General features: G+C 42.9%; 1 protein-coding gene across 1 annotated transcript; it reads right to left on the reverse strand.

The window, feature by feature from the left end:
- Nucleotides 1-24,120: 24,120 nt before the first annotated feature.
- WNT9A (Wnt family member 9A) lies at nt 24,121-235,794 on the reverse strand. Its single transcript, XM_078662479.1, has 4 exons — nt 235,676-235,794; nt 94,161-94,420; nt 65,280-65,542; nt 24,121-27,964 (listed from the first exon to the last, which is right to left on the reverse strand). The coding sequence occupies exons 1-4, from the start codon at nt 235,759-235,761 to the stop codon at nt 27,491-27,493; spliced, it is 1,083 nt and encodes a 360-aa protein (XP_078518605.1). The 5' UTR covers nt 235,762-235,794; the 3' UTR covers nt 24,121-27,490.
- Between the last annotated feature and the right edge of the window lie 52,564 nt (nt 235,795-288,358).

Raw genomic sequence — 288,358 nt, forward strand, 5'->3', positions numbered from 1 at the left:
CCCTGCCCTTGGGCCTACCATAGGGGTGTCTGATATGAAGAAAAGGGAAGGTGTAGGGACTGGCAAGTGGGTACACTTGCCCAGTCAGCATGGCAGTACCAGACTGCACACAGGCTCTGCAATGGCAAGCCTTAGACACACTTTTACAGGCTGCTTCTGTGGGTGACACAACCAGTGCTGCAAGCCCACCAGTAGCATTTGGTTTACAAGCCCTGGGCACTCCTGGTGCACCGTACTAGGGTCTGACAAGTAAACCAAATAAGCCAATCATGGAGTCACTAATCGATATATCACTTTACAATAGGGAGAGCATATGCACTTTAGCACTGATTAGCATTGGTAAAGGCCCAGAGTCTTAAAACCAACAAAAACAGGTCGGACAAAATACAGAAGGAAGGCAAAAAGTTCAGGGATGACCCTGCAAAAAGGGCCAAGTCCAACAATAAGGATTTAAACAAATTAGTGAGGGCTCAGTTTTTGAATTATTATCCTGAAATAAATAGACTAATAGGTTTGCTAAAGAGGAAAAAACTATGGAAAAAAAACACTTCCTAAAACAAGAAAAGGAAGATTACGAATGGGTTCAATTAAACAAAGCTGCTTCAAAAAATAATTCAAAAAGATACTGGGAAATAATTGCGGAAAGTTGTGGTACTAGAATTAAATCTCTTCCCATCCCAGTAAATGTAGAAGAATGGAAAACCCACCTATTAGAACTTTATTCCACGAACCCTAATTGCTTTTTGCCTGACCTCTTTTTAATGAATTCCCTAAAAATTTCCGCTTACAATAATGCGGGTTCTAAGGAGGAAGTCGTTGGACTGATTAAAAAAATGAGGGCCTCAGGGGCAACGGGTCCAGATGAAATCCCTATGCCAATCATTAAAAAAGAACTGATACTATGGGCTACATATCTTACCCCTCTGTTTGAATATTGCTATCTGTTTGGGTGGACCCCCTCATCATGGTCCGTTAGCATCCTAATCCCGCTGTACAAAAAGGGCCAAAGACATCTTCCAGGTAACTACCGACAAATAGCCTTATTAGACGCAATGGGGAAAATCTTTGCCCGCAGTATTCTTGAGAATCTTACTGATTGGGTAGTAGAGGAGAATATTCTCCCCATTGAGCAAGCAGGGTTCAGGAAAAATCATTCCCCCTAGACAAAATCTGTTTGTTGAAACTAATAGAAGAGAATTATAAGTTTTTTTCGCAGGACAAATGTCTATGTAGCATTTATAGACTTTTCTACTGCTTTTGATAAGCTAGACCGCCTACTTCTTTGGAAAAAGCTATATAAAATGGGGTGCCTTCAACTCTGTTATTGCCCTACACTCGCAAACATGGTGTCTGGAACTAATGGGGGGAACTCAGGGCCTATCTTCAGTAATTTCTATGGAAAATGGCATGCAGCAAAGTTGCCTATTAGCACCTCTATTGTTCTCTTTATATGTAAGAGATATACCGGATTGTTTTTCCTTAACGGAAGGGGACACCCCAAAGATAGGTGGCCGCTCACTTTGTAGCCTTATGTATGCAGACGACATTGTAATTATGGACCTGACCCCCATTGGTTTAAACAAAAAACTGTCACAACTGCAGAATTATAGGTCTGCACAATTTCTGAAGATTAATGTTTCTAAAAGTAAGGTTCTGATTATGAAACGAGGTAAAAATAGAAAAGTCTGTAATTTTAATTGGAGAATTGTTCCTGAAAAATTGGAGATTGTAGATTCCTACCTCTATCTGGGGAAAGTTATTTCAAGTAGTAAAAGGATTAGTCCCCATACAGAACATACCTCTTGTAAAGCGGCATTGCATGCAAATGGCCTACGCCTATTTTATAGCGCTATGGGTCTAAGACATTTCTTACATCTGCTTTTAGTCTTCAAAGCCAAAATTCCTCCCACCTTGTTATATGCGATTGAATCCATACCTGTCAGCGAATGGAGCTTCTTGGATAAGATCGAAGGTCAAATCTTTCGTAAATTATATAACCTAAATACTCTTGTCCCAATAGCCGCCATGAAGCGAGAATTTGGCTTGATAAGTTCATTTATTCAAGGGTTAGCTAGGGTAATATGTTGGGGTTACCAGATAAAGAACAGTGAGCCCTTTTCATCGAGGAGTTTTATGTAGGACAAATGTATAAATACTCTTTTTCAAATGATTTCTTCTTTGCACTGCATCATCTTAATGTGCAAGAGGTTTTGGTGCTGTCCTTTTTTCTCTGCAAATTGAAATCTTTTTAAAAAAATTTTCAAGTGGCTTAGTTAGCTATCAGAGAGATGTCAATATAAGTAGAGCAAAGGCCAGACTGGTAACAATAGTCAAGGCTTCCTCTCCGAGAGTTCCCCAGAAATACCTTTCCTGGAATTTAAGCCACGGTATTCGCCGGTGGCTCACCCTCTGTCACATTAACCTTTTACCACTAAATGATTTAACCGTAGATTGGTCACTGAACAAGAATGGTGGGGAAAAAATGGTAACTTCTGTAATCAGGGTACCCCGAACCTTGATCATATCTTGTTTGTATGTCCGGCGTTGTCTTCATCTCGATTTAGGTGGCTACGACCAAGGTTCATTCAGAATGGCATTAAAAATGTTTCGTCTGCTCGAGAATTTTGTTATGTCCAAAAAATGAAACAGTATGCATAAAGCGTTTTAAATTTTTTAGGGAGCTTATGAATATATTTTTAATTTTCTTAATTAGTCTTTGAGTATGATTGGCTATGCATTTAATTAGTTTTCTTATAATATTGCTCTCAAAGCCCCAAGCTCGTATGTCTCCTCGACCTTCTGTACCTATTTCTTACCTGTGGAAAATATATATTTATGACTATTGTTATCTTATGGCTGTTTGTACATAACTGGGGTTATCTATTTTAAATGAGTTCTAAGGAAATGATTTTGCTGCTTTATGACGCACTTGATATAAAATATATGTTGCTGCTATGATATGATAATTTTCCAAATTGTACTTATATTTAACAGGATTTTATACTTTTCTGTCTCAGTATAGGATGTAACTTTATGACTGTTGCTATGTTATTGCTGCTAAATGATGCACTTTATTTAATAATTTGCTGCTAGATGAAATTGTTTCCTTATGCTATTCTATAAAATGATTGCTGGTATTATTAATATGCCTATGTATGCACGTCTTAAGTGGACCTCATTAGAGATCATTAGAGATCCAAATTCTTAATAAACATATTGAATTGAATTGTCAACCATGTCAACCATACACTGCTCATAGACTGCCTCACTTCCTATCAGAGGCAATGTGCTCTCACTCCTAAAACCGTTTCTCTGGGGATGAGAGCTGGTAGTTGCTTTGGATGGTTTCAGCTCACCACCTTTTTATTTGCCTTGTGGAGTCCCACAGGACACATTCTTTAATCTTTATGTGACTCCACTGGCGACTTTGATTAGATCATATGGCTGTATGCTTGTGTCACTGGCTAGCAACCCAAAAGTTACTGCCACCAGATTTTATAGTTTGATGAGTAAAAACTGCTTAAATTTAAATTCCTCTAAAACGGAAGGCATGATATTTGGTAGGAACTCTTCCTTTTGGTCTCCGAGATGATGGCACCAGGAACTTGGCACCCTCCTGACCCCAGTTGCAAAGGTTAAAACCTTGAGGATTTTTTTACAACAATTTGTCATTTGAGGGTCAGATTAATCATATGATGTCTGCCTCTTTGTTCATGCTGAAATTGCTCAGGAAAGTTTCCCCTTTTATTCCAGCAGAACTGCAGAAAACCGTGGTACCCACTCTCATTGTAATAAAGCCAGACTACTGGAATGCCCTTATCATCAATATTCAGAAAAGATTTCTGAAAATGTTACAGACTTTTCTGACAGCTGATTCCGGGCTACTGCCGGGTATCCCTAAATACAAATCAGTATTGCAATCTCTAAAACAGTTGCACTGGTTTCTGATCAGGAAGTGCGTTGATTTTAAGACACTGTGTATCACATTTAATTCCCTATTTAACACAGGCCCTAAATATCTTAAACAAAAATGTCTTTACTACACTCTGGCTAGACTTCTGTGATCTGTATCCTAGCACATTTGTATGATTCTCAGGTTTAAGAGATCCTCCTGGACATTTTGTAGTCTGCACTGCCAGACTATGGAACTCTTTGCCACTCAACCTTAAAAGAACTACTTATCTATTGGCCTTTAGATAAGCATTAAAAACTTTGCTCTTCAATCAATAAAAATCTTGATCTCTCTTTTGCAATCCTTTAATAAGTAATTTGCTCTCATCTTTTTGGGGCAGCGCCTAGACACCCTCGGGTAGTAGAGAGCTTTAAAAATCATTTTTTTCATTTTATTTCCTTAAAAAGTAATTCCTCATTTCTTTCCAGCGTTTCACTGGCACATCTTCCAGGTAAATCACTGGATCCATAGAGTAACCAAGAATCTCATATTCATGCTTGGACCAATAATTTCCATTACAGGCTCCATAAGAATTACAAGGGCACTCATATTGAGGCCTCAAATGTTCTTTTGTTCCTTATAAGGGAAATTAACACAACAGTAGTGAACACTAACAATATGTGCTAACATACATGATACATTTTTAGAAAAAATCAGAAGGGTTGACCAATAGTTACCCAGCTGTCTGAAGACCGGAGGGGGCATTCTGAGATGTAGGCAAGGTCAGCATCTCAAATGGCTCAGTACAGTTAACAGGAGAATGATTAGTTTGCTAAAAATCTATCTTGAAGACATTGATAGTCTAGGTAATAGGAATAAAAGAGATATAACATTTACCAAAGATCCAAACTAGGTAAGGCATACTAATAACAAGTAATTTAGTATAAGCTGAGGATCTTCATTTAGTTATCAGCAACAGCTCAATTGAGGATTATTTTTAAAGACTAGAATGCCACCATTTATTCAGGGCACAACAGTGAAATTCCAGCTTATGGAGATTCTGTTTTTGCAAGTATTCATGTCAAAGAAATTCACTTTTGAATCAGTTTCTTCTTTGTTTATTAAGTAGGAAGTCCAATCTGCATAGGTTTGGAACCTTGCTGGCTCAACAATCCAGATACCAATCATTTTAGTAATTAAACTAGCATTCACCAATACCTCTGGCACACATTTATCTGAAATGATGTAGCTACTGCAACAGTCATCCATCAAGATAACCTGAAACGTATACATGCAGCTTGTGAACACCTTGTCTTGTAACTCCGTAGAATGTAATGTCCATGTATCACCTCTGGTGCTCACAGTTATCGCTCAGAGTGAAGTTATTCTTGCAGCACACAATACCTCTTGCATGAGTTCTCGGAAATAGTTGTTCTGAAATCTGAAATCCTGTCCAAAAATGTAAAAGGGAAACAGTGCTTGTACAGTAAAGGTTCTGAACCTTCCAAGAACTTTTAAATTCTCACAAGCATTTTCATTTGTAGAAACCCACAAAAAAATATTGATATTCCTAATGATTGTGCACTAACCACATTTCTTCTGTTGAGATGCCTGCCCTCTGGCATGCCGAATGAGGAAAAACAAGAAGGCCTGATGAGAGTGGTAGGACGAATTTCTGGAGAATGAAAGGTAAGTCCTCTCTTTAGTATTATCGGTGCAAATCAGGAAGACGCCCACAGGCGGGACCCCAAGACGGAACAGCTTCCACACAAGATGCGCTGAAGGGCACGCATGTATGCAATGAAGTGTGCAAATTAAATAGGAAGACCAAACATAATGATTGGTAATCACAGAAGATCTGTATATCTTGCGAGATTTTTGGCATCACAACTAGTCCACTTGTCACAGATATGTATGGGTATACAACTTTAGATTCTGCTGATGTTAGGCTCTCAACTGTCCTATATCCCAAGAGCAGGGATCAGATTGATTATCTGTTATGTGCTATAAGGGGCAGATGTGAGTAAAGACGGATGATAATCTGTCATGACTGATGACGGCTCTGGCAACGTTGATGTTACTGGATATGAGCTAAAGCATGGATGATGATGCATGTCCATGCTAGAATGTGTATTCTGAAGTTTATCTGTGACACAGATTAAAACAGACATATGTGACACCTTCATGCAGGCATTCAAGGTTTTAGAACGTGAATGATGTAAATGGAATGTATGTTATGAATGTGTGGCAGCTGGAGAGCAATACTGAGGGTATTGCATGCCCATTGCCCTGCTGCTTTTTAATACTTCTATTTTAAATAGATACAATTATTTTTATTACTCCTCTCTCTCCGCTTCTTCAGTATGCTTATCCTATGTTATCCAATATATTTTAACTATGTAATAAGAGTGCAGTAGGCACAGAATGTTGACCTTTTACTTACTAAACTATGTAGATTAGTCATCTCAGGTAGAAAGCAGTATTGCAGCTCAGATAAACCCAACCTGAACTTAGTTCACAAGATGGACTGTGGCAAATTAGAATCTGCTGGTTATTATTTTGAACTCAGAAGTGTGTTTTATTCCTTTAATTGGAGTAAATAAGGAACAATTGGGGTGAAGTACCTCTTGTATGTGGTATAAAGAAACTAGTAATCTGTTCTCTCTATTTTACCTTGGTGATTCACAGTTGACATTTCCCCTCCCAGTTTAATCAGAGAATCCAGGTTGATACTCCAAAACCTTGTACAGAATAGGGATTGCAGCTTCCTGCTGGGGTCTTTGACCTGATGTTTGCCTGGTAGAGGGGATCAAGAATTAACACTACTCATTACCCAGAGAAGATGTAATTAATTTCTTCTTATCTATGGCTTCTTCCTTAACCAATTCAAATAGTATTGACGACAATAGACATCTTCCTTTCCTCCGTTCTCTGTGCTTATGATATGTGTTCCAGAACGTCAAATCTAATCAGGCTATAGTTGGCTCCAGCTTCCATTAGCAGCAGGCATGCATTGGTATTTTGTATAGAGTTTAACATGATGATCTTTTAACTGTTTCCTCAAGAGCTCACAATCTTTTTGCCACCACTTCTGAACTCCCACTAGCTTACCTGGGCACACTTCCTATTTCTCCCCTTTAATTGCTTTCCACTTCCATCTCCCTTATTGCTGGTAAATCAATATAGATTGCATCTCGAAGTTTCTCTCTAAAAAAAGGTGTCCCTGAATATTGTCAAGTTAGCTTGCCGTCTCAGCGATCTAGGATAGGGCTTCTTGAATGTAGGTTATACAGTACTTGTAAATCTTCGAATATCAGCATACTCTGATACTTGATCCTCTTGATCTTATGTTCTACTTCTTCCCCTATGAAAAGCTTGTCAATTGTGGTAGTGCACAATGGAACGGATGTTGTTGGGAGTAAAAAGAGTAATACATATTTGTAGGGTTCTACAAGTGCCTTTCATCTACTTACCTGAAAATCTGCACCACATCTTCAAGCTGATTCAAAGCCAACGATCTGGGCTTCCTGTGTGGTTTCAATCTGTTCAGCTGCAAGAATAATATTCAGTTGAAGCTACCTGTTCACAACATCATGACACTTCTTTATGTGCCGCAAACATCCATCACTTCAGAGAAATAAATGGACCTTGACTGTACTATGGAAATACTGGCGCCCAGATTTAGGGGCCGTTAGGATGGCGGACGGATCGCCACCGCCATGCAGGTGGTGGCGATCCGTCCGCCATCCGTGCCCCTCCGCCACCTATTTCCCCCCGCCATATTACAATTGCGGGGGGACAGCGTCCGCCGCTCTTCCGTCACGGTCGCCTTGTGACCACGGCGGAAAAGGTCTAATATGGTGGCGGTGTCTATCAGACACCGCCAGCCATATTAGGATGTGCTGTGGGAAGTGCCTTTCCGTGGCGGCAATGCCGCCAGGAAAAGGCATACGGTCTTTCCTTTGGGGGCCTGTTGCGGGCCCCCAGGGTGAAGGGGGGATGGGGGTGCACATGGGGGGTACCTATGGTTCCTTATGTGTTTTTTGAGGTTGTCGCAGAAATGAAAGCAGGGAGCTCCGATACCTTTGTGGCGAGTTCAAGCTAAAATTGCAAAAACAATTTAAAAAAAAGCTCTGTCTTCCGGTGGGTGAGAAGCAGCTGCTGCAGAAGAGACCCCACTACAGATGGTCATTTAACCCTTAACGCAGGCAACAAGCAAGCTTTGGATGCATGCAGCCACTGGGAGTTTAGGTCAAGGAAGGAGGAGAAACAAAAAATTAAAACAAGCACTCATGACATGTGTGCAGCCATGGGGAAATTATGTAAACAAGCACAGCGCAAGTGCTGAGCAGGCAAAACATTTAAAAAAGTATCACAAAATCAGATGAAAACACTACTTGGGCAATGGATCATTGATAAGAGAAACACACAAGGAACAACAGGAAATAGTATGCTACAGACAATAGAAACAGAGGAAAAGTAAGTGGCACGCACACAAACCAATGAAAAGTAAGAGTGGGATGTAAGCTCCTTTTAAGATTTCTGTTAAATACAATAGATTTCACAAGTACAGTGCAAGTGATGTGCATACAAAACATAAAATTGATTCCCTTGTTTGTATATGAGACAGCTGAATTGTACCATAATGTTATACCATACATTGATCCAGTGGAGAAAGCGTTTGGAGACATATCTTGTGCCTTAAAAACGTAATACTTTATGAGGTTTACATTAGTCTTAAAATGTACACTGGGTCTGTCTTGAGAGCAACTGCCAGGAGGGGGTTCATTTATGGCACTCCACCACTCCAATTCTAGGCTTAGTCACAAGCAGGTTGATTGGTAACTTTTACAATTCATGGAAGTGCAGATCCAGCATTCCAAGTGGCACTGGGGGTGCTATCAAGCTAGAACCTCAGAGCTGCCACATCTGTTATCAGCAGAGGGTGGTAAATGGTGTGAGCCCTTGTGGTGATTGCTGTGGTTGGTGGTGTGGCAAATGACCCACTTGCTCAGTGGTGTATAGCAAGGTAGCTCACCCTTACAGCATCCACTCAGCATCGACGTGCATGTACTAACTTGCACAAACTGCTATATTTTATTTCATCTGACCTGGGATTCCTAGAGAAGTGAGTGGAAAAAGGGGGTAGGGGCTAAGTTAAGTTCCTCAAGGAAGCCTTGATTTAGGTAGGTATTGCTGGTATTGGTTAGAGATGGAAGCATCACTCAGGTCAAGAAATATTCCACTTGACTTTCCCATCACTTGGCAACACTGATTCCTTGGCTATTGAGCTCTCCAGTAGGTAGCCCCTATAGTCTAGTCTCTGGATGTATTATTCTACTGGGCAGCCTTATGACGTAACATGGCTTGTGAGAGGGGTGTGGGTGGGTCACTTGCTACATTAATCGTTGAACAAAAACTTATTGTCAATCTCCAGCAAATGAATGTTCAAGAACCAAGAGGCTTTTCTTCACCTGTCATCACCCGGTTTGCTGTTGCGGTCATGCTACTTATTTCTTATGGTTGATGGAGTATACTAAAGGCCAATTATAAGGTCAAGGTCCACAATGTCCCACAATGCAATACAGAGAAAATAAAATGGTGTAAGGTTTAGAAAAGACACAGAGAAGTAGAAATCTATGAATGTTATTTTTTATTATTAAAGACTATCACTGTTCTTAATTTTATTTGGTCATTCACTTCTCTTTCCTTATAACTCCCAGTTCATTTGATTTCCGGAAATGTCACCTTGTCCTGTGGACACTGTTCTGCCACTGTGCTAAACATCTGAACCGTGAAGTGTGTCCAATGTTCTAACATTCCAGAGTTTTCTGTCATTCCCTCTTTTTGAGTCACATTTTTTATTCATAAACTTGCTGAGTACCTATTCCTCTGTCACACTGACAATTTATTCTATGTGGCTACTGAGCTCTACTACCTCAAGCCTTGGAACACTTTGATCACATATGTGGGAATATAAGAGTAGTGCTGCTCCTGTGAACTGACCTGCAATGTTGCACTCCCTGAATATCTTTAACTTTTCTGTCTCCATGAGTGTTGCACAGTGAAATGTTCTGTCACATTGATGTATATGCTCCCAAATCATGAATTTTAATATTGCCACCACCCCACCCACAGTGCTACAATTATGTACATTATGTACTTGCCCAACCAGTGTTTTGATGTTGTGTATTTGAGTAAAGACATGAGTTGACAAATGTTGCTCTAAGGATTTGAATTCTATGGCAATTTGGTCTGCAAGATAGACATGGAGGATCAAGAAAGATCAAGCATCTCATCAAGTGGACGATTGTAACAAGATATCTGTCAAAAATTGACAACTGTCCTATCCACCAACTTCTCAGTTGCCCCTGGCTCAGTCCGAGTGCCAGGAGTAGGGTTTTCCTTATCACTGAGCCATTGCTGGATCCATTGTTTTGCAAAACCTATTGGTGGACACAGCACCACTGGGAATGGCATCAGTGAGGATGCCACTCCTCTGGGCATCTCTTGTGATAGGTGAGTCATGTCTGCCATGGCCAACAGAAATAGCTCTGAAATATTTGCCATTCTCTTAAAAAAAACATTTAAAGTGTGTGGTACATTAGTTATATCATTTCTGAAGGAGTCCTGCTTTTGTCATCTGTTATAGTATCATACAATAGACTTTGATCCATACTGACCTCCTACGGGGGATTAATAAGCTACCATGTGTCAGAGCACCTCTGGTGACCCCTCAAGGGAGAAAGAACATTGAGGACACAGGCAGCATGGTTATGGCTCTTTATGTCATCAGTTATGAAGACATAGCAGCAGGTTTTAATCCTGGCAGGTGAACTCACTTCTTGAGGTCTGTTCTGTTAATGCTCCACTTCCATGCTCTGATGAGGCGGTGACTGCCCTGGATGGTCACTCAGGTTTTCCACAGAGTCCTGTTGCCCTGCTTTAACATCATTTGAATATCACACCCCATTCCCTCTTAAATGAGTCCATGCAGTTCGACGGCTGGGTGTTGAGTTCATGTAGTTCCTCTGGCAAGCCGTGTTCATTGAGATAAACAAGCTTCTTTCTGGCTCTTGTTGAGCATAGGACAATTGTGATCTGGAAGTCAACTGCACAGTGCTAGGGTGTTCTGGGGCATTACAAAATCATAGTCATCTGATGACGTGTGTTGTTTCATTCTGCCGATGCTTGACTGTAGTATAAACTCGACGGATAGTATTTTTGTAGTCACTGTTTCTGGTCACTTCTCATCTCTCAGTAACTTGCTGTTATCATCGTGCCATTCCAACTTGTCACTTGGAGTGATTGGCTGCAGTTCCTGGCCTCCAACATTTTCTGTTGTTTCTGTTTGACCACCATCCAGAACCCTGCATCGTCGGTCACTCTTTTTTCTGTCCTCTTTTGATTGGCATTCTTCTTCATTTTGTCTTTCTGCTGCTGATCTTGAGCTATCTATAATCAGTCAATCCTCCCCTTTTTGTTCATAGTGAGCAAGAATGTCACCAAGTCTGACAGGGTTAGCTTCTATTGTAATTTCCAAGCACAGTTGTGGATTGAGTCAGCACAACTGATTCTCTTCTTCTTCATGCACTGGAATGCTCATTCAAGTTCAGTTATCCATTTAACTATTCTTTCTTGTTTCATGAGGTCTCTCAGTGGTACACTGATGGTTGCATAAGCCTTGACATATGTTATGCAGTAGGTGGCCAAATTAAAGCTTGCTGACATCCCTAGGTGCAATGGTAGGCTGTTCAGTTCCTTGAATTTGTCTGGATCAAGGGCCAGAGTTACTAACCTTTAACACAATGCAGCGCAGCAAGGCAACTTGCTGTGCTGCTTTGTGTGAAAGGGAGAGAACAGAAATGCATCATATCTACTAAGATATGGCGCATAACTACTCTGTCATAGCACTGGTACACTTCAGGCAGCATAGCACAAACACAGGCACCCTTGCACCTTGTGGATGCATTCCTGCACAAAAACAATCCTTAGAGGCATTTTCCGCCTTCTATGTGTGCAGCAGAATGCAGCACACAAAGAAGGAGGAAATAACGAAGAGAAAAAAATATTTTTCACCTCATTGTGGTATCCTCTGGGAGGCGCAGCAATTTCATGCAATCCCAGGTTTACAAGCCTTTGTAAACCTGGGATTGTGTTAAATCTATGGGTGAATGCATGGAACACCCATGCTCCACCCATGGAATGCCTCCCAGAATGAAATGTAATGCAATGCAGTGCAAGCTTCTGCATTGCGTTACATTTATTTATAAAGCTACACAAGGCAGCACAAATCATCCCTTGTGTGGCTTTGTAAATATCTACTAGCATTTTGCGTCATGACTGTGCCACAAAAGGGGTGCAACCATGGTGCAAAATGTTAGCAAGTCTGGATCCAAGTTTCTAGATTCATTGGAGAATAAGTGTCTATAGAACTTCATGTGATGCTTATGAAACTCACACTTGTCTATGTTGAGGATTAGGTAGTGTTTTGTAATGTGTGAAAGACAGATGTCAGCAACCTGTTTTGCAGTTCCCTTTCCTCCGCAAAGGCTAGAATGTCATCACTGTAATTGAAGGCATTTATTTGGTGTCTAATGACCCACCTGATAAATGCTGGAAGATTTCTGCTACTAAACACACTCCAAAGCTGACCTTCTATATCTAAACAGTCCAAACTGAGTGCTGAATGAGGTGAGGTAGCACTAATCTTTATGGAGTTCAAGTTGATGGCATCCTTTGGTTAGGTCCAGATTTAGGACAATTTTGGCCCCAATGATCAGTGTAGTCATGTTATTGAAGTGAGTTCCACAATGCTGTTCCCTCTCAATTGTGGCATGGGGTTTATATCAAGTCAACACATATTCTTACTTTTTACTTTGAGTTCTGCTATGGTACCACAACTAGCGAGGATACCCATCAAGTTGGCCCATTCGACCTCTCAATGACAAAAGCTCTAAGGACTCTAAGGAGGTCTGGAAGTCCATCTTCAAGGGCTTGTTCAAGATTTGTTACCTTTGCCTCAAATTGTAAAGCGCTAAGATATCCTATAAATAAATAAAATAAATGGAATGGTATATTGTGAGTGTTATGTGATATTTCTCATGTTTTCTTTTATGTGCAGTCTTACTTGATAGTTTTTAATTTTCTCTAGGCTGGTGAATAGTTTGGGGTTTTGTTGAACCAGTGGTGTGGTATTTTGGACATTGTAGAGAATGGTGACTAGCTTCACTTGTTCGGCTGTTCAGAAGCCAACTCGGTTTGCTGCAGGCACAAGCCCATCCATGACATGCCTGTCCGTCTCTAGCCTTCTGTCTCTATAGTTGAGTGTTGACCTGAAGTTTGCTAGACCTAGCAAGGATCTGTGCTCCATCTAGGTGAAAATTGTCAAATTCATGGATCATATATTTGGTCGGGACGTCATCCTGTAGTATTCAGTGGCACATGTAAATTAGGGAGGATACACTGTCAATGCTGTATGTGGCTGGATGGTCACCCATGTGCAGCTCAACCGTTGGGTATTTTAATTTCTGCTCATGTTGCGTGAAGTCCATGAACACATACACGTGCTTCCAGGAGAGCTTTGCGATGTTGACCAACATTTTCAGGAGACGGATGTTACTCTGGACTTCGCATTCTATCTAGAATGGCTACTGCTTCTGTCTCTCACAGCTCCGGCATAGTAATAATGTTTCTTGTCTTTGCTTTGGTGTTTTGAAGAATTATCTTCAACTAAATCTATCATCGGACTCAATGTGATTGACTTTGCCACACTGGTGACATATGTGTCCCAAAGTTGGGCATTTGCCCTCATGCGGGTATGATTGCCCACACTGATAGCACTCTTTCTTCTCTTTGTGATGGTGTCTCTTGCCCCGATTTGTCATGCATTCATGAGAGCATCCAGGCTGTTACTGCTCTAAAGGCCAGCCACCTCTGTGTTGCCAGCAGTGCACATCTCTTTGAAAATGTTGCATGCATGTGAGACCCAGGTTTCTGTTTATAGCGGTGCTCATAGTGCTTTCGGAGGTCCTTTCCTACAGGTGAGGCATGGTATTGGGTATGTGGTCCATTGTGTGAAGCCTTCGGATCTTCATTGTCCATTGTTAGAGTCCCTTCAGCTAAAATGAGAATGTGGAGAATGCATGCAGTGTGATTATGGTGATTTATGTCTTTATTGGTAGCAGTTATGCAGATGCCGCAGCAGTAAGTAGTCCTGGCCGGTGATATAATTTCTTGTTGTCCATTACCTCAATGCCCCAAGTCCTTGCTCCGTACCACCTACTCTCTATCCCGCCTAGAGGAGGCAGTGACCTCTCTTGAGGATCACTCAGATTTCTCCCAGGGCTTCATCCCCTGCTCTAACATCATCTGAACATGGTACCAGGGTCTAGGAGGCATAGGCATCCTTACGAGCTTAACTCCTTCAGACAGGAGCAGTCTGCTTCCTTCAAGCAATACCGCAACAAGCCAAGAGCTGTTAGAAGGAATGAATTTCTCTTATAAGGAAAACAATGCTCTTACGCTGACTCGTATTTTAAGGTGGCAGGTTGTATGGTCAGGGAGTCAGCACACACATCCAGAAAGAATTCTTACCTGTAGATTTTTATGGGGAAGAAAAGGAGGTGGGAACCAAAGAATAATGTTAAGGGGGATGCCATGTGCAGGCTCCAAATCAGTCTTTCTTCCTCAGTCAAATGGGCGGAGTAACGTTTTTAATCGGGTGATACCAATGTACATCCACTCAGACTTCTCAGTAATAATGAGCCCAGCTTAGTAGCACAGGAGGGGCAAAAGGAGGCAGTCTGTCCGGGGATGCTCATCCAGGGTGGGGGCCACAGCTAACCTAGCCCCCATTTTAAAAACTCTCCATATTGTATATAAATGCTCTGAAGTCGACTTCTGGATAAACAAGGAAAATGCTACAGCTAAGAAGCCAGGTCATTCTGGCCCCTTTGTATGCTGATGACGTATTGCTCCTGGCCATACAGTGAATGGCCTCAAAAATAGATAGACAGCTGTTTTGGCATTCATTGAACCATGATTATTAATGTCACCAATACCTGTACTGTGACCATAGGCTCTAAGTCCACGAGAACCAGAATGCTTGCAATTAAATTTTGCATTATCAAGAATATTTAGGCATACTTGTATTTTAGAGTGGTCACTCATTATTCCGGTCGATGGTCACATTTCATATGATCCAGGAGGCTAATATTGAATCAGTTTGAAAGGGTTGTTTTTTGATTTTGTAAACAGATCGATCCATAAGTCATTGAAACATATGCTGGACATTACCAGAATGACGTGTATTTCTTCTGTCTGTTATGGAACTGATGTTTGGAGCTTAAAACTGTCTAAAGACAGAAAAAAACAGGTTTGTAGTCAAGGTTTGGCCCTAACAAATAACATCCCTCATTTGTCTTGTCATGAAGAACTCAGGATACACTACGTGGAAGATGCTATTAAGTTATGATCCCTTTTATTGCAGGAGTCAATCTGGGTTAATCGAGCCACTCCTCATTTAAGATTGTATGAGTTTAGAAACCCATTTATAAAATCCATGTATTTAATATATTAAGTATTTTGTATTTGAAAAGAATTATTCATATAACCATGACCTATTGTGAACAAATCGAACTTTTGAGTTAAGAATGTGTTTGTAAACAGAGGTGACAATTAAGATACTTTATAGAGTTATATAAATCATTAGTTAAAAATTGTTTTTAACCTCTACCGCGCTACCGCGTTTTCCCGCTGTGCGTTGATTTTTCAAAATCACGCTGTTTATGACAAAGCCAGCTCGTCATCCGCGTAGCGCAGGTAACGCCCATGACGAGCTGGCTTTGTCATTAGCGTCGAAGGGGTTAAAAAACCTACAGAAGATATGAAACCCTATTTATGACTTGCCTCAAACAAATATGAATGTGGTTTACTTATCAGGTTTTTAATGGGCATTTACATCACGTATTACCCTTTGTGATGGGTTGGGTGAATGCTGCATCTTTGAATATTTGCCCTTGCATCCAGTGATCTACTCATGCACTGATGCACTTTACATCATTTTGTCATTTTATTAAGTCTACTGCAAACAAATATCTTGGCCATCTGCTGAGATTTAGACACTTTACCAGCTCTAGCCCAGTTTTTTAAAGAATTTTCAAATGTTTTGTAGTCCTCTGGTGTGCCATGATCTCGGTCACTTCTTGTATGCTGCTGTTAAGATTAGAGACAATATTATGGATGAGATGATGCACTAAATGATGTGATAATTGTTTTTATGAACTTTTAACTGTGGGAGAGAAGCTCTCTTTTTTAACAATATGTTTATATGAATTCTTGTTTTATTCATTTTTATAATGTTTTTATGTTTTCATGTAACTGAAATAAAAATTGATTAATTGAAATCTGATAGATTCTCTTCCTGGCTTCAATGGGTCGGTTCTTTCTATTGGATGGAGATAATGTATATCAGGCAAACTTACTTTTTTTACAGGGACTGAAATTTCTCTGATGGTATCAATGTATAAGATTTAATTTTATAGATATTGAAGATTTGTTTTCTGCTAGGTGAAAACACTCTTTTATGTACAGGTAAATGGAAGGTTAATCTGTAAGTAGAGATCTTAGATATATGGACTCCTCGATGCAGCTTCTTGAGAGTGTTCTGCCAGCATAATTCTAACTTATAAGGTAGGTTTCCTTATCATCAGTTTTTAATGGTGTGAGGCACCACCCTCAAGCATGCAGTTTTAGCCACATAAGATCGCCTCATGTCCGCCTGTTATGTTTCAAAGAACAATACATACCTGAGGATGGAATTTCATCCCTCCTTGCTGGAGATCAAAAGGGTAGGAACATCTAGAGTCCTCAGTATTTGAGTGTTCTCTGAAATGCTGACTTATTTCTTTGATAGTGGGTGCTTGATTTCTTCTCTCGTTTTAGCTGCTCAAAAGATTGAGCTGTAGAGGTTCACTGTCAATAAATATATTGAATCACCTAGAATGGCATGAGTGTGAGATTAATATCCAGTATTAGAGAAGGGAATTCTACCACCTTCTCTCATTCCAGGTTTGGAACAACAGTTGGTGAAACGTATCTTTCTTTGTATGTCTCTTATGGATGTTTTCGATCAACCCATACTAGAGTCGAGAACTCAGCAATGTAAGCCTTTTTGGTGGTGACTCTCGAGGCACAACTTTCCTTTTCCAAATGCTAAAGGTCATCTTAGTGGCATTATTGGTCTTTGTGACTGGATGAGGTAAAATTGAAGGCTCAGAAGTGTTTAGAATGAACAATATAACTATTCCAGTCTGGCCCCACCAATTCCAAAACATTTTTGGGAATTGGTGGGAGCAGCTAGGGATATTGATACTGTTCATTCTAACCACTTCTGTGTCTTCAATTTTGAGCATACCTTATTCTGCTGCAAAGACACATTGCTCGTAGGTTAGTAACAGATATTTTAGGTGTGCCATTTATTAAAACAATCTTTACTGAATCAAAATTAAAAGAGAGGAAATCTATGGCCTCGTATTAGTGACAACCATTGCTATTCCGTGTACTTCAGTAGCACGCGTCTATCCTCTTACCTCTATCAGAGAATGCAGAGGCAGCTAAATCATACAGTAAGAGCTTGTCTGTATTTGGTGATATTGGAGGTGCCATCCATCAAATGTTTATCAAAGAGGGTAGGATGAAGAAGGTGCGACTACTCAAAGCAATGGACACAAACTTTGTTGTAGTCATCCAAGGATCTGACAACTTGGGCTTTACTGGACAAGTGGACAGCGGAAGAATGGGTGTGGGCCCCTTTTTTATCCATGCCACGTCAATTCATATAACAAAAGAGGTTGCAGATGGTGGTCTGACAAGTTCGGTAGTACCAATTACGTGGGCGAACACTTTGCTTAATCTGATCTCAATTACGCATTCCCTCCTTTGATTTAGAGTGCAGTCTCATGCAAATGAGACAATGCTTTTGCCCCTGCATCACTCATACCTCATCAAATATCCAATTGCAAAGACCAAGTGGCAGACACAATCTAATATGTCAGGTTAAGTAGTCTTTAACTGTTGCCAGAAAATCAGGTCCACACTTAATAAAATTACAAAATAAATAGGTACGAAATTATTTTGCAATTACCATTCCAGGCAAATACATTTGAATATAATTTCCAGTTAATTTAATTTGGTAGCCTGCCACCAATGTTTGTGACACAATGATACAGAGGCTGTATTGTAACATCCAGGATGCACCATAAAAACTGATTATAAAATACAATTTTAATGCAATGTTTTTCAGTACGGAATGCAGGGTTTGGATGTGCCTGCACAAAATCTGTATATAAATCTGACGGGGAAGAAATGTCATGTTAAATGAGAAATGTCTTTACTATTATTAACTTACATCAGTCATTATTTTAACTACTACAGCGTGTGGAATTTTGTGGAATAGTTTCTTTGTGAAAAAGCTGTGTATTAACTTTCTGGGAAGAACTGGGAATTACTCCTTCTTGCACTGTGGGATTAACCATACCACCCAGTGAAGCCAAGAATAGCGTTTTCAACAACTTACTAAGTAGGCCAAAATAGTTAAGCCAAGAGACTAGTTACTGCCCAACTCAGGTGGTTCAATAGAAGATCACTTTCGTCGAAAAACACGGCACCATAGCCAGTTAGACATCTGCAGTTCCTGGCTAGTGGGCCAACCATCCCAGTGAAACTTTGATGGAATTAAATAAATGAACTCTTTAGATCCAAAGACAATGATGTGCTGTGTATTTGGGCTTCTGTGAAATAGTTTTTGGAGGGAGCAGTAGGAGCTGTTTAAGAATTTCCTCAGTACTTCACAGGTCAACCAAACACTTATTCAGAATTCTTTACTCGATTTGTAAAATTACCTAGATAATGGATTACGTATGTTTTTAACTATCACTTATTTTTACAGCGCTTTCTTTTGAAATTTACTTTTAGAGAAGACATTATACCTGTTCCACTAAGCACCATGTATATCGATTCAGGTTGAATTGCATTGTTTCGTTTTTGTTAATGGAACACATGGTGACTGTGCAAACACGACAAACATCACAAATATAATTTAAAATACATTTATTGTCTCATTTGTCTTGCTTTTGTTATACAAAGTTGTTAAATAACTTAAATACATTCCTAAACAGTCATCCAGAATCAGATTTATAGCTACAAGCTGTACACATGAGGTAGAGAAAAATAATTTAGGCTCCCATAAGACATTGAAAAACAAAGAAAATACTAATCCTTCATTCATTAGTATTAAATCCCCCCACCTCCGTCGTCAATAGAACTCCTTTAACAAGTGCATAACAACATTCCCACATTCTACATTCATATTTTTCAAGGAGTTTTGAAGAATGGGGTTCTTCTGGGGCGAGGGTGGCCTCCAGAATGCTGTCCTTTAGATTATAACTGTGGATGGTGCAAAAATAAAGTATCTGTGAAATTATGAAGAATTGATGATGATGCACAAGGAAGTCGTGTATTTGGCCCTCCGTCTTCAATGACAACTGAAGTGAATTAGTATGATCAAATAACTCACAACATGTTCTATCATGTTATTGGTTTATTTACAAATCGTTGACTCATACATGGGGAATTGGATCATATACAAATTTGAATTCTATACAAATGTGTTTATCTTATTGGATATTACTCAGCAAATTTCTTGCATACGAGTTGACAGAAATTACATCAGGTTGGAATTTGACTTGATAGAGATGGTCTCAAAGTGCTTAGTGGTACTGACAAACTATTAGGTCTTGTATATTCCAAACACCTTCTCAAAACATTGTATCTATCTCCAGTGATGGGCATCCCCAGGATCCCTAAGGAATACTTTGCAACAACAAAAACTATTGGGCCAGACTCACAAAGTTGGCCTTGAGAAGTTTGAATTTTACACATTCTACATGTGTACCTATTGTTTGTAAAAATAAATCTAAATTTTTAAGGCTTCATGAAGATCCTCTTCAATGTTCATGAAAATGATAGCAAGGTACAGGAACACTTCTGTTTCACCATGTGTAATCCTATGTACTGTCTGCATAGTGGGCAATTTGTTGGGGTAAAGATGGAACAAATGTGTATTTTCAAATTTTGGGTGCCCTTTTTTTCCGCACGGAAAATATTTTTTCATTTACCGAAATCCCCTCACCTGCGCTATTACAGAATATGGGACTGTTGTCTTTATTTTCCCACCATTTGGTCCTACCTCTAATAGGTGTAGTTTTAAGAGTGTTTCTGGGGTGGAAACTACCTTGCAGTTTGTGGGTGCTCAGTGCATTTGGCATGATCATCTTCTAAAAGGGCCTTTTTCCATCCATTCAGAGTCTGAAAATTCTACAGTGAAAATCCATCTTACTTGTGGATTTCCACCATAGTAAGTGCTCTTCATAGTTCAAAAGGCCTACTAATCCTGATTCGGTGAATCGCGCTGAAAAAGATTAAATGGCAAACGGTGTTTAGTGCTTTCTGCACATGTAGGTTGCTCTTACATATGCAAAACCATTAGAATCGAATCCTCAGAGGCCTACAAGAATAAAGGACTTTTAGAGGAATGTTTCTTCATTGAGCTGATGAAGAAGGAAGCATAACTAGAGATGGAATGGTTTAATTATTCCATACGTTTACCACTTCCCAAAGGTGGGCACCACATCCCAATATACTCCTAAAAAATTATTTTGTGGAAAAATATGAAAACATTTGTGTTTGTACCCCAAGTTGTCCTCTGACAGGCATTGGTAGAAACTCCAGTCCGTCTTTTTTCATTTTATTTGACCTTTGGGACTTAAAGTATTGTATTTACAGGAGCAAAATCAAAGCTGCAAGTAAAAGAATACAAGAACAAACGCAGCACTGGATTAGGTACCAGTGCCTGCCATGATGCAACATGAGAGTTATGCATCTATAATGACAAAAGTTTGAATCAAACCTTGGACAGAAACTGGTCAGAGTACTATATGAATTTAGTTTTGTTTTCTCAGTCCAGTTTCAGTTTTTTTTGCTCTTTCACATCAGTTTCACAATCCTCAAATATGTATTGCTGTCTGGGTCAAATGAGATGTTTGAAAACTCTTGATCTATTAATATTTATGAAAGACTTTAACCTCACTTGTATAAGAGTACCTTTGTTCTTTTGGCTATGAAGTAAAATATCTCCTGTTCCTAGAACATTTTGATGCCTGAATTACAACAGGCAATCCTGCTTGATTTTTTCATGGAGTGCTCCCGTATCTTTAGCCACTTCTCTCACAGGTATCTCATAAAATTCAAATTGTTATTCTTGAATTGCGAAACATAGTCTATCTCTTGAAGATCAGAATTCTTTACATATTACCAAATGGTAGTGATTTAGCTGTTCATTGGTTGGCTACTTTATTAAAGTGATTACTTTATGCTTCTCATAATTTTACTGGCTGAACCCATTCTTTGAATTTGTAGCATCTAACTGTATTGGTTTATTTAGTCAGTAATGATGCTTGAGTGTGATCTACCAGCTGACTAAGTTTGTCCGGAAGCCAATCAGTTACCAATGGTGGTCTTTTAAAAGAATTGATGTCACTCATCAGTTCTCCCACTTTGAAACTATATAAAGTAAACCTATTTGATTCACTCAGGTTTTAAGAAAAATTGCATCTGGTCTAGCAGTTCTCCCCAGAAAAAAACCTTAAATCAAACCAAACAGCACATCTGACTCGTGAGAAGAACTAAGTTATTGCTTCCATCAATTTATTTTGGTGTTTAACAGCTGCCACACTTCCTAAAATTAATAACTGAATTTGCTACTCTAGATCTGTTTTTTGATTTTTTTTCTGGGAGAGTGAGAATCTAAGATCAACAGAGAAAGCATTAACTAGCTGAGTAAGTAAAGAACAACTGACTTTCAATAGAATTTGACATAGGCACACAACTGCCAATCAGCGACTGAACGACTGACCCCTGATCTAAATATTTTTAAGCTCTCAGCCAAATGACTGCTGCAAAACCCAACCACACACTGCTGTCCTCTTCATTCTGCATTGTGTTCTGCAACGTCTAATCTAGCCATATCTCAAACTATCCAAACGTTCAACTCACTTACAGCAACACTACGTGTACTAACATTTCATACTCACACTTACATTTGTACTAATTCAACTCAAAGTCCACCTTTCCCACTCAGCTGTCCAGTGACATCAACAGGCAAACCATACCAGTGTTACTATAAAAATCAACATACTACCCACTCACACGAACATCATTCACACTTGCAGCATCACTGAAACGCTGAAGCTAGGCCACCAATCTTTTTCAGAAAAACTAATGCAGTTGTAGCAAGATCCACATCAGGGTGTCATACTTTTCACATTAAAAATGGTTTCTGGACATGCAAAGTGAGTCCTTGCAAACCTGGTGTCAGCATCAACTCATTTCAAGTGATGTCTTTCAAACCTACAACAAAAACCTTTAATGTGCATACAAACATCTCACTTTGCCTGACACATGGGAAGAGTGAGTCCAGCTGTGGAGAACGGCTGTGTCCTCCCAAAGGGGCTTGCACTGTTACAATTTAACCATAGACTTAGAATTACACTGCAAATTTAGAATAAAAGAGACAATGAGAAACGTTCTTCCATCAGAACATGTTTACAATTTTTCTAGAAACTGCAGTAAGCCTCAACACTTTTAGCTACATAAAAGTAATTATGGAATGTCTGGTTCACGGCTATTGAATGCAAGGCACATTCAGAAAGCAATGCATCCACAAACAAAATCTGCAAATTAATTTAGAACATTGCTTTTCACCCTTGCATGGATAACACTCTAACCTGGAAATTGCATAGAGCTTCAGGGTGCCCTGTTTCGTGACTTCATGAACAATGATGGCATGGATCTCCTGGAAGCCCTTCTTCTCCAAGCAATGAATGGGCTTTCAAGTGAATGAAGGTACTGGAGGTCAGAATGGACTGTCCCCAGCTCGTCTCACCGGCTGGAGGTCTAGAGGCCTCTTTGGAATCGGTGCACATTGATGGTACCTAACCGCTTCCAATAGCACAGAAAGACACTATCTGTTTCCTAGCACACTAGACTACACATTTTCTGCTATCCTGGATAACCTTTTGAGACTACTCTACTCAGGCTTGGTAACATTAACTGTGGATAGAGATTTGGAGGAAAGCATGGTGTTCTCGTCAGTCTGACCAACATCGCATCACTCATCCTCTCCCTACCGGAACATTTGTCATGCTCAGACCTCTGCAATTTTTAGAAGGGCTCAGGTAGCACAAGTTAACCAGTCTAATTTACATTTAGAAGCATGTAAGCACAGGGGTGGCCAGCGGGGCTAGCATTTCTTCTATATTGTCCAGCATAAATGAAAGAGAGGGTGAAAGGTTTAAGGACTGTATGTCGTGAATATATTCATGTGCAAACAACTTTAGGTAGAGTGAATGATTCATAAAAGAGACCACTCTATTATAAAATGTGCATTCTACATTAACTTGTTAGAATAAATAATACCCCCGAGATTACCTTCCTCCTTAACGGATTTACTCTGGAGCGGCCCGTGCAGGTAAGAGCGGCGGGGCGGTGGGGCGAAGTGGGGAGGAGCGCGACAGACAAAGACGAGGGAAAATTATATAAATAAAAATAAGTTCCCTCATCGTCATCTGTCGAGTCACCACCCCACCCGGCCTCACGACTCTTACCTGCACCGGTTGCTCCAGGATTTCCTACTGTTGGATGCTGCACATACAATCAGTATTTTTTCAAGACAAACTGAATGTTAACAATAGAAACAGATACAAATTCATTACTGGTCTTCTGTTGGCAATCTACTAGCTTCGACTTTCCAGCCTATAGATCACTTAATGTGGCAAAGTGGCTTAAGGATAATGGATGAGCAAACCCGGCCATGCATTTCAAATACATTTCAAAGGGCAGCATGACTTCACTCCATCCCATCCATCCAATCTGCTATGCTGGCTTTTCTGGTTGCAGAGTTCACTGTGTGTACAAACCCCGGCATCACAGGTTTGAGTCCCACCAGCGATGTCTCAATCCTTTCCTCTCTGGACGTCGTTAAATTGTGGACTAATGCCAATTGTGCGAATAGGGGCAAAAAAAAGCACATGTGGTATCTAGCGCATTACAGAAAAAGTGAGCTTCTCCTTTGTCCTTAAATTTCAGGGAAACTGAATGCACACTCAGGAGTCTTTTTACATTTTTATCATATATCACCAGGCATGGTACACAGATGTCTGTTAAATAACAAAGATAGAATACTGGTGCAACATTTTTACATAGAAACATCTATTATAAAACAGCAAACAGTCACTGTTTGCCTCGTTAAAAAAAATATTATATTTTTTATAATTCTGCCATAGAACTAAATGTGTCATTCAATAAAAAATATTCTTCACCTATTTTACGCTATACACAAGTTATAATGGTTGTGCCCTCTTGCACGTAGGACACTGGTCTAGTAAGGGGGCCCTACTGTCATGACAGCTCAATCCAAGTTCTGAGCATGGTCTACAGCCACTCGACTCTCATGCAAAACATCCCACACCCAGCCAGTCCTAAAACTTCTCAACTATCCTCACATCCGCTGTCCACTCAATCTCTCTTTTGCTCATATTTTGCACCGCAAGCATATCTTCACATGTTTCCACGCTTATTTTCCTGTCCCATTCTGACATTCTCTCTACTTTCACCCTAACCTCTTTCCAACGTGATTACTCAGCTGTTCCCTCCTTCCATCAAAAAATCTCTCTTCTCTGATGCTAGCCTATCATTCTAAATATCATTCATATAGGCATGCTCTAGAACGTGCCCTCAAACATTCACACTTATCTACTTGAGAATTGACATTTTCATTCTGCTTCACACCATAAGATCTCTCCGCCTCACACATTCTCTTCCAATCATATTCACTCTCCCTTAGCTCTCCTCGTCATCTGCACTCTCTCTCCTTCTATCCTTCACAGTTTCTCCTGTAGGCTTTTGTCTCTCCCGCTTTCGCATTCTTTCATTCACCCTCAGCTTAACGCCCACCCTTCAATACCTTTGACTATCTCCGTTACTTCTTTTACTTATTTCTGTTCCATTTCCTTTCCAAGATTAGACAAAGGTTGTTGTACAAAGTATGGAAAAATATTCCACAAAAACCCACCGGTGCAACTTCGACTCATGCAGGAAGACACAAAAAGAAACAGACAAGTCTGATTTGAGGGGGTTAGTAACCTGCTTCACACACTGCCTGTACATTTTATGTATGTGCCTCAGTACTATTTTAAGTATTACCACAGGAGAAAAAACCCTACTATTTACAATATAATATGGAAGCAAATTATCCACATTGACATAAATACACTTTTTTAAATACTTACAGAAGGCATCCAGGCTTCAGTGCGTGAATTGTAATACACAGATCAGCTCTATCACTCAGTAGTTCATTCACTCCTGCCTTACCCATCCCGCTTCCCCTTATGTACAACTGACCTTTTGAAGGCCCACCCCCGCTTTCAACATTTGCCACTGACAACATATACTATGTGCAAGCTACTGAATCTGATCCATCCAAACATGCATCCTCAAACACACACAGTTTCTCACAATCCATCTTCCCCTCCATGCATACAAGGCACAAAGTCTGTGTCTCTCTCAAAGAAAAGGATGTACATGACTGGATTACATAAAGATTTGTGACAGTTATAAATGTACATAATACCACAATTAAACCATAAAGTAGGTCCTTCAAAGATGCATTAGAATAAATAAATGTTTGTCTTATATATATACATATATATTCACACGAAATAATACAGGTAAGCTCTGTCTTTGACTGAGCCTTATAGAAGTTTGGTTGGTTTTCATTTGTATGGTGTCAATGGTTCTTGCAGTTGCCGATTTGCGCAGAGGCACTTTAAGAGAAAGTCAGTGGGTTCAAGGATAAATGAGGGAGGCCATATTTTCAGTATCCAAAAGTTATTCTGCATATTGGCTTCTCAGCTGACCCTAATCCAGTTCTGTAGCATATTTGAGTTACATGGATGACTTAAGTTTGAAATCTTCTGTTCTCGTCATCGGCCATTTTCTCCTCCGCAGCTGTTCCAGCGATATTTAATTGGCACACGAGTATCCTAGTAAACCCACAAGCAAATTTTAAAAAATGAGTGGCAGGCACTGAGCGGTGTCGCAAGCCTAACATCCTCAGCAAGGATTGGTCTCTTGTGACGGGACAACAAGTTTGAGCCTTGGTCGGTCCTTTCCATTGGCAAAGGAAAATGTGTGATTGATTGGCGGGAGGATGGGAAATGTTTCAGCACATGTGGTGTGTGGAGAACCGACCACGTGTCAACAGTATTCCATGCTGCAGTTGTAATGGCAACAATAAAGCCAAAATTCTCTTACACCGTTGGAAAGCATTCTGGACTAGTGCCCCCACACCTCAAGCCCGGGTGGTGGGGGGTCCTCATGATGGTTTAAGCATGATACAGTTTCTAGTGCTTGTACATGTTTTGATACATAATATTCAATGTAGTGGTTTCAAGAACTTGAAAAGTGTTATATCCTTGAAGGTCATGTTGTTCCCTCTTGGCTTTGAGCAGGTGGAATGACCACTCTTGGATTTTCTCTAGTCCAAGATTACTGCTGTCGTGCTGGTTGACACTTGCATGTACAACAGGAAGGATGAGCTAACTAGATGGTTCGTAAATGTGTCGGGCTGGTTAGTAAATAGGGCTAAAGCAGCTGTTGTAGGCATTCAAAAATCACCCACCAGGGTATTTTCCTGATAAAGACAAAAAGGCAAAAAGCGTTTATACAAAATATAGTGGTTTTTTTGAGGACAGTGTTAATGCTAATAAAAATGGCTGTCGGTTGTGTTTGAAAATTGAAACAAAGGCTACTTGCATATCTTGTGATTTCCCAACAATATCTGATTGGAACTTGTTATCCTGCAAAAGCAGGGTGATCAGCTTTATAAGGACAATTTAGAATGATTGTTTTCAATTTCTCTGATGTCATGGTTAAAGCAGCACTCCAAGGTCAACTGCTTGTGGTGTTCTCTTCCTGTAGGAACCTTAGTATTTGTCTTTGCACTTTTCATGGGGAAGATTATGATTTTGTCCAATCCCACGTTTATGGTTGACCTTCATCTAACGTGCTTGAAAATTACAGTGTGCTTTTGTCTTTGCAGTAAGAAAAGATTCCGGTGCGTCTTGACTTGTCAGACTGTAACTGCTTCATGAGTCCCCAGGCATGGCCATAAGAATTTGTCTGGCAAAGGGGATCTAGCAAAAACGTAGAGGAAGCAGAGTTTAGGGGACAGACCTGATGAAGATAAGCCTCACAGATTCCGACATTTCCTATTTCTGTGTACGGGCCTCTCAATTCAGCGCATTTTGGAGATAAGGGGCATGGAGGTGTCACCTTCTCCTACAAAGTGCTTGCGTCATGACATAGCTTTCCAATCCCGTTGCCAATCAAACCCTGTATGTCACGTGATAGGGCACATCTTGTCCCATAATCTTTCCATCACAAAGAACATTACTGGTCCACTGTCGGCCAAATTGTTTGCTAATCCTTGCAGGTGTAAACCTCCTCTCTCTGTGTACACTGTTTGCATTCCACATAGCAGCACCAGCGCACTTGGCACTGGCATGGCTTGGTCACCACTCTGCTCTGTGTGTTGTGGCCCCGGCCACAGCAAATGCTCTCACAGTTCTTGTCTTTGTAACATTTTCTCCCCGTGGTGCCAGGTGAGAATTTGCTCATCCGACAAAAGCTGGGGGAATCCTCAATATAGGTCAGGTCTGTAGTCCTTGGGATTTGGTCACTGGGTCCTGGATTGGGTTTTTTGGGTGGAGAAATGTCCCCCTCCCCTGTCGCTTCATTGGTGGTGCTGCCCACTTTGAGGGATGTCTCGTACTTCTGCTTCAGCTGTTTGGCAATTTCATGTAGGGGTGCGAGCTGCCTCCAACACGTGCGCACCGTGCAGGAACCAGACACACCATGACATTTGCAAGTCGTCTCCACTCCAGATTTGATTACCTGAAAACAAAAAATATCAAAATAAGTAATGATGGCACAAACAACATATTAAAGATTAGATTTGTCAGCTAGAAGTTTGATTGATTTTGCTTAAGGTTAAGTGTGCTACACTTTGCTAAAATCTACAACATAACTGTTACACAAAGACGCATATCATAGATATTCATGTGGAAAACATGACAATCCTACTGCTATTATGGTATATTGTAGCAGGAAAAGCAGAGAGAAATACCACCAAGTGGGTTGTGTATGCTATTTCACTGCAAACACCTCAGCTCTGAAGTCACTCTCCAAAAGTTAATAAAGGTTAGGTTGGTGAAGAACATCAAATAGCTATTATAATTTATACCAAGTGTTAGGACTATATGTGGAGAAAATATATATGAACTGGAACAAATGTTTCTAAAAAACGCAACATTACTTAAGCAATTTCTCAATTTTTTAAAGGCATCCTACAATTTGTGTTACATTTTAAAGGTTTTGTTAGATTTAGAAAATATAGAAAGGTAATGAAATGGCTATGCACTTTTATTTGCAGTTTTATAATGCCTACTAAATCCAAGCAAACACGTTGCTGCTTTTAATGTCAGTTTTAAAAACTCCTTTTTTCCAATGGTGGTGAAAACACGGAAATTGACCATTTAATTTTCTGGGAGGAGGATTTTACAATCCTATCACCAACTTAAATTGATTCTATACAGGTCGAAGTTTTTACTTTTGTTCAATTTTCTCATCCATCCTAGGTGTGATCGAGTGGCTACCAGTTGAATTGGCTGTGTGTCGGTGTGAAGATATCAAGTGGTCAGAATTAACTTTTCTAGCCTGTTTCCCGATGCATAAATCCAGCTATAGCAAGTTATGCAGGATGGAATGGGGGAAAACATGCCAACTCAAAAACAACTGCAGTCTCTATTTTTTAACTAAATAACAGGCCCTTTCCTGCTCCAATTTACCACTTGTATTGGAAGTAGGAAGACAACAGTGGTGGACTATAGGTGGTGAGGGCATACCAGGCCAGGGGAGGTTGTTCTCAGGAAGGATGGAGGGTTCCATGCTGCCACTCTGGAATTGCAGGCGTAAGGTGGGGTTGGACTGTGATGAGGCTAACATTTCTAGCCCTGTTTGTTAGTGTTTTTACCAGGTACAGATTAAAATCCGGTAAAACTGGGCCCTGTGTTCCCACTGCAGGTGTGGGATAAATGAACCAGTTGTGTTCGGGAGCTATATGACTTGATGTCAGGCTCTACATACTCTACGGGCTCTACATATATGTTGTTTCATCTTGCTGTCAGCTAGACTCAGGTTACTGATTCAACTGTTAACATTTCAGTGCCGGCCAAACTGCCTCACCCTGAGAGGAGGTGAAGAGAAAGGAGCAATGCATGACACCAATTATGGAGTTACATTGTTCCCAATACTGGCCTACGTTTAAAGCAAGGACTATTCCCATACCTCATCCACCACCCGAGAGAAATAAAAATTAACCATTCTTTATTTTTTAAAGTAATAGAAACGCCATGCTAATTAGTGGTGTCACAAGAGGTGTAAGAGCCACAGGTCACTCAGGGATTAGGAGGTCTCACTGAAGGTGATTGAGTCTGTTTCCATTTGGTGTTCTGGTGCTGAACTATACTGGCCCTGAAGCCTGAGCACCAAGTACACCTCTTTAGCACCTGGATCTCAGCATAGTGGGTCGAGCAGTCTAACACTCACTTAGTAAGGTTGTGTAGAGTTAGGGACTCTGAAATCAATGTCTCTGTTGCGTTTGCTCATTGCTTATGGTTGCCGTAGGTGCAGAACCATCTTAGGTCATAGCTTTGTGAGTGTTAACTGATGTTAATTCTCAGTGTGGCAGTTGAGAGAAGACAGGAGCTTGTTGGAAGTTGGTAGTTCTTGTACTCCTTATCTTAGAATAAATCATCACTTTAATATGACTGGAGTCTGTCTGCTTTGACATCTTAACAGACTCACAAAAATCACCAAATACTATAATTGCCCCAGCAGTGCTTTAATTTAAGAAGTAAGAAAAAAGTGCTTTACTTTATGCTCAGTGGAAAAAAATATACTGCACAAATCAATAGAATATTGGGTGAAATACTACTACTACGAGAACTGGCCTTCCCAGTGAACAACTTAGTTAGCTACTGGGTTTTCCTTAATCACAAGGGTCGGTCCATCAGCTTCTATGCCACCATAGTCTATCGCTATGAGAGGCTGTCAACAGAATAACAGGCCTAGATGGCAGTATTTATGCTGGTGTGATCCTTAGTTTGACCGTTTACCTTGTGCTGCAGCATGGGGGGAACCAGTCTGAGGTGCGTGCTGCTCTTCTGCAGCTGCCCAGGTAAAACTCATTGATTTACCAAGAATTTTCTTTTTTCTCTCCTCCTACAGGCTTGCAGAGTTATTATGCCCAGTACCACCCTAACAAAAGAGGAGCTAACCTGGATATCCACTGAGTAATGGATGATATTTTAATATTTGCAGCCAGGAGGCCAAGTAGCCCATACCAGGAGCAGGTAAAAAGCCTGCCCTGTCATTATCAGATGAATACCCTTCCACCACTGTTGGTCTTCTAGAGCAATCTGATTGATCTGTCAAACTGGCCGGCATGAATGGTGAATCCCTTCTGACTGCGGGGACTGCGGAGACTCCCTCTGGGTTTCAATCCCTATCTCAGTGGTCCTCAATGTTCTGCACGCAAGATTGTTGTGTGTGCTAAAGCCAAAGGAAATAGAGACTTACTTGATGGGACACTCAAGGCAGGGGTGGATGCTCAAACGTCATGCCAGGGGCCATTCCCATCCTAACTATTGGATTGGGTGCAATTAGGAATCTTGTCCCAAAGATTGCTAATGTACGGTTTGCATTTGAAAGAATTGAGCTCCTACTAAAAGATAACCTTCTTTTTCTTGTATATATATATATATATATTTTAACTTAAAAACTTAATTGCACACTTTTTACAAGCACATTAATTAAATGGTTTGTATTTGCAATAAAGTCCTTCATCTGTCTACACTGAGACAAGTTCAGCCCCATATCCTAGTAGTTTAATCGGCTACTACACCAAGCTACTTTACAGTGACAGTCGCATTAACAAGCAGTTTAAAAATTAAATTTGCTCAATCTGACCAGTAAAGTACAAAATGTTGCATCCCTAGTCAATGCAAATGTCACTTTAAGACTAATGAAAATCTGTACAACATTAGTGTAATCTACATGGCTGGACCTTCTCATTCTTCTAGTGCACAACTGAATCCACGGTCCACGTAAATGGAAACCTGGCGGACCCTTAAGTGGCGCGGTTCAAATTCAAGGGCTTCCTCGTTGCATTCCGAACTATCTGACTCAGGCAACAGTTAAGTGCCAAATGGAATACATTATTGCCAATCACACACTTTTCAAAAGGCCATTTGTAAATCATATCAATGCAAGTAAAGTAGTCCAAATGCAGTTGCAAGCCTCCATGCGTATGTGCGAGATACATTTTTTTTATAAATGCGAACATTTCAAGAAAATTTAATGAACATACACATATTGCAAAATATCTACTTGACCGGTATCTCACGTGCAAATAAAGGGAAAGATATATCTCCAGGGCATAAGTCCTGTGAGGTGCCTGTAGGAGACTTGTTGAATGAGAAAATGTCTCACAGTCATGATTTTACTCTCCCTGTAAGGCAGTTTATGTCCAAACCATTTGACAAACATGAAACTTTATCAAGACTGCGTCTCTAAAAATGACAAAGTTCTAAAACAGCAATGAGAATTTCAAAAAAGTGTCACCATTGTAAAAAATAATGTGTCCAGTACTACACCACCAGTGGCAATTTTATGGTGAACTGCCATATTAGAACATGAAGGACCCCCACCAGGCTGTGGGACACATCCTTGCATTCAGGGCTAGATGAGCTCCAGCACACAGAGCCCTGAAAGCAATCCTTAGGAAAAGATAGAAGATGTTCTCATAATCACAAATATAAATTGCCTTTGGGAAGTATTAATACTACTCCATACTGTAAAATGAATCAGTAGCCCACAATTTATTGAAATATGTTGGGGGATCCCCCTACCACCACCTATACCCTTCTAAATAAAATCACTTTGCCTTGCTTATAACACTCATATATTCAGTGCAACATGAGGCTGGTAGGAAAATGTTTCCAGGGCTGCATTTACTGCAAGTCTGAATCTATTTCTGCTCTCAATTTTTTAACTATCTTCTCTACCACATTGATTACAAACAGAACGTATCACTATAGCTTTTTCAAAAAAGAATAATGCCCCAACATCCCTGCAAAGTCAATATTGTATTAGTGACTGAGGAAAAGAAGAAACCTACTAATGCATGAATATAAGTGATTGTAAAGCTCAGGGCCGACTCTAGGGCAGTGAAACAGGTGCCACCGCACCAGGTGATGACTTCAGGTGGGGCCGTGTAATGTAAATAGGCCATGGGTTACTGCTTTTCCAAGAGACATCCTGCAGTTTATAAGGTAAAATCCTAATGTAGAACATTTCTCATCAAAGAAATGCAAGCAAACTGCAAAGTATAGATGAGAGCATAGACTAGGTTACAAAACGGGTTCATTTGGGTAGAAATCGATTCTTATTATTAAAGAGACCCTCAACTATGGTGTTCCATTTTTAATTCTGAGTTTGTGCTTCTCCAATTGAAGCTCTCTTAAACTACACTGCCTACCAGTATGGATGACATGTCACTCCTACACATTGTAGTCGTCTGGCTTATGTAATATTTCCTATACTCTGATATATGAAGTATGATTGATTTGTGTAATGTGTGTGTGATGCAAAGTGCTCTGACACCTTACACTTTTAAGAATGACGCTTCATAACTAATTAAATGCATCTGAAAGAGAGAGAGAGAAAGTGGTTATGGAGACTTGAGGGGCACGGTTAAAAGGTGGTGGTGAGGGAATCCGTGGTGGAGGTGGTCACCACCTCCAACATCTATGGAGGCCACAACAAATATCGTCGAACCTGGCACCACGAGTGCTAAAGCTAGCCCTGGTAAAGATGAACTTGCAATTTATTTTAGCCATGTACATAAAATAAATGCTTATTCTAGACACCAAAACGTTTCTTACTACTAAACATTAAACCTATTGGCTTTGACTTTGATTGCTCTCTTTTAAGTCTGGATTTTGTAGTTCTGCTTTTCTTTTATTAAATCTAGGACTACAAGTATCATAATGAATAAGCAGTACTGGGAGAACTACTAACACCTAACAGAAGGAAACCTAAACCTCCATCTGGCCCTCATTTCTGTGGCAGGCAAATCGAAGAAATAATAAGACTAATATAAGAATTATATGGAGCTGGTCTGGTTATTGTTTGACTGTTGCTTAACAAAAGATGTCTGTCAGTCCAATTTAAACTCCAGAATCCCTCGACATGTTGATCTTTCTGAAGAAAAACAAGAGAAGCATGGTGACCCACATGATGCCCGAAGGCTGTACTTCCGAGTTCGTTGAATATGTTTTTGTTAGATGAAGTCCAGGGCTTTTAAAAAAAAAATCTCTGGATTTCTTTTCTACTTTCGTGTTCAAACAGAGCTGGAATCAGGAAATGTGTTCCGATTTTAGACAAGTAAGAATTTGAATCAAACGTTTCCCTTGTCTCCACTTAGAAATTGAAAGCAAAACAATGGGGTCAAATATGTGCCCTCACATCTGATACATGGCAATGTTTTTCGCTGCTGCAGTTTTAAAGGGGCACATGCATCAATGGAAATTGCATTCGCAAATGGTGCGAATCGCAAAATTCGGCCATTTGCGAATGCAATTCCAATTTTTGGGATGCATTAACATTTTTGTAATTTTCGCAATTGAGATTCCTTTAATGCAATGCATCAAACTTAAAAAATTTGCCAATTCGCAAATAAGGGGAGCAAATTACCATGCAGTTGACCTTCATGGTAATTTGCGAAAACTTTGAAAGATGCACTAAAGGGCATTTTTCAAAGTTCCATTTTACACACACACATGCCCTTGGGGCATTTGTGTGTGCAAAATGTACTTATAGGCAGATTTCAGGGGTGCAACAGGGTGTCCTTTGGACACCCCTGCACCCTTGAAATTGCATTCTCAATTTGCGAATTTCTAATGGTGAATTGCAAATTGAGAATGTCTTTCCATTCATTCCTATGGGCCTCTATGCCCATAGGAATGAATGGGGAGGTATTCCTTAATTGCGATTCTCAATAAGAGAATCGCAATTAAGAAATTTTAAGAAATCGCTATTTTTTTTAGCAATTTCTTGATGCTTTTCAGTTTGCAATTCCTTAATTGCGATTCCTTATTTTTCACAATTAAGAAATCGCAAAATGCAATATTGATGCATGTGCCCCAAAGTTCTGAAAAGGAGTGTTTCAATTTTACCATTAAAAAGCCTGTCACTGTTTTTGTGCACACTTATGCACTATGAGTCATATAGTGACAATTTGGTGATTGCAGCACAAGCATGTTCTGTGTGTGCATGTATGCACCACATATCTGCTTTCATCCTCTATGGATCTACCTTGCGCTCGAGGTACCTATTGAAACACCTTGGTACTCTTAATTACCTTTTTTTAAGACTTAGCTTTTTCCCAGAAGTGGTCTTCCTTTTAAATAGTTCTTCTGTTCCATTATGTCTTTCTTTCCTCTACAGTCTGTCTGTCTATCTATCTATCTATCTATCTATCTATCTATCTATCTATCTATCTATCTATCTATCTATCTATCTATCTATCTATCTATCTATCTATCTATCTATATTTAGTGGATTAGCTGTTGGCATGATCATAAAACATTTGTCTTCATTGTTATCACCACTTAAGATGCCATATTTCATGGGTTCCACCTATGTTTCATCTTCAAAAGAGTGATTATAAATCACTCGGAAATCATAAAAACACAAATTCGAATTGAGTCTTGATATATGGGTTCCTCTTCCTATTTTGCCATCTACATTATATTGAATGATGGAGCCCTCAAGGGTATGATAAGATATGGGCATGCAGTGCATAATCTACTCAAGTGTGACTAGAGTAGATGTGAGTACTTGATGAAAATGACACACAGATGATTGGTCACTAAAGATATATTCACTAGATACCGATTTTTAAGACCCTTTAATTTTATTTTTAGAAGGGAAATCTTGTATTTCATAGGAAAATCTTAGCATTTTCATACACCGACAAGCTAATGTTTGCGGAATAAATTATTGTATTTTCTAATATTTATTTAAAACTGATATCTACATGAGTCAGGGAGAAGATGGCGGTCGACTAAGGAGCTTGGCCGTGAGCTCCGTGCCCGAGAAACGCTAGACAGTTGAAAATGGCCATCTATGCTGGGTAACAAACCCCCACAAGGAAAGGAGTGAAACCGGAATACAGCCTGGCAAGGTTTCATACGGCACAAGCATTACCGAATATTGAGGCATAAGGAACGATGAAAGAAAAAAATGAGGGATTCCACTTACTGGCTCGGCTGATCTTAGGTCACCGGCGTGCTGACGGGCCCTCTGCCATAACTGCCGTAAATGTTGCGGAGGCCGTATCTGCCGCTGGAATGGTGTTTGTGTCCCCCCCCTGTGAAGCCTCCGGCGCCGGATCCTGGCACGGGAGAGTGGGGAGAGAGGAGCATAGAAAGACAGAGACAAGGGGAGCGGAGCCCGAGGCAGTGCCATATTGCTTGGCAGGAGTGTGGGCAGAAGCGATCAAAGCTTGCCACAGCTGCAGGAGAGCTGTGTTCAGAGTCTCCTTCCGGGGGAGAGAGGTGGCGTCAGTCGGGGGAATATCCGAGGGAGAGAGAGGGAGGAGCGGCCTGCTTCGCAACAGTGTCAACTGTGCTAAAAGTCTTGGATGAAAGGAAACATCTGAATTGGCCTGCACTACTGCAGAACGGCAGGCGATTACAGCACAGCGTGAGCCGGTAAGTGAAGGGGGCTCTGACTTTGGTCTTGACTCTGGTTTTGGGTGGACAAAAAGTGAACAGTAATGGGCTTCAAAAAAGGGAAACCCCCGCAGTGACACCCTCCAAGGCACTTTTAGGGCCCACCAACGGCCAAGAGGTAGCTGAAACGGGATCTGGAAGGTATTAGGCCCCCCCTACCATCAGTAGAGGCTTAGAGAGTGCTCTAAGTGAGGGAGGGGGTTACAACCTGAGGAGCTGGTATCAGCTGGCAAAAGGGAGCACTCGATCTAGGTCCCACATAGTCACTAAAGATATAAAAGTCACCAAAGAGAAAATCCTGTCTTTGGCAAATATATCACCAAGAGGGACAAGAAGGCAAAGAAAGAAGAATATCTCTGGTCAGCCGCAGGCCCCCCTGTTAAGAGCAAGTTGTGCAAGCTTAAAAACACCAAATCTGTGCAATACACAGAAAATTACTCCAGCCCTAAGATCTTACTTTAGGGTACAGGAAAAGGAGCATAAACCAGAGAAAGGAAGGACCGGGCCAAACGTTATGGAGGAAGACCACGGCTGTGGCACTATAGGTGCGTGCCCTCAGGCACCCCCTCTACCTCCCCTATTTTTGACAGGCGTCGTAAAAGTAAAAGCCATTGGAATGCAGAGAAACCTAGGGATGGGAGCCTGGATCTGGTAACAAGTAATAGATACTGAGTTCTCTCTACACAAGAGCCAGAACCAGAAACAGGAAACCCCCAGAAGGTGATGCCCCTGGAGGGGAGCAGAAAGCACCCAGAGTACCAGACAAGAACAAACCTCCTCCGATAGCCCTCATACGGACAAAATCTTAGAGGAAATGATGAAGGAGATGAGAGACAATTTTGCGATTTCTGAGAGGAATCAGGCAAGGATACAAGAAGCTTGTGAGGCACTCGATCAGAAAATTAATACGCTTATAGACAGAGTGACGAAAGTGGAGGGTGAGGTAGAGTTGCTGAACAAGAAGTCTGAGGCTAACCACGATGAGATAATCAGGCTAAAAACCAGAGAAACTGAGATCAGTGAAAGAATGGAATCCCTGTAGAACCATGCTAGAAAGAACAACCTCAAAATTTAAAATGTGCCGGAAGGCATTAAAGGGGAGGATATAAAGGGAATCACGATTCAGCTACTAGAAGAGAAAATTCCCTGGACCAAATCGGTCAACCTCGTGGAGGACATTCAGAGGATACATCGAGATCCCTTCAGAAAGGGGAAACTGAGGAAAATTCCAGGAAAAATTGTGATCAATTTTATGACATACTCCCTGAAGGAGAAAATCCTGAGTGATAGCCTAAAAGTTGGTTCATTGTCCAAAACCATTGCAAAATGTGGGTATGGTAAAAATTGTATATGTCAAAGTGAAAGAAATGGCCCTACAAAGATTAATAGAAGACTTATTGGAATTGGGAGCTTTGTTAGATAAAACAAATGTCAAGTATTGTGGGGACAACACATTGATATGTACTTTTTATGTTTTTTAGATTGTATTTGATTTTAATATTGAGAACGAAAAAAAGAGACAACTGAATATTCTGTCTTGAAAAAGGTGGTGCACAACGGGCAGCACACCAAAACGCGTCGACGCTATTGATTATTAAATCCGAGGAACTAGTGGGCTGTCATTCACTGATATTAGCCTGACATGGATTCAAGATTCTAACGGATTAATAAACTAAGATGTTTTCTAAATGAATCTCTTGATTATGTCTCTTTTTTGTAATGTATTTTAACTTATTATGATTGTTTTGTACAGGGTCATTGAATGTGTAATGAGCTTTTTATCATTGTATTTTTAATAGTCACATAATAAATTTGTGTACTGTCTTGATTTTTTTTAGTCACTTTTGCAATGGGTTTGTGTACGTAACGGGGGAGATACTTTATTCTGGCACCAGTGTGGATGAAGTACTGTACGAGTTTTGATTGAACACTTATGATAGTTAGTCCAAGGGAAATTTTTATTTTACTCATTCTCCAAAGACGACTGGACCTGCAGAATCAGGTCAGACATATCAAGAACAACCCAAGATAGGCAATGGGAACTGGGCCAGCATATGCCACAATTAAGATCACTTGGGGCAACGGTTCAAATGCACTTCCCAGCTTCCTTGAAAATCATGTGGGACAACAAGATGCACAACATGAGAGACCCGAAGGAAGTTGAAGGCCTCATTGAGCAAATCAAATCACAACAGAAAGATCACTCCTAAGATGCAATGCATGATTTATAATGGCATAAGATGGGTTTTGCAGGGGTAATAGATGGAAACTCTTTAAATAATGTTGAAGGACAAGGAGTTCAAAAGGGCAGAAAAGCTGCGCAGAAGAAAGAAGAAAAAGGAGGCTTCTCCAGTGAGGGGGGAGGAACACTGTAAAAATCGTGCACTAGAAAACTTTGAAAAGGAAACAAATTACAGCAAGGGATGGGGAGCAAAATGGGGAAAAAAGAAAAAAAGATGTCCCAAAAGCAAAACTAAGAGGAGGAAGAGGGCCCTTAGGCTGATCACAGTGGGTCAAAAAATAAAAAGGTGCTAGTCGTTGGTAAGGACGCCACAAATGGGCTAAGTGCAAAAAAACGGAGACTCAATATCCTGGAATATTTAAAAAACACTGATTGTGAAATAATCATACTACAGGAGACACACCTATTAAAGGAAGAATGGGCAAGGATCTGTAAAAATCAAAGATGGGTAGATCACTGTGTAAGTACAAGTTAAGAGTGCAACGTAAAGGGCGTAGCAATTATATTTTAAAAAATCATTAAAAGCAGTTATTGAAAAAACAGAAATAGACAAAAAAGGAAGATGGGTGATCGTAAAAGCAAGGATCTATAACAACTCATATACCCTAGTGGGATATTATGGCCTCAACATAGACGACTCTGAACCACGTCAAAAAATATACTTTTATCTATTGACAACCCAAGCAGCAATAATAATGGGTGGGGATTTTAACATAATACTAACAGGTAGATTCATGAAGCCAAAATCAGCTCGCAAAGGGCCAGATTCTGAGAATCCGTCCCTTTGCGAGCGCTATTTTTGCGTTTGGGATTCATCATCCCAAATGCAAAAATCGCAATTATAGAAATCGCTCAATTGCGAAGAAACGCATTTAAGGAATCTCAATTAGAGATTCCTTAAATGCTATTCATGAACCTTTTTAAAATTGCGAATTCGCAATATGGGGCCGCTATTTACCGCGAAGTGTAACTTCTTGGTAAATAGCGAAAACTTAGAAAAATGCATTTTAGTGCATTTTTCTAAGTTGTATGTTACACACACACATGTCCTTTGGACATGTGTGTGCGCAACACCAGTGTACATTTGCATTTCAGGGGTGCTACAGGGTGTCATTTGGACACCCTGGCACCCTTGAAATCGCATCCTTATTTGCGATTCGCTAATTGCTAATCGCAAATAAGGAATGACTCCCCATTCATTCCTATGGGCCTTTAGGCCCATAGGAATGAATGGGGAAGCCATTCCTTATTTGCGATTAGCAATTTGCGAATCGCAAATAAGGAGGCAGTAGAAATCGCTATAATTTGTGCGATTCCTACATGAATCTCGTTTTGCGAGTCCTTAATAGCCATTCCTTAATAATCGCTATTAAGGACTCGCAAAACAGGACTTTGATGAATCTGGGGGTATATCCTAAAGAAGATCGATACCCAGCAAAAAACTTCTCCAATCTTTCCAAGATGAGAGAATGGGTTGGGATGTGCATCAAGGATTTAGGCATTGTAGATATATAGAAAGATAAACGAAACAAAGAACACAAATTTACCCTCAAGAATAGAAGGCTAGGGCATGCCTCTAGAATCGACTTTTTTTCTGATTGACAGAAGCCTGGTGGAATGTACAAAGAAAGTTGAGCATATACCAGAACATATCTCGGAACACTCAGCAGTGCAACTTAGCCTCAAGTTAAAAACCTCCTTTGGCAACCAAAGATGGACAGTGGATAGAAGCATCTTCACAGACACACCGTGCACGGATAAGTTGGCAGACGAGACAGAAATGTTTTTCAAAAGGAATAAAGAAGGCACAACAAAACAAATAGCCTGAGAAGCCTTTAAGGCTTTTATCAGGGGGAGAATCATCAACATCGCAGGGAATAGGAACAAGGAGAAAAAGACCTTCATTAAACAAATTGAAAAAGAACTGGATTTCTTGGCTGAAGAGCTTAAGAAAATAAAAAACGAACAAGAGAAGGCAGTAATATAGGAAAAAAGGAAAGGGAAAAAGATAGAACTAATAGACTTCCTCGAAACAATAGTAAGGGATAGATGGGAGGCCAATTAACTATCACATTATGAATATGGCGAAGGTTGTGGGAGAATTCTGGCATGAAAACGAAAACTGAATCAGTTTGAAATAGGGTCACAAAGATACAGAAGGAAGGTCAATCTGGTTATTGCTAGGATGATATCGAAATTAGGCAAGAATTAGCAAATTTCTTTGACAAATTGTATATGGAAGAAACATCTAGCCCTGAAGAGCAAATACAAGATTTTATTTTTTAGATAAGATAACCACTCCTGATGCGTCACCTTTTCAAAGATAAAGAAAGCATTAATGACACAGATACAGGTTTATGACCCGAATCTACTATTACTCTGCCTGATACCCCATTACCAATTGAGGTCCTCACGTTCGAAAAGGCAGTGATGAACGAATTAAACACACTTGGCTCGTCACCCCGAGCGTGTTTTCATAATTCAAGCCGAGAGGAACAAGAAGCCATCCGGGAGATGGCCAATAACAAGGAGATCACCATAAAACCTGCCGACAAGGGGGGAGCCATAGTGGTCCAAACGACGATAGCATACAACCAGGAATGCCTGAGGTTACTATCGGACAGATGGAATTACCAAGTCCTGTCTGAAGACCCAACGGAATCACTCAGAATCACGATAGGCGGTATGGTGGAGGAAGCACAGACACATGATTGGTTATCTAAAAAGGAAGCAGAGTTCCTTATACAAAAATCGCCAAGGACGCCATATTTCTACTGTATCCCAAAAATACACAAGAACCTTGAGCATCCTCCTGGAAGACCAATAGTCTCGGGCATAGGGTCTATCCTTGAACCGCTTTCCAAATTTGCGGTTGCCTTCCTCCGCCCTCTAGTACAGACCACAGACACTTACCTCAGGGACACTAAGGCAGTTTTGCAACTATTAAAAGAACTTACCTTTGATCCTAATACCCAGCTGTTGTTGAGTCTCGACGTGGAGAGCCTCTATACAAGCCTCCCCCACGACGAGACGTTAGCAATTATAGAGGAGGTCTTGTACAGTACAAACTGGAAATACCAAACACCCAGAGGAGTAGTGTTCGAATGCATCGCACTCGCCCTCACTAAAAATTTCTTCCAATTCAATGACACAATCTACCTCCAGAGCCATGGGAAGCACTTTTGCTCCTAGTCTGGCGGGGCTGTATGTCCATCACATGGAGTCAAACAAGATTCTCCAGACCAGTAACCCGCACAGACATCACATTCTGACCTGGAAAAGGTATATTGATGATGTTATTGTAATCTGGCAAGGGGACCAATCGTCTGTAACACAATTCATGGAGTGGCTGAATGTCCAAAACCGTTATCTTAGATTCACTCACTCAGCATCAAATGATGCCCTGGTCTTTTTAGACCTCAACATTTATCACAAAGAAGGCAGTCTGCATACCACGACCCACTTCAAGCCCACAGCAAGGAATTTCCTACTCAGATTTGACAGCTTCCATCCTCACCACCTATGCACAAATTTACCATACGGACAATTTCTCCGTCTGAGAAGAAACTGTACTGAAGTTGTCACTTACAATTCAAAAGCCTTAGACCTAAAAGCGAAACTACAGAAAAGGCACTACCCGTATAAGATCATTGATGCAGCCATGAAGAGGGCTAGGAATAATAACAGAGAAGCCTTGCTGGAAGACAAAGTGCAATCCAACAAAGAACAAACAAGACCTATCTGCGTCACAACATACAGCACACATTCTAACGAAGTGTCGAAGATCGTAAACAGACATTGGCGCATCCTCACATGTGGAACACTAGACTTCGCTAAACCCATGTTCGCCCACAGACGAGGCAAAAATCTCAAGGACATACTAGTCCATACTCGTCCGAAAATAGAACACCCACTACCACTCGCCCAACATGGAATACAGGGCCACTATCCCTGCGGCAACTGTGCAAGCTGTCACCTTACCAAGAGAAGTAAACAACTAACATTCAGCAATGGCACTAAATGGGACCAGCGAAGACTAACGAACTGCAATAGTAAAAACGTAATCTATATGATTACCTGTCCCTGTGGCCTAGAATACATAGGCATGACCACCAGACCAGTAAAAGTGCGACTGAATGAACACAAAAGTAACATCAGATGTAAGAAAAGCACCACGAAAATGGCCACACACTTTCTGGAAACACTACACTGCGTCAATGACATTGCTTGGACAATAATAGAGCAACTGCCATCGGAGATGGGACTATTTGAGAAGGAACAAAGGTGGGTGTTACGGCTGGGCACCCACATCAGAGGCCTGAATGATGAGATTCCTTGGGGCCAACTCAACTAAAAATTGCATCCGTTTGTTCGTCCCACTGATTTTACAGTACTTGTCCTGTGTCTAGATCCCTTTCACGGAGCTACTGACGCTCAGGCAAAGTAGCGTCCGCTCAGGACGCATGCGCTAAACGCGCTTTTGCCGTCTCAGGTGCTACAGGGGTGTAACATACCGGAATACCCAAATAAGGTGATATCCGACTTCTAAATTGCTAATTAAACCCTTAATAAACAAACCCCAAAGAGTATAAATAACGCAACCTGACACTCACAGCCCGCACTCTCAACGGAGCCGCGTATGGGGCAGACAGGAGGCATTCTTGCTCTTACCTCGTGAGTATACTTTCAAGCAGTCTTGGACTACCAACCCTACGATAATGTAAGTACTATAAATCAATGTAATACATTATTCATAGGTAGCGAACCAGCACGAGGACCCCTACGTGTCGTAAGGCTCATGAGGCATTGGAATCATTACATAACAGTATGTTTTGTTTTCTTTCTCCTTATTTTTCCACTGCACTAACTTAAATACTCTGGATCCCATAATACCAACGATGGCATTTCACTGAGCAATCAACCTGCCTTCAGCCAACTACGCTAGTTTTTAGAGTGTGTGATTTATGTTGATTGTTTGTTAGTCTTGTCTGTACCTTTTTTTCATACTAGGCACGATTTCACTAATAGAATGACAAATTTTGTCTAGAGATCTGAGCCACACGTCGGATTTTTGTCCACAGGTCCCTTGGCCTCTGATGTTTAAGCAGTGGACCACCACAAACAAATGTTGTCCTCTTCCTTTACAGGTCAGCTATTATGCGACAAGATTCATAAATTTGTAGGTACATTGCATAACCTACACTATATCTCACTTTTTAGAATCACACAATTTTTAAAGTAGAGAAATGTGAGTTAGGTGGGGATTTGTGTACCCCAGTCCTGAAGAAGGAGTTACGACTCCGAAACATGTTGAGACACCCTTTTAATAGCGGCAGCCCGGGGGCCAATTAAATAGTTTTTGTTTACCCCACGAGCCAGACTCTTTTTAAACATCACTCGCCGATAACCTCACCACTCACACACATAAAACTAAAAAACCTTCACACACCACACATAGTCATTTGTAAGTGCTCCAGCGTAATCGTAGGTCGCAGCACGCCGCATCCCGTAGAGGGGTGCGAAGACCCCAATGATGAAGCATGACACCAAGGGGCCTGTTGTTGTGTGAGGGGTATTTTAACAACTCTGGTGATCCCTACCACTGTAAGGAAACCTCTCCATTCTAGAAATGGATTCATCTTGTTTATACATACTTGACTAGGGAGAACGAATCCATTTTCAAAACTCTCTCTCCCCCCTTTGTTATTTACTTTACAAGAATAGATATTAACCAGGAGATCTCCAGAGAGGAAGTCTTGGACGCCATAAAAAGTCTAAACAAAGGAAAGGCAGCAGGCCCAGACGCACTACCAAATGAACTGTACCTAAATTTGAGGGAAGTATTAGTAACCCACTTGACAGAACTTTTAAATTATATCTTCTTAGGGAAAAAAGATCTCCCAGAATCATGGAATGACGCAAAAGTGAGCATTTTACTAAAACCAGGAAAGTAGCCAGCCAAATGCGAGTCATATAGACCCATCTCTCTTTTAAACTCGGACTACAAGATCTACACACAGGTGTTTGCCAAAAGATATGGGGAAGTGGCTGGGTACCTGATTCACCCAAATCAAAAAGGGTTCATTAAGGGTAGACAAATATATGAATTATCTCACTAACTCATTAGACAATGCAACCCACAACTCCAAACCATTGGCAGTTATAACTTTCTACGCTGCAAAAGCATTCGACAGGGTTAGCTGGCCCTGGCCCTTTTTGAACGCCACTCTAGCCAAATTCAATCTGGGCAATAACTTTGAGAGTGCAATAATAAATATATATAAAAACTCTACTGCCAAAGTGCTGGTTAATGATGCTCTTACTGAAAACATAAAGATAGAGAGAGGCACAAGACAAGGGTGCCCCTCTCCCCACTTCTCTTTAATTTCTATATAGAGCCCTTACCGTGCCTCTTAGGAAGGGAAGAGAGGATTACACCTAACGAACATCAGGACTGGAAAAAAAAAAGTTGCGCTGTATGCGGAAGACTTAATGATATTTACTGGCGACCTAAATAGCTCACTCCCAAAGATTGAAGAGATTATAGAACAGTTTGGGGTACTCTCAGGTTATCTGGTGAACCAAGCAAAGTCGGAAATTTAAGAGTGGAACATAAATTCTGGAAACCCATTAGTGACGGAAAAAATAAAATACCTAGGGATAGAATACACAAAAGAGTTAGATGGGATACCAAGCATGAATTTTGCCAGAGTACACAAAGATATAAGGAAGCTTCTTAAAGCTTGGGCAGATTTACAATTGTCCTTTTTATGGAAATCCAACTTAATCAAAATGAGTATACAGCCAAAATTCACCTACCTATTCAGTTCTATCCCGTTGGATTTTAAGAAGGAACAGATAAAAAAGCTGCAAGGCGAGATATTTAGTTTTATTTTCGATGCCATGCGGGTAAGAATAGGTTGGAAATAACTAAGGAGTAAATTGCAGGGAGAAATTGTGAGTCCAGACATTTTAGAGTATTGCAGAGCTTTCCAGCTCAAAAATATAAGGAGACTCCTGAGTGAATCGAAGGCATGGCCTACGTACTTGAAAGCCTTAGTCAGTCATAATAGAGACCACTTTCTTTACAAGTTTGGACACCCCAAATACTTTAAAAAGATCAAATTAAAGACATTGAAATCAGCTGCAAAAACCTGGTATGCAATAAGAATGACTTTAAAAATCCCCTACTAGAGCAAGTACGCACCAATCTGGGACTCCCCGGGAACGCCCGAATGTCTAAAAGACAGACTAGTAACCCCTTTAAGAGAAGCAAACATAAATAACTGGGGACAGTTAATAGAGAACAACAAGATCATAGAATGGGAGATCCTAAATGAAAATACTCAAGGATTGTTAGCGAGATTCAAATACTGTCAACTAAATAGCTAGATAAAGGAAAATCTAGAAGGGGACGATGTTGTCGAGCAAAAATGATTGGGCACGAAACCTTTCAAGAAGGAGATATCATATTGGTCCAGGGCCCTGATAAGAGCCTGAGAAACAGAGTACACAGCCCCAAATGAAATCTGGGGGAAAGCCCTGCCATGGTCAGACATCTCCCATTACTGGCAAACCTCAATGGCAATTTTTGGGCGCGTGGTAAAATCTGCCCCATTGAAGAAAAACCATCTATTCACGACACACAGATCGTACTGGACTCCTAAAAGATTAACAAAGATCAACAGTAATAAGGTAAAAAAAATCCTTAATGCGGGGAGGAGAGAGCAGATGACCTGCATATGTTCCGGGGATGCATACAGTTGGAAGATTTCTGGAAACAGACAGGTTAGACTCTCTCTGATGTGTTGGAACAGCCCATTGAGGTAAGCATGGAAGCAGTTATTTTTGGGATCAATCAAAATACAAGCTATTCCATATTGAATAAAGGTCAGGAAAACATATTTTTCTTATTCATCCTGTAGGCCAGAAGGGAGATATGTATTAACTGGGCAAAAGCTACACCACCAGTACACAATGAATGGTTAAATTCCATACTAAGGGTATATAAACTAGACAATCAAGGGAAAATGAGTAAGAAGCATAACTTTTGGAATATTTGGGAACGATACATCCAGTCCAAACAACAGGGTGTACAATGATTAAGGCAATGGTAACAAAGACTTCAAGCTGGGTCTTGAACTGAGTAGTCATCATGGCTAGCTCCCCCCCCCGCTTCCCAATAATCTTTGTGCCCGGAGCTGGACAAAAAGAAGCCCCAGAGGACAAGGCTAGTTATATCCCCTACATAACACTGCAAGGTCACGCTGTGTTAGGTACAGAGAATATTAAGGGCCTCTGACTCCTCCAAACTCCAAAAAATCTTTGCTTCATGAGGACAAAAAAAACCTGATACCTACATGATAATCCCATCTGCTCCCTAAAACCATTGCATATAAAATTGGAGTAACCTGTGTGGCGCCTGAGCCTGTAGGAACCCAATATTATAGCTATCACACTTTTATGAGGCTATATAAAACAATAACTAGAATAAATAAAACAGTGATACAAATGATTGTAAAAGGGTGGTACAGTGGATTGTGGAAATTTTCTTTTATAATACACCAGTTTTCATTAAAATGATTTTCTAGATTACATGATTGTTATAATTAGGTACTACGAGAGTAATATTATTGATTGTACAAATGTGATGCAATTTATTCCATAAGAGTATATTGTACAAGAGTAATACAGTAGATTGTGAGATAGATCTCTAGATTTGCGAGTGTGGTTCTGTGGATTTGTTAACAATGATATACTAGATAAACTAATATTAAGATGTCAAAAATGTGAGTGATACAACTGATAATGCTATATAGATACAATATACACAATAGTAGTGATGTAATTGATTCTACAAGAGTGGTAATGTAGATCATGCAAAAAGATTTATCAGTGGGGTACACCGGATTTGATGAAGTGATATGCAAGAATACAGGATAGTGATACTTAAATGCTACCAACTGCTAAAATTGATTGCACAAATGTGGTATAATTTATTCTGTAAGAATAATGCCATTGATTCTGCAACAGTTATATAGTAGATCTTGTGGAAGATACTGTGGATTTTCATGTGCCTTACACCAGAATTGATGAAAGTGATACACTAGATAGAGAAAGTGATAACGTTCTAGGAGTGAGGAACAATGTATTCATTAACAGTCGTGCTGTTGTTTGTACAAGAGTGAAACAGTAGACTTGAGAGAAGATATGTAAATCTGTGCGAGTCAATACCTTTAATTAAAGTAATACATGATAGTTATAGACAGGCTAACACTGATTGTGTGAGAGTGCTACAATGCCAGTTCATATACAATACCCTCTGGACAATTGCACTGAATTCTCAGCAGGAACCTTTAAAAAAAATAGTAAATAATATACTCAATGTTCAAAACACATGGCTCGATCCCATAGCAATGTGGAAGACTTTTCCCAACTACTAAAATTGCAACGGAAAGGATATATGCCGCTTAAACATTCACTTGGGGCAGAAAGTTCTGATTAAAGCAGGGTTAAGCATACAATAATACAATAAACAAAGAAGGAGTGCTCCAAATTCAAAAACGATTTTCCAGTCCAATGCTGTAGTCCCAAAGTTCTTTATTTTCCGATTAATCCAATTTTTTCAGTTTTTTTTCCTTTTAATCAACAGAACAAAATATCCAATTCTTGATATGACAATCACTAAAGGAGTCATGCAATATATCGCCTAAGGCCTTTACTAAATGCATAGTGAAGAGTAGGTTTTCGTGATGAAAATACACAGAGAGCTACTGGAAATGTTAGTATTATTGGAATAGGACGCGGTACGGTTGGTGAATGTATCTCCATTTGGCAGGCTAATAATAAATAAATAGTTGATTGGAACATGGAGTGTTTCCGGTTAAAGCAAGTCAGCCTATCATATTCACGTTTTGGAAGACACGAAGGATTCATTTGGCAGGTAGACTTAAAGTGGTTTTAACAATAAATATAATAAATAAATAGTTGATTGGAACATGGAGCGTTTCCGGTTAAAGCAAGTCAGCCTATCATATTCACGTTTTGAAAGATACGAAGGATTAATTTGGCAAGTAGACTTAAAGTGGTTTTAACATGGGCAGCAGTGTTCTTTGATATGATTGGCGAACGTAGTACTTCCGTTATAACGTGTGGGAATCCTTAGTATTTCCGGTTCCCTACATGGTTAACAGAAGACAGAAGTGGCGGACCTAGGAGGGAACCGCACGTGTTGAGTATAGTGTATAAGTATTTCCGGTTCCTTTCGGGAACCTAGGGGGATTGACTAGCAGACCAGGCAGAGAACAGCTTGCGAGTATTACAATGAAAAAGACTATTGGTCCTTTGTGCGTGTGCATCTTATTGGCGAATTGAATTAGCTGGACCAGAGAGGGAGCTACGACAGGGAATTGAACAGCTGAAACGAGGTTGTTACCAATTAGTGAGAGTATTTATAGTCGGCATTAACAGCACTGCAGCACACGGCCGATGTATCATGATCAGGTGTGTCTCTCTTGATGGATGACGAGAATCGGCTTTCCGGGATTTTAGTAAGGTGAGATTTTGACACTTGAACTGTTGAGAACCAAGATGTGCGATAGTCGATAGGTTATGTGCCTTAAGGAGTGGATGTTAAGGTAGGGGTATTGAGGACAATGGAACAGAACTTACAAAATAGTAAAAACAAATCAGAGTACAACAAGAAAGCTGGTAGTGAAATTGGCATGTAATGACCTCTGTAAATTGTTTAGTAGTGACCAGAATGGTGTATTCATTGGAGGATATCATTGGAAATAAAGGGTAATTCCTATTATTTATTTTACTGTAATATTTTATTTAGAATTTGGGCAAAGCTGGGAACTCAACTGTCATCCACAAGTACTAGGAACTGGATATACTTCGCTGAAAATTGAATATAGCCAATTAATGGTGAGCATTGGGATGCAGGACAATTGGAATATAATATAATAATTGAGGTTTCTGACATATAAAAAATAGGGATATAAAAATACGTATTTATATATTTTCTTTGTTTAGGTTAAAGTGATTGAACAATATATATAATAGAGAAGAGAGAGAACAATATATGTGATTGAAAACTGATGTACAGAACTTGGATGGCAGGATCTTCATGAAATTGGAGGTATGGGCCTTTTAATATATAACTTACTATGAGGGGTGTAACTGAGCAGTGGGCTCTAATCAAATTAAATGGTGGATCTGAGACTTATAATACTGGAACCTGTACATGATCGCATAACAAGTAGCTTAGAATGGTATATAGGCAGGGACAATTATGGTTTATGAAATTCTAGTGATTTGAAATGTAATGTTTGAAAATTCTATATTGTACTATGTATTTGGATGACAAACAAGATGGATATGATTGTAAAAAACATTTTTCTTTTATCATCTTTGCAGCCCTGATGATGTCCGTCTAGGACGAAATGCGTAGGCTGTTATCATATGTGATTGTCATCTCAAGAATTGGATATTTTGTTCTGTTGATCAAAAGGAAAAAAAACTGAAAAAATTGGTTTAATCGGAAAATAAAGAACTTTGGGACTACAGCATTGGACTGAAAAATCTTGTTTGAATTTGGAGCACTCCTTCTTTGTTTATTGTATTTTCAGTGGCTAGGATGGTGAACCACGAGAGGAGTAGAGTGCAGAAAATGAGACAATAATTGGTTGAACGTATTGTGTAAATATACCCTTGTGCGTACCAGGCTTAACCCCCACTGTCTTCTGTTTTCATATTAAGCATACAATAACACTGGAAATTCGGGACAAAGAGGTTACAGCAGAAAATAATGCCCTCTCCTGCTCCGCTGTCTTCAATCCCGTTACCTTTATTCCACTGTTATACAGCTTGGCATTCACACGCATCTATACCGTCCGTACCAACTGGAATTGCATAAGGCCTACACAGACCAAATTGGACAAGAAACTACCACTTTACAAAAAGATCCCACTGTATAGGTTTATGGGCTTCTGCAAACTCTGTATAAATGTCCGTCTATAATTTCTTTATAATCTGCAACTTGTGACGCACCCAGTGACACCAAGAAAGGACATCAAAACTGAACTGTAATAAGTTATTGTAGTCCAGTTCTGACATCACAATAGCCTGCAGCCAGACCCAGCTTCTGGGGTGAAAGTCAGGTCAAGTCATGCAGAAGCTATTTAAAGTAACAAAACGTTGCTTTTCTTTCTTCTGCTTTTTTTCTGGCTTATAGTGACCAGCAGAAAGAACATGTTTATTTTTTGCACTCCTTAGGTATTTATTGAAAAGTTAGAATCTTTCTGTATGTTTCTACACATTCTGAGCTACTGCAGCTTTCTTTTTATTAAACTGACTTGTATTGAACTGTTTCTAATATTTTTTGCGGCAAATATCTAACACGATTTTGGTGTGCTTACTTTTTGACTAGAGGTTCTATTTTTTTAATTCTTCATATTTGCAAACATGTTTCCTCTTTTATCTGAAAGAGCTATACACCAAGGGTTTGAGTGATTTGTGGGAAAGGTGATGGAGTAACATGTATTATATGGGATAATGTACCCCCTGCTTTGTATGATAAGGATATTGCAAGTCACCTCGGCGTTCCATAACCTTCGGCCTCATTCCTCTATTTGGTTATAGAACTCCTCGGTGACTTGCTATATCCTTATAATTTACGACAGGGGTATTTTATCCAATATATCATCAATAACTACACATGTATGAATAATTAAAAACTGAAATGCATGAAGTGAAGCTAATCTGATATACACAGTTGTACTGCTTTCACCAAATCTGATTTAACATGAAACAAGAGAGCTCAGGCATGGTCATGCAGCAGATGTGGGCTGACGTAGAGTCAACAAATCCTCGACTGTGCCTCTGTTTTCTCCTGCTGATACAAATATAGCTGGCCCATTTACCCCAAGGCTATGAAAACAGTCGTTGCTAAGTGTACGGGCTTGCGACTGGGGGCCAGAAAGAGAAATGGTTCTGATAATGATATCATGCATCACGAAACATGATATTAGCATTGTGGATTTAGACACATAAAGTGCACCCGTCAAAGTCCTGCCCGATATGTTTATCTCGCAGTGCAATTTAAAAAAAAAAGGGAGAGCTGCGTGCTGAGGACAGGCCTGTAGCTGAGCTCAAATTCCAGCCTGTGTTACCACCACATCCCAGGCTGTCCAGCCAACTCTTCTGTCTTTAAGTGGGTGACTTCCACTTTTCATTGCCATGCATCTTATGATGTTTCCACTTCCCCCATCTTAAAAGTGATCTTACTCGCGTGAATGTCAATGAGATGACGGCGGCACCCGCTGCGCTTGATTTGTCGATGTGGCTTTTCTTTTTTTAATTAGATGCATGCGTTCATTCATAGACATATTTACAAAAACATGTCTCTCGACCAACCGAACAAGCACTGATAAAGTAAATGGTTTGCCATCTGTATAGTCAAATGACTTTTACCCAGCTTCTCTAGCACACAACATGGGAGTATTATAGATAAGGAGCCACAGAGATAACTTCACCGAACAGTAGTATACGCTTCCTACGTATGCACAGAAATGTAGCAGCACATGTAAAAGAAGTTCTCACTTCTTCACACAGAATACGGTCAATGTGCGCAGCAACTGTATACAGCTGTGCAAACATCCTCACAAACACAGAACATTACTGCGTGAACAGCAGCAATGAATGCTTCCCTCACAGAAAAATAATATTAATAGTGCATGTTGTGATATGAGTATGTAGTGGGATACTGCTGTTGAAAAATCCATATTTGTATGGTGGTTTGCATGTGGTGTGATATGCAGATAAATTGCCAGGCGTAGTGAATTACATTGTTTGTTATGTGCTATGATCATGTGTGTGTGGGTTTGAGTGTGTCATGGTGTGATAATGTGTTTGTATTTTTGCATTATGGTGTACTTGTAAAGAATCAAAAGTGACATTTTGGTAGGTCAATGGTGACATTGCTCCATAATGTGCAACCTCTCCAAATATTTTAGATCTATTTGTGGGTGAAGGTCTTAAGGGTGTCTAGCAAGAGGGGGGCAACAGAACAGTTACCCTACAAAGCTGGCCTTGGAAGCGTTCTAGCTAGTTTTGCCTTTTGTTTGTTTTATAGTTGATAAGAAGGGAGTCAGGCTATTTGGTGTTTAAAACTCATTTTGCCAGTGGATGGTTGCTTTAACCAGATTATTTGACTCTGGCTTAGAACTCTGTGCTATTCAGCCCTGGGCATACCCACTACTCTTCGCTGCCAAGCATCCCTGCTCTGCTATTCTGTGATGATGGACTTCGTATCCTACCCTTTGTGCCCTTTACCAGAAATCTCTTCACAAACGTGGCAATTACCAGTGACAGCATTTATGTGGGAGCCACAGCCACCAATGAACAAACTGAAAGGAAGAGTGGATCCTTCACAGTGGGGACATATTGGAGTCATTTATTGTAGAGGCAACTAGATTTTTTAAACATTCTGTTGGGAAATAGGTACACTGTTTGGGGAATTCCTATCATCATTCAAAGAGATTGGAATGTGTGAAAGTCACAATGTGTTCCTCAGCCTGCATCACTAGGGCGTTGAGGGCAGTGTATCTCATTCCAACATAGCAGTGCCTCCCTTTGAATTAAACTAATCACTAACTCATGCTGCAACTTGATTTAATCAATAAAAGCACACTTATGAAAGACCGTCTGACAAATTCATAGTCATTCTGTTTAGCCAGTTTGGCTGTTGCTGTGTCTATATAGTTCTTATGGGAAACTGCATGAGAAAATGCATTTTGAGACTCCCCTTTACCTCAACCCCACTTGACAGATCACTACAAAACTTTCCAGGAAGGAGCGGAGGTAGATTTACCCATTCTTTGGAACGTTTTGTGAAGATTCGTCAAATGGTTTCAAGGTTATTAGCAAATCAAAAAATTAATTTCCTATGGAAACCTGGTACTAACTGCAACTACAGACTGCCACAGTGTAACTTATACACAGGCCAACCCCATGATGCGTACAGCTGAAGGCAGAGTGGAGCAGTAGGCAGGACCAGGCAGAAGGCAATATGCGGCTAGGTTTGGCATAGTTGCATATGGTGAAAAATAGTACTTTATATTTTTTTTTAAAACTCTAGAAATTCACTGAAAAAAACAAATGTTAAAGTGACGTTATAGTTAGGTATGGTAATATTATCTTAATTTGCATTTTATTTCAAACTTAGAAATTCACAGAGATAAACAAAGATCACAGTGATGTTAAAGTTAGGTGAAAATGTCAATTTAAATTTAGATTTTAAACAAAAAATGGCTGACAATCAACAGTTATATATTTTTCTCAAATAACTATTACTAGTGCTCTTGCTATGCACTACTTATAATCTTCCATATAACATCAGTCATGCCATATTCCATAACATTATTAATAACATCAATCTGGCATCTGAAATGGCTTAATTGATGGCAACACTGTACATGCCAGAGGCATGAGAAATACATTTACCTGGTGAATTTGTTTTTTAGTTTAAAATGTGACTTTTAAACTGACCTTTTGACCTAACTATAACATTACTTTGACCATTGTTTCTTTCAGTGAAATTATAAATTCCCTCCATATTTCCAAGTTTGTATAATGTAATGGAGCTCATGGATGTCTCACATTTCAATACCCATACTTATATTTCAGGTGAACGCCAGTCGTTGATTGACTATATATATATTTCTAGAAATCTGGTGCCATGGATCACTGATGGAGCCTAATGTTGGTGAGTGCAAGAGAACTCCACACGCTACACAGAGTGCGGAGTGGGACAAACACCACAAACTCCGCGAGCGGAGCGGAATTTCACACCCAGGCCTAGTAATCTGGAGCCAGATTATCAGGGCAATAGGTTAGTTTGGAGAGGGTAAATATGGACAGATTTCTATTCAGTCTATGTACAACACATCTGTCACTCCTGGACAGCCACCTATCACACAATATAAAGTGTATACAGTGGGTTGCGATATTTGAATATTTGGTCCACGTGATCAGAGATCTTTTAATTAAGCCGATCAGTCATCAGTCAGTGGGGTCCCGTTCTGGGAAGAAGAGCTTGTGCACAACTCCATCTGGCTTGTCTGGAGGACCTTACGGATTGTGCTGTTATCTCCAGGTACAGGAAGAAGTATAATTCCTCTTTAAAGAAATGGAAACCAGATCGTCAGTGTGATGCCTGGGCTAATTTAGTCTTTAGCTGTAATATGAAAGATGCTAAACTTTTCTGCCATGTTGCCAATGTCCTGAGAAGGCTGATCGATTGCCAAAGAACACTAGATGTTAATATCAGCCGGGATCAGTGGGTTAGTCATTTCAGTGAGACCTATACCTCTGGTTTTTCTAATAATGTCGACTGTGTGCTTGTCCCTTGTCCTATCCACTGAACACTGAATTTTTGCTGGCAGAAGTCATTGAGGCTATAATTGTTAACCCTAATAATAAAGCATCTGGGCCCAATGGGGTCTATGGATCTTTACAAATTTAATTAAGACCTCTGAACCCACTCATCATAATTAAGGCGCCCGCTTTTCCGTTTAAACTGATTTTTACATATAGAGACAGATCGAAAACTTTTTTTTCTTTGTCTGTATTTATATATAAAAACAGAAAAATACTGACAAACCAAAAGCTCTTGATGCCTCTGTGCTCCTCTGGAAAATCCATGTCTGAGGCACACAGGGGCTGCAGAAAGAAATATGAAACCGCTGCAGACAAACTGCCACTCTGGAGAGGGGTGAACAAGTGCAGTTGGGAGCTCCGTGTCTGCAGGTCAACAGGTTTCAATATTCAGTACTTCATTTTTTAGGCAAACCAAAATTACAATGTAAAACATTTAGGAAACGCAATGGCCCTTTAAAAATATATGTCTTAAACAGCATTTATGCACAAAGTATCTGCTCTCTGCTGTAGTGTCTTAGCGTAGACACGTTCTAGTGTTCTAGTGTGATGTAACATACTCTACACCCACCCACCACAGACGTCATGGTGTCACATGACGCTGCCAATAAAAGAGGCCGAGCGCACGTGCTCGCGACCTTTCCCACGACCCATTCCTGGTGTCTGTGTCCATCATTGCTGCGCCTAACATGCGGGCCCAGGGCCCATCACTTTCATCATTACAATGGCGACGAGGTCGGTAGTGCAACCCATGCGTGCCACTACCCTACACTGAGGAAAAGGGGGAGAGAGCTGCCCGCCTGAAGGGCATCCCCTGCAGCAAGGTGCAGCGAGCCGAGAAGCCGGTGAGCACGTCGGAGCACAGCAGCCACCAAGAGGCTAACAGCAAGCCGACCGAAGCCACCCGCGTCAGCCGCCACCAACATGTGCCACCAGGAATGAGCGGACCGCCCAGAGCCCACCTGAGACGGCCGCGAAGCAGTGACCCCCCGGAGAGGTGTACCGGCCGGGCGGAGGCCGCGACAGAGCATCAGGCCCGTCGGCCGAAGGTGAGCCCAACGGGCGAAGTGACTTTAAATAAACTGTGCCCAATCATAAGCAGGACCAGCGGAGCCTACCCGCGGCCTGCCTGAGTCATCCCCTGCCCCCGCCGCGTGTGTGACTGTAAGCGGCGGGGCCCAGAGACAAGCGACTGCGTGAGGGAGAGTGCGGCCGGACCCGCAATTAACGTAATCAACGAGGGGGAGGGAGCGGAGTAGCTAACCGTCTCCCGACCCCCCTCGCAACGTGGTCCGGGCCAGCGGAGTCCACCCGCGACCTGCCGGCGGCACCCCCAGCGAGGAAAGACTCAGCAGCGCCAGCGGAGCCCACCCGCGACCTGCCGGCGGCACCCCCAGCGAGGATAGACACTGCAGAGCCTGCGGAGCCCAACCACGGCCTGCGAAAAGCAAGGCGGGTCTCCGCCGCACAGCGAGTGCCAGTTGAAGCTGCTGTGGCGGGAGACCGGCGAAAGTGGAGCCTGCTGGGCCAGAGAACCAAGAACAATCAAGTAGGCAGAGCCGGCGGAGCCCAACCGCGGCCTGCCTCGAGCGCCCCCGCCCAGGGAGGAGTGACTGGAGCGACACGCTCCCCCGCCGGAGTGAAGCACCAACACCCCCGCCCGCGTGAGTACTGCCGAGGCTGTCGCGGGCTGGGAGGGGAAGCAAGGAAGAAGTAAGCGTCCGCACGCGGCCAGCGCCGCCAAGATCAAAAGTGCCCCCTCCTTGTGTGCTCCGTGTGAGGAGCAGAGTGCCTGAAAGCGGCCAGGAAGAAGTAGACGTCTGCACGCGGCCAGCGCCGCCAAGTTCAAATGTGCCCCCTCCTTGTGTGCTCCGTGTGAGGGGCAGAGTGCCTGAAAGCGGCCAGCGCCGCCAGAATAAACGTAGAGGTGCCTTTGAACGTCAAAGTGTGCGAGACGGAGCCTGCACACCACAGAACTGCCTCGCCCTCATGCCTGCACCCTCCTGCCCACAAAAGAACTCAATAGCAGGGAAGGGACTCACCAGGAAGGCAGTGTGGGGCCAGGTTCCCAGCGGCTGCTCCAGCACCAGCCCCCGGTGCACAGAGAGAGAGAGACAAACAGTAGAGTACACAACACGAGGAAGACAAGAGCCACCAGGCAGGCACCCACCAAACCGGAGTCTACCGCCATCTGGTGGCCGAAGAAGGAAAGTGCACCTGCATCTATAAGAAACAAACAAGCATCGCACAACACCAGGCAATGCAGCAGCAACAAGGGGTAAAGGACTAAGCAAAGCCCACAAGGAGAATTGAATCTCATGCAGCAAGTAAGTGTGCAAACAAGCACGGAAAGAACCACACGCACCAGCAAGGAGTCGGCAGACGCCACTTCCAGAGTGACGTGGGAAGAGGCACCAACGCCTCACCAAGCATCCAAGCAAGGACAAAACGTCTGGAGAAAACGACTGCCAAGCACTGGAGGAACGATCAAGGAAAAGACTGCCGCGATCAGAAGACGGAGAGAGCAGTGACTCCTAGTGGCCACAGGAGATCACCGCAGCATCAACTACTCCCGCCAACGGTCCGAAGCAGCAAGCACCTGACGCCAGCCAAAGCAGCAAGTACCCAACGGTCCAAAGCAGCAAAGTACTGGACGTCAGCCAAGCAGCAAGAAATCGACGCCAGCCAAAGCTGCAAGTACCAACGACACGCAACAAGTGTCCGAGAGCCTTGAAAAACTACGGGCGCAGATAACGCGCCACGTGGCAAGGCACAGCCCCCACGAGATGGAAGAAGGGCACAGGTAACGCCACAGTGCAGAACAGTTACCGGAGACGACCACTAAGCGTGGCGCCCCCCAGAAGCCGATCCACAGAAAGATCGCGTACCAAGTATGACCCGCGACGGGTCCCCTCAAACAACACCAGAAAGTGCTATTGCACCAAGTCCGACAGGACGACCGAAGAAGCCTGCCAAAACATCAGCAGGAGTGGACCGCCAAGCGGTCCAGGACGTTCAACCTAGTCAAGGTCTGTGAACACCATCCCACGAACGTCACCTACAAGAATCTAGAGAAGAGGGTTCGCGACACCAACTCAGGAAGCTGAGGAAGAGGGAGGAAGTGTTCCTGTCAGGGACAAACCAGGAGTACACATGCAGCGGGCGCGCCCTGCATGTTGGAGCCAGGTCAAGAGAGAAGATGCAAGATTGGACCAAGTGATGTCGCGAAACAGGAAGGGAGAAAAAGGAGAGATCCGAGTGGCACGTCTGCCACTGTGAAAAGAAAGGAAGAAGAGGAGAGATCCGAGTGGCACGTCTGCCACTGTGAAAAGAAAGGAAGAAGAGGAGAGAGCTGTGTGGCACGTCTGCCACTGTGAAACAGAAAGGAAGAAGAGGAGAGAGCTGTGTGGCACGTCTGCCACTGTGAAACGAAAGGAAGAAGAGGAGAGAGCTGCGTGGCACGTCTGCCACTGTGAAACAGAAAGGAAGAAGAAGAGAGATCTGAGTGGCACCTCTGCCACCGTGAAAAGAAAGGAAGAAAAGGAGAGACATGTGGCACCTCCGCCACTGCTAGAGCGGAAGGAAGCATATTCCACGTGGCCGTTGCCACAGTTAAAGAGCGGAAAGAAGTATATCCACGTGGCCATTGCCGCAGTTAAGAATGGAAGGAAGTATATCCACGTGGCCGTTGCCACAGATAAGAATGGAAGGAAGTAAATCCATGTGGCCGTTGCCACAGTTAAGAGTGAAGAAGAAGTCAGTGCAAAGTAGGTCCCCACAGTGAGTCCAAGGCCGAAACTGGTACGTAACCATCATTCCACGGCGAACTACAAGAACTCCAACCGCACCCGTTACCACGGAAGTCAACAACAGAAAGACTGTGAGGACAAAGGGGCTACCCAGTCGTCTACAGACTGTTTCCATCGAGCACCACCAACCGGTGCCAAAGCGGACTAAGGTTCCCCGAAACAGATTGAACTCCATCTGCCAATTCCAAGCAGCGGCGGACAGAAGAGCATGGCGGAACTGAAGACTTCACTGCATCCTGAGACATGTTACTTTCCCCAAATGTGAATTCTGAAGTTGGGTCTTTTCAATGATTAAAAAGGGGAGTGATGTAGTGTCTTAGCGTAGACACGTTCTAGTGTTCTAGTGTGATGTAACATACTCTACACCCACCCACCACAGACGTCATGGTGTCACATGACGCTGCCAATAAAAGAGGCCGAGCGCACGTGCTCGCGACCTTTCCCACGACCCATTCCTGGTGTCTGTGTCCATCATTGCTGCGCCTAACATGCGGGCCCAGGGCCCATCACTTTCATCATTACATCTGCCATGAAGTGATTGTGCAGACCATTCAAATCATATAAACCCTGTTGAAAAGGGCTAGTTCAGCCTCATTAAAGGCATGTGACTCTTTCCCACAATGGATAGCTGGAGTCCTGTGACTTTTTAATATCGGTAGCTCTTGCTGCACCAGTGTTCACATCCATTTCCCTGCGTATCTTGAACGTGACCCTTATTCATTTGGTGAAAAGGACCCTCATTGCGGTGCTCACGCAAAAACGTGTCTACAGACAGCAGAAGCCCTTTCACAAAGACAAGCTTCAAAATCAAACAAACAGGTAGCCCCAAAAGGTTTGTTCATGTTTGGGTCGTCACCAAGTAGTCTGCGTTCCATTGTTTGGAGAGAGGACCTCCCAAAGTCTGGGCCCTGGAAAAGACTCTCTGAATGTTTATGTCTTCAAGCAGATACTCTGTGATGGCAAATAGAATGCAAGTAAAGGAGAGAGTAATGCTTAGACTTTTGCTAGACAGCTGCGCGAACGAGACCTAATCAATAACACTAATTCACGCATCTTTTCTTAGAGGACAGGCAAGGCATTTGTTCCCAAACTGTAAAGCGCACTTAGCATGGGTGCCAATTTGAAAAACAGTTACAACAATCTATAACCACCAAGTGCAAGTGTGCATGTCTATTCAAATAAATGTGGAAAAATACTAGCTGCAATGTCTTCTTTTGCTTGCGACAAAAATAAATGTGGGTAAATACTGATATAATGACCAAAACATAAATATAGATAAACACAGATGGAAATGTTAAAAAAATAAATACCATAAAACCGGGAGCCCTAATCATAATATACGTTAACCTGGCCTGCCTCAGCCTTAGAAAACAGCTGTTATCATCACAGTATTTAAAAAGGGGAATCGGGACGACCCAGGGTGCTGATATCTCTTTGAGACTCCACATGTATGTTTGTAGGGAGGATTGTCTTTGATAGACTGATCACTTGGGCCAAGGATAAGAGGGTTCTCTCGAAATTGCAGTATGGATTTTGAATGGGTTTGAGAACCTTGGAACAATGTCTTCATCGCCGTTTAGTGGTTGGTATGTAAACAATTGCAAAGCAGGGGTCTATTTTTCTTGCATTTATGGACCCCGCTTGCGCTTTTGACCCTGTGGTGAAGTTCCTTTATGGTCTAAGTGGGCGGCCTTGGAAGCAGATATGGGGCTACTATGTTTTTTGCTGGGCTCTCCATTATGATTTTTCAGTTGTTGTTAGAAATGGGGAGAAAGGGATGCCCCCGTGAGTTCTGTTTGGGATGGGGGGTACGCTCAGGATGTGTGATTACCCCTATCTTGTTTCTATTCTACTTTCTGGGCGGGAGGAGGCTTTGATGGCTGAGTCAGTGGATGCACCTGTTCTAAAAAAGATTCCTATTGCAACTGTAACCCGTGCAGACATTGTGATCCTGCTCTCAAGAAGGCCTCAAGGACTCCAAACTCTAGTAGCAAGTCAAATTGAATTCATGACAAGTTTGAAGTTAGAGGTTTATGTTGGTAAAATGTATGTAATTACGTGCGCACCAAGGGGTGTTAAAATGAGGCAACTAAATATTGGCGAGAACCCCATTTCAAGAGTTTATGAATTTTTCTTACTGGGGGTCACCTTTGACTGGTTAAGAACCTGGTCCCATTGTGGTATCATTGCTAGTAAACGTTTTGTGTGTAGTGTAGGGTTTCTGGCCAATTTAGCCTCTAATATTGCTAAGAAGCTGATTGCTCTCTTTTTAGAGGTTTACAGGAGGAGTGTATCCCGGTTTTATCGTATGTGCCCGGATTATGGGGAATTAAAAAAAAATCTGAGGCTCGAGCTGAGAATAGATTCTGTAGAAGACTACTTGGCCTCCCACCTAGCTGCCCCCCCTACGTATTCCATGAGGAATTGGGGCTTGAGTTTGTTAAAGATCTCATAAATCTCACCAACTTTCTGTTGTGGTGTTCAGTCTGGAGTAATCCTCTGGCTGTACTTCATAGAGAAACCATTGAAGACTGCTTACCCCGTGCCAGAGAACACCTTATTCCTTGGCTAGATATGATAGAAAGAGTTCCATTTCCTTGGGCAGACCCTCTATCTTTTTCAAACCTGTTTGCCCAGAGGCAAAAGTCTATGGGTACAAATTATCTTTTATGAGTTGAGTCAATTTAGCTGGTGAAACCTCAGAATAAGGATTATATTCTGATTCAAACTACTCCAGGATATCTTGACTTGAGCCATATCTTGACTTCATTCAACACTCTTGGGACAGGTCACTTCTTATTTGATTTCTCTTAGAGATTATGAGATGGCAGTTATGCTTCCCCTTGGCCAGTTTAATCAAGCGCCCATCTGTCTTTGACTGTGTGATGTAAGATCCCCTCAAAGCCAGTTTCACCTTATATTCTTTAGTAGGCGTTATTTTTGTTTTCCTAAGCATTTTTAAACCCTGTCTTAAGAGGATCGGTATTTTCAAGTGCAAACTGGCCCTGCTATATCTGCAAATCTGAACACTCCTGTGATCTGTGCTAATGTCTGTTTGTTTCTCAAAATGCTTTATGTATTAGAAATGAAATGTTTTTTAAAATGTTAGAGTGATGTATTTATTGTTTTTACATATTTGTGGATTGATTGTATGTTAGGTTGATGTAATTAGTAATTTGTAGTTTGTATGCACTCGGGTACAAGTATGATCTTGACGTTTTAATGTGGTTATTATTTTAATGTGCAGTTGCCATATTGTTTGCTTTTATGATCAGGGTTTATTGTACCAATGAAGCTTATTAACTGAACTGATTATATATAGTATATAATTACTCCGGTTCGTCAAAAAACGAAAACATCAACTCATAAGAGCAATATATCTGCCTTCATTCTCCCCAGGTGGACTTTAACTCATGCCTGCGTAATCAGAAATGCAAACTTGACTTGGCTCTATCGTAAATTGACTTAAGGACAACTTTTAGTGTGCTGTGATAGTCATAAAAGCATGTTTTGCAACGCCAACCTCAAGCCAGCAGCCCAAACTCATCCGAGCAATAGCCGGGCTATTCAGCTATACAGCTCATAAGTACAGTGGCATAAGAGCAACACGTTTCTCATTGAAAGGGGTTAGCACTTGCAATGATCAACAGGGCCACAGTGGTTTGATGTAATTTCTCTTGTGCCAAATTGTCTAGCCAAACTTGCACATAAGTTCCCACACTATAATACAAGATGACCACACTTCGCAAACAAGAAACCTTGTGTTCATTTCCGATTCATTCAGCATGTTTTTGTGGACAATTCTGTGCGGCAGGGTAGCAACCCTATATATGAACATCTGCCCAGACCAGCGGTCTGGTGGAAAGCTGCTGACAAATCAAATACTCCAAGGCAGTTTTCTTCTCATGATTTATTTGACATCTGTTATACTGCCCAAGCATTTTTTCTTACATTAATGGGGCATGGCGACAGAACAGTGCTTTTCCTTAAAATGGAGGCACACGCCGAGAACGTATGCCAGCAACCCTAAGAACGCCTTGCGCTCTAGGGATCTTTTACCAGATTTGGCAATAAACTAAATACAGTAATTTCCATAATAAATATATCTGAAGAGAGGAAAAATGAGTAAATCCGTGTATTGGTGCATTAAAGCACGTTACCACACACAGTCTTGGTAGATCTGTGAGCTTGGCCTAAAACCCGTGCACAGGTAGTTGATAAGAATAATGTATGGAATGCCACCTTCCTAATTTTGCTTTTCAGAGCAGAAGCATATAGATGATTGTTTGAACAGTTGAATACCCGTCCCTTCTGCAGCCAGGAGATTACTAGGGGTGGCCATTATATAGATTGTTCTGTACTCACAGAAGGGAAAAACACCTTACCTGATTTACAAGAGTCTGGTATGTTGTAGGTATGGAATATTGAGCAGGCAACATCGAGATGCCCTAATATCATAGGCAAAATCTCAAGGACCAAAATATCGATAGTAAACCTAACTCCGCATGTATGTACCTTAGCGATGTATATATATATATATATACACATCGCTTTCCACCTAAACTTGAGAACTACCCAGAGTTCTCTACTTCTTTTTTGCATAATTTAATCGTCACTCTATGCCGTCCCCAAGAATTGCACAAGCAATTAAGGCCGCACTCTGCTTCAGGGAAGGTCACAACCTTTATTTAGATAAAACGGACAGCTTCACATCCCGTTCTGACATTCTCCTGGCCTGACGCGTTTCGAAGATTTCATTCTTCTTCCTCAAAGGCCATAGCGAATAATCGGCAAAAAGTGTGCATTCCCACAGTCTCCTGCGTGCTGCTTAAACGTCTATTATTGGCCTTCGGTGTGCTTCAATTACAATTGCTTTCCCAGTGCACGCTGGTCTCTGGATGAGACTCTCTGCCCGTTTAGCTTAAATCACCTGCTGCACCACGAATCAAGGAGAAGGTGCCGCCTGTGGCCCCTTGTTGTTTTGCGGGGTTGGGGGGGCGTCGCCTTCACGGCCAGTGGAAGGACGTTCTACGTCGCTTGAATCAACGAAGGAGGAAATAAAATAAAACATGAAAACGGCGGCGAGGGGGGATCGGAAAGCCATTTCTTCCTAGGTAACCGCATCCCCTTCTGCGGTGCCCCTAACATTTGTAAGACATGCTTGACCAGACATACCTCAGTAAGGGTCACTCCTTCAGGGGATTAAGAATCTTAGCAACGCTCCCGCAGCCTGGTCGGAAAGTCATGTTTAATGATACTTTGTTGAGAAACATGTACGAATTTAATTAAAACATCACTTACTCTATCCGAGTGGAACTAATTGAGCACATTAATATTCCGACTTTTCATTAATAGGTTACAAGAGGGCTGCAGGCGAGGCAGAGGAGAGAAGGAATACGCAGCTAGCATTCAATCATAACTTCAAGGAACCTGCGCCCTTGTGCCAGCTTCGGTGCTTGATTTTTTTCCGTCAGTTGAATGGAAGAGAGCCTAGTATGGGAAGTTGTTCTTTTTTTTTTTTTCTTTTTTTTTAATAACGCGGTCTATTCAGTGCCCGCGCTTTTCAATCAGAGGAGTCTGGAGAGGCCTTTGCTTCAATTGCCTCATCCTCACACCAGACAAGCTCGCCCTTTCATTAGCCTCCGAGGTCACTGCAGAAGTACTTAGCGAGAAATAACTGGCAGCGACTGGCTGGGCGATGATTTCACGGCCCACGAGGAGTCCGTTCAAACCATCAGCGTGGCGGCTACCGCGCAGCTACTGGGAGACTGCGTCCGCCTGGGGCGCGGTTAATTAATGCCCTTCTAAATCTACAGGGCGAAGCTTAATTTCGCTCCAACCTATAAAAAAACGTAACAGGGACCCATCCAGGACAGCATATTGTTATCAGTAGTGTTATTTTTTTAATTTCCTCTCCAGCAGAACACAACACAGTCATGGAAAAAAAGTTGTTGTGGAAAAGCGACAGCGCTGGGAGAGACCACCGAACTTGACTTCGCGGGGGTAAACTTGCTGACACGAATAGGAGCACTTTGCCAAGCATTTTTAAATGCATAAAGAAAAGCACTGAAGTCCCAATTTTGCCTAACCAGCTACACAATCTCCTGGTGAACCTTTCAACGCCGCCAGTCATTCTAGTGTATGATTTACAGCTTTCTACTACCTAAATGTTTTTGATGAGCGTGTGGCATGATCCCACAGCATGCGACCAACTGTTCAGGCAAAAAAATGAGCACTTTGTAGGGAGAGGAAATATTTTGTTATTTTTATGGTGACGGGTTGGCTGTTTTTATGTGCCCCATACAAGCAGGACCACTCACATTATGAGGTAATGGAGGACAGAATTTAATCAAACCAAAATGTTGACTACATTATGTGGCAAGAAAGGCCAAACAATGCTGCATAGTGTGGAAGATTCTGTGGCAGCATTATTTCACTATTTTGTCATTTTAACACATATTAATACTACTAAGATAAAAGTTATACCTTAGTACTACTTTGACACAACAGTAGCTGAAAAAGAAAGTTATTCTTTGCAAAGACTCTACGACTGTGTGGCACCGCATGCAGCATTTTTGTGTTTGTAACAATTCATTAGTTTATGCTAGGAATATTTTTTTAATTGAAATCTGGAAATTTTGCATCATTCACTGCATTATGAGGCAATTGAGGCAAATCAATAATTATGCATAAAATGCAGCAGCCACATAGTCACACAGTCCCAGTAGCCTCCGTATAACTGAAATGAGTAGACAGATATGACATTGTGAAGATCACACAATTCAATCAACTGAGGATGTTAGGATTAGAATCCACGTGCCATAACTTCCTAGTCCATTTCCTTTGCCACAAGGTCTCACCTTAATTCCCACATTGGTGTTGTGCAGGTCAACTCGCGCCCGGAGATCTTTGCTGGACTTCTTGCTGAGAAAATCTTTAACAAACTTGTTGCTGTATTTCAGGTTGTCCCCGCATCCACCCCATTGCCAAGCCTCTCGGTTTTCCAGGTCAGGAGCCTCGTCACAGGTGCAGCGCTCCATTCGCCCCGCACTGCAGGCTTTGGCAACGGCGTGGGTTAGCCCGGCTGAGGAGATAGCGTAAAGGAAGGCAGTTTCTTTAAAACCTACAAGGCGACAAAAATAATAGACATAGGTATTCAAACACATGTAAAATGTTGGTGCTTGCATGGGTGACGTTCTGGCACATAAAATTGACACAATAGCTCAGTAGGTTCAAACTTTTGATCAGTGCCCATCTATTGAGGAGGTTACGGACATACTCTAAAAGAGGAAGACAACTAGGAAGGTAAAGGTGGAAGAGAACAAGTCACTTTATTGTACCTATAGCATATACATATTACCACTTTACCCTCACAGGTTTTTCCCTTCTGACTTGCTGCTGCCCAATGTAGATGGATATGGATATCTAAGAAAAATTGCTATTTCGGGAGTTGTAAACAAAGGTGAATACTTTCCGAAGATACATTTGAAAAAATATCCTGCACATGCAGGTAATATCAACCTCTGACTTGAGACTGAACGAGTGGGAGCCTGCATTTAATACTCCATATGCTGACAATCAGGTTCTTGTTGGGAAATCACATATGAGCTGACTTATCAAGAAACACAGGCAGGATCGCCGCTGAAGGGTGTGGAATATGTGAGTATACTCAGAACCTTTAAGTATTGCAAACGTAGCTCATTAAAGGGTCCATTCGGAATCCGACACGAAATCGCCTGTTACACTCCCTTCGGAATTACCAATACTAGGTGCATTGGTAACTCCCATCGGGTTAAAAGTGACTTTACCTCGAGTGGAACAATGAGGTTCCCCAGAGGAATGAGTTATTTCCTGGGGATTTGGGAATGCCACACGCATTTCCCCTGATTATTCTTCATTTCACTCAGATCGTTCCACTCAGATATTTTATTGTTTTGGAAAAATGTGTCAGCTCAATGGTGTTCCAGTGGATCTGGTAATTATGATGGGGTTGGTAACTCCTGATACCTGACACTTGAGGTGGATTGAGATTTGTAACTTAAAGTACATGTTCGTTTCCCAACCGTGAGAAGTCCAGACGTAAAACTCACTACACATCCACTTTCTTTAAACAAAGAAAGGTTGTTCCCACGAGTTCTTATTAATTAGCAGCGTTCTGTAGCATGGACTAGTCCCATAGTGTGACTGGGTATTTTTTGCATGGCCAAAGATTACAAGAGCGAAATTACATATTTACGGCAAATATTCCAAGATCAAATTTCAAGATAAATTCAGGCTATGGTTCGCCTGTGTGGCAACTATGCTGAAGCCATCATTACGAGGAGCACGGTGTTGGATGAGTGATCAATCAGCGCTGAGTAAAAAAGCGACACCCCGGGAATCAGTATTCTTCAGGTTCAATAAATAACTGTTATCATGAGTTTTCACCCATTCAAATAGGAAATAAAATGCAGATTTTGGTGCTTTCTATGTGGCATCGTTTACAAGCTATTTGCCCCTCACACATTTTGGCAGGCCTGACCTTCCAAAAATCACCTTTGGAAAATTGCAGTGGATACAGCAAATACCACTAAACCCATGATTCGGAAGGCTCTGCAAGTGTGTGTGAGCAGAGATGGAGAAAAACGCACACAGATAATGAGGGCCTGAGTATAGATACCTTATTAAAAAAGTGTGTTCTACCAGAATATCAACTTTTTAATATTGAACTACTGCACCATCAAGTGCCAAATATCGCCTATCGCTATACTGTCAAGATAAATATAGATAGATAAGTAAAGATTTACTATTTTTAATTCAACATGTATATATATATCTTCTTCACTAAATGCATATTTTCAAGGTATGTAGATACGAAGCGAAGAAGAGTAAATCTACACTTACTCATACAAAATTACCTTGATGATATAGTGGAAGTTGATATTCTGCACTTAATACTGTTGCTGGTTGATATTTGGTCACTTAATATCGTGAGTTACAACCATAAGAAAATGCACATCATAACCAATACCGAACCAAGGGAAGCAATAAAGAATAGTATTGCATGCATTTGCAAAAAACATTTTCAACCCTGTAGGCTTAATAACAAAGGTTTATTGTTATCCAAATCAATGGTCCTCATTTTATTGAGCTCAAAAAAATGAATGAGTTAATGCACACACAGGACTCACAGGACTATTAAACAATGACCATGAGGTAAAACAATGACTCTTTGAGTGGATGCATTAGTCAATTGAGCCATTAGACCCAGCTGTGTAAATTGGATGGCATGCTAAACACAATATGGGAACAGTGAAAAATAATGTGAGTATATATTATCCTTGATAACAGAGCGCAAGCTTTCAAATTCAAAAACAATTATTACTGGCACAGGCACTTATGATGAGAGAAGATGTGGAAGCAACATGTATTTTGTTTCTTTTTTAAATGTATCTTAAGAGGATAATGTCCTGATGGCTGCAGGGATATAATTGCAAGCCCTGGGGGCACGCACAGAAACCAACTGTTTTAGTCTTTGACTGTTTGTTTACTGGAATTTAAAGAAATGGGAGCCAAAAATGGCTAGTGTATGGGCACGATCACGTGCGCAATTATAGTAAAATGCTTCTGTTTAATACATGTAGCTCATATATACTTTTTGCCTTAATTGGGAGTCAACTCAATGTGATCATAACTGTTGAGATATTGTCAAACTTTCTAGCTTCAATGGTCATTCTAGCCATTATTTATTACTCGACTCTGAGGGACGCTAGGCATAGTTTAGAAATTCCTGCAAGCTGTGAATTATCATAGTACAGCCCTGACTTTACAAGTGTGTGAAACACAAGCTTAAAATCAATCAATGAGATGAGGAATTTGATACCTTGCAGACGCCTATGCTCTAGCCATGGCTGGTTAGCCAAAGAGTTGATATGAGCCTGCAGGCTAAAATTCTTCTCCGAGACAAACTCTAGTGATTAGGAACATTCCACAGTGGTGGGCTAACACTGCAGCATGATGTATGAGTTGAACCAGGTTTTACTGAGACTTTTCAATTTGGGAAGAAATCAGACAGAACTCTGGTTTAAGTGTTTTGAGTTTGAGTGGGTGTGCGGTCATCTAGGACTGGATATACGTTAGAGCTTGGGAAACATTTTTAATATCTTTGGGGTTGAAAATTTTCATATAGGGAATAGGGACAAGTATCATCAGTATGAAGTAACAAAGATGGGTTTGAATTATGAACAGGAAGATCTGGCGCTCTAGCGTGTACGAATAAGAGTTAGACTCGTGGTTCCAGAGTGCACGATGCCAACATGTCAGGGGCAACAAACCCAGACAGAAAACAACCCCTGTAAAGGTGTAGGTCAAGCCTCACACCATACAAATAAGTCCAAGCCCTGTGCACACGTATCAAAGTGTTAGGTTCTAGTGTTAGAACCAAATAAATGTAACAATATTCAAGAAAAAAGTAACAAAGGTCGATATCTAGAGTTGCATAATGAGTAGATTTATAATTCAATCTTGATCAGTACACATGAAACAAACCAGCCGATACGTGTTTCGTCACACCGTGTAGAAGCTTTGACTATTCAGGGCTGTGCGTTTCTAGAGTGGATCGGTAAATCGCAACACCGGTGTTAATTCCAACCCGGCTGAGGCAAGGTAAAGAATGAGGCGTGTAAAACGCGTGTGAAAAACGATTCCCTGGTGGACTGTACGTCACGGCATGGGAAGACAAAGGACGGGTGCGTCTGAAGTCGGAGGCATCTAATAGTGTTCTGTGCTGCACAAGTCCACTCTAGAAAGGCAAAGCCCTGAAGAGTCACATCTTCTACACGGTGTGACGAAACACGTGTCGGCTGGTTTGTTTCATGTGTACTGATCAAGATTGAATTATAAATCTACTCTTTATGCAACTCTGGATATCAACCTTTGTTACTTTTTTCTTGAATATTGTTACATTTATTTGGTTCTAACACTAGAACCTAATACTTTGATACATGTGCACAAGTATCATCAGTAGTATGTGATATCCCAGTGTTTGAGGGAGGTGGCAAGTAGCCGCTATATAAAAAGTGAATAGAGTCGGAGGGACAATGGGACCGAGTGAAATGCCTTATCGGAGCAATGCAGAGTATTTTTATTGTGTTGGCACAGATTCATAGGGTGTGATGAAAACCACCTGAGGACAGACCAGCTCTGCCAGAGTCTGAACCTGAAGATTTTTAGTATTGAGAAGTGATCTACTGTGTCAAACACTGCTAACAGGTCCATTAGGAGAAGGAGGCAGGGTCCATATGTATAACATGAAGTGCGTATAAACAAAAAAAGAGAGGTTAAATAGGTCTCAAAAAGCCACAGAGACGGAGCGATGCAACTGGGGAATCACACACTCACTTTGGGTGGATAAGAAAGCCCTCACACACGACCTAGTCAGTGTCATGCTTCATCATCGGGCCCCACCAAAAGAGGCCGAGTGCCTCTTTGGTGTGCTACGACGCCAGAAGACTGCGGAGCTGGTTGTGTGAAAAGGGCGTGCAGTGCAGTGAGGTATAAAAGTAAAAGTGCCTAAAGAGTATCTGCAAAAAATATTTTAATGATAGATCCCTAGGACACGGTTAAAAGGGGTTATGTGTCTGAATTTTTTGCCAAAGGTAATGGATTGGTTAATTCAGAATTAAAGTTAGATTGGTTAATTCAGAATTAAAGTTAACATGAAGTGCGTCATCAACTATTTTTAGAGATGTTCTTTCTCTGCTGCAGTCTGATCTGACGCCAGAATGCAGCTTGGTAAGGTGGTCATTTGCATCTAGGTGAAGTTTGAAGTTGACCCCCATGCAGCATTGTAATCATTATCCAAAGGTCGGTAAATTGGAAACCCAAAAAGAATTGTTAAGATCATCAGGAGCTACGCCTGGAATTTTAATAGGTGTAATATATGTGCAAATTTTGGAGTGTCCACTACTGAGCCTAGTGACAAGGAGGTGGTAATCCATAAGGGTACAACAGAAGAGATTTTCTCCTTGTATCAGTTCCAGGAACTAGATGATGTTTTGGTTTTGGTAATGGTGTTAAGTAATTCTATTTGGCCATCTGCCTCAAAGCTGGTCAAATACTTGTAGGATTCTGGATGGCCTCACAGCATCAAGGCGAGTATAAACTTGTAACATTATTTTCAAAGAAAGTGGAGAATGCCTCACATTATTCTATGGAGCAGTGAGTATTTCCTTCTAACCAAGGTTGTGTGCAATTCTTCACTAACGCAAATGGCTTTTTTGGTGTTAAATTATTCCTTGGCCTATCTCCCTTTCGATTAAGAGAGACTTAGCTTAAAAAAATAGTGTTTTGTATGTCTTTCTTGCATTTCTTTTATTTGCTTTGCAGGAATTAGAGTGGAAGATTTTGTGCACCATAAGTGACTTTCGTTCTTTATTCAGGTCTTTACATTTGTTTATTCTTTACAGTTTTTTGGGATTGCTGTGCCTACAATTCTTCTTAAGGTTTCAGTATTGGCTCTGTAGCCTTCTTGGTCTGTTGGGAAGACACTAAGAGATAATTTTATATTATCCGAATGGGTGACAGGATCAATTTTAACAAGGTCTCAGACCCATTGTTTGAGTGCCATTTGTTGGCCTGTGTTATTGACTTTGATGGGAAAGGAAGCAGAAAGGTACAAGGAAGGGTCCTGCCAAATCAACAGTCTCAGTGTCTCGGTTTTTAGTTTTTCTTCAGAAGCAATAAGAAACCATGAAGCCTTTAGAGGGAGTGGAAATAGCGCCTACATGTGTGTTGTGTTATTAATGAGGACTAAAGAGAGCTGTGACATCGTCAGTTCCTTTAGAACTTCCTAAGTAAATTGAAATCTCAAAAGATGTTATTACCCAGGAGATCAATTAGAAAGAGAGGGATTCAATTAGTTACTTCACAAATCTTATGCTGTTGTCCAGTGGGTAGAAGATGACATGCAATTTAGTTAGGACTAGATCAGTCATTAAGCATGCTTCAAGACTGACATGCAGTTATGTTGGAGGAAATTAAAGGAATACTGTAAAATCCATGTCAAAGTGGTCGTTGTTGTTTTTAATTCGATCAGATCATTGTCTTTCAAATCCTTATTGGTATAATAATTCTCAATCATGCGAATGAGTAAGATCTCTTGGAGGATCTTGAGTGCTTTCTTGTCTTCAAAATCCAATAAGTAATTTCTCAATGTCTTTTCCAATGAGGGTGATTCTGCTGATGAGAGGATATTTGTTAATGCATGCCCTTTAGGGGTGTGCATAGGATGAAACAGTAGAGCAGGTTCTCCCTCCTCGAGGAGACCTTTGGATATGGATGTTGGCCTGCAAACCCCGCCCACCTTTAGTTTGAACAAAGGCACTAGGTAAAATATCTCTTCTTATGCACCAGTAACATGAGGCCAAAGCGTTTAGCACAAATTGTTGGGTATATGCTTTTATTTATAACATAAATACTAAGCTTTGCACAGGTGTGTTCTGAATTGGAAAATAGTCTATTTAGGATTTACTTACATCGTGGCAGAATCTCAAATGTATTCCTTAATAAACCAGTTCTGGTCTGTTGCAGTTTTTACATTGCTGTCTAAAACGGGTTTACTTGCCTTTGAGGTACAACAAAACTTCTTTAAAACCTTTGATGTGAAACAGACAATGGTTGTAACCAACCAAGCAGGGATATTGAGCACGGTAGATATGAAAATTCCTAACTTTGATTAGCGCCATATAACCATTACAGGTAAAAAGCTAAAATTGTACAAATTGAAAGCCTTTATTTTCACATTTGGGCCTGATTGCGAGTTGTTCATTATTTCTGACCCATGCATAAAGTCATGTTATGCACCTGTCCGAATTAGTAGATTGGCTGAATTAAATCCATCTGATAATTACTGGATGCTTTAAATACCTCAACTGTCATTAAATGTAATGGGAGAAAATCTTACAGTATTTATTGTACCATGCACATTTTGGTATGTTAAACACCATATCCACATGTTACTTCCCACAAATTCGCAATAGGTGTTATTTATCACACTCGATAAGAAACATATCCGGGGTATCGTTATTTATTGGGTGCGGTAAATAACATCTAAACTCATAATAAGATGCATGATGTTTTTCTTTTCAAAGAACTTGATACAATTTACAACATTCGAAAACTGGTAAAATCCTCTCTCAAATCAGGTTTATTGAGAGAAACAAAACCATACAAAAACATTAATCTGACAGTAGGATTTTCTTGTGAAAATTTGAATTGTAGGAAACTTTGTTTTGGACTAGACCCTTTCTGCAGGGTCATCTCTAAACATTTTGGCTTCACCATCCTCTTTTCTGGAACCCTTTTTGTTGGCCTTTAGGACTGTGCAATAGATCTTGGGCTCCCTCCTTTAAACAAGGTAGAATTGGCTCACACCCAATTGATACAGTTAATGTACTTGTAAGTCCCCAGTAAAGTGGAGCTACATGTTCCCAGGGCCTGTATATTAATTGCAACTAGTGGGCCTGCAGCACTCATTGTGCCACCCACTTAAGAGGCTCTTTAAACTTGTCTCCGGCCTGCCACTGCAGCCTGTGTGACAGTTTTAAACTGCCATTTCAACCTGGCAAAATAAACCTTTTGTCAGGCATAAACATTCCTTATAAATCCATATAAATCACTTTTAGGGTAGGCCCTTAACAGCCCAGAAGGCAGGGAGGGGTAAATTTAGAAAGCAGGACATGTACTTTTAGATTTTACATGTTCTGGTAGTGAAAAACACCTAAATCCGTTTTCCACTACTGTAAGACCTACATCACCCTTAGGATAACATTGGAGTTATCTTATTGAATTTAATAAGCTGTAACGTCCAATTAAGAGTAGGTAGACAAATTGAGTTTGGTGTCAGAGGAATTGCAATTAAAAGCTTGCTTTAAGGGTAAAGTTGGATTTTTTGTCACAATTTTGAAAATTCCACTTTCACAAAGTTGGCATTTTCCTGACCTAACCTCTTGGTGTCTGTAGCCTGTTCCTGGGTCTCATGACTAGCTGAGGTTGGCAGTTGGTCTTTGTGTATTGCTCTCAAACAGTGAGTCAAAGGGATACTTGGTGTTGGCAGGACAAGCCACGAGGGATAGGAGCTGTCATGTATCTCACATGTGTAGCACAAAGGCTCTGCCTGAGCCCTCTCACAAAGGGTTTGACATTGGTCTTTTGTGACCCCAGACAAAACCAGTGTCTTGTCAAAGGCAGGGAGGAATGGGATGCCTGACATCTCAGGGGGGTTGGAACCCTCTAGCAGCTTCCTCTACTTCAAAGTGGGTACCAGGTATAAATGTTGGATCCAATTCTTTAGAACACCTCTGACTTGACTCAGCCAAGAAGAAGGACTTCCCAGCTGTGAAGTCTGCCCTGCTGACCTGCTTGCTGACCAAATATGTGTTTGCTGCCCCAGGACTGCTGTTGCTGCTCCAGAACTATTCTGCTGTGAGGTGCCCTGTTGAAATGAGCCTGTCTGTGTTTCCCTTGACTCCAACAGCCCCAAGGGTCAGTTGTTGACCTTCTGTTCTCAAGCCACAGGTACACAACAGGCTTCTATGCACTCTGCATCTTTGAAACAGGACCGCACATAAACTTGACAGCTCCGCAGGCTTGATACAGAGCGACGCATCGCAATGCGACAACTGGCCGAGCGCACAACAGCTCTTCGAAGTTCCAACACAGGAGCACCATCACCTTGCTGGCGCAGCCAGCCAACCCAGCATGATCCAACTTGACACTGACAACCAGTCCCGCTTGATGCAGCAAGGCACATCGACGCAAGTCCTCGCAAGACCCAACAGCTTCACCAGCATAGGCCCAGCGCAACGCACACCGAACTCAGTGCTGATGCATCACTATGCAAGTCTTTACAAACCCTAGCGGTTTCCTCAACAGCGATGGAGGACCTCCCATTGCAAGCACGGTCACTGACTTTGATGCACGATGCACCTTGATACAGGATCTCACATCGCAAGCTCCATGTTGACAGTTTCTTGATGCCGGCAAGTGCAACACAACAAAAAGACTTTGCATAGCTCTGCAACCAGGATTTAAGGTACTCTTGTGCAGGAGGCCTAACTGCGTCCCTGCATCAGGCCCACGCTCCATTGTGGTCGGCCTGAACTTGTGACTTTGTCCCAGTCTGGCGTGACCAGCTAACCTTTGTGCTTTTTGGATCTATTTTTAATTAAATCTTTTAACTTGCATATCTCCAGATCTACTGTTTGGATTTGTGTTGTTCCAGTCTTTATTTATTTATCAAAATGTACTCTATCTTTCTAATTTGGTGAGGGAATCTTCCTGTGTTGTTTGTTTACATTATTATTGTTTGAATTGCCGTATAAATACTTTACACATTGCCTCTAATTTAAGCCGGACTGTGTTGTGCTAAGCTACCAGAGAGTTAAGCACAGGTTAATTTGGGATTTGCTTGTGACTTCATCCTGACAAGAATTGTGGTTGCTGCTCGAGTAGAGGTTCACCCCCTCAACCAGTAACCCAATTTCCTACACTTTGCCATGGATAAGGTTGTGCAAATTTCACTAACTTTGCAACATAATGTAGCATATAAATTGTCAACTTCACACAGCACCACTGGAGTAATTTGAATTCTTCTCACCCCCATACATTTTTCCTGTTCACAAGTTACAGCTATATCAACAGATCTCATTAAATGTAGATATCCTCTCTTTCATGCAAGTTATGATTCTCAAAGTGGCTATTTTCCAGATACTGACCAATTGGTTGTCTTCTTCTCTTTTTGTGGGCATATTTTTTCAAACTTCCAATCACATAGGGCAACCATGGAGAAGTGATATGCACTCCGATAATATTTTACTTTAAGGATGTGGAAGTACGGAGGTCAGGTGTCACCAAAGCACATTTCATTTGATTCACCAGAAATGTTCCTTTGACGGGTAAGTCATGTTGTTCAATGTGTCTACATTCAGCTGTTTGTATAACCGTGGCACCAATGTTTTTATTGACAAAAGAAATCCTTTGTCCTGAAAGAGGGTGTGGATAAAGGAGGGGCATTGCACAGTGGATGCAAAAGCTATGACCACATTTATTTTTAAACAATTTGTCAAAAACTTAAATTTTTTTAATTGATAAGACCACACAAAATATTGGTATATATTGGGACTATTGTGATAATACTTTTCATGATGGTAACAATTACAGTGAAATTAATACTAATGACAACTTATGCATAATATCCGTGGAATGAGCATCCAAGACCAAAGCCGGCTTACTAGTGCACTGCTCCCAGCTAATATGTGCACCATAATAAATCAATTGGCAAATTATAGCATTGAAGGCAAGAATGCAAGTCTTGCCCCGGACCATTCTTGACTCACACAATCATGAGCGAAATTAAATTTACAGTAAGAGTGGCAAAAGCCAACAATTCATGATGAAGAATCCAGTACCATAATCTATGGTACATCAAAGAGGCAAAAGATCCATTATATAGAATAATAAATGGGTGGCAGTGAATAAAGAGAATGTTTTTCACCGAGGGTTTTTGAGGGACATCAAAAAGACAAGAGCAATTTTTGAGTCGTCTAAGATGCCTCTCAGAACCCCAAGATGAAACAAAATCCCCATTTACTTTTACCCAATTACAATGATATGTATGTCCCCTTAATCACCTGCCCCTGCTCTCGATAGCTATTTACGAACAGAGGAATAACGGGAAAGCCGTAGAGAACATTGTCTCCCCTATCCCTTTCCCACCCCAATATTTAAAAATGCCTTGGTCTCCTGCCACCGAGTTCCACCACCCTGCATGCCTCCCATCCCACTCCCTACTCAAAGTTATGCTCTCTGCTCTCTCATGTGTGGAGATCCCATGCCAAATTGACAACATATTTTTTCTTAGTCAGCGTGATTCTGCGAAGACCATTGCCTGACAGAGAATGTGGAGGTTGGTGGAGGCAGTGTGCCTTTAATGCATGCCAGTGGACACATGAGAAAGGCAGATGAAGGCAGGTGAAACCACCAGCCACCTTTCTGCCACCTTGCTTGTGTCTCTGTTACAGAATGATTTCTGCTACTTTATGTCTAATGGTACATAGGTAGGACTTAGCTTTCCTATGCTACCACCCATTGTTTTTTAACACAAGGCCAGGTCGACTAAGATGGTCTAGCCTGGCTTTGTGTAAAAAGAAATATTACTGCTTGGGGTAGGTGTTACGTAGGAGAATTTTTTTTATTTCCCTGAACATTTCTCTCATTACTGTGCTGCACACATTTAGTGAATGAAATGTATATAAGAGTGCCTGAGAATATGATTTTGCACTGAAAGGTATATTTCCAGGTCAAAACCTATACTAGACCTAACGTAGCACAAAGGTGTGTAACCTCTCAATTTTCTCTTGTGAGACAATTCACCCGCAACTCACATCTTAATAAACAATAATGCAAGGGTTCACAAAATTCACCATGCCAAAAGAACACGAAGGCTCATCACAATGCTTCCATGAAAAACACTGCTGATAATATTACATCTTATAGCATACAATAATCCATCACCATTCAGATGTAACACAAAACACCTAGCCAGGCCAAACTTGCTGCAATTCCACAACAGAACACAGAACATCACATGACAAAATATGTCACCCTATCCCTCCCAACACAGGAGAGCCCACCACAAGGCACCATTTCACAATCATGCTCCCTTTCCACTTTCCCACATGCCTTCCTCATCAATCAATCAGTCAATTATCAAGGTTGGTAAAGCAAAACTACTCACCCGTGAGGGTCTCAAGGCGCTGGGTACATGCTGAACTCCTCTGCCATATCCCCTTGTTCCCCAGAGCACACAACCACGTCACTCTGCCTCAAAATAATTTTTGCTCTAATGTCCACTTAAACCTTATGCTCTCCCATCATAACCCACAGTGTCACTTTATTCATCACACACTATCGCTCACAACCATTATCTCTCACACACACCTGTTTAATCCTGCTCACAAGCCACTGTCACACCCACCCCGTTAGTTCACAGTCCACTTTTCCTTCTAATCTTTCGAAAAGCAATACAAACCTTAAATTTGTATCAGCATTGTAGAGGCCTACCTCACACAAAATAAGTTGCGCTACCAGAACCTTCAACCTGAACACTTCATGTGTGGGAAAGTCTTCCTGGTGCTCATTAGGCAAGAGTTGCAATAAGGGAAAGAAACTAACTGATGTGGACAACTTTCTGTGAACAGGAAAAAATTGCCTTCCCTCTGAATTAAGATTGACAACGTCTACAAATTCGGCATCAGAAGTAGTGATAAATTTAGTTTGACAGTCTGTGGAAATCATAAATCCAATACTACTAGATCAGTAAGGGAGATAAAAAAAAGCCTCTATTTCAGTTCAAATTTTTTTATCTCGAGAAATCACCTGTGTCATCTTGAAAACTGATATTATATTCCATTGATTTGCTTACTTTAATAAATTAAATATTATCCTTTAAAGTCAGTCAGTCAGTCAGAAAATCTTTATTCGGGTGTGACCAGGCGTAAAAGAGTACATCTCAAGAATAACACATTTTGTAATAAAACACAAAAAAATGAATAAAATACAATTATAAAATAGGAGTTGCATAAAATAGAGGAGCAACTGCGAGCGTGACCCATATCAGCAACACATTCCATGTTTACATTTCAACATTAATCACTGTGGGAAAAATAAATACATAACTGGTCATTTTCCAACAATGTTCAGAATATACGTTTCGAGGGATATGAAACCTAGAGGTGAGAGATGCCAAACCTGAACCGAATAAGATAATATAATTTAGCATGGCTAAGGTGAAAGGATAGATAAAGCTCTGTGCCTGGAGAACAGAGTAAAAGTGAATGATCAACAACCCTTTTTTCGTTATTTCCTGTGTACCTCATCGAATAGGAGTGAGCTAAAAAGTCCCTTTTCAGCTTTGCCCTTGATGTTTTGGCAATAATTCCAGGGCTGTCGAAACAATCCAACATACCCAGGGTCTCCAATTGAGCCTTAACGTAAGAGATCCATGGGATTTTACTCACCCGTTCTAATTTTAACGGGTCTATAATAACATCACGGTTCAAAGCTGCTTCTTCCTTCACCCAGATATTAAGCCACAATAACAAAGGGGCTAAATGTATGCGAAAGGACAGGTGATTCACACCAAGTTTGCTGTGACAGTGGGCTGCCGCTAGCCTTAATTGCGATAGATGCAGCCAAAGCTTTTGACCAGGTAAACTGGCAATACCTGTGGGCCGCTATGGCCGGGTTTGGGTTTCCTTTAGTTTTTATTGAGGCCATTAAGTCATTATATCAGAATCCACGGGCTAAAGTGCTGGTCAATGGTGGCTTGTCTGACTGGTTTAATATTTCCCGTGGCACTAGGCAGGGTTGTCCCCTGTCTCCCCTATTGTTTGACATTTATATTGAACCTTTTGTTTGTGCTATTAGGGCAGATCACGTAATCCATTCTTTTAATATAGCAGACCTTGAGCTTAAAACCGCGTTGTATGCAGATGACCTTCTCCTCTACACATCCAATCATGTGGAAGCTATACCCAGGCTATTTTATTTAGCTGAGGAATTTGGAAGGCTCTCGGGGTATCAAATAAATAGGGCAAAGACCGAAATAATGGGGTGGAATAACGTTATACCTATTCAGGGTGCTAAACATAGAATGAGGTACTTGGGAATACATTTGACTCAAGACTTAGATGGTATCCCGAAAATTAGTTGGCAGATAGTTGCGAAAGAAATCATTAAAACACTATCAAGGTGGGGCAATCTGCCACTAAACATATATGGACGTGTTAATCTTATTAAAATGTCAATACTCCCTAAATTAACGTTCCTCTATAATGCTATTCCGTTGACTTTTCCCCTAAAAGAGATCATGAGCCTCCAAGGAAAGATTGGTTCCTTCATCTGGGCTTGTAAATCTCCCAGAATAGCATGGAAGAAATTAAGAAGGGGGTTAAAAATAGGTTGTTTGGCTCTTCCGGATTTACTCATTTATTGTCATGCCTTTCATTTTAAAAATTTCAGGTTATTGGCCAATAAATTGGACGCTACCTCACAGGGCCGTTTATTTCAGGCACTTTTGCACGACCAACCACTGGGCCTGGAGTATTTCCTATTCAAATTTGGGGACAAGAAGTTTTAAAAAAGGTCCGACTTAAGATCCTGCAGACGGCACTCAAAAACTGGGCCTTTGTCCGGAGAACCCTGGGAATTGCATATTACAATTCTCACGCCCCAATTTGGGATTCCCCGGGCACTCCGGAGTGCCTTCAAGACCAATTATCCCAGCCGTTAAAAGCTGCAGGGCTGATGAGATGGGGGGACCTTTGGGTTAATTCTGGTTTTGTGGATTGGGACACGCTTGTATTCTTAACAAATGGATCCCTAACAAGGTTTAAGTTTTATCAACTCTCTGCCTGGTGGGCTGGGCAAGCTTTGAATCTGGGAGGGGACACAGGGGTTCTTGATTCTGTCTGTAGGCAAGGAGGGTGGAAACGGGAGGTCTCGTTTTGGTATGGGGCATTAACCGGGGTAACAGGAGTGTTAAATGGTGAATTGACTAGCTTATGGGGTAATGTGATATCAGATAACCCGGAGGAGACCCATAAGGTTTGGACCGATTCTTTCTCCATGTCCCAGAATTTAATAAAAACTGCTAATCTGAGGAGGAATCATCTGTTCACTGCCTATCGGGTGTACTGGACTCCTGCTAAACTATCCAAGGTCAATCAAGCCAATTATTGTTGCCCCCGTGGTAAACTCCCGGAAGCTGATGACAGACATATGTTTCTAGAATGCCCAGAGATTCTTGAGTACTGGAAGGCGATTGTGGATTTCTTGGAAAAGGTTTTATCAATTACTGTTATATGCTCTCCTAGGTTAGTCTTTTTTGGTCTACCAGCTGGATATAAGATTAATAATTTTTCATCACAATTTATATTTTATGTTGTGGTTATAGCTAGGAGGGAGATATGCAGAGAATGGAAATCTGCCGCCCCACCCAGGTTCTCTGATTGTTTACGGAATATCATGGCAGTAAGTAAACTAGATATGGCCTGTCAAGAAGAGAGCTCTGACAATGTATGGTCTGCATTGGTGGCCTGGTCGAAGAGGTAACGATCCAATGATTATGCCAGAGGTTTTGTCGGTCCTGTCCTCCCTGCGCTCGAGGTATTCCATCAAAGGGTATGGGAGTTGGACAAGGAAACAGCCTACCTCTGGGAGACCCCTGTTTGCTGCACATTGAGTCCTGGGCGCCCGCACGATCGGCAATGTGAAAGGCATATGGGGTTCCCATCTAGAGTTTTGTTTACATCTGGTGGCATGTATGAGGACGAAAAAAGAAAAAAAAGAAAAAAAAAAGTTTGCTGTGACAAATGATAGCAGAAGTGCTTTTTGGAACACTCCGCAAAGTTTCAGAAACGTATTCTTAACTCTCGGCAGGCATTCGACATTACAGGAACCCCAAACTCAGTACCATACAGGGTGACAGCACACGTGCGTGCTTTATAAATTTCAGTCCTTACCTTGATGTGTCGAGAGCCTAGTTTTTTTGTGAACCTGAAGATTGCCTCCAGGCTTTGGGGGAAACCCCTGACCCTTGCCTCTAATAGGTGGACCAAGTATTTTTTGATTAAAAAAGAATTCCTAAATAAGAGAAGTTGGGCACAAAAAGCAGTTTCCCATTGTTTATAAAACATGTCTTTAAAATCGCGGGGGATTTACCCACCACCACAATACGAGACTTAGCTACATTTGTCTTCAGGCCAAGGTCATCCATAAATTTGTTAAAACTAGTTAAAAGCCTTTGCAACCCCACCCCAGTTCTGGACATGAAAACACAATAGTCTACATATATAGCGTTGGTAACATCCTGCAGCTTATCTGGGGAGCGTCCACATTCCCACTTTTAATGTGGCTCTTTAGGTCATTTATATACAGACAAAACAAAAATGGGTCAAGGACACAGCCCTGACATGCCCCTTGTTTCATTTCAATTGAGGCAGTGAGTTCCCCACCTGCTCCATAACGTACCCTCCCGTGACGTCCAGAAGCATAGCTGCTAAAAAATGCACAATGGCCGGTTCAATGCCCATTTGCAACATCTTCTCCCACAGCCTCCCTCTCTGCACCCAGTCAAAGGCAGATGTCAAGTCCATGAACTCTAAAAAAAGGAATCCAGGCTTGGCCAGGGTATATTTACCTATGACTAGGTGCATATTGAGGCACTGTTCGACAGTACCGAGGCCTCTGAAACCATATTGAATATCCGAAAACTTGCCGGTTTCCAATACCCAAACCTTCAGCCTTTCTAGAATCACTCTGCCCATAATTTTACAGGTACAGTCAATTAAGGATATTGGCCGGTAACATTTGGGATCCGCCCTATCACCTTTTTTGAAGATGGGAACCATTATCACAGATCTCCAAGAGTCAGGGTGTCCCTGAGCCGCATAGCAACTCAAAATATTTGTAAGCAGCGGGAGCCACAAGGGAGTATTAGCTAAAAACAGATCGGCGGGGATGCCATCAGGGCCTGAGGCCTCATTCCTCACTGTCTGTGTTAAGGCCCTATCCACCTCCTCTAATCTGGTGGGTGCCAGGTTTGAGGCCTCCTAATTAAAATTGGTACAAAAATCAAGATCACTACCAGTTTTATAAAGATCTGAAAAATGATCGACCCAAGTCTCAGGCATAATTGCCACGTCAATCTTACTACTATTGTTCCCATTAAAATAATCCTGTTTAACAGTTTGCCAAAAGAGTTTGGAATCTCTACTTTGGCAAGCCACATGGAGTTTTTCCCAAGCCTCGTGTCTAAGTTCTATCTTGAGTTTCTCTAACGCCTACTTGTATTCGAAGCGTGACTGCTTTTCCTCGGATGTTTCGAGTTTTTATTTTCAATACCTTAATTAAATTGTTATGGAAGAAAGTGCAGTCACTATTAAACCACTTCTTATTGTTCTGTATGCTGGACTTGATTTTTTTAGTCAATGCAACATTTATCGTCTCTACTATTGACTCAAATGATGTTCCCATAACTAAAGGACTTATGGTATCTTCCAGGCAATCTAGAACTTGGGTCAAATTAGTTGTTAAAATTTGAGATAAGACCAAATCAGGGTTTATAGTAGACCACTTCCAAAGTAGCCCCTTGTTCTTAACATAAGTTAATGGACCTGATCTAACTGTAGCAGTTTGTTCATAAGATTGGGTCATCAGCTCTAAGGTTAGAGGGTAGTGATCACTATAACAAATTTTGTGAATGTTAAAAATCAAGAAGGGAGGTTTAAAATACTCTGAAAGAGCAATAAAATCAATTAGGGTGCCTTGTCCTCTCCCTGAGTATGTAACTAAATCAGTGCCTACATAATTTATAAGATGTAAAGTATAGGGAACATTTTGACAAAAATGAATTAAAAATATTCCCACTGGGATTGTGACTGAAATGACAACTAACGTCAGTCACCCCAGCCACCAGATGGCATGCAGCCTGTTTGGACAGAGGACAGAGTTTACAATTAAAATCGCCTCCCCAAAGGATTACAAATTCGTATGCAGCTCTTCGACATGGGTTGACAAAACATCATCCAACTCTTGAGCAATACTAATATTTATACCATTAAAGTTGTTGTGATAAAAATTTACAAGAACCAATGTAAAAATTTTCCTGAGAGAGATATTAATAATCTGAAAGTGCGGTGAATCAGTCTTAGTCTTTCCTAACCTGCCATTCAGTGTTATTGAGACCAAAGTCAGTAATCCTCCTTTTGCATGACCACCTAAGGGAAAGTTTGCTGGAGTATGAATGGAAAAGAAACCATTCATATGTACAGTATCTCGCATCCATGTTTCCTGTAGGCATATTATACTATATTTTTTTATAAAGTCGACCCACTCATTAATTTCGAACTTGTGCAATAAGCCTGCAATATTCCAGAACTATGCTTTAAAATCACACCTCTCTCCTTTTACCTGACATATTAACAAACTACACTTTTATCGCTTGCACATGAAACAGCTTTAGGCTTCAACTGTACGTCTAGTCTTACTATAGGTGGATTTTAAGTTTGAAATCTGTGGACCTGACTTACAAAGGGCACTCATGGGGTAGTCCCCCCACCCCATGAGTGCCCTTTGTGAGGAAGGGGGGCGGACAGATGGAACTCCAAAATGAGAATTCCCATTGCGGAGATTCCAGCCCGGAGTGCGGGGACTCCCACAGGACTGCAGGGCCTCCACACTCTTTGTGCATCCGTTCCAGACTGTTTGCCTGAAACTACAGTGTAGAAAATAGGCTCATGTACTAACCACAGCAAGAAAATCTACAGGCCTTTGAGGTTATACTGTCCCAATACTAACAAACACGGCATATTACAAGGGAAAGAATTTATTTAGTTAATAAAAGTGAAAATGTCAGGAGTATTTGTCATCATTATGCAAGTAAATGGGGTGCAACACTACCTGGCAGGGTCAATTTATCTGCAGAACAAAGTTATATGTTTCTGGGACAATACTCAGAATTTAATAGGCATCTCCTTTAAGGCACAGCCGGGCCTGGGTGCCACTATTAATAAGCTTCATGGAACTCATTTCATAAACTCTGAAATGAGGAAAAGATGATGAAGCTGGAAGTTATGTTATGTTATGTTATATAGGGATTTGTATCGCACACTGCTACTCAAGAGTGTCCTGGCGCGGAAGTGAGAGTGAGATAATTTAAAGAGCATTATAGAGGTCAGTGAGAGAAGGGTAGAAGTGTTACACAAAAGTAAGAGAGGGAGTAGAAGCAGAGGCAGCCAGCAGAGTTTAATTAGCGCTGATTGTTGCAAGTGGAGGACAACGACACTCATTTCAATGAAGTGGAACTCAGTTTTCATCCTCAAACCCAGAGCGGAGAGGAAAAGGAAAACAAGAGAGAAAGAAGGCGAATGAAAAAGCTAGGAAACCAATGGCGAAGGAATGTCGGGCACGCGAAAGAGGGCACCAGGATTGTGGGGGAGGCCTATAAACTCCTCCCCCAGTCCTTGCGCCCAGGAAGTGACGCTCCCTAGCGCACCGCGACGAGGCTGGTGGGACTCCTCCCTGATTCTCTGCCCATAACGGGGGGGGGGTGGGGTGCCCCGATGATACTAGAGGGCTACCCTCTTTAGTGGCCCCCTGTGGGGGCCTCGGTCAGCTGCAGGACCTGCACTAGCGAGGCAAAGAGACAGGAAGTGTAGCGTCTTGGAAGATGAAGTACGAAGTGGAATGAAGAGGATGTAGGATTGGAGTTCGACATTTCTAGCATTCTGTACCATCAGTTCCTACTATTAGGAAATACTTTGGCCCCTGCCATTATTGTTTGTATTTTATTTATGTTTTTTTTTTAAACTGTTTATTTGTACAAATTGAGCACTATGAGACATATTGGGCAAACATAGAAATTGTAGCTGCTTTTTGCTTTTTACCTTTTCCAATCCACTCAAACCTGCAATTTGACAGGAAAGGTTATGCATTCGTGATGAATAGCTCATAAATGTAACAACATTCCTTGTGAAGAATAGATAACAAACGATGCCCTTCTGAATTTAAATTATCTCTGGAAATAATGTACTGTAAATTTGGTAAAGCTGTGAATATTCAGACTTTCTATGACGTCGTTTTATTATTTCCAGAAATAAATGTCCTGGAAAGAGAAATGATGTCTTTATTGGGACACAATGTGGGCAATACAAAGTAAGTATACGTCACATTTCTTTTGCTAATGCCCACACACGCTTTTTCTCACAGAGAATAGTGCGCAAAGGGCGCCTGACCTACACAAGTTGATGACGCCGTGGCCAAGACAAACGTGCCCTATGGGAGAACAACGGGCAACAGTTTAAGGCTGAAGCCGGGCATGAGTAATGTGCCGTCATTGTCAAAAGCGAGAAAACTGGCTTCCGGTGCAGGGCCCAAGCGTGGCAGTCACAGACTCAAACACATTCACGCGCACAGTTTGTGGGAAGAGTGGCAATATTCCTTCGTGGGCGGGGGGCAGGAGGGCTTAAAATGCCTCCAGGACGTGTGTAATGCATGCATTATTAAATTAATTGAGACAGCTAAATATATCTCGTTGTGGCCATTGGTCAGGTCCCGTCACTCGGATGTGCCTTCGTGACTGCATGTGGGGGGTGAATGACGTTGCTACGTTTCTGTCAGTGGTATTAATTCCAATTCTCATAGGAGCTGGAAGACTACAGCAATTAAAAAACAGGTTGCAACGTATCCAATCCATATTTGCATACTAAATTGCCAACAGAAATCTCAAGATGAAGTGCCGCTCTACATTTTGCTAAACATAAAAAGACCTGAAAATGTGCTGAAGGTCCCCTGGCTCAGTGCTCTGAAAAATGTCGACCCGTCTCGGAGGACAGAGCCAAACCACCAGCTATTCAATCCAGTACTTGCTAAGCTATGCATTAGACGTCTTTGGAACCATTCACCGCTTCTATAAGTAGATATGAACTCATAAAGAATATAAAGGATGCATAGGATGTAACTATGCATTGGGGTGCTATGGTAACCATAGTAATCATGCGACATGATAGCCTTTCAGAGTTAATGTGGAATGATTTGTAAGTGTTGTCAGACCCCCCAGGAGGCACTAGAAGACCACAACATTTGAGTCATGATTTATGTACAATATATATTGCATACTAAACTAAGGAATGATGCTCCCTTTGAGGGAATCCATTACTTAGTCTGACACCATCTTTATATTAACAAAATGACTACTACTTGAATTCTAAACAGCACAATTAGAACTACTTGTCTTGAATCTACGATAATAGTACTATGTACCTTTCTAATCTATTACAACAGCTATGATTCTACTGGCTCTACCAATTGTATTTGCCTTACTAGTACTTAAGCAACAATTCACACCAGGTTTACAAATAGTATGGCTACTAACATCAGTGGAAGTCTAGTTAATACTACTCACAATACTAGAAATGGAGGGGTGCACACGAGGAGGGGGGTACGTGCGGGGAGCTCACGCGGGTGCGGAATCATTTAATAATAATCTTTTTTTTGCTTACCTTTCCGCCGGCCAGGTCCCGCGTCTTCTCTGCTCCTGTTCTCCTGCCTTCGGCAGGACTAGGAACCAGAAGCAGGCAGCCAGGCCCCCTCCCTTAAGCCAATCACAATGCTGCAAGCAGTGTTGTGATTGATCGAGACGCCACTCAACCAGGGACTTATGGGGAGGTCCTTTTCTCCATGTAGGCCTGCATGGAGAAGGGCAGAGTGCATATGACTGTTTTGGGCAGCCCCAGGGGGCCGACCAAACAGTCTTTTCACACTCGGGAGTGGATAGGCACTCCACTCCTCCCCTGCTTGCAGAGCAGCCGCACCTGCCGCCCGCTCGCAACCAAACAAAAATAGTAATAACTGAAAATTATTACCATTTCATGTTTCTGTTTCTCACACTACGAGAAAGCAGTGTGGCAACGCTCCTTCGCCCTAGTGGAGGAGCTGCCCCTGTGTATTTCAGAATAGTCATTTGCAGGGTTATTTGAGCAGCCATCATGCCATCAGGCTTGTACCCACTTGGGGCTTTGTTACATAAAGTTCCCTGGGGGTTTAATGGCCGTTTGCACCCACTTTGTGTGCCCCAGGGCACTTTGACATTACAGAAGGGGCCGCAGACACTTGGCAGCCCCTTCAGTAATTCAATAGCGCTGGTGCATATGAAACGTCAGCGATATCTGAAGGGGGCGTTCCCTCATGTGCCTGGGGGCATGCCCTATGCTAACGAGGGAATTCCTTTGCCTCTGTGCCCACGCTGCATTAGTGATGGGGGTGTAGAGGCAAAGAAGCCCTCAGGAGGTCCATTGACAATGCGCCACCTAAAAGGTAGTGCACTGTTAGTGCGCACGCTGATGGCAGCCCTCTGCAGGATGTAAAGGGGTCCTAACGACACCCCAGACATCCCCTTGCAGGCGGGTGCAGTCACTGACTGCACCAGCCTTCAGGGGATCTCTATTCCCTTTTAAAAGTGCAGGCGGGTTTCCGCCAGCACAGGGAAACACAGAGCAGCTGTAAAGCAGCTGCTCCTTATTTCCTGCGAATGCACTGCCCTCAGGGCAGCACAAGTTCGCCGCTGCCCTTGGGGCAGCACATTACCCATAATGCGGCGCATTTTCCTTCATTGCGCCTGGTGCACTTTTTTAAAGGTGCGCCCGACGCAATGAAGGAAAATGCTCCGCATGTGTAAAGTGACCCTTGAACTACACCATGAGATAACATACTCAGCAGTACTGGCAACGAATATGGAATAAAACGCAAGAGCAGTGATGTGGGGATATGGGAGTGCACACTCATAAAACAGAAGGAGGGAGCGCAGAGGAGAATCTTCCCATTAAAAAAATAATAATGCAGATGTACCAGAAAATAGCGGTGGGTCAGGGAAGCTGATAACAGGTATATTTAGAGGTCATGATATGTCTTTTTCAGACCTCCAGAAAATCTGTAAAAACAGAAAGGTGCTGCATGTAGAGTCCTCCTCAGCCAGGGTCCTCACCAAAGACTATGCCACACACGGAGCTTAGTATAGCACGTCTTTATTCTTCTGCGTGTAACCATAAACTCAACAGTCTAAACCTGCATACACTTCACTATGCTCTAGTGCTTACCTCACAGTTCTATGGAGCCCATTAGGAGCCACAAGGGTTCCATCATTACAAATTCACACAACAGTGCACCCCACAACAAAAACAAGGTATGTGGACTGGGGGAAGTGATCACACCACTACATAAAAAAGAAAAATTTGAGGTGACATGTTCGCCATGGGAGGAACACTGGCATGATGTATGTAACAGTGGTCTTCCCGCTGTGAAAAGTCCTAAAACCCACAATATGACATACAGAATTACTATATGGCATAGATCTCGTGGCATAACTATTTGTTTTAAAAAAAAATATTTTCCCATAGGGTGTAGATTTTCTATTATTAGCTCCATTTGGGAAATATTTTTCTAAACGACAAGTAGGACGTAATGTTTAGGTTTATGTCAGACAAATCTATTCTGGTACCACAGCATAGTTAACATCAAGAGTAGCACAACAGTATTACAGATATGTTATCCCATGTCATTTTAGGTCATACAATGTTACATCATGTTATGTCATGTTAAATTATATTATACGGCTGCGAGTGCTACTATCACTACCTACAAAGGCATCAAGGCGCTCTACAACAATGAAGGATGTGGGCCAGAATCCCTGGATACTGCCTATATAGCAAGGTCCTTAAAGTTTCTGAAATTGGGGATCATTAGGAATATTTAAAGCGAAAAAAAGTTTCACAACTGGACATCTTGCAATCTGAATGTCTGATGGGAAATAAGGACCCCATAAAGAAGACAGAAGGCAGAATCAAGTTTCAAAGGCAGGGCACGTTTAATACATTTCTTCTTATAAAAATTATGACCCAAGTCACACAAGCCATTGTGTACCTTAGCTAAGGATTTACAATTAATCCGTTTTTGAACGGGATGCCAATGAAATTCTTCCAAGAGGGAAACAAATACTTTAACGAAAAGCCCTATTGCACTACCGTTGTTAGTGCAGAAACCTGCTGCTGATCAAAATGCAGTGTTTTTCCCCTTTTTTATGCTTTGGTCGCCAAAGTACAAATGTTGTTTCAGATGTGTTTCGTTATTGAAGCCTACTTTGGCGCAAGGACTAGCCAATTAGCTCATCCTCACGTAAGAACAGCCGAGGATTAAATGAATATTCATACGCCCCGATGAATTTCATAATTCTCATGTGCCCCGGTATCAGACTTACCAGACTAGAGCAAAGCATTCCTCCGCCCTCAATTGGCCACCTTCAAAATGGTGAGTTAATCAACGCCTAATCCTTTGGCGCATACATCTCCTACAAGGTATTGCTGACTCTGGGACCTGAAACTAAGAACTCGGATTCCCCTGGAGTTACGGACAGTGGCCCATGAGATAGCTTTTCTTGAGTCTGCCCCCATCCTTCAGAGCATCAGGTTGTGCTGCTGACCTCAATCCCTCCGTAGCAGTTATTGATGTGGTTATTGGATGTAGCAATCTTAACATCTGGTCCTGATCACAGGGAAAGACTGTGGCCGGGCCATGATTTCCCCTACACTTTCAATGCAGAACATCTGGCAGTCGGTGGCACGTTCTCGCGCCATTATTGAGTGAGCTCTGCCAGCACCACATGGCGCTACATCATCGACTTGTTGAAAGTTACCAGGAAACAGAAAAGGTTGTGCCGTTGGTTGCCTTGCATCAGAGAGAACACAACGTCACCACGTCCTTTCCACCCCACTCGTCTAGCCACAGGCAGGAAAAGACCTGGCTAGGAACCTATGGCAAGCAGACTGATCTTAGGACCTGGAGAAGAAGCTCGATTTCTTTAATATTCGCCCAGTGCTTTCTGTTTGCTTGCTACACATCTACATGTGTTGAACTGTTAATTTTATAGGACGGTGGACCACTAAATGCACCACAATAGGGAGCAGAATATATATATTTTTTTCATTTATGCAGTTTTATATAGTGCAAACTCGACCTGAAGGTATTGGAGCACTTTACATGAGTACCTGTAAGGACACATTAATTTTTGGTAGGCATGGGGGAGATGAAGTGATTTGCCTAGAATCACGGGATGTTGATCGAATGCCGAGGCTTGAACCTTGTTCCCCAGCTCCAAAGACAACAGCTCTGGCCCTTAGGCCACATCCTTGCCGCACAAAGCTTAGTGCGAGACTTTGACAAATGAGGTAGGACCACATTCTTTTCTTTCCATTCACCAGTCACTCTTCGGGAAGTGATACTACTACGATGGATTGCTGTATGTCTCGATAGGTTAGTGCCTATTGAGCATCATGCATAATATGTTAGAAGAGATTTATCATTAAATCTCAACAAAATGAAGACCGAACCAGGGCGGATGCGTTGTTCTTTAATGATAGTGAATTGCACAGTAATGAGTGGCTTATGGATGTGCATGCTGAGCAATAAGTCTGTTCTAGGCATGAGCAGTGGGTGGAAAACTGTAAGGCCCTTATTTGTGAAGGCTTGCGCCGGCGTTGAGTTACTTTTTTGTGACGCTGCGATGGCGTAATCAATGCGCCACACTGCACACTATTTACAAAGTGACGCATCTAGGCAGATGCGCCACTTTGTAAAGCCCTGCACTACATTATACCTGCGTATGCAGGGTGGGCGTTCCCATGTAAAAAAAAGCCTCGTAGAAGTGGCGCCACTCATACCAATTGACTGTGTCACAATCCCTCTGCTTGCTTCAAGCAGGCGAAAGGAGTGATGCAGGGACTCACCCATGTGTAATTACACCATTGTTGGAGATGCGTCAGTTTACACTCCAGCAATGCGTCATTACTGAGCCACCAGATATGTCAGGATTCCTGACGTATCTCGTCAATCCTTGAGACATGGAGCGCCATAGTGTATATTTGGCACATCAATGGTCTCACAAGGGAGGCGCTATGAAAAGTGTTGCATCGCTGTTCACTTTTCATTAATGAGGCCTTAAATGTGCAGGGATTACTTGGTAGAAACTCTTCATAGGACAAGACGTCAGAAGTAGACCACCACCAAGTGATGAATTAACATTTCCTCTATACACATCAACCAAATATCCGACCTTGTCTGTAGTTTCACCGTGTCGCAAGTCATATTTATTTGCTTTCTTTTGGAATCATATATATTGCACATACACCAGTCGCTGCAGGAATGACTCGCGGGTGGGGGTCTGGTGGGTCGCACGGGGAGGGAGTAGTCATGCGGGGGAGTTTGATTTAATAAAAAAAAAATATATAAACTTACCTTTCTGCCGGCCGGGTCCCGCGTCTTCTCTGATCTCCTGCCCTCCAGGAACAGGAAGCAGAAGCAGGTAGCCAGGCTCCCTCCCTCCCCTCCCCTAAACCAATCACAACACTGCAAGAAGCATTGTGATAGGTTGGGATGCCGCCAGCCAGGGGATTATGGGGAGGCCATTTCCTTCATGTAGACTGCATTTCAGCCTGCATGGAGAAGGGCAGAGTGCGCATGACTGGCTTGGGCGGCCCCAAGGGGCCGACCAAACAGTCTTTGCGCACTCAGAGTGGCAGGCACACCACTCCTCCCTGACCTGTTGTCAGATCGGGCCCCCCCCACCCGCCTGCAACCAAAAATAAAATCGTAATAAATAAAAGTTATTACCATTTTATGTTTCTGCTTCTCGCACTGCGAGAAAGCAGAGGGGAGACATTCCTCCGCCCTAGTAGAGGAACCGCCCCCATACACCCTTGAGAAGCAGTAGCCAATTCGGATATTTATGTTTCTCTTTGAACCACATAGGTGAATTCGAAATACATCAAAAGCAGGAGAGAATTCATCAGGTTCCTGACCCTTAACACACGGTATTAAGAGAAACCCAGATGAACGTTTTTTGCCTCTTTCAACATGGCTGTGCTGCTTCAGGGAATATCACTGAAATACCTATGAAAATACTTCTTTTTGTGTTGTTTAAACAAAGTTTTGTACCACATGTAATGGATTTCACTGAATTGCTCATGTAGATTCCGGTGAGGCGAGCGCGGGCTGAGCAAAGTTTAAAATAGGTAGGTTTTTATTTGTATTCTGAAAGAAATGGTGTTTTGAGAGTTCCGTATGCACTGAAAAAAGGTGACTTCCGGCCACTCTTTTATCTATCATCTCTGGATTTTTAGTGGCTTCTCAGGATCACGAGGAGGTTGAGGAAATTAGTACAGAGAATCCTCGAGTGTATGCATTTTTTAAATTTGTTCTATATGTAGATAAATGCTGAGCCATCTAAGCATTTGAAAATGAGGCAAAGGGTTTTGAAAGTCTACCAATTACAGACAATATTACTCCCTATACAAGGGGATTTGCACTCTCAAATCAAGATATCGAAGTATGCAGCTCTCTCACAAGCAATCCGAGGTGCACATAAATGTTATTACTGTGCTTTGCTCGCTATAAACAACATTTTCTATTTGGCATTGCTCTCTGTGGTCATCCTATCTCATCACAAATTGTAAAATATTCCAATGCCTTCTTAAAGGGGTCATCCAGTGTAGGAAAACCAGAACGGTTCAATGTTCCCATTTCTGCTTCACAATCCCTCACCCAAAGGCATTGTAGAATGTTTTGTTTGCTGATTTCTGCTTCGATTTTGAGAGGTACAGTGACACCATTCACTCCATGGCCCCTTTAAGCGGGAGTCTCATTTGGATATAAAGTAAATTGATGCTGATGATGAATATCATGCTATGTATAAGATAGTTTACATTCTGGTGTAGTGATGCCACGTATCCAAGTTCTCCTTATCTGGTGAAAAGGAGAAACAGCCTGCATCAGAAGTGAAATACCAGGACACAGACATTGGTAAACTCCCGGGGAGTAAATTGCCAGATGCGAGTGACAGGATGCTTATAAGTGGACCCATCTTCATGGCTGTGCTTCATCATTCCAGTGATGCATGCTGCAACCCTAACACTGAAGAGCATGGCGTCAAGGTGACTGAAACAGAGGACCCAACTGAGCAGAGATGTTTCTTCATGGCCATATCATGTTGTATGTGGCCAAATATGATCAAACTCGGTATCCTAGACATTCCTTCTCTAGTGAAGGAAAATGTTTATTGCAGGTGCGGCCATCACAGGTAGCAGTGATTGGGTGGGGCAGGGAAAGTTAAATTTAAAAAAAAGTAAAACCACTTACCTTGCACAACGATGCGCAGAGTGCAGGGTAAGTGGTTATTTTTAAAATGTTTGCTTTTTCTATCCCGTCGTCTGTCCGCCCCCCCCACCCGTACCGCTCCGCCACTGCCCCCCCCCCCCCCACCCACCATTCCACCGATGTTACCTGTGCCGACAATGCCTGGTTTATTGGGATATACTCTTGAGCCAGCAAATCATTCCAGCGGCATACTACAAAAACACACATGGTGTATCGTCAATACCAATCCATTCTTACCCTTTCCCCATTTCTATAGAATATAATAGTTACTGACATGCATCCTAAGCAAACAACAGAACATATGTATGACTTACAGTGGAGTTTTATCTTGTGCAAAAGAGCTGGGAATGGTAATATTTTGCAGAGCTCAAAACTCTACCAAATTGTCAGGCACACAGATCTGCAGATTACATCTATTCAGTCTCACTATATGTGCAAAAAACCACTTAAGGTACACATTTATAGACACATTATGGTTATGGACGGTCATAACTAACGATGCACATTTTTGTGCCAGAAGGATTTTGTATAAATGACATGGAATGAAACTCAATTTAAAATGTTTGTTTTCTTTGTATCATTTGTGAAGTCGACTTTGCGAGTGAATTTACAAAGATATTCTTTTTTTAAAAGTGAATAGCTAAATATTAATGATGCGTTGCTATTGTGACAGTGTGAAGCAATGTTTACAACTTGAATTTAACATATTTGAGATTTGTTGATCTTAAAAACGCATATGTGTACATTTTTAATGGCTTTGGCATATTTACACCTACAAGGGTATAAAACAAAATGGTACTGTGAAATAATATGCTCTTTAAGTACAGAATTTTGGGAAGTTTATTGGGTGGCGAAAATCTGAACCTTTGCACACTTTGAGGACACGTAATTTCACAGACAATTAGAGAGAGCAGACCCTTCCTCGTGAATGGTGGACTTACCTCTTTGGAGTAAATTGGATCGGTATCGCCCCTCCAGAGTGCAATTCCACCTTTCGAATCGAAACTGGTACTGGCACTCCAAGGCGCTGGAGCTGATGGCTTCAACGAGGGTCTCAGCGACCCCTGGGTCTCGTCGACACATCCTGCGTTGCTTCCGCTCAAGCTTCAGCCGGTCACACACCTTGTAATATGCTTTGACTGCAGCCTCCTCCGTTTCTGAAGTCAGAGGGAGGATGGTCAAGGGTTCGTTCCCAGTCAGCCTGAGAAGAAGACAGGAAAAAAGAGATAAGAACCTCGGAGTTAGAGCAGACAAGCTGATCATGATGTAGATCCCAGTGAGAAAAATATCATTTTACAGTGTGAAAGTCCTCCATGGTTTTGGAGCTCTACCACATGTGTGGCTGGAAGATTGTAACAAGGATAACTCTACCAATGGCCATCAATGGATCCCCAAGTTTTCTTGTAATCTCATACAAATCTTAACACACAGTGTGCACGATTCATTATCTTTACATTTCAAAATGGATAATAGTTTGTACATTGTATTGCTTAACAGTTCATTTTATGCTTTAAGTAGATGCAATAGCCGCATAAAACTGCATATATAAATATGCTAATCAGCCACCGTTCCAGCTAATGAAATACGTAATATTTGTAGTGAAACGTTTTCCTCCTACATAAGGATGCCAAAGACCCTATCATTTAAAGCGGTGGTGTAACATATGCAACTAAGTGTACTATATTGACAAAGAAGAATAACTCACATCAAAAAACATCAATAAAGACAAAGTGGGCGTTCTACCTGAACCTTGGGTAGACAAGGGCAGTGGGGGCCAACCACCTCTTTGTGGACAGATGCACACCCAAAGTATACTGCTGGGAAGTACATGAGATTTCGTTAAAAAAATTGCGAGATTGCACATAATCAGAAGATCGTCACATATCAGTTAGCGCTCAAGGAGGAGTTCACACTGTGCCCATTACAAACAGTTTGCTTCCAAGAAAACATGTTACTGTCTTTTAATCAACACATGAATCAGAATCGTGAAAACTACTCCTCTTCTTGTGAAAAAAAATTCAGATGTGTACCTCATATGCACCAATCACGAATCAATAGTTAAAATCCAATATGTGTATCAAATTAATTTCTACATCTCACCTATCCCCTCCCCCCTCTCAGTTTTCCCAGGTAAATTTCCGCAGCTTAAGCCTGCCTACATTTACCAGGGAGAATGCCTTGTAAATGTTGATAAATAATTTGGTATGGTCACTTTTTGAAGTTCATTCAAACTCCCCTTAAGGACTCTAAGACAGGTGTTTCCTGAATTGCATGGCAATCGTTGTGAATAGCACAAAACGTACTACTATGATAGCCTTTTGGTGTACTACTTTCATTAATTAATGACTCAGTTTACGGAGTATGCTATAATTCATGTCTATTTAGTAGCTAACGAGGAAATTTAGAAAAAAAATACACATGCCAAGCAATATTTTATAATAAGCCACTTAACGCACAACTACCAATCAGTGCTGTGCTGTTTATGCGGATCACAATGCAAACACCAGGTCTCGCATCTGCGAGAGTTTAAGCTATTGACATTGTAAATGACATGTGGTGTGGTGTATTTCTTGATAATATTAATGTGCCTTGTATTATATGTTTTATTTGTATTTTCAAATGTACTCTATATTATATGACAGTGGTTGGAATATTGTATTGTCATGGTTCCTCCACCTATGCCATCCTGGTCTTAGATTGTTTGTGTTTGTCCAGTTGGGCAGTTGTTGGCTAGTCCCTGGGCACTCTGGACCGTATTACTTTTTAACTCAATGAAAAGACTCCTCGTTGTCGCCTTGCAGTCTTTACATGACAATGCCTTTTATTGATCTATTTTGATAATTAACACATAGATAAAAGGCAATGTCATTTACAATGCCAATAGCTCAAACTCTTTAAGCTGCAAGACCTATTTCATTTATTTGATGTTAATTGGACATATCCAGAAGAATGTAGGGCTCCATTCAAGAGACTGATTTCACCAGAACGTAGCCTCGAAACAACTGTTTTGCAACAGCAGAATTCTCTCTTTCAGAAATCACTCTCTGGGCACAGGCCTGCTTCACTCCGATTAAGTTCTTTTTTACAATACCCAGGGGATTGAGAAAAAGACAGCAGGAATATAGACAAAAGGGAGGATGAAAGAGAGCCCATCCAAACTATTAACTCCTCAATGTACACTGAACACAGGTTGTCAATGTCTCAGTACACACTGCTCCCCACTATGCAATTCGTAGTGCTCAATGACCATTGTGCGCTCCTCATTGTTCAGTACACTTTTCATACTACTCATTGCGTACTGCAAGTTACTTGTTGAGCACCAGTCACTGCTCAATGCATTCTGTGATTTCCCAATGATCAGTGTGCAACATGCACGATTCACCGTTACACCATGTACTGTTCACTGCACTGAAGTGTGCTCATTGAACACCATGTATGGCTCACTGGTCAATACACACTTCTTACTCAATGTTTTGTACCTACTTGACTTGCACCATGCACTACTAATTGTTCAGTGCACAGTACTCTATATGCAACAATCTCAGCACACTGCAAGCTGCAATGTGAGCTCTGCACTTCTCAGTGTTCCGTCCAAACTGCTTTCTGCACACTGACTTTTCAACAGTGATCACTGTGCACTATTTATTACATAATTCTAGCTGCTCACTATACACCCCAGCTACTCAGAATCAGAATCAAAATCAGAATTCTCTTTATTCGGCTGTGAACAACCATAAAAGCATGCAAGACATGCAAAAGTAGTGATAAAATGCATACAGATTATTAAAACATGTAAGTAAAATATGTAAAATCATCAGGTTTGGGATATTGACAAACAACAATCAGGATAAAAACAAACTGGGATGAATAAAACCAAAATTAAAACAGTCAAGTACTAATCCATCGATGCCCTGAAATGTATCTAAAATCATTGACTTCCTGGAGCGGACTGCAGCTTTGAGAAACAGAATCCCGTAGCCACATGTTTCGCCAACTGGTAATGCCAATAAAAAATGATATGCTTGCAAACAAAGCCGTAGATTCCTAACCTTCAATAATGGCATGAGGAAAATTTTGGTATACATTTTATAATATTACCAAGCAGTCTAAAACTATCTCTCTAGTTAGTTTTGCTTCTTCTGAGCTACAGATAGAAAGCGACAAGAGGACTGGCCGGCTATGGATGAAGTCACTCAGAATGTCTATGCCTAGTTTATTGTGGCAAATTCAGCTGGATGTTGACACGGGGGCTGACGGTATTCTCCAAAAAAATCGATTTTTCTCCCTTCTCGATGGTAGCCGAGTCTCCCACGCCCCATTTGCCTGCCCCAAAAGTTGCTGTAAGAACACATTGTGCTGCATATATTTGCAAGAGGTGTGTGAGAACCCTCTCTCTTGGGTGACGGAAGACTAAGCAGTGAGACAACAGCCCTGGAAAACTTGGTCCTACTTTGTGCAATATGGGCAGACCATGTCCCAGACGAGCTGAAAGTGATCACCAGGTAAGAGAAGGAGCTGGTGCTTAATAGCACTTCCTTACCCACCATAATATTTAGGGTTGCATGCACTTTGGGCCAAAAGTAAGTATAAAAGACTTAGTAAATCTAGTGGATACATCCAGATTGGCCATAAAATTGACAAAGGAGTGCACTAGATGACGCAAGGCGTTGGGGGTGCGAGCAATTAACACTGTAACATCCGCATACAATAATGCTGGTAAGGGGGAAACATTCACTCTGGGCACGTCTGGGGTCCACTTCCAAAGCTCCTTGCTAAGAAAATGTATGTACAAAATAAAAGAAGTGGGGCTAAAACACACCCCTGGTGAACCCCCCGACTGACACTAAATTAATCAGTGACTTCTCCTTTGTTCTCAAACCTGACTCAGGCCTTAGTGTCCGTATGCAAGGAGACGAACAAATGGATTAGGGATGGATCCATTTGCAAATGCATGAGAGATTGCCACAGCTTAGCCAGATTAACACAAAGACCATTGTCAGATCCACAAAGGCTAGATATAGTACAGACAGCTTCGCCACTGTATATTTTCCATTGATCAAGTTTAAGTCGAGGCATTGATCAATCATCCCTATACCACTGCGGAATCCATATTGGCACGTTATTTTCAGTGACCCAATCTACTACTCCATTATACAGGACTCTGCCTAAAATTTTGGCTGGTATATCTAACAGGGAAATCAGGCAGTAGCATTTAGGCTCTGCCCCCATGCCTTCGAGTAAGCCCAGGAGCAGGGGATCAGTGACCTGTTCAAGCTGTTATAAACGTTTGTCAAAAGTGGGCCCCAAAGATCCATGTTACACTTAATGTTAATCCCTCCACTACTCTCTTGGATGGTGGCCTTCACTTCCTGTAAAGAAATGAATGTGAGTGATGGAGCCTCCCCGGTCCATAGCAGCAAACCTACTGAACTGGCGTCGGAATACATTTTTCCAGAGTGCGCCACCATGTCCTCCCCATTCTTGTGACAACTGACTGCTGATCCACCTTGATCTAGGACAAACATACATGAGACAGCCTTCCAGAATGACTTGCTATCCTTAGTGTGGGCAGTGATACTTAGAAAGGACCACTGCAGGAAGAGAACTTATTTCTTCCTCATATTTATAGTTAATTTATAGGCTTTGTGCTACGTGGCCACTAAGTTACAATCATGGGGCCATGTATTTAAAGCCCTCCAAACAATTTGGTCTGCCCATGAACAATTGTAATCAAACCATTGAGGGCACCCAGACTGTGATCTGATAGGCTTAAAGAAAGAAAGTGTTATCCTCTCACAGAGAGCCTTGAAGGAGATTACAATTGCTTCACCAGTATCATTCGCTCGTAGGCAGCTCAAAACCATCAGCAGGTTGCACAATGTTCATTGTACACAGTAAGTTGCGTATCATTCACCGCTGAATCATTATTGCACCATATGCATTGTGCTTTGGACACTCCATGTTGAGCATCACACACTGCACTGTGTGGACAGTACCCACTGCTTGCCATACATCGTTCACTGCTTGACACTCTCACACCCACTCACAGACCCACTCAGACACTCATGCATCTACTCAGACACCCACTGAGACACTCATGCAACAACTCACAGACCTACTCAGACACTCACACACTCATTCGGACACTTATGCAGCCCCTCACAGGCCTACTCAAACACATCACACCCTCTCCCACACCCACTGAGACACTCATGCACTCACTCACTCTCAAAGGTTACATGTTACAGTTGAGAATTAAAAATTAAAAAAAACCTTAGCAATTCACTTAAAAAAACAAAGGTTACAGGGACGTTATAGTTAGGAAATAGAATTTTAGAAACGTAGAAATTCACTGAAAAAAAGAAAGGTTACAGGGACTTTATAGTTAGGCTCAGGTTTCACTCATACACAACCGTCCAATTCAGCAGTTATAGCTACTTCCGTAAATGTTTCGTAAATGTTTCTGAGACTTAAAGATATAGACTAGGCTACAGCATAAGTTAAATTACTATTAATTCTGTAATTGTAATTAGTAACACTATTCTAACATATCTCACCTGGGTTGCTGTGTGACTATCTGTATCAGTGTGTATATATGTATATATATGTAAATATATATATATATATATATATATATATATATATATATGTGTGTGTCTATTTTGCCGAGGAACGGCAGAAGAAAGCAGAAAAAAAATATATGTGTGTGTGTGTGTGTGTGTGTGTGTATACATATATATACACACACACACTCACATTATTTATTTATTTATTTAGTGATATATATATAGCGCAAACATGACCCAGAGTAGGGTATCAGAGCGCTTACATTTACATATCAAGAAACAGTTGTTACAACTCAAGTCATCAAAAATCAGTAGTTGTACATTGTTTTTGACAAAAACATTTAGGGTTAATATACATATGTAAGAACCACAACAAGGTTAAAGTTCGATGAGAATTAGCATTTGTATGATCTTGGGGGATCAATGAAAATGGAGTGACTGTTGAGATTATGGGAGATATTTACTCATATAAAAATATTTGGCTTCATGTTTAAAAGTGGAGATGGACGAAATTCTTCTCGGTTTCAATAGTAGGTCTTCATGACTCCGGGAGGCACGGCATCCTCCTGATAGTGTGATTTTCTGGGCTAGGTTCACCAGTGTTTTATAATGTATCATTTTGTGAGTGATACATGCTATTTTTAGATTTATTCTTGCTTTGTAAGGCAGCCACGTCAGAAGGGGTGTGATGCAGTCAAATTTTCTGGAGCTGGTTATAAGTCTAGTGGCCACATTGAGACAGGCTTTCAGAGGGGCTATTGAGATCTTGGGGAGACCAGCTAGAGTTGTGCAACCGTACTCAATCCTTGATATTACTAGTGCCTGGACTGCTGTTTTCAGGTCTGATTTGTTTAAGAAAGGTTTCAGTTTTCTGAGGTAACTTAAATGGAACCGGGCACTTTTTGTGAACATGTTAATATGTGATAGCATGTTCAGATTTCTGTCTAGTACAATTCCCAAAGATTTGGTCGAATTGACGATCCTCGGAGTACAGTTTAGTGCTGTGATCAGTTGGTCCATTCTAGGATGTTCGTAGCGCTTTTCTGGGGGAAATCAACAGGGATTCGGTTTGATGTGGGTTGAGCTTCTGTCGCGTTGGAACCTATAAATCATTTAGGGGTTGGATATTGTTGGTGGGGCACCCTTTGGACAAGGTCAGTGAGTTTGACTACTTGGGGATTAGGGACTATGTAATGGCTAGCCCAGGACCAGAAGAGCAGCCTGAACTTGATCCACCATTCCGCTGCTATCCTCAACAGAACATCACACACTAGGTGGATTTCCCCCACGCTCAAGATGTACTGAGCCAAGGCTATGGGTAGTGCCCTATAAGGGGCCAAAATATGGGGTAACTCAAACCTGGCCATGCTTGGGGTGGCAGAGAATACATTTCTGAGAGCTCTAACTAGACTCCCAAAGAATACCCCATAATGCCCATGAGACGGGACATAGGCATCGACTCGATGATCCATAAGGCCCAATTGAGACCACTATTGAATCGGACAAGGCTGAAATACTCTGCAGATCTGAATGAATATCTTGAGAGCCTTGGAGGATGGAGTATCCCTAGATAGGTTTGGTTAGATCAAGTTGCAATCCTTTGTTTCAAAGCTTTTAGTCAATATTGGCCTATGTGACTAAAGGTCGTCCTCACCATCCATGAACCACCTATTGGGGACCACCCTTAAGGATACATTTTGGGACCATAGACATGCTAGCAAAATGAGAAGTGTACCTGAAGGGTTGCTCACTTCTTTCTTCTTGGACTTCAAACTTGATTCTGCATTTGAGCCTCTCCTAGACTATTTCAACCCACCAGCTGCAAAGCAACTTTAGCTCAAATTGCACTTTGGCACCTTACCGTTAATGCCACTCCTAGTCAAGTGTTATCCCCAAACTGTCACACACATCACATACCCGGCCTGCTGGAAAACAGAAGAATCATTGGTACACTTTATATTATTTTTCCCTGGCTAAGCCGGACCCAGGAAAGCATGGATTATTCTTCTATGTAAACATCTTGGATGCCGATAGCTTCAGGCTGCCATGCGGCTCCTGGGTACAGAGGCCTTACAAATGGTTGTCTGTGCACTGTCCATGTATCTCCATTGTAGTTGTGTATTAGGTGCAGAGTGCTAGAGTGTCTGAGAGATTCCCTAGCACTGTATTTGCTTTATAAACTGATTTGTTAGGCTCACTCTTTACTTCCCTACCACAAAGCACGCCACTACTATTTTGCACTATGATGTTTTCGATGTTTTATCTCCCTTGTGTCTTATTCGATGTTTTATCATTACCATTGTATTTATAAACTCTTCTATTATTAATTATGATGTATACATTGATAAGACTCTTTCAGGATTCTTGAAAAGTTTTTTGTTTTATTCATTCCAAAGTGTGTTTAATTGATCACAATGATTTCCAACGGTGTGGCTTACTGTTTTAAAATCAGCTCTTTCTTGAGGTTCTTGTGTTTTATGTTTTGAATTAAATGTATATTGTATTTGTTTATGTACTTGTACTTTTATGGTTGGAAATACTGAATAAAGTATTTTTGATTGATATATATGATTGATATATAAGTATATATATATATATATATATATATATATATATACACGCACACGTACACACACATTATATATATATATATATATATATATATATATATATATATATATACACGCCTTTTGGAAATTGTTCATTCTTCTGTATTCGGAATTCTATCTCTAACTTGTAGGGTGTATTTATGTTCAGATGTGGTATGGTATGACTGTTGATTGAAGGTCGTGGAATGTAAGTAAATTATTTCACCCTCCAAAGTAAACGCTATATGTTTAGTTTCCTTATCAAGATGCAAAGAGAATCGGAAATACTAAAAAACAGGCCTTTTAGAAGTTTAGAAGAACTATTGAAATGATGGAAGTTATATCTTTAAGGTTATTTTGCTGCCCCAGTTAATATCCTGATCCTTAATTAAATATTTAAATGTATTTATGTGTGCATTCCTAGAGTAGCTCCTAAAACAGATATGAAGCTCATGAATGTTTAAAATGTGTGTCGCTTTGCCTGAGAAAGGCAATTTATAGCTATTGACAAGACGAAACATTGTCAACATTGTGCTGTATGTACGGATAAACGTGGTTGAAGACCTATCACGTGCATCTGATGGACACTTAGAACTGAATGCTGTCACTTGAACCTACATGACCACACTATGCCTTGCTACTCAATTACAGTGTATGAAAAAGTGATACTACTGCTGGTAACGCCCATCACCTTCATTGTTTTAACAACCACATGAGTGTCAAAGTTTGGCATACATTCTGAGCACCATATTATGTGAATTTAATTGCAATAAAAATCGGTTCAACTGTGCTGTAATGTTAATCTTTTTTCTTTTGTAAAATTTCCTTTGTCAAAAATCCATAAAATTAAATATTAAAAAAAAATCGGTTCAATAGCACACATTCCGAAGTATTCCATTAAATGTGAGTTTGCAAACCTCTGTCAAAATTCCTGGGGATCTCTAATGGATCTAGAAGTGTAGTATCATCCCTTTTCTTAAGGTAGATCTTCATTCATCTCCTGACATGCCCTAGTTTAAAACAATATACCTATCCTTTATCCATTCTCAAGGGATTATTATGCAGTGATCATCGTCTCACAGTGCACTGCTTAGTTGGTGCATCCACTCGTAGTAATTTTCCTCGAATCTGAGTGGAAGTCAGAGAGCCTTAACAGCTTAGATACAGGTAGGGATGTGAATTAGTCGTGGAGATCATAGGTTTTACAAGCTAATCATAGCGACAACATTTCTCTGGGGATATAGAAAAAGTCTAAACAATCTAAAAATCAATCAGTGTTCCTGAATACTTGAAGAAAGTTTGTAATTCTGGACAGTAAGTTAAAAATAAGTTTCCAGTGTGGCTTTCAAATCTTTAGTGATGGACAGAATAAGGGGGGTGGACGGATGGATAGAAGGATAAATCAAAGGAAGCAAGGAAGAGATGCCACATGTGGGTAATGAGCAGGGGAATAAGCATGCAGACACAGTAAAAAAAAAGAGGTCTGCAGAAGAGTAAATTGTATCATATGTGCATTTTTTGCTTTTTTAGAGAGTTAATGATACTGTTGCAGGTACCTGTGTATCTGTGTGTGGGCTTCAAGTTTCAGTACCATAACATAATTGATGAGCCAACAGAGACATTTGTGTAATCTGTAGGTCATATAATATAATCAAGCAGGGCAGATTGCACGTGACATCCTTCCGAGCTTGTGAAATTGAGTATCAGGCAATCATTTGAACAATCTCAAAACTAAGGCTATAAGTGAATCAGGAAATCAAACGTAAGGAAATCTGTTGTGGAGGAACGTGTGCCCTCTTTGTTTGCAATTCAGTAATTCAATGGTATGCTTATGAAGCTGGTGAATGCCCTACATGTTGAAAAAAGTTCCATGCACTCATTTTTCCAGCATCATATGCAGCCCTTATTACCCTCATATAAGGTGGACCATCATACTTTTCTTCTTCCTCCTTCCTAAGTACTTTCTATTTCTGGTGTCTATGCGGGGAGGCCCTACGCCATTCTCTCTTTTCTATCCTCCTATCTTTAGTCCTCTTCCTTTATTTTAGTAGCTTCTCCCATTTCACCCTCAACTATGTTTTTCATTTACTCAAGTCCTATGACCCTGCTTGTATCATCGACTCTATACCCTATTAGCTCTACTTTTACTTTTATCCCAGTAACAATATCTCTACATACACTCTTCCCAAGTACCTTTTCCTACTTCCCTTTCCATTACCCTTGCACTTTTTAACTTATCTTTTTTGTGTTGTGCTCTTAACCAACTTTTCTATTATTTTTGTCAAGTTTCCCATTTTTAGGAAAGGGTGTTTCCTCATCCTGTAAAATCATCAAAATGATTTTTCACTGGTATAAGCCTTAGGCTGGTGCTACTTATTTAGTTTCCTTGAGCTAAAACGAGGTACAACCATGATAAAAATAATGAAACCCCTAACACGTAGAGAAACGAGTGTTTTAGACCCCATAGGCTCTCGTGGGACTCCCACACATTTAGATCAGGACCGACTTAGACGCCCATTATTAGTAGCAACCTTTAATCAACCTGTCTCCTTCTAATGAAGTGTGGAATGAAAGAAAATACCTTCACTCGATTTGACATGCTCTCTAGGGAAAGAAAACCTTCTGAGGCTATTAATGAGATCTCGGAATGTGATCAAAGGGATATTTCACATGCTGTGCAAACGTGGGAACTTGCTCATGTGATGTTTTGCAAAGTCATCTGAAGTTTGGTGCAAGGCACTTACTTAACAGTGTTATGCAACCTCGAATGATTTGAAAGCTTTCTGAGGCAAACTGACCAGTCTATCATTCTGCAACAATTTAGGCTGTATTCGAAGTCGGTCCTTACTCCTACGCATGCGGACATTTAGCCACTATTCATTTGTGTTTGTTTAAATATGCCTTACGTGTGTTTTTGGATTTTGAAACTTTTATTAGTTTTCTATGTGGAAAATATATTGGAGAAATTCATACCTTCACTCTCAACCAGGTTTGGATCTGCTGCCTTCTCAGTTCCACTCTGAAAATTGATTTAATTGTTTACCTTGGCTGGAGTAAATATCAGGATAGGAAACACTTTGCCAGAAGTCTGTGAATACAGACAAATAAAAAAACTGAGAGCTTGTGTATTTACCATTTGAAAAGATGTGTTATCATTTAGAAGCGTTACAGAGTAGCCTAACCTGATATATGAGTAAATCACCAGTGCAAACTGAAGTTTTATGATTGAGAAAGATCAGATTGCACTAAAAAAGGATGATACTTTTTACACAAGTCAGCCCTAGGTGTACAAGGGGCGTTTTTTTAAAATCGTCCCCTATGTTAAGAACGGTCAGAATTTCATAGCATTTTGAGTTTTACTAGCCGTGAGCTGAGGCAGAAGAATGACAGGGGTAAAGTGAGCATCCATGCCAATAGTCCAAACAAAGGAAATTGATCCAGCCATCCATTCTGCTTTTAATTGTAGCATGAGAGTGTAGGAGTTTAATTTCAGCAACATAGGCCTGAAATAATGATGAAATACCCCATCAGGGAGTCTCATGTCTCAAAGGGGAACCTTAAAGCTGCCAAATTAAATTCTGAACAAAGATTAATAAGACCATCTCTAGTCCAACTGTGACCTCCATTTGATTTTTGTTCTTGTGCAGTTTGATGTAAATAGTCCCTTCACCACTCTGCTCATCCAAACTAATTTTAACGTTAACCACACTCAACTGCAGACTCTTTTATTAGAAACTCCCAGTCCACAGATACCAATTTCTATTTCTTTTTTTGCCTCGAAATAAATGAAAGAGATAGGTCTAGATTTTATCGGGAACGAAAAGGTAATGTGAGGTCCTAATATTGGAAGGGGTGTAATTTTCGGATACCTGTTAACATTTCGGGAGGTGCCGCAGAGATTCACACTAATTGCCCCAGCTTCTCTCACTGAGAACTCACTAAGGAATCAACAAAGAGAGTTATAGGTCTTGCGGTCCTTTATTTGCTGGTGAAAGCCCAGCAGAAATGCAGAGGCCCAGTTACTTCCTAGTGTAGGACTGTAACTATGTAACAAGAAAGCTTACATTTATTAATGAAATACAGACCCCAACCTGCAGGAAACTAACAAAGATTAGTTTCAAAATATGCCCTCAAATGGAACCAAATGAGAATACAATCTCATAGATTAGTTCTGTGAAATTTTCAAACTGTTTACAAATTAATTAGAAATCTGATCAAAGTGCCTACTGGTAATTTTCATCAGAATCGCCCAAACCCAGACACAGGATCCATGCCGCTTTTTTTGGATAGCTACTCAATATGTAAGTGACTCCAATTTAAACCTTTAGTATGTATATCTATCTACGATGGGCACCTCATTTTACATATAACAGAAATGCTTACAACGACCCTTGTTTAAGCTACAAAGTCAATAGTGACCACAACTGAGCCATATCTCAAAGCCTTCTGATAATAATGCTATCAAAGCACCTCAGTAGAGCATGTGTCTCTTCCAGATGGAAAATTTAAAAGAAATATCTGATCTCACAGAACTGTTACTTGATAGAATTGAGGACATCTTTTGGTTGATGTGATTACTTAGTCAGGAGATTTTAAGTATGATTAACTGATTGACTCTGTACGTTAGATAAGGGTACACTTGTGTATGCCAAAAATGGGATCCGTACCATGTGCTTGCTGGGGCTACGGTAAGAACCTGGATAACGGTCCTGGGGAACACCACTCGGGTAAATATAAGGTACATTTAAATGGAGGTTTTGCAGAATATTGCCATCCAAGAAATATCTTTACATCTAAATAGCATAGATAAAACATAGATTATATCTTTGCCAGTATTGGTGTCAAGTCCCGATTCACACATCAGCAGTCCAGGGGCTGACATACTGATGCTCAGCACTTGCCAACTATAAGATATTTACCTGGAATGCTGGAACATCTAAAGTCCCGGAAAATGTGGCAACCTAGTTAGGATGGCAAACAGCATAGCAGGGTATTGGTGTTTGTTGCTTAGCCCAATCAGAAATATTGGTATATGCCACTCACTCTAAGTACCATTCCAAGATGGTGGCCACCACTTACAGAACTCTAAACTGTTTCTGCTTCTGCAGTGCAGAACATGACAAGGCACACTTCCACGCTTTGTGTATTGTATTGCGAACTTGTGCATTGTTGGGTTTCTCCAGCTACGCCTGGCTCCCTACTTCCATGCCAACAGTTTCACTAACTTCCCAGTTCTCTTTTTTGTTCAATTAAGGTCTGAGACCTGATGGTAACTTTTTGTCTCAGTCATTTCAAGGTTCTTCCTACCATCCTCCTGGATCAATTACCACTTCTCACATTGAACGATCAGTCACCAGACTTGAGTGAAGGTAATTCACAATTCTGCAGTATTCTTTTTTGAGTGATATACTGCTTAGTTGTTCCCATTGCAGATGCCATTACACAGTACTTACTGGCTTGGTGTGCTCAATGTAAAAATCTATCTGCACCTGTAATTCCCTATACTTTCCTTGTTTTGTTCGCCAGTATCCCCAAGGCCAAGCAGCCTCTTAGCCGTAAATCCATGTGGCTTACAGCTGTTTGCTGCAGCTGGACATATGGGAGTTTTGGTTGCTCGATCCTCACCTCACTGGTGGCTATAAAAAATGATGACTGGGAACATTTACAATATTTTCCACTGGTATGTATCTTTTCCGTATGAGATGTAGATTTCATGTGCAGCACTGAAAATATCATGGCTAGTTGCTGTGTTAACTGACTGCCCTTATTTAAGATTTTTTTTAGAATTCATGACATCTGATGAGTGGAGGAATCTTCAAAGGTTGAGGGTGATAGCTTGTTATGTAGTGGGGACTCTACAAGAACTGTTGCATAAGATTAACATATTTGTTTTTTACACCTTTTCCAAATGTTTTTAATTTCAACATGTTTTATTACATTTTTATACAGGAACAAATTGGCGGATCTGTTACAGGGTTAGCAAAATTGTAACAATTGCAACTTGTGCTTCAGTATGTTGAGACATTATGTACTGTTTGTTTAGCTAACCCCACCTGTCGATAGTTAGAGAAGAAGAGAACGAGACAGGTAGAGAAAAGGGATAGAAACAAGCTAAACAACCTAACCTGGGCAGCAACTCTGGCGCCTCTTGATATGGTGAAGAATTCCACTAAGCACAATACAACAATTGGATGAATATGCACGTTTTATGTTATAAATGTAATCTAACATTACTTCAAATGGACTCAAATGTTTCAATCAGATTACAAAAATCAAAAAAGCCATATCTAGCTAAACAATAGCAGGAGATGTGTGTTGGCATTTCATACGATAACTCACAAAGATTTGCGAGATTTTTATCAAGTAGGATGGATAAAGTTAATGCTAGAAGGCCATTGACCGTTATAGGAAAATATATCTTGAATCTGACAATAATGAGAAACAAGGTAAATTCCCAGAACTATGCACTAAATATGCCTATTTATTTACACAGCTATTTAGAGTTTCAGACTGAAAAGTATTTGAAAAAGTATTTCAAAGACATATGAAATTCAACTATATCGTTGTAGCACATAACTTGTTCCTATGTAAAAGAGTGGGACTCCTCTTGCCAGCACGCAATTGCTGTATGAGTCTATCATAACTGTACTTTATGACAGTGCACTACAATAACAAACATATTGCTCCATAAATATCAATACAACACAATATGTTAAACCACTCAAAAATATCCTTTGGAAAAGCACAAAAAAAACAGAAGCACGAGTTAGAAGGTGCCAAAATGTAACAGTAGATCCAATATAGTTAACTGGCCATACTGGTCAAGTGCAAATTATCGACTCTTTCTCCCTTACGTGTCCCTTGAAACATTCTTGTCAAAGTGAGTAAAGAGAATTATGTAAGCGATTTAACTGCATTGCTCCCAGATGTGACTTTTAGTGACATAAGAGGCAGGTGGGACTCGCCAGGCGACCTGAGCCTGCACGTCACAAATACATTTAATGCAGTCTGAGTGTTGTTCAGAGCCCCACAATCACAACCAATTGAAAAACGTATGTATGCTAAAATATCCAGGTCAATAACATTGAACTTCACAATCCAAACATATTGTTAAAGTAAGCAACATAGTATAGATTTGCTATTCTTAACTCCACATTTATTTATCTTGTTGGTAGTCAATATTTTGTAGTTGATAAAGTTCTCAATATTTGGTAGAGCACCATGAAAAGCACATACTGTGAATACTCTTGGTCTCCCTTTCTTTTGCAAAATGAAAACATGCAGCAACATGGTATTATTTTTGTATGCCTGAATATAGAGCAATCTGATTCTTATTCCTACTTAAAACCAAATACAAATAAACTCTTGCCCTGGAGCAGTTTCCACAAGGACAATTGAACCGAAACAGTGTGCTCGAGTGAAAGCAAAACCATACGTAGTGCAAATAATCATGTTCTGAATCTTGATTCACCAGAAAAAGCTAGGGAAGGGAATTTAAAGATTAATGTTTCTGACTTCATTTCCAACAAACGCACTTTTTCTAGTGATTTTCTGAGAGGCAGCTGGGAATTAGACTATGTTGATCTGGAATTGGTGAAATGTTATCCCATAAATAATCTCATAGATTTCTACTAGTAATAAATAAGCACAGTGGCATCAAACTAGTAAGGATTTCTATTCGGGAACATGCTCAAAGGCTTTCACAAAGTGGAGCAAGTAGATACCAAAGACATCAGGAATTTGTAAAACGGAGACATTTGGCAATAGTAGAACATAACTAAACACTCAATACTAATCAGACATGTCTGCATAGAATGGGGATATATGCAACACTTTTCTGGTCACTGAAGGATGCTACCATAGTCCACTCTGCAGGCAGTCCCAAATAGTCACATATCCTGAACACCAACATTCTATCATGGTAAAAGGATGTTTACACAGAGTGCAACTTGGCAAATCTCATTTGTAATAAAAGCAATCCTATAATGGAGAACTGTAATTTAGCCTATCTGGGCAGTTCTCTTATTTCCTCTTACTCCTTCTCCTCACATGTTACCTCCACCCGCTGCATAGGATCACTGAGTGTACAACCGCCTGATACAATAGCATGTTAGAAAACACCTGGGCACAGTAAATAACAGTTGGTGCGGGCAAAGAAACTCTATAACTGAGACATTAATGAAAACAGTGATTGTCGTAACAAATATCAAAATCACATTTGTTTATTTTTCATAGAATAATAAAAAAGAAATTACATTTATCAAATGTTATCAATAATGCTTTATATAAATAAGTGTACGTACTTGCTACATATGAGGAATAGTTAATCTGTAAAACATTATCCACATCTGTCTTTGTTGTCATACTTCACATTGGATACATATGTAAAGACAAACATAAACCTATTGCTAGTGATTCATTACAAAAGAGATTACATGATCCATAATTCAGGGTGACAATGATCAAGTGATGTGCAGAGACTGGCGGTATGTTGTCAGACAACGCGTGTTTCGGCATGGCCTTCATCAGGACTCCGTCACAGAAATGGCTTTAAAATGAGCAATAGTTGTGAGCTCGGAAGAAATAGGGGGAACATGAGGCAGAAGATTCACACTACGAATATGAAAAGAAAAGCACCCTTCCTTTTAAATATATATATGATTGTGAGTTGTAGAAGACCTATTCCGTAGCAGTTATTTTGATGAAAACTCGGAGTTGCTACGAGGAGATCTGTAGGATGCCACAACGGTTAAAGGGTGGGCGTTATCTGTTACAAAGGACCATATAAAGCACACATCTATGCTACTTGAGCATTACGTGGACGATATAATCACGTGAGACACTTGATACAAGTTGTGACCATTGGCGACAACCTGATAAGAAGCTAAGACATAGAATATAGCTGTTTTTATCATCTTCTATGCCCAGTGCTAGTAAATCTTTCCTTCAAAGAATATCAAACCCCATGGCGCGCCATAAGCCACGTTGCGACAGTGTTTTCAACATGATAACTGTCACGGAATAGGTATTCTACAACTCACATTCATACATATATTCAAAAGGAAGGGTGCTTTTCTTTTCATATTCGTAGTGTGAATCTTCTGCCCCCTATTTCTCCTGAGCTCACAAGTATTGCTCATTTTAAAGCCATTTCTGTGATGGAGTCCTTACGAAGGCCATGCCGAAATGCACGTAGTCTGACAACATACCACAAGTCTCTGCATATCACTTGATCATTGTCACCCTGAATTATGGGTTATGTAATCTATTTTGTAATGAATCACTAGCAATACGTTTATGCTTGGTTTTTTTATATGTATGCAATGTGCAGTATGACAACAAAGACAGATGTGGATAATTTTTTATAGATGAACTATACATCATATGTATCAAGTATAGCCACTTATTTACATAAAGCATTATTGATAACATTTGATAAAAATTATATTATTCCATGAAAAATAAACAAATGTGATTTTGATATTAGTCACGACAATCACTGTTTTCATTAATGTCTCAATTCTAGAGTTTCTTTGCCTGCACCAACTGTTATTCACTGTGCTCAGGTGTGTCCTCACATGTTATTGTTTATTCTCTGTCAGGGCTAATATATCCTACATACAGGGACCCCATTTCTTTTCCAGATCAACCTCCTGATACAACCAGCATAGGAAATTGGATAACAAACATCAAAAAATAGCTACACAATATTAATGTGACCCTCAGAGCTAATCAGTGCTGCCAGCATACCACAAAGAGTAAAAATGCACAGCCTTCTCTCACACTACCTCTTCTATCACACCGTCAATTGCTTGGTCACACAACTCAATAACCACACCTTGGTGGTCATCACATGCGACATGGTAACACTTCCCTCGTAGGATCAGATCAAAGGCAACACCCTTCCAAAAAAACACTTATATTGTGAAGCATACTGTCAATGTGGCTAAATGCTTAAATGCCCCACCAAGGGGTAGTAATCATACAAATGCTACTGCAGAATACACTACCTCTCATGCAAATGATGTATCTTTTTTTTTATAGTTTTACAACTATAAATAGCATGGTATCTCAAAATGCCTCCTCGCTAGATATTCCTAAAACCCAGTATAAAATGTGCTGCTGACTTAGCACTATTGATTGTCTTCCTCTCTTTTCTTTCTATTTAATCGCCCTCTCCTTACCTTCCATAGGCTGCATGCCTTGTCACTCTGAGAAGAGCCTAGCTTGTTGCATGACTGTTTGCCTTATTCTCTGTTATTGTATTCCTGCCAATAGGAAAAACCACCATTTCATAGATCACAACTTGTAGTTCTTTGAAACCATATTCCTGCAACCTAACAGTACTTAGGGCCTCATATTGAGTTTGGTCGATGGGTTACTCCATCACAAACATGGCTTACACTCCGTCCAACCTATTACAACTGCATATCTAATGAAAGTCACGATAAGGCAGATTGGGTATCCGTCAAGTTTGTGACAGAGTAACCCATCCGCCAAACTCTAAATCAAACCCTGAATATCCTCTGACCATCTATCCACCGCAGTAGCCACCTGCATGAACTTGCATACACCACTACCCCCCATGATTGCATCCAACTCCTATAAATTGTAATCTTCCACACACAAAAAATGAAGAACATGTTTGTGATGCTTTCCTTGAGATCACAAGACTAATACTATTATCCAACAATAACCAATAACTACTGGATTAACCACTAACCTTTGTTTCCAGTGTAGAATGCTATCCGCACAGAAGAGTTTAGCCCCTTGTCAGGGTTAGTAAGCATTATATAAATGCAACTACAAATGTATACACTATTTTGTTTTTCATTGTTATATAGACAGAGAACACGATCCATGCCAGCTGAAACTCTTAAGGATTTTTCTAAATGATATCCTTTTGGGACAGTTTCCCCAAGAAACAACAGATGCCCAGATTTTGCTTGCAGTGTTTAAATGTCTGATTTATGCAATTTTAAGACCATGTTGTTGCTTCAGCTCAGCTGTAAGGAACATTTGTACTGTAGCAGGAGCATCTCAAACATGTGGCCTTATATACAGAACATTAAGGTGTATGAAGTCTGGCTGGGGCCCTATTACAGAAAACCGGCTGTGAATGGGAACGGAGGTTGTAAATAGGGCAGTACTGAATTTGAGCAGTGCTGTTTGTTTTACAGTACAGCTATTCCTTGAATTATATTTTCAATGCACCTGCTTATAATTTGAGACACAGGGTGACAAGCCAATGACCGCACAAGTTTGTTCAACTGCCTAAGCAAGAAATAAAAGCCACAGTTTCCAGGCTCCAAGGTCAGCAGTTTATCCAGTAGAACAAATCCCCCCCTTGTAATAATGAGAGAGAACAAGTTGAAGAGACAGGCAAATCTTTTCCTGCCCAAGACTTGAAGTAAATGCCATAAAAAAGGAAAAACTAAACCTATCGAACTTTTTGAGGTTTGTGAAGTTTTATATAGCATTGCTGGGGGAAACGACATCTGGTGGACACATGGTGTAATTGCAATGCCCAGTTCCCTGAACTATTCAAATAAAGTCCGTCTTACTCCGAAGTTATTTAGATTTAAAAGTGTTAAATTAAATGTGTTAATGTTTGAAAGGTTTAGGTAGACTGGCTTGCCGGATGAATTCAGACCTATTACCTTTCTGAAAAGGACACGGGACAATATTCCCAAAAGTGTATTCATTTTTATTTAAAAATCTTTGTGTGCTCTCAGCTTGATACATTAAATCAAGAAAAGTTGATGGGTGGAATGCTTGCAAAAAGTCTCAGTCACTGGCAATCTCTTGGGCCGCATTCCATTCCATTCATTTTTTTGGGCCACTACAACTCTACAGTGACAGATCAGACTAGTGCACAACACAAATAATCCAAAACACCACATGGGATTACCACGACAGATAAAACAAGGAGACAATACTCATGCGGTAATGAGTGATACAGGAGTATTTTTTTACATACTCTTACAAGTCCTGTGAATAGATCCTGAAACAACCAACTTTACATTAGGAAAAGTGCAAAGAGGGCACAGCCCTTTCTATTTGTACTCAATGCATGTGAAAATTCCCTATATACTGCCATTTTATTCCCATTTTGGTTGTTATTGGTCCAATTCACAAAGTTGTGTATCAGTATTAAGCCTGGGCAGAACTTCCATTACACCGGAGTAATCGGAGTGATTTCGGTAATTCTGCATTATGCTTTGATGCAGAATTACTGATAACTATGCAATTACTCCTGCTCACGTAATTTAAGGGGAAAATCCCATAGGGAGAGCACATTTAATGAGCAGGAGCAGCTGCTCATGCTCACTAGAAATGTTCTGCTACGTTAAGCATTATTTCTTAGAGCAAAAATGCATCCTCCGGTCCATTTTGGATATTAGGGGGGCATTTTATATAAAATAGAGCTAAATGCTGGGAGTAATTTGGGGGAAAATCCTACCCCAGAATACATTCAGCAAGCGTAAGCAGCTGTTCATGCTCGCAATTCATGTTCTGTTTCATGTAGCATGAGTTCTTAGTGCAAAATGCATCCTCGCGTCCATTTTGAATGCTAATGTGCATGTTTGCACCAAGAAATAGGGTTAACCTCAGAAGGATTCTCCTTGCATAATTTCGCCGAATCTCACGGAATTCTTATGTCATTTTGAGTAATTATGCTACACGGTATTACATGAGTTACGCTCACCCCATATCAGTATGTCAAAGAGTAGCACGGGAGTACTATTTAACATATTGTAAAATGCCTCTGTGAATAGACGCCTATGTGTTATTGTTAAGTATTGTATATATAAACTACACCAAGTACCAAAGAGGACTAGACCATCTACTAAAAAATATTTAAAGAGCAGCAAGAGGATCTCGAGAAGGCTGTTTGTACATAAAATAGTATGGTGTGTGGGGTCCTGCTGCCAATAAATAAAATCAGTATACAATGGAGAGGGTAGACATGCGTATTTGAAACCATACACTGTACAGTTTCTTTTACACAACAACTTTTAACAACATAATGATAGTTTAATTTGCCCAAAATCACATCAGTTTTTTTTATTTAAGCAAGCCCAGTCAGACAAAAAAATATGAGAGTCCAGTAATTATTTTGAAAAAGGAATACAAAATATATAAAAAGTAGGAGATTCCTGTATTTTGTTTATTTATTACTCAGGTACCAGTACATCCACGTTTTTCGAAATAATGCAAATGAGGAGTTCGCTGTACAGAACGATACACCTTAAATTAAGTGACTTCTCAGCAGAGTTGGGTTAAAGAGCAGGAAACTGAACTGAGAAAGAAGTACTTCTAAAAAGTCGAACCTTATTGACCCACATCACAGCAGACAATTAAGCCCAGTAGTTCTCCTTGCCATTGGCATGGAACATTTTATTCTTGGTCTATTATCCACAATAACCAAGCATTTTTTGTTTATGTAGACATTCAACTTTAAAATGCTTGCTCACCCTCACAAAGACTGCCCCAAATCAGTATATGTTGCATCAGGCAGGCAGCTGGCCACTGCACAAAGAATCCCACCAAAAGGCTGAGCAGGGAGCAATGGAAACTTGAGTCACATAGCGCGTCGTTCTAAAATGCACAATTCAACATACATACAATCAGCCAAAGCTAAGTAATGTGTAGAAGGTAAGAGCAGGTCCACCTTCAATAACATATTTTCTTATCGCTGTCGAATAAATATTTACATTGGCTATGTATTCAAGCCTGTAAATAAAATGTAAAGTCATACAACATAGTTGTATTGTAATGTAATTGCACTTGTATAGCGCTTACTACCCCTGACGAGGCGTCAAAGCGCTTTTTCGGCGAGTAGCACGCTACTCCGGGACCCATAGAGGATTAGTGTTGAATTAGTATAGTGAAACATGCAAATACATTTTAAGTGGTGGATAGGTTAGTCAGTTATTTGGATTTGAAATGATAGCAGAAGGATGGAGGAGGATAAAGGTTTGTGTTTATATATAATGGCTCCGATTACAAGTACATAGAGGAAGTTTAGCCTGTGAGATTTATTGTACCCAATAACATCTGATGCCTCAGGGTTGGGGGTTTATTGGGTGCAGGAAATGCCCCGAACTATGAATTTTGCCCTTAAAGAGAACCTAAACATACATATTTCCTTGATTCTGCATACAATTTCATGTGTGCTGGTACTTTACTGGATATTTTTCCCCACAGTAAATATTGACAGTTTGACCAGCCTAAATTTATCTATGGAAATTGTGGGTATATAGGGGCTGATTCACACGTTATGAAAGTTTACTCTTTTTCCATATTCGCAAAACTGCATTTTAATAGTAAGGAGGGCAGAGGTTTCGCTGTCAGGCATAGAACTCTGCACATACAAAGAAAGACCTGTCCTATTTTTTGTGAGCAGAGTACTCTGGCGGTCGTAAACTTAGTATTAACATTCAGTTTCATGAATAGTGAAAAAAGCATAAACTTAAGTTACACAAATGTGTAAGTTTATTCTGTTAATCAGGCCCACCGTGTTTGCTACCAAATTCTTAATGCGGTTACATGCTGTAGACAGACGTACCCTTTAGTAAGACACTATTTTGAAAAAATAAATACAAGTGGTCAAACCTACTTGTGTGGGGATTAGTAATCTGAGCTAAACTTTATCATTGTGTGCTATGAAAATAAGTCAGCTTTGTTTTGCATCAGTATTATTTGTAGTGATTGATCCTCACGTCGTTCATTCTTATTTGTTTTGTTACATGCGGTACCAGCAGTTACCGCACATATCAGAGTTGACCGGGGTACTAATAATCGGGGCTAAATGTGCAATACAGTTGTCAGAACATGGAAGTAACATCATGGAATGAATAGAGAATATGCTAATAGGTTAATTAAATGAAAGAAGTGGGAGTCATGAAACTAGGGCAAGGTGGCAAAAAACAGAGGCTCATATCAGAAAAAATAAGCACATTATCTTACTACCTAAATGCCCAAAGTTTCTTGTGTCTACTGGATAATCAGTGCTTAATTTGTAAAACTTTAAGTTCCAGGGCCTGGCTCGGAAGGCCACTGCAGCCTGCACCACCAATTGCCCCTGTCAGCGCTGCCAGTGACATGACCAACATAACTACTAGCCATCGTACTCCTACAAGTGTGACAATTCAGACTATTTCGGGCCACAACAAGCTATATTAATGGCATGGGAGGCTTGTGTTATTCATTTTATCAATGTATATTGCCTTTATAAACACAGTTGTGCTCCTTTCAAAAATTAAAAAGACAGCACCACCATGTTCTAGAGCCGGTTCTGACAATTAAGTGCCAGTGCAGAGCACCGGAAACCACTGGCTCAAATTAAGTATTGTGTATAATCACTGCCAGACAAAAGCATTCTACACCACACAGGCTCAGAAACTGATACTCTTGCAGTTAGTATGGCTACAGTCATATATCAAGCAGAGACGTTTTAAGGAATGGGCAGAGTGAGCTCTGGTTCAGGGACCCAGCCTTTCAAGGGGCCTCCTGATAGAGACAGCTCTATTCTGCAGAGAGTCTTGCTCTGATGACCTGAATAATTCTTCAACAGATTGTTTCAAATATGGTTTTCCTTTAATTTATTTTTAATGTGGGTGATGTTGCGAGTCTATTACAGCCATTTTGCAGAGAAAGTTGCATTTATGTTCCATGCAAAATATTCATATAACACATAGATTATTTGCAGTAACATCAATGAGTTGCTGCTGTGTTACAATGTTGAACACACACCTCACTATCCCTAAATAATACATGTACACACATTTAGAATTTGGACCAGTATGCTTGTGTACTGTCAGTGTCCTGGCCAAAGAGGGCACGAAAGAGCTGAAACTGAATCATAATTTCAAAGCTGTCCCGAACAGGTGCCCCCCAAATAGATCGATGACCCTGATATTTAGTGGTTAGATTTCACTACTGCTAATCTAGATGTTTGGTTTCAAATCAGCCTGTTGTAAACCCTATTTTGTTCGGCTGCAGCTAAAACCTGTCCAGCATTCTGGTCCAAAAATGCTTTTGAACCTTCTAGTGCATGCTGCTAGTCGGATTACCGAAAAAATAAATCGTCAGCGAAAATCCAAAAATGCTTAGCTGCAGTCCACATCAAAACAAAAATGGGACTCAAAAAGCCCTTGTCCTCCGTAGCCTACAGCACTTCCTGACCAAAATGAAATAACTTTAAACTTTCCATCAGACACCAATCCATTTGTAAAGGTTCTTTGCAATAACTCATTGTGAGAAACAGTCTTTGAAGCTCATACAAAGTTTATACTAATCCATCACTCAAAATATCTTGTTGAAAAACATCACATGGAAAACAGATTCTATGAGTAATTCCACAATGTATACTTCCATCAGGTCTGGCTTTAGGACTGGTGGCGGCCCGGTGCGACAATCATTTTTGGTGGTGCCCCCCGCCCGCCCCCCCGTCCCATGACTGCCTCTTTGGATTCTCTCACTACCACCTGCAAAAGTACCCCATAGCTATCCTATCATAAAATATTGCTAATCACAGCGCCCCCCTGAGGTCGCAGCACCCCCCTCCACAGGTCAGCGCCCAGTGCGGCCGCACCAGTCGCGCTGCCCTAAAGCCGGCCCTGACTTCCATTAACCAGAATGCACCCTCAATCTCACCAAAAAGACTGATCTAGAACTAGATGCTTAATTGCTGCCTTTAGTTTCTTTTAAGAGATAAACTAATATAAACAGGAGACAGGGTGAAGGGAGATCCACATGACAATCTTGCAACAGTCAACACATGACTGTATTCATTATAAATCCATACTTCACTCATAGGAAGTATTATGTCTCTCACTAATAAATTATAGCTCAGTGAATCATCTATCATTGGTGTCAGCAGCAGATATCGTAAGAGAAGACCGAATGAATAATGGATTCAAATAATATGGTAGTCTCCATCCATTAACTAGCTTATATGCTTGAAGCACCCTATGCGTACATCCACCATGGATGAGTATTAGAAGGTTCTCCAAACAACTTGTTGCCTTGTGCCCTTCCTCCATTCTGAACATCTCACAATGAGGAGGCTGCAGGGGCTCCATACACGCAAGACACAGACAAGATCGTCTAATCCAGACCTGCAGGTGAGCTTCAGATTGTGAATTATGTAGATGCCCACCATAACTGTAGCTTGGTGTGTCATGGGACACTAACATCAAAACATCCTCTAACCCTTTATTTTCTCACGTGAAAGGGCCTCTTATTTATACAATGCCCTACATGCGCCATTACCTATGTCAATTCAGATGGGGCTAATCTTTTGGAACTGCTTAAACTGCTCCAGGATGAAGGTGTAAAAATCAGGAATACTCCCCTGCATCTCCAGATCTTTGATACATACCACACAAAGAAGGAAATAAGAATTTCTTGACTCCACAAAGAGTATTCCACTCATCACTAATATGCTCCAGTCATGGTCATATCTAGGAACATAGGTGATAGCCCCTTTTAAACAGTCTGCGAAGGAAACCTTGGGACCTTGTGGAAAGTCAGTACACCAACAAAAACTATAGAGTGGTAGACTATGCTTTTCACAAATGGATAAAACCCTGCTACGATCACCGCAGACATTACTATATTCATTGCTGCCAAAAAGACCCTTACATTCAGGCCCATCTCTATTTAGTGGTGGGCTCTGGGTCATAATGGCAACACAGGATCATGCAAATGGTAGAAGTAAGATAAACAAATACTGATAATCTAATCATTCATATCACAACACAAACTACACTTTGTAAACACTAGAATTAAAGGAACAAATGTATCCACATTTCAATGCACTGATTTAAAATGAGTGCACAGACTTCACATCTGTAATTAAATAGGCTAGCAAATTCCCTGAATACTAAAGATTTTGGCATAGACATTCTTCTGCATAGAATGAGGGTGAGTCAGTATAGCACTGCAGGAGATACCTAAGAAAAATACAGCTAATCAATTAACCACATACTGAGCGCACAATGCTGCAGAAAGGTTCAGGCAAGCATCTGTTTTCCCTTCTGTAATACCAAAGTACTCCAGGAGTGAAAAACACGTACAGTACTGCCCCAAGTTGGAAATGGCTGAAGGCCGAAAGACACATAAAAATAAGCAAACTCATCAAATTATGTAGAACAAATGCTATAAAAATATAAGCACAAAAATCTGCGTGTAGACGCATACAAATCTAAAGATAAATGTAATCAACTAAATGTAAAGTTACATTTGTAGTAACAATTTTTCACACTTTTCCTGGCTAATCTTCCTGAGTATGTCTTGCTGCCAACTGACAGAGAAGTCTCTTCTGAGGGAATAGTGACTCACACCACTCCGCCTAAAACTGCGATCTGGGAAAATGCCAGAAATAAATGAATTCTTTAAAAAAGATTAAGTCCACCAAAAATACAAATCACATATTTTACAAAATGGATTTTTAAGAAGTGTGGGGTAAGTGGAGATGAACCCAGCATTGAATTATTTTGATAATCTCTGGCTAAACATATAAGAAAAATAAACAACCTTTGATGAACCGCATCCTCACCAGTCAATAAAGAAGTACTTGGTTTTGAAATAAATCATCAGAAGCAGTTTAGGACTGCAGGAAAAGTATTAATGATTGTGCAACCTTAAGAAGAGCCTAAAGGAAATACATTGTATCTTAACAGTTCTTCTATGTATTGTAAATGTCCAGAATTCATATAGCGCTTATTACTGTTTTTAACCTGTTTCATTGTGCTCATCGTGAACTGTAACTGAGGTACCTGGGTGTCACGTGACTTGCCAAAGAATGTATCATTTTGTCAAGTGCTGGAACTGTAGGCTAGTTGGCGGATAACAGAGGGACTGCAGATGCTTGCAAAGCCCGTTCTGTAATGCCCACGTTTCAGGGGCACATTTTGCAATGCAAATCTCATGCCCCCTTACTTGGATGGTGATATGGTCCCTTGCAAATGATGGAATGACTCTGCCAGTCGTCTGCACCATATTACCAGGTGTTTGTGTGGCCCAAAAGGCTCCTGGAAGAGCTCAAGAGCTCTATGTGACACAGTTAGTGCACTCACAGATAACAGCCTTTGTGGGGTGATGAAGGTCCAAGGAATCTCTCAAGGATTCACTCAAGAAGGAGTTGAGATACATAAGGCCCGTGAAGAATCTTCACTAATAAATCCAAGATACAAAGTGGTTCTCAAGATGAAGTTTAATCCAAGAATATAGGATCCCATCCACATGCAAGGCTTAACAAACATCAACTGACATACAATAGAACTTTCCTACATCAACTAAATGTTTGACATAGCTAATGACATCTATGACATTCTATTAAAGATACAGTGCTAAATATCACAGCCGGCTCTGCCTGCAGTGAAAGGTGGAGCAGCGGTTAGAAAGCATTGAAATGTCTTTCGATGTAGCGATGACTGCAGCACAGGCACAAACTATCTAAGAAAGCTCATGCGCAGGAGAAAGCTCTTTCTTTGTAATAATTTGGACAATCTCTGTCAGTGCCAGGCGCACCCAATGTGGATGCTCATCAGCGCATTTGGGACTGTGCTCCAATTTTTGTAATAAGTTGCACAGTTTTGTAAATTTAAAGTTTATAAATTAGCCACAAGACCACACCACTTTGCAGTACTCCTCCAAAACAAGCCATTCTAAACTCTTCCCTCTGACTCTTCCTCCTCCACACTCCTTTTATCTATTCCAAGCCTCTTCCTGCTGCTATGACCTCCGAAACAAAAACAAAATGTATAAATCCTTCCCTCTTCTAACCCTCCACTGTCCTTTTCAATTCAAATAACAGACTAACATGTCCACCTCTCAAATGAATTTTATACATAACTATACTAAGTCACCACTAATCCTTTATGGGTTCCAGGATAGCGTTCTACTCTTCAATAAAGAGCTTTAACACCTCATCAAGGGTAGCAAGCGCTATATAAATGCACACCTTTTACCCTCTTCTATCCCTCCGCTATCCTTCTCTATCCAAATAACGGACTAACATATCCACCACTCAAATTACTTTTATATTTTACTCTACTAATTCACCACTAATCCTTTATGTGTTCCGGAGTAGCGTGCTACTCGCCAAAAAAGAGATTCAACCCCTCATCAGGGGTAGTAAGCGCTATATAAATGCAATTACAATACAATACAATACTCTTAAGTATATACCTGAAAGCCAACATAAATCATTGTGGAAGTATAAACATAGGGATCCGCCTAAGAGGACTGCAGCATTGATATAAATGTGTCTGAATGCTTAGTGATTTTGAATAAGTACCCAGTTCTTCAATTGGAAGGGCATTAACGACCCCCTTTTAGAAAACCACTGTATTATTCCACTATGGAGATACGTCTCACAAAGCTTCAAAATGAAGGCAAAATTCTTTCAACCACACATTCTACATGGTGTAGTATGCTACTCATGTAGGCAAGCGCTTCTGCGTCCCACATAGTAGTAAGCGCTTTATAAATTTTGTGTTTTAATACATTACAATGCCTGCATTGGGCTTCCTGAATGGCCCTAGGATCCTCAGTGCTCCATCTCATAAGCCTCCTTGGTGGTGCTCATGTGCAAAACCTCTCAGGGTGGTGCACATTCAGTATATCCTCCAGTAGCTTCCTTGCTGATGTTCATGCCTCAGTAACTCATGCTGACAGACATAGGTATTTCGCCATATGTGTAAAGTCACTGTCTTTGCAAATAATGGAACTTCCAAGGTTCAGTCTGTGCCCACTAGTGGTGCAGGTCTTGAATAGAGCATTGTTGCAACCTGTATGAATTATTGCAAAATTATGTACTCGTCTTATCTCCTCAAGAATACAGACCGGGTGTAATATAGAAAATGGCCACATTATTCTTCAACACAGAGAAACAAAAACAGAGGAAACCTGACTTAAGAGCACTCCATCAGCTCTACATTGAATTTACTATATAATTCAATGGAACTGTCAACCTACGGAAACTGGCACAATACATATGTAAGCGGATCCTTACCTCATGCCATCATCAATCAAAATTTGCATACTTAAACTAAGAAGGTGCATCACTCAGGTAGATCCCCTCGTGTCCCCATCTGTGCAACAAAATCCAAAGGTCAGGGACAATATTTCTACAAAATAAACTTCACAACTACCACCAAAGCAGGACTATCCGATCAATATTGATCATCTTCGGACTATTCCTCGAGTCGGAAAATCTTGCATTGGTGGACAAATTTTCTCTGTATAAACGGCAAAGCTGTGAATTTCACTCCCAGGAAAATTTTAGAAGTAACATTTTAGAGCCAGAACAGTGGTACAAAGTGCTCTACAAATGTTACAATGCAATGCAACTGGACTAATCCTCACAAGTGCAAAAGAAATAGCTAACATTCCGGAAACACCAGAAATGATGTATTCAAAAATTGCAATTGAAGTGCAGTAATTGACAAGAGAATGAATCGTGGGAAGGCCTTAATTACCTTACTGGGTGTCCTCAGGCTGTTGCCCATTTATTCACAAATTGTACTCCTGAATATCAGCTCCCAGAATGTTGTGGTAAAAGAATATGAGGACAGAATATCCAGGGTCAAAATATAGAACGGTACATGCATATAGGGAAGTACAGATTTACAATTCCAAACACCAGATCTTCTTCCGTTAAACATATTGGTACCACCGCGGTGCATATATGTGGAGTAAGGTATAGAAAATCTAGACTTACTTAGCTGTTGATAATTTCTCTGGGGGTGATATTCAGGGTGCACACCTTATTCACTCAATGTATCCCATTGCACCCATCTACGTTCACTAAGTGTTTCTGTACCACCCACTATGTGCCACCTATACCAAATGGTTTGCTCAACTGTTACTTGAAAAAACGTTTACATTTTAGGCTTGAGACAAATTAAAAACATTTTCATAGAATATCAAAAGAATTACAAAAAAACTTCCCAAATCTTTGCAGGATCTCATGTAAGAATTGAGCAAAAGGCCCTAACAAAATCAATCAAGATACAGACAGGAGATGAGTAGAGGTTAAAAATTGTCTCCTGAAAATTGTGTGTGAATTTTACTGTCATACATTTTTTTGATGGCCTCATTGGTATGTATTCGATTCGAAAATGTCATTAAAATATGTTATGGGCTGAGTAAAAATAAACATCCATTCGATTTCTCTGTACAACAATCCTTGCCTTTCCTACATTAGGATTGGCGTCTGAGCCGATGGCATTCAGGGTGAGAAGTTGAGAGGTCAGACACAGGCACTCTACATTGTACTCCACTACTCCAGACACATGAATATTTGAGACGATTGGAGCCAAGGTAAGCTGTTTTTCTTTGAAAAATTCCTCAGATTCACAAGAATGACAGGTCTGTTGAAAAGTTACATTCCAAGACCTTCCCTTTAGGATTATGATTGTATTTCTGTTCAAAGGGATGATGTTTCTGCAAATCTTTACATAGCCTCACTTGCTGCAATTAAGACAATATTTTTTCTGCTGTCCCAGAAACGTCTTCTCTGGCTTCCACCTCGAGCTCCCTTTCCTCCCCAAAGTCTGCAGCATCTAGAATAATAAAGCGGGAGAGTTCAGAGTTCATCACCCTGTGGACATATTTCTATCCTTGCAAGGTACAGGTCACCCATAGTCACTGGCAGAGAGGGTGAGTTGAATTTAGGAGGTGGGTTATTCTAAGGTGTTACATGAGAGGTCGGTGGATAATAAGATGTCTGTTCTGAACATCTAGCCTGCAAAAATCCCAGAGAGAAATATAGCTTTTTTCAAAAATAACCTGAATAACTTCAATTTCCCGTGAAGATTGCTTTGAATATTTTACATTGTTCACCAGCTTGGCACACTTCTTTAAGTAAGAGTGGGTGAAGCTAGGGTGGCAAGTATTGCATAATTACACATACTTTTCTTTTAAATCTTGGCAGCTTTTGAGGCTCTGAAGATTATAGTGTTTTTGTGTTATAGTCTATTGATTTTTAGCAATGTCAACAAATGCTGTTACATTTCCAGCCCAATGAAGCACATGACCATAAAGTTCTGGTGATAAGCAACTGTTTACAACTATCTAAGGTGATAAAATAGGACGGCTTTGCTCTTCAAGAATTAAAACTGGAGTCAGACCACAACTGTGCCAGAGACCTGTCTAAAATGAACACCTCTAGTGCTCACCTTATGTGACAGGGCCTTAAATCCCTGCAAGGCAGACTCACCATTCCATATGTCTCAGGTCAGTAAAGTGAGTACGATTAAATTGGGTAATAGTAACTCCTGTTTTTTACAGCGATTAGAAGTAGCTGAACCATTATATAAAAACATCATTATTATTACCTTGGCTAGGTCTAAGTTTCAGATTTCCCCAATTAACTCAAAACTTCATTACTTTACCTACACTGAATCTTCACAACCCCCTTGCTAGATCGACTGTAAGAAGTACCACAGACTAGATTGAAGCTTCGTATTACACCTGCACGAAAAACAGTAATGAGTGTAAGATGTTTTGTCCAGGAGCAGCTCCTGCACTAAGGTGTAGGAGCGTCACCCACTGCTTTAAGGCAGTGGGCAGGAAAATTAAATGATAATATTGAAATGTTATTATCATTTTCTTTCTCCATTCCTGGGTGCGTGAAGGGGCGGTGCTGGCTGGAGCAGGGGGCAGGGGAGGCGTGGTTTTCCCACTCAAAGTGCGCATGAATGTTTGACCGGCTGTCTTGGGCCGGCCAAACATACATGCGCACTTTGCATGTTCCCCACCAGACTGCATTACACAGCCTGGTCGGGCACATGCACAGACTCCCAGTCCCCGTCTGAGCATCAAATCACGGTTCTCCGACCAATCACAACGCTGCACTGTGATTGACTTAGGGGAACCAATCACAACCCTGCATTGCAGCGTTGTCATTGGCTTAGGGAGCCTGGGTGCTTCTTCTGTGAAGAGGAGAGGCGACAGAAAGGTGGCGGTTGGTGGTGTGACTAGCTGGTACTTTTTTTTTTCTACCCCCTCACCTCCAACCACCCGCCCCCTTCCCCCGCCAGCATTCCCGACCAGTCGCCACTGGTTTTGTCTTAAACATACTGAAAGAAAAAAGTTAAAGTATGGGTGGAAAAATGTGTTTTGGGACATTCTCAAGCTCCTCTCCAACCTCTCTCCACACTTGAAATGGTCACAGATTTACTACTTCCAGCATGGAAATGGAAATAGCCACTCCCAGACAGGCTGAGGAGTGGGGAAAGGCCTGTTACCCCGAAATCGGCCCCAGGATGCTTGTTTCTGGTCCAGTGAAAACCTGGTTAGCAGTTCGGGCTGGACTGTTCCCATGAGGCACAGGGTCAAGACTGATTTGCATATGGCTGGGTCTAAACTGGGGTGGCGAAGTGAGCTAAAGAACGATGATGGATTCAACCCAGATCTGTGACTGGGGGTGAGTGTCTGAAACGTTTCAATGCTCCATCCATCGTCACCTTGTGTTTGCTTTGAAAGGCCTTTCTCTCCATGGGAAAACTGTTTTCAGCATGGGAAAAAAGTTAGTTGATACACAAGTGTGCTAGTCCTCCTATATGGGGTTATCAGCTACGGAGTACAGGTAGAATAGGAGCCTTTGGGAAAAATTATGTGAGATTCCTGCATGAAAACTGCACATGGCACAACTCATTGTGCATTTCTGGAGATATTTCTGACTCCCAAAAACACATAACTGTAGTTTAAGGAAGAAAGTTCAATATCTGTGGATATTCACAAACTTCCAAGGCAACCCACTTTGCAAACCCACGTAAAATCACTTAAGTGTGATTTACAACTGCAAACCTTTGCAAATTTGTGCAGGAAACAATATGCAGTAGTAAATTAAGAAGACACTTGTAAGGATTCCTTCGCGGAATCCAGGCAGATATAAACAAGCACTTGCAAAGCCAATTGGTTTCACTTATGTGAGAGCTTTTTGCTTTGCCAATGTGTTTTAGCCATGTTGTACACCAGTTTGGCTGCTGTTCAGCATAGCTAAACAATGGTGGCATGGAGTAGAATGGAGTGGAGTGAAGGGGGTAGATGATGGGGTAGAGTGGACTGGGCTACATGAGGGTAGAGTGAACTGGGGTAGATTGGGGTAGACTTTAGAAGGGTAGATTGGGGTCGATTGTAGTGGAGTAGATTGAGGTAGCATGGCCTGGGTAGATTGGAGTGGATTCGATTGGAATGTAGTGGGGTTGATTGTGGTAGACTGGAATGGATTGAGGTAGACTGGGGAAGATTGGAATGGGGAGGATTATGGTAGATTAGCGTGGAGTAGGTTAGATTAGAATGGAGTGGGGTAGATTGTAGTAGAGTGGGGTAGAGTGGGGTAGATTGGAGTAGAGTTGGGTAGATTCGGGTAGAGTGAAGTGAGGTAGATTGGGTTAGAGTAGGGTAGAATGGGGTAGAGTGGAGTGGGGTATAATGGGGTAGAGTGGAGTGGGGTAGATTGGGTTAGAGTGTAGTGGATTTGATTGAGTGGATTTCACAGGGGTAGATTGGAGTAGAGTGTGGTAGATTGGAGTGGAGTGGTATACATTGAAGTAGATTCAAGTGGAATAGACTGGAGGGAAATGGGAAAGATTGGCGTGGAGTAGGATGGATTTGGGTATATTGGAGTGGGGTGGACTGGGGTAGATTGGAGTGGAGTGGGGTATATTGAGTGGATGAGGTAGATTGGAGAGGGGTCGATTGAGGTAAATTGGAGTGGATTTGAGTGGAGTTTGGTATTTTTGTTTAGGATGGAGTGGAGTGGGGTAGATTGGGGCAAAGTAAAGTAAGGTTGATTGGGGTGGAGTGGGTTTGATTGAGTAGAATGGGGTAGATTGGAGTGGACTGGTGTGGAGCAGAGTGGAAAGAATGGAGTGCAGTGGGGTAGATTGGAGCAGAGTGGGGTAGATTTGGTTGGAGTGGAGTGTGGTAGATTGGGGTTCGAATGGAGTGGGATAGATTGAGGTAGGCTGGAGGGCAGTAGATTGGAGTGGAATGGGGTAGACTCGAGTGAAGTGGAGTGTGATATATTGGGGTAGATTGGAGCGGAGTTGTTGTGGAATGAAGTGGGGTAGATTGAAGTGGATTGGGGTGGAGTGGAGTGGGGGAGATTGGAGTGAAGTACAGTGGGGGACATTGGGGTAGACCGGAGAGAAGTGGGGTAAATAGGAGTGGAGTGGAGTAGATTGGAGTGGAATGGAGTAAGTGGTGTGGAGTGGAGGGGCATAGAGTGGAGGGGGTGCACAGTAGAGTGGCATAGAGTAGAGTGGTGTGGCGTGGAATGGACCGACTTGGAGTGGAGTGAAAGGGCATAGTGTAGAGTGGCATGTCAGAGTCAGAGTTGGAGTGATGTGGAGTGTCATTGAATGGAGTGGCGCGTCAAAGAGTGGATTGGAGTGTCGAAGAATGGAGTCACCTGGCTTAGAGTAGAGTTGCATAGAATAGTGTAGCATGTTGTAGAATGGAGTGGCATTGGGTGAAGCGGAGTAATGTGGCGTATGCATGTTGTAAAAATGCACTGCCATTACAGAGTACACATTTTCATTTGAAACAACCATTGCATTTGCACAGACATACAGTTTTACTGTGCACAAACGCATGAGTGGAAATGCCAGCACCTAGTGCATTGATGTGTTTTGATCGTATTCAAATATTTGTTTGCACCGCACTAAGAATTACAAAAACATTTGCTTAATTTGTAGTTTCCTAAATCTGATCTACTCTGAAATATCAGCACAGTTCATTTTTGTTGTGTGCTAGAAAAAAGCTTTTCTTTTCACAGCAAGACAGTCACATACATTCTCTCACTTTAAAGTCTGAGAAAGAAATGTAAACACCATTCTTAATCAGAAGACAGAGCCTCTTCTTTGACCTCTGTTTTTGAATCCACAGCAAATGTGACAAGATAAGAACAATATTTAAAGGCCTGTTTACAGAAAGTGGAAGGACACAGTAAAAGGACACAGTAAACCGGTTATGCTCCACGGCAGTGGTGGCCGGCACAGGTAAGAGCGGTGTGGTGAGGCGAGGCGGGCGGGAAGTCGACAGACAACGGGATAGGTAAAATTAAATGTACAAAAATAATAAAACCACTTATCTTGCGCTTGCCACTCGGCGATGCAGCGAGCGCAAGGTAAGTGGTTTTCTTTATTTTTTATGTCGACTTCTCCACCCCGGCTCCCAACCTCACCGTCCTTACCTATGCCGGCCGCCACTGCTCCAAAGGAGAGTCTCACTCAAGCTGAACTGCCTGAAATAAATAAAGACAGCAAATAGAAAGCAAGCAACTGTGAGTTAAGAACCACAAAACCAAGAGTAAGCAATGGACAGGATGCATTCCAAAGGAAGCTTTCGGAATGCCCACAAGAAGTCTTTAGCAAGTAGGCATCGACCTAAAAAAGTAAAATCAGTTGTAAATTTACATTTACAACCAAATTTACCTTAATGAATAGAGCCTGTAGGGCAAACTTCATAAAAAACAAGAAATCTGCACATGGATAATGGTTTGCTTTCACATAGCAGAGATTAACAGCTTTTGCCTTCACGGAATGCAAGTGAACTATTTGTAAATGGCATGGTATACAGCTGTTTTCCCTAACATGGCTCTACGTAGCAAAATCTTTGCATAGGTGTGCTTTGGGAATTTGTGGAAACTCTCTTTTAGTGCTTAACATAGAAAAGGTTTTCCATTTGAATTGTTCCATTTACAAGTAATGCTGTTAAAACCTAAGGAGTGTCATTGTCATATACTGTAGATAGTGATTTTTGATCTTTGCTTATTTCAAATAATTTTGATTTGTCTTACACTTTGTGCTTAATTTATACCTGCCCATAAAGTGAAAAGGTATGTTGTGCAACGTTTGAACCTGTGTGCATACATCAACTGCAATTTTCATGCAGATGGCCACTCAATATATTCAGAAGTTATCCCACGTGACTTTTTTTTTTACAATAGGGCGTATCTCAGGTACTATTTTCATGCAGAGTATCATCCACGTACAATTTTCATAAAAGTTACACGTAAATGATGGTAGAGAATTATGCAAATTTGCCCACTTTTTATTCTATAGGCTTTCCTACAATTTTGCACCAGTCAATCAGCCGCACAATTAAAACGTACATATGGGAAAGACATTGCATATGTTTTTAAGAACCACACAGTCACCACTCCATAGGTATTTGCCTAATTTGCATGGATCTCCTCTATGTGAAGGCCTAGTAAGTGCCACTTTCGATTGAGCGGAAACGTTTTTGTATAGTGAAAAACGGTTATCTGAACGATTCATTTAATTTGTAAACACTATTTGTCAAGTTCTGTGAGCAGTGCAGGCATACTCATCATGTATGAAACGCAAAGAAAATCCCACGTGGCGACCAAAAGAAGGCATTTTATAGCCAGGCCATTGAAATTATGCTGCAATGAAGAACCAAATCAAGCGGAGGAATTGAATCAAGTATGCAGCATAATGCAACATTTTTTGTGACAATGTTATTTCGTTTTTTTGTCATGTTTACTGATATTAATACTAGCTGAGCAGAGATTTTACCTCGGTGGTAAAAGCATAACATCTACAGCATTCAGAAACTTAAAGGTGACCAAGTACATATTTACAAGAGATAAAGCACTGCGGGCACGAAGTGCGAAATGTTTGTGCTTTCTTTAGATCAGTTTCAGATAGATTTTGTATGGGGAAACACCCATTACAACACAGTCATCACATCGCACTACATTTACAACGCAGTCATTACATCGCAACATCCTTTACAACGCATGTCACTACAATGCAACCATTACATTGCATGTCACTACAACGCATGTCACTACAACGCATGGCACTACATGGCAGGCATTACATCGCATGTCATTACAATGCATACCATTACAACGCATAGCACCTCTACACTATCCAACACTTACCCGACTATTGCCCCCCTGGAGTTAGAATAGTAATTTTTACCCTTACACTATCCAACACTTACCCTACTGCTGCACCCCCTGGAGTTAGAATAGTAATTTTTACCCCTACACTATCCAACACTTACCTTAAATGCAATGTAATGGTATGCGTTGTAAAGCTATAATGTGATGTAATAGAATGCGTTGTAAATGTAGTTTTAAAAAATTAGTTGTAATGGCATGCGATGTAAATGTATGCATTGTAAGGGATGTTGCGGTGTAAAAACTGCGTTGTAAAGGCATGCATTGTAAATGTATGTGTTGTAACGTCATACATTCTTTTTTATGAGTTGTAATCAGTGGCGGCTGCTCCCGGGAAGCAGCAGTGGGATGGAGAGGGGGTAAGAGGGGTCTGAGGTGGGTTGAAAAAAAAATGACCTGCCGGCCGGTCGGCTAGCTGGCTGCCGCCTCTCCTCCGACCTCACCGTCCTCTTCCTGGCTTCTTCTCTGCAAATAGAAAACAGGAAGCACCCGGCTTCCAGGCTCCCCTTAGTCAATCACAACACTGCAAAGCAGCCATGGAATCGGAAATAACTATGCAGACCCAGTTTTTCTAGGCATAATTCCTCAAGGAATTCCAAATTCCATGTGGATTACCACTCCCTTTTACAACCTCCTTTGAGTTAGTCGAAAATGGGAGCGGCGGGGCTGGGAGCGAAGAAGGTAATAGATTTATGGGGAAGATGTGGTCTATAGGGGGGAATGACATCCTTTGAATGGATTTGGGTTAGACCCGACATAGGTTTGCACTTTTAGCCCAATCTCACAGTGATTTAAGTGGCCTGAATTTTCAGCCAGTCATGATCAAATGGAGTAGTTTCCCACCTAGGGATAGTGCTCCATCCAACTCGTAATCAGCCTCAAAGTGGAGAATCAGATCATATCTGTGGCCCAAGGCAATATGAGTCCGGGCAATGGCAGTGTGCAACTAAAGCGGGGCAATGAAAAAACGAGGCAACTCCCAGAATCTGGAACTACATCTCTACACATTACTCTTCCTCTTCTTACTTGTGCCGATCAGCAGAGCGTTGAAGACACATTTTTACAAGGAGTAAAATTCATCCTGCTCAAACCAGGCCAACAAAAAAAGATATCACCCACTGACCTTCCCCACTTCTGGCACACTGTTTCGAATCGCCTTGGTTACCCCTTCAAAGCGCAGGGCTCCCTTGTACCTCAGGTACATTGGTACTATTTAAAAACCTACACATACACACATTATATGCTTTCCTAAACTGACATGGCGGCCTGTGAATTAAATACATGGGGCTGACATCTGCTGGGGCCTGCAGATCACTCCTTCAAAGCTCACAAGTCCAGCATTCCATTCATCCAAAGTTGGTAAAAGGTGTATCCTTACTTTGCCTATTGTAACACCGGCCATTTACACTACTTAGAGACAGAAATGGTATAAAATGCTATATTAAAATGTTATTGTTTATTTTATGATGGAGCATAACATTGAGGGGGCCTGATTCAACCCAAAGCCTTTGAATATCTGTGAGATAAGGGAGACACAGTGGTATCTCACTAAATCCCGCAGGGGGCTCCCATTTTGTGTAATACCACAATTGATTTAAATTATTTGTTATACAATAACCAATCCCCTATCAATTTGCCAAGCAAGTAGTAGGGTCCCATCCTTTCACCTTTAAAGGCAATATCATGAGCCTGTAGATCTTGTTTCAGAGCAACAATATATATGCAAAAAAATCGTAATTAAAGTTACCAGATAATTCCATGTGATCTGAACTCCATGTTTCGGTGCAGGTGTTCTACACACCGTTGTATTCAAATAAATTTTTATTCGCATTAAAAAATATCCATAAATGAGTTGCACAAAAAAAATGGACAAGAAACTTAATAAAAACATTCATACTAAAATTCATAGAAATGGACTAAAGACATGAAAAAGTTAAATAAACAAACCCAAAACACCAAGATACCAAGCTGGGTATCAACTCAATAGCCAATGGGTTAAAAACATTATTAGAATCATAAGATAGGGAATAATTAATTTACATATTAGCACTGTTATGAGAATAGTATCCTTAGGTATTCATTTTCATAACTTAACATGTCCAGGTATAGCAGCTGTTTTCTTCTTTGGGTGGCATAAGAAACATAGGCAGAAACTCAATAGCATACATTCACATTATCAAGGTTACAGATAAAGCTAAAATCATGTTTATAATAAATTTAAAAAATGGCTTCAATATTTCTTTCCTCAGATCCCTAAAAAAAGTTACAAAAGAGTGAAAAATGCAGTGTTGGCTGGTTGAACTTACCATGGGCATTTGGGAAGCTTTTGCGAATAAAAGTCAATCTCGGGAAAAGCAACCAAAAAGCACAGTGTGCCTATATGCAATCTTGTTAGATAAAATCTATGTTGAATGTTCAACACTAGGATAAGATAGCAATGGACACCGTTGTATTCTAGAGCTCGAGTTTCTTTAGTTCAATTAAGGTGAACCAGTACTACATCTCCCAGCATGCATTTACTGTTAAATAAAATCCAAGGGGTAGAATACTGTGTCCTTGAAAACATGGTTCACCCAGCTACCTTATCCTAATGCAGACCGTTCATCCCCTGAAGAATGAGAAAGCCACGTGGATTTATCCTGAACTCAGGCCTGATGGTGAATGGTGGTGCCAGTTGAATGCCTTGCACTAACGGAACTGAGAACTTTCCCTCCCTCACATGCTAAGACAATATTAACATCTGATGCGGCGTGTGCCTCCCACAATCCAGTAAGTGGCGATGGCAGCTCACTTTTCAGAGCAACTATAAAAGATAAAGACAGAATACATGATGGTCAGGATTTGGTGCTAACTTGAAATTGTTTTCATCCCCAAACGGCAGTAAAAGTATTATAGAGGGTAACAATAAGGGAAGCAGTGCCTTGTTTTTTCATGTGGTTTCAGGTGTTAGGCGCCAGCAATCATTTTTGGGACGAGGACTTGTGTTTTTTTCATCATCGTCTTTCACCTGCAGCAAGAGAGCGAACGATAGAAAAGGAAGCAAGAATGAGTAGGAAGAGAAAGATCGGAAAACAATGGCAAATCTAAAACGCAGGCATGGAAAAGAGCCTACAATGGTGGGAGAAAGTAAGAAGTGTGGAAGAAAGAAGCATGATGCAGCATTAAGACAAGGTAGCCCAGGGATCCGGCAACCAGGGCATTTCCCAATACCAAAAAAATACTCTCAAACAAACTTGCAATGCAATAGGTCTCACATTTACGAGAGTTTGAGCTATTGGCATTGTAAATGACAATGCCTTTTATTCTGTGTTGTTTTTACAACAGATAAATAAAAGGAATTGTCATTTTAAAAGCGTTAGAAGAGAGCGCTGCAGAAAAGACAAAGCTATTTGAGAAAATAGCGCTCGGAAGATGTAATTAAAACCTACTGAGTAACAACACACGTAACAGGGAGTGTCAGCATGGGACGTTACAAAATAAGACAAGGCGGTACTAAGGAGGCACTACTAAGCCTATTGACCAATGAACAGCCAGAGTTTATGGCGGACAATGGCACAAGCCAATGAAAAATATGGGCAGAAGTTGGCGGAGCTTCAAGTCCCAATCTGAGTACAGCATGCCTCGCAGAGCAGTGGATGCGCTGCCCAGGCTCAACCTAAAAAGCAGACAGCAACATGTTTTTTACAGGTTAACAATGAAAGGTACAACTAAGAAGCTACATGGTGCCTTTAATGTGGTCTGAATCAGGTTAAGACAGTTGGTGCCTTAAATGTGGTCTGAATAAGACACTGAAGACACTTATGTCCACGTTTACCAGTTTACCAGTATACCCAACATTCCTCATAAGGCTGGTAGGGCATAGGAAACTACAAATCTGAAGAAACACCATGGGTGGATCATGTTAATCGTAGAGATGCCGACTCCTAAAGGCAGCCGAAACTAGAGTACAGAATGAGAATTACCAGAAGAAGAAGGCCTGGAATTACCAACTTCCTCAGTTACTCAAAAGGGGATTGTCAGGGTTCAACTGGTAATTACTTTTAATTCATCACTCCTGGTGTTACCAGGATTCCTGGAATCATTCACTCTTGGGGCACCGAATTAAACAGGACATTTCTAAGGAAACATTTAAAGTCAGAACAGAGTACTTCTAATTTCTATTTACAATACTGGTAGATTAGCCTATTTCTTGGCACTCATACATTTGACAGATGAAGAAAATTAGCCAGGTGCAGTCTGATGTGGCCAGGATCTCACAATTCTGGTTCAAAAGAGAAGCTTCCAATAGAATTCAGGACCATGGTCCTAAAGCAGTCAACTACTTTGTCAAAGCTAAGTATCAGGTTAAATTAGCAAAGTTTGTGCATTAAGTGGACCATACTTTTTTGAAGAAATGAATGACAGTCTTGCAACAAACAACTCAGAGAAGTATGCTTACAATTAAAAATGTACATTAAGGATTCTGCACACTTAAAACAAAAAAGTTAAATATACTGATCCGTGCCATGTCCATATGCAAAGAAATCCTCATAGTGAGCGGCAAAAAATAATTACTCTATGTCCCTGCATCTTATGTACAGCTTAATGCAATGTAACTGTTGTTCCACAGGTGCACATACCCTCCTTCACTTGACATAGTCCAATCCTTAAATTGGAACACAATCTCCTTGCTAAAAGCTTGTGACAGTAACAATTTTTGTGTTTTAATAGCACACTTCACAATTGAATTTTAAATCCTGGGGCCAACAAAGTAGGGCAGTGGTGTCTGGCAGGAAACGAGGGTGGAGGGGCAGAGGGAGTTGGGGGGTATATTAAAAAAAACACTTATCTTCTCACTGCGTCTCTCCTCCATCATCCATCCGCTCGGAACGGAACAAGGAAGCAAAAAAAGGCTCCCCTAAGCTAATCACAATGCTGCAATGCATCGTTGTGATTGGTCAGAGTGCCTTGGTTCGGCACTCAGACAGGCAGTTGAGGCCTAGGCATGTTCCACACCAGGCTGTGCATTATAGCCTCGTAGGGACATGCAACGTGCGCATGACTGTTTTGGCTGGCCCAGGACGTCTGGCCCAAGACGACTGGCCCAACCATCATACACACTTGGAGTGTGCAAACCACTCCTCCCCCTGTGCCACTAGCCCTGCCATGCCCCACCCTAACCCAGCATCAAACCTACGAAATATAAAATGATAATATCCACATTTTTCCCGCTCTGAAAGCAGAGGGGCGACTCTCCTTTGCCTTAGTGGAGGAGCCTCCGCTGATGTAGGGTCTGATTACATAATTTCTATCGGAACTGGAGGGATTTTGCAACAAAAAATTGGGATTACACAGATTAAAGTGGTGTTTGGGATTAAAAACCTAAAACACAGTTTGCAAGCCTACAGACTTGTTAGAAGTATACCAAAACAAAAAAGACACAACAGGATATAATAGAAGTACATCAGAGCTATAGCAATAAGGGCCAAATTAATGGTTGCATGCCCAAGCCAGCAAAAAGATTAACCCTTCCCAGTGGATTAAAATAAAACTTGCAGGCAAGCCCTGCAAAATGCATGGAGGGGAGGGGTCCCCAAGCTCCAGACCCAGTCAGGTACTCTCAGGCCTGCCTGTGTATAGTACTCAGAGGGGCCCCCTGGAGCTACAAGCCCCCTGCACCACGAGGGCTGCGAAGGCTATGGTTATGCCATTGAGCCTTCCTTGTCTCACCCACTGTATAGCTGGTTCACATGTCGAGGGGTGGCTCTTCCATCAATTTATTTTTTATTTATTTTTTTGGCATTTAATATAGCGCGAACAATTGCCTGCAGGCGTCTCGGCGACATTGGGCGGTGTCCTACCACAAGAAGCAGGAAAGAGAGGTCCAAAACTGATTTACTGTACTCGTACTGTGTTGACAGATAAAAGTAGCATGTGAGTGGAGGACATCTCAACTTTTGGTCACAACTGACAGGTGCAGTGAATATAACTGAGGACACGTGAGAAGGTAGAAGAACTGCAAAAAACAGCAGATTTTGCCAGCACATGTGGCAGTAATATCGCTCACTCCAACGGCTGAATAAGAGCTCAGCACAGTCCTAGATCCCACCTCCTACCCTTATTGGCTGCACTGGTGGAGACTCAGGCAATGAGAGAAGGGGTGGGGAAATTCACCATGTGAGAGTGTAGAGCAAACAACTATCATATAACATAATTTAGCAATAACAAGCATTGACTTAAAAAGTTCAAGTTTCTGAACAGATTTTAAATCCAATCACTCTCTCTACTCGGTAGCCGAACTTCTACCATGCAATCCTGGGTGAGTTAAAGTGGAGAAACCAATGCAAAGGGAATAGGGGACATTTTCAAAAATAAATGCTCAGTTTCACCTCATCGTTGTTCAGCACACAGCTCATCATACAAAAGTCAACTAGTGAATGTTACAGGCCACAGGATGGAGGATGCTCCAGTTTTTTTCCAAAAGATTCCAAGAGGATTTGAACCACTCTCCCCACCCTTCTCAAGCGAACCCTCCAGTATTATCCGTGTTCTTTGGTTGGTTTTCTGCATTGAGGGGCAGGTATTACGACTCACCACTTTGTTAGTGCACCAGCAGTCGCTTCATGCGTCCAACAAAACACTGGAAATATTTCCAGCATAGGGTACATGTCAGATCAGAGTGGTTGCTTAACAAAGTAGTTCCCCTTCACCTTTTGAACTCGTCCAACAGCATTGGCTACTTTCACAAACAGACCCACTAGAATGTCTGCTGGTCAATAATAGTCAGGGCCAGACTGGCTCTAGCGGGCACTGGGTGTTGGGCCGGAAGAGTGGGGGGCGGTTTTTGTTACTGGGGGCCGGTTTTGCAGGAGTGCTGCAATATCGGATCCCGGTAACAAAAGCAGCAGCACTGCTTCTCACTGGCACCGTCCCCCATCCCCCGACCCTCCCCCCCCATGGTGCCAGCCCAATTGAATTGCCAGGGCTGGTTAGTGTTCCTTGTCCGGACTGGATAATAGTGGATTCATGGATGGCTTCTGGGGTGACCTGTCAATGGTGTTGTACAACTCCTAGAACTGCATTAAGCAGCACACAAAGAAGTGGCAAAACGCCATTTAAAGATTGTTTATGTGCAGGAAGGGACATGACCCTCTGACCTTTGAGACTCTCTTTGAAGGGGAAAACACAGATTCTGACAGTGTGGCTTCTGTTACACTTTCAGTTGCAGTCTGCCTTTAGTCCTGGACCTAGGGCAACGTAATCCTCCGTCAAGTTTCCTTGTGAGTTTCTGAGTTTCCTCTCGAAGTAGACCTAGAGGAGAGGCCCATTTTTGGGACTATACACACAGATAACTTACACTTATGAGTAAGTTACCCAGCTATACTCTTACACTTTCAAGTAACTTTACTATTTTGGGAAACTCACGAAAACCGAAGAGCAAAGCTTCTAATAAGTGTAGACTTACACATCTCTACCCACAAATGTATGAGTGTAAATTACTACTGCCCCCCCAAAAAACAGTAGTAAGTCTAGAACAATACATGGTCAACCACTGATTTTGCCATACCCTCTCTTAGAAAACATTGGCGGAAGGGACTTAAAGTAACACCTCATTGGAAGTAATGCAAAATTGGATTACATTATTTAAAATAGCTAAAAAAATATACAAACATAATTTGATGTTGAACAATATACAAAAATAAACATTTATTATTTAAATATTTACCAACCTTTCATGAATTTATAAATCATCGTAACTTTACATTTTAATAAAATGTAAATATGTTATTTTAAATTTATTCTGTACATCACATTAATAGTTAATGCATAGCAAAAAAAAAAATATGACAGCATAGTCTCCCTATCGTAACATGTGGAAAAGTAAAAAAGTTTATTTAACTTGAAAAAAATCTGTAAAAATATTTTTTGATAAAATATTTATGTAAATTATTTAAATATATGTATTTTAAATATAGAACAAAATTTAAAAATCTACTTCCTATTAACAATTTTGAATTAAATCTTTCATTAATTAAAATATTTTACGTTTAAAAAATTGCTAATGTTTTTTATGCATTCAAATGTATTAAATGTGATGCAAATAATGAATTAAAAGTCATTTAATTATACTTTATTAAAAATTTTACATGAATTTCTAAATTAAACAATTTGCTACTGTTTAGGTCCCTTTTTGGCTGTAATAACTTTAGAAGTGTAGTTTGTGGATACCAATGGGGTTACTCTTTTGTGCCCCTAATTCTCACTAAACTCCCCCTTAATCCTCCTTAATCCCCTCGCATCTATTTGTAAATATTCCTCATTATCCAGTCCTCATTATCACCGCACAGGAAAAGACAGGAGAAGGCGGAGGTGGAATCTCCATATATATATATATTTATCTATATAACATAATGCAAAGTGCAGTTTGTGAATAGGTCCCGAAATGTTCTGACCTCTTAGGTGGTGCACATTCAGCTTGTAGTTTTCATATACACGTGGCAGTCATTGGTACAGTAGTGACTGTGCCCTCAGACCCCTGTTTCCTTGTCGTTTTGGTTTCAGAACCTGACAAAAAATATGTCCTGGTCGTGAGAGGACACACAGAAAAGTTTGACAGTCACAGGGCACAGTTGATTCGATACTGGGGGGAGTGGCAAGGAAGACACAAAACAGATTTGACAGGGTGTGGCGGCTCAGTGGACTAATGCATCCACTGCAGAGTATTTTGTTGGACCCCATGGTTCTAGGTTCGAATCCTGGTAAGTCTACTCAGCCTTTCCTCCCTAAAGGTTGATAAATGAGTACCATTTTAGTAACAAGAAACACTTGTAATTCAGATACCCAGGAGTTGGACGTTCACTTACAAATACAGTTGCTATATGAAATTATATCCTTAGATTAAGTTAAGCACATGAGGTTAAAAAATGTTGGGTGGTATAAATAAGCAGTGATTGGCTATAACAGAGCTTCAGCTCAAGGAATGATAGTAGTTGCAGCTCAATACGCTACAAAGTGAATCTCAGCTATGCAGTTCAAAGAGTACAAATCCAGCAACTATTAGAAAAAATATGCATCTTACTGATACATTGTGTATACCCATAACCTCAGTCAATCTTTTGCAGTCCTTCTTTGGTGAAATCATTATAGGTTACATTGTAAATTGTATAAAACTGAGTAAACCTTTAGCAATTCAGCAACGCTTAATATTTTTAAAACTATGTACTGCGAATACAGATATTGGAAATAAGTCTCAATATAAGCACTACGAGGTCAGTATTACAATTTCACACACTGCCCATAATAAGAGTTGCCGTTGTTCACTTTAATCCTGCTCAGTTGATGAGCCTCGGGAGAATGAAAGGCTGAGTAGGCCCCAGCACGATTTGAACTTGTGACCCGCACTTGAAACCCGAGAGGCCCTTCCTCTCTCTGAGCCAGCACGCCGGGTCATACGAGCAGCGCTCGCTGTATAATGCACACCTTGGCAGCTCTTCCCAGAGGTTTTCTCCAGGGAATGATTGGCCACTTTCCAGGTTTTCGGAATGTACATTGCTAGGCTCCATAGCAGCGAATGAGCATCTGTTATTGTCAATCTTCACTGGAACCCTGTGCCAAAGCACATGAGCCCGTGTAACGAATCCCCTATTTGTCTCGTTGACACCCCAGTCAAGCTTTTGTTGAGCCTCACCTCCAAATTTAACAGGGCTGTCACGGACGCGGAGCCATTCTGTGCACGCCCTTTGATAAGTGTCCAAGCGCCGCCAGGGCACCGTCGCCAGTCGCCACGCGCACAGCCGGGTTCGAACATGCGCGCGCTCGAACAGCAGTCCGGGGAGCATTGCTGCTAACGACGTCACAACGGACTATCGCACGCACGCGGATGGAGACTTTCTGACTGAACTGCAGCGTGCGGAGGGTTATTATCCTGAGGCTAGATTCGTTGCTATCAATATTGCATATGTGCATTGGCACCGGGCCCAGGCGCGAGGGGGAGGGGACACTGCACCGCAATTATAGCTGCTACCTTACTATGAAATGGGGGCTAATTTTCGTTGCTAGCATGAGGGGAAATGGCACCCATGCTATGCCGCTGCTTAAGGTCAACGACGTCTGGATATGTCATCAGCAGTATTTTGGGACGGTTTGCAACCGCCGTAATTTCCATTGAACTATATTAGAACTGTGGTGTATAAAAGTTGAATTAACTTCTTTGTTTGAACCCACTATTAAGTTATTTGATAAACCTTCGTGTTACATCTGTAATGCCCGTGTTTAAAATCTTCACATGCAAAAATAAATCAATTCTGGGTGAGAGCAAAGGGTTGGGGGGTCATGTTTTTCCTTTTGGAAAGAGGGTGGATTGACTCAACAACTGAACATAGATTTTCAGTGCATCAGGGAAAATAACATTTTGCTGGCTGAAGCACTCCAAACCAAATGCACAATTATTTAACTGTTTTACATTAAAATACTACCATTTTGCTGCTTTTCTTCATATTTGCATGTGACTTCCAGCTGAAGTGATTTCCCAACACCAACTTCAATATCAAATATATGCTTGCGGCACTCATATCCACATCTGATGCAAAATTGCAAGGAGTGATGCTCGAAGTTCTCAAGGATGAAACACAATTTCATGTGCCTAAACAGATTCAAAACTGAGGTTATGATCATAAGGAACCATGACAGCATTCACCTGTCCGCTCAAGTGTGGGAATTGGTTTGACCACAACATACCCTTCAACCAGCAGATTACTTCAAGGATCTCACTAGAACCATAATACTTTCACGTCTAGACTAATGTAATATAATCTACACCAGAGCCGCTAAGGAGATTTGGAAACTACTGAAACTACAGATAGTACCTGTGGGGCTGTGCATATACCTAAATAAATATTATCACATTTCCCCAGCCCTGAAAGAGTTGCACTGGCTCCCACCTGAAGAAAGACATCGATTCAAAGTGCTGGTAAAGTATTCAAATCCCTTTCAGAAAATATTTCTATCTAACTCAGTAAACAGACCCTCCCACTCCGCATCAAGAGGCACCCTCTGATGAAAAGAATCCCGATCTGATCAGCAATTCCAAAGACAAGAGAAACTGCATGGGGAAAAGACAGAATTCAGGGAACTCTTTTTTGGAATTCCTTGTACCCATTCCTGCAAGCCCCTCCCAACATTACTATTCCGCCAGGACGAAATTTTAATTGTGCAGGAGAAATTAATGAAATTCCTCAATATCACATCACATTTCTCGAAATTTAGCATCATGCAATATTTAGAAATTTTTACCCACTGAATATTGGTTTGCAAAACCATTTAGGGGAACATGCATCAAGCTAATTTGCGATCGCAAACAGTGCAATTCGCAAAAATCATCCGTTTGCGATTGCAAAATGGCCTTTCCTAATGCATGAAAGTTTTTTGCTTTCACAATTTAGGTAATCGCAATTTTTCGAGATTCCCTAAATTGCGAATTCAAATAGGGAATTGCAATTTGCAATTCCCTAATGCACATGCAAGAAGCCTTTCCTAAATGCGAACTGTGCATTTAGGAAACGCTAATTAACATCAACTTCAAGTTGATGTAAACCATGTGCATACTTTGAAAAATGCACAAAACTGCATTTTTCAAAGTGCCCTTTGGGGCATACATGCCCCTATGGCATGTGTGTGCCTTACATGTGCGCCTATTTCTTATAGGGGCGCATCAGGCCCCTGGGCACCCTTGCCTTTGCATTTCCTAATTTGTGATTACCAATTAGGTAATGCAATTTAGGTAATGCAAGACCATTCTCACCTATAGGCCCAGAGGGAAGAATGGAGTCGCAATTGCAAATAGCAATTCCCTAATTGCTTTTGCCATTCTTAAAGAATCGCCATTAGAGAATCGCTATTTGCTGCCTGTTTTGTTGCATTGCATTTTGCGCTTGCCAAATAGCGATTTCTTAAAAATCGCTAAATGGTATTCGCAAAATGCAACTTTCATGCATGTCCCCTTATTGTTTATAGACTTTTTACTGCTCTATCCAATCTCCAGACAGTGTCTTGAGTGACGTCTTTACTCAATGTGTGTCCTAACGTAATAAAAGCCATGCTAAGACATCTGCATGCTACACTTCTCAGCAAAAGTGTCATTTTGAATAATTTCACAAAATGTAATGGAACAAATGCATTTAATTTTGCAGGCCCTTATTTAGTAACTCTCAAATCTGAACACAAAGCTCTTGGAAGAAACTTTTAATCCAGAAGCAACAGATTCTATCACGACCCCGCCCCCTTTTGGGAGCGGGGTTATTACCTCGCATAAGCTCATCCATATACTTGCAATATTCACTATATCGAATGAAAGTTTCCAGCATAAGCTTCTGTGCCAGCCTAAAGGCAGATGACTTACTAGTACACAAAGCCATTTGCGACTTAACAATCCTTCCCATGGACCCACTCCGGCACAAATGGGAGGGCAAGTTTGGGCGCGTATTGCATGACAAAGAGTACAGGATAGTCTTGGAGTGCCCTAACTGGTGTCCTGTAACTCACGCTTTAAAAACCTTCAACTTTTCATGCTACATGAGCATACCTCACCTTTGCCCAGAAAAATAGTTTTTTCCCCCAGGCACGTGCACGCTGTCCCCGCTGCCGGGTTTCAGACGCAGACCTTGCACTTATAATTTGGTCCTGTCTGGCCATTCATTATTTCTGAGAAAAGGTGCATGCCGTACTGTAATAGGTTACAGAACGCACAAATACTAACACCTGGGAGGCATGCTCACTTGGTATTTTCAAGTGGCGCAAACAACACAAGGTGCACGCTCGCTTCGCCTTCTTGGCACTCCTCCTCACCAAACGAACACTCACCCTGAATTGGTGCTACACAACAACTCCTCACTAGCTGCTTGATATGTACTGGCATAACAAAACGTGAGGGGGCCTCCCTGCAAGGCACACAGAGGGGCCCCTTCCGGGCTTAATCAGGAGCTCCGCTGCCTGAGTGCTGTGCTGAGGGGGCCCCCTAGAGCTTGGGGCCCCCCTGCCCCGCTGGGGCTGCGGGAGCCTGTGTTACACCCCTGTTGGTGTGGGATAGTCCATGTGTGAGGGATGGCTGAAAAGACGCCCTTCGCTACGAAGAGGTGCGTAACCTCCGCAAGCGACCCATTTCAGCTCAGTGGGCTATTCTCCTCTCGCAGTTTCTGCAACACACTGGGGAAGATGATGTCACCCCAATATTATTATATTTAAGTTTATAGAGCGCACAGCTACCCGGAGGTTTCCCGGCGCTAAACCAAATAAGGAGAAAAGAGACTGAGGGATAATGAGGTCGACTATTGGTTAAATAACCAGGTTTTTATCTCTTTGCGGAACTTAAGATAACAAGATTCAGTACGCAGGGCCTGGGGAAGAGAGTTCCAGAGGGAGGGGGCCAGATAGAAAAACAAGCGGCCACCCATTCTTGCTCTTTTTACTCTGGGGACCTGAAACCTATTCTGGTTGGAAGAGCGAAGGGTACAGGAAGGGCAATAGTGATGAACCAATGCACTGAGATAAGGTGGGGCCCGTCCTGCATTGATTCTGTGCATCAGGCAAAGTGCCTTGAATTTCGTACGGCTTTCAATGCGGAGCCAGTGCAAGTTACGGAGGGAGTTAGAAGTGGGGGATTTATTGGGAAGATTACAGAGCAGCCGAACCGCCATATTCTGCACTGTCTGAAGTTTCCGGGTTACCTCTTCACTTGCCCCCAGGAGAAGAATATTCCCGTAGTCCAGTCTAGAGGTAATTAAAGCATGGACTACGGTTTTCTGTGTCTCTAGGGGAAGCATCCAGATGATCTTTCGGAGCCATTTGATGATAGTGATGCAAGTGGAGGAGGTGTTGACCACGTGATGTCTCATAGAGAGCTGGTCATCAAAGGTGATGCCAAGGTTACGAGCTGTTTTTGAGGGAACAGGGGGGGTGCCCATTTGGGTGGGCCAATGTTGGGGCCCCCACAGGGTAGTGTTCTGGTCAAACAGGAGGAGCTCAGTTTTCCCCCCGTTCAACTTGAGTTTGTTAGCGTGCATCCACGTGGCAATGTTATTAAGCCCTACACGGAGAGAAGAGGGGTGGAGTGAGATCCGGTCGAGAGGGAGTAGATGATCTGCGTGTCATCGGCATATGTATAAATAGTTAGCCCAGTTTGTTCCGCAATCGTAGCCAAGGATCTAACATATAAATTAAAAAGTAAAGGGCTTAAAATGGAGCCCTGAGGGACGCCATATGCCGATTTACAAGTGCGAGAAGCAGAGGAGGGGGAGAATACTTGGAAAGTACGGCCTGTGAGAAAACTGACCAACCAATTGAGGGCAGAGCCGGTAATGCCAGATGATTTAAGGGCATTGATAAGGATGGGGTGGGAAACCGTATCAAATGCGGCACTCAAGTCAAGCAGAATGAGTGCCACGGTTTCCCCCCCATCCACTCGGCGACGGATGGTTTCTGAGACCCCCAGCAGAGTAGATTCAGTCGAAAAACCGTATCTAAAGCCTGATTGTGAAGGATGAAGAATGTTTCTAGATTCAATAAACCGGGTGAGTTGTGAATTGATGTGTTTTTCCAATATTTTGGAAAAGATAGGGAGAAGAGAAATGGGACGGAAATTGGATGGATTATTGGGATCAGCATTAGCCTTTTTTAATATAGGTACAATCATTGCATGCTTCCATGCAGAGGGTACCTTGGATTCTCTGAGGGAAGAATTTAGCAAATCTAAAATAAGCTTAAAAGAGGAAGGGTTTAGAATTTTTAGAATGTAAGGGGGAAGTGGATCAAGTGGAGAACCAGATTTAATATTACTGATGGTATCATGAAGAGTGGAGGTGGTAAGGAGATCCCAAGTACTGATCTGCTGTACAGGTAAAAGGTTATTCTCTTCTGGGACAGTGGGTTCGCAGAGGATCACGGGGTCTGGTGCCTTAGGGAGGCTATTCTGTTGTGCAGGTATGGAATATAAAGCCGCCAAAGTTTCAGAATTACAAGAAACAGGTGGGTCGGGTGATTGAAGGGGGACAGTAGGTGTTTCAAAGTCAGTTTAGATGGCGTCAATTTTAGAGATAAAGAATGCAGCCAAAGAGTTACATTGTAAGGCATCTAGACAAGGCGATTTGGGAACGCATGACGCGCCCAAAAGTTCTTGTACTACCTTGAAAAGTGCCTTAGGGCAATTTTGTGCCTCAAATATGGTAAGGTTAACATAATTCATTTTGGCAGTTTTACATAATAGGTGATAGTTGGTTAAGGCAGTTTTGTAAATTTTCATAGAGCATAGGTCGTAGTGTAAGCGCCACTTGCGCTCCAGGTTTTTACAGATAGTTTTTCTCTAAGATTCATGCCTGCTATGCTATCTGCCGTTGCCATGCCAATGTTCTTCCATCTTCACCTGCCCCCAGTGACTCTTCCCTTCCTACTTTGCCAGTAGACCCTACCCACACGACCAGTGCCCATGCGTCTCAACTTTTTGACAGAAATACCCTGCCGTACCCCCCCATCTCGCTCCTTACATCCACTTCAACCCAGTTTGTGAACCAGACCCAAATTTATACGGACTCAACAACACTCTTTTCATCTACACATGTACACATTGTTTGCAACTTTATTCATGGCTTATTTACTCAATGTGCTACTTGCTGCTCTTCATCTTGTATCTCTCACTTGGGGAGAGGAGTTGGCCTAACGGCTAGGGCGGTCGACCTCGAATCTGGGTTCGAGTCTCGGCAATGACGCTGAACATCCTGTGATTCTGGGCAAATCACTTAATCTCCCCGTGCCTAACAAAAAATGAATGTGTGTCCTCATGTAACGTAACTGGTGCTATGTAAAGTGCTCTGATACTTGATTCGGGTCAAGTTCGCGCTATAAAAAACTCTGCTAAAAAAAAAAATCTGTATGAACATGCATACTCAAGCAATTCACTTCTGTCGACTGTATTTGTTGTTATGCTTATAAAAAAGAATAGAAACAATTTAAAAAAGGCAGATGATTTACTTTATATACTTACGCATTCCTGCATGTGTTTCAAAGTAGCATTGATACTTTAAAAATTAAATTTGTGAATACATAAATGAATAAATAAACATAGCTAGCCGCTAGTACAAAGAGAGCAGTTAACTGAGAAAACCACAAACCTATTTGGAGTCCCACTACAAACAGGACTGGTGAGTGCAGACAGAGTGTGAGAAGCAAAGAGGAAATTGCCTTTCAGCTTAGTTTTTGTGCAGGGAGGGACCGCTTTGCATAAAATCTATGCTGACCACAACACCCTCGCACTATGTCAAAGGAGAGCCTGCATTGGCTCATGGCTGCAGTAAGTGCACCAGCTCAGGGAGAGAGCAGAACTGTGCCATTACTCACGAGTACCAGTCACTGGGATTTTAAAAAGTCACATTATAGGAAGAAGGTTTAGAAAGGAGGCACTTCCTCTTTGGGCCTTTAGATGCACTCTGGAGTGTTGAAGTGCACCAAGGCACAGGTACTAGGCAAGGCACTAGGCGAACGCCACCTACTTATCAATATAAGGGCGGCAGTTTTGTCCCCTGCCCCTTTCACAATAGCATCAGCAGTGGTCTGCTCAGAAAGAAATCAACGGTGAGGAGCTACAGTCTAGTGTGTGTGCAATTGCTGCTATTTACCAAGCAACATATGTACAATTTTAATGAAAATTAAGCATATGAGCATTACAGCCTGGCTGACACCTACATGTACATATATATATATGTATGCTCAGGCTTGGTTTGCGTCTTGTGGGAAGCACTCAGATATCGCCACAGGGCTCCAAGCATCAGCCCTATTCAATTGGCATGCATGCGCCAGCCAGCCGAATCCTTTTACAGTCCTACTACCACGGGTGCCAAACGCGCTTCGAATAACCTTCTTCCTCGGGGGCTAGTGGTGTGAGGAAACACTCTTAGTCCACTTCCTACCTCCTTTTCTACACGTAGTGGCGCGCCCTCGGATGGGCCGCTCATGATGATACTGCGCTGTGCCTTATGGGAGTTGTAGTGTGAAGGAAAATTACGGCATCCTTTCAGAGTGTGAAACATTCACTGTAGGTATTGAAAGCTCACAGATGAGCCTCTATGTATATATATCAAACAGAATAATTCCAGCTCACAGCCATTGCAGGCGGTAACGAGTGGAATCAGGCCCGTAGTATTTCTCATCAAACTAAAGGATGCCGCACTCCCGGGTATTGCAGTTCTCAAAAGTTTTATTAACAACGTCTTGATCACGGTATATGTTATGTTATGTTATGTTATGTTATTAAAATTTCTATAGCGCACAGCTGACCCAGCAAAGGGGCGTCCCGGCGCTTTTATATGACAGTTACTTGAGATACCTGCACACTATATTTTTCATAAGTCAGTCCAACAACTTTATTCGGTCAATCGAGAGAGGGCTGCCCCGAATAAGTCCAAGAGGGCCTGTAACATGCAAGAAGTTAATGAAACCCAATTACTATGAAAATAGGTTACAGTTAAATTCATTATATGAAAATGTGGCAGTGTTGCATTGCTTTGTCCCTCCTCTGCCGTGAGTATGTTTTCACCGAATACCTAAATACCCTTGGGCATAGTTATCAAATGTGCTGCACTGTGTTGTGTGAGTGGGCGAGAGATTTCAAGAAATATATCTACTAAGATATGGTGCTCTTCAGCTTCCTCCTAGTGCTGGCGCACTTGTGGCTGCCTAGGGCCAACGCAGGCACCATGCATTATGGGAGGATTGTTTTTGTACAGGAAGGATTACCGCCCTGCACAGAAACAACCTTTTAACCCCTTCGACGCTCATGACGAGCTCAGCTCGTCATGAAGTACACCTCTTGTACCCTCATGACGAGCTGAGCTCGTCATGAACCGCGGGTTTTTGAATTTTTCAGCGTACAGCGGTAAAATGCGCCGCATCGATGCGGTTAAGAAAAATTCCTCTTTCTATGCGTGATACAGAATGCATGAAGGACAGAAAGACGAAGTACCAAGGTGAAATAAAGATATTTCTTCTCCTTACCTCTCACTGGGAATGTGCACAAAATCCATGGGTGTATGCATGAGAACGCCCATGGTCCACCCAAGGAACAGCTCCCAGACACTGGGTAACGTAACACAGAGCAAGGGGTTGCGTTAGGTTACATTTTCATTACCAAGATACACATGGCAATGCAAGCCAGCCCTTATGTGGCTTAGTAATAGCAACTAATAATTTGTGTAGCGGCCTCACGGAAAAAGGTTTGTAACCACCACACCACGTCAGTAAGGGCCATATGTATTTTCAACCTGATTTGCGATTCTCAAATAGCGATTTTTAAGAAATCGCAATTTAAGAATCGCAAATAGGTATGTATGTACAAAATCGCATTTTTTTTGCGATTTCTTAAAGAATGAATGGGAAGGTATTCTCAATTTGCGATTCTCAATTTGAGAATCGCAAATTGAGAATAATTTCAAGGGTGCAGGGGTGTCCAAAGGACACCCTGTTGCACCCCTGAAATATGCATGGGTGCACATGTGGCACACATACATGCCCTAAGGGCATGTATGTGTGTCACATGGCACTTTAAAAAATGCAAAAATGTGCATTTTTCAAAGAAATCGCAAATTACCACCAACCTGCAGTTGGTGGTAATTTGCGATTCCTTAAGGCAAAATTGCACTTTTTTTGTTCTTCTTACATTGCATTTAAGGAATCGCAAATTTTGCGATTTCTTAAATGCAATCGCAAAATAAGGAATCGCAAATTTTGCGATTCTTATTTTGCATGCAGATTTGTGTGATACATACCATTTAACGAAAATGCGTTCGCAAACGCCGAAATTCTGCGAATTTCGGCGTTTGCGAACGCATTTGGGCTTGATACATATGGCCCTAAATCTGGGCCCCTGTGTCCAAGAGAGAATTTGTGTCCATGTTTTTGCCGGGAATACTGATGTCGGTCATGGTGCAAGTGTTGCAGAAGCCCCTGTCTGGGCAAAACCTGAAAACTCACGAGGAAAAACACTCAAGTCTGCACTATCAAAACACAGAGTGGGATAAGGTGGAACATGGCTTCGCAGCAAGTTTCAACACACAGCGCATCATATCACTGAGGATTTTGTGGTCACGTTTTTGTGCTCTGCTGACAAATGGCCTGTCAATTGCACATCAAACCAGAGGCCTGAGTAAACAAAGTGTACTCACAGCTGAAACAGGGCATAGCGCTAATGCTTCGAGACTGTCTGGGGCTGCACTTCTCGCCAGCTTACCATTGGCTAATCTTGGGAGCACTTCTCTCTCCCAATAAAAGGTCTGTCGACAAAAGATCATAATTATATGGAAAATCTTAAATGAGTCATTCTTGCATAAGTGATACGCGGAACCTTGCCAGCAATTCAAATCTCATGTCTGCAGCTCATAATTATGAAAAAAAGCTGTGCTGAAATATTATATACCATCCTCTCTATGTGGTTCTGTTAGCTGGACTCAATACACCCAGCGCCAGCGAAGTCACGTTAAATTTTTTTGCTGTGACATTTACAGCAATGGACCTGTGAATAACTCAGCTTCACGGACCAACAGGTGTAAAAATGACATTTTGTGGGATCAACCAGCACAAAACCATTTGCATCAAGCGTTTAGTGCAAACATGATATTTGGCATTGGACAGTTTGTGCAAGTGATGGTGCAAAATCCAATACACAGTTTAAATTGATGGGGCATATTTATCTTTACTAGAAATAGCGATTACCTAATTGAGATTCTCTGCAAATCGCAATTAAGTAATCGCTATTCCTAATGTATGAAACTCCATGAGCGACTCCCAGTCGATCGCAATTGACCTACCTCAATAATATTCATGACGTAGGTAGCAATTTACGAACCATTTGGGAATCACTAAAAAGACATGGATGGTGGCCAGCTGGGGATCGCAGACCACCTTGTCTGTGTTTGCAACAGTTTTGTTTTGTTTTTAAAGGAAAGCAGCCCGATTTCCTTAAATGAGAATGGGATGCATTTAAAAAAGAAAAAGGAAACGTTTTCTTTTCATTTTTTAAGAGTAGGCAGTGGTCTGTGGGACCACTGCATGCTCTGAAAAAAGTTTTTGCTACCATTCCCAAAGGGGACGGGGTCTCTTGGGGACCGCTGCCCATTTGTGAATGGGTTACTACCTACTTGATGTAGGTGGTAAAATGCAAATGTTTTGTGGCCGTATTTCGGTTGCAAAATATTCTTACATACTGCTATGATTCGGTATTAGGAAGGGATGCCCTAAACATGCTCTTCCCTAATAATCGGTATGTATTCGCAATTCCAAATTGTGATTCTGTAGCATGTTACTGAATCGCAAGTTGAAATTCATATATACCAAAATGCATTTTACAGGTCGCAAACGGCCCGATTCTCACAAACAGTCTGTTTGCAACTGGTAAAATGCATGGCTCTTGCTGTCTACAGTTCGTCTATGAGGGATCAAGCCATACCAGACTTCAGAAAACCCACATGTGGTAGCTTTACGGATAATGAATCAGAACAGGAGTCATTTGCTTAGTCAGTGCTTATTCTAATACTATAGATTGTCTGTGCTCCTCGTGGGCAGCCGTGGTTTGTGCAATATGGCTTTAGGCACTTTGCAAAGTTTTAAACTCAAACTAAATTACCCAGCAGACTTATACATTTTATATATCACCAAACTCTGAGTGATGATCAACACAACTGAGCATCTGACATACTAGTCTCACACTGGTCATATATTTTCCAATAGGTGCTTTAAAACAAGGAGTTGTCTTGGTCATCATTATATGCCGTAATGGCACAGTCACTATTTTTTTTATCAGAAACCACTCAAGGAGCATGTTCGGGTTCAAAAGAAACATAACTTTGGTGATAAAGCAGGATGTGGCATGATGAGCCTTCTCGTTTATCAAAAATGTCATTCAAAACAGATCACAGGTCAAAAACAGCATGTCCAGCAGAAAGAAACAAATAGCACTGTCCTCTGCTAAACGTGTGGGCACATACAGCCACAAGTGGACCAAGCCAGCCACTAACCAATATAATTCATCAATAAACAATATTCCAGTCTATTCCTAACTCCTTAGCCACTATCCAATATGGCTCACTTCCCAAACAGTATGAAACACAACAAAATACAAGGTCAATAGCCTATTCAGACTATGGTTTAAGATTACCACAGAATGGTAGAGTGTCATAGTTCTAAAAGAGCAACGTATAGAAGAAGCACCATAAAAAGCGTGCTTTAAAATGAAAGATGAAGAAAACATACATATTTATTTATTTATTTATTTATTTATTGAATTTATATTGCGCTCAGCTACCCGTAATGGGTTTCCCGGCGCCAGGGACAGACTAGAGAAGAAAGACAGGTAATTGCTGAAGCGAGGAATGAGCAGAAACAGTGACCAACTAAAACAAAAAAGTTTTCAACATACAACATACAAAGCAATACATATACATATGAACAAATTGTACTAATAAGAGTTTCTTTTGGAGATGTTTTTAATAATGTTTGTTGATGGAAATATGCTATTAATAGAGTGGCCTAGTGTTTCTAATGCTTTCTGTTTGAATGCATAATTTAGAAAAGTCAGTGCAAAAATGTGTGGAAACTAGATATGACCTTGAAATTTCACATAGTAATACTAGAGATTATATAGTTTCTGAAAAATGAAAAACAAATGATGTGATGTGAATTCAGAAAATTATATACGTATATGAATGTTGAGAAAAATTGTAGTAGTAGGGTATTTCTAATGTTAGCTATCTTCGTGTAATAATCTTGGGTGAACGTTTTACATATTTCCTATTTGAGTTGATTTAATTACATTAGATTTGATGTTGGTTTAGAGCTTATTTCATTTAAAATGTGTAGTTAACTTAAAGAATTTTCGAAAATGTTTTCTCTCTCATGCTGACCTTTCTCCTGACTTAATACAATGGACCATTTACCACTAGTGAAATGTTGCTTTATTTGCTCCGTACATGGATAAGCCCGACATTCCACAATGTTTCTACAAGTTCACAGTGAAATATTCCTGTGGGAACAGGATTTCAGCTATTGCTATAGATAGTTACTTTGTACCTCTTTTTCACAGATGTTAGGCCTTTGTGGACTCTTAAATCTTTTGTTTCTCATGACCAGTTTATGAAAGCATCTCACTGTTGCAAGCGTCAAAGGTGATATTATGTGAAGCTGAACATACATAGTCTTTCGATACTGGTGTGATGTTACGTCACCGGAACATTGTTAGAGACTTTATAAAAGAAGAAGTCCCAAACAAGGGGCATCACCATATTTTTTTGTTTTCACTTTGCACAGAGATGCTAGACTGATACATTTTTTGAACCTTTACCCTACTTTGGACTGCCTTGCTAATGCTACAGTTGGTAGCTAATAGACTGAGACCTTCTTTGCAGAACCATTTTAATTTTTCATTTCCTTTATTTCCTTGTTTATGGTACCAGACTCAACCTTAATGAACTTTAAATCTGAACCACTTTCCCCTTCTTCATAGAATTTGAGCTGTTAGACAGCAAACTATCTTTCTGCCTAAATGGTGTTGGGAATCTGTAACTCTGTAAACTGATTTTATAATAACCATTTGATAAAGCCTGTCTGAATGTTTGATGTTTTTATACAAGCTGTGATATTCTTAACTGAAATCCTCAAGAGATTGCTTGTGGCAATGAACTTTGAATCTTTAATACAATAACCAAATTAATCTAATTTCTGTCTGAGCCTATTGTTGGGTTTTGTTGGTTTTCTAATTTCAACTGTGCTATTTTACAACTTTTTAAAATGTGTTGTAGGGAGAATCAGCAAGCTCTGTAAGACCATCAAGTATTATTTATTTTGTTCTGTGTTGCTATTGCAGCGCTTCTGCATAATTCTAGCCTGACTTAACTTCTCAAGGAGGTTGGGTCTTCCCGTTGCTATTATTTATTTCTACAGCATGGTTTTAAGAGTGGTGTACCTAAATCTGATGTCAAATTTGTGAGTTGGCTATAAATTAATGGTTCTCATTGGACAGCTAATGTGGTGTTTGGTCACCCTAATTTCCACCCCTCCTATCGCCAGAGAAAGATTCGTCAGAGGATCATCGCCTCGGTGGTAAATGGAAATGCTGCAGATTGTCTAATCGTAAAGGGCCCAATAAGGTTAGAGTAGTAAGGAAAGTAAGTGTATAGTAAAAGTTTTACCATGCTTGTGCTGCAACAGGGCCAGGCAAACTGTAGTAGCAAGGGCACACAACTTGATGTATTAAGTAAAGTTCTCAAATGAAACAGAAAAAGCTAAATTAATGGCACAACCAGATGCCTATGAGACACTTCGGTTGGCAGGATTTCTCAATGAACCCACCACACCCAGTTGAGCTTTGCAGTGATCTGCGGGTCACAAGTTCAAACCTCAACAAGACTGAAAATTCCACCGGTCTGAGGTTAGTAAAATAAATACTTCTGAACTGGGTAAAACTAACTTTTATTATTAAGGTGATGTGCTTCACATTTGCAAAATACCAAATCATTATTAAGGTATCATTAAGATTCACAAGTTGTGAATGCCACCCACAGGCAATAAATAACAACCCCACAACCAGAAAAAAACCACTCCATATACTCTGTGGAGGGCTGGAGAACAGAATAAAATGCAGTTCTTGTGAAATCGTAACTTAAAAATGCCAGTGCGTGCCCAAATAGATTCCAATGGGTATTGAAGCGATTAAAAGTCCAGTCCATGTATAAATATATTCTTGACAAACATAGTGATTTCCTCTTTTTTTAGATTCCAAAATTTCTTCTTTTCGTAGAAGAATAAATACAGTCTCAGCCAACGGGTTCGGTCCTGTTGAACTTCTTCAGGCCATGAATAATTTCACAACAAATACGTCCCAAGAGTGCCCTCTGGTTCCAACAAGGTTTATGTTGTGTTCCCAACACCTCCTCTTCACTTGTGATCATGTACTGGGTAATTTTTAAATTTCCCAATCCTTAAACAATTTAACGATGACCAGGTATTACCCAAAGCATTTATTGTGACCCCAGGATATGTGTCTCACACAAAGTATGGCAGTCAGCGTTCTGCAAAGGACTCCTTTTGAGAATGCTACATGCCATACTTTATGTGAGATCTGGATCCTGGTGAGAACAATGGCTTACCAGTACCCTTACTCTTGTATTTGCAAGAAATGGTTTGGGTTATACCCAATAGTTTTCTGCTTAGCCGCAGCACAGTTAGCAGCAGGTGTTGTACAGAGTGTGCACCAAATTGTGAATAGGGAGTGGCTTGGGAGGTGCTATTCTATCTTACGGTACACTACATGCTCCAGTGCCGTCCACTCCAAAATGGCACGCATGGAGATGCCGGAGGCCGAAATAGGAAACAGGAAACAAGTTCAGAATAGAAAAGCTAGAAACGATTGCAAAGGAATGTGTAGCACAAAATTATGACCTCTTTGGTAAATCTTTGTTGACTCTCTGAGTCACAAAAGAGAAAAATGTGGCTCTGCATTCAAGAAAAAAACTATTCCGTTAGGGTGACACCAAACCGTGGAAGACAAAAGGTGGTAAGATCTCTGATCCAGACAGAAGCACAAAGTAGCCAGTCCTTTGAATGGGGCCTGTGGCACTGGGAGAGGACCAATGCCACAACCACCACCTACCCCCCCTCACACCGTTGAGGAGTTTATAGAATCAACATATGATTTCTTAACCAGTGACGAGTCAGTAATAAAGACATAACACCACCCTCAACTACTAGAGGTGAGTTACATAACATAATAAGCATTTTAAGGTAGAGTTACATCTAAATCTACACTGGAGGTGAATTTTGTGAAAAGTGTTATTCTACACAAACAGCCACTTCTATTTCACTTTTACATTACATTTAAAGAGCAATATTGGTACTGTATTTTAAGCAATATTAACAATCCTAGATTTAGTTAACCACACGTATCCATACAGTTGCACTAGCGGATATACCTGAATTGTTATTTTGGTACTTTTTAGAAAACATACTTTTTTATCCATTCAATAATAGGCACACATTTTTTAACAAAAGTGCATTTTTATTGGAACACAATACTAAGCAGCGCTGTTTTCAAACAGATGTCCCAACACACTGAGGAAACCAAACCCAAGAACAGGGATGTCAGCAGACTGATCCTGAATGTGATGACACCAGTGAAGTACTATCTAGTCCCTGAAAAGCACAATCCAAAAAATATTCCTGGGCCAAGAGTTGTTTCTCGGTCATGCACTGTGAGAGAGGTGGATAAACCTGTAACACCAACAATGGATTGGCCAGCAGTCTGGCCAAAGCAGATCGGACACCTTTCTTACTTTAATTCATTGAGCAGGTCTGTCAACTACCTTGCACGTGCCACTGTGAAATTATCAATATATAATGTCAATTTACAGACAGGGCACAACAGTGGTTATGTTGCCTGGGGCCTGGTTCAAGTGACCACTGCCTTTGAAGAAATATGGACCAGACAAATTGCAAGTGTGTGTGTGTGTGGGGGTGGGGGGAGAGGCCTTATAACAGAAAGTGAAGAGGCTTCACACCTGAGCAGAATTTCCATACATGACGCAGTAAGTAGGTGGCACAGATGGAGCCTTGTGAAAGGTGGTGATATCCCAGGAGGTGCTGTTGGGCCAACATCTGAGAAGGCCAGTGTCAGGCAAGGGAAGAGAAAGCACGGATTAACTTCATGCTATTTTAAAAGTTTGCTGTGTTAAGTCTTCCTTACTTTGGTTGTGAGTCCTTGTTGCATTATATTATTGGAAACATGCCAGGCTTGACATATGGAAGGTTTAAATTTTTGAAACATCTTTGAAAATAAAAGGACTCCATTTGAAAATGTCAGACAAGTTTAATTGTGTGGTCAAGATGGCTAGTGAATGAGTTGCGCCTACTGAAGCTCCGAGACCAGCTCCCCCTGTCTATCACCGATCCTGTCTTTCCCATTGCAATTCACCGTTTCCTTGGGCCCCGGGTGATACCAGTGATGAAAAAACACCTGGGACGTCCCGCATTGAGTGTGTGCTGCACAAAGATGGCCTCGAAGTGAGACCGGCAGCCGAGAGGGAGATTGGAAACGCGCGGTGCTTGCCAGTGCATGACGCATGACTGAGCTCCTGGTCGCATGTGCAGGTGGAGACATTGCGGGACCTTCCCAGAGAACGGTGTCTAAAAAACTGAGGTGGGAGGGGGTTATGATGAGCTAGCCTAGGTCTCAGAAGCCTGTGTCTGGCTGGGGAGGTCTTGAGTTGAGGAGTGGGGCGCGTTACGTGCTCAGATCCCAACCTGCAGGCTGTATTCTGAGGCACTTCTCGATACCCATTTAGAACCACTATTGGTAAAAGTATCACACACTACTTTAGTGAAATGAGGGGTCTGCCACAGACAGAACAATGGAATGAGACACTCTTAAAGTTGTAAAGCGGCGATTCTGTATTAAGACCACATACAGTATTGAATCTATCTGAGAGGCAGAAACCCTATCTTCTAATAATCCAGAAGAAACACAAAATATTAGAAAACTGAGAAACACGCTGACCTAGTGGATATAGTGGTGAAAATAGGCAACTGGGAATATGTAGTTCTACTACACCCCGAAGGTGGCAGAGGGGGCAGACTACTTGCTTGGTTCCTAAAAGCAGAAGACCCCTGTTGGAGCTATAAAACACCACAGGCAGGCATAAATGTGGCCTCTGCAGAATACTGTTGTCTCAGGGCCAAGGGATGCATGCAGGCCCCCTTGTATGCATTCAGCCCCTCATCCTGCATGGCATGGACTTCACAGTCCATGTCATGCAGGAACGGGTTTTGGCATTCCCAATGCGGTGCCTTTGTAAGGCTCACCTCCTGGGACCGCCCACTAGACAAGGAGACAACTCCTAATCTGGAGGGAGGCCGGCGGTGTGGAGTTTGGCGGTGTGGGAGCAGGGCGCTGGGGTGGTGGCCCGCTTCCACACAGCCAAAGTCATAATCAGGCCCTAAGTATTCAAGGACAGTTATAATAATGAAGATTTACGTAAGACAAATATTTCAAGTCACATGTGTGTGATAGGAATATTTTTATTTAACTTACCAAGAAGCAAAGTCTCCTCTTGCTAGATGGTTGTAAGTATCACTGTGCCTGAACATACTGGAGTCATGGATATTGCCAGGAAAGCATACAACAATGTCTGTGATCAGACACTCTGTATCACACACCACCTGAATGTTGATACATTGGTACATGAGTTTCATCAATCCACCCTATCACATCTGGAACTATGCAATCATAAAGAATTCTAATTTTGTATTATGTAAGTCCTATGGGGTGTCTGGAAGTACTCTGTGACTATACATTTTAGGCACCATGGCATCCAGGATATTAAAAAAAAGAAAATAGCTAAGGCACTTTGGGAAACTCCACCAGCCGCAGCAATGTCACCCTGTTAATATCTGGAGGACATAAGGTGTGTTATTATAGCCTGGTTTCTGAGTATCCTTTTCTCTGGGTGCAGCTCATCAATGAACCACAAAAGTACCTGATTACTGTCCTTATATTTTTCAAAAATCAAACATATCCTCCTCGGTCAGTTCAAACAGTAAAATCCTAATCATATAATCTCTTTGCTGTCTCCCACCCCTTCTGTGCTAAACAGGCAATAACCCCACCCTCCTTGTCACTGCATACAAAGCAGCCTTTGTTGGAGACACCGTTGAATTCTGGGGCCATTTCTACATGTGGAACCTGTGTATCACCTGCTTCCATTGGTGGTAAATGGCACATGGAAAATGCCCTTTATGCAACAGTTCACTGATTATGAATCGCTAATTCATCTAGTGATTTCTTATTTTGAAATTGCAAATATGGAATCAATGCTTCGAATCGGAAAATTAATAACTCACAATTTGTTTGGTTGACCAAAAAATAATTGTGAATGTGCTTTCATATGTAACAAGAGGCCATTTAAATGGTCATTTCACCAGTTTGCGACTGATTCCCGAATTGCAAACAATTCATATACATGAATCACAATTCTTAAGAGCCCACAGTGGATGCTGCTAAATGACAGCGTTTGAGAATCAAGACAGCTTATTTATAATCTATTATCATGTCTTTTTCCCATCACCCTACACTTCCTGTTTCTTTATCTCACTTTTACAAGTTCATTATCACCTCTACTCTCACCCTTTGTCACTATTTTCCTATCTTTCTTTTCCTCTGTTCTCCTCTTTCTGATTTCTTTCTCCTGTTCCTCCCCTACGTGGTCAACTTTCCCACTTTCCCACCACCGTGCTGACAATCCTCACTTTTCTACAGTGGTCCATTGTTTTGAACATCTGCACATAAATACATACATACATGCATACAATTGTAGCATAACCTGTACAAAATGTCATATGGATCCAGGCCTCTGCATGGGTGAAAATAAAATGCCACCATCCCCAACTATTCTAGAAATCTGATTTTTCTTTTGTCATTGCGACAGGTCTCGTTTGTGATCGCAACCAGGCTCGAGAGGTGGGCAGCTCTGATATCTTTGGCTGAAGGCCACAAAAATGGTCCCTTCTCTCCGATCTGCGAGGCTCTGCAAAGTCAGTACAACAACAAAACATACCTCCTTTTGTGGGGCCTCCAGGAATGCAAACAATGCTCTGCAAGTCCCATCAGGGCCGTGTCATATTCGGGAGCTGATTAAACAAGCATGGCAGCAGACAAGGAGCTGTCACTTTGGAGCGGCCACGGTGCATGCAGGAGGAGAAAGCGCGTGTTTGCCTTGCTCTCCATCACTCACAGTTATTGTAGACAGCTACCCACACTTCAGCATCTCAGCCTCACGCCCTCCCCGAAGAGGAGACACACTCCAGATGTCAGAGGGAAAAAAATGATCATCACATATGTTAGGCAAGTCAACCCCCTCCACAAGAGCTGGTTTAAAAGCAGGGTTTTACATGTATGTATGAGTCCCTTTCGGGAAACATCGTTTACAACGCAGTGTTTACACCGCAGTGCCTTTATAACGCTGCCATTACAACGCAAGTCGTTACTACGACTTGCGCTGGATGGCGCTGTTGGGCAAGGAATGTTGTAATTTTATATTCCAACACCTTCCCTACTGTTACGTGGACTGGTGTTGGAATATAAAATTATAAGATTCCAAAATCCGCGCCCTTCAACGCAAGTCGTTGTAACGAGTTGCGTTGTAATGCCCGCGTTGTCAAGTACCGCGATCTTTTAGATCGCGTTGTACTGACATACATCCGTCCCTTTCAATTTATTTTCTGACTCAATGATTAGTTCAATATATTTTTTTATTTTTACCTACTATGGTGGTGCCTTAAAATGTCATTAGCAATATATCAGAAACTCTAAAGATAAAGCAACCTCTTTGTTCAAGAACAGCCTTGATCCCTCAGTCATTCGGAGGATGTAGTTTAGGGCGTACTAGGCCTTCTAGAATACCCTACACCTCAGTGCTTTGCAAATTTTCCTCAAGCTACTGCATCAAATCTTCCTGAGAGGCTACTAACACACATGCCTTGAAGTGATAACACTTGAGCTTACACACACTACAAAGACCAGTGAAAAGTACATGTACATAGGGTGAGACGGAACCATGTCAGTTGTCATAACCAAGCATTAGCCCTTCGTTTCTTTGAGCTTGACCGGATAATTATTACTAATGCCTTCTGGAAATGAAGAACACTGAAGGGTAACTCGAACTTAAAAACGAATTCAAACAGCATTGCTGAGACGTCTCTGACTGTGGGATAAAGGGCCCAATGGAAGATCACATAGTGGGGTTTAATGTTTCCTAATCCTTTAACCCCTTCGGCACTCATGACGAGCTCAGCTCGTCATGAGGCAAAGTGGAGCTGTGCTCATGACGAGCTGAGCTCGTCATAACTGCCACGGCGCGCCCACGCGGGGATAATTTCCCTGCTGTGCTGGGCGTTCCATTGTGTGGGGGGAGTCATGACGAGCTCGGCTCGTCATGAGCACAGCTCCACTGTGCAGCGTGACGAGCTGAGCTCGTCACAAGCACCGTGGCGCCGCACGCAGCCCCCCTCCCCCCGCACTGGCGGGGAATTAGCCCCCGCGGGGAAGGGGTTAACTCAGAGCACTGTTGTTCCAGTTGCCTAATTTGAGATGGTGCCTTCCGGTGCTGGCGCTTATAGCACCAGTTAAGGACACATTTATTTAGAAGGCACATGATTTTCCCCAGAGTCACATGATTTTGAGCCACGCCGAGACTCGAATCCGGTTCCCCAGCTCCAAAATCGGCAGCTCTACCCATAAGGCCAAGTCCTCTCAAGTATAATAAGTGCTGGGGCTCTAGTCAGGAGGCAGTTTGCCCAAGCACATTTCTCCTGTTAGCGCTGCCTCCTGAGGAGAGCCCCGGCACTTTTTTTTTTACAAATTAACCACTGTAGTTGTTCAGAGGTGTAACGTAGACCCCCGTAGCCGCCACGGAACGGGATGGGGGCCAGCTCCAGGGGGCCCCATCTGCACAGTACCCTGTCCTGAGAGCTCTTGACTGAGTCCAGAGGGGAGGTTTTGCAGTGGTTCTGATATATAGCGGCCTCAGTAACAGCAGGGGGGCTGGTCCGTCAACATTGCCAGGACCGCTTTGGGTTCTCAGTCCTGCCCTGATCACAAGCACTTATTGCCATGTGCGGTCAGGTCTAGCTTTGCTGTTCATGTTAGGTGGCACTCGAAGAGAGCTAGGATTAGGGTGGTTAGTTGTGCAAGACCGTCACAGCTAAAACTTAGGAGGAGGAGTATAAAGTACACCCCAGGCCTCTTATACTGTCTTTTCAGTCAAATTAAATATAAACTATAGTTATTTTCCCCTAGGCATTAGGAATTACATTTTCCTTACAAACAGATTTAAAGTGGATAATATATCCCAAAAATACTTTAGGAAATGTTAATAAAGGCTTCCTTACTAAATAGATATACACTTCATAAAACAGACACTTTTTGGAAACTGAGTTGTCAGAGTTGTTGTGGTGAACCACTAACTTGCTGTAGTCAACAACAAAAGTTATTATCTGAAGAAGGAATTGTTGTGTTGTGGGTGTACATACATTCCTAGTATGACTTAGAATATAAATCCACATTTTGTTTCTCTGATCTCCTTTACCAGAAACCTGCAGATGTAACTCAAAATACATATGCTGGACAAGAACCATCAATATTCAGTTAGTAAAAGTTATAGTTTGAGACATGTTGTATTCCTTATACAAGAGAACATGGGGGATTATTTTGCTACATTTCAGTGGGAAGCATTTTTTTCTTGGAATACATAGATTATGCACCTGATGGTGGATCATGTGGCACATACAGTAAATCCCATTAGATGTAAAAAATAACATAGAATTGCACAATTGCAGCGGCCCTGCTTATTATGTAAGACTGATGACAGAGCTGGCGACTAAACAGACCATAGATCCTGGCGTCTGGTTCACCAATTTGCCATAGGCAAGGAGCCCATGGCCTCTGCCATCCTACTGAGGTTGATCTATGTGCCATGAAGGGAGCCACCCCTGTGGTGAGACTCTTCACAGCACTACAGGATCGCTAGGTTTTTGCCCTGATGAAAACGCAACTTGGCAAACACTTTTGCTTACAGAAAATAAACTCCCAAACCAGGAGCTTGTTTGTCTAAACAAAAAACAAATAGCTGCAACTCACAGAGAATAGTCTCCCTGTACGTCGGGACCATTCTACCTTTTCCCTGCCCCTGTTCCCCTGCCTCACATGGCAAACATAACAGGAAAAATGAGTCTATTGGGTACGACCGGTGCCGTCTTAACACATGGGCATGCTGGGCAGTTGTCCAGGGGCCCCATGCAGACCAAAATTTAACACTAATATTCAGTTAAACATTTTTATTCCTGTGAGTGGTTGTGTAGGCAGGGCCCAGTGCACTGCTTTGCCCGGGGGCCTATAATGCTGTTAAGATGGCCCTGGGTCCGACGACACACTGAGTTGACCAATTGGCACTATGACCGATGGTTGTGTCGGCATAGTTAGTCGATGCTCCGTTTACCGTAACCCAGCAGTTTCCCAGCTATAACTGCAGGTATGGTGGAGCAGGAAAAAGGCTGTTTTTATGACAGTGCTCTTGCTCCACCAAACCCTAAGGGTAAATGGAGGTTAAATAGGCACACCAGCATAACCAGGCTCCCCATATCTGCTATCAGTATCTAATAATTTAACCACACAAAGGTCACATCCTATCTTCTCTAAATTAATGCAATTATTCAGGTCTCTACGTTCTGATGTTTCCTGAAGCCATACTTAAATTTAAGGGTATCCTATCTATATATTTATTCACTGTTTTTTGTGTTTCAATTCAGAATTGACATCTAGTAGGCTTTGTAGGTTGTAAAAATGTCAAGAAACTAAACAGTAGCTGTTAAAGAAAAAACTGAAAGCCATGGAACCAAAATGAGCATTGCTGTCAATGATACCAAGGCTACAGAAATCCCATAACCTACTGCCACTTCTGTGCACTATAAATAGGCAAATCTCATTGCAGCAGCTGCAGAGAAGTGAAAAAACAAATGAGAAAGAACAGGTCTTACCCTTTAACCATTCCAACAAAAACACGATCAGTTTGGCAAGGGTCCCGCTGAACAGTAGCAGGGTAATATGGCTTCCTGCTTTTAGAGGGGAGACGTTGATGTCTCATCTGTGCAGTGAGCTATGAGGCACACACATCAAGTAGCCTGCCAGGGATGCTCGGGGCCCTGGTGCAAGCAAGGAAATGCCCCTTTCCACTTCATTTAGGGTAAGTAAATTACAGCAATTATGGACCACTGCACCAATGGTATCTGCACCTCTGTATATGGCTACAAAATGGGTTTAGCATACAGTGAATGAATGAATGAATGAGTTTATAAAGCGCACAGATACTCCAAAAGGAGTGTCCCGGCGCTACAGAATCACACGGCTGCTGACACAAGAGTGAATTAGCTTCCAAAGAGCCAGGTTTTCAACAGTTTCCTGAAACTCAGCAAATCCTGAGAAAATCTGAGAGGCAACGGAAGTGCAGGAAGATGTGGGGAGGGGTATTACTAGCAAGGAAGAGTACAAGACATGAATAACAGTGAGGGAGTAACGACAGAGTAGGAGACCTAGGGCCAGATGTAGGTAATCCCCGATTACCGATTCTTAAATACCGAATCATACCGATTCGGTATTTAAGAACTGGCAATCGGGATGTAGGTATATTTACCGAATTAATTACCGAATCGGTATGATTCGGTAATTAATGAATCGGTATTTACCGAGTGCCCATAGGAATCAATGTCAATTACCGAATCGGTAAATCCCGATTCGGTAATTGGTGGAAATATTGAAGGGTGGCAGGGTGTCACTTTGACACCCTGTTGCACCCCTCAATTGTGCATGGGTGCACATGTTGCTGACATACATGCCCTTAGGGAATGTATGTCTGCAACATGGCACTGTTTAAAAAGCAAAAAACATGCTTTTTCAATGGTTTTCTTAATTTACCACCAACTACTAGTTGGTGGTAAATTAAGAATTCTTAAACCCTTGTAGCACTGAAAACAGTGCTACCTACATCTGAAATTACAGAATCTGTAATTTTACCAATTCGGTATTTTACCGAATCGGTAAAATTACAGAATCGGTAAAATTACCGATTCTGTAATTTTACATGCCCCTACATACCAATGTCCAAATACCGGTCGGAAACGGCCGAAAATCGGTATTTTCGGCCGTTTCCGACCGGTATTTGGACACCTACATCTACCTAGAACCTTATTACGAGATACCAGGTAACCTCATTTCAGGAGTCGCTGGATGAATATTGAAGAAAAAATACATGGTAACACCAAGATTCAGAGTATTTCACCCTGAGTCTCCACCCGCTGAATGCATGTGGCCTATCTGAATGAAATTCTATGGGGAAATGAGGAATCCTCAAGGTAATCTGGAGTGAAATTACCGAGTCCCCTAGTAATTCCTCATATCATAGGGACTCTCTGTGCCCCACAAGCAACACCTGTTAACTCTTCCCCATCTCCCCACACAGTTACCAATGCCCATCCATCTGCTATTCTCGGGTGTTGGAGATGACAAGTACAACTAGGGGGACCTCATAATGAGACTCTAAGAAGGGACTACCATGCTCAAAATAGGAAGAGTCGATGATTGCTACAAAGCCAGAGGCGGCTCCTCCATTAGGGCGGAGGAGCATTGCCCCACTACTTTCTCGCAGTGCAAGAAACAGAAACATAAAATGGCTTCTTGCACTTTGAGAAAGCAGAAGTGTTTTGTTGAGGGCAGGCGGGTGGGAGGGTCTGCTGGAAAGCAGGGGTGGGGTGGCTAGCCCAGTGCTGTGGGCCCTACCAGTTTGAGGCTGACCAAACTAGTCATGCGCACTCTCCCTTTTCTCTATGTAGGCTGCATGCAGCCTACATAGAGAAAATGGACACCCCATAGGCACTCGGCTGGGGGCCGTTCACACCATCCACAAAGCTGCCAATGCAGCATTGTGAATGGCTTAGGGGAGGGGAGGGAGGCTGCTTGCTTCCTGATCCTTACTGCGGGCCCCGCCAGGAGCTGTGACAGCATGGGACCCAGGACGGAAAGTTTTTTTTTTATTGACCCACCCCCGACATCTCATGCGAACCCCCGCGCAACTCCTGCGCAACACCCCCACCCGCGAATCATGCCAGACGTAACTGTACTAAGCAGAAACAATGTGCATGTGGAGTTGGGGAATCATACTACTGTAAGGAAGTTCGGAGGGTGAACTCAAGGGAAGACCATCCACAAAGAGATAGAAGGTGATCTAGGATGTCAGGTTAGATAGGGTGAACAAAAAAGTAGCCAAAATTGCTGCATGCATGAACGGGAGAGAGATGGAGAGCGCCATACCTACAACGATATGGCGCTGCTGCTCTCTTACCAAGCGCTGGGGCACTCTCTGGCTAATAGTGCCACGCACACACCTTTGCATGTTAGCTCAAAGGTATCTCTGTGAGTCTAGCATAGGTTTTACATTGGGAAGGTACCATCCTAGGACAAAATACTATGTTTGGGTTTACTTTCAGACTTTTCCAACTTTGTATGCTGTACAGTACAGCATGCATGCAAAGTGAGAAAGATTTGGAGAAAAGTACATGTTCTCCTTTGCACCTGCCTTGAGGAACAAAGCTTTGTCCACAAGTGTTAGTAGATAGGGTTTTGTGTCAAAAACCATGGGTTGCTGCATGGAAAATCCCTATGTACTACCCATATGTCTTCTGCATTATGCAAAGTAATGCAAAGCAGCACAGTGCTGTTGTGCCTTACTTTTAATCAACTTTCCAGGTATAAGACGTTTTGTGCTGGAAAGTAATCCGCAAATCAACACTTTTCCTTCTGTTCTTTCAGATGTCCGGGAATCTTGGAAGGATTTCTAATTCCATTACAGAGTAGCCACCATCGACTGAAAGTAAAATGCCCTGTTATGAGACAATAAACAGAGCTTGATAGAAGTATTGTATAATGATAGCAGTGTAAACAAGCATTGACAAAGAAATAGCTTTGAATTTTATTCACTGAACATTATTTCTCAGACTTCACTATACACAAATAACATGTACGATATGGGATGATATGGGATGCAGCCTTGCAAACTTCCCAGGCACACACAAAAACTTGCACAGCGCAAACTGTAGATGTGAAGAATTCTGTAACGGAGAACAGGTAATGCACACGATGAAGTAGCCGCACAAGGTTCCCTCCCGCTCAGAACTGGTACAGTAATGGGAGCATCAGTACAGATTTACACCACACTGAAGTAGCATAAATAGTAGGTATTTTAAATAAGTAAATAACTTTATTGCATGATTTAAAAAAAACGCCTTTGCAAAGTACAAAAGATAAAAATATGACACTTATTGAATTTAATAAATAGTAGGTAGGAGTGGAAGATCCCTTCACACAAGGAAAAACATAAGGTACGAGCAGCAGGAGTGCAAGACTCCACACCGATGAGGTAGAGGACAGACATGACCAGTGAGTGGCACAGAAAAGCAATCATGGGAGTATCAGCGTAAGCTTCATTCACACACAGGCGAAGCACTTCACAGTCAATACCATGCAACTTTCCGTCACAAATGGAAGAATTACAGCACAGGTAGCAGAAATCCAACCATAATTCACACAGAATAGTATTAGTATGGGCTGAGGCACTGCAAACTTCCTTCTTACCGAAAGACATCTAGAATGATTAGGAGAAGAGCAAGCTTCCTTCATACACAGAATAGATGCAGAATGAACAGCAGTGCTTAATTTGTAAAATAATAAGTGCTGGGCCCAAGGTTTTGCCTAGAACCCTATGGCCAGTGCTACCAATATCAAGGTGCCAAATTCCAAAGGTTCATAGTCATGGTTCCACAACATACCTCTTTGATCCACAATTAAGCATTCCCTACCTCTTTATTCCACTCTTTTATGTTTCTTATCATCACTGTTTCCCCCTTTAACACCGTTTTCTCTCCCTCCTTTATCGCTTGTGTGATTCTCTCTTGCTCTGGGTCAAAGTCTCATGAGGAGGAATAATAAGTGCCAGTGGCCCCACCTGCAACCACCGTCTCAAATTAAGCACTAAGCGGACGTTTCCTTTACACACTGGAGTTGTAAACAATTTGTAGAATCAGTGCAAGCTTCCTTCACACACAGCAAGAGTTACAGCATGGGCAACACCAATGCAAACATACTTTTTAAACAGAAGAGCTAAAATAAGGAGAGAGGCAAGGGAAACATTTCTTATGAACAGGTAGCTTGTGTGCAAAAAGAGGGGTCTCTGGAGCCTTCAGTGTACCAGGTGGGTCAAGGACTGTCAGAGATGTAGGATATATCAGGGAGAGTGGAGCCACATTCTCCATCATCTATGCTCATTTTCACATCAAGGCTGTGGTCCTGGAGAACAGCAAAACACACAAGATTATGGACTGAATGTTGCACAATGGCAAAACATTCACCCCCAGTCACAGATCTGGGTTTAATCCATCATTATTTTGCTCACCAAGCCACCCCAGTTCAGACATGGCCATATGCAAATCAGTCTTGACCCTGTGCCTCATGGGAACAGTCCAGCCCGAACTGCCAATCCATGTCTTTCCTGGACCGGAATCAAGCATCCTAGGACTGGTTTCTGGCTATCAGCCGTCTTCAGCCAGGATAGATTGACTCCAGTGGCTTAGTGAGCACGGGACCCACGTCTGGGCATACCCTTCCCACATAGGGTGAACAGCAAAACACACAAGATGATGGACGGAATGTTGCACAATGGCAAAACATTCACCCCCAGTCACAGATCTGGGTTTAATCCATCGTTATTTTGCTCACCAAGCCACCCCAGTTCAGACATGGCCATATGCAAATCAGTCTTGACCCTGTGCCTCATGGGAACAGTCCAACCCGAACTGCCAAGCCATGTCTTTCCTGGACCGGAATCAAGCATCCTAGGACCGGTTTCTGCATTCTGTCCATCAACTGTTGTTTTTGCATTTGTCACCCCGAGTGGGACGGGTATGCTCAGACGTGAGTCCCGTGCTCTCCATGCCACTGGAATCAAGCTATCCTGGCTGAAGCGGGCTGAAAGCCCGAAACCGGTCCTAGGATGCTTGTTTCCAGTCCAGGGAGGACCTGGCTTGGCATTTCAGGCTGGACTGTTCCCATGGGGCACAGGGTCAAGACTGATTTACATATGGCTAGGTTCAAACTGGAATGGCATGGTGAGCAAAAAAATGATGGATTTAGGCCCAGATCTCTGTACTGGGGTGAATGTATGACATTGTTCTGCATTCTGTCCATCAACTGTTGTTTTTGCAGTGGTCCTGGAGAACAGCAGGGTTTTTCTTCTTCAGAGGAGGAGGAAGATGGGTATAGACGGATGAGGGCAAACACAAGTAGACGATGGACGGAGCGCTGAAACTTTGCAGACAGAAAGGACCCAAAGAAATATAGACTAATTAATCTATTGGATATTGGTGTGAAAGTGTTTTCCAAAATAATCCTGGGAGAACTGAAGGAATGGGTTGAATTAAATGCGATTGTCCCGGTAGAACAAGGAGGGTTCAAAGAGGGACACTCAACTCTCGACCATTGCTTTGCCTTGTGGGCTGTAGCCCGGAAGTCAGTGGAACACCAGGGTAGATTATACTGCTGTTTCGTTGACTTCTGGGCTGCATTTGATCTAGTAGATAGAGAATGCTTATGGGAAACACTAAAAAGATATAATATCCCCGAGAAGCTCCTAGAAGTCATTCAAGGTTTGCATAGTGACAATTGGTCACAGGTTATTAAAGATATAGCAGGGGGCTTGACTCACGAGATAGAAATCAATAACGGCTTAAGACAGGGTTGCGTATTGGCCCCTCTTCTTTTCTCAATCTTAACTTCTGATTTACCAAATGTATTAATAACTGAAAGAGGAGCAAGCCCAAAGGTAAATGGGAAGCATCTGTCTTGCCTACTATATGCAGATGACCTAGTTATTTTTGCTCAAACAGAACTAGGACTGCAAAGAAAGTTAAATGCATTTGAGACATATTGTTTTTCGAAACGCAATAGTAAATATGAAAAAACTAAAATACTGTGTTTTGGAAAGAAGATTCATAAATATAGCTGGTTTCTGGTTCAGACAAAATTGGAAGTCGTTAATGAATACAAATATTTGGGAATATGGTTCGATAAGAGCTTTAAATTGGGGCATGCACTGACAGGCCCAAAAAACAAACGGACTTGCAGGAATCTGTGGGTTGGAAAAATGTAATAGTAATTACGGAGCCATGTCACACAGACTAGTGTTGAAAGCATGTAAGGCTATGATCCCTCCGCAGATGAATGAATGAATGAATTTGGGATTTATATTGCGCAACTTTGCCCAGAGGCATCAAGGCGCATCAGATGGAAACAGCTGAGTGAAGGGTGAGAACTGATGACGAGTTACAGGTAGGCTTCTGCGAAAAGCCAGGTTTTTAGACCTTTGCGGAAAAGGGCGAGGGACGCCTGGTCCTTAAGTTCAGCTGGGAGCATGTTCCAAAGTTTAGGGGCAAGGCAGAAAAAGGCCTTCCCTCCCCATTTGGCCTTTTTCCAGATGCAATATGGAGTTGAGATCTTGTGTGTAGGGGGAAATTTTCATGGGATAAGAAGGACGGCAAATGTTTAAAAACTCTTCTTTCTGTGCCCAGCTCCTCAATGATACAGGCCATTAGGTTAGAACTAGATTGGCTAGCATGGAACATACAAGTTCAGGTAAATCTATGTAGATTTTGGAAACGACTAGGATCAGGAGAGGTGGAGAAAGTATCCTGTTGGTGTAGGAGGGAGATCCAACAGAGTGAACTGAAGTGGGCAAAAGCTACTAGAAAGACACTCTACTCCATTTGTGAGAATTTAAAGGTGACTATTGACCCAGAGTCGTTATGTATTGATGAACGAAAGAGTATTCTAAAAATCTTGGGAAATGAAAAATCTAGACAAATCGATATGGATTACCTGAAACAAAAAGAGTCTGTGCAGTTTCTGTTAAATAGCTGGAGAAATTAACTCTGGTATTCGTATCTAGATACAGTACTGAATCACTGGTTGAGATTAGAATTGTTAAAGGTGAGAATAGGTGTTAATCCGGCTCGTGCAAATGTGAAAATCAAAAGCATATTAATGGATGATGCCGGTAAATGTACATGCGGGAGTGGCATAAAATGTACCTGTGTCCATATTGTAATGGATTGTCGAAAATTGTTATCTGTGTGGCGATTTATTTTAAGGCCAGTTTTTTTAAAACATGGAATAAGGTCAAGGACGCAAGCAATTGAGCTCCTCATTGACATGCAGGTCTTTGACAGTGCAATTACCAGCCACAATGGCATCTTAGTAACACGAAGTGCCACAGACCCCCGCAGGCTTAGGTTTTTTGTACAATACCCAGACTTTGAGATCTCAACATTTCCCACCACTTTGAGGGCCAAGTGGGCGACATGAAAAGATACCCATCGATTATTGGGCATAAACGGGCACCTATATGGGCCAACAAGGGCATTACTATTGACTGACGACTGATCAGATGCCCCATTTGGGGGAAATGGGGGATTAGGACAATTGGGGTCATATTGAAAGGTGACTCCTTTTGTTAATTCAAAATCTGTGCTTGGTCCATGCACCACAGAAGAAGCAGGAAGTGATGTCAACGCACAAACTGGTCAATTAGGATGCAGTAAAGTAGAGTGACAATTAAGTGAATGAATGGCAAGCAGTGGATGGGCTACAAGCTTCTTATTCTACACAATAAGCCTCACAAGCGAGAGTGCATCTGCAAGCAGCTCACCCGCTGTTGCATCTGAGACATAAAAAGTAGCTCCAAAAGAGCGAGCATTGGCAGTACACAAGCACTTGGGACATTTTCACAGAATGGGACAAGCACATGAAGAAGAAGTGAAGCTGGTGTGTGCAGACCAAAGAGAAGCAAGGAAATAAGAGTGACGATTAAGCCATACAATGGTATGCAATGTTTGGCTCTAAACCCACTGTAAGCTCACAAAGGGGCATATTTACAATAAAGTGGTGAAGCATGTTGTTGAGCCAAGAAGGCTAAGGACACACTTCGTCACTTTAGAAACGCAGGGCTGCACCATATTTACTAATACATACGGTTAGCCCACGCAGTTGAACTAAGAGCAGAGTGTGCATACCACTATAAATTATCGCCAGATCCCTTTGGGCTACGTGGGCGGTGTGTGCCTTGAAGTAGAGACACAAGAAGTCGAACTAAAATATATGTAAATCATTTCTGATTCTGGTGGAGATTAGCCACTTAATAGTGGAAAGACTTGGAAACAAAAACACGTCTAAAAGGGGGCAGCTCTAAATCGCATCCCCGCTCCCTGGAAGGAGGCTCGGCTGGCCTTCCAAAACAAACTGCAAGCAAGCAGGGACCCCTGGCCCTCCCGAGGTGCTCGGAATCAGAGGTTGAAAGCCTGTGTAGCCGCGAGGTGATGTCACGGCAATCTAACTCGTGCATCGTTGGAACAACAATATTTATCATATTTCCATGTTGCAAACGGGCAGCTGTGAAAACAGGTTCAAAAATTCACCAAGACTGAGAATGTGCATCATTCACACATGTACGAAAAGGCAAAGATTTGTATGCACACTGGAAACGGCCAGCAGATTCTGACACCAATGTTATGTGATGACAGCTTAAACTGGGACATTGGTGGGACATGAGGCGCCATGGAATATAATTTTGATAAGTGCTCAAATGACCAACAAATTTACAATTTAATTGCTTCCATTGTTGAATAATAGCTCATCTTTTCTATACAATTGTCAGAGCACTCGAACTACAGCATACGAATTAGCCCTCAAATAGGATTGGGGGCTGTTAATGCTCTTTGACTCTAATGTCTCATTCTGATTGGCGCACAGAGCAACAGTGAGGTGTCAAAAGTGGCATATAGGAGTCTAGTCGTGGGTTCCACACTGACTGCACCACACAGAGTAAATCACTTTACTGATAAAGCCCAAAAAGACGAAAACAAGTTTGGAATCCAGATGTTTCGGTTCAGAGGGGGCATGGTGTATTAGTTTACTCATAGTAGGCCATTTCCCGTCACAGTCAAGATTGATTTCTAAGGGTTGGTTGGTGTTGCAATGCACAGAAGAGCTAAAACACAGTGGAATTGAATGCACCCGTAATTATGAAAAATATTGATAAAGATCATTCAGGTATTTTTTTCCATCGCTTCTGCTCTTGTAGATGCTAAGACAGGCTGACATCACTGCCCTCCGGAATTGCAATTGTAACAGCCTGGATACTTTTTTCCCCAATGCAGAATAAGCAGGGCATTTCCCCGGTGGGCTGCCAGGGTAGGGGCCGGTTTTGGACCGCTGGGGGGCATTTTTGTTACCGGGGCCATTTTCGTGCGATATGGGTCCTCTGTAACAAAAGCAGCTGCAGTGTTTTCCATGTGCACCCCCTGCTACCCCACCCTTGCGGCCAGTCCAACTCAATTGCCAAGGACGGTTTGCGTTCTTCGTCCAGCCCTGAGAAAAAGCAGAGAGGGTTACAGAGTATATACTCAGGGGCTTATTTATAGGCTCTTGCGTCACTTTTGCGACGCCGGTGCGTCACTTCTTATGACGCACCAGCAGTGTAAAAAATGCAGGTGGTACAGAATGCAGCAGCAAGGGCCATCCTGCTGGTTGATTCCAGAACCCCCATGACACCCCTCTTGATGTCTCTGCACTGTCTTACGGTGCGAAAAAGGGTTATATTCAAGGCTCTGGTGTTAGTCTTTAAAGCCCTTCATAATGTTGGAGTGCCTAACATCAGGAGCAGAATTCAGCCATATGCCCCTGCTAGAACGCTGCGATCCTCCACTCAGAAGCTGTTGGTCGTGCCAAAATTTGCACGCTTTCGGTTGGGTGGACACTCGTTCCAGGTGACCGCCTCTAAGCTGTGGAATAACCTGCCACCTCCTTTAACCCCTCCCATGCTCGTGACGGAACCGTTCCATCACGAGCCTCGGGTGGGCTGTGCTGGTGACGGAACGGTTCCGTCACGGCCCGCTCGCCGCGCCTGCCCGGCGCGAATTTCGCGCCTGCGCTGACGTTCTAATGGGTGGGCGGGTCCGTGACGGAACCGTTCCGTCACAAGCACAGCTCACCCGAGGGCCGTGACGGAGCGGTTCCGTCACGAGCACGGGACCGCCGCGCGGCTCCGCCTTCCCCTTAGCGCTGCGGCGGAATAGCCGCCGCAGCGAAGGGGATAAGACAGGAACAAGTTCTCCTCAGCTTTAGAAGGAAATTAAAAACCTGGTTGTTTCAGTGAGAGTAGAACTCTTGTAGTTGCTTCCAACTGCTCTCTCTTTAGGGTTAAGTCAGCACCGGGACACTCGCAAGAGCAGCCGTGCACTTTACAAATACCCCTATAACATAACAGGCGTCACTTTGTAAACCCCTCGTCACAGCAGGCCCTTTTAACATGGGGCTTGCCCATGTGTGATGCTGGAGTTGTGTCACTTTTGTGACACTCCAGCAATACGTCATTTTTGTGCCTACACATACGTCAGAAATATTAACGTATCTGTAACTCCTTGCGACATGATGCGTCATACTGTAAATATAACTCATCATTGGTGTCGCAAGGAGGGTGCAATGAACAGTGACACATTGCTGTTTTCTCGCAGCGATACGTCACTTTTCATAAATGAGGGCCTCAATATTTTACAGAAATTCTTCCACTAGCCACGGATACAAAAAATGCAGAAGAATAACAAGGGCAGCACACATCAGAAATCGCTTGGTTAGTTGGAGGCTCGTGCAAGTTGTGATTCAGCCACAAGCCACACAAAAAAGCACGAAATGGCCTACAACTGCCTTTTTTTGTATTTTAAAGGTAGATGGGAAGTGGGTGGCTTTTATTGCCCAAATTCACTTCACAATCAAACTGGAAACAAGTGAATTCTGCAGTTTCACGAATCCAACACATTTTTTCGCCCAGGATATTCTCCTATGCTCTAGCATGGCAAAATGCTAAGCACTTGCCTCACATTCGTTTGATTGGGTCTGGCGTTTGATTGGGTCTGGCAAATATGTTTGTCGTGATCATAAACCCACATATAGAGTCTGTTGCAAGGGGCCCAAGGGAGAAAGACTGCACAAATCAGGAACATGGTGGTACAGAATTAAATACATGCTAGGAAAATTGTGCCAAAGTCATAATGCGTTTCTTAATGCTGGACAGTTTGTGATTTTTGCAAAAACAACCTGGCAGTGCTTTGTGTAAAAAAAGAACTGTGGGGCGGATTTTCCAGCCAACCATTTTTTAAATCCCAAATTTCTAAAAGTAGGTTGGTTTAGGAGTTTGTTTCCATCAATTTTGTTTAAAAAATAGTTTTTTAATCTGTACCCTAGTAAGAGTAGGCAAAACCTGAAAACTTAATCCGAGTCTAATCAAGACACACGGGGAGCCTGAGCAGAAATGTGCATGAATGGCCGACGCCCAGGCTTTATGAATCCCAAAGGAGGCAGAAATGATTTGTGTATGAAGCGGCTGAGGCCTTCCTTATTTCAACCAACTTCCTTTTTAAACATTCAGGAATTTTAAGAATGATAAAATATTGTGAACTTACTTTAATGACGTTTCTTCTATTTTTCCCATTAACTTGAGAGCGGTTCATGTGCATTTTCAAGTGCTCTGTATATTTTAAGGTTTTCCCAGCAGATACCACTATATATAGATGTACGTTTGGTGATGGAGAAATTGTTTCCAAAAAATGTCTAAAAGAAATGTGTTCAATCCGGTTTTATCAACATTTCACCATCATTGCGTTTATGTATCACCTTAACTGCCCAAAGATATGCAAGTCCCGAAAACAGTTATCTAGTGTAAAATACATTATAGGCAGTTGGATAAATGCAGAGATTGGTAATAAGAATGAAACATTTTTTTTCGCCGAAGACTCACTATATATAAGGTGGTCGAGTCCTACAATTCTTGTTAGAGTTGTCATCGGGTTGATTGGCTGTTAGGCCCAACCACAACCAGAAATATCAGACAATCACCGGGGAGTCCCACTGCAGACCGGGGCTGCACTCTGGGAGGGTCTTTTGCAGGGCACAAGTCCTAAAAAAAGAAGTGGGGGGGGGCTAACCTAGTTAATCAGTATGCACGTGGCATTGCAGCGCATGGCATCGCAGCATGTGACATCACTGCGCGTGACATCACAGCGCTTGACATCACAGGAAATGGCATCACAAGAAGTGATATCAGATCTTAAACCCTCACATATATGTTTAGCATGTGTATCATGAGTACATTTGAGCACATTTCGAGTATACTTGCAAACCCTCCAGATTTAGGCAGAAGATTCACACTTTTGTACTCTACATATAAAACAATGATACCTTTTGTCAGCGTTAACCTTTCTATAGTCATAGTGCTTTAAAAGAAAGAGTGATATTTCAATTATTAGAACGCCTCCTCAAGGGTAATAAGCGTATATAAATGCAATTTATTTTGTGCAAATACTGGGAAAGATCAACACATCTGACATTCTAACAGTGCATGCAAATCTCCAAAACAGAGCCTGAACAAAGTGAAAAGCTGCCTCTCCTAAGAATGTGTGAAGTGCTAACAAGGTGCAAGCCTTTGTTTCCCCTCTGCTGCATTTGCATCAGGTGTGAGGCTCCTGACTGCTGCCAGCCAGGAAACTCCAACAAAAGGAGGCTTGATGACCCCTGAGACTTGGCCTTTGTTATGGCCGAGTATCCCAGCAGGAGTCAGAAATAAGAGAGCCCCGTCCCCGCCTGCACGTTGTTGTGATCGAAAGCAGACAAAAACGTGCAAGTGCTGCTGAATGTGTCCCGGTGTATGGAAATTACACCGGAACGAACTCAGCATCTTTTTTAGAGGAGCCCAACTTCTTGGCAGGGTAGACGGCATCCACCCTGTGGAAAAAGTGGGGGGGACGCCGTCCACCCGCGTGGACCCCCGACTCGTGCCCTGGTCTTTCGTCACTCTTCGGCAAACAACCTCCGAGCCCAACGAACTGTGATGAGTCATAAACTCACTTCTTTCAGCTGGCATGTAACTGAAAACCCATTTTTTTCATGTTCCACTTACACATTTTTAGGCCTAGCCTGCAAAAGCACATGTGCTGAATGTGCTCTCCTATGCGAGAGCTATTGTGCACAAGGGGCTTGTAGCCCACTCATTGCTTAACATTAGCTAGATTCATTGTCACTCTTATATACTACGTTCTAATTGGGAGGCTTGTGCTGGCTTCACTTCCTCTTCTTTCGGCTAGAGCATGGACCAAGAACTGACTACTTCAGCTTGATTGCTGTCCTTCCGCTGATTACACTGCGATTGAGGCATTACTCTTATTTTTATTTTCTTCCCTGTCATCCTGATTGAACATTTGTAGCAATGTTTTACTATGCTGCACACACGTCAAGCAGATGTTCTCTGCATTTACTGTGACAACAGATGTTATCTGCATTTATTGTGACAACAGATGTTATCTGCTTTCTAATGTATTTTCACCAAGATATGGCAAAGGGTGCAATTGCTTTCTTTATGTTATAGGATCTTTTGTCAAATGGCATTTTTTTTTCTGTCTAAGCCATGGGGAGATTTCCTGATTTGCTTAGAATCATGCAAGTGTTGTGCTGAGCCCTAACAAGTATTGGAAAAGCCAGCACATTTCGCAGTGGACAAAATTGGCTCTTCAATTGTCTTTTGTTCAGGCCATACAGCATGGTCATTGCTGATTTTGGCAATGATTTGTAGCCGTGCTGTATAGCTGTGCATCATGGCTAAAAATAAAAAGGGACTACAGCAATAATACACTTAAAAAAGTGCATTAGCCTTGAATACATCATAGCGCTTTTTCAAATTAAATTTAGCGACAATGCAAAGCATCCGCACTGCTTTACAGGTTGGCTACAAAACGCTGGAAAAGCTAGAATCTCTCATTGGTGAGAACTATTGGCTTTGCCAATGCTTGCTTTTCTTTGACCCATGCCTTCTGAAGCACTGTAATAAGATGTGACCTTTCAGCACCACGACACTCAATAACAAAACATATAATTCATTGTGACTTAAAGCATTACCCGTCTATAGTGACGCAGCACCATTGAAGCTTGTAAGGGCTGGTCATGCAGGCGTCTTCCCCGGCACAAACACAACTGCATGCTCATGGCCTTTGTGTAAATATGACGCAATGGACAACGCTCGCTTCCGTCACTGTTCCTAAGGAGTCTCCGCGGCCTGGTGCCCAGGCCCATTGCTCTTTCCACATGTAAAATATTACCCATTGCAGCCTTATTTCTTTTTATTAATTCAATTAGTCTTTGTACAAAATTAATAAACCCCACTCCATAAGTATAAAACATAAAAATAAAATAATAAGGGTACTTCTCATGAAAGCGTGTCGGACTAGTCCAATCCCAGACTAGGGAATGGAGATGCACAGAGAGGCTATTTTCATTCTTGGTCCCCTTCGTCACCATGTCTCCCAAGGGTGTCATTGCCTGAAGAAGGCTCTTGGCATTAGTTAGTCGGACAGTCTCCACTAGTTAGCCAGACAGTCACCTCTAGTTAATCGGACAGGCTCCTCCAGTTAGTTGGACAGTCTCCTCCAGTTAGCGGGACAGTCTCCTTTAGTTAGCCGAACAGTCAACGCTAGTTAGTCGGACAGTGTTGTCTAGTTAGACGAACAGGGTCGTCTAGTTGGCCGGACAGCCTGCTCTAGTTAGACAATGTTATACACAAAGGGTTAAACCCAGTAAAGTCAAGGGACCTGGGTGATTAAGTGGTATATAAGGAAGGGGTCCCAGACAAAACACCGAAATTTACAATTTTAAATAATTCTTTGCAAAAAAGACAGATAAATGAATGCAAAAAGATTTATTTCAAATTTGCATTGTAACCACTCATTGGTTGCATTTCATCAATATCACAGTACAAAATTCTTATATATGTGCCCACATACACAACAGGGAGGGGAGTGAAGTGAGGGAAAGTGCCAAAGTTTAAGAAGGAATAGGGAAATGGTCAGATTCGTTCGTGATACGTATTTATCAAAACTCAAGAAATAAATGTTCATGTGATTCCTTGATCCAAGGTCCACGATACTGTGCTCATATAGAGTCCATGATAAAATTGGTGTAGACCACCTAGCTCGCCTTCAGCTGCTTTAGTCTAGCTTGGGGGTAGGAGTTGGTGAAGATACTGGCGTCTACGTTTCGACCCACAAAACACGTAGGATGTTAGTCCTTACAACGGGGTCTTCTTCAGGACGGGATGGTTGTGGGTGGGCAACCTCCTAACATACACAAGAAGGTGAACCACATTAGAATCTTGATCCTGATGGTTCCCAGAACTTAAGAGTGTGTTCCCAATAGTAAAATGATGCCGGTGACCAGGGAATACTCCTGCCAGGAGCTATCTCAAAACGGGGTTTGACTCAGCCGCAGGGGCACCAGCATGTCGTTCAACAACCTCGAGTCTCCACTTTAAATTGTAGGATGACTTGGCTATATTGGAAGGGCGGACTATGATGCTCACGATGGGTGTAAGATCGTAATAGGCGATTTACTGAAATGCCTTGAATTCAAAGCACTCAGGATGATTTTATTTTTCTTCTACGTTCTTAACAGAGCCCTACTGGAAAAAAAGTCATAGAATTACTTGACGTTTAACATATGGGCTGGATTATCATTGGATCCCCAAGTGATATAAATCTTCAATTAATCGTCACCAGACAGGGAGGGTGTCAGCAGTGACCATCTGACACCGCCGGCGTAGGGCTCAGACCGGTTCAATTTCCTAACTCAGCCGCGCTGTCACTAGCCTTCGCTCTGAATACAGAGAAACTTCCTGGTTGGAACGCTCCAACCAGGAAGTTTCTCTGTATTCAGAGCGAAGTCTAGTGACAGCGCGGCTGAGTGTCAGATGGTCACCGCCGACACCCTCCCTGTCTGGTGACGATTAATTGAAGATTTATATCACTTGGGGATCCAATGATAATCCAGCCCATATGTTAAACGTCAAGTAATTCTATGACTTTTTTTCCAGTAGGGCTCTGTTAAGAACGTAGAAGAAAAATAAAATCATCCTGAGTGCTTTGAATTCAAGGCATTTCAGTAAATCGCCTATTACGATCTTACACCCATCGTGAGCATCATAGTCCGCCCTTCCAATATAGCCAAGTCATCCTACAATTTAAAGTGGAGACTCGAGGTTGTTGAACGACACGCTGGTGCCCCTGCGGCTGAGTCAAACCCCGTTTTGAGATAGCTCCTGGCAGGAGTATTCCCTGGTCACCGGCATCATTTTACTATTGGGAACACACTCTTAAGTTCTGGGAACCATCAGGATCAAGATTCTAATGTGGTTCACCTTCTTGTGTATGTTAGGAGGTTGCCCACCCACAACCATCCCGTCCTGAAGAAGACCCCGTTGTAAGGACTAACATCCTACGTGTTTTGTGGGTCGAAACGTAGACGCCAGTATCTTCACCAACTCCTACCCCCAAGCTAGACTAAAGCAGCTGAAGGCGAGCTAGGTGGTCTACACCAATTTTATCATGGACTCTATATGAGCACAGTATCGTGGACCTTGGATCAAGGAATCACATGAACATTTATTTCTTGAGTTTTGATAAATACGTATCACGAACGAATCTGACCATTTCCCTATTCCTTCTTAAACTTTGGCACTTTCCCTCACTTCACTCCCCTCCCTGTTGTGTATGTGGGCACATATATAAGAATTTTGTACTGTGATATTGATGAAATGCAACCAATGAGTGGTTACAATGCAAATTTGAAATAAATCTTTTTGCATTCATTTATCTGTCTTTTTTGCAAAGAATTATTTAAAATTGTAAATTTCGGTGTTTTGTCTGGGACCCCTTCCTTAAATACTGCTCTAGTTAGACAGACAGGTAGCTGAAGAGTCTCCTCTACTCCTCGGCCCAAGAGAATCAAAAAGGCTTTATGTCCCAGGCCTTGCGCAGTGGTAGGTAAGACAAATTTAAAAGGAGCATGCTGTATTGAACACCTCTATCGCTGCCCCAGTGGAGTTTACGGGCTCGGGCCACGATTTAGTCTCTTTATTACATCTCGTTGGCACAGGGCTTTGGCGGTTGCACATGCCCGGTCACAGTCTACCGCTCACTTTAGTGTGGTGCCTTAACATAGCCGCCCCCTCTCCCCCGCATGCTCTTACCCAACTTTGTGTAGTGCACAGTTCTACTTCTCACACTCAAAGGTCCTCAAAAAAGGGTTTAGTCTTTATTACTGAAATATGATCCCAATCACGGTTTCCATTTGCAACAACCTTGTTGAGACACATACAATTCATGGGTTTATGGTTTATCTGTTTATTTAATATTTTTCATGTGCTCCGAAGTTGACTAACAGCCTCTGCAGAGCTCTATGGAGGAGAGAAGGGATGTGAAGAAGGAAGATAAGGATAGAAAGAAAGGTACCCATGATGGAAGCTGATCCATAAAATAGGAAGCTATTTACTCATTTCTGGGAATGGATTCTGCAGATACACTTGAAGTAAAAGTAATGCAACTCTCACTGTGTGCTGCATTGCATGAGGAGCTCAGCTGTATTTGTAGAAAAGTATATTTGGCACAACCACCAGTCTTCAGCTGGCACAAGTTAAAGTTACACTATATGTGTAGGTGCCCAAAGTGATTCTTAGGAGCCCACTGCCAGTGCTGTTGAACTCCAGGGTTGCTGAATGGTAACTCTGCTTACACTAGAGTTCACCCCATGCTTCTTTCCTCCACCACCAAACACTTCCGGTCTTTGCATCTCAGCCTGGCAGATCGTGTTCTTCCCTACTTCTCCCTCTTGTTACTGTTTTCCAAACGTTAACCTCCATTTCCTTTCTTCTTTTGTTCTGCTTTTTTTATTATCTTGGTCTGAGTCAAAGTCTGATGAATAAATTCCAGTGGAAATGACACATCATAAATCAAGCACTGCCTCTGCCCTTGAAAGGTCAGAATTCTTCTCACAAAAAATGATGGCCAGACAAGCCCCCAGACAGACATTACAAAAGATTTCAAAGCAGACAACTGACCAATAATGTATGTGTTAGGCAAAACCACGTCATACTAAGTCATGATTGCTGTCTAAAAGGATGCACAAAATGTTTACAAGATCAAATCAAAAATTCCATACCACCCTTCAAGAACGATCATGTTTTCTGATTAGGTTTGGCAAAACAGCTGTAAAAGAAAGCCACACATTTAATCTGTACCAAGTCTGTTCTGATACATAAAGGTCAAATTCGGCAACTTGATTCAACTAGTGAAGATATGCTTTTCATTGTCTGACTCTGAAACAATTTAAGTAATTTTTCTATTGCCTCACCCTTGTAACGTATCCTTGTATAGTTGATAGTTCAAGAGAGATAAAACGAAAAAAAACATATTTTTACTATTCTTTTCGGTCCCAAAATATTCTAAACTGGTTAATAAAACATAAGTTGATCCTGTGTCAGTTCCGTTTGATAAATAAACCCTAACGACCCATGTACCTAACCTTGGCCTCGAACACGTGATTAAAGGATCAGACATGTTTCTTGGCCCTACATGTTGGCCCTCATTACTGCCATCTACTGGCGTCAAAAATATAGCAAGGCTCAGTGAAGGCAATCAAGTCCTATTTCCAAGCTAGGATTTCACTGGTACAGAACGTTATGGAACTATAGCTACGCACCAAAAAGATTGTGCAGATGCTGAAATTGTATCCGTCTTGTGAGCATGCAGATTGAATAAAATATATGATCGTTTTTCCTAGGTACTTAAATAATTGTGCTCGGGCAATCAACCAACGACAAGCCAGTGATAAATGAGCAGATAGCAGACCAAGCAGGCTCTAAATTCTTGACCCCGTAACTAAGTGTGCTAGTCAAAATAAGCTCTTTAATGTCCAATGAGGAGTTGAAGCTATCACATGAAGTTTGAGCCATGCAGCCACCCTGTAACTAAGTGTGCTAGTCAAAATACGCCTTTTAAAGTCCACCGAGGAGTTGAAGCTTCCACATGAAGCTTGAGCCATGCAGCCACATCGCAACCAAGTGTGCTAGTCAAAATAAGTCTTTTAATGTCCAATGAGGAACTGAAGTTTCCATATGGAGCTTGAGCCATGCAGCCACATCGCAACCAAGTGTGCTAGTCAACATAAGCCTTTTAGGGCCATATGTATGAAACTTTGGTTTTACGATTCTCAAATAGCGATTTTTTGCGAATCGCTATTTGAGAATCGCAATACACTATGTATGTAGGATTTGCAAATAATTTTGTGAATCCTACATATTCCTTAATTGCGAATTTCAAATTGCGATTCGCAATCAGGGAACACATCCCCATTCATTCCTATGGGACTAGAGTCCCATAGGAATTAATGGGAAGACATTCTCAATTTGTGATTCTCAATTAAAGAATCGCAAATTGAGAATGCAATTTCAAGGGTGCGAGGTTTTCAAAAGGACACCCTGTTGCATCCCTGAAATGTGCATGTGTGCACATGTGCCACACATACATGCCCTAAGGGCATGTATGTGCACCACATGGCACTTGGAAAAATGCAAAAAAGTGCATTTTTCAAAGAAATCGCAAATTACCACCAATTTGAAGTTGGTGGTAATTTGCGATTCCTTATTGCCAAATTGCACTTTTTCTGGGCCTCTTACATTGCATTTAAGGAATCGCAATTTGTGATTCCTAAAATGCAATTGCAAAATAGAGAATCACAAATTTGCGATTCCTTATTTTATGAGGCTGTTTTCCATTCATACATCCCACTTAGCTAAATTGCGATCGCAAACGCTTTCCAATCGCAATTTTGAATGATACATATGGCCCTTATTATCCAATGAGGAGTTGAAGCTTCCACATGAAGCTTGAGCCATGCGGCCACATCACAACCAAGTGTTCTAGTCAAAATAAGCCTTTTAATACCCAATGAGGAGTTGAATCTTCCACATGTAGCTTGAGCCATTCAACCACCCTGTAACTAACCGTGCTCATCAAAATAAGCCTTTTAATGTCCAATGAGAAGTTGGAAATTCCACATGGAGCTTGAGCCATACAGAAAAACAACAACTTCCAGAGGAGGGTCAAAGGGACTATGTTTAACGACCATCCAAGTTAATACCCCTACTGAAACTACATCAACAACAAAAAAACTTGAAGGTCTGAATTTAGCTGAGTAATAAAGACTATCACCGAACGCGACACACTGGGAGTACAGTGCATCAACTACCACATGGTGGAGAGACCCTTACGATACTGATATAAGTCCTATCAGCCCACCCATGTGGCGGAGCCTCATCATGTAGGACGTCTTGAACTAGGTCTGTGTGCACAAGCCCTGATGTATTGGCTTTGTATCACTAGGCCATAGTTCAGAGGATAGAAGTGTCCTCACCACTGGCGGTGCTGATGAAATGCAGTGCAGTGAAAAATGAAAAGTAAGTGGTGTTTTAAAATGACGGTCAAGGCAAATGGACAAATTTAATAATATTCACCTGGACGTCAGGTTAAAAAACAGTGTAGAGACAGTGTGAAAAAATCACTGTCAACTTTGCTTGGTAATCAATAAGGCCAACATGTTTCTGCCGTTAGGTGGAGATTCACCGGCATTCTTCAGGGCCAAGCTAACTAGTATGCTACTGCAAAATACACTATTGGAAGTGACAAAAATTCAAACGTGATTAGATGAAATCCCACAGACAATAGTTTGTCTGTAAGTAGTGAGAAAATGGTCAAGAGGACCATCCTACCGTATCCAAAGGGGAGGCTTTGGACCACGCCGAGAGGTACCGACGGATAGAGCGGGGCCTCATTCTCCGAGCCGTTGCCGGGTGAGGTGAGGCTATCTTCCCACACACAGTTGGGGATAGCATCCTCCACATTCGCATCGATAAAGAGGATACGGGTAGGATGGTCCTCTTGACCATTTTCTCACTACTTACAGACAAACTATTGTCTGTGGGATTTCATCTAACCACATCGCAACCAAGTGTGCTAGTCAAAATAAGCCTTTTAATGTCCAATGAGGAGTTGGAGCTTCCACGTGAAGCTTGAGCCATGCAGTGACGTAAGGTGGGACCTGCAATAGATCTTTCCCAAATCTCAGCGAGGCAAATCACTGCAGTGCTCCGAACAGTGCCTTGAACACAGCAAGGTCAGGAGGTAAGAGCTTTCGGCTCTCACGAATGAGGTTTATTTGTGGTAATGCATATATGCAAACATTTTACCCTAGTTGGAGTTAGCTAATAGATTACAAACAATGTTGGGCCTGTGTTCAAATGCCTGAGACACTTCAATCGAATGGCAGTAAAACCCATGTGAGTTAAACTGATGTGTCCTCCTGATGGGAGAAGTACACTTCTGAATTGTGCAGGTGGTTGGAGGTGGCGGGCACTGGCGCTTTTCTTTGGGGACCGGGCTAATTTTTCATTATCAGACTTTGACCTAGAGCAAGAAAGAGAAAGTCACAAAAGAGGGAAATGAGGAGGAAGAGGAAGACAGAAGAACATCAACAAAAGGACGAAGGAGGGATGAAAAAACCTGCAAGAGTGATGTAAGGAAAAAGGAAGAGTGGGGGGGGGGGCGGTGAGTTTGTATCACGACTAAGCAGCGTTGGTATCTGACAACCCCAGCATTTGAAAGCACAATTGGCAGGCTCTTAAGAAAAACTTACACCTGAACTTTTTTTTCTTTACAAATGAAGCATCAGATAAATAGTTCACGCACTAATGGAGACTATGAATGGAGTGAATTGTTGGGACAATTATGTTGCTACTGTTAAGAGTAGACGAGAAAATATCATGAGTAAAATATTAACAGAGACATTCAGAAGCATTGAAATATTGTTGGGTACATTGACCAACCACACCATAAGATGCAGTAACATTTAATGCATTCCATTGGGGATAACTACCATACATCCAGGTCATTCTGAAGAACTGCATTATTTCAGAAAGGTCGAGCGAATACCTTTGTGGTACCTCTAAGCAACTGCATTGACTGACGATAGCTAACTGTCCGGGGATCACTGACTTACTATCGAAGACAAAACGATTGTGTGGACAGAATTTTGTGTCAAATATACTGAGGATCAAAATATCGAGACGGTAGGTGAAAATAGGAAAGGATAGATCTACTATTCTTAACTCCACATCTAGGTACCTACAAGATATATATATATTGTCAAGGTGCATATATGTGGAGTTAAAGATAGTAAAACTGGCATACCCATAGAAACTTTCTTTCACAATATTCTTGTCCTCGATATTCTTGATGCAATATTTTGTCTATTTGAAAATTTTTGACTCAATATTTTGTCTGGACGCCCTGTTCAGAAGTCCTCTCATGTCACTGTTCAGCAGAGGAATTAAATGAGGATGCAGCGTGCACAATGTGATTCATTTTATTTATTTATTTTTTATTTATTTTTTTCGGAGTTTTATATAGCGCGAACTAGACCCGAACTGAATCGGGTATCAGAGCGCTTTACATAGCACCAGTTACGTTACATGAGGACACACATTCATTTTAGGCACGGGTAGATTAAGTGATTTGCCCAGAATCACAGGAGGTTTTTGGCATCGTTACCGAGACTCAAACCCAGTTCCCCAGGTCCGAGGTCGAGCGCCCTAGCCGTTAGGCCAGCTCCTCTCCCCTTTAGTTACTTAACTCCGTTCGGCCGTATGCCGGTGTTTACTACCCCCCACTCTGAACCCTCCCCCACCCCGCAGCACTCCCTCGAGGAGCCGCCACTGGAGTGGGGGTTGGTAGATGGACTCTAAATATGTAGGACCTTATTCACAAAGGTAAACGTACACTTTATGTGTAAGTTTACTACTTTGTTAATAAGGGGTCAGGTTCTACAGGTTTGTTGTATAGTAACTCTAAGTTAAATGGAAGCACTCCTTGCGAATGAGGAGTGTGCTAGTAAGAGTCGACAATTATGTAACGTGTTGTGGAACCTATTGTGATGCCCCTAGTCAGAATGCGTTGTATGGTTTTTATGTTTTTCTTGGAAAACAAAAGGTCCAATTAAAAAATAAGCAAATAAACAGATGGCCTAATTATGGCGCCAACATAGAGCCGGTTTCAGTCAAGGGTCTCGCACAAATAAGCATGCTGGTTGGTGGGGGATCTTTCATAAAGAACATTTTATTAAATTCACACATATTAGTTTGAAGATCACTTACAAAAGAAAAATGAATCAATAATCATGCGATCTTGCAAAAATTCTAGTTTTAGTAGTCTATCACACATATTCAGTTGCCACATACTACACTTATATGGATCTCTTACGCAAAAAGTACTCAGTATAAAAGTTAGATATGTGGATTTTAAATCTAGCATATAAACAAGAGCGTTCTTGCAAGTTCTTTTTTGATTTCTGGTAATAAGTGTAGTTTTTGCTAACACTTCAGCCCCTCTCTTCTTTGAGAGAAACTAAACAGTTATCTACATATTAAAAATTGAAAATCAGTGGTGGCTACAAGTATGAACATATGGTAGGATGCGACGGCGCCAAACTCACCATAAGCTGCTCCCCTGGTGCACACCTCTCTCCTGATCGGCATCCACGAGCAGGAAAGTTAAGAACTTCCTTACTGCGCAGTGGACATCAATGCAACCAATCCTGCAGTTGCTCTCATGCTGAGAGGAGCTCTGGGATTGGTGGGAGCAGGCTAGCTCAGCACTCATTTTTTTAGGCAGGGTGTCTGTACCAGCAATCCCTCGGCTGTTTCACAGCCAGGGGATTGCTTGGTGCGCACTGCGCATGTCGGGCTGGCCGTAGCAAAATTCAATCAAAATTCACTACCCTCACATTTACAAATGAGTGTTTTTGAGGATATGCATTATACAGTGGGATTGACCAATTATTTTTCAAGCAGATATTATGGTAGGTATGTATTAAGTGCAAGAAATGTTATGGCAGTCAATATTGTGGTTAACATGTGTTCAAGATATTTTTGTAATAGTAATTATGAATGTCTACTGCTTTGCTCAGTCAATATGTCAGCCACTAGCATTGGACCAACTAACATTCTCATAAATCTCAAAATTCAAAAAAGTGAACTCTTCAGTTGAAAAAAAAAAAAGAAGATTCTTTTAGCACATAAAAATTACTACAAAAAAACTTTTCATTGGTTACTTTCTAACCAGAAGAGATGCCACTCTGGAAGAGGGGCATCCCTTTACAGAGTCACTCCTTTGTTTTCACAGGCCATGTAAAGTTACTCACTCAGTTCAGAGTTAGTTAACAAGCGGATCACTACTCCATGCTCCAGCACCAGCAACATTAACATTCGACTTGATCCAAGGTAAACCCAGCCATCACCATTTATTATGTTTTCCATTTGCTTCAGCTTTTCATATTCAAAGTCAGCTGTTCTACAGCTGTCCATCTCAAGTGCCAGCTCTGTAGCCAGCAGAAGTCTGACTGAGACCAACTACACTTAACCAGGCCCTTATGCTTCCTTTCATCTCCTCAGGGGATTAGGATTCAATGGAAGATTGCATACATATTTGTGGGAAAAGGGGTCAAGCCACTGCCTGACTAAATATCTTGGGGCCTCATTTACAAGAAATTGACGCATCGCATCGGCCAGAAGGCCCACAAATCAGCCAAACAATTGGACCAACCACTGACCTGTCAGACCAGCCAATCGGGCACTGCCTGATTGCCCTGTAAGACAGTCCAACCGTGGCAAATGTTTTCTTACTACACGCTTTTAATGACATGCTTGCCTGCTATTGTGTAGGCCAACCTCTCACACTGTAGGGTCTTCACACAGGAAGAACACAAAGATATAATAGTATGATGTAGGTATGGACCTGCATAGTTTCTCGGCATTGGCCAATCATATCTTCCTTTACATTATCACACACAAATCAATGTATTTAAATGGGAATAGTGAGAGAAGCCATGCGGTGATTTCCATGTAATGTCCATCGTGTCAAGTTCATAAACCCGCCAACAAGGCAGAATGCAGAAAAGTGAAAACCTAGCTAGAGGCTCATCTTTCCCTATGCATTTTTGCTTAATGTGGGAATCTACCTGCAAAGGTTTTTCCATTATGGCATATGTTACCTGTGTTTTTTGCCCCCAAATTATCAGTGGAGAAGGGAGACTGGCTCCTACAGGGTATTTCTGTAGCCTGTGCAGGGGTCAGCTGTCGTGTTTGAAGCAGAATAACCAGCTGACAGGCATAAACTCCTTACTGTTTTAACAATTTTACTTGTTGGACTGGTACTATACCAGTAGTGCATGCTGGGCCAGTGAATACTTAATAAGGGTCCTGAAATTCCTAATAAATGTTCAGAATCAATGAAGAGCAGTGCAGGCCATTTATCAAGTATTGAACATCCACCATGCCTGGCTGTGAATGGCTCATGCTGACGCAGGCACAGCTGCCATCAGCTCCTATTGCACATGGCTGTAGTGGACTGCCACATGGATGGGGCAGTATAAAGCGGGAGCATACAGATTTTAATCCCAGTTATTTGGCACAAATCTGTTTTGGGAATCCTCTCCCACTGGCTGGCTTTCCAGCCTATCGGCAAGGCTGGCAAACTTTCCAAAATGATGGACATTAACAACTTGAGCTCTGTTCCCCAACCCTTTGACAAGGGGCAGCTTCACTGTTGGAGCGAAGCAGCATCACCCCACTTAAATGCCCCCCAAATCCCCCTGAGATGAAAAGTAAAATAGTCATTCATTACCATTTTTTTTTCATCCTCCTGCCCTGAACCGAGCGTCAGGATGGGGCGTGGCCTGCTGAGTGACAGCATGGAGGGGTGGTGGGCTCTTTGTCTTAAGACAGCTGGGTTGAGAGTGAGTCCAGGCCTGTAGTGCGTTGTGGAGCGCTGAGTGCCTTTGACAAGGACTGGAAGCTTGGGGGAAGGCTTCTGTCTAGTGTGTTCTTTGCCCTGGCACTTGACCAAAACTAGGGAGCTTGTCATGGATATATACTATGAGCATGCCAGTAAGGGGGGTGGAGCGTAAACCATTTTGTGATGCATGATGGTCAAGAGAAAAGGGTTCAAGCCACAGGTGAATTCTCAACCCCTGAATATCTGCAGTCTGTGCTGCCTTTAATCTCACCACACTCCAAGAACAGGGTCCCTCAATTTTAGACATGTCCACTAGTAAGCTGGTTTTCCAGACACGTGAGCTACTGCAAATTCCCTTCACCATAAGTGTATATATGTTATGTTATGTTAGGGGGATTTGTAGAGCGCATGGCTGCCCCAGCAACAGGGCGTCCCTGCGCAAGTGGAATGGTAACCAGGGGGGGTGAAGCTAGATGGAAGTGAACAGCCAGGTTTTGATCAGTTTCCTGAAGGCCCAGTGGTCAGGGGTGCATTGGGCAGCCAGTGGGATGGAGCTCCATAGTGCGGGCCTGATATTTGAAAAAGAGACCCCCGGCTCTGCATCGGCGAACCCGTGGGATGCACAGCAGATGGTGATCAGTGCAGCGCAATGTACGCAGAGGTGTATAGGGGGTATATATAGGATTATATTATATATATATATAGGGTTTAGGGGTATTATAGGATAGAGGAATGTTTTCATCTATTTTTATTAAGTATTTTTCCAAGGTATGTGAGACAGTGTCGTTGGAGTGTTCAGGGCAGAATGTTTGGAGTGCCAAAGCAGAATGTAGATGTGAAAATGTCTGTGTTCAATGGTGAAGTTAGTTGGAGGTGGCAAGTTGAGCGGCTGGTAGGCGCTCTTTTGGCTTCAGCTGTGAGCTCATATCTTGAGAATAAAAACTTTTTATTAAATCTGTCTTTCTTTGTCAGTGCAACACTGGTCACAAGCGGAATCACTGGGATTAAGTGGTAAAGAGAGTGCTGTAATTGAATGACCTTACAAAGGCATATTCTCCTGTTAGATGCCGCCTGGTGTGGACTGAAACTGTGAAAGTCCATCCGGGAAGTCTTTAAAGACTGCTATAGGAATCAAAGAGGGGTGCAGATTTTCCAACATTTCTTGCCAGTCTAATCGCTGAGTCGATTAAGTAAGCCATTGAGCTGATGCTTGTGATACCACGATGTCATGACGTCAATACCGGTCAAGTTCTGCAGGCCATATTGTTCCTGCCTGCAAACATACGATGCCGACCCAAGAGAACTTTGAGATCGGCCATATTGCTCTCGAAATTGAATGGGAGAAGAGTGAGTCAGAATGTTTTACTGACATTTGTGCTCAAAGCCCATTGCATTTAGTGGAAACATTCTATTTTTTTAACAATTTTTATTTATCTTTTGCTCAGCATACAGCAAATGTAGTGGTTGAGTAAATCGTGCAGTGTACACATTAGACAGAGCAGACGCCAGCTTGAACATGAAAGGGACAGTCATCATGAGCGGAGACTTCACGCATTACAGAGCACCAGCGCTTTAAGTGGGATGAAAAAACTGGGGGGGGGGTCTCTCAAAGGGGCGTGGTCAATGTAATTAAGGGCGTGGCTTAAAAACACGTAAGCTAAAAATCTGTGCTTAGCACAGTGTGCTACCCGACTTGTATTTTGCTGTTCCTGTCTTTGTGTCCAGATATATGATACAACAAGTCACATCATACCTACAAGTCAGGAGTATTGGCTTTGTCAATGATTGCTAGTTGCATAAGATAAATAAGCAGCAACTATGGCTTGTATATAATATTGAAAACACTTCCACTTAAAGCCCTGGTGGTGACCCCACGACAATGTTGCTGCTCCTGAGATTCAAAAAGAGAAGGGAAATCCAGAGAGAAAATTACTCTCTTTAATGGATTTCCCTTCCTCTACAACGCTCACCACGTGCACATCGATGTGCCTGCTGTCACTGCAGTCCGGAAAAAAAACCAGACAGCCTGTACCAGGGCACAAAACAGAGCCCGATAGAGACTCGTTTCGAGGCCCCCTTAAAAGACTGCCAGTGCTCAGACCCGGTGAAACCCGGCCCACTTAAAGCCCTGCAGAGCACTCAGTCCCCCACAAGCGGAACTCCGAAATGTCAGGTTTCCTCCCCTTACAGCAAAGCCCATCTACATCTGTTTAGTAGGCTCGATATGTGCGCCAGTTGCCCTACACCTTTTCCCATTTGTTAGGGCAGCCCCTGCTCTGGTAAACCACTTGCTCCGCTCGCTGGCACCAATCCATGTCAGATTCCCACTCTTCAATTCGGACAGGGGGGATGCTGCTGCACCCCAGGCTCACGCAATGTTGTGCTTAGCCACCTCTGCTGCTACAAACAGGCAAATCTTTTGTGCATCTGGTCCATGTGGTCAGTGGAGTTGTGTGGCTCACTGGTTAGAGGCGGCAGACCCGTAAGCAGAGAACGGCCCGGGACCAGGGTTCAATTCCCGACGCGGCAGGGTTGTGGACCAGGGTCCAAACGGACTCGATAATTCTCGCCTCGGTGCCTACTCTAACCAGGGAACACACTTGGCAACTCTGGGCATTAAGCTTGCCTCATCTCTACAACGGCCCCCCACAGACGCTGGGGATGCCTGGTTTCACCTTGGAGATACCCAGAAAGGGACCATCTCACAGGGAAAACCAGGCCGGGTTCCCCAGCGGTCTTCAGCGCCAGGATACTCCATGGAGTCGCAGTGCGCTTTACAAGTACACCCACATTTACATTTACATTTACATGTCGCTTCACCTGTAATATTCAAGAGAGGAAAAACATTCTTGACCCAAAGATTTCTCTTTCTTCAGGGCAAGATGTTAGAACCAATTAAGCTTGTTCTTGACCCTCATAATGGCAGTGGTACAAAATAATTCAATTCCTGTTGGCCAATCAGATTGAAATAGAAAACCGTACTTATGAATTTCTTGAACTTCCATTATCCAAAGTAATTTTTGGATTATTATGGGAACACTCGTGCTCCATCCATGTAATGGATACCTGATGCAGTGTAACGCAATGCAGCACAAGGTGCTGTGTTACATTGCGTTACTTATTTATTTTAAACAACATGAGTCGGCCTTTGTGTAGCTTTGTAAATCTCGACTAGCATTTTACAAAATGGCAGCACCGAAAAAATGGCACAACCATGACGCAACATGTTAGTAAATCTGGGCCCAACTCTGGAACGGAAAAAAAGTCAGAGGTGAAATTACAGAGCCATTTATTGCATATTTTCCTGAACTGTGGGCCCATTTCTGCTCATAAATTCCACCTGAGCAGGTGGGAAATGTGACTGAAAAATGAAGTGGTTATGCTGTCTGAGGTACTACCCCATATAGTAATACCCCAGGGGAAACCACAACTAGTAAAACTTTTAATCATGCTAAATAGCATTATCAAAACTATGCTGTAATATCATTCCACATTCGATGAAATAAAGGCCATGGATGTTATATCATAAGATAGACAAAAAGAACTGCATTAAGAACAGTAACAGCAGTACACAATCACTATGTAAAACATCAGAGTTTAATGTACAGATCTCATGGGATGCAAATTGTAGTTTCTTGAGCCTGGCTGCTTAAAGATTGTGTCACAAGTTTCATGTTGTGTCTGTCTGCCGTGCCAGCTGTTTTCTTAAGAGCTCTGGCCCAGCTGTAGCCTCTGGAAAGTAACTGTGCCAAGTAATTCCAGCTACTCCTTTCAAAGCAGGATCCCCCATGCTTGTGGTCTCTTAGAGCAACATGGTGGAGCAGCCCTGGGTTTGCGATGGTGGTCTGCTCCAAAAAACAAAAAAAAATAAGAAAACAAAACTTTAGGGAAATACAATGTTGACCTGGGCACTGTAACACAAACATAAAAAAGGAGCCCTGGAATGCTTTCTGAATAAAATGTAAAGTAGTTTTTTTGAACTGTTTGTGTGTACTTTGAAGCTTTAGTGTGTGGGCGCATAGTGGTTATCCTTCCATGTCCCTCCCCTTTTACATCATGGTGACATTCTGATGGCCCTTCAGTCACAAATGGCATGCCTTTTGATTGGACCAACATAAGAATATTAATGCTGGCATTTCCACCCAAAACCTCCGTCCACGTGTCAGTCAAAACGCCAGTTCATCGGCACCTAGGGCGGACAGCAGTCCAGCGAGCCCTGATGCACTCACGGCTCCAGATCTTCCGTTCGTGCCACATATGGTTGGTTCGGGGCCCGCGTCATTGACAGGAACTTATTCCAGCATGGAAACTTGGTGCCTTATCCTGCTGCTGTCAGACTTTCTAAAATAATGATGTGTGAAGATGGAGGAACACCAATGACCTCAGTGTTCGCGGGCTTTGAGAGCGGCGTAACAGGTCCACTTCCACCGTTGTCCAAATACAGCAAGGACAGGAGATCATTAGTCAACAAGATGTAGATGGAATGACAGGAGAGGATCAGGCAAACAGAAAAAAACACAAGATCAGGCAGCTGTAAACCACTAAATGCATCTGGAGGGCAATGGCAGATAGGCTAGGTGCCACTGCGCTTCTGAGGGAACTTTTGCGCCTTTCCTGTATGTAGTTCTCTGCAAAGAGTAGAAGGTTGCAGAATCAGAGGCAGTAACCAGCATGAGCAAAAAAGATTGCAAAGAGGCTAAAACTATTTTAATCAACCAGCAGCCAGCCAACTAAGGTCCAGAGAGAAAAAAACATGGACATGATGTAACAGAGGCGCATGTGGGTCCAGCATATATGACTAAGAAAGATGCAAAAGCTGAAGATTGTGAAGGTGAAATAGCAGGAGTGTGACTAACAAAGCTGGTTTGGGTGTATATCAACCAACCAATACATATCACAGAATACTAGAGAAACAGAAAGGACTTGTAGACAGTGAGGGAGAATTTGCACAAATTGTAGCCCTGTCCTCTCTAGTTGGATTTCTAAGGCATGCCAATCAGACACCGGAGACGAGCTTCTTCTTTACCCAGGCTCTCCGAACTCTTGCTTTTGTTTAAGGGTTTGTGTCAGAACCCCTTTCAGAAGGCCAAGGGGCATGCAGGGATTACTGGCCCCAAATGTGGTGGTTAAGGCCTTTTACTCCTGATATCCCTGGGCCTAACCTATTATAGCTCCTGCTCAACTGGGTAAGCACCACTTCTGCATTTGACTCTCTGTGGTAGCTGTGGTCAATCAGTCAATGTTTCCTCGCGGGGGATGTAGATACAGGTCAGAGAACACAACTCATAACTTAAAGTGCAAACAGTATAAACAATAAATTAGGATCTAGCTAAAAATGTGCTTTTATAAGAAAAAGTATTTTATTTTTATTTATACGCAGACACAATAATGCAACATTTACAAGTAATAACAACATTCCTTTAAGGTCAGGGCTCTAGTAGTTGTGAGGCAAATCCCTGTCCCACCTGCCATTGTGTAACATGCGCTGGGTTATTCCCCATTCACTGGTGGCCGCATCATGGGAATGCTTACTATTAGGCCATACTCAAGAGTTCCCCTTTGACTCTCTTCCTTTTCTCTCCAGTGTTTGTTCCGCCCGCTCACAGGAATGCAGCAATACACATATCTGTTGGGGGGGGGATGCCTCTCCTCCTCATGTTTTCCCCAGGCAGGCATGGGCTTCCCAAAATGGAACCCAGTGTCCTCCATATAATGTCCCATTGCAGGCATATTTACTCAGTGTACATTCACAGCACACATACTGTCCGGCACTGGTACCATCACGCATTGTACCTTTATATGTACATATGCATTCAGCGCACATACTCAGCCTGCGTGTACTGTTCAGGATGGAAACTCTTCTCTGTTTAATCAGGGTGTATTATTTACAAACACACACACTGTCAGCACACACACTTATCATGTGCATGCTGCACAACACTTCACCCATCATGTATTATACTTTACGCAAGCACACATATGCTCTTCACTGCACACGCACTTCACAGCACTACATCTTTCATGTCATGTATTCCTCACAGGCATAAATACAACCTGTAATGTACCCTCCTAGGTACACATACAACCAGTGCAGAGTCACTACTCCTGTGCTGTGCAGTCAGTGGAGTAAAGAAACTTGAGGGGGCCTCAAAACAAGGAAGATAGAGGATCTCCCGCTCCGAATTTAATCAGCTCTCGGTCAAGGGTACTGTGTTGAGGGGGACTCCTGAGGCCCGTCCCCCCGTACCTTGGGGGTTGTGGGTGCCTGTGTGGCGTCCACTCTACATCTAGCTGATGTAAGCCAAGGATGAGTTAAGCACAAAGCAGGCGAACTTTCAGAAGGTAAATGAGCATGTAGCGCTCACTCTAGTGACACAGAGGAAAAAGGTCCTGTTAACTTCTGATCACTACATGGTATGCTGCCAGCACCACACTTGTGCTGCCTAACGCCTGGTGAAGGTGTTAATCCTCCACCACAATTAGGGCTAGGACTTTGGGGGCCCCTCCCGGTCCAACAAGACCACAGTCAGTGAGACAGGCCTATGTTGTGGCGCACATGCATGATCCGTGTTTGCCTATGACAAAAAATCAGCATTAGGGTTCCAGACAACAGTGCAGTCGGGCACTCGGGGTACACGATTTTATCATGCCGAGGTCTTTTCCTGACATTGAGGACTTATTCATTGCCAACTATCTAGTCACTGTTCATCCCTGCCAGAGCATCAACTGGTTCTCTTCTGCCGGGTCCTTTCAAATTGAATCATCTTGCCTCTCTCTATTCCTTCTTATATCTCCCCATATCTCAAAGTACTCCAAAGCCACCATCGGGTGCTTAGCAGTGCTTTACAAAGGTCCCCAGAAATGTAAATAAATACAATACATTGGTGGGCAAGACAGCTAGACAAGATGGCAGGCAGTTCCGAGTAAGAGCGAGGACTAAATTCTAGAAATTAGTAAATAACAAATATAGGGATGAGGCTATCAAGTGAGTGAGAGGGCAAGACTGATAAAACCGACATCAGTGAAACAGGGCAAACACAAGAGAACCACAAGAGCAAAATGGGCGACAGGACTGATGAAAGATGCAGTGGATAGCCCCACAGTGAAAAAGAGTAAGATAAAGCTGAAACTGAAAACAGAGCATCTGCTGAAGAGTTCAAAATCTTTCACAAACAATTGACCAATCCAGAAGAAAGCGAGAAGTAGTTCTTTTCTGAGGGGTTAAACTCTACATGAAAACAAGTCTGTCCCTCTATCGCCAAAGATAAATGCATATATTAGAGCAACTTATCTAAAGTTTGTTAAACCCCAAATACAGTTGAGGAAGGTCCATTCTAATAGCTTATTGGCATATGTCACAAACTGATGACCCCAACAGGACAGTGGATGTCCTGCACATGTATTAGAGCTAGCCAGGAAATGAGCACAATGGTGGACCCCTTACACAAAACTATTCCCTTGTCGGTGTGGCACAAACCGGCAAGTCACCACCTTTGCTTTTTTGGCGCCGGTTGGCACCCAGCGTTCCTGCTGCCTGTGCGGTGTTTGGCTTCACGCTCCATTGTCTTGGTTTTATGGACAGGAAGGTGAAAGGAGGTGCAACCTGGAACTGAGCAGCTCATAAAAAGAGAGGTTTACAGCATGGGTAGCCGAGCAGAGAGGATGTGGTCCTCCCAGCTGCCATGAGAGTGGGCCCACACCCAGGCCTGGACCGCATCCCAGCAGGGCCTGGAACAGCTTTCACGCAGGATCATTCAGTACCAACACAAAGTAGACAGAGAACTGGGAAGGCCTAAAGACAAGTGAATAAAGACAATAAAAAACTAAAAACCCAAATATTACGAGAAAGATAATTTTGATTTATAAGAATCCAGGCTACTATTTAAGATCTGCCCTCTTATTTGCATTTATGATTGTACGGGGCAGTTATCAGCGTTGTGGGCAGTGCTTAATTTGTGTCAGTAGTTTCTGGTGCTCAGCACCGGCACTTAATTGTCAGCACTGGTTAGAAGTGACAGTCTACCACATGGTGGTGCTGTCTTTCTAATTTTGAGATGGACACAACAACTGTGTTTATTAAGACATCATACACTAAAAATGAATAATACCAGCCTCTCATGCCATTAGCATAGCTTTGGGTGGCCTGAAATATTCTGAATTATCACACTTGTAGGAGTGAGATGGTTATGTTGGTGCTATCATTGACAGCGCTGGCAGGGAATGGGTGGTGCAGGTTGCAGTGACCTTCCAGGAAGGGCCCTGGCACTTCATTTTTTACAAATTACGCAATGGTTGTGGGTGGTTTCCAACAGACCTTCCAAATTACATCAAAGGCAATAAGAAGGACGTTCTCATGTTCTGTGGTGTCACATCGAGCCCTCCCATGTATAATATGTTGTGTTTACACCTCATGCAGATGCCTCTCCTAAGCTTATGCAATGGCACAGCTGTGGAGAGAGGAGTCATGTGGGACTTACACAAAATATGGACTCTTTCCCCAAAATGTGGCACTTTGGTTCCTTTCTCAGTGGGCCTAGACCTGAACTAAGCATCCACAACCCTGTAGATGTATAAAACATAATGCCTGGTGTCTAGATCTGCACCACGACTTCCCTCTGGTGTCTTTCTCAATTCCCCAGGACTATGCTCCATTCCCGGTGAAAGCCCGCAAAGAGACACCATGCTCTCTAGCAGCTTTCACACTAGAGAAGATGCCATGGATGGCAGAGGTTGGCTATCCTTTCTTGGTCCTAACCAATATGCAAGTGGTATGGCAGATGTGGGTGACGATGGCAAAGCGTTATTCGCTGAGGGATGATGGCACACAAGGATCCACCCTTCCACCACTCTCTTCAGGTTTCTGGAGATGCAGGAAGAGAAGACAGTGGAAACTGTTCACTTTCCAGTGCGGACATTAAAGCAGCAAATTGAGCTCTGCATTTCACTGCTTTGACTATGCTGCAGTAAACAAAATGAATTTGATTTCATCGTTCAAGCTATAGTTATCTATCTATAACAGAATTATCGAGGAGTAACTGTGAACATCTTACAATTAAATGAACAACAAAAGTGAAGCAAAAGTTGCATATGATGCAACTCAAACCCTCCACTTGAGAGCATTCCCTTTCTTTCTAATCACCCATTTTCAAACATATGTTGTGTCTGGCCCCATCACACCTCATGTAAAGCGCTATGATACCCCCGGGTCTAGCCAGCGCTATATAAAACTTTTCAAATAAATAAATAAAATAAAATAAAATAAACACCCTCTTATCCTGCTCTGGTGAGCAAGGCAGGGGTAGAGGAGTTATCACTGCAACAAGCAAAACTTTGCGTCCTGCCACACACCACACAACCTTCTGCTTTAGCCTACTCAGCCACAAAAACATATCTGGTATCATGTCACCCACCCCTCACCTTCAAAGTTAGCAGTCCCCTCCCCAACCACTACAAATGAAAATGATTGCCTGACATCCTAATCCCTCCCAAAAAAGGGAGGATGTTATAGAACTAGTGGTTGGCCAAGAGGGGTCCTTAACTGGGCTGAGCTAGAGCACTTTAACACCTTTTTTAACACTATAAGGGCTGTAGTCTTTTTAGAAATATATTTTGTGAATTGTCTTACTCTTATATGGGTATGTGTTTTGTATTAGCATATCCCTCCCTAAACTCCCCTTTAAATATCCCTTAAAACCACATAGTTTGTATTAAATATTCACCATTTTCCCACTACTCCCCCAGTCCCTCCCACATCTACTTAAAAAAAGTATATTGCACGAGTGCATATCACCATCACAATGGCGGAAAACTCCACACCAAGATCCAATAGCATCAACCACAATTTAGTATGGTTGACTCAATCAAATGCCGCTGACAAATCTGTGAAGGCCAGCTACAGCGGACAGTGCTTAACGATATTATACTTCCAATGATCCAATTTAACTTTAAGCACTGTGCCACTGTACCCAGCCCCTGGCGAAACCTAAATTGAAAGGGGCACAAAATGTTGTAATGAGTAACTCATGTTTTCAAACTATTAAAAAACACCCGACCAATGATCTTGGCCAAGCTATCCATAAGGAAAATGGGGCAATAGCATTTGGACAGCAGGCGATCCCCTTTCTTAAAGGCAGGGACTATGGTGGAAAAAGTCCAGGAGTTTGCGACCCTACTACATAAAAAGTTGTTGAAAATATTTGTTAACAGGCGCCTCAATACATTGGTACTACTTATAATGAAGTCATTGAGACCAATTCTGGTCACTGTGCTTTTCCACTTGGGCTTGGTCTAATATGCTGGATACCTTCCTGTAGGGTAACCTGCAAAGTTATAGCATGAGTCGATTTGATCCTCAACAAGTCCGCCAAGCACCCTTTCTCCACTGAGTGGTATATAGCTCTGAAGTGATTAACCCATTCAGAACTCGGGAAATTACAGTTCAAGAGGGAATTTGATGGAACATCCCTTTGTTTAATCTTGTTAAACAAGTCTCAAAATAGTTTACTATTCTTGGCAAGTGCTCCACTTTCCAAGAGTTCCCAGTCCCTACGATTCAGAGGGATTTTTCACATCCTCAAAGTAAATTTGTAAATCTTGCGGGCTTCCTGCACCAAAGCAGGATCTTTTGGAGTGGTGGATAGAGCCTTCCTCAGTCTCTCGGTGAGCTAGTAAGCCGTGTGTCAAGCCAGCGAGGGTTCATCTGTCCACACCTAATCGGTTGTAACAGAAACTGCCTATCTTTTATACTTAGGGTTTCATAGTGAGCTAGATTTTCCACCCCTTTATCGTCCATCAAAATTTGCAAGAATAACAGTCTATGTGGTTTCAACACAGCGGCTAAGGTTGCCGCTGGATCTTTGAAATGCCATACATGCCTTACACCATTCCTAGAGTGCTCCCAATATGTCACCAACATTGCACCAAACGAAAACCATGCTGATAGAATTCTAGTTGCAAATATATCATCTATAACCAAGCCCCAGCCATGCCCTCTAAATGCCAATGACCTTCCGTCAATGTTTAACAATTCCATAGGGTCAACAAGCTCATGTTCAGCACTTTGCCCACTCAGTTCTTCCCCTCTACTGTCTGGTTTAGCCCAAAGGAGAGCAAAACACTCCTGACCCCACACCTGTGAATTGGGGTTGAGCGCCAACTTAGCGTTAAAGTCCCCGCAGAGAAGACAGTTGAGCAATGACACGTGCCTGTTAGCTATGAACTTTAAATCACCAAGGAAAGCAAACAAACATTTGAAATGGGTACATACAGGATTAATAATCCATTGTCATGAAGATTGATTAAATTTTAAAAAAAAACTTAATTCATCCTTAATAAGTAGAGCCATGAAAGCAGAACTTTTAGTGTCTAAAACTGAGAAAGCCACTTTCACATTTAGCTTAACCCACACCAAAACCCCCATTCCCCTTTGCTCTGCCTGGTACAGAAGGGATGGCAAGGCAGGAATAGCAGGTATAGGCAGGACAGATAGAATCGGTACTGTCCCAAGTTTCCTGAAAAACAATAAATTCATATTTTACAACTAAATGTAACCAATCAGGATTAGATATCCTGACCTTGATCCCAGCTATGTTCCAACTATTCAACGTAAAGGAATTCCTTGTACAGACATTCATGAAACCCTTGAGGAGGGCTCTATCACCCCAGTGGTAATGGTGAAATGACAGGCAGGGGAGAGGGTTTGGTTATCACCTTGAGTACCATCTGGAAGTCAGTCTATAGAGGACAAGAAATCAAAGTGATTCAGGAGTGAAATAGAAAACTGAGCTCCCCTACTATGAGGAGAGTATAAAGTCTCCCCAGGTACGAGTAGAGCGCTACAGAGATGAAAGGGACTTGCAGAGCAGCAGGGTTAGGTCTGTAGAAGTATCTTAGTGGACCACAGATATGCTGTCCCTCACCCTAGCCCAGCTCAGAGGCCCAAACAAAAGACTTTGTACATGAAAAAGGGTTCTAAAATTCACAATTAAATAGTCACCCTCAGCAGAGGCTGGGCTGGGCCCGATTTATCTGTCTCTGCAGATCATCAGAATGTCATTAGTGAGGGCACAGGATTACCCTCTAAAGCACTTGAGCCAGTCCAAAACGTTATTGCGCAGTTCAAAGTTGGACTCCACCTGCCCCTCTCACAAAGGAGGAGCTTGCATTTATATAGCTTTTACTACTCCATGACGAAGCGTCGAAGCGCTTTTTCGGCGAGTAGCACGCCCTCCGGAACCCATAAAGGATTAGTGTTGAATTAGTATAGTGAAATATGAAAGTAATTTGAGTGGTGGATATTAGTCAGTTATTTGGATGGAGAAGGATAGCGGAGGGATAGAAGAGGGATAGAAGAGGGAAAAAAAGGTTTGCATTTATATAGCACTTGTTGCCCCTGATGGGTGTTAAAGCACTTTTTTGGCTAGTAAAACGTTACTCTGGAACACATAAAGGATTAGTGTTGAATTAGTATAGTGAAATATGAAAGTAATTTAAGTGGTGGATATTAGTCAGTTATTTGGATTGAGAAGGATAGCAGATGGATAAAAGAGGGGGAAAAGGTTTGCATTTAAATAGCGCTTGTTGCCCCTGATGGGGTGTGAATATGATCCCCAAGAGGTTTTTTCTTTCCCATTGTCTCGATACGTTAGCCAGGAGATTAACAAGTTACGGTGATTTAAGGAAGAAAATATATTGTATAATGAAACAAGCCACACAAGACCTTGATGGCGGGGCCAAGTGGGGTGGCCCAGCACAGCCTATATACTAAGAATTAACCAATCAATGTTTATTATGTGTGAATTATGATGTTTTCCAGGGAATTGCAATAATGTGTATTATGTATATATATTTGAGTATAAGAATTGAAATTGTTAAATATTTGTATATGTTATATGGTTTTTTAACTATCTATTCTATGAACTATTTGAATAGATTACATGTATAGATATAAAACTATAAATGTACTGAATGCTCTTTTATCGCTGTTTTTAGGTAATTCAATGGCTACTCCTGAAGAAGGCGTTTTGATTACACCGAAACGCGAGTCCATATAATTGATTAAAAATATAAGACTGCCACTTCTTTCCCTTTTATTTTTATTTTTATATCAATTTGATTCTAACTGTTATGAATTTGTATTGTGTGTTTAACACAAGTTTTTATCTTATGTAAGTGTTAATATAATTAAAAGGAAATGTTATACACTGTCTATTTGATTTCACGTTGTTTGCTTTTCCCTGTTTTATTGTGTTATATATTACAAACTGATTGAAATTGCCTAGGATTGATTTTTTCAAACTGTTTTTCCCTGTCCTAGGAATTGAAATATATTTACTATTCAGAGGGTCCTTGTTTTTCTACATCCAGCACAGCCTCCTCCAGGCTCTGATGGGCATGGACGGGCCCGCCCTGGGCAGGTACCGTGCTACAGGAGACTAGATCTCCTTTCAAAGCTCTTGCCTGGGGCTTGATGCAATGTGGCTGTATCTCCCTGCCGCTTTGCCTGCTGGTTTACGAAGTCCTCCAGGCCCCACAATAATGTAATGTGCCCTACACTATGTGAGCCAAGATCTCCTTTTAAAGTTCCTGCCCGGGGCTTGATGAAATATGGCTGCTGCACTTAAATTGCACAAAAAGTATGAAATTACTGTCCCCAACAAAGTATGTTTCCCCTTCTTTTGACTTACAAGAAGATTATTCATCAAACTCAATGAAGGAATATTTCCAACATGCAGCTGTGTAAATGTAGAGGCCATAAGGGAGTGAAAATACAAACATGGATATAATTTATTTAGGGCTCGACCCTAAATCCAAAATATACCCTGAAGTATAGTCATTTCTTCAGATGATCCTGCCCCACTGCTGGTCATTTCAAAGGAATCTCTATTTTTAGTGAATATTGCATTTTGTTTTATTGATCAAAGTGTTTATTGTGAATGAGCCTTATTGAGACGCATGTCAATGCTTAATTTGTAAAAATAAATGAACTGCCAAGGCTCTTCTCAGCAGGCCACTGCAGCTTGCCCCACCCATACCCTGCCAGCGCTGCCAATGGCAGTCAATATCAATATAACACCTAACCATTGCACACCTGCAGGTGTGTCAATTCAGACTATTTCAGGCCATAATTATGGCATGAGAGGCAAGTATTATTAATTTCCAATTTATACTGACTTAATAAACACGGTTGTTGTGCTCATCTCAAAGTAAAAAAACAACAAAAAGACAGCGTCGCCATGTGGTGGACTGTCACCAGAGCCAGTGCTGAGAATTAAGGGCCAGATGTACGACCTGCAAAATAGCACCATACAAATTGCGACTCATTTGCGACTCGCAATTTGCGAGGCGCTATTTGACATGTACAACAGTGTGTACAACAGGCTCATGAATATTAATGAGCCTCTAGCAATTTGCGAGCCTATTGGGAATGACAGGCCCTCCCAGGGATGGTGGCCTGCTGGGCTCAGCAGTCCACCATGTCTGGGACTACTTTTAAATAAAGCAGTTTATTTTTATATAAATGCAGCCGGTTTTCCTTTAAGGAAAATAGGGTGCAATAAAAAAAAACATTTAAAAACGTTTTCGTTTCAGTTTTTTAGGGCAGGTAGTGGTCCCTGGAACCACTGCCTGCCCTTAAAAAATATTTTTAGAGACAGTCACAAATTGGAAGGGGTCTCCTGGGCACCTTTCAAATTGCGACTGCATTACCGCCTTCTTGAAGAGGGTGGTAATTTGCAAGTGTTTTGCGACCGCAAATGTGGTCACAAAACAATCATACATTGCTTTGCGGACGCAATTAGGAAGGGAACGCCCCTTCCTAAGTTCGACTCGCAATTCCTAAATAGAGAGTTGCCAATAAATTGCGACTCGCTATTTAGGAATTGTACATGGCCCTGGGCCATTGTGCATGCGCAAATGGGTCGCAAACCCATTTGCGCATGCAGTTTAGGGTCGTACGTGTGGCCCTTAGTCCCGGTGCTGAGCACCAGAAACCACAGGCACAAACCACAGGCACAAATTAAGCACTGATACACACTCAATATCTCCGGACAACGCAAGGTGAACAGGTCTTCTACATCACATACAGTGTCAACATACCTTCTAGTTTCCCGGTTAAGATAATATTACCACAACAAATGTAGTACTTAATTTGTTTAAAAAACATACATAGCCGAGGGGCCCAATATCTTTTCTGAGCAGCCCACCATTGTGCTGCCAATTGCCACGGTGGCTCAATACTAAGGCTACCTAGATTTGATTCTTCCTCATGCTCCTTTCTTCTGCCACCTCACACTTCCTGTTATCATACTCTTGCAGGTTCTTTTTCATCCCTGCAATGTCTTCGTCACTGTTTCCCTGTCTTTATCTTACTCAATCTGTATCTTTTTTCTACCTTTCTCTCCAGGGCTTTGGTTCATAGTGTGATGCTGAAAAAGAAGTTCCCGTCCACGAAAATGAGGGCCCGTGCTCGCCATCTGTAACCACCGGCACAAATTAAACATATGAAGTTTGGGTAGTACAGGGATAGCCTTGGGTCAGAGCAAGGTAATGCATCCAATGATCTTATTGGAGCCAGTTCTGATCTGCACAACTTTGTGCTTATGTTATCACGACACAGAGAGGTAATCTCATGCATTTTGCACCTCCCTGGCTAAGAAATCCTATTTTTGTCTTTTGCTCAACCTTTTCTGACAATGAAAAGAACAGTAAGGGACTATAGAACTGACTTACTGAAGATAGCAGAGTTGCATTCTTACCTCGAAAGGAAATTGTCAGCGTTTTTCCAGCAGTGAGCACATGTGGTAGGGTGCTGACATGTGGGCTTGGGAAGTACCCAATAAATACACGAGTGGCACCAGGCATGACCAGGAAGGAATCATTAAGAAATGCAGGAAAGGCGCTGCAGCTGTATAGCAAGGCGTGTTTCTTGAGCTGCACTAGAACCAGGAGCGACCGTGACTTCGGAAGTACACAGGAAGTACTTCCGGGGGGGGGGGGGGCACAGAGGTCAGCAACCAGCCCTCAAGTAAAAATGTCAATATGATGGCCAATCACAAATGAGGAAATATGTAAATTATTTAAAAAAAATAGCTGAGAAGTTCATGCAATGTCTTACTATGGTGTGGTTAAAATTGTCACAAAATATAAATGTACGAAAATAATAAACCCGTTTCTGATGATAATATTTCTGCAGTGCGTTTGGCAAATAGCAGAGGGGTACATGAAATTCATTTTAAATCAAAAACTGAAAATACAGCACATTTGGAACAAGATAAAACCCTTTTAGAAATATTCATGAGAAATAAAGAGGAAAAGATGAATAGCAATGTAGGGAAAAGTGCAGTGAGGGAATTAGAAAAATGAATCTTTTGAAAAACAATGATGCATCTTCCATTTATCAGCTCAAGTTGGGAAGCAGGGTATTTATTGTATGAATTATATGTATCTGATGCAGTGTCCAAAATCCACGTCTAGACCTCCAGTATTTAGTGAGGATAGGTGGAGCAAAATTGATCATTAAGACTAGTTAAATGCCAGCTCGACCTGGTGGCTTCAAGGATTTGGGGATAGTTTCCTGTTGGCTTGAGGCTGGCCCCCAGTTGGTTAAGGCTAGATTCTCTGTAAGTATTCACATTCCTCGTTATTAGAATCCCAAAAGGCAAAGACATGTTTTCAAAGCTGTGCTTTGGAGGACACCTTCCTGGCTGTGGCTGCTTACTTACAATCACTTTGTAAACAAACAGTGACCTCTAAGTGGCCCTTTATGCAGGACTACTGTTCACAGGGCTCAGGCCCCTATCAGGATGCCCCGTCAAGCTGCTGGAGGCATTCCAGTCCTCCCGTGGGTACACACCTACCTAACTTGGCTTTAAACTCCACCTAGGGCAGCTTTTTTAGTATTGCAATGAAATTGAGGAGCTCAAGAACACAAATTCACATCATTACAAATCGCTTTGTTTCAGGCTGAAGATTCAGGGCCATATTTAGGGCAAAGTAATACAGCGCAGCGCAGCACAGCAAGTCGCCTTGCAGCTCTGTGTTACAGGGTAAGGATGGGACGCGCTGTATTTAAAAGAAAACGACACATTCCTGTCTTTGTCCCTGCGCTGGCGCCATTTTAGCTGCCTCGCACCAATGCAGACATCCTTGCACCATTTTTTTGGTAGAGTTTTATATAGCGCGAACTAGACCCGAACCGAATCAGGTATCAAAGCGCTTTACATAGCACAAGTTACGTTTTTACATGAGAACACACACTTGCATTTTTAGGCACGGGGAGATTAAGTGATTTGCCCAGAATCACAAGAGGTTTTGGCGTTGTTACCGAGACTCGAACCCAGGTCCCCAGGTCCGAGGTCGAGCGCCTTAGCCGTTAGGCCAACTCCTCTCCCCTAACATGGTGCAAGGGTGCTTGTGTTGTAGGCAGGATTGTTTTTGTGCACGTATGAACACCTTCCAGCACAAAAATAATCCTGAGAGGCAAATTACTATTTCTACGTGTGCTGCATTCTGAAATTCTGGTAAATCTGGAAATGCATCAAAAACCATGGGAAATGTGTGGGAGCGAGCACCCACGCAATGCCCTTGGAATGCCTCCCAGGTACAGAGTAAAGCAACTCAGCAATTATGTGCTGCGTTACTTTACTCCAGACTTATGAAGCCACTCAGTGCCATGAAGGGTGGCCTTGCGTGACTTCCTAAATCTCTTTTTTGAGCCGCGTCTCTTTTGCACCATGTTTATGGTGCCAGAGGAATGCACAGGGCTCATAACTCTGCCCCTCAATGTATAGATTGCCCATCTGTAACGTTCCACTCAGTCTCAAGCAAAGTGTCAGTTGAGCTGGTCACCAAATAGCATAGACAGATAATAATGACACTGGAGTGGATCATTTTTAGGCCAATTGGTATGTGGGGTCGCACTCTCCCTTGTCTTAATGTCTCCTGTTTCTCAAGGTGGGTGGTGCTGGGCTGGAAATCCTTCTGGGCACAAGGATTGTAAATTCATGTATTAACGTGTGTTCTGTACTCCAAAACACATCACCAAGCTCGCACTCAATCATCAATGTTCAAAATCAAGTGTACGTACTCTTCTTATCTTCAAGGTGTATTTATTTGTTCATAATTTTTGACTATTTCAATCATAGTCTTTTCATTATTCACTTCGTTGATTTATATTTCAAATTTGAGCCCAATGCATTTCGGACGCACTACCCTTCATCGGGGGACTTTGTAACATCTGTTTGTTGGATCCTGAACGTGCAAAACGTCTAAAACGGCCGAACGAGCACGTTCAGGATCCAACAATCAACTAAGTGAATAATGAAAAGACTATATGATTGAAATAGTCAAAAATTATGAACAAATAAATACACCTTGAAGATAAGAAGAGTACGTACACTTGATTTTGAACATTGATGTTTGGGTGCGAGCTTGGTGATGTGTTTTGGAGTACAGAACACACATGTTAATACTGGAGTGGATCAGTCACTCAATCAATAAGGATCTTTGAAGCATGGAAAATCACCTGTGAAGGTGTTAAGGCGCTGGAGGTGCTAGCTGCTTCACGGAGAAAGCAGTGAAGAACGAGGCAAAAGAAGGAGAAAGCACTCAGAAAAACATGGGAGAGGAAGGAGAAAGCAGTAAAAAATTAGCCAAGAGCAGGAGAAAGCACTCAGAAAAAAAGGGTGTAAAGGATGGAGAAAGCATTGAAAAACGAGGCAAAAGCAGGAGAAAGCAATCAGAAAAATGTGGCAAAGCAAGGAGAAGGCAGAACACAATGAGACAAGAGCAGTAGAAAGGGCTCCAAAAAAAGGGGGAAAAGGAAGGAGAAAGAAGGGAAAAATGAAGCAAAAGGACGAAAAAGCACTCCGAAAAAACAGGGGAGAGAAAGGAAGAAGCATTGAAAAACAAAGCAAAAGCAGGATAAGCGCTTAGAAAAAGGGGGGAAGGAATTAGAAGCAGTGAAAATCGAGGCAAAACGAGGAGAAAGCACTCAGAAAAATGAGGAGGAAGCAGAGCGGTGCAGCAGCACAGGAGAGCTGGGCCTGGGACTAGTGGAGGATAGATCGCAATGTGGTCAACAGAGTATTTTCTTTCCCTTCCGATCTTTCATTGAGGTCATGACCACCCATCTAGTAGCAATTCATGTTTATGTACAGCTCTGTGTACAAAGCTGTTTAGGTTCATACTCGCTAACTCACATATATATACACATACTGAAGGTTTTAAATGTTAACTGATGCAAAGGAAATGAGGGACAAATCTCCAGGAAAGATGTCATCCCCTATTAAAAACAAGACACACCAGTAGTGGACGTTTGTGGATTGGTCTAGTTGAGTGGTATAGGCACTGCGATTGAGATGGGGGCAAATATTTGCATTAGTAGTACACCAGAAATTTGAAAATAGCCAATAGGTTGTCTGTTTTGAGTTGTATTTAAAACATATCCCTTTGGCAGATTTTGTTAATCCGGTGCGGGTGATTTATGGAGTGGGCGTATTTCGGACGTCCCCCGGCCGTCCTCCGCACATGCCACTGTGACGTTGAATGGCCGGGGGCCGTCCTCAGCATGGAACGGGTTAAAGGTAGTTTTAGAGACAGTTCTGTTTATTGGTATAGACTTTCATGGCATGCTCTACATGACAAGCTGTGTAGAGGACTCTCTGGGGGACATTTTGACTCTGGAGGGGTCCATTCTAAGGGCTGTGCAGGCAAGTACTCCGCTGTGTCGGTGGACTATAGCAAGCTATATATTTTAAGGTCTCTGCCTGCCGCGATGGCAGCACCTCTGGAGGGACTAAAAGGTTACTCAGCAGTTACCATCGTTCAAGATGGAGCAGTCAGAAAGGGTATTTGTTTTTGAAAAGCAAACTTCCAACACTAGAGTTAGTTACTGAAAAACAAATAATGGCCCTGATGCACTGGGAGTTCTCTCACTGTCTGGGGCACATTTGTATTTATTTCTGTTCAGGACCACTGGGGTTTTCCTGGTGGTCCTGAACTGGAAAAAAGTATGTGGGAAAGTCTTAAGTACTTAGATCAATGGTCCAAAGTCTCTGGTGCCATAAGCCTAAGGTTTCCATTAGTGAACAAGCTGATCCACCTTACTCTAAATAGAGCAGGCAGAGCAGGCAGGTTGGTTGGCTTGATTCTCCACCATGTTTGTACCAGAATAGACAAACTCTAAAAAAAAATCAAAAACTATACTTGAAGTGATTACCCCAAACTTCATTGGTGGGACGTGCCGCAACATTATAGGAGTTAGTGCCGAATACTGTACTGAGTCAAGGGTACTTGGATTGCATGTCCCAAATTTAATTGGAGTTAGTGTCCTAAACTGTATTCAAGTGACTAACCAAACTGCACTTGAGTCATTACCACAATCTTCACTAGAGTGAGTGCCAAACTGAGCCAAGTTGAGTGCCTTCAACTGTGCCGAAGTGTTTGCTTTAAACTTGGCTGGCGTGATTGCTTTAAACTGTACTGCAGTAATTACCCCAAACTATATAAGATTGTCTGGCTTGAAATATTGACTATTGTCTTCCAGCATGTCCAAATCCATTAATAGAACAGCAAATGTTTGCACTTTAGCAGTAATACAACAGTTCTAGCAACGAGACATGAAGTCTACCCTGGGGCAAATAGGTACTCTGGCCAATGTGTTCCAGGCATAACAAAAGAACACTTTTATGGGCTGTGAAAGAGCTGAGTGTGTATGCTCAGAGTCAGTGTTACAGTTTCCTGTGGTGTGATCTGTTCTGCCTGCAAGCTCACTAAATGCTGCTGCCTTTACAAATAAAGCAAAGAGTTTCTATGGATGGGAGCAGTTTTTCCTGGCTTCCTCTTCTGGATATACTGGAATACGTTCCAGTTGAAGCACAGTGAAGGAATGTTATATCTGTCCATCACTGTCATGAAAAAACATCATTTTCATGCCTGTAAGCTACTAGACGTTTGGTATATATATATATATATATATATATATATAAAAATATATATATATATATATATATATATATATATATATATATATATATATATATATATATATATATATATATATATTCACTCAAACACTTCTCACCGGCTGGTAGAAGGACAAAGGACACAGCAGGGGTATCACTGGGGATCAAAGGCTGCTTTATTTAGTAAATTTCGGCAGACCGGTTTCAGCAAGTAGCTTTTTTCAATGCCAGCAGTCTCTGTAACGTTTCTCACCAATCGTCTTTAAAGTGTATATATATGTCGAGTGAACAAGCGGCTGAGGCTGCGAAACGCTTCTTGACGTTACCAGAAGAATAAAAACTTTCTGAAGCACTCAATTTGGGTCCGTGTCCAGATTTGCGGCAGGCGGCGCCGAAAAAAGGAGCTTGCTTGCGCTGGTTGAATTTGGCGTTTTGGATATATATATATATATATATATATATATATATATATATATATATATATATATATATATATTGGCAGTGAATGTAAGGAGGGGTCTGCTTACATTGGTTTGATATAGTATGGAATTAGAAAACTGGACTGGTGAAAGTCTCATTAGAGGCAATGAAGTAGCGCAGGGCCAATATTCACTGGTATATACCTTCTGTAGCACGACGCCAATACTAATAGAACAAGCATTTGCAATGCAATCGGTCTCGCCTTTGCGACCTTATATGTATTTAGCTATGCAGCACATTAGCCTGGGTGCTGAAACATCTACTGTTCTTTAACATGGAGGTGAAGTAAGCACCAAACTGCGTGACACGCCAGGTATGGGAACACATGGAGAGAAATATTGCCTTTCAGCAGGAAATGGTATAGTCCAAAGCTCTGTTATTAATATAAAATCAGGGCCTTCTGTGGTCATATCACTGAAAATGCAAGATTTGAAAAAAATATTGTCTACGGGTGCTCGTGGAAGACAATGTCTATGGACTGGAATCTAGAGAATGCTAAAGGGATTCTGGTATTTTACTGACCTCTGCTAGTCGTTTTCTATCAAGAAAGTTAAATAGAGGCATTTGCCAGAAAAATACAAATAAAGGAAAGACCCTCAGCAGAAAGCAATTCTGGTATTTTACCGACCTCTACTGGTCGCTTTCGATCATGACAGTTAAATAGAGGCAGTTGAACAGAAAAAAGTCCCTATGCGGAAGCGACAAGTCCTAGGGCTGATCGCTAGAGCCCGCAAAGTACATATACATATAAGTATATACTAAACTATATACAAGAGGTCTCGAATGCTCAACCTAAAAAGGCCGTCTCCCTCTATAGACCCTCGCCCGCAGCTCTTGACTCTAACTAGGGATCAGAACCATTAGCACTCTTTATAGCGCTCACAGTGGGCTATAGTAATGCCCTGGTTACTTACTGGCAATGTGTATTACTAAATGTCGTGTGTAAAAAACCAAATGGACACTGGGATTCAAAGTGTCCATTGGAAACCTGAACAGACACACCAAGATTCCTCACGAGTCACATGAAAAATTTGGTGTGGCCCATCATTGTGGACTCAAGAATGTTTACCAAGGCTTTAAACTTCTACCTGCACAGGTCAAAGCATGGGGGAAAGAAGGTAGCTGGCCACTTTGAAGTAACAGGTGTGACCCTACTAGAATTGAGACCACTATCACTGAAAGTGATTAGGGGCCTGATGTACAGACTCTTGTTAAGAACAAAACCCCTTACAGGAGTCAACTCGAAACAGTGTTTTTGCAACCAGTTACGAAGCACAAATACAAGAGGGTCTGGAAGGGGTGTACCACTCCTATTTTGGAGAGGTAATCATTACTCAAACTAGGTTAAATTTGATTCGCAAAGAGAAAGTTCTCCTCGTGTGACATCTTTCCCCTTGGAAATCATATTGGCCAGCCTAGGAAGGGAGCAAACATTGGTCCGAGGGAACACTACTTGCTTCCTCCGATGCGTTGCAAAATGTGTAAAGAAAGGTAAGCAGAAAGGTAAGCAACATCTATCCATTTAAAGGAATATGGTGCTTTGAAAAAAAAATGTTTCCGCCTGTTAAATCCGATGCAAGAACAGTGGTCAGCTGACCCTTGCATGCCGTCATGTCTGCATTTGCAGACATTCACAGGGGGTTGCAAATTGTGACCGGCCTAATTAATATTCATCAGACTGGTTGTTTTTGCGAATGTAATATTTGTGATGCGAGCTTATAGTAGATAGGCCACATTGCAAATTGAATACCCATTCACAAACTAGTCAGTGTGCAAATTCCACTTCCTGTTCTGAGATTGGACCTTTGTGCATCTCCCCCATATTTTGTGGTCTGCTTAGTACAGTATAACATGGTAGAGTGCACAAAGATCTCAGCAGGAGGCGCTAAATCCACTGAGCTAAGAAAAACAGAGCACACTTCAGAAAATTCACAGGACCGTAATCAAGGTCAATAGAATACATTATACAGAACTGTTTACCCCATAAAGAAGAGAAATTAACCTTTTCGCAAAAGACCTATTCCTTTGGGCAATTAAGCCTCATTAAACGCTAATCAATTTTAATTTTAATAGAGCCCGGTGTAACCCTTTCAAATTCCACATCAATTCAACCTTCAGTTTATGCTCTTAGACATCTGCACTGGAAGGCCTGGGCAGTGACATCAGCCCAGAAGAACCACACCGCTCTGTAGGGCTGGCCAGTGTCTTGTGACTGAGCTGCAGGGTTATGCAAACATCTCCCTTCCAGGGTCAGTCCCCCAGGGGGTCATTAGACAAGAATTAGCCCCACTCCCTTCCTTCCCCTTGCTGATCGAGACCTGAGAGCCCAGGCATGCACACATATTTCAACTAACAGCTCATTCCCCGTGACAGAGCTGGGCTGAAATCTATTTTACAGTGAAAACAACAAAAAAGGCCAGGACAGAACATGCAACTGGGTGCACCTCTGGGCAACTGTCTGGCTAACTAGCTTACATTTTCAGTCAGAGACCTGAATTAATGCGCAATGGGCCAATGTAAAACAAACTGAATGTGCCACCCTCCCCACAAAAAAACATACAAAAGCAACCAACACGTGCTGGTGTGTGATCCATGTTATGGTTTTTTTTGTTTGTTTTTTTATGTTTTGCATGGGGAGCTGTGTCTGATTATTTGATTCACTATGATCTCTGCAAAGGCCAATGAGGAGATATCATGAGCCACAGACTTTTAAGGGCAACTCATCGTTAAAGATATTTTTTTCCCGCATAGGAAGGATGAAACCATGACCGTAGTCTGGAAATATTCATATTTCAAGAGGTTGGTGAAGTGTAAAAAAAGTTTACATTGGGTGCAAAATCAAGCTGGTTGCAGGTACACGTGGTGCAACTTTACACAACTCGGCCATTAGACATTGTGTGATGTTGCCTGTTTGTGCATGTCAAAACATCTCATATCAATATCAATTTATACTGCCACTTGGCTTTTGGAAGATGGTGTTGGCACTGACTGCACCTCCACATTTGGGGCATTGGGGTAGGTTTCTCTAGATCACACCATGTTCCCACGCATAGTCAATCACGAAAATCTGGCACGTATAGACTGTCTTTCAGGTGACGATTCATGCTTGTACATTTATGTGTTTCTATTCATTATCCATCTTACATAATCCTTTACACACTTATTAGGCTAAGTCAGTTGAAAAAGAAAAATGCAAAATGTCAGCCTTTTCGACCCTATCACATATGCTAGTAACAATCATAGGAAATTGTGTCTTACCCACAGTAGGCCAACCCCAAAACAATCTACTGGTAGTTTGGCAACTTCATGTAAAATATTTTGAAAGCATAATGTGGTTGAAAGGGTAGCCCGGTCGTCTGCCATTACATATCCTCGAAAATAAGTTGAAAGGATTAATAATATGATCTTTCATGGGCCCCAGGAACAGGCAAAATATTTAACTCCATTGTAGGACAGAATGCCAAAGGGGAAACCTGATCAGCAGAAGACACTTAGGGGCATATTTACTAAAAGTTCACGCAACGCAGGGCATCAAGCAAAGTTGCTGTGCTGGAATGGGGAGAGCTATACAATGCCACATCTACCAAGATAAGACGCTCTTCAGCTCTATACCTGGTGCACTTAAGGCTGTCTAGCACCAACGCAGGCACCCTTGCCCCACGGCGGAAGAACGCCTGCGTTGCGGGCATGATTGTTTTTGTGCAGAATGCTTCACACTTGGAAAGAGGAAAGGAACAAGGACAAATACTCATATATTCTCTCGTTATGCCATGGTCAGGGTGACCTACCATTTTGGCGGTATCCCCCGATTACTGATTTCAGTAAATCTGAGATTGCATCACATTCCAAGGGTAGATTCATGGTCCATCCATGGAACATTTACCACTACGAAATGTAACACAGCACAGCCAGCCGCGAGCCGTGCTGGTAACAGCGGTAGGGCAGTGGGGCCGGGTAAGGGGGGATTTCAAGGGACGATGCAGAGGGAAAATTGATGATTTATTTAATTTTCCCTCTGTATCGTCCCTCGAAATCCCCCCATACCCGGCCCCACCGCCCCACCGATGTTACCTGTATGGACCGCGGCTGAACACAGCACAAGCCACCGTGTTGTGTTACACTTCTTTACAAAGTCAAGCAACGTGGCCAAATTGCCCCTTCCATGGCTTTATAAATCTTACTTGAGAGTTTGCATTGCCGTGCATCACCTTGCGTGACACGAGGACAACGCAAAGCCTTGGTAAATCTGGGCCTTAGTGAGAATATGTCAGGAGCCCAACATCATGAAGTCGCTGGATGGTCTCGCGTTCCATCCGACCGTGATCGATCCGCCAGCAATCCCGAGGAATCTCACCCATGCCTCTTGGCACAGCACAGGGGACCCTCTACAAAGCCATATTTCAATATAGAGTTTCTGACACCTGGTGACGAGTTTATGATGAAGTTGTTTTCAAGCAGAAGTTATTCAGGCAAGCTTGAAATCGGAGAGAGGTAAGCGGCGATACCAGTCAGGCATGCCCCCACCACTCTATTATTAAACAATATGCCTGTCACATTCTACTATGAATTACAATGCACTGCCATTTTGGACTGATGTGTAAGTGAGTTGATATTTAGAGAGTTTGAAACATGTTGTTAAAGAACAATGGGTATTGCATTCGCGAATAAAATAGTGAGTCATAACGTCGAGTCAGAGGATAAGGCTTGCAGAGGGTGAGGAACTTTGGGTTAAAACCTACTAAGAGATGGAATGCAACCTGATATACATGGAAAAGTTAGCACTGAAAAAGATTATTTAATCCCATAGATAAGTATATTCCCCAAACCTGAGAAAACATGTTAAGAAATGTGCCCACTATTTAATTTATTGATTTATTTCAGAAACTCTACAGCATGGACCTTACAGCAAGGGTAGGCGTGCTTTGAAGGCAACAGGAGAAGTAGAACAGGATAAGAAATACGATTTGAAAACTGCTAAATTGGGAGTAAGTTAGGTACTTTCCTAATGTTTCTTTGATGTTCCAGAAGTCGAAAGTGTGATCCTAAATTTTCCCTTTTTGCTAGCTTGAGGGATTTTTCAGGTCTTTCTCTGCTCCTTGTACAACAAGGGATGCATGACATTACAACGCATGCTTTCACTCCGCATGCCATTACGACGCAACTTTTACAATGCAAGTCGTTACAACGACTTGCGTTGGGGGGCGCTGGATAGTGGAATAGTTTAATTTACTATTCCAACTCCAGTCCCCGTGGATAGTAGGGAAGGTGTTGGATAGTAATTAAACTATTCCCTATCCTAGAGCGCCCTCCAGCGCAAGTCGTTGTAATGACTTGCGTTGTAATAGTTGCGTCGTACTGGTAGTGCGGGGTAAAAGTTGCGTTGTAAAGGATGTTTCCCACAACAAGGGTTATTGGTGATGGTAAATTTATTGCAGCGACACCTCAGCGGGTAAAATTGATGATCTTTAATTGCAATGCAAAGCAATCGACCCTCAACTGGGAGCTTTTAGGAGTGTGCGTAAGTGGCTTAATTGAGTCAAGTCATTTCTACCTATTAAGGTTAGATGCTGTAGAATGTAAGAGAAATTGTGTCTTCAAAGGGTTACATTTCAAAAAGTGAGGAGCCATTCAATGTTTCAGGTTGTCTAGGAAGGCCTTTAAAGGCCTGCAGTCACAAGATGAGAACTTCCTGTACAGGTGTGTCATCCGCATACTTAATCATGCCAGCGCTCCAGTGGTGCAGAATAGCCCCCGCCCCATGTTTTAAAATTTTGACACTTCTGTGTAAACCATGTATTTTGTGGTGAGAGCATCCAATGATAAGACAAAAAAGATAACCTTAACTCATGTCATGCATCACCTGGAGATGAAGGGGATTGTGGTCTAGAGGTGATATTGTTTACTTTATAACTAGATCAGAGATCCCCTCCTCGCATCCCGACTTCATCACTATTCTGTAATATCTGAAAGAGTGAATTATCCAGTGCTTAATTTGTGCCAGTGGTTTCTGGTGCTCAGCACCGCCACTTAATTGTCAGCACCAGCTAGAAGTGACAGTCTACCACATGGTAGTGAAGTCTTTTTAATTATGAGATGGACACAACAACCGTGTTCATGAAGACATGATACAATGAAAATGAATAATACCAGCATCTTATGCCATTGTTATAGATTTGGGTGGCCTGAAATAGTCTGAATTATCGCACCTGTAGGAGTGCGATGGTTAGGTATTATGTTGCTGCTATCATTGACCGGGCTGGCAGGGTATGGGTGGTGCAGGCTGCAGTGACCTTCTGAGAAGGGCCTTGGCACTTAATTTCTTTACAAATTAAGCACTGGAATTATCCCGTGAACCTGTTTTCTCATCGTCTGCTACTTATAGATGCTCAGCCTCAGTGCACCCTGAGGTGATGCCTTTTGAAAGGATGTATGACATTACAACGCATGCTTTTACCACGCATGCCTTTACAATGCGGTTTTTACAACGCATGCCTTTACAACGCATAGTGCTTTGGGGCGCTAGATAGTGAATAGTTTAATTTACTATTCCAACTCCAGTCCCCGTGGATAGTAGGGAAGGTGTTGGATAGTAAATTAAACCTATTCCCTATCCTAGAGCGCCCCCCAGCGCAATGCGTTGTAATGGTTTGCGTTGTAAAAGTTGCGTCGTAAAGGCACTCCGTGGTAAAAGTTGCGTTGTAAAGGATGTTTCACCTTTTGGAACATTTTGCTGCACAATTGTCCTTATTCACATGGGAATCTTGTGAAAACAGCATTAAAGCGAGAGGGTAAGGAAACAAAAAAACGTTATTTATTATTTTAAAATATGTATATAAAGTGGACTGTGCCAAATGGGCAGTGAGGCACTTTTCAATGAACAAGAAATATAGTCAAGACAGGAAGAAGTCATATTAATTCTACTATAACAAGAAGTGGCGAGAAAGAGGTGGCCTTTTTGGAAAGGTGGGTGGTAAGGAGAGTGGTAGCGTGATATGGGCGCCACAATCATGCGCTTAATGTTCAGAGTTGGGTGGTAGCCCCTCGCGCAGCCCGGAGACGCGCCACCCAGACAACCGGGGTCAATTCTCCACTGAATAGACTCCTATAGAGCTGCCACCCGATGAGGGAGAGATAAGGCACGGGTCTCTTAATGATTAAGCCTCCCGATGGCCCTGCGGTGTATGAAAAGTGCAGGCACCCTTCACGGGGGTGCCCCTCCACCAAGTTAATCATTGACCTTATCAGCAATCACAGCGGCTCCAAGATTAGGTCTTGCTTTCATTGACTTTACCCGCATAGTTCACTGCACAAAGGAAGGTCTTAGACTTGACCTGTTATCACCTACATGGGGGGTTCATTTAAGCGCACAGAAACCCTTCCCTTCTAGGCCCCTACAAGAGGTACATCTCTATTCGCTTCCATTATCCAGCAGTTCTGGTTGCCTGGATGGCTGTGGCCAGTGAGCAATTATTTTTTTTTTTTACAGAATACTGCTTCATACAAGATCTGCTTCTGTTTATAAGAGAGTTATAAACATTACATTGTTACTGCTTGCCAGTTTAAAGCTATTCCGTGTATCAGCCTCAGAAGGATGAATGGCTCTGTTGTCTTTTCCAGGATTTCAACCCAAGACTGGCATATCACAGCAGATGGAAACAGCAAGCACATAATAACTCGTTGACTTAACTTGCTAGTAGAATGGTAATTAGACCCAGCACAAGCATGAACATCGAATTATGAAATCCAATGTCTTGCTCAATTATAGGAGTTATTACAACTTGCATCCTGCATCCACATTGGCAGCACCTGCCCAAAATAGTGACTGTTCAGTGACCAAATCATGATTCCGTTCTTTGCGTCGAATCGGTGCAGAAGTGCTTTTGCATTTTTTTCCCATCCAAAGTGCGGGTCTTATTTATAATAAAGTGACTCAGCACAATGCTGCAAGCTATTTTGCTGTGCCGCACTGAGTCACTTACAAAGCACAGGGATGTGTCATATCTACAACGATATGACGGATCCCTGTGCTCCCCCCTGCGCTGGCACAAAATTGGCTGCCATGTGCCAGCGTATTCACCCTTGCATCTTGGTGAAAGGGTGCCTGCGTTGCAGGGAGATTGTTTTTGTGCAGGAAGGGACACCTTCCTGCACAAACACAATCACAAGAGGCAATCTCCTCTTTCTATGTGTGCTGCAGAATGCAGCACGCATTGAAAGAGGAAAAAACTAGGAGAAAGAAAAGATTTCTCCTCGTTGCGCCTCCTTATGTGTCCCGTGGGGAAGCGCAGCATTCTGACGCACTTCCAGGATTACGATTTCTCGTAAATCTGGGATTATGTCAGTTTCCATGGGTGCTGCATGGGAACACCCAGAGCAACACCCGTTGAACGCCCCTTTTACACATAGTGCTGCATGTAAATATGGGGCAGCAAGATGCGCCACCGGTGCGGCACAAAAAGGGACGCACCGGAGGCGCAAGGGGCTAGTAAATATGCCCCTACATGCGTAAACTTGAAGGCTCCGATTAACTATGTTTCCACACAATGCAGCTGGGCATCCAAATTTACTGCCCTGCATTGTGCAAGGGAGAAAATACAACGCAGCACCATATCTACAAAGTCTGACCTGCTGCCGGTGTTATACCAGGTTCTGGCGCTCAAGCAAGACTGCCTTTTGTGGCAAACAGCCTTGCACACTGGCACATAGGTGAGTATGTGCTGTCTAGCATAGAATCTGAATTGGAAGCATACCATTCCAGTACAAATTCCTATGCACCCATAAAATCAGACGGTCTCGCGTACAGAATGTGTGCTGTGCACTGCAGCACACACGCAACATGTCTTTTTCTGGAATTAACACATTTCTCCTTCTTTGTGCCTGCTTCATATAGGTGTTAGTTTTTAATGCAAAGCCCTATCAGGCTATTTTAGTAGATCAAACTTTGTCTCAAAATCTATAGGTGCTTGCACTGATCTGCTCCAGTAATGCTCCCTTGAAGCAAAGCAGTGAAAGCATTTATGTGCTGTGAAAAGTGCACCTTTCTTGTGCACCGCACCTTTTACACTGGTTGTAAATAGCATGCATTGTTTTACATCACACCAGCATCGACACAATGCCTTAGTTATTCTGGGCCAGCAAATCTCTGAGTTTATGCACAGGCTGCAGACAGCAAAGCTCAGAAACACAGGAAAGCAATTGCCTCTCTTTCCAAGCTCTGCTGTCAGCATCACATGCACTACTCTGAGTTTTTTTTTAAATTAATGATGTGCTATTGATTGGGAAAATAAATGCAAAGACCCCTTCTGCTGAAAGTTCAGCATTGGCAAAGCGCACAGAAGCAAAACACGTGTCATACATGTTTCACCAGAATTAGAAAATGTGTGTGGATTGTGAATAAAAACTATGAGCAAAAGGGTGTAAGGAGAAACCAGGAAATGGTTCTACTGCTGCCATCTTGCAGCCCTCCCCTACAGCGGCGGCCGAAACAGGTAAACGCGGTGAGCCGGGGCGGAAGTCAACAAATGATGGAATAGGTATAATTAAATAAACAATACCTATTCCGTCATCTGCCGACTCCCCCTGCCCCCGATGCCCCCTGCCCCACCCTACCGCGGTTACCTGAGCCGGCCGCCGCTGCTCAGCAGTGGTAGATGACCAATCTGCTTGGGATCACACAGTTTAGTCAAATGGATTTGCTATTACAACTTGGAGGTCCGTTGCTCCACAGTTGACAACATAATCTAATTCACATCTCAGCCTCCCGACAACTTTAACAATGAGTTGTTGTTGTCTCATAGCTCGAACATACACAGCCAATATGAGGTACCCGATATGGCCACAGTCACTAAAACTGTACAAATAGGTAGGTACTTTGAGATCGCTAGAAAAGCCAACAACACCGTGAGAAAATCTGTCATAGTGCAGTAAATAGTGCACCAGATAACTATCAATAGGGCTAGGGCTTTAAGTGTGCCGGGTCTCAAGGGGTCTGAGCACTGGCAGTTATTTAAAGGGGGCTTTGAAACGGGTCTCTATTGGGCTCTGTTTTGAGCCCTGGGACAGGCGGTCTGTTTTTTTCCCCCGACGGCAGTGACAGCAGTTTGCCGACTGCAGTGACAGCAGTTTGCTGTCACTGTAGTCCGGAAAAAAGTGTCAGGGCGCAAAACAGCCCGATAGAGACCCGTTTCGAGACAACAGGCACATCGAGGTGCGTTGCCCACACTGCTCACTGCTCACTAGTGGAGAAGTTACGGCATGAGGTCATGCCAGGTGAGCGTTGTGGGGGAAGAGAAATCCTTTAAAGAGTCATTTTCGTTCTGGATTTCCCTTCTATTTCTTGAAACGCAAGAGCAGCAACATTGTGGTAGGGTCACCACGGCTTTAATTGGAAGCTTTTTCAATATTATATGTAACAAGCCATAGTTGCAGCTTCTTTATCTTATGCAACTAATAACGATTGACAAAGCCAATAGTCCTTACTTGTTGTAGGTATGATGTTACTTGTTGTATTGCATTTCTGGATGCAATCACACAAACAGCAAAATACAATTGGGGTGGTACACTATGCTAACCACAGATTTTGAGCATGTGTTTAAAGCCACGCCCCTATTTACACTGGCCACACCCCTTTGAGAGACCCCTCAGTTTTTTCATCCCACTTAAAGCCCTGAATAGGGCCACTGGAATTATGTGATTCTGCAGCTGCGGTGTATTCCCCATAATTATGCATTTGTCGCATTTGCCACTTAATCCATCATCTGCTGCATAATCTCCAGATTTTAACAAAAAATGTGTTTCTAACTCAAACTGATCAAAAATTACTAAATACGTGACAGCACGTGTTCCTCCGCAGTGAAACCCCCTTAGCAAGGGTTGACGGGCCATCTTTCAGCTGTGTATTGCTGTATTTGGTAATAAACTGGTACTAATAAGGTGAAATATGTTCATAGACAGTATTACCAAGTGTAAAAAGAACAAAACAATCAAGTAATACTGTCACGAAATGTGCCCTATTATGCTGCATAATTTGCTTTTCCTTGCCGCTATCATTCCAAATCCAAATAACTGACTAACCTATCCACTACTTAAAATGTACTTGCATGTTTCACTATACTAATTCAACACTAATCCTCTGTGGGTCCCGGAGTAGCGTGCTACCTGCCCAAAAAGCGATTCGACGCTTCGTCAGGGGTAGTAAGCGCTACATAAATGCAATTACAATACAATACAATAATTGAGTCACCCCTGCGGCATTATTTGGTCCTCTCCCTGCCACATAAATCCAGTGGCCCCGACTATCATTTGGCCAAGGTTTCCAAAAACGTATGGAAAGGGCAGTGAACCGCACGAACCATTATGAGCAGTGCCACTTAGAGACGAGGGTTCGCATTTCAGCTGGATGCCAGCTTTGCCAGTCATGACCCAGCGGGATATGATTTCCTTCTGACACGGGAAAATGTCGTCAACCTCTCTGAAGAGTCCCGTAGGAACCCCGCGTTCTCTAACCACCCAAGCTGTTACGTCAGACCCGCTCAGATTAACTCTTCCTTTCAGAGGCACATATTATTTTTGCTCCCACTTTCGCCATTTGCACATCACACTCCAAGCTTCGCTCACCACAGGAAAATGCATAGCAAAAAAAAAAAAAAACGGTAGGTCTCCTGACGCAATCTATGGCCTGGGACCAAAATGTATATTTTTCTATGAGAAAAGAGGCTTTGCCACCCTGCAGGAGCCAATCCCCCACACACGTACCCATATGACGGATAGTGTGAGAAATGTCCTGCCCGCATAGCTGCGGCGGACACACGTGTTAAGGGGAAGGGAAGGGGCAGTCTGGATTAAAATTAGAGACGCATATCGGAGAGAAACGTCATTCCTCACCTGCTTCTCCCACACTCACACACACTCACACACACTCACACACACACAAAATGGGGATATCTCCAGCTGTCTCGATTACCTAGTCTGTCTCCCTGTCGACCCGACGAGTTAAATGATGTCTGCGCTGGTGACATCTGTTTAGCTAATAGGCTGCTGCGCGAAACCCCGCCAAAAGAAAACAGTTGCCTGCCCCAGCAATATCGCCTAAGTGCTGGATAAGCCACGCAGTTATTAGTGCAAATTACAGAAGCCGGGTTTTCGCGCTACTGTACGGTCACGTGGTCGGTGCGAGGACGAAACCAAAACATTGTCTGAGGAGCGTTGTCTGCGCCGTCATTTGTGGGGTTGTGGGCCTGGTCCAGATATTGACCACGTGAATAATTGAAACCTCTGAGGGCACCAGACCTACCAAGTCTCAGGGTACCCCCGTGTGACACACGGATTCAGCTCTCATCACAAGGCCACCCATTGGGAGGCACGATCACCCGGTGAAATGTAGGGTCAGCCGGAAACCGTTGCCCGCCATAGGCAGTGCTTAATTTGTGCCCGTGGTTTTCGGTGCTCAGCACCAGCACCTAATCATCAACACCTGTGCTTTCAATAGGCACCAGTTAAGGACACGTTGATTTATGGTAGGCATGGGGAGATTAAGTGATTTCTCTAGAATCGCAGGATGTTTAGCTGAGACCCAAACCTGGTGCCACAGCTCTGAAGCCGGCAGCTCTGGTGATTATGCCACATCCTCTATCCACTTTCATGGTTAGTAGTTGGTTCTGTTTTCGGCAGCACTAACAGGAGAAATGGGCTGGTGCAAGCTGCCTCCTGATGAGAACCGCAGCACTTCATTTTTTTTTACAAATTAACCACGGCCCGTAGGAGTCCAGCTCGTATGTGCTGGCTTTCCACTACAGAAATTCATATAGGCTTCGAAAACCATCCAGGACAAAGGAAACACCTCTAAAGAAGCTTGTTCTGGAGAGGAGAAGGTGGAAGCTTCTGAGCGATTACAGTAGGTGAGGCAGTGTGGGTGTTGAAAACCATGCCACCTCTCCGTGGCTCCGTCCACTCCAAGGTACCACCGCTCGCTCTACATAGAATCACAGTGGAAATGATGTTAAATTTGGCAGGCCTGGGTCACTGTTGGCAAAGTCAATTGTTCATCGAGAATAAAGCAGTATCTTACCAACTCCAAGGTATCATGATAAACCACCCAACGCCCAACTTTGGAACGATTCCCAGTCTGGCAAGAGCAAAGCTAAGACAAGAAATCTTCAGCCAAGGCCATGAAAGAAGCCAGACGAAGGAAGACTTCCCGAAAAGGTCAACCGCTGCCAGAGAGAATGAGCCACCCGCTTACATGGTGGAAATCCCTGGTCGAAGTCTTCAACGAAAAGGGCCACTCACACCCCTGAATCACTTTCCTGTTGAAGGAAGTTGACGTCTTCTCAGACAGGGGCAACCATCAAAGAACAACATACCTATGCAGTTGTTCTCTGGTTGACTTCTTCCAAGACACACTGCTAACCTCTTCAATGAACTGCTAATAAATTGATAGATGAAGTCAAAAATCTGCCCTATAAGTGAAAGCTATCACTGATGAAACCACACAAAGAAAAGTTTCTAATGCCCCATATCGTGACATTAATGGAAGGTTTAGAAGTTCACATGCACCTTACAGTTAAGCCATTACTCCACAAACTTGAGAAGACACGCCTAACTACTTTTTGTTGTATCGCTCTGTGAGCCAAGCTTGAATGTTAAGCCCTAATTTTACTATTGAACAATATTAAAAAAAATTGTTGAATGCTATCAAGTGATGCCTCAAACAGTACTGGGGTAAATCAAACAGGTTTTCGGCAAAGGCTTGCTGAAAATAAAGCCAATTACTTTTCAACAGCTATTGCTGGGTGTGAGATCACCATTCTAGCCTCGCAGGATTGGGAGCCATCTTCTGCCCCATGTAATAAGCGTAAGAATTGCACCAAGATTTATTTTTTTTGCAGAGTTTTATATAGCGCGAACTAGACCCGAACCGAATCAGGTATCAGAGCGCTTTACATATTTTCCAGTTACGTTACACGAGGACACACTTTCATTTTAGGCACGGGGAGATTAAGTGATTTTTAGCACAGGGGTCATATCATGATTAGATTGAGTGTTCTGGTACCCCCGGCTACTGGGAGTCACAGGTATTGAAGTCGCTCTGAATTACTAGCCACACTCTTTGTTCTTGAGGAAGAGGAATTCCCAAAACGTTTATAGAGGCATCGGCAGGGTTGGATTAGGATTGAAAATCGGCCCGGGCACGCAAAAAAAAAAAAAAAAAAAAAAAAAAAATTCGGCCCACATTTGCATAAACACTCCTCAAATGAGGGGGGCGTATGGGGGGAGGAGGGGAGTAAAAAAATGTACATGTTAGTTTACACTGCTGAAATACACCTGGGAACAAGTGAGGCCACTTCTTCTCAGGCCCCGTGCCCCCGCTCAGTATGTGCACACATTAATGGGCCGGCCAGCGAGACAAAGGGAGTGACACTTCTTGCTAAACGGAGGTGATGAGCGCCCATCCGCCTATAGAAGGGCCACTCAGACACCTACTGGGCCGCTGGCTGTTCGAACAATAGAGACAGGGCCCAAATTGCCCCCCAGACTGCTAAAAAAAGCAGCCCACAGCAGCACTCGGACACCGGCCCCTCGGGCATTGCCCGAATGCCCGCGTTACCAATTCGACGCTGGGCATTGGGACCTTTATACCAGTGGCGTCCATCGGGACCTATATACCAGTGGCATCCACCGGTACCTATATACCAGTGGCATAACACAGGCCCCCACAGGCCCTGAAGTGCAGGGACCACCTCAGCACAGTACTCTGGCAGGAGAGCTCCCGATTTAGTCTGGAGGGGGCCCCTCCAAGGACCTAGCAGGGGGGCCCCCTCAAGTTTTGTTACACCAGTGCTATATATAGTCTATAAATTCCAAAATGAAGAGCCACATTTATGAATATTTACATGGTTAAACATATTTTACATTTATTACATAACATACTGACTCATCCCCCTTCAAAAATATACCCATGTTCCTTCCCTTTCTCAGATTTAGAGCATTTTGGAGATTTACAAAGAAGAATTAATATGCTATTTATTACCATTGTTGAGTGCAGGAAGGAGCCGTGATTCACGATAGGAGACGCCACACACACGTGCAGCAGAACCAAAAACTTTGCAAACTTGCAAAATTATCCTTAGACCTGTGTGAAGGTTGCAAAAAAAACATTTGCAACTTTGCTCTCTCTTATAGATGTATGAGATATAGATATGATGGAAATGGGCATATGTGAGGCACTCCCGATTCTGATGCCCCAGAAGAATGGCATGGGGATCACTGCTGGAATACAGCAATGGTCGGGCATCCCTATACACTGGTGTCGTAGGAAAGATAGTGTATGCTGAGAGTGCAAAGGACCATGGTTCCATCATGTTCCGTGCATTGATTAATGGACTTTTGATGCATCCTTCAGTTTGTGACCACAGACATGGCAGGTATGGTCAGTGTATCAGTGTATCCATCAGAATAATGCAAAATGTCATCTTTAGTGCAAATGAGGGTGAAACATGTTAATACTCTAACAACACTCTGCAAACCCCTTCCCTTTTCAGAAAAGAACTATTTGTACAGCAAGTGGCAGTGACTTGTTGGGAAATGTTGTGTCCTTAGAGTCCACTAAAAACACACACTTGGTCATTCATAATATTGTTACTCATTGTATAGTATAATGTGCCTTAACCCCTTGCATGCTTGTGACGGAACCATTCCGTCACGAGCCACGGTGGTGCTGTGCTGGTAACGGAATGGTTCCGTCATGGCCCGGCCGCTGATTTCGCGCCTGCGCTGAGTGTTCTATTAGGCGGGCGGGGCCGCGACTGAACCATTCCGTCACAAGCACAGCGCCACGGCGGCTCGTGACAGAGTGGTTCCGTCACGAACATGGCGGCACCGCGCGACCCCCCTCCCCCCTAGCGCCGCGGCAGAATTACCGCCGCGGCAAAGGGGTTAAAAAAGTCAACTACTTCTAGGCACTTCTCAAAGAGGTCAAATAGATGGCATGCAGAAAGAGGGCAGTCCTTACAGTAAGCACCAGAATTTCCATGACCAGACACTGGATCCCTCATGGAAACAATGGCTGACCCTGGCCTGGGCATTGAGAGCATATACATTTCATGATCAGACATGTGGTAGGTAGCATACAGGGACATGGGGAGGGAAACTGGTGGAGGAGAACTTATGATTGTCCTAGGGGAGGGTGTTCAAAAACTGATGAAGCTGCTGCAAAGCCTCGAGGGCCCATCACATGCATCTGGCTTTGAGGGTGACCCCTAAAGTTGCTGCTAGAAGAGAGGAGTGGGTGGAAGAAGAACATTTCAATGAGGAGGTATTTTGTCAGATGTTGTTAGACATAATATCTTGAATGAGATTCCCACCTGCACAGATATCCAATGGAAATTTTTAAATGTGCTTCTTTTTGTTTTTAGTCGTGCTGATTGCAGAATTATATAACGATTACTCTCTCTGACGAGACACTGAAGAGATTTATATACTGGCCGCAAGCTACATCGAACACACAAAAGGTGATTTGAGGATGCTTGCAATGAGTCTAACTACGGTCAACCACCCATCGTTCTTTTGCCCACCATGCCACCTCAGATTAGATCCAGCCATATGCAAGCCACGCTTGACCCTGCTGTAATAACAACAGCCCAGCCCGAACTGCCAAGCCAGGTCCTCTCTGAGCCAGAACACAAGCAACTCAAGACCGGTTTCCCCCGATTGGAGCACTCCGTGAAGCAGAGAGTTGGTTGGGCGAGTCAGTTGCAAATGCTACTGTTATTCGTGTATTATGCAGCATTATTTGACTTGATCTTGTGGCGCAGACTGAGTTTCCTGCACCGACGACACTCCGCTGATTCTGAACTTTATTATCCTCAGTCTGCACTTGAGTGAACCCTACACTCTCGACTTTCGTCGTCAAGACGTGATTGAGTGAGAATCTGCTGAAGTGGAGCCCCAGCAAGACAAATTTTTCCCTCATTGCCCAGGACAGCTTGAAGAAACACACCAACCACCCCGGTAGTTTGGGGTTGCCTTTCTCCCCAAAAAAGTTATTCAATAAAAAGCAAGCAAATAGGAGTGGCAATAAAGCCAACCAATGAAAGCAGTGGGTGGGTCCTATACCCGCTAAAAGCTGACAATAGGTCATTTTGCAGTCAGACAGCTTGCGCTGTCTGGTAGGCGAAACCTAAACCCTGCGTTGTTGTCCAGAAAATGTACTTCTGAAGGATCCCCAAACCCTACCTTACTCCTAAGGGTAAATTCACATGGAGGAAGCAAGCACCGATTTGCCTAGATGTTGCAGTTAATAAGACCCTTGCTGAAGGAAAAGTTTTCTTATATACTATACTCTGCAAATGGCATATATTCTAGGCATTTATGACTTTTGATGAATACGTAAATTGAGAAGCAGAGAAATGTGTTTTCACTGAGTCATGGAAATCTCAACAACTCAGCAAAGAGGCCTTGGACCAGATGGGTACAAAATTCAATCCACCTCCACAAGCACTGGACACACCATCAGATCTGAATTACTGACCACCTTCAACGGGGTTAAAGCAAGCAGGTAATCTATCTATCTATCTATCTATCTATCTATCTATCTGTCTATCGATCTGTCTGTCTATCTATCTATCTACCATTCTCGTAATACTGCCACATCAAGGAAGGTAAGGGCGGGCAGTGCTGGAATACAGTGGGGATTCCAGTTCAAGCAGCTGTTCTTGAGCTGGACTTCGATCTGGTCCTGCCCCTTTGAAGCGCTGCGCGGGCGTCCTATGCAGCGTCCTGCATGATCACCTCATATCATAGGGAATGTAATTCATATTATCTAAAGGGTGTCCTGGCAGCCAATCAGGAAACACAAAGACATTCCATACCGTGTACATTCCCAAGTTGCTAAGAGATAGGCCAAGATTTGAAGGTGTTTTTGACTTTCTCAGGCCCTTGTCTCTGTAAGATATGTAGATATTGGCATGTTCTGTCGAAATACCAGGTATCTCTTTCTGTAAGTGTAAGTGCACCAATAATAATAATTTTTCTAGCACAGAAGGAAAACTCTTTTTTTGGCACTACCGATAAGTGTTTATTGGTACCTGTCATATCCCAATTTGGCAAGCTTTGAACGCTGATAGATTACATTTAAGTTTGAACCTATTATCGTTTCAAACTTTTGCATTCCAGGTTATGTAGAGCTGTTTAAAGCAGGTGCTTAACTGAGTTACTTTATTTTACCAGGAATGGGACTTGCAAGTAACACAAGGACATCTGTGACTGAAGCATTAAACCACTGTAGTATCTCACATACAATACTAATCTGTGATTTACATGTGCATTTCATGCTCTGCAACAGGCACACTGACCCTCCGAGCTATGTTATCATGACTCCTACCTGAGTGTACATAGCTCCCACAACCAAGCACATTAACCCTAGAGTTAACTTCCCATAATGCGCTCACAACGTGCAGCTCGCTATCCCCCACTATATCAACTCCCAAGGAGATTGACAACAGCCAGTATCTTTACCTTCCCTTACAGCAGAACCTTTCTCAATAATGCAAAGTGCCAGCAGGCCCCTTTACCGTATCCATTGACCACGCCCTCAACTAAGGGCATACCTTATTAGGAACTTCCCCTCCATCACTCTGAGGATGGGCCGTGTCCGCAGTTCCATGTACCAACACATCCACCAGGGCACCGCATAGCGCTTCGTCCCTGCCAGGGGATACCTGCCACCAGGCAAAATCCCCCAAAATGTTCAAGTTCCCGCATCTCGGGGTAGGGCAGAAAGGTCCAGGACCACCAGCAGGTCAGTACCCCATGCTGCTGCCTGCCCAGTGCCCACACAAATCAACACCCCTCCAAGGGGAAAATTCAGGAAATCAATCCACATTTAGGGTAGCACCCATTTCTGCTGCAAGAAATTCCGCCACCTTCCGCCTTCTTCCAGGGCGGGTGGGTGGTTGTGCGAATCCGGTATAATGGATCCTGGTGCGCAGAGAAGGGAATAAGAGGCCGATCTCTCGGCTTGCGGGGGGGGGGGCTTATAAGCTGCAGCCCTTGGGCGCCATCCGATGACGTCATGGACGACCCTCCATTGTGGCGACACTGAAGAAGGACGACTCTCCAGCGGGACTGCTCCTGCAAGTGGTGCGACTAAGGGCGCCCATCTTCTATTTGCCGGGGTGCCTTCAATATTATAACCTGAAAGTTGCTGGATTGACATAAATATATGCAGCAGTTGCCCTTACTTCAAAATGTAGTTAAAAAAGGCAGTTTGTGACAAGTTAAGAAAGCCAGACCAGTTGTATTATCATAATTGTGCTTGTTTCAATGTCTGTGGGGGCAGAGTGTGTTAAACATATTAGCTAGGTTGGCTGTCATTCACTCAACCCCAAATGGGCCAACCACCCTTGTGCCAGAGCCACCCCCCAAAAATCCATTCGGTACTGGTGCCAGGGGTGCATTTGGACATACAGGGGTATACTTGGATACCTCAGGCTACCGCTAATGGATGTCGGTGGAACAGTAGGGGTGTGGGTGGCAACAGGCTCATAAGACCTTTGAGACTCCATTTTGACATGAAGGTCGGGTGCGTGAGTGACGTAATTACGTAGGAAGCGTCTCAGTTCAGGACCAATAGGTCTACAGAGAGCTAGATATCATACAGAATGGCCTTCAAGGGGATCACCGACAATTCACAAAGACGTGTGTTCCTCCCTCTTTTATGGATGCCTGGTACGCAGGAAAGCTCCACGAAGAACCTCTGATAGACACTTCAATGGGTTTTAATCGTCAAAGACGAAATAAAGCACGTGGGGGAATCCCTAAATTATGTATTGTAAATCAAACAGCGAAAAGGGTACATCTGCAAACAAGGCATCAACGAAGGTGGCATGGGGCTGAGATGCTGCAAGTTTAACTGGGCTCACAACATCTGGTAGTAGACTGCAATAATAATATAAATAATGGCGTCGAATAATTGGCGATCATTTGTTATTTGAACAATGTGCAGAATACATTGAAAAAGATTGATCCGTGGATGTGCAACTAGGTTGCGCCATCAGGTGGTGACGGGCTAAATTACAATGGCACTCAAGAATACACGATGTTCGAGTTCATAAAGTCACCTCCGTTGCAGCACGCTATCAACCCTCTGAGCAATATTAGCAGGCACGAGAGGGTGCAAAGAGTCCCCCAGGATCGGGCCGGCTCTTGGCGCAGGCGGGCCGGGCCAGGGGCGACAAAGAGCCGGGCCCAGGGCGACAATCCCCAGAGGGGCGTAAGAGGTCATACAGACAGCAGAGTCACTGGCCCCAGTGATTCGCACTACTGTGCTTTCACTGGGTTGTTTGGCGTGGTGTTGTTTTATCACTCCGTAAGCCTTCTTGTTTGCCCTCCCTGCACCCTCTTACCGCCTGCTACCACACACTATCCGCCCCCCCCCCCCTCAAAAAAAAAGTGCCACCCGCGTTAGGCGCTAATCTGTGAGTGAAACAGGTGAGTCAGGAGAGGTGCACAAGTGTGTGTTCCGATGCCAGCCTAGTGTGGCCAGAGGCCCCGGAATTGCCCGGACAGTCCTGGTTTTCCACCCGCTGTCCTGGCAGATTTCGGCAGTTTTGGCTCATGTCCCAGTTTTTAGAGGGGGTCAACTGAAAACGGCGAGGCACTGTTTTGGGTGTTCTAAAGCGGTGCTAGTTAGCAGCTGTTATAAGTACGCAATTTAATGAATAGGCATGATGGTTGTAGAAATTACATTTTATTAATTTTATTAATGTATCTTCTGCGGTACTATGTTGACGAGAGCTGTCATTCTGCACCATTCCTTGGATGAAAATGTTTAATATTTCTTCTATTTTTCCAAAATGTCCCATATTTTTGGTTCTCAAGATCTGGTCACCCTATGCCCGCCGCACTTACGTAATCAGCCAGGAACTGACCGCTAACACAAACAGGGCTCCCGGCTGCCTCATCTTATTCACCCAGCCGCTGGGCCACATTTATTTCCGCCCAGGGCGCTATCCTGGCAAAGACCGACTCTTCCCCAGAAGCGCAGGCAATGCTTCGATTGTTTGACAAGGCAACTTTATTTTGTAATGCGTATTACTAACAAAAAGCATGCGAATATACAGAGCGGTATCCTGAACTACTGACTTAAAAGTCATCCGACTATGGAAACAGACTGTAGCGGCGCGGACCGACCCACAGCGCCAAGAAAATTCATATGATTCCATTGCGCCCACCCCAGAGGTTGGTTCTAAATCAAACTACAAAAAACTACAAAGAAACCCAAACACAAATATGACAATGTGGTCATGGCGATATACTGAACTTGGGCCTACATTAAACATGGCTCTTAAAGAGTTTTTCCGGATTGCGGGTTCCCCCCCCCCCCCATCCCCCTGCTCCGCGGGGGCTTTGTTACGCCACTGATTAGCTAAACTACACGGGGGCGAAGACCAGTAGTTAAGCAGACAAACCACATCCACTGATGTTACACATTTTGGGAATTCTAGAAAAAAACATTCGTGGTTACAGAAGAGCACCTGCGCCCTTATTTCGGCGTCCGTCCATGGTCAGAAGCAGCCAGGACTTGGAACTGAACTTCCATTATAGGGCGGTTAAGAGGCCCTCGCGACAAGTGACTGACTCGAGCCCAACCCCAGCAGCGTAGCAGGGACTTCACGGACCCTGAAGCAAGGAAGGAACAATGCGCCGTTGACTGCTGTTCGTGGCAGCAAAATACAGCAAGTATCTGGGTTAATTGGGCCCTCGGGCCTCTGATCCCCGGTGCCACTGCACCTGCTACACCACGCCTCAGCCAAGTCCCCCCCGCCGTTCTGAGCCACCGGTCAAGTTGCGAATCTCCCGGTGGGCCAGCCTGCTTCACCCCATGGAAGAGCGAGGTGACCTGCACATACAGAACGGCGGCATCCTTTAGCGAGAGTTCACATTTCCTCCCCAAAATACAGCAAAAAATCCTAGCAAAATCTGGAAGGCCTTCAGTGCACATAAATCGCATAACACATTTAAAGGGGGCGAACCTCTTTAGTGTTGTGGTTTAACCGGTGTGCCTATTTAGAGAAAGGAACGCCCTCTGATAACGTTTTTGAAACATGAATTCAGAAAAAAAATAAGAAAAACACAAAAATTCCCACGACAGTATTTTCTTTTCTTTGAGAACAGGATACACCTGCAGGAATCTACACTTCAGCGTTTCTCATTAATGAGTTAATACACCCCCCTGGTGGACGAGCGCTCGAACTGCACCAATGCATTTATTTTTATTACTTTTTTTTTTTTTTTGGGGATGCAGCTGACAGGTGAAGCCAAGAGGAAGGCAAGAAAGTGTTATCTGCCGATACAAAGTTTCTCCTTGAGTGCAAAAGAAAGCTACATTGAATGAGAAAGGCGAAGCAAGTGGAAAAGTAATGCACGTCACTCTTATCTGCCCTGAAATGTTGACACTATTCCAAGGGAAAGAAAGGAAACGAGAGGGCCCCTCCAAAAACCACAGAACCACAAGGCAGGGGAATCTGGGAAACCAGAGGGGGAGAAGGAACCCTGCGCTTTACAAACCTTAAATAAACTGTACCGAGAGAAGACGTAGCGAGGAAAAAAACAAACACGCGATATTTTAATTCAACAAATGCCAGCAAACAGAAAGCTAAGTTCCACAGAAAGTTTTGACAACTACTTTCTAATCTCAAGTGTCATTCAGCTTAAAAAGTGGCTTTTACGTACAAATTCAGAATTATAAACAGATTTCACCCATGCAGCAGAATCATCTCTCTTCGGTGTTGTCCATAAAACAGATTCAAAACAATACTTCTTTAAGAAGAAATTGGTTTTTCACAGTATACTTCGTGGGTGTTGCTATGTAGTGAAATTCAACAGCATGTGTGATTTATGATGAGGAAACAATCCCCCCCCAATAAAAAAAAAGAAAACAAATCTTCCTTAAAAGATGAAGTACATTTAAAACATTTCCTGCAACAGGGCATTAAATAAATAATACATCAATGGAAAAAATCACCCCCCCCCCCCCCCCCAAATAAAAAAAACAGCATTACTACTCATAAATGCACACTTATTCTAGCAGTTAAATCTGTAGCGCCTGGAAACACCACCCTCCTGCAGCACAGAGAGGAGAGCCTGGGGCGTCTGGGAAAAGAGAAACAGACATGCCTGAATACCCACACGCACACGCCCGGGCAATAAAACACAACAGGGAAAGCCTCCACCGGCGAACAAAAGTGATAAATCCAAGCGAGGTTACAGAAACTGCACAGAGGCCAGCTGAGTATGGTGCGCATTTGAAATCCAGCCAAGTCCATTGAACGCCAGACAATCTGGCATACGAGAATCCCCCTTATTAAACATTCCTTAACCTGCAGCAGAAAATCACAAATCTCACTTGCGGTTATTGAAAAAAAAAAGCGCAGCAACTCCGAGTTGGATTACTGAAACTGCAAGCAGGAAGAGAGAGCACATGTGAACGGATAAGCAAATCGACAGACAAATAACTGAACAGGCAGGCTATGGTAACAAATAGAAATAAAAAGCTTGAAGGCCAAGACTAATCTAAAATACGTGTCCAAGTTCTTCTGCACAGCGAAGAAGGGCAAATGAAGGGTAGGCAAAATATAAATTTGGCGAGACAGTGAATAAAAAAGCAGTGCACAGATCTAGGAAGTGTACATCGAAGGGGAAAGGGTGAACAGGAGGCATGAAGCGAACCACGAAGGGCAGTTTTTTAAAGGAACACCAAGAAAGTGTCTGAGGACTTGCTTGAGGGTGACAGCAGAACCAAGGGAACTATTCACAGGGGGGAGGGGGGGGGGACTAGATTATCTGAAGCTGCCTTCCAATTTTAGGGTATCTGCCCTCGCATGTGGTTGGTGCCTTGTGGCACTGGCTAGCTAGGTTGCATGGCCTCTCGGGAGCTGCCAACTTAATAACATAGTGCCTGCTTCCAAGTGGGCGCCACCTGCACAAGCGCCTTAGAGTTTGCTATGACGGGGAGGGGTCCCTCTATTCTTCAGTTGTTTTCTTTATATGCATATAATTTACAATTTGGAGATTAGGACTCGCAATGGCCAGGAAACACACATTTAAAAAAAAGTAACCATTCATGATTCGGGGTGACATGAGACTGTCATTAAAACGTGATTGAAGGCTTAAGGGTTGATGGGGCTCTGCAAGACCCCCTGGGGAGACCCGTCTGCAGGACCCCCGAGCACAGTGTCACGTCCTGTCTCGTGGCACCGGCGACCATGCGTGCTCCTGCACTTGGGGCCACTTGTCCTGGGTTGTCGTTGTCAAACATGGAAAGCGTCTGGAACAGTTATCAAAAACCGGAAAAAAATCCACAAAAACACATGTATATATTTCAAGGGGTTAATGCTCTTTTTAAAATAAGTTGCACATCCAGAAAAAGTTAATACAGGTTTGTGGGGGCAGTTTCGTGGCTCCTCGCAGACCTACCCGAAGTAAGCAGCCGTGGGCCCTATAGAGGCCAGGGCCAGAAGGGCCAGTGCTAGCCAGCCCTGCAGGAGGTGTCCATCCAGCATCTTGCTGCAGCTCCAGGGCTGACCATCGCGCTGCTCCTCAGGGGCTGATGGAGGGCAGCAAGGCGGCTCGGCGGCTCTTATAGTGCGCGGCTCCAAGGGGGAGGGGCTGCGAGCAGGGGGCGTGGCGGGAGGCTGCGCGTCTTTCCCACGGTTGAGGTCTTGTGGGCGGGGCCGCAGAGCCAGAGCGACGCCTTAGCTGAGCGAAAGGTTCGGAGGGGGCGTGGACCACAGCCGTGTGCGCTACGGGGAAAGGGGCGGGGCCAGGAGGACAGGAGACGGAGCCGCAGGAGCTTCAGGATGAGAGGCAGGATGGAGATCGGCTGGAGGAAAGAGTTCAAAAGGTAGAAGGGAAGGCAAAACGTGATAAACGCTAGACCGTCAAAGCAAAAGCGCAAGGTGGCCAAGGAGGGCATGTGCCACCCGGGACAGTGGGAGAAAAATATATGCAAACCCCAGATCACCAGAGATGGCTGTAGAAGTTTGGAAAACACGACAGGAGTGTCAACAACATGAGCAGTGCGCCTGCATGACGAACAGCAGTGGTAGCTCCCACGAAGCAAAACTGGCAAAGAAGAGCAAAACTACAGGGAGGCTGAAAGAGGTGGAAAAGAGGCAGCAGCAACAGGATGGAAGAAAACCACTAGATTCTCCGGGCAAGCAGCTGTTACTGCTCTTGCTTCTGGTGTTCATGGGTGTGTCGTCTCTCTACTAGATGTTGCAGCCCATGCTGCTGTTCTTGTTAGAGAATTACTTTTTCACATCTGCAGCCCTGCTGATGGCCCTGTGGTTGCAGTTCTTTTTACACACATATCCTGTGCCATACATTCCTCTTTTTGTAATTCCTGACTTCCAAGCTGCTACAGCTACTGCTGTCCCAGCAGACCCTGATGCTGCTTCAGTCGATGCTGGTTCTGAGTCTGTGGGTCCTGGAGATTTCATTCCTCAAATCCCTGCAACTTCTCTTTTTAGATCTCACCTCGAAGCAGCAGGTGTGCGCTGTTCTTTGGCTATTATCTGCTGTATAAAAAAAAAGTCTCTCTCTCTCTCTCTCTCTCTCTCTCTCTCTCTCTCTCTCTCTCTCTTTCTCTCTCTCTCTCTCTCTCTCTCTATATATATATATATATATATATAAATATATACATATATATATATATTTATATATATTCACTGAATAAAACATAGGTTTCAGGTACGTTATAGTTAGAAATTAGCATTTAAAAAACCTTAGAAATTCACAGAACAAAACATAGGTTTCAGGGACGTTATAGTTAGCTGGACATTTCACTCTTACAAAACCATAGAAATTCCACAGTTATAGTTAATTCAGCTAACTATAACTCGTGCCCCCGCAATGCACTGCTGATGACGTCACATATTACATCATTCATGACATGGGCGGTGACATCACTGATGACATCACTGATGACATAATCCACATAAAAATCTGATGCATTTCCTCACACTCTAATATAACCTTTGATACACCCACTGTAAAATACAGACTACCATTTTCTAAATCATTGACACACCAATACCAGTTACTACATACGCACTCACTGATTCCTAGGTCTACACACATCACTCATTCATCCATACAATCACTCATACTTGCAGTCACCCAACAACACTACACTAACATATGCACTCATACACCTATACAGACCCTCACACACCACCACTCATCCATGCAGTTACTCACACACCTAGTCAGTCATGCAAAGAATCAATTACACACCCATTTACTCACTTATACAATTATACACACACCACCTCATTTATTTATACAGATACCAACGCATACTTACTCTCTTCTAGAATCAGTGATAAAAGTACACACTCACCCATACAGCCTGTCTCACAATCACTGACTATCATGTAGAGTCATTTATATATTTCAACTCTCACATACATTGCCTTTTACATATGTAGTTACTTGGACATATACCTCTGAGACATCCATTCACTTACCAACACACCCATACACACACTCACAAACCCATACAGCTGTTTCCACATGCACTCTTGAAACCATACACCCAGCGAATCAACCACTCACACATCTATGCACAGTCACATACCTCCCACCCACCCACACACACTCAATCTCCCCCCAAAATACTCAGACAACCAATCAATAACCTACATAGACACTCATGTAGCTACTCACCAACCCATGCAGCAGCTTGCACAACAACAGACAGACTGATACAGACATTCACACAGTTTAGTCACTGACCCATGCATTCAGTAAGACACATTTATTCACTCACTTATGCAGTCAGTCATGCACCTACTAAATCCTCTGTCCAGACACTTATACACCCACTCATTCTTCAATGCACATTGGAATATATATAAAACATATTTTAACTTTATAGAAACACACAGTCACTGGATGATGTCATCAGTTATGTCATTTGAGATGTCATCAGTGATGTAATCAGTGATGTCACTGACCATGTTATGAATGATGTAATATGTGATATCATGAGCCGTGCGAGTTATAGTTAGCTGAACTAACTATAACGGTGGAATTTCTATGGTTTTGTAAGAGTGAAATGTCCAGCTAACTATAACGTTCATGAAACCGATGTTTTTTTAGTGAATTTCAATGGTTTTTAAAAGCTAATTTCTAACTATGACATCCCTATTAAGTCTCCTTGAATCCTGAAGGTCCCTGGTGGCCAAGTAGCCAACCAGGTACATCCAGTAAGCGCCACAGACCTGCGTTTCATAGAGGTTTTCTTTTTACACCACGCTGCAAACGCGGCTTCTGGCGCACTCCTGCTCAGAGGATGAAGTCCACTTGTGTCTTTAGGTCCTCAGGACACAAGAGGTCCCCATCGCCCCACCAGAGGTGCACCAGAAGCCGCGTTTGCACAGTGGTGTTAAAAGGGACATGGCCTCGGAGAACCTCTCTGTAACGCAGCCCTGTGGCGTTTACAAGAGGTACCTGGTGGACTAGTTGGCCCCAGGGACCCTCAGGATTGAAGGGTAATTAATCCCCCAACTTAAAACGCACCACAGGGCACATTTGCAAAGTGGTGCAAGGAGGGGGGCGGGGCCTGATATGAGAAGTGTGCAAACACGCCCGTGCCGCGTTTTAAATTGGGGGATTAAGTCCCCTTGAATCCTGAGTGTCACTGGGGTCTAACTAGCCCACCAGGTACCTCCTGTAAGCGCCATACAGCTGCATTGCAGAGATGTATAAAATGGGGCGTAGCCTCGGACCACCTCTCAGCAACGCAGCCCTCTGGAGCAATAATGGAGGTACCTGGTGGGCTAGATGGCCCCAGGGACTCTCTGAATTCAAGGGTAACTAATTTCCCACCTTAAAACCCGCCACAGGGCGCGTTTGCATAGTGGTGCAGGGAGGGGAGAGGGTCTCCGGCGATTTGCCTGTTCCTTTTTTTCCTTTTTTAAAAACTTGTTGGAGAGGGGGCTGCATGGCCCCCTTTCCCTTGGCCACTTTTGGCCCCAGGGACCCCCATCCTCTGGGGCCTTTCTCCCTTAAAAAAAAAAATATGAGGAGGGGGACCGCGTGGCCCACCTCCCCTGGCCATCCGTTTTATTTTTATTTTTTTCTTAGGGGGCAGCATGCCCCCCCCCCCCCCAGTGACCCTGTCCTCCAGGGCGGGCCTGCATTTTTTTGTTATTTTTTTTAAATTATTTAAAGGGGAGGGGGGTGGCGTCGTCCCCCTCCCAGGCCACTTCTAGCCCCGGGGACCCTATCCCCTGGGCTGGCCCTATCCGTTGGGGACCGTGGGGGGAGCTCCAATGCCCCCACGGTCCCAGCCGGCTCCCCGCCTCCTGCTGGAGCCGGTATTACTTTTCCACACGGGGAGGTGCTGACATGCAGCTCCCTGTGTGGAAAAGCAATCCTGCTTTGCTTCATTGAAGCGAGCGCAGGTTTCTCTGCTTTTGCTTCAATGAAGCAAAGCAGAGTTTGCTATTGTAGGGCGAGAGCCGTGCTCCCACCCTACCATAGCAAACAGCAGTGTCCTGGGAGTGGGCACCCCAGGACTCTGCAGGAGCCGGCCCTGCAGGTTGGCGGTCCCCAGGGCCATCAAGGGCTCCCAACTATTGCAAAGCCCTGGGGAGGTGGTGGTCCCCGGGGTTTGGTGGGTCCGTAACGGACCCCCACATTTGCATAGTTAGTGCCCCGGGGAGGTGGTGGTCCCCAGGGCATGTGGGGGCTCGAGCCCCCCCACACAGGTTTTTTTAAAAAAAAAGGAGAGCCCCAGGGAGGTGGCTGTCCCCGGGGCTGCGGAGGGGGGCTCGAGCCCCCACACACACACTATCATTAAAAAATATATATAGCCCCGGGGAGGTGGCGGTCCCCGGGGCTGCAGGGGCCCCACTATATATCTTTTACATGCCCCCGGGACCTGGCCCACCCGGGGGCTTAAACATAACGAGGGGCTTTAACATAACCAAGCCCTCGCTTGTTTTTTTGAATTTTTTTTTGTCCGGATTCGCGCACACAGTGCAAATTCGGACAATTTGCTTTTTTTAAAAAGAAGCTTTTTTGTGGCCTGGGGGTCCTTGCGGGACCCCCTGAGTCAGGGTTTTTTTATCCTGCCCCATCTTCTTGTTTTTAATGCTTATTTTTCTGTTTTCTTGTGACTCGGTTCTACCGAGTCACAAGATGGCTGCCAACACTTCCTGGTTTGGAGTGTTGACAGCCAATTAGAATAAAGCTCGTGGTCGGGAGGGGTCGCGCCTCCACTGCGGCCATATATATCAAAACTTTTATTTTTTTAATTTCTCAGCAACTACTGAACGGATTTACTCCATTTAAAAAAAAGGTTGCTTTCTCAACCAAGCACTACCTTTTTGCCAAATTTGGGGTAATTCCATTCAATAGTTTCGGCTGTAGCCTTGCTTAAAGTTTCCTATGGGAAATTGATTGTTTTACTCTTATTTTTTAAATTTCGCAGCAACTACTGTACTGATTTACACCATTTAAAACGCTTTCTGAACCAAGCATTACCTTTTTTCCAAATTTGGGATAATTCCGTTCAGCAGTTCGGGCTCTAGCATGTCTCAAAATTTCCTATGGAAATTAACATGGGTAATATGCGTTTTGGGACCCCCCTTTTTTCTCAGCCCCCGCTTGATGAATCACCCCCAAACTTTCAGGATAGGAGCTGACCTGGATAGACTTTTGTTTTGAAGAATTTCGCGAAGATTCGTCAAATACGTTTCCTATGGAAACTAGGTTCTATCTATAACTACCTACTGGCGACCACCAACAGGATTTATATTTATTTATATGTATATTATCTACTGGCGTTTTTTGATTTGCCAATATCTTTAGTGCTGTTTGTCGAATGTTCGCAAATTTTTCAAAACTAATGCCCTGCTCCTGTCCGCTCCTGCCTTGGAAGTTTTGGGGTGATTTGTCAAGTGGGGGCTGAGAAAAAAGGGGGTCCCAAAATGTATTTTCCCCATGTTAATTTACATGGGAAACTTTAGTTAAAGCTACAGTCCGAACTGCTGAACGGAATTACACCAAATGTATCAAAAATGTAGCTCTTGGTTCAGAAAGCGTTCTATTTTAAATGGTGTAAATCCGTCAGTAGTTTCTGAACTATTCATATTTAAACTATTTATATATCTGGTGACTACAGTGGATCTGTGAACCTTCCCGAGCACAAGCTTGATTCTGATTAGCTACCAACACTCTAAATCAAAAAGTGTTTGCAACCATCTTGGGACTTGTTGAACCAAGTCACAAAAAAGGTCATAAATCAAGAAAAGGAAGAGGGCAGGGTAGAAACACCCTGCCTTTTATGCCTGATCAGGGGGTCCCACAGGGACCCCCAAGGCCCCCAAAAAAATTAAAAAACAAAAATGTCATTGGGATTCGCATAGGGTCCGCAAATCCGTCCGTAAAAAAAATAAATAAAGCAGGGACTAATGCGCTTTGTTTGTTTTAAACTCCTGAATGGGTTAGGTCCCGGGGGTAATGCTTTAATATGTAGTCGGGACACCACCTCTGCGGGTCTTATACAAAAAAATGTGAGGGGGGCTCCTTCACATCCCCACGCCACCCTGGGGACTGCCACCTCCCAGGAGCTTCAATTTATTAGGGGTGGGAAGCCCTGCGTGCTCCTCTAAGCCCCAGGGACCGCCAACTCCCCAGGGCTTTGTTAATTATCCACAGGGGCATGCGGCCAACCCGCAACCCCGGGGACCGCCACCTCCCTGGGGCTTATACTAAAGAATGTGTGGGGGGGCTCCTTCTCCCCCACGCTGCCTCGGGGACCGCCTCCTCCCCAGGGCTTTACTTTATTTAGGGCAGGGGGCCTCACGGGCCCACTGAAGCCCCTCCTCCAAATTAAAAAAAATATAATAATAAAGGCTGGTCAGGCCCTGGGGGCTGGGGTCCCGGGGCCAATAGAGGCCTTGAGAAGGGGCCCATGAGGCCCCCTTTCCAAAAATACATTTTTGTGGGACCCTGGAGTGATGGGGTACCCGGGGCCGAAAATGGCCTGGGGAATGGGTCCCACGGCCCCCCTCCCCTTAAATTTTTTTAAAAAAGGAATGTCCTAGCCCCGGGGCCCCCCTCCTTTTCAATAAAAAAAAATTGAGCAGTCCCAGGGGATGGAGTCCCCGTGGCCATAAAGGCTCAAGAGAAGGGGGGCCACACAGTCCCCCTTCTTTAAAAAAAAAACCCGTCAACTCACCAGAGGCCTTGCCCCCTTCCTGCACGACTTCAATTGCGCCTCCTGGCGCGCTCTGTGTTGGGGGTTAAGTCCCCATCGCATCGCTATTGAGGGTCCCTGGGGGCCAACTAGGCCACCAGGTACCTCTATTAAGCCCCACACACAGGGATTACTGAGAGGTGGTCCAAGGCCACACCCCTTTTTACACCACTCTGCAAACGCCTTTCTTGGCGCACTACTGGTGGGGTGATGATGCCCTCTTGTGTCCTGAGGACCTCAGGACTAAAGTGGACTTCATCCCCTGAGCAGCAGTGCGTCAAGAGGTGCGTTTGCACAGTAGTGTAAAAAGGGGACGTGGCCTCAGACCACTCTCAGGAATCCAGCTGTGTGGGGCTTACTAGAAATAACAGGAGGGCTAGTTGACCCCCAGGTACCCTCAGGATGCAAGGGGCATCATCCCCCAACCAAGAGGGCACCAGGAGGCGAGTTTGTAGAGTGGTGGAGAAAGGGGCGTGGCCTGTGTCTACCTCTCAGCAATTCCACTGTGTGGGGCTTACTGGAAGTAACAGGTAGGCTTGTTGACCCCTAAGGATCCCCAGCAGCGAAGGGGACATCAATCTCCTTACAAGAGCACGCCAGGGAGCACGTTTGCAGAATGGTGGGCAAAGGGGTTGTGGCTTGCTATGAGAACTTACCAATGCTGCTGTGTGTAATTTACTGGAGGTAATTGGTGGGGTGATTGGCCCCCAAGGTTGTCCTTGGGGACCAACTACCCCTCCTGTTACCTCCAGGAAGTCCCACATTGTGGGATTGCTAAGCGGTCTTCAGGCCACACTCCCCTTTCTCCACAACTCTGCAAATGCACCTCCTGGCACACTAGTGGTTGGGGGATGAAGTCCACTTTACTCCGGAGGCACTTTAAGGGCCAAGAAGCCCTCCTGGTACCTCCTGTAAGTCCTACGCAGCGGAATTCCTGAGCGCTGGTCAAATGCCCAGCCCTGTTTCCCCACCACTCTGCAAAAGTGACTACCAGCTAAAGAAGCATTTGCAATGTAATAGGTCTCGCATTTGCAAGAGTTAGAGCTATTGGTGTTGTAAATGTAAACGTTTTTACTAATGTTTTTGAGTGGAGTGATGTAGGTTGTGTGTAGTGGAATGATGTGGTATGTTGTGCAGTAAAATTATGTGGGTAGAAAGTATGTGGTATTTAGTGTATAAGAATTATGTAGGGGGGCGTGGCTTGGCTGCGAAGCGGAATGGCTGCCTGATCTCGCAGCTCCGCTGACCGAGCCAATAAATCCGGCAATTATCGGCACTTCTGGTGTGTGGCATCGGACCTTCCTCCCCCAGATATCAGCTCAACGGTCAGACAGCTGCCCGGTGGTGAAATTGGCCGCAGAGTGCAGGCTGGGGCGAGGTGACCGCGGACTGCATGGGAGCGAAGCGGAGGCCTGGCGGACAAGCGGAGACCGGGTGCTCGCGTTGATCCTTGGCCCGGACGGGTGAAATCGGACGCCGCGCAGGAACGTAGCCAGGTGGGAGGTGCCTGTACACGAGGTCTACAAACACACATCGGACTGCGGGAGGCACCTGCGGGCTGATCTATGTACACCGCAACGCCTGGTGTGCAATAATCTGCGGAGGAATCCTAGCGCTGAAACGCACCACGTGAGCGCATTACTGCGGTTCCACCCTACCGGACTGTGCGGTGAGTTGGCGAGTCTCCCGGCGCAAGGAACCATTGGTCCTGAATTGAGGGCTGCCGGCTCCCGATCACATCGACGTAGTGTAAACTGTGTGGATGCCTTCACATAAAGCCTTCGGATTTACAATAGTGGGCGGCCATGACTGAGTGACTTGTGGCGCATACTTGAAAGCTACTCCCCCTCACTACTAAGCCTCGCTGAGGCATTACTAGAGGTCCTATGCTGCTGCCCTGAGGCCAAATAGTAATCGGAGCACAGGAGTGTCACTTGGGTGGAGGATCCAGTGAAATCTGCTACGGTGACCCGGGACGACTGTCTGTGGCACCAGAGATAGTGCAACGAGAGAGGTAGAGGAAACGACCGGAGCCATTTTGTCCTGTGTTTGCCCCAGAGTGCGGCCCTGGCACTTCGGCCTGGAAACACGCTGGAGGTTTGAGGGATCCGAGTAATCTGTGTGGGCTGTGCCAGCCTCGAGGGGATACGCCGGAATCTCTGGACACAGGGCAGCCCAGGAGACACTTGGACTCGGCCGGCGCGTAATTGAGGGCTCCTGCAGGCGCATTGGCGCGCAAGTCGCTGCTATTGAAAGACCGGACGGAATAGGGTGGAAGTATTTACTGAAGCGCGACACTGCGTGTATACTGCTGCGACACAGCCACTCCTAACTTGCTGTGGTGTCTAGGGCCGGATATGGGGAAGCTGGACGCGAGACAGCCGAGGCTGACCTTCGACAAGACCAAGCAGAAGACTGCTGGACAGGACCAGTCGGAAGATGACGCGACGAAAAGTGACCAGAGCGGCTCGCAAACTGCCGACATAAAATCAATGTTCCAAGAACTGAAGACGAGTTTGCAGGGCATAGATCACAAAATGGATGATTTGGCAGCCCGAATGGACAGTATCACAATGCGTATGGACAAGCAAGAAGGCAGAGTGGGGGTGCTCGAAACGCGAGTGACTGAAACGGAGGAGAGTCAGACTGATATGGACAAAAAACTACGCGGCATGGACAAGATTCTATCGTTAATTCAGCAGAAGAATGAGGATTTGGAGGCCCGCTCGAGACGCAACAACGTCCGCATCACGGGCATGGCGGAATCGACAAACATCACGAAAATGGAACTGTATGTCGAGGCAATGATGACTGAATTGTTTGGAGCGGGGCTCTCGCAGAGGTTCCTGGTCGAAAGAGCACATAGAACCCTGGGCCCCCAGCCTAAGCCGGGCGTGCCGCCCAGACCTATTATTGCTCGCATCCTGAACTATAGAGACCGGGACACTATTTTGCGCATGGCAAGATGTGGTAAATAAATAAATAATACCCTATTTTTGACTAGACTTATAGCATAACAGATAGCTCAATAAATAAGAGTCAAGATTCGAGGTAGTAGGAGTTTCTGCAGGTTTATTACAGCATAAGGACAGGATCAGGACAACCTGCATAGGATGACCCAGCAGCTGCTGGGGCTTGGTCTGGGATGAGCGCGCTAACATTCAATAACAAAACACAGGCATATATACATAGCGCGAACACATAGCATTACATTGCAGTAGGCGTAGCAGTGGGTGGAGCAGAAGGCGTGACGCGTAGCAGTCGCGAAAGATAACAGTAAAAGTGGGTGTAACTGGGAGTATACATAGACATGTGATGCAAACGTAACAGAATATGTCATGAATGGGCGGAAACATAGGAGGGGGCTACCTAAGGAGCCGGGACCTCTAACCTAATGGTGCGCGAAAACTGGCAATGACGTGTTACTAGGAGAAGCTGGGGGCTACGAACTCTGTGCTAGGAGCAGAGACTAGAGTCTGGAGGGTCGGAGCGACATGTACCTAAACCCTATCTGGTATCTGATGTTTAGGGAACATGTTGATATAAACTAGAAGTCATGAGGGGAAAAGCTAACTTGACTCTAAGACTGGACCATGCATTATTCTACATGTAGTGCGTGATGGAGAATATTAAATGACCATTAATACAGTATTTCTCTAACCTGGAGACGAGAAGGCTAGACAATGACGGAAACTATTGATGCAGTTCAGTAGCTTAGGAATGCAGAAGGAGGACTGAACTGATAGCTGGAACTATAACATACTTTTGGCAGACTCAGAGGCAGAGCCAAGCTACACCGGGCACTGCGAGGCAGGAAGTAAGTGAAGGGTCGAGGATACAGGTGGGGGCTGTATCGCTCCTCAGCGAGGCTTTCAGGAGACAGGAGCTGAATCTGTGGTCCGGGCCCTTTTGAGGCCTGGAAACGGGGATTTTATAATGGAATAACGTGCACACTGAGAAACGTGGCAACATTACTTTACATAGGCCTGATGCTCGTAGTATTCACGAGGACTGGAAAATGACATACTAGAGGTGGACACAACTGGAATTGCGTCATTAATCGGACATGGGGAATAACATATGCATATTGGTCATGCACACATAACATATGATGGATGAGGCGTAGGGACACAGAACATGGCAAAATTTACTTTTCCACATTCCCTCCTTGTCACTACGTTTCCATCAGGAAACATCAATTTTCATGATACCATCTATCATTTCATACAGTACCATTTGCTCGTCTCGAATTGTCTGGGAACGGGATTTGGAACGGGGCTTGGGGCTAGGAATACAAGAGGTAGCACACATGCTGCAAATCGCAGGGCCACATTGGATACAGAGGCAGCAGCTAAATATAATCGCTACTGCAATACCTAGAAAGGACAGGACTTTCCATCCCCATGCGGAAATTATATTCCAGAACCAACCGGACCATGTCCAGGTGCCTGGATCCTGATGTAACAGATGGGCAATTTTATGGAGTCTGGTTATAGCTGAATAAACAGACGGCGCGTTATTTGGAATGAAAATGCAGCAACTAGATCCGATGACTCTACAGGCCCCGCCCCTATCGGCCAGTATGACGTCAAGGACGAGACGATTTTGCAAAACGACAAATCTCATAGCAGATTGTTCTTCGGTTAGGTTACCTAGAGCAGAAGCAGTCTCATTGACTACAGCTTCAAGGGTTCTTGTTAACCTACGGATCAGTTTACTATTCTGGACAGGTCCTACGAAGAAGAAGAAACCTTTATTGAAATCTGTATACTGTTCTAGAGTAGTTTCAGTATAATCGACAATTGGGGACTCCCTTCTATGTCTAATGTGTACTAGATGTGTGTTTCTGTGATAATCAGATGGGGCTAGGAAAACAGGTGGCAGTAGGAAAGCAATGTAACAGGTTCCCTCCCAATCGAGGGGCAGACGGACATATGCAGTTTGACCACAAATAAAATAAGAATGACGTGAAGCTTTAAAAATAGATTTCCCACTGTTACTATACTTGATAACAGTAGTACATTCACTATGACCTACGTGTACGGAACCATAACTACGGACACATAATTCGCCTTTGACTGGTAGTACTGAAATAGCAGGTAAGTCTGGAGTAGTATCAGACTGAACATTCAGGACCATGAAATTCGACGAATAATTTCCTAAATTATATACTTCATTTTCTAGATCTAAACCTGTTCTGTGGGGGAAACCTTGCTTGTCTGGAAAACATGTACTGTTAAGAAAAGACATATCTGTTGAGGATGACGTTAACGTGGACCATGCTCCACACGAACCATTATGTGAGAATGGATAAGGAAAAAGTGGCAGAACTCCCTTCGGTGTCTGGAAAGGGGGGAGTCGACCACACACCCAACAATTAGTGGCATTGCTGGTCTGGTGTGAATAATGTAACATACGGATAAATGTGTTGTTGCGCATAGCGAGGCGGTATGAATATTCGTGAGGAGGCAGATCACTAAACGTGTGCTCTACTGTAGCATTAGCAGACATATTAGCATGAGGAACTGGTAAATACAGGAAAAATGCGTAGCTGGTGCAGGAAATCATTATGCTGAGAAACAATATGAAACTTAGAAAAACGATACATTGAAGTGAACTTCGACTGACTCTCTCACTATGGGGGTCTATTTTATACATGTCAGAAACAGTCTAACCGTTTCACCTAGGGGAGGACTTATACAATCAAACTGACTGACTTATTTTACTAGACCTTAATTTGAGCTTATACTCCTGTTGCGGAGTTTTCTCTAACAAGGGAGGGGTTGTAATAATGTCTTGTGCGGGACAGTCCTTTAAGACAATGTTTTGGCAGTCCTTCGAATCCTGGAAATCCTTGGAAATGTTCTTGGAGACTGATTTCAATCCATTGAAAAGTTTTACATGAGAAAGATGGACCCACCCCTTCCTGCCTTCCAACTTGACGGCAGTTCGGGTGGTCAAGAGGACCTGACGTGGCTCCTTCCAACGTGGTTCCAGCGGACTTGATCTGTCGAAATTCCGGACCATCACAAGGGAGCCTGGAACGATCTCGTGCGGTGCCACCTCGGTATTGTCTGGAAATGCGGCGGCAACCTGTGAACGACATGAGTTGAGGGCAGACATCAAGGAAGCTAGGTAATCTGTCAGCATATTACATGAAACATCGGTAATACTTCGGGGTCTAGGAGTACCCCACATGTTAGGGGGGCGGCCGAATACGACCTCATACGGGGACAGACCTGATCTGGAATGTGCGACCATGCGCATATAAAACAAAGCGACTGGCAGAGCTATTAACCAGTCCACACCTTTGTCTTTACAGACTTTTGCAATGCGGATTTTCAGAGTCTGATTATGTCTCTCTACGAGACCGGCTGCTTCAGGATGGCGTACACAATGGAACTTCCACTGGTACCCTAACAAAAGGGAAACGTGTTTCATAAGTTCGGATGAGAATGGCTGACCGTTATCAGAATATACGACTCTAGGGAGTCCGTATCTAGGGAAGAATTCACGAACCAACTGCTTGGCAGTGGTCGCGGCTGTGTAATCTGGGACTAGATATGCTTCTGTCCACCTGGACAAAGCGCATACAACTACAAGGACATACTTGAAACCTCGACATCGCTCCATCTGAATATAATCCATCTGGAGGACCTCAAAAGGGTGGTCAGGGGGCTGGAAACCACCTTGTTCCACCGGGACACTTTTACCTGGATTAAACTGACAACATATCATACAGGTACGGACTTTCTGCTTGGCTGCAGCTCGTAAATGCTTGTTGAACCAAATGTTCTGGATACTGTCTAACATAGCTTTTTCTCCTAAATGTGCTGGACTATGTGCGGTATTGATAATGACTTGAACCATAGAGTCGGGGAGAAACCATGTGGCTCTACCCTTCGTTAACCATCCTTGACCTGTCTGGACCCCTCCTTGTTCAGACCACTTCTTGATTTCATCCGGAGTAGCATGTAACTGTATATCTATGACATCTTGTGTAGGGTCCTTAACTGTCATGCATGTAATCGGATCTGGAGTATGTGTCTGATTAACTGGAATGTCTGGAGTCTGTGCTGTAAGCTTGGCTGTGCGATCTGCTAGATCATTACCTTGAGAAATAATGTCAGTAACTTTCGTATGTGCTTTGCACTTCATGATAGCAATGGATGTCGGTAAATGTATGGCATCCAACAGGGCTTGAATAAGGAGACCATGCTGAATCTTGGTTCCATGAGAAGTCATGAAACCTCTCTCCTGCCAGAGTACTCCGAAGTCGTGTACAACTCCGAATGCGTAACGTGAATCTGTGTAAACATTAACTTTCAGGTTCTTGGCATGTATACAGGCTTGTGTCAGGGCGACTAGCTCTGCTGCTTGAGCGGACAGGGTATCAATACGGTGTGTTTCAATAACTTCGGTGTCAGTAGTCACTGCATACGCGGCGACTAGTTCTCCTGTACTAGTTCTCATACATGAACCATCTACATAAAGTGTCAGGTCGGGATCTGGTAACGGAATATCTGTCAGGTCTTGTCTTGGCTTTGTCGTAATATTAACTACTTCCACACAATCATGTGGGTCTGGATTTGAATTAACTGATGGTAACAGTGTAGCAGGATTCAGAACGTTGCAGCGTCTAATTTCTATGTGTGGCTGGAACAGTGTCAATTCATAACCTGTTAAACGTGCAATTGTCAAGTGCTGAGTTTGTGTTCGGTTTAAAAGAACTTCTACGGAATGTGGAACTTGTACTGTCAGGGAATGTCCTAAAACTATGGAATCACTTTGTCTGATAGCTAGTGCTGTGGCTGCAACTGACTTGAGGCACGCAGGTAACGCCTGGGCGACTGGATCTAATGTGCTCGAAAAATAAGCACAGGGCTTGTATTGTCCTGCTTGATCTTGTGTGAGAACAGATAATGCTGTACCTTCCCGTTCAGTAACGAAAAGTGTAAAAGGCTTACTGTAGTTCGGTGTAGCTAGAACTGGAGCTTGACATAGGGCTTTCTTTAACTCGTTGAAACTAAGTGTATGGTCAGATGTCCAAGGGAGGACAGTCGATACGGCTGCCTCCTGTGTCGTTAACTGTATCAGTGGTTTGGCTAGAAATGCATACTGAGGAATCCATTGTCTACAATAAGAAGTAAGGCCGATAAAGGCACGTACCTCCTTCTGGGTTCTGGGCTGGGGAAGACTCGCTATTAACTGGATACGGTCTGGTGTCAACTGCCTACCCCTCTTGGACAGCAAGTGTCCTAAGTATACCACTTGCTGGACACAGAATTGAAGCTTCGAAGGTGACACCTTGTGCCCCATCTCGGCAAGGAAATACAAAACTGTAAGTGACGCTCGTTCGCAGTCACGTTCAGAACGGGCTGTGATCAGGAGATCATCGACATACTGGAGCAGGGCAGTGTCAGTTGGCATGTGAATATTGTCTAGTTGTCTCTTAAGTGCTTGACTGTAAATACTAGGGCTTTCTGTGAAACCTTGAGGAGCGCGTGTAAACATATAGCTCCTTCCATTTAAACAAAATCCGAAAAGAAACTGGCTGTCTGGATGAATTGGGACACTAAAAAATGCATTCTTGAGGTCTATGACAGTGAAAAACATGGCTTCGGAATCAATGGCTGTTAACAGGGAAGAAATATCTGGAACAACTGGGTACTGAGGAATAATACATTTATTAAGCTCTCGTAAATCAATCACTAATCGATATACTGGGGGTGCATTTGGATCAGTACGTTTCATGACTGGAATGATCGGAGAATTACATACATTGGAGTCAGTTTCTACAACTACTCCTTGAGCCATGAGCTCGTCAATAATTTTGGATAAGGCTGCTACAGCCTCAGGTGGCAATCTATACTGCCTGATTCGTGGTAACACTACACCTGGCTTGAGGGTCACACGATGGGGTGTGATTTGCATATAACCTACATCAGTTGGACCTTGCGCCCATAAATGCTGCGGAACATTAGACAATCTTGAATCAAAATCTCGTAATACATAGTGACCCTTAAAGTCACGTAGGAACAGACGTATTCCCTCTGGGGAACAGCAAATAACTGCACCTAACTCTTTCAGTGTCTTAATGCCTAACAGATTTTCTGGACATGACTTAGTAAGTAACAGATCAGTAGTACGGGACAATGGACCTACTTCTAGAGTGACTGGCTTTGATATCTCGTTAACTATTGGTTTTCCTGAAAATCCAAGGGAAACATTTCTTGAGCCTGAGAGCGGAGCCCCTGGAACTTCGGCATGACTAATTGTGGTCCTACTTGCCCCTGTATCGATCAAAAACTTTCTGTCTTTCCCTAATACTTGACTGTGAACATAGGGACCTTCTTGATCTACAGGTATCTCGATGAGAGGCAAGCCTACCTCCCTCTCTAGGCTGTTTCATGAATATGACTGATACTCTGGATACTCAGACTGTGCATACTGGTACATCTGTGATGTGACATGCTGTGTTGCAGCAATAGGCTGCGGTGTTGTAACTATCTGTTGTGCATTCTGTGACTGCGGAATCTGTGAAACTTGTTCTTGTCTAGGCGGACGTGGTCTTTCTTTAGTCTTACCAGTAGCTATGTTATGTTTCAGAACTGCACACTCGTTTATAAAATGACCTGGCTGTTTACAATAATTGCAGTTCCCTTTAACGGGAGCTGCAGGATGACTGGCTTGATTGGCTTGATTTGGACCCCTCTTCTGACTGTCTTGAGGAACAGATTGTGCAACTAGCACTTTCATTTTCGTGTCTTTCATACGTTTTCTTTCGTGTTCTTGCTCTTCCCTGATTCTATTCTGGTGATACTGGAGCATCTGGAGCATCTGGGACGGAGTATTTGCTTGCCAGGTGCTTTCGACTTTCAAGACTCGATTTTTAATTTGTGGACTTGAATTCTCGACTAATTTAGTAACGAAAAGGTGAGGGTACGACTCACTACTTGTCTTGAGACCACTATTAATACTGAAACATTTTTCAAATCTAGAATAAAAATCACTAATATCTTCATCTTGTTTCTGTTTACAGGCTGAGATTGCATCCCAGTCTTCTTTCCTAGTTGTCAATAATCTGGGTAAAACTTGAATCAATAATTCTGGTAATTCTTTACATTTATCTCCGAGACCGGTACCTGGTACTCGTGCCTTGTCTTCAGCTTCTAGAGCTGCCCAATCGATCTTTTTCTCTCCCACCTCCCATTCTTTTTCCTTTAACTTTTCATACACCCCTGCGGGTAACAGGACCTTTAACATTTTAATGATATCGGGGTAAGTGTATTCTCCCATACGGAGCATGTCTTTTAATTCTCTATGGAACCCTGCTGGATCTTTGTCATGACAGGGGATTAATTTCTTCATTTCAAGAAGTTCCATCTTTGAAATCGGAGTGTATACAAACACTCGTTGCATTACGCCCCCCGCCCCTTGGACTGGGTGGACTTCTCGTAACGGATTCTGTCTGTCTATGTAAAACGATTTACTTTCTGGAGGTGAGACATGAACAAAATGCGGGTTCAGGAACGTTCTATATTTGTGGCGCTGTTCTAGAATGACACTAATTAAATCGGTACCTAGACCTCTCCATCTATACTGGAGTAACTCGTTCAGGATATCGTGCAACGGGCCTGGATCAGAATGTTGACCCTCATACAGAGTGATGAGGTACTGGATCATATACATACCCACCAGTCGTTGCTCGGCTGGGGGCAGTTTCAGAAACATTTGTGCCACTATTTCGTCTGGAAAAGTGGTAGAATCAGTAATCCATCGGACTGCTGATCGGGCTAGTTCTTGTTCATGCATGGTACTTAACTCACTATAACCGATTCGTGATTTCAGAATATGGTCGGTAGCTTGGAATACTTGTTCTAGAGAACCTAGTTCTGGTGCTGGATGATGAAAAATAGACTTGTGTTCTAGGCGTAAATGGCGATCTGGAAATCTAGATTTTCCTACATATGCTATTCTGGCGGGATTCTCGTCTTCCTCTTCAGGATCAGAGATACTTTCTTTCTCGCTTACTTGTGCTGCTTTACGCTGGTCGTGTAACCTTATTATTTCTTTACGAATTTTCTTGTACATACTCTCCATGGCACTGACGGTCTTGTGCTTACCCTCGGCTATATTATCACTCCACCTTGTCAGGATTCTCATTTCGGCGGGATCTTTAGACGGGTAATCTTGTTCTCTTATTAGACAATTGATCAGGAATTTTAATATCATGAGCTGGATCTCGGCTTTCCTTTGAGACATAATCTCGCCAATACTTTCTGGATCATCCCCTGTACGGATGAAACGATATATTCTGTCTAGATCTTCTTTCATATTCGGTAAGGTGACTAGATACTCGGTCACTCTCCTTACACGTAAGGAATATAAAACCATAGTATATTCGCCTGGGACTGGATCATAGACACATTCGTTAAGGGCTTGTCTGATTTCTGTAACAGACTTATTACTTTTAGGAGTACGCTGTGATGCTTGAGCATGTAATTCGAGTGCCGATAAACGCTTGTGTGGCGGCGGGGTTTGAGGAGTAGCTCCTCCTGCGGCCCCTAGACTAGAGTCGTCTACTGAGGCTCTACGTCCTGGCAGAGTCGGTAATTGTACTTGTATGGCGGACTGGGCCGGGGGAGCTGTTAAGGGCACCCCGGTGTCTGGAGGAGCATGAATTACCTGGTTTACAGGGACTGGCGGAGCGCGGACAGGATTTGCATATTCGGGGACTGTGTCGTCCAGATAGGACGAAATAAAAATATCAGCTGCGGTCGGTTTGTGACGTAGCTTGGTCGGAACTAATGGTGGCGGGAAATTACTGGATGCCTCTGGGGTCGCTTTTGGCAAACCTTCGGCAAGGAGAGGATACATACCCTTAATAAGGGCATGCCTCTGTCTGTCTGACTGTTCGGTTTTGACTTGTTCACCTATCTCGATTAATTCTCTTTCTTGGGCTCGTTCTTGGGATTCCCTACTTAACTCTGACTTTCTGACTTCCTTTTCCGTTCTTCTATGCGCTTCTATACGCCATAACTCGATGGCATCTTTCTGTGACTGTCTGGCTTTCTTTTTCCATAATGCTTCTTCTACTCGCATGATACATTCGGCATCCCATGTACCCGATACGGGCCATCTATACTTCTCTTCTAACTGTTTGGTATACTCTACCCATAAATCTAGATACAATATGGCGCTTATGCCATGTTTCTGATACATAAAGTGACCTGGACTGTCCCTAGGCGGGACAGGAACTGCTTCCTCTAATAAACCTTTTCTAGTTTTTAACTGACGTAACTTGGAAAATATAGGCATGACTGAACTGTAATCTGGACACAATACAATACACAATAAAAACACGAAATCACATCGCACTCATACCACAACAGTAAAATACATGAAGAACATTATAAATAACAGTTCGAACAGAATATTACCTGAAATACTGAGAACAGAAATAGAACAGATTTTCTCGAGAACGGAACAGACTAGAGTTACTGGATGCACTGCTGTAACAGTACGGAACATACCGGTCCCATAAAGGGACGCATCAAGACCCGTATCCACCTAGGTGAACACTTCGTTTGTGAGTCTGGGCACCACCAACCCACGGACCAGGAGTCAATTTAGATTGGTCCTGTCTAGATACTACCCCAGCAATGGTACTCACCGGGCAGCACGGAACGGAAGGCCTCGGACTGGACTGGACGACGGACGACGAACTTCGGACTTCAGTTACGGGTGGGCCTCCGGATACCTCGGACCTTGGACTCTCGGCTTGGGCTCTGGTCGGGACTCGCCGCGTTCCTCCACCGTCTCGTTCGGATGCTGGACCGCCTCCTCCGTCTCCTCCGTGGGCCTGAGGGATACTTGAGCAGAAATATCTGCCACTGCGCAGAAGAGTTCCGTCACGACTGCAGAGGGTCAGGGGGTCGGCGTGGCTTCACCGACGCGTGGGGAAAGGGCAAGTCCCTATTCGGGCGCCATTATGTGGTAAATAAATAAATAATACCCTATTTTTGACTAGACTTATAGCATAACAGATAGCTCAATAAATAAGAGTCAAGATTCGAGGTAGTAGGAGTTTCTGCAGGTTTATTACAGCATAAGGACAGGATCAGGACAACCTGCATAGGATGACCCAGCAGCTGCTGGGGCTTGGTCTGGGATGAGCGCGCTAACATTCAATAACAAAACACAGGCATATATACATAGCGCGAACACATAGCATTACATTGCAGTAGGCGTAGCAGTGGGTGGAGCAGAAGGCGTGACGCGTAGCAGTCGCGAAAGATAACAGTAAAAGTGGGTGTAACTGGGAGTATACATAGACATGTGATGCAAACGTAACAGAATATGTCATGAATGGGCGGAAACATAGGAGGGGGCTACCTAAGGAGCCGGGACCTCTAACCTAATGGTGCGCGAAAACTGGCAATGACGTGTTACTAGGAGAAGCTGGGGGCTACGAACTCTGTGCTAGGAGCAGAGACTAGAGTCTGGAGGGTCGGAGCGACATGTACCTAAACCCTATCTGGTATCTGATGTTTAGGGAACATGTTGATATAAACTAGAAGTCATGAGGGGAAAAGCTAACTTGACTCTAAGACTGGACCATGCATTATTCTACATGTAGTGCGTGATGGAGAATATTAAATGACCATTAATACAGTATTTCTCTAACCTGGAGACGAGAAGGCTAGACAATGACGGAAACTATTGATGCAGTTCAGTAGCTTAGGAATGCAGAAGGAGGACTGAACTGATAGCTGGAACTATAACATACTTTTGGCAGACTCAGAGGCAGAGCCAAGCTACACCGGGCACTGCGAGGCAGGAAGTAAGTGAAGGGTCGAGGATACAGGTGGGGGCTGTATCGCTCCTCAGCGAGGCTTTCAGGAGACAGGAGCTGAATCTGTGGTCCGGGCCCTTTTGAGGCCTGGAAACGGGGATTTTATAATGGAATAACGTGCACACTGAGAAACGTGGCAACATTACTTTACATAGGCCTGATGCTCGTAGTATTCACGAGGACTGGAAAATGACATACTAGAGGTGGACACAACTGGAATTGCGTCATTAATCGGACATGGGGAATAACATATGCATATTGGTCATGCACACATAACATATGATGGATGAGGCGTAGGGACACAGAACATGGCAAAATTTACTTTTCCACAAAGAGACAGGAAAGACCTACAATATCAGGGCAACCACCTCTCAATATACTCGGATTTCACCATGCAGGTCCAGGCGGCCAGAAGGGAATTCGTACCGGCGAAAAAGATTTTCCAGCAACTCGGCACCAAATACTCACTTATCTACCCGGCGAAGCTGAGGGTGCAGGGCCCTGGCAGACCATCCTTCTTTGTGGACGCAAAGGCAGCACTGCAGTACGCCAAACAACTGTCACGAGATCAGAAGAATCAGACAAACTCGGAAGAGCCGGAAGAGAGGGAGAGGCTGAGTGACATTGAGTGACTGGGGTTTATGCACAGAACTACATACACTGTGCCTCCGCAACCACGGGTGTTGGATGTTGAAGACGTCGACCTGTGTCACTGACAAAAAGACCTGTACAGATAAGTTTCCAAACGTAAATATGTGTTGGGGGATGGAGAGTCCTTGAGCGATCACTACCAGGCTGGCGCTCGGTCGCCCTGGCACAAGTACAGGGTTAGCAGGTGACCAACCCGCATTCCCCAAGGGATGATTCCCATTGATCTATGTTTGATGAAGAATCCTAATGGGTTCTTGAAGTTGGGGAGGGAGGGAAGGGGGGGAGTTGCACGACCTGATTGGGGGGTTGGAGCGGGAGGAGCAAGGGGGGGTTCGGGATTGGGTTGTAAAGTTGAGTTTTGTTTAAATGTGAGTGATACGCCGTATGCAGCAAATACTGACAATGTGAGGAGCACTAGACTGCATGGAATATTTGGCCACCAGGGATATCGTGCAAAATGCTGTCCAGGGTTGGGTAGAAATGCGAACTGGATAGTTGCCAGTCTGAATACTTGGTTGCAGGAATCTAGATTGATGTATAAAACCGTTGTAGTGAGAACAATGTACGCAACAACACTATGAAAATGGCTCAAATTAAATGTTTAACCTGGAATATACGTGGAATGAATGATAGCCGGAAGGCCAGACTGGTTCAAGCTTTCTTACTTAGGAAAGCTATAGATATCTGTTTCCTGCAGGAGACTCACCTGACGGCTAATGCTACCACTATGCTCCGACACAGTAGATGGGGTGAGATTGTGCACGCGCCCTATTCGAACTACTCACGAGGGGTGGCGATATTGGTCAGACGAGGCCTTAATTGGAAGACGTCAGAGGTGGTACGGGATCCTGATGGCAGGTTCATATTTCTTTTGGGGACGCTATGTGGCATACGAATGATACTGGTAAATGTGTATGGTCCTAATGAAGATAACCCTGATTTCTTTTGTGATCTCTGGCATAGGATTCAATCTCGTGGCCAAGCCGCGGTTGTGTGGGGTGGAGATTATAATGTGGTATTGTCGGACACCATGGACAGGCAAGGGGCGGCCAGGGAACATCACCCCAGGGCAGCGACAGTACTTGGGGACATAATGTCAGATGCTCAATTGGTAGACTCATGGCGGTTACTTCACTCCGAGGCCCGGGAGGGTACTTGCTTAACGCTCCTCAGGGCAGCATGGTCCAGGTTAGACTTCTGGCTACTGACAAGAGATATTCACGCCTTAGCACAGGAGGTAGTACATTTGCCTAGATCGCTTTCGGATCACGCCCCAGTCTGTCTGACGCTATCTACCCCCTCACAATACGCCCAGCCTTTCAGCTGGAGATTCCCCTCTCGGGCTCTCCGAGACCAGGTTTTCAGGAATGAGCTAAGGGAAAAGCTAGAGGAGTACTTTGAACTGAATGAAGGCTCGGTTGACTCCCCAGGCACCCTATGGGAGGCATGTAAAGCAGTGACGAGAGGGTATTGCATGTCACTGAAAACTGGGGTACTCAGGTCCATTAGGGACACACTACAAAAGCTAGAAACCGAACTGGCAGCGCTTGAGGCTCTGTTAACAACGGCGCCAACAGATAGAGTCCGAGCTGATTTCAGGGGAAAACTCACACAATACCAAGAGGAGGCGGACAGAGAGGTGAAGTTTCTGTCCAGAGATGGCCAAGCCCGGCGATATGGGGAGGGAGACCGGGCTGGACGTACCTTGGCTAACATGCTTCGTCCACCGAGGGGGACGGATTATGTTTTGGAACTTACAGATGAGGGAGGAGACATTGTCAGGGAGCCCCAAGCCATTCTCAGGGTTATGACTGATTACTACCGAACACTGTACACATCTAGGGTCACGCCGGACGACAAAACGCTTACGGATTACCTAGACACAATTGCCCTGGCGTGGTTCAACAATGGGGCCAGGCAGTACATGGACTTGCCGTTCTCACAAGAAGACATAAGAGCAATCATGCCAGGCCTGCCTCCAGGTAAAGCACCAGGGCCAGACGGACTAACAGCAGACTTCTATAAGGAGTATGCGGACATACTGGTACCCAGACTTCACAGGGCCTTCGAGGAGGCGGTGGAATCAGATACACTTCCACAGACGATGCGGGAGGCATTGATTATCACGATACTCAAGCCCGATAAAGATCCCACACATCCAGACTCGTACCGTCCGCTTTCGCTCATAAATATTGATGCTAAAATCTATGCGAAACTGCTTGCGGATCGTCTTAAATACATGTTGCCGCAAATAGCGCTCTCTGATCAATGTGGCTTCGTGCTCAAGCGGTCCACTTCGCATAATCTGAGGGTGCTGTTCGGACTTCTGCACTATTTGGATCCAAGGGTGCAGGCTGCGGCCGCGCTATTGGATGCGACTAAAGCATTCGATTCACTTGAGTGGAAATTTCTGCTGACCCTTTTCACCCGTATGGGCTTTAGTCCACTATTCGCCAGACGCATTGGCATTTTGTACAACAACCCGACCGCTAGAGTTAGGGTGAATGGCCAGACCTCGGCTCCCTTCCCGATAACGAGAGGTACCAGGCAAGGGTGCCCGCTGTCACCGTTGTTGTTCGCTATTGCAACGGAACCACTAGCGGCACGCATGCGCCAACACCATACCCAGCGTAGCATTGGTTTCACGTCACGCGGCCTACTCATCTCCCTTTATGCCGACGACGTGACAATATACATGATGAATCCGGCAGAGAACTTCGACCCATTGATGAGAGAAGTGCTTCGATACAGTGGCCTTACTGGCATCAATATTAACTGGTTGAAATCTACCATGCTGCCGCTGACAGACAGCACGACCAAATGCCACACTGAATTTCCGATAGACTGGGTAGAGGATGAGGTCAAATACCTGGGAATCAGGATCAGCCGCACTATACAAGACATTTGGCTGTCAAACCTCGGGGCGGCAGTGGACTGGCTTGAGGGCAAAGTAAAGAAATGGAAGGCCCTACCACTGTCACTGACAGGCCGCATAGCTATTGCCAAAATGGTGGTGGTCCCCAAATTCCTTTATTTATTTATAAACATTCCCCTTCCTCTGACGATGGCATTTTTTCGCCGGCTCAGGTCTGCTATAATCGAATTGGTCTGGGCGGGAAAGCAGCCTAGGGTGACCTGGAACCTTCTCACTCTTCCGTTCCATCAGGGAGGGCTGGCTGTGCCGGATTTCGAACTATATGCATATAGTGCGCAGGCCCAGTACCTGCACTACTGGCAGCACCCGACCCCATATCAGCCGCACATGGCAATAGAGACTGATGTGGCGGCCCCCTGCCCCCTTAAGGCTGCAGCGTACAAGAAATACAAACGGTCCCAGGAAGACATTGATACTGTAGAAGTGGTGCGCTGGGCCTGGACGGGTATTGCTAAACGGGCTGGGGTCAGCAAACTGTATGCCCCGAGCATGCCATTGGAGGGTAACCCACTGCTGGGACCGCTAACGGACGCGGCGGTAGTCCGCAGAGCATGCAAACGGGGTCTGAAGGTAGCGGGGGATTTGTACCCCGATGATGTGTTTATTGCGCTGCAAGATATGACTGAGTCCACTGACCCGACGGCATCAGAACTACTGCTGTATTACCAACTACGGGCTGCGTGCAAAAAAAGGTACCCGGTTTTCCCTGAGGTCCCACCGACGCTGGCGGCTTTGGAGGACGTACTATCGAACGCCTCCTCGCATAAATTGATAACACGAATATACAGGGCTACACAGAATGCAACGCCTGTTCCACACATTGACTCACGGGAGGCATGGGAGGTGGAGGCGGGTATAAGCATCACGGAGAAACAATGGACATTTTGCTGCACACAACTGGAACACCTTTCGCACAACTATAGGTTGCGGCTCATACACTTTAATTATTTGCATAGGACATACCGCACACGCCCCAGCAATTGGTTAGAATGGGACTGCAGGCAGATGCCTCTTGTTGGAGATGTGGTGTGAGGGAGGCTACACTCTATCACCTGGCCTGGGAATGTGGCCCAATACACGCATTCTGGGAGACTACCTTCCGTAGCATAGGGCAGATAGTGGGTACACCCCTGGACCCTGACCCGCTTGTCGCGCTGCTGGGATTTGTGATGCCCATACCAAGTGCATTCCGCAAGCTGGTAGCCCTTCTGTTACTACTTGCCAAGCGACAGATAGCACTTCATTGGAAGCAAAGGGCTCCGCCTACAACGCCCAGTTGGGTAAAATCTGCACTGTACTGTAAAGACCAGCTGTCAGCCTAGTGGGAACTGATGCCATTGCGTTCAAGACCAGCAGACATTTGGCAACCATTGGTGGACTGGCTGGCTAGATCGGACGGCAACGAAAGTGACTGAGAGATGCGGGTGGGGTGAGTCTGGGGAGGGTGAGTGGGTGGTTTAAGGCTTGCGACCAGCTTAGTGGACAGCAGCTAATAGCAGAAGTGCCCAGGGATATGCCTTTGGACTAGGGCTTGCCGAAATGCGACACTCACTCACGTGTGTTGTAGTTTGTTGAGGAGTTTTAAAATGTGTTGACATACTGCGCAAATGTACGCCTGATACTATCTGAATGTATAAGGAAATGCAATTAAGCTGCCTGCCTCCGGGTTGTTGGCTAAATAGCGGTGTACTCATTGAGGATAACAATAAAGGTTTTGAAAAACAAAAAAAAACACAAAAAAAAAGAATTATGTAGAATGGGATTATGTTTTATGGAGAGTAATTATGTGGTATAGGTAGTCTGTGTTATGGAGTGGTAACCTCAGGTTTAGTCTTCCTCGTTTCCACAGAAGCTAAACTATAAACTCAATGAGACAAAAAAGAAGAAGGAACCACTAAGGAGCACTTCTGGACCTAGTCAGAGGTATGAGCTGGGCCACTGGAATTATACGAGTGTTTGGCTGCCTGACTTTCGTACAATTATAAATTTTCCGCATTTGCCACATAATCCATCATCTGCTGCAACAAGAAAATATAGTTTCTAACTTAAACGGCTCAAATGTTACCCAAAATGCAGTAACAAGTGTTACAGCATGGTGGAAGGTCTTTTGCAAACCTAGAATGGTAACCTGTTACTTATTGCTAAATGTGGGGTGTTAAATTGGTACTAATGGCGTGCAAACTACTCTTTCTTTTTTCTTCCCCCCTCGTGCCTCTTTCTGCATTTCTGTTGCTTCTTTCTGTACCTTTCTTTCTTTTTCTGCATTTCTTTTCTATTTTCTGCAAGGGAGGGGACGTTCTCGCTGCTGGGACTGGCAAGCACTTCAGAAAGAGACAGTCAAGAGTCTGCCCACAGAAACTGGACTACGGAGCAGGGCACTGAAATCAATTGCAGTGGGAGGAAGGTGATTTGGCCACTCATACACAGGAGGTGAATCTTCAACATTGAAAGAACTGCTGTTTTTGAATGAGAACCGCAACTGTGTTTCCCGTATTTAAATAGACACACAAACACTCACCGAGCAGACTGAAGACTTCATCAACCAGGACACCAGTTTTGCTGAGCAAAAAAGAAAACGTGGAGTGTTTGTTCTGCCTAACAAGGATGGAAGTAATAAATTTTTTTTTACTGTTGAAACATGTGTTGATGCCATATTGAAAAAGGCTGTAAATCTGAAATGCGTCTCTGGGCAAGCAGTTAATTACCTACTAAATTCAATGCCACACCTTCCTCAGAGTGCCAGTACTCTTTGTGGATAAAAAGGAACTTTTGGTGAAGTTTAGGCGCATAGCGGTATGCGTCACGTGAGCACCACCTGCGATCAGGCACAGGACGGCAGAACCGCAAATCTGGTGGAGTATGTATATATATATATATATATATATATGGAAAACAAGAAGGGCGGCACAACCGGATACTTATTCTGAATAAGTATTCGGTTGTGCCGCCCTTCTTGTTTTCCAAATTGAAATTGGGGCTTTGATCCAGCCCTTGGGTCGAGCACACACTGTGGAGCGCTCTCGTGCATGGAAGGATCGTTTTTGGTTGAATATATATATATATAGAGAGAGAGAGAGAGAGAGAGAGAGGCTTTTTGCCTCTTCATTACTTACACATTCATTGGCATCATCATTCTTCTTCTTTGCTGGATGGTCATTCTGCAGTGCGTGCAAGGTGTCACTTCCTGTCTCACTTCCTTGTGTTTGTGTGGCACATATATGAATCATAGATTGATTTCACTTAATTGGTATCCGTCCACTGCACGCGCTGTAATTAAGGTACTATTTCTTTTGCTTATTTTTTATAAATTGCAAACTTCACCCAACTACATGGTATTGAGATACTTTACATGAGTACTGGTTACATTACACAAATTCACAACAGGCATGAAAGTTTAAAGTAAAACGCTATGACATAGCCAGCGTAATCTTAACATTAATATGACTGTGTATATTAACATTTTAGTTATAATAAAAACAAGGCACAGTTCTTACGTATATGCACATTTATGCAGTTTGAATGTCATTGTATTTCCTATATGCTCACGTATTTCTTTAAAGTAATACTCACCATTTATTTTATAACTGAAAATTTATCAATTTGAGTAGTGTGCTACATCTATATTGTAACTGTATATTTATCTGTAAACATGCACTTAAAACAAGTACTGGAATTCTTGCCATACTTAAATTGACCAAAGGCTTTAAGCTTTTGGATTATGAAATTATTACATTTTAACATAAATGTTTGCTTTGGATGCAATGTTTTTCCCTCCTCTGCAGGTGCAGTTGCATTAGCTAATGGTTAAGAAAGGGATATTGTGTGAAAGAGATAGTGAGGCTCGAAAGGAGTATCTCTTGGCAAGGATAAGAATATTTAATGAAGGAAGGGAGGACCAATGTCCAGGCAGAACAAGCATTGGCATAGCCAATAGGTCTCACCTTTGGGACCTTATAAGTGTTAGCCATGGAACAGTTGACGTTGTTACACCAAGGATATTGTGCTGCATAACTAAATACCTAAAAGGTCCCAAAAACTAGTTCTAGTGGCTATGCCAATGCTTGTTATAGAAGTTGTGCCCTGCCTAAGTGTCATGAGTTTGAGCTATTAGAGCCAAGCCAGACATATGACTTGGCACTGCCTCCCCTCTCCCTGTAATATCTTGTCTAGTGTAAACGAGAGATGGAGGGGAGGGACCAGGGATGGAGGAGAGAGGATGCTCAGACTGGTGCTGCCAGTGAGCACATACGTGAGAGAGGCCCCCCAGGAAGGGTAGTGGTGACTGGGAGTAAAGTGGTAAGTCAGGAGAAGGGCTGACATGGGGAAAGGAGGGGCAATGGGAAGACTTACTCCCAGGTAAAAATTGTAAATTGATACTTGTATAGCGCACTACTCACCCGCAAGGGTGTCAAGGCGCTTGTACAAATACTGCTGTGGAACCCATCCTGGCTTTCCCTGTGAGGTGTCCACTCCTGGGCACCCCCAAGGTGGAGGCCAGGCATCCTTAGCGTTGTGGGGGCTGTTGTGGAGATTAAGCAAGCTATTGCCCAGAGTTGCAGAGTGGGACTCCATGATTGGAATAGGCACCGAGGTGAGAATTATCAGGTCCGTGGAATTTTTGAGCCCAAGACCCGCCGAGGCGGGGAATTGAACCCTGGTCCCGGGCTAGACCTCTGCATCAGGGTCTGCCGCTCTAACCATTGAGCCACACTTCTCCACGAGAAGTATGTTTCTACATTTTCTTGATATACTGAGTGCACAGGTGAGGTATCCAGGGGCATATTTACAAGCACCTTGCATCACTTTTGCGTCATTTTTAACATTGGAAAAGTGACGTACGGGTGGCATAAGGGGTTTGTAAATAATCCCCCAGTGTCTTGTGTGGAAGGGGTGGGGGAGGGGTCAGTGGTGAAGCAAGTTCCTAGAAGCAGGGCGGGTACCTGAAGTATAAGCCAGCAGAGTCAACTCTCGGGCACTGCACTGTCCCTTCGATGCGCACCCTCAACGTAATCACTGCCCCCACTATTGTTTCTGCACCTCGAGACGTACCCCTTCGTGCCCCCCGCCCCACCTACTCTGGATATTTCACCCCTCGCCTGCAGGAAGGAGGCTAAATCAAGAGCCTGACTAGTGCTTTTTTTGGGATTGGTAAGAACAGGGGAGCATGTTTAGAGGCTAGCACCCTTGAAACGAAACCTATCAGAATAAAGAGACTATCGCAAAAGACGGAGCCAAGAGTTTCGAAACGAAAAGCACCATCTCCTTCCCCTCAAGAGTGGTACCAGCATGAATGTAAATATACAGAGCTACACGCCAGCAGCTAAACTCTTTCTAGGCATTAAAAATGTTAGTTGGTAAGTGAAGGAAAGGAGACACATGGGGATGATGTGATTTGCCCAGAATCACATAAATCGGATGAAAGGGGAGAGCTGGGATTGGAAAGAAGGTCTTATGCTTCGAAAGTCTACTTTTCAGACATCAAACCCTCTCTTGAGACCAGGTCGCACCACAGAAATAAACCGAACTTGTCCCAAAAGACAGAAGAGAAACTTGGGACTGGATAAACTAGGCTCACAAAAGGTAATCGCTGGACAGGCAGCAGCACTGAAGGGCACACAAGTAAGTGATGAAGGCTGCTGGAAAGAGGCCGTGCTTTTACCTAACACAGGATGACGTGCTCTTCAGTCGAGCACAAGAAGTCTGTAATCCGAACATCTCCTTATTAATGGTACATAATATAAATTGAAGGTTATTTACGGGTAGACAATGCACATCTCATCAGGCAAGGTCCACTCACAGAACCTACCGCCGACGAATGGATGCCTGTTATGTCTCTATGGAAAACCACAAAGTACCCCAGTTCAGGGAGTTCACCGCTCGCTGCTGACATCTCTTGCAGCCTAAATGTGGCGAGTTTGACTGCTGCCAAGACCAACCGTGTCTTTCACCCCAGTAGGGTTGGAAAAAAGAGTAACATCACTTTGGAAACAAGCCTGCTCGTTACAGCGCTACCGGTCAGACTTGTTATGAACTGCTAAGTAAACAAGTATTCGTGCTTGTGATAGCAAGGAGCGGCGCACGCAGTTGTCATGGGAGAGGGTGAAAACACTGCAGGAGAGAGAGGGAGGTGAGGTAGGGTAAGCTGTTTTCAAGCACTCGTGCTAGCGGGAGCGAGGAGCGGCGCACGCAGCCATGCTAATTGAAAACAGATGGTTGGTGCGCCGCTGTTGGCTCCCACAAGATGGATGTTGCAACAAGCACAAATGTGCTTGAAAAGGAGCTGAACGATTTCTAAAGGTCATCTCCTAGAGCAGCGCTTGCACGCTGCCTAGGCGAGACCTAAAAAGGAGACAGGAGGAAATTCAAGGATGTTCTGTGTAGACCATAGGAAATATATCTTGAGTGTAGTGGGAAAATGAGAAGCATTACTTTGGAAACAAGCCTGCTCGTTACAGCGCTACAGGTCAAACTTGTTATGAACTGCTAAGTAGACAAGCACTCATGCTTGCGAGAGCGAGGAGCGGCGGGCGCAGTTGCTAGGGGAGCGGGTGAAAACACTGCAGGAGAGAGAGGGAGATGAGGTAGGGTGTGGGAGGGTAAGCTGTTTTCAAGCACTCGTGCTAGCGGGAGCGAGGAGCGGCGCGCGGCCATGCTAATTGAAAACAGATGGTCGGTGCGCCGCAACTGGTTCCCGCAAGATGGATGCCATCACAAGCACGAATGTGCTTGAAAAGGAGCTGAACGATTTCTAAAGTTCATCTCCTAGAGCAGGGTATGTGCGCTACCTATGCGAGACCTAAAAAGGAGGAAATTCAAGGATGTTCTAATGTGTAGACCAAAGGAAATATATCTTGAGTGTAGTTGCCAAGTTTGGTATTTGAAGATGGGAATTAACTGAACATGTGACATAGGATTCTCAAAGATTCTTTTGGTGGGTAAAATTGGGCATTGCACTTCAGCTTTGTTCAGATTCCCCTTTAGAATCTAGAAGGTACAGACCTCTTTGCAACATCTCTGTTTTGTGCTTATATGCTATACAATATCTTCTATGGTGATAACGTCTGCAGAAGTTCTGCTATGCTGACCCCTTTCCCTGCTTCCCTGAATTAATAGGGTTTTCTTGATTTCCAGTTAGAATAGGACTTAGTCCATTTTTTAGACAAACTCATGTATAGGCAAGAGGAACTAAACTTTTGATCTACTCAGCAGACCTTGTTCCTCATCTTTTGCATAGCAGCTACCAAATTCATCATTTGCTTTCTGTTATTGAGGATCAATTGTATATGCCAACACTGCAAACCTCTAGTGAATCTGCATTTTTATACTATGTTTCTGAGATTAATTTATATCAGCTTAGTTTTGAATATATAATAAACCCCATATTTAATCCCATCAATCGACTCTGAGCTTTCCTGTGAGACAAAATGGGTTACACTGTAACTGGTAAATTGTAGCTGATTCTAACTCCTTTTATTCCTCAGGCACCTAGAACTATCCATTGCAGGGGTCCAGGAAGAAGGAGTCCATGTTCTATGCATTCTCAGATGGTAGCAGAGGATGGTTAAGGTCCTGAGGCAGGAAGTTGGGAGAATGTATATGTGAATAGGTAAAAAAACCAGTGCCGAAGCCCATGATTCGATTTGGAGGATCAGCAAAGTTCCAGTGGTTTGTGGCGGAGTGGTAATAGCGGAGCAGTAAGTATGAACATGGTCGTGTGTGTACGGCTAATGCTTAGCTTGCAGTAATAAAGCAGTTGTGTGATGTTTGGCGAAGGTATTTTGAATGTCTTGTGAATGTGGTGGTTTGTGAAGAAGTTGAGGTTGTTGATGGGTCAAAAATGGCCTAAGAGCCCAGGTTGATTTTAATAGTGTAGAAAACACTGTATTGTAATTGTCTGCTACGGTTGGGTGGGGTCTGTCGTGAGACATCGTCAACAGTTCAATTTAGATAGGAACATTATCTTTGTGTGTAAAAATGAGGTATGTGGACCTTTTGCGCAGTGTGAAACTGTACTCATCTAACAGATTCCCTGCAAATCGAGGATTCATTTGAATGCGTGTCAGAGAACATCGAAATATTACTTGTATGATTGAATACTGCAGATTTCCTTAGTAAAGCAGCCCATTGTCATTTCTTGATATTACATTTCATTTGTGTGTATGAGTATTGTAGAAGAGAGTGTGTTTGTCAACATTGTAAAGGAGGGTGAACCTCTACAAGGAGTGACACTAACGTCACAGTGTGCAGTGCTAGGATTGGTCGGTTGGTGTAAAGCCACACTGGTATCAGTCATCTACATCACAGAGTGCTGCGCTGTTATTGGTTGTTGATTTGTAACAAGACTTGCTAGTTAATTATTGGGTCCTGTTTTGATATAGACATTTCTAATTGTGATTATTGGAATTTTATGTGAAAAATGCAAAAGTTTTAATTTTATACGAGATTTGATTAGGAGAAATGTGACAATACTTGTCAGGGAGGGAAAAGAAGCACCACCTAAAGATATCACAGGTCATTATATGGCAATAAATGTAGGGCGTAATACAAAAAGAATAACTGTGGGTCTACAAAAAATCTATGTGTCAAAGATGACTTAGTGTCTACTCTAAGGGGCATATTACCAACAACTAGCGATAATTTTTGTCTCTAACTTGTTTAGAGACAAAAATTATCGCTGCACATCGGCGATTTTTATCGCAGATAAACCTTGCTATTAGCAAGGTTTATCGCAAATGCGATAAAAAACGGCCGCAATGCATGAATATCGCTGAAAAGTCAGCGATATTCATGCATTTTCGAGCAAATGCTCTTAGCCATGTTATCCACCTCCCATTGGATAACATGGTGAAGAACTGCTCAGGGCAGGTGTTAGCTTTTGGAGATATTCGCGCTTAGCGCGAATATCTCCAAAAGTTGGTAATAGGAGATAGCGATGTTAGCGACTGTTTCCAGTCGCTAACATCTTGGCACGCCCACTTTGCATGTCATTAGTGATAAATATCACTGACATGCAATGCGGGGCCGAAGATGGTCGCTATCTCCTATTAGCTGTCACTAACTGGTGTTAGCGACAGCTTGGTAATAGGGAGATAATTTTATCTCCGCTTTCTTGGCTTTTAAAGCCAAAAAAGCGGAGATAAACCCCCTTGATAATATGCCCCTAAGTATGTTAGTAGAGCACACAACAGGATATCGCACTATATGGGAAGATATCCATCAGTTACTCTTCCTTTGCCGCCCTATTCATCATTTGAACCACTTCCCAAAGTGGAGAATCTTTGTTGTTGCCGCCTCACTTGGTGTAAATGGGAGTGGCTAGTACTATAAGATAAGGGGCACAAAGGACTGATGTTAGTAACTGAAAGCAGTGCATGAAAAAGATGTGAAAAAGGAAAAGTGCTCTATTAAAATTGGAGAGTGAGCGCAAAAAAACTTTATTCTGGTGCCGTCCACTTCCAATATTAAAAACGATTTAGTGCAAAAAGGCCAGTAGATTCAGCAAATAGCTACTGACCCGATGTATTGGTCGACATGTTTCTGCGGTTATTTATAGATCCACAAGGTATCTACCGCTTCATCAGGACCTATGTATTTTGCTACTGCTTAGAAAGGAAATCAACAAAGTTGATACAGATATCACCTGTTCACTCCTGGTAGTCCTCCTTAGGTTCAAGAGGAACGTGCTTCTCCTCACCTGGCAACAGCTCAGGAAGATAGTGCACCGCTCTGCCCGTCGGTACACCTAGCAGACATCTGTGCTGCATGGGGAGGTCATGCAGCACAGATGTCTGCTAGGTGTACCAACGGGAGTGAGTGATTTGTGAAAATTTCAAAGGTTTTGGGAACTGGTTTGAACACTGTGTTTGATATTGTGGTTCCAAGTGATTTGTGGACAGCATGTACAATAGCTACAAAATGGCCCAAGAGAGAACCAGCGAGGGATCCTTTGACCAAATGTCAGTCACCCATAGTAATGAAGACGTATAACCAGGTGATGATGAAGTTGAAGTCTAAAGTGTCTTCCCAAAACATTGACTGGGTCAAAATTGACCGTATAACCCAGGAACCTAAAGAGGCAATTCATGCATATTATTAGAGACTGTTGCAGGTGGTTAAACAGTATAGTGGGATGGAAATATTGATGCCTAAGAAAATGGGACATTTTGTGTCTAGGTTAGGGACAGGATATGAGACCTCAGATTAGCATGATGATTCAGCAGCATTTAATTTGTTAGCAGAATAAGTCGGTTGAGGAGACCTTGTGATAGATGAAGTATTCGCAATGATGAGATTGACATGAGATAGAAGAAATTAAAGGGGAAGTTCATGGTAGCCCAGGTGAAAGCTGCTCAGAGGTGAAGTCAAGGTCCTCTATTGTTGGGAATGCCGCTCCTTATGCAGGGAGTGTACCCGCTGTTCATAGGGGAAGTCAAGGTCTTCCATTATTGAGCATGATGCCTCCTATGCAGGGTGTGTACCCACAGGGAGCTCTTGTCATGGAAGGTGGAGGTGGTTTTCAATCCCAAGGTAGAGGTAGGGAACTCCTATTGATCCAAGTACTGGAATTGATATAGCCGCATTGAAAAAGTCTAACCTGTGCCACTATCATAATATGTGGGGCATTAGAAGCAGGAATGTCATCTTAATCCTGCAAATTAAGGTCAGAATCCAGGGTTTTCACAGTCACAGAACAATAATCAATTGCAGCCGCAGAATGTACCTAGACTGAGGTTACAAAAATGTTAATGCACCCCAAGCCCCAGTGATGTAAGTTCCTCAACCCCGATGCCACAGCAAGCTGCCACTGGTCCCAGATTTGTTTCAAACCAAGTTCTGAATCTGAATCAGAATTCCTTCCACTGTAATATTCTGTACCAGCAATATCCCATTTGTTAGACCATTGAGAATTTTGTTTCAGATGAGTCTGCTGATGGTGCCGATGGAAGAGGAAGATTGCATGCTCGGCACAGTCTTGGAGGTAGATCAGAGGGGCCCATATGTAGATGGTAAGGTAAATGGCCACACTACTATTGCTACTAATACTAATGCTACCCATTCGACTGTGTGAACAGAGGAAGTTCCAGACCTACCCCTCTTGGGAAGAAGTATCCAAGTTGTTGGAGTTGCTATCAACAAATGAGGAACCTCATAACCGAGGATGTCCCTGTAAAAATGGGAAAGTTTGAGGATAATCACCAATTCATGGTCTGTTACTCAAATCCTGTGAGTTTGTTGGGATATGACCTGTGCAAGCTGAATTGCACTATTTACTGCGCACCGAGAGGCGAGGATTTCCAAACCCATGATGTGGATATTGTCTTTGAATTGGTTAATCAAAACCCGGTTGTTACACTGTACCCTAAAATGACAGGTGAAGAATTTCCCCTGGATCTTAGAGACACTGTGAGGTCTGAGGTTTGGGATGTTTCAGGAAAGGACATTGGTCTCATTAAAGGAGTTGAGAATGTCTATATACAGATAAAGTCAAATTCAGAATCCCAGAACACCACAGTATAAATTGATAACTGAAAAGATTGCCAGATAACTCCAGTAAACGAGACAATGATTCAACAAGGTGTTTTGAAAGAGATTTTAGGGAGTCAATGTAACTCTTTTATTATGGACCTGCAGAAGCCTAGCGGTAAGTACCGCATAGTGCAGGACTATCACAAGATAAACAATATAACAATTCCTTGTTGTCCCATGGTACTGAATCCTGCTGAAATATTGTTTCAAATCCCATGTGAGAATGTTCTCTGTTATCGATTTATGCCAGGTTTTCTTCCCCATACTCTTGCATGAGGACAGTCAGGTCCTCTGTGCGTTTAGGCACGCCAATCATATTTTGGCACGGTGCAGAGTCCCAGAAGTGTATATAGTGACTCCTTCCATTTTCAACCAGATCCTTAAAAAGAATTTGGAGTCTTTGAGTCTTTGATTATGCCCTATATCTCTGTCCTGGTACAGTATATTTACGACCTGCTAGTTGAGTCAAATACTTGAGAAGCTTGCCAAACTGACACTATTGCACTATTGAACCATTTGGCCGAGAATGGACATAAAGTGTCCCCCAGCAAGCTGCAAAACTGTTTTGTATCTTGATCGTCATATTGGTGTTGCAGGAAAGAATCTCGTCGATTTTGCAAATGAAACTGCCAACCACCCAGAAAGAGGTCAGGATGTTCATGGGAAGAGTGGGCTACTGTCACCAGTGGATACCCAACTTTTCCCTACTGCTCACACCTTTACAAAGGTTGGCACACAAGGATTTGTTGACTCAAGTGCCTTGGAACAATGATTGTTTGGTTGCCTTTCTGGAGTTGAAAGAAAGTCCCTGCTGCACCCCGGCACTAGGAATGCCTGATTACAAAAAATTGTTTTTGCTCTTTTGCAGTGAGAGAGAGGGTAGCACTCTCTCAATACTTATCATACACATGGAAATGCCCATAGACCTCCTGTGTTGTGTGCTGATATTGAAGGGTTGCAGTCTAATAATCCCTCCCAATCACAGTCTCCCATTTCCCTCGATCAATACAGGGTGTCCTCTGAACCCACAACCGAGCTGTATACATGGCCTCTACTAGATATGGATCCCTTTAAGTGTCTTTTAGACAGTGTTAAATCAGGATCTCCTATGGACCCTCTCTCTATCTCTGTGCTCAAGTAGCTTGAGCCGCCATCATTGATGGTAATTATAGAACTCCTAAATGCCTCCTTGCAGGAAGCAATTTTTCCATCAGAGTGGAAACATGCAATGGTGCCCCCCCTTCCGAAGAAGGCTAATGCAGATCCTGAGATACCCTCCAACTATTGGCCACTTTCCTACTTTCAGCCTGCGCACAGCAGCTGCCATGCTGTGCAAGATGGTTAAAAAACATTGACAAAGACAATAGTTCTCGTATAAGCTAGACCTATTGGCTTTGCCAATACTTGATGTTGTTCCTGCATCCCTGCTGCATCTCGTTGTTCCCCTTTCTGCTGCTCCAGTCATTTCAGTTTCTCAACCCTAACTGCTGCTCAAGTTGTTGGTGTTTCTGTTACTTGCAAAGCCCATGCTAGGACTTCTAATGTTGTTTCTATTTTTACTGTTTCTGCTCCTACATAATTTTCTGTTGTTCCTGCATCTCCATAGGCTCCTGTTGCTGCTGTTATATTTGTATGTTTGCAGCCCTCTGCAGCTGCTCATGCTTCTGTTATTCCAGGGTTGACAGCTTGGTGCTGTCATTGTAGGTCATGTTGTTTTTCTTGTTGTCTGTGCTACTGCTCCAGTTGTTGCTGTTCCATCTTCAGTTTTTCTATGATTTATTGTTTAGGAATCCATCGATATTGTTTTTGTTGCTTTCTTTCAGCCCATGCCACTATTCACGCTGTTGTTTTTCCTTCTATACTGAAAACCCTTTCAGTTGATCTTGTTTTTATATTTCCTGCAACTACGGCTCTTATTGCTTTTCCTGCAACTCTGCTACAGTTCTCACCACTTTTTCAGTCCCCATTGCTTATTTTCTGTTCTTGTAGCCGTTGTTGAAGCTGTTGTTGCTGTTGCTGTTGCTGCAGGCCCTCTACTCCACTAGCTTCTGTTTCTGCAACCCCTGTATGCACACACAACTATCACGCGCTATACGGTGCCGCACACAATCTATGCAGGTCAAAAATGAGTTTTTTAATGTTTGGTGTGTATGTGTTTGCTGAGTACAAGTGGGTATGATTCAGTAGCGGCTCCTGGAGGGAGTGCTGCCGGGTGGTGGCGGGGGAGGGGGAGGGGGGAATAGTAAACTACGGAATATGGCTGAATGGAGGTAAGTATACAAATAAATAAATAAAACACATTTCATTGCGCGCACTGCATCGCATTTGGCGATGCAGCGCGGCAACAACATTTTTTAAATTTATTTGTATACTTACCTCCGTTCGGCCATAATCCAGAGTTTACTACCCCCCACTCTGCCCCTCCCCCACCATGCATCACCCCGCCCGCCCCCAACAAACAATACCAGGGATCCAGATATCATTGCAGCCGGGGTACTAAGGGCAGGAGACTTCTCCATACCAACATGCTGTTCTTAGCGATACTTATAGCTAGCTCAAGCCATTGCATCAAATTTACAAAAATGTGTGCAATGGTCAGGTCTCAGGTTTGAATGCTAGTACATAACCTAATGAGTTGAGTGCCTTCTGCAAAGGTCTGTTTCCAACATGCAAGTCATAGGTTTAACTACAATTGTGTTTGACTCAACTGTTCATCATTCTGAGATTGATTAAATAAGTACCAAAACCAATAGGCATTTGAAATTATTTAACACAGTTTGTTCATGATTGCTGCTATTACCCTACAAAGGGATTTTAGCTGCGTGTCTTCAGTTGCTGTTGCCCCGACCTTAATTAGCTCATCTGTTTTTGTTTCTACTTCTTCTCCAACATCATTAGCTGTAATTGAAATGTATTTTTCCTAACTGTACCTCCTGCTTCTTTTGTTGTTATTCCTTTGTTACGCATAGGCTACAGCTCCTCTTTTTACTTTACCCGCCTCATTAATTTTACTAGTCCTGTTAGACTGAGCACTTGCTGTTTTGACCATATACTCCCTCGCTGATGCTCCTGTTAATTTTCCCAATAATTATTTTTCATTTGTTTCTCCTTCTGCTTCAACTGCTGTTGTTTTCCTGGTATTCCTGTATTTCATTTTTCACAGAGACTGGTCCGTAGTAATAATGGTAAGAATTTGATTTGTATAGAGAAAACAGAGTTGTCTTGACTGCTGCTGGCTACCAATATCACCAGGGCCGGACTGGCTGTAGCGGGCACCGGGCGTTTCCCCGGTGGGCCGCCAGGTTAAGGGCCGGTTTTCGGCCCATGGGGGCCGTTTTTGTTACCGGGGGCCCGCAATATCGGGGCCCTGTAACAAAATCGTCAACAACCGGCCCTAGCAAACAGCTCGGCCCTCCCCACCCAGGAGGGCCAGTTGAGCTGTTTGCCAGGCCGGTTTTGGTTCCCAGTCCGGCCCTGACTATCACCAGTACCTGCTTCTGCAACTGGAGTGACATAGGTCAGCAGCATAAGTTACAGAAGCTGCTAGTTCCCGGTCTGAAATAATACAAAGGAGTGAGGGCAGGCATAAACTGGAGCCAAGGCTGTGATTATTACTGCATTGATATTTTGGTGTTTGCCTGTCCCTGCTTTGTCTCTCATTTCTCCCATTGGACTGCCTCGTATTTGAAACGCCCACACTTGGCTTCTCACCTTAATCTTTCTCTCAACTCTTTTGAATAGTACTTGTCTATGTGAAATTGGGTTGTTGGTTGAAGGGGATGTGAGCCCATCTCAAGCAACAGTCACAATCCTTGTACGGGTGGACGACAAAAGTCACTTAATTAACCCATGCTTAACTCTCTGGTAGCTTGCCACAAAAGGGGTCCAGCTTAACTTAGTGGCAATGTGAAAAGTATTTATACAGCACTGAAACAGTAATAAAGTGAAGACAGAACACAAGAAAAATCCTACACTAATTTAGAAAAATACAATGAAATAAAATAAATTATTTGACACCAAAATGACAAAAAGTGCATGCAGCAGTACCAGAGATATACACTGTTATAGATTTCAGGTAAGCAAAGCACCACTTGCGGTTCTCTAGTCATGCGAGACCGGGTGAAAATCTCAGGTTCAGGCCAATCAGGATGGAGTACCAGATGGGTACAGGGACCAGGTCAGACTCGCTGAAAAAGTTACCTTCTTTATACTAGCACAAAGAGTTTTGTTTACTGGAAGGAGGCAGCAAATAACAAGGAGAGTGTTGTCACTGGAGCGGGAAGAGCAGGTTAAGTGTCGCGGACAGTCATCATTGTACCACACAGATCTGTCAGGCATCACAGAATGTTAGTGCTGGAGACTCACATTGGCGGTCACTGTGGGCTGTCGATGCTGTAGGGCGAAGTCAGATCTCATGTTGTTGCTGGTCATTACTGATGTGTACTTTAGTGCCAAGATTCAGGTTCACTAGAGTTTTGCATTGGTGGTTGGCGCAGGCAACAAGATCTTGGCATGAATTGGCCTATTCGGGATCACGAAGAGCCCCAAACGTCAGGATTTCTTCTTTTTTCAAGAAGGAGCTCAACTGACGCTACATCAAAGGTCCAGGACCTGGAAAGCACCTCTTGTGATCAGGGATTCATTCCAGCAGAGGCGGCAGGCCTCAGGCAGGTCCAGTTGCAGGTCTGCTGGGAAGTTGCAGTGAGGCCTCTGGAGCTTGTCATGTTCCTGTAGCTCAGAACAGTAGGTCAGTCAGCTGGCCCTTGGAATCACTTTAGCCTGGGATGAAGAGTGGAGGCCCAGCCTTCCTTCTCAGACAGCAATGCAGGCTTCAAGCTGCCGAGTAGGCCTCTAGCAGAAAGGCAGTTTGTCTTATGTAGTATCCACAGTTACATTAGTATAGTAAACAGTGGGTCTGAGTGCCCTGTATTTATAGCTGGTGCCACCTTTGAAGTAGAAGAAACGTCTGAAGTTCTCTTCCTTCAGAAGTGTCTGGCATTTCCTGCCTCAATGCCCTGGTCCCAGTCTGTCTGCAGGCACAAGAGTCAGGATGGACCATCTTGCCAACACTCAGGCCCTCTATTGTGCGGTTGTCTGGGAGGAATACACAAAGGACAACTGCCAACTGTGCTTAGTCATGTGGCCCAGGAAACAGGCTAAAGTCACCAAATGATTAGGACAATAAAATCCTTTCTAAAAGTGCCATTTTCAGAATTGTGACTTAAAATCTCTCTTTACCATTATAGAGGGTTTGAATTACCATTCCTCAGACACCAAAAATGACATTCCTACCTGCTTATTAAATATAATAAGGCAACCAAATGGTATCCTATAGGAAAGGTACGCCTTCCAGTAGTCAAAAACAAATGTGAGAGTTTTTCAATAACAGGATATGTAAAACTTAAACGTCAATGTCCAACTTTTAAATACAACATACCCCCCCACCTTTGGCCTGTTTAGGGCCTACCTTAGGGGTGACTTATATGAATTAGAAAAGAAGGTTTAGGTGTGGCAAAAGGTTTATTTTGCCAGGTCTAAATGTCTTTTTTTAAACTACACACACAGCCTGCAATGGCAGGCTTGAGACAGGTTTAAAATGGCCTTTATGGGGATGTACTGGGTCTATTCCTCCACCTCCAGTGTAAGGAGTATGTCCCCCCAGTACTCCTAAAGAACCTTGTGCACCCTTTGAGCCACCTCATAGGTGGAGAACCATTTGTCTATGTCATTCCCCACAACAAAACCTGGGTACCAAATCCTTTGGGGTGAGAACGTTCCCCTTTTCAGCAGACACTTTATGTACACTGCCACCATTACTATTGGACTCCACTTGCCTGGTTCTGCTGTCCAGCTCTCTCAGGCTTAGCTCATGAGCCATCCTCCTCTCCTCCATGGTCAGCCTTTTCTCCACTAGACAAACCATGGAGGGTTCCCTGAGCACAAATGCACGTGTCTGTTAATATTACAGATATTATCCGTTCACAAATGATTGTCCATATCGGCACATCCAAGGTAAAAAAGGCTCTTCCTTTTCTCCACTAGAACCTGCACTTTTTCCATCTTCAATTTGGAAATCTCTAGCTATAGCTTTCTTTCCTCCAGCCTGTCCTCCAGCTCCTCTGGGACAGATTTATAGAAACCACACTGCTGGCTGCTCTTGGATGGGCTTCCAGTCCTGGGAGGATGGTACTCCCCTCCTCAACAGGTTGCATGACAAGACCCTCAGAAAGGTCCTGCTCCAACTCCTCCTCAGATTCTGACCCTTCCTCCTCATCCTCTGGCTTCTGCCCATATTCTTAAGGCTGTTTGGAGCTCTGTCTTCTTAGCATTGCCCTTAGTGAACAACATCTTCTCATGGCAGAATCCCTTGAGCTGAGCCGCTGTGTAGCTCTCCAGATTGGCCAGCTTGAATTCCATCTTATCAGGTAAGTTCACAGACACAGCAGAGAAAATGGGAATTGGGAAAAAAGACTTTGGAAAAATCAAAAATGTCAAATAGGGAGAATTGGTCGAACTGGTCTAGAGATGGAACAGTAGTGTATACTAAGTCACAGTATGGCACTGAACAAAAACAAGTTCTATACTCACTGCTGATCACCAATTTTAGAAAGTGGGTTTCTGGTGTGCAGAGGTATGCACCCTGTTCAAGCAAGAACCACAATCCTAGTCAGGGTAAATCAGATACACACCATAAATTAAACTGTGCTCACCCTCTGGTAGCTTGGCACAGAGGAGGAAGGCTTAACTTAAGAAGCAATGTGTAAAGTATTTGTTAAGCATGGGCGGATTTTGCGGATTGGCAATCCGCGAACTTGCGTATTTACGGATTCGCAATCCGCGAAGATCCGCGAACTCTAGCGGACTTGCGGATTTTTCCGTTTTTTGTGTTGGCGCGTGTTCGCGCCGATTTTGGGACAAGTTCGCAATTGCGAACTTACTTTTCGGCTTGCAACGGCCGCGACTATGTTGTTTCTACGTCTGGTTTATCATCACAGGTTCACAGCACCCTCTGTTTCACCACTGCCACCCTCTGGGACACCCATGCCACCCTCTAGTACATCCTCACAGGCACCTATTAGGTTTATTTATTACTGTAGATTATGGTGGTTGAAAAAAGCTAGCACACCTGCCCTTCTTCAACTGCCATCAATTAATTTGTGTTTCATTAATGTGTCAGTAATTTTGAAAGTTCCAGTCTGGCTGGCACCTGCTTCCTTCCTTATCTGTAATTTGCTTTTTGTTGCAGTGAAATTTTTTTTTTACAGGACCTTTATGGTGCTATTCTATGAGCCTGCTGTTTGGGTCATAGCAGGGTCATAGAATTGTTGCAAACTCTGGAGGGGCCCATCAGGAAGCACTACCTTGAATGTTACTAATGTTAAGTTTGAACTTTTGCACCTGCTCATTGCTTTCATTTTAGCTAAAATCGTTTTTTTTGCAATTTCGCGCGTTATTTGGGGCGCGAATCCGTGCGAGATCGATTTCGGAAGCCGCGAATACGTGCGAATACAAAATTGTTTTTGTTGCGACGTGTATGTTCGCGTGATCTTGCGCGTGTTCGCGAGGCGCTTCTAGCTATTCGTTTGCCAAGTTACCCTATCGGTCGTACACGGGCGCGGCCATCTTGTTGGCGTGACGTAATTCCGTTTCCGCCCGCTATGTGTAATCTCGCAAAGTGTGCTGCTCGCGAGTACAATTTCGCGCGTACTCGCAAGGAAAATCTCGCGCGAACTTACCCACGCGGTCGTGAACGGGCGCGGCCATCTTGTTTCTCATTCATTGCTATGGTTCTGGGCATGCTTTCTCTATCCTCTCTCAATCTCTGCCATCCTTTGCTTGTTTGAAGTTTTTTTGATCTAATTTTACTTATTATCTAACCCTCTATTTTTCTAGCTCTATATTTTTGTGTTTTCTGCAGCTTTTAGTTACTTTTAAACTACTTTTTTAAACTCTTTTCTTTTCTTCTTCACTATTCTATTTCTTCTTTATCATTTAAGTTTATTTCTGCCCAGACCATGGTAAAGGGAGCCGGGAAGCACCCTGAGAAGGGGAAGGGTCCCGCACCCCGTGCCCGGCTCCCGTGCGGGCGTTTAAGGGGGGAGCAAGTGGTCCCGAGGGAGATCTTCAGCGCGGAGGAAGTGGCGGCACTGATCTTCCATGTCCAGCGCCGCCTCCCCAAGACGATCCTGGGAGGCGGCAAGATCGCGACCGGCTATGGCATCCGGGAGCGCCGCCAGCGGTGGGAGAAGGTGTGCCGGGCCATGTACAAGATCTCTGGGGTCCGGCGCACATATAACCAGGCCACCCACCGCTGGACCGATGTCATGGACCGGGAGCGGGACTTGCTGGACGCGCTCGGCGTAGAGGTCCCCGGGCTTGGTGAGTAGTAGTAGTAGTACATTTACTACTCTGTTTTATCCTGCTCTGTTATTTGCAAATCTTTGTTCTTTACCAAGAGCAATAATGCTGCCGATTACATTGAGGTAAATTATATTTCAAAATCTTCTATGCATTTCATTTTCAGGTGCACTGCTCTCCTTCTCAGTAGCCTTGCTTGCTACTATGCTTCTTTGTTTTGTATGTTGTGTTCAGAAGCATTTCATTGGCCTGAGAAATTATGTATCAGTGTACTGTAAAGAAAAGAACTGCGTAATGCTAGACAGTAAGGGTCATATTTTCAATTACCGGCGCATCCCTGCAAAGTAGCAGGGATGCGGCAGTAATTGTGTGCCATGCCACCACCACCCATTGGCCCAAAACGTCACAGAAGCCTTACGCATCTGTGCCGTAAAGGCAGCGCATTGCTGGAGTTGCGTGCCAACGATGGCGCAGCTCCAGCAATGCTCTGGGGTACCCTATCTCCCCAATGCTGCATCAAGCCGTACGTCGGCTTCAAGCGCGCAGGGTTTGAGTCATGCATCATTGTCATAAAAATGACTGATTGACATCTTGTAGATTTCCCTCAGCCACTTTTAGGATTCGTTCCTGCGCAGGTACGCCCTCCCTTGCGCCGGAACGCCCCCTGATGGCGCAGGGCTTTACAACGTGATGCATCGCCCATATGCCCATATGTGTTTTTTTTTTTAATATATACGCCGCACCAACACCATGGCGAGTCTTTTGTTCTGCCGCTGCGTCAGAAAAGGCACGCAACAATGGAGGAAAATCAGCCGCAACTTCCGCAAGGGACTTATAAATCAGCCCCAACAGACTGAAGTCCAGTGTCCTTCCTTTAGACAGTCACATGGCTATCAGAAGAAATAGTGGCGGTGGTGGCGGGTGGATTGATAGTTTGAGTATTCACTGATCTGCAAGCAGGATGGACTTTGTCTGTCACGTGTTGCGCACTACTGCCTGCAGTGCCAGGCCTAGGCAAACCTCTTTAGTAGTCTGTTTATTGAGTTACATAGGAACTTTCTAAGTCAACGTTCCGCAAATCAGGCAATACGAATAACGTAGTATACCACATGAGATAGATCCCGTGGAATAGTTGTCTATCTATTTGCTATTTTTCCAAAATATGTTGTTATTGTTCTTTTGAAATGTTTGATTTGGTTGAAAAATCTCATCCATGTTTTATGGTTTTTCTTTCTTTCATGTTGTACATCAGCTCCCCCCAAGGGCAAGAGGACACAGGAGGAGGGTGCTGAGGATGCAGGCCAGGATCGGGCAGGCGAGGGCTCCTTTGCTGGCCCCAGTAAGTTTACATTTTACTAAACAGTACCTATTTTTTCCTAGCGTTCCTCATTCGATTTTTTCTAAATCGTCTTTGATCTTCTTGTAGACTGGATATAAATTCTTATCCTGCCTCGAATATGACTCCCTGTGGTATTACTAGACTATTCTTATTAGTCTGTCTGTGTAGCTAACTAAGATTGGACATTTGGCAATTCCATTGGACTCCCATTATATTCAGCAATACCTCTATGCACTGTCTCCTTACTGACTAGATAGTGTGGCAGAGTCCTTCAGCTCCCGAAGTCACCGATTATAGATCCCCAATGATCTCTAGATTATCGTACGCAGGACAAGAGAGTAGTACGGAGTCACAGCACAGTCAAGAAGTGTCAGAGGCACTCATGCTTGCAAAAATTCCAAAACCTTTAGCTCATCCACTCTAGTCTAGAGGAACAAAAACCACAGAGTCTATTTAAGTGTAAAAGCTTTATTAAAAGTAAACACATTTATTGAAATCTACTTTGTCATAAAACTATTTAACTGTAAACGGAAAAGTGGTTAGTGCTGACGATTAATTGGACACATTTCTTGTGGTCGAGCCGAACTCTCACCTACTTTGAACTTGATCCTGGTCGTGTTCTTAGGACTCAGGAGTCAAGCTTCTGTCTGTTAGGAGAAAAAGTGGTGCGTGTTAAAAATCAAAAGCAAGCATTCATCAGTTGTGCATAAAAGTGCAGCAAGACAACAGCCTTCCCTGGAAAATGGGACATTTTTACTATGGAGTAGACAGTCACAAATTATTACATTGTATTCTGTTTTTTTAACATTTCTCCTAGACCAAATATTATATAGTAGTGAGTGGTGTATTCTAACTTTCTTAAATGTACTTTGTAGGTGTAACATCTGGTGACGGGGCCAGCGCGGAGGTGGCTGATGTGTTGGACTTGGACTCGGAGGCCTCTGGGGAGGATGCGGCGGTAGAAGAGCTGGTGGCCGTTCCTGTGGGGGATCAAACGGTGGTGGCGGAAACAGGTAAGCTATATATTCCTTACTTATTGAGATTGAAGACTGCATAGTGTGCTTTCTGCACGGGTGTATTACAATTACAAATCAACCAGGTAGTAGCCTCCTCGAAATGTACTTCGACTTAGCTGTGAAGTTTTTGGTGAGAAGAATCCCAATAAGTTCTTAGACGAACGTGATGGATGGGATGAACGAAAAGCGAAAGAAGGGTGTAAGTAAGTGGGACGCGAACTTGTATGATGGCTGGCAAAGAAGAACGATATGTGTTTGCTTGGACCCAGAGGTGGCTGGGAAGGAAAGAATATGGTATGGTGCATGGCTGGGTCAATGATGAAGCAAGGATGGGTGGAAGGACAGCAGCCTGGGTGGGTGAAACAGAAACTGTATGTGTGCGTATACTTTGAATGAATGGATGCCTGGAGCATGGTATTCTCTGACTCTTACATAGCAAATGTGTATCTAGAGAGAGTAGATGGTCGCCAGGTGAAGTAAGTGTTACCTTGAAGAGCATGTACCACCGCACCCGCACGTCCGTCCCAGTGCAGGGAAGGCAAGGAAAAGAAATTGTAAATGTGTCCAATACTACCATGAATAGTAGCAGTACTTTGTATTGCGTTTGCATTCACAGCATATATCTGGTTATTACGGTGGACACTCCGTACCTCTCTTAATAACTTTAGTTTACTTGTAGTACGTCATTCATGTGTGGGTGTATCACTGTGTTCACTCAATATTAAGCAAAGCACCTAAAGTCATCTCATCTGTCATTAAATACGTCCCATGTGAAGTGATAGATAATCAAATTAGTTAGCTTCTTCAGTTTCCTTTTCTAGTACTCATTTGCACTGTAGGGTGAAAGGTAAATTAATTAAGCAGTAGCCCTTGTAACTGAGTATTCTCAGTGCCACCCGTAATAGAAAAGTAATAGCTTCACCACCTGCATGTACTGGACCGGTACAGTAACGCAAGTCTGTCTCCATCATCATGGTGTGCAACTTTTTTTCTCGGGTGCAACTTCACTGTGCTGTGTCCATGTCATTCTGCCGGCTTGCATAAGATAACGTACCCATTTCCCTAAACAAGAGAGAAGAAGAAGAATAAGACTGGTGTACTGTCATAGTCGACTGTAATGGAAGTCCATAGTGGTCGTAGAATTAGTTCATTAAACTACCACTACTGTTAGAGCAAGGATGCAGAAGTGGGAGGGTTACATAGATACTGTCCTCAATAGTTATGTACTGTGCTTTCAATTTGCTACTTGTACTCTGTGACCCAACTTTCGGCTCAATCACTTTGTGTTATTAATAAGGAGCATTGGTTACAGACTATGTCTTTCTTTCTTCATATAGTTGCTCCTTCCAAATCAACAACAAGGAGGGAGCAGGCTAGATTGGCCCGGCAACGGAGGCTGGAGGCCACAGTCGCCGAGTATCGGCGGCTGGTGGCCCTGGAGGAGGAGGAGGACACGCAGTCGAGCGGGGCAACATCTTCGACTGTGACCACTGCATCCTCCTCCGTGACTAAACCAGCGGGACCGAGCCGGGCTAAGAAAGCCGACCGCCACCGCCAAGCACCCGAAATACCAGCTGCCCCCCACAGGAGCTGCAAGGAACGCCAACACCGCCTACGAGTCCGCATGTCCAACCTGGAGCAGGAGGTCCTGAGGTATAAGACCTTGGTTAAGGGCCTCCGCTCCGAGCTTGCCACCCTCCGCAAGGAGTATGATGCCCATGCCGCATCATGCACCAGCACCAGCACCCTCCAGTAGTGGAGTGTCCCTTGCCCTTTTTTTATAGACTTTTGGGGGGTGGGATTTGGGAGTTGGGATCGTTTTGGGACGTTTCAGAGACAATCGTTGGGGTTAGGGTGGGTGAGGGAGATTATTTTGTTAGGGATAAATAAATATATTTTTCAACTACTTTATCTGACCATACCTGTTTTTTACTGCTTTTCAGTCTGGTGGGTGGGGGGCGGGGGTGTAACAGTAACTTTGTTTTCCTGAACAGTCGTAGGACTTTAGTAGTACAACCGTCAATCTCTTGTCTACTCCGAAATAATACTCCATTATACTACCTCCCACCAAACGCTTATCTTACCTGTAATTTGTGTTAGAAATTAGGGCTAGGCCCAGGGCTGGCTCCAGGTGAAATGGGGATTAACGTTGTCATTCCTGGGCGGGTGACATTTCCTCATTGCGGTGTTACTAGTGGTGTGACACAGTGGCAGTTGCATGCCTATGGAAAAAAAGAAAACGAAACCTTGTTTGTACTCCTTACTGTAGCATTACAACGGTTACGGTACGATCGAGAAAATAGCAGGTGACAGTACACTAGAACAGTGCCATAATGTAGCCTAACAAATGGTAAAGTATTGCAAGTATAACTAGTACTTGCGTTGAATTTATTTGACATTGGCTACTACTACTAGAAGATATAGTACTGAAGCTGAGTAAGTCTAGAAGATATCCTCGTATTCCTTCACCAGCCTGTTGCTGCTATCACCTTATCCTCCCCAGCAAGTGTGTGGAATTATTGATGTCATTTTAGTCAGACATCAAGCAAAACAACACAGCCCGGGGGAAGAGGGTTAGGGTTTGTAAAATGGATGGGAATGGGGGTTTCTTTTTGGGTAGGTTTTGTTGAGAGAAGAAAAAAAAAGCAGAGCATGGACAAACAATAATTGAAGATACAGAGTTTACAGACAATCTTTGGTTACAAAGTAAAGGTAAGCACATGCAGTCACACTCATAGAATAAAAGACAACAATGGATACTGTATCTGTATTGCGTATGTTGTTGGAGTTGTCCTGTTGAAATTGGTAAGTAAGTTGCATGCAGCAAACAATTCCTCTTATTGGCGGCACTCCTCCATTCCAGCTGACGCTTCGTCCATCAATGTGGTGGTGACCACTGACAGAAGAGACACCCTGTCCACTGCCTGCCTGGCGGATGTTGACTGAAACCCGGCCTGTAATTATTGAACGGAAAACAGGAAGTGCTATTACAATACCACTGATAAATAAATAAAAGGTATGTACGCTGTGTGGTTCAAAAAGTCACACTTTGATTTCCCTAATAGACAGTACAATATTTTTGAAATTGCGTGCTCTGTCTGAGTCACCTTTTTAAGGATCAATAAGTATGGCCAAAATATTATAGCGGATCTTTCCCCTCAAGGTGGGTGTACTACTGTGTTTTAGAACAAAATTTGACCTTCCCAGCAATGCTCCCACCAAGACCCTTACTAAAGCCAGTCGCAAAAATGTAGAAGAACCCAATCATATCTCCAAAAACGATGCCTAGCAGAAAAATGGTTACAAAACGTACTTTGAAAGTAACAGTAGACCCAAATACAGACCGTGGATTGTATTCAAACCACTTGCCTGCAAGCAAAAGTATCCATAGCCAGCATCGCTCCAACAGTGCTCTACAACAACAGAACCGCGTTGCAATAGAACCCCCCTAAACACATGCAATCCTGCTGCTAGGGCTAACCCTAACGAACCCTAACTTACAAAAAGTGCAAAAACTGGTGTTTCCTTATGGATTTTGTCCAACAAACTTCTAGCCGGTATTAGACCTTCCCAGGAATGCCCCAGGCAAGACCCGCCAACCCACCCGCAAAAAAACACGCGACACAACACCACCAAACAGCGAAAAAGCTAAATCTCATACTTACAATGTCTCTCGGCCTTCGGTCCAAACGCGGCGCTGTGCAGCTAGGTCGTCATCATCATCAATCATCATAACTCCTGTTTTCCACCACGGATTTCCTGAAAAGCAAATGCAATCAAGATTAGACTGTCGCAGCAGTGCTTCGACAGAGACCCCGGCCGCAACCCACCCACGAACAGCAGGAAGCCCCCCAAAAGGCTACATTGAGCAAGATGTCTGAAGAAATGGCAAAAAAAAGGCTGTTCCTTATGGATTTTGTCCAAAACACTTGTATCCGGTATTAGACCTTCCCAGGAATGCCCCAGGCAAGACCCGCCGGCGCCAACCCACCCGCAAAAAAACACCCGACAACACCCCCAAACAGCGAAAAAGCTAAATCTCATACTTACAATATCTCTCGGCCTTCGGTCCAAAGTAACGCGCTGTGCAGCTAGGTCATCATCAATCATCATAACTCCTGTTTTCCACCACGGATTTCCTGAAAAGCAAATGCAATCAAGATTAGACTGTCGCAGCAGTGCTTCGACAGACACCAAAAATTACACACAAACCCCCGGAACCCCGCCAAAGAGCACCTCAAAGGCAAGCAAGTCAGCAAAAACGGCAAGAAATTTCCACCTCATATTTGGTCCAAAACACTTTTGTCCATTATTAGAGCTTCACAGCAATGGGCCCAAAACCGTCAACTCACCCGCAAAGAAGTACAACACCCCCACAAGTGCTGAGTCTTTCTTCATTGTGCGTAATCCAGCACTCTGCTTGGAGGGAAATGGCAGTCTGGAGGAGGAGGATAGAGGAGCATGTTCTTCAGAACTTGTGAACCTGAGGAATGTAGACTGCGGCACCTTCAAATCAATAAGCAAACAAGTGAAGACAGTTCTGATGATGGTCTTGTTTTTGGGATTAGGTGATTAAAGTTTGAATTAAATTAACTGTGCAAAACAAAGAAAGAGAGACACAAAGCACACAGGAATAAAAGTGAATAAGGACGAAAAAGAAAGTTCTTGATTGATTGTCTCATTTTCAGGGCTCGGTGTCAGGGAATAAGAACAAGATTTCGTCATCATACTCTGCGAATTCAGGCTGGATGAGGTCAGTGGCACCGAACAGAGAAAAAATCCCCTCATCTACGTTGCTGTCCTCATCGTCTTCATGTGGCGTGCTTTCTCGCACTTTGTAATCTGGTGGTATGAGGTGCTGATTCATCTTGATCATTGTCAGCCGCTCCACATTTTTGGGCGATAGGCGGCTCCGTTTGGCAGTTACAATGCCACCAGCAGCACTGAAAACACGTTCAGAAGACACACTTGCGAGTGGGCAAGACAAATAGTTTATAGCCAGGTTGTAGAGCTGTGGCCACAATTGTTTTTTGCCATGCCAATACTGCAATGGCTCCTCATTAAGAAAGACCACTGTTGAGTCATTCAGATAGTCCTGCACCATCGACTCAAGGTCATCAACTGTTCCTCCACTTTGCTTACTTTTTGCTGTGCCTGTGACATTTTTTAGAGAACCATACCCCATCAAACTTAGCCAATCCTCCTCCCCAGCCACTGTTAGTGTTGTCATTGTGTGTGGTGCAGATGATCCAGTTGCCGGTGTCTTTAACGGCTGAGAGGTCACTTGTGCCCCAGCCACAGGTGCAGAAGTGGATTCTTGTGACTGCGGATGGCCTGCTGATGCTGATGCTGATGTACTGGCTTCTCCTTCAATAACCTGCCGTTCTTTTTCAAACCTCTTGGCTGACCAGGCTAACCAATGTTTGTACTTTTGAACATCTGCATCAGCGAAAGGAAAGAATGCGTTGTCTGCCAGCGCCTTTTTGTAGCGTGGATCCAGAATAGTAGCACAAATGTAATGCTGATCTGAGTTGATGTTTTTAAGACGTTCATCACCACGTAGGCGATGTAATAATTTCTCAGACAAAATGAAATGTTTTTTTTTTTTTTCATCTTTTTCAAACTCAGAAGAAACCGCCATCAGTTGGTGCTCCAGTATGCACAACAATGGGATAGCTTTTCCCAAATTACAGTCCTCCTGGCTGACTGCACGCGTGAAGAACTCAAAAGGACGAAGCATGTCTGTCAGGCTTTTAACTATGGCCCATTGCGCCTTACTCATCCGCAGGTCCTCCTTCTGAGATGTAGCCTCTGTCAAGAAATAGTGATCGAGTACCGTATACTGCTCATGCAGACGCTCAAGCATGTAGAAGGTTGAGTTCCAACGTGTTGCCACCTCCTGGATGAGTGCTTTCACTGGCATTCCACGTTGAAGTAGCAGTCTCCGCAGATGCTTCCGGGCCTTAAAAGAATGGCTGAAATGGTTGCACATTTTGCGGCAGGTGGCCATTACCTCGAACGCTGGACTCTCTTTATCACTCAAGAATTTTTGAACTACCAGGTTGATACAGTGCGCCAAACACGGCACTCTAACATGGTGACCCTGTGACATGGCCTTAACTACATTGGCGCCATTATCCGTGGAAACATAACCAATCTTGCGTTTTAGGGGGGATAGCATTGACAACACCTTTTTGTCAAACT

Source organism: Lissotriton helveticus, chromosome 10 (assembly GCF_964261635.1).
Source record: "Lissotriton helveticus chromosome 10, aLisHel1.1, whole genome shotgun sequence".
NCBI classification, from domain to species: Eukaryota; Metazoa; Chordata; class Amphibia; order Caudata; family Salamandridae; genus Lissotriton; species Lissotriton helveticus.

What these genes read in the sequence shown, in the direction of transcription:
- WNT9A (XM_078662479.1), bottom strand. Translation starts at nt 235,761, where the DNA reads ATGCTGGATGGACACCTCCTGCAGGGCTGGCTAGCACTGGCCCTTCTG. An exon ending in CCCACGGCTGCTTACTTCGG is followed by an intron (nt 94,421 to 235,675) that starts GTAGGTCTGCGA and finishes TCTTCTTCTCAG; the next exon opens with GCTGACTGGGAACGAACCCT. An exon ending in ACACCAATGTGGGAATTAAG is followed by an intron (nt 27,965 to 65,279) that starts GTGAGACCTTGT and finishes TTTTGTTTTCAG; the next exon opens with GTAATCAAATCTGGAGTGGA.